This window comes from Mesocricetus auratus, unplaced genomic scaffold, assembly GCF_017639785.1.
Source record: "Mesocricetus auratus isolate SY011 unplaced genomic scaffold, BCM_Maur_2.0 Super-Scaffold_100033, whole genome shotgun sequence".
Classification (NCBI taxonomy): Eukaryota; Metazoa; Chordata; class Mammalia; order Rodentia; family Cricetidae; genus Mesocricetus; species Mesocricetus auratus.
The window spans coordinates 13069291-13313083 of NW_024429213.1; the positions used below are offsets into that span (position 1 = coordinate 13069291).

The following is a 243793-nucleotide window of genomic DNA, read 5'->3' on the forward strand; positions in this document are numbered from 1 at the left end:
TTCAGCACTTAGGAGGTAAAGGCAGGCAGATCTCTCTAAGTTTTAGGTCAGCCTGGTAGCAAATTTCTGGTCAGCCAGGGTTACATAGTAAGACCCTGCCTCGAAAATAAAATAAAATAGGGGCTGAAGAGATGGCTCAGAGGTTAAGAGCACTGACTGCTCTTCAGCAACCACATGGTGGCTCACAACCATCTACAATTCAACCTGGTGCCCTCTTCTGGCATGTAGGCAGAACACTGTATATGTAATAAATAAATAGATCTTTTAAAAAATAAAATAAAATAAAACCCACAGTGATTTCTAGTGTCACCCCAGAGGCTGAAGCAGGAGGATGACTTGAGCCCAGGAGTTTGAGGCCCTCTTAGGAAACTTAGCAAGATCCCATTTTTTTTAATATATTATTCCTTTATTTATTTTGTATACACTTTTGTGCTTGCATGCCATCAGAGGGCACCAGATCTCATTCCAGGTGGTTGAGAACCACCATGTGGTTGCTGGGAATTGAACTCAGGACCTCTGGATGTATAGTCAGTGCTCTTAACCACTGAGCCATCTCTCCAGCCCCCGCAAGATCCCATTTTTAAATATAAAGTTGGTCATGCACATGTATTAGGCAGGAGGATAGAGACAGTGAATGTATCCTGGGCTATGTAGTGAGTTCCAGGCCAACCTGGAATATATAAACAGATTCTGTGTTTAAACAAAAGAAAGACATTTCATGCACTTTCCTGGGAAAATTCAAATGATGTGTTAGTTATCGATTGATACCAAGCTTACTGACTGTATCAAGCATAATGCATGAATGTAGTTCTAGTCTTTGTGAAGCTCAACGGGCAAAGGGACTAGGTTCCAATATTCACAACTTACACTGCATAGTGAGAACTTGTCTCAAGACAAAACAACGGAACATCGCCCATGGTTTTGGAGGTCAGGATTCTGGGAGTGGCTTAGTGAGGTGGGTCTGATTCGTAGTGTTCATAGGGTTACTGCTAGTCAGGATGACAGCCTAGATAACAACTATCTGGAGGTGGGGATCTACTTCTTTTTTATAATTTATTTACCCTTATTCTAGATACATTGGTACCTAAAATGTATTTATTCTTATTTTAGGTACATTGGTATTTTGCCTACATGCATGTCTGTGTGACGGTGTCAGATTCTAGAGTAACAGATAGTTGTGAGCGACCATGTAGGTGCCAAGAATTGAACCCAGGTCCTCTGGAAGAGCAGACAGTACTCTTAACCACTGAGCCATCTCTCCAGCCCTATGGATTTAGGTCTAAGAAAGCTTGCTCCCATAGCTGTTGGTAGGGGACCTCGATTCCATGCCACTTTAGCCCCCTCTATAGGACTACTCTCTACAAACCAGCAAATATTTCACAGAATGCTCAATCTGCATGAGAGAACAGAAAACCGAAGTGCATTTTTAATGACTCAGCCTTGAAATGATATACTATCACTTCTGCTTCACTTATTTTATACGTTCCAGTTGATCCACTAAGTCCAGTCCATAGTGAAGGGCAAGGGAACAAGGCCCCAATTCTTTTGTTTGGCATTTTTCTTGGAGGGGTGTGTGTGACTGATCAGGTAGCTCAGGCTGACCTTAAATGAAAGATCCTACTGCCTCAACCTCCCCAAGTGCTATGATTACTGGTTCAAGTTATCACACCCAACTAAGGTGCCAAACCTTAATAGGAGCATCAACCTTAATACCACAGGTAATATCATGTTATTCCCCAAATCTTTACATAAAATACAATTCCAAGAAACACCTGATTTCTGTTTGCTTGTTTCAATACAGGGTCTCACCATGTAGCTAAAGTTAGCCTGAAACCTATTAAAACCTCAACATCACAATCCTGCTTCAGCTTCCTGGTAGATGATCTGGCTCAATGGTACAGTAAAACCAAACACAGCTCTCCCCTCTGCTGATATATAAGTCAAGGGACTTGCAAATACTAGGAAAGCACTCTATCAACTGAGCTAAACCCCATACAGGGGTTAAGGACCTTAAACTAAAAGCAAAACTATAGAGCTAACAGAATAAGTTGCAGAAGAGTGTCTCTGGGACTGGGGGGGTTTCTTTAAAAATACAAAAAGTTGGTTGTGATTCCAGCACTGGAGAGGCTCAAACAAGAGGTGCATGAGTTTCAGGCTATCCTGAGCACAGTGAGGTGTAGACCATAGGGTGAGAAATGATTAAATGAAAAATAAATGTATTTAACTAAAGATACTACTTAAATTTTTTAAAGATTGATTTATTTATTACTTATATAATGTTCTATCTGCATGTATGCCTGCAGGCCAGAAGAGGTACCATATCTCATTACAGATGGTTATGAGCAACCATGTGGTTGCTGGGAATTGAACTCAGGACTTCTGGAAGAGCAGCCATTGCTGTTAACCTCTGAGCCATCTCTCCAGCCCCACTACTTACAAATTTAATGACATTAAATCCCTGAAGAATCACTGAGAAATATGGGAATAAGCCTAACAGGAACCATAGATGAACAGCATCTGAAGATTAACAAATCTATTTGTGTTGGGGTTGGTGGTGGAGTGGGGGACAGGCCTTTACAAAGTTGAACAATTTCATTCTCTGAGTGAAAAAATGTGGAGTCCCCAAAGGCAAACAAGTTATTATTAGTCACAGAAGGCTGGGAAAGATCAAATTGTCAGGCAGTGGATTCAGACACTACTTGCTTTGGATTTCCACTATGTATTACAAAAGTCAGTCCTTTGGATCAAGAGCTATTATCCTTATTAGAGAGCAATATTCACTTTGTGGGTTGGATTTGCACCCTTTGTCCACCATAGGATACCTGTTTTGTTGAAAGCATATCAGGCTTAAAGAGACTGTCAGATAAGGATGTGAGTTGAGAAGGATGACACCAAGGGAAAGGGTCCCATAACAAGACCAGGTACTGCGCAGAGATGAATAAGGGGTAGGGGTTAAGCACTCAAAAATGTAGGGTCTAACATCAAGAACTCTGAAAGTGACGCCAGGTGTTGGTGACGCACGTCTTTAATCCCAGTACTCAGGAGGCAGAGGCAGGCGGATCTCTGTGAGTTCGAGGCCAGCCTGGTCTACAGAGCGAGTTCCAGGACAGCCTCCAAAGCTACACAGAGAAATCCTGTCTCGAAAAACAAAAGAACCCTGAAAGTGATGACTTTAGAGACATGGAGGGATAAAACATTGGGGCCTTAAGGGATATGAGGTTAAAGGATTATAAATAAATAAGATTGATTGCTGAGGGTGGTAGTTTGTTTGGCAGTGATCTACTGTCAATTAGGGACATACTATCGAAGGGGAGAAGTGACGTCAAATGCGGTGAAAATGACGTCAGGGAGGAAAAGGCTATATGAATCAAACCGTTTTTAGATGGAAAAGGGAGGGGGGCCAATCTCTATGCTAGTACAGAGATGCTTATATTCGGATGCACTGAACTCAGAGTTCCTGTCTATTCCCGGAAGCGGCAAGGCGAATTGCTTCCTCCGCCTTCCTCTGTCCTTACCCAACCTCCCCGCTGACCTTAACCAATGAGCACGCACGCCGGGGCGCGCTGGGGTACGTTCGCTGACGTATCCGTTACGCACGCTTTATCAGGCGTCTTCCCGCGCGGCAGCCTCTCTGTTCTCCCGGTTCCTCAGAGCTCGCGGCGTGTCGAGCCTTTTGACTCTGAAGCGGGTTTGTGCAGGTAAGCGGCGTTCGGCTTGCGCGGTGGTCGTCCCTCGCCTCACTTCCTTGCCCGCCACAGACGGGACACGAGAGTAGGAAGAGCAGCGGCCGCTGACACGTCGGCTTGAGCTCCGAGGAGGGCGAGTCCCAGGCTCGAAGGAAAAATCTCCCAACTGGGAGGCCGGCGTGCTACATCCGAACGGGCGGAATGCCGGAAGGGACGGGCTGGGGCCGTGGCGGGAATGACCACGGGACAGCCTACCCCGGCGGGTTCTTCCCACGTGACCGCCGCCATCTTGTTCTGCGGGGAAAGAGGAAATGAAGTGCTGCTGGTGTAGGCCTGCGCGACCGTACAAAATGACGGGTGTGGTGGCGTGGGATGTTGTGGGCATGCGCGGTAGCGGTCGTCAAATGGCGGACAGGCTCGCTCTGGCTTGCTGGTTCCCGCCTTTTCCGCTCCCGAGTCTCTTGCCATTTGATTTCTTTCCCTTAAGCAACTTTTTGTGTTGCCTGGAATTCCCAGTCTTCAGGTGTTTAGACTTGTCACCACGTCCGCAGTCACTATTTTCCCCAATTTCCACACACTTGCCCTCTAGGATTTGCCTTGTGCCATGTCTTCTGAAGAAGGGAAGCTCTTCGTGGGAGGCCTCAACTTCAACACCGATGAGCAGGCACTCGAAGACCACTTCAGCAGCTTTGGGCCTATCTCTGAGGGTGAGCCATGGACCAGCCCACGGGTTGACGGTTGGTAGACAAGAGCTAGTTTAGTCTGGGGCTTACAACCTGAAATTCTCCTTAACTTCCCGTGTTTCTAAGATACAGTTGGGCTGAGAAAATTCGGTTGGGATACACAATTCGGGGATGTGTGTCCATTTTCCTTTGCAGTTAAATGTTAGGGTGCTAACGTTGATATGTCTGTCTCTCCCAGTGGTTGTTGTCAAGGACCGGGAGACTCAAAGATCCCGGGGTTTTGGCTTCATCACCTTTACCAACCCAGAGCATGCCTCAGATGCCATGAGAGCCATGAATGGAGAGGTGAGGCCTCCTGCCTGCAGAGGAACCTTCTCCCTGTCCGCCACTTTCTTCGTTCTTTGTTCTCCCTCTATGTCTGCCAGGGGCAGCGTGGCCACGAAGCCCCACGGTGTCCACTCACAGGAGCATGACTGCCTTCTGTTCTAGGGGGTGGAGGGCAGCGGCAGACAGAGCCGGGCTGCCTGGGAGGCGACGACTGGTCCTGCATGAGGCCGAGAAGCCACCTGTGGATGGTTGACCTGCTCTGGGCTTAGGTAGTAGAGTCTGCAGACCTGTGGGCCTGGCCCGGAGAGGACCTCGTGAGTCTTCTGGGACGGACTCTGAAGCCTCAAACCGAGAGAGGTGTCTAGCCCTAATAGTCGGGCAGCTTAGAGGAGTGGGGAGGAGAACTCAGCCTGAATTCAGTCAAGATGTAAGTAGTAGCAGGGGAGCACGGTGGATTCAGGTCGTTTGTGGGAATCTGTAGCTCCTGGTGAAACCATTGTGGTCAGAGGAGCTTGCTCTGGAACATGGCACCCAGAATTTGGTGCCCAGCAGGAATTTCTGGGCTCTTGTCCATCTGTCTGCCTGTGCCTATTCTTCTTCAGTCACTACTCTGACTGACTGACAACGCTTCCTTGTGTCTGTCTCCTTCCCACACCTAGTCCCTGGATGGGCGCCAGATCCGTGTGGACCATGCAGGCAAGTCTGCCCGGGGATCCAGAGGGGGAGCCTTTGGGGCCCATGGGCGTGGCCGCAGCTACTCCAGAGGTAAGTGCACTGATTTGATCATGAGATGAGGTAGAAAGTTACTTGTTATGACTGTCTGAAGAACTGCTATTTTAAATATTTCTCTGTAGGTGGTGGAGACCAGGGCTATGGAAGTGGAAGATATGACAGTCGACCAGGAGGATATGGGTATGGATATGGACGGTCTAGAGACTATAGTGGCAGGTGAGTACTGAGAGACTGGGATACCTCTGGTACTTGGGTTCTTGATAATTCAGTAGCCTAATACTCAGTTTTGCATTGTGTGGCTCGGATATATCAAAGATATTTTGCTCAACATGTGACAGGCACTGGGTTTAATATTCATCACCACAAAAAGTAACTGAAGTTTCTATTGTGAATGCACTATTATGAAATGGTCATGTATAGTTTTTAATGTTACTGCCTGCCGTGTAGAATACATTCCTGTAAAACAATTCCGCTTTTTCCCAGAAGCCAGGGTGGTTATGACCGCTACTCAGGAGGAAATTACAGAGACAATTATGACAACTGAGAAGGGGCATGCACACATAATGTAGGTGAGACCTAAATATTGCCATTTAGTCAACTGTTTCCTCAAACCCTCCTGTCCTGGCCCTTTTGCTTTTCTTCTGGCCACATTTCCTTCCCTCTATCTCTTGGTATCTTACCCAGCCAGTCAATACCATTTCGCTGCTCTTGCTATTAGGTGCATGCCAAAGCTAGTTGTGGGGTGGGGTTGGGAGTTGTGGTGTCCGGGTGTCCTAAAGTAATCTTCTGTTCTATGGGGCATGGTAGATAGAAAGAGGTGGTGTGCAGCATCTTTGTCAGCTCTGGGAGGTGTTCATGTATATTACCAGTCTGTTTCTTCCTGACATCAAAATTCTGCCCCTTCTTACTATTCTCAGATACACAAGGAATAACACTTCTGATCCAGGATCGTCCTTCCAAATTGCTGTATTTATAAAGATTTTTGGAGCTGTGCCGGAACATCTGTTTTAGTACATCGAGTTCTATTTTTGAATTGAGCTCCCAAGGTAGTTTGTTAGCTTTTAGAAAGCTCCATGTGTTCTTTAAACATTTTTTCCCTTTAAAGACAAATTTTAAGACATTGGTTATGGTACCAATATTTTTTCTTTTTACCAATTTTTTTTTAGGACTGTTTTGGCCCAAAAAACTGTGGCCAGGCTAATGTTTTTTAAAAGAATGTGTATTTAAGGACATTTTAAAAGTTGAATACAATGTTTATCATGACCAGAAAGTGATTTCTGAATGTATAAGCAATCTGAATCAAGATCATGATTACCTAGAGATGGTTTTTATTCAAGATCACTGTCCTGATTATATAGAAGAGCTTCTTTAAAATGATTGTAAATGTCATTTTTTTAATACTGGAAGAAAAGATATTCTGTTGTGTCTGGTGTGTTTAGGATGTCCTTAATGGAGCTAATTAAAAGATGAAACCTGAAGACAAATCAATACTGATAATGCTTTTTCCTTATTCAACACAGTTTACAATTTAGAACTAGAGGCAAGTTAGGAGGATGGAAGCTTAGAAATGTAGTGGGATGGGTAGCAGCTGCCAGAAGGGTTGAGCCTTGAAGTTAAAATGAGTAAGGTTTAGATTGCTTTCTGGGTGTACCAAGGTGAGATGGAGTTTGGATACAGACTTATGGCTAGAATTGGGTTTTCTGAAGTAAAGCAGTTTCTTAGTCCTTTTCACAACTGCTTTTCTGAGCACAAGGTGGGTACCCTACGTACAGGGTGGTCCTAAGCCTAAGCACCTTAATCTCATGACAAGGGATACACAGAATAGTTAGTGTATTTTCCGTTTCTTAAATGATGGGGGTTGTTTTTTTTTAGATTTATTTATTATGTATACAGAGTTCTGTCTGCATGCATGCCTGCCGGTCAGACAACAGCATCAGATCTCATTACAGACGGTTGTGAGTCCCCATGTGGGTGCTGGGATTTGAACCCCGGTCCTCTGGAAGAGCAGCCAGTGCTCTTAACTGCTGAGCCATCTCTCCAGCCCCTGATGGGGATTGTGGGGGTAGAAATCTACCAAACAACTTTATGTCAGGCATAAGGGAAACCTGGCTAGACAGCAGGGATTCTAAAAGTCCAGAGTTCACATGTGGGCCCTACTACTCCCTGTTCACATCTGTGGAGGAAAGTCGAATGGCTAAGTATGTAAAGCCACTGAATACAGTCCCAGAGGTTGTCTTGAATGAGAAGTCAGTCATGTCTCTTTGTAATTCGGGGTGGTGTCTATCTTTAGCTGCCTCTAATCTTTAGTGGAGGTTCTACAATGGGACTGTCTTTGGTTCCCATGACTGTTAGTCCTCCATTAGTTCCAGATATCACCAGGTGTCAGACTACAATATTTACTCATCCTTTGGGCATGAAGGCTAACAGGGACAGGCCCCAAGGATCCTTCTTTCTCCCACCCAAATGGTCATGAATTTGCTTTGGCAGGTGGATGAAGACTCAGGAACTTCCCAGAATTCTGCCTCACCCACTGAGCCAGGCCCAGATTTTGGGGCATTGTGGCTAACCCCACCAGGTGGGTACTTGTCTGAGGAAGCATTCTATGCTGTGCCTTTGGGGTAGTAAGGTGGTGGGAGCTGGCAGAACCACTTACTGCCTTGAAGGTGGGGGTGGGAAGGAAATAGACTCAGTGTCACCTGAGGTAGCATTTCACAATCAACTCTAAAATGACTATAGCTGAATGGGTTTTTTCCTCTTATGTGTTTGTGCCTGCGTGCATGTGTATTTCTACAGCAGCCGCTCCCTTTGCAGATCACAGGAGCTGTATTGATTTAGCTGTGGAAAGTCTGTGTCTCAATGCTAATTGTTGTGAAACAATTCAGATTTGAGGTTCAAAGCTCCTCAAGCCCCCAGTGTAAGGGATTGGACCTAGAGCCAAAATTACAAATGCCACAGTCAAAAGCACCTTGGGGCTAGAATATAATACCATTCTGGGAACTGAACCCATGGTTTGATATTTGCTAGGCTAGCAGCATTCTACCAGCTGAACTGTATTTGTAAAAGTATTTGTAGGCCCAACTTCCTCAGTTTTAGCATTTAAAATACAAACTACTTATCTCAGCAAGTGGGTTTGTTTTTTCTTTGTTTTGGTTTTTTCCCCAAAATGGCTTCTCTGTAGCTTTGGAGCCTCTCCTGGCACTCTATAGGACAGACTGGCCTCGAACTCACAGAGATCTGCCTGGCCTGTCTCTGCCTCCCAAGTGTTGGGATTAAAGGTGTGCGTCACCACCACCACCTGACGATAGGTTGGGCTTTAAATGTCTAAAATGGACCAAGTCCCTAAATAATGTTACCCCTTGACCACATTTTGCATTGAAAGCATATAGAATGTGTACTATCCTATTTTACCAAAGGTATTCAATGAAAGTAAGTTCTGTGATTACTTACGGCACATGAAAACATGTCTTAACTAAAGTGACTTTCCCTGTTTATCAAAATGAAGCCTCCCTTCTCAGCTGCAATCCTCTATCTCTCCTAACTCAGCTGAGGCTATCCCGTATTTTCATGGTTCACCAAGATTCTAAAATACACTACTTCCAAGTGGTAAGACCTGACAGGGGGTTTATACCATTAACCAATTAGCAAGATTATGACATTTAAGATTTTTATTAGTGTGAGACGGGGTTTCTCTGTAACAGCCCCAGCTGTCCTGGCTAGCTCTATAGTCCAGGTTGGCTCTTAATGCTGGTTTTGAGGAACTGCTTTAGATCCTGTGGATGAGAAGGGTGGGACTTGTAATTTACTGTGTTAATCGTGACATTCCGAATAAATTGTTCTTGATATGCTGGTGTTTTTTATTTGGGGGATGGTTTTGTTGGAGATTGGATCCAAGACAAGACCTTGGTATGCATGAAGCCCATCATTTTACTGATCTTGTACTGTAAATGGAAAATCACTGAGTTTGTGTTTTGGTTTTGGTTCTTCAACACAGGGTTGGATTCAAAACAAAAAAAAAAAAGGATGTACCGCAAGCCTGAGAATTTTTCCTACAAGAAATAATAGTGTATTTGTTTTTGCTTTTTCTTGACAGAGTTTCTCTATACTACCTTTTTAAAAACTTTTTTAATATTTTTATTTATTGTGTATACAGTCTTATACCTGCATGCCAGCAGAAGGCACCAGATCTCATTCAAGGTGGTTGTGAGCCACCATGTGGTTCCCGGGAATTGGACTCGGGACCTCTGAAAGAACAGTCAGTGCTCTTAGCCACTGAGCCAACTCTCCAGACCTTTTATGTGTCCGGCAACTGTAGAACAGGCTGGCCTTGAATATGGAGATGGCCCTGCCTTTGTTTCTAGATTGACGGTGTGTACTGCTGTACTCATGGTCTATAGACCAGCAACCACACAGAAAATAACTTGTCCCCCCACCCCCAGAAGCTGTCAAGTCTCAGCTAATTTAGAGGGCAAAATAGTATGTTAGTTGCTGAGATCTGGAAGTTCTGCACAAAAGGTTCATGGCCATATTTACAGGCCTAAGCCTACATTTCCACTAGTGAAGTGGGCCTTAAGTTACCCCATAACATTAGTGTCACTTCTATTCCACTCATTTGGTTTTTCGAGACAGGGTTTCTCTGGCTTTGGAGGTTGTCCCGGAACTAGCTCTTGCAGACCAGGCTGGCCTGGAATTCAGAGATCCACCTGCCTCTGCCTGCTGAGTGCTGGGACTAAAGGCGTGTGCCACCACTGCCTGGTTTATTCCAGTCTCGACTTCATAAATTCTGTGCATTAGTGTGAAAGTATCAGACCCCCTGGAACTGGAGTTACATTTGTGAGCTGCCATGTGGGTGCTGAGAATTGAATGCAGGTCTTCTGATACAGAAGCAAAGCATCCAGTGCTCTTCACCACTGAACCATCTCTCCATCCTGCCTTCTTACCCAGCAATTTGTCATCAATACTATCTGCTTATGTGTTTGGAAGTTTCTGTAAGGTAATCTCAGCACTTGGGCTAAAGCAGGACGAATCCCTGTATTCTAAAACTGTCTGGGCCAACCTAGGTTAAAAGTATGAAGCTATGAAAAATATGAAAAGTATTAGGGTATTGTTCACTTACCCATCACACAGGAATGTGATAAAAAAAACTCCTGTTTCTGCTATTCTTATGTTTGTCCAAAGCCCTCTAGGGGATGGCAAAATGACTCCAGTCTGGAAAGTGTTGGCTGTGCAAGCTTAACATCTGAGTTTGGATCACATAAGCAAGGCATAGCAGGGCACCGCTCTAATCCTAGCCCTGGGTCAGTAGAGGGAATCTTGCTTTCCCAATACATTAACAATCTCCCAGATTCAGTGAGAGCACCTGTCTTAAAATGTAGGCTCCATGGGGCTGGAGAGATGGCTCAGAGGTTAAGAGCACTGACTGCTCTTCCAGAGGGCCTGAGTTCAATTTCCAGCAGCCATGTGGTATCCTCTTCTGGCTTGCAGACAGACATGGAGGCAGGATGTTTTGTTCATAATAAATAACCTTTAAGTACAGGAGCTCTGTGGTCAACCCTAAAATATGTGTGTATGGGTACTGTACAAACTGTATAGGGAGGAAGAAATGGTATATTTTAGTTTCAAAAAAAGTTTTAGAAGATTGTGATCAAAGAAGCTGGTAGACATCAACTTGTGGCCTCTGCACATAAACAATTAAGCACATGTTCACATACAAAAGCTCTGTAGCCCAGATCTCTGGGTTCTTTAGGCAAAGGGAACCTCTTGTACAATATCAGAAGTCCTCCCTTCTAGGCCAGTCTGGTGCCCTTTAATCCCAGCACTCTGGGCAAAGGCAGGGGGACTGCAGAGCAAGTTCCAGGACAGCTAAGGTTAGACAGAAGGTGGGGGACAGCAACAAGTACACGCTACATAATAACACCCTTCTGAAGGTTGGAACAGGAGGCCAGGTGATGAGTGGAGAAGGGCCGTAGGACATTGACTTGTCACACAATTGAGAGCTCATTGTAGAGTTAACATGAGGGTCTCAGTGGGTGTCTGCAATCAGAGAAGACAGGTGTGAAAATAGCTCTTAAAATTTGGGGCTAGCCGGGCGTTGGTGGCTCACACCTTTAATCCCAGCACTCGGGAAACAGAGGCCACCCTGGTCTACAGAGCTAGTTCCAGGACAGCCTCCAAAACAATACAGAGAAACCCTGTCTCAAAAAAGAAGAAAGGAAAAATTGGGGCTATACAGATGGTAAAGAACTATTAGCTGGCTACCAGAGGTTATTGCTGTAGTCCAGAATAAGCTGTCTAGTGGCTCTGGGCAGTAGCCCCATCAGGATTCAGTTTTTTCACCTTCAGAATGGAACACATCTCGGGGCTGGAGAGATGGCTCAGTGGTTAAGAGCACTGGCTGCTCTTCTACAGGTCCTGAGTTCAATTCCCAGCAACCACATGGTGGCTCACAACCATCTGTAATAGGTCTGGTGCCCTCTTCTGGTGTGCAGGTAGAACACTGTATACATAATAAATAATAAAATCTTTATAAAAAAAAGAGCTGCTTTAAAAAAAAAGAATGGAACACATCTCAGGGGTGGTGCATATATCTGTACATTCAGATACTAGAGAGACTGGGGCTGGAGGATCATTTGGAACCATCCTGGGCTATGTAGCAAAATTCTGTCTCAAGTGGGTAGGGGTCTGCAGAGTATACTGGTAGAGCACCTGGGTTCACTTCCTAGTGTTCTCCATTTCCAGGAGCTTTTCACACCCTCATCTGAACCCCATAGGCACCAGCCATGCATATGATCATACATACACACTTGCAAACAAAGGACCATGCAGAAGTCTACAAAGTCATTTTAAAGGGTTAGACATCATACTTATCTCTTTATGGCTGTGACAGATAAACGTAAGGAGAGTTCAGGCTGGTGGGGCAGTGGTGTTGAGCTCCTTGAATCCCAGCATATGGGAGGTTGGGGTGTGCAAAGCAGGCAGATCCCTGAGTTCAAGGCCAGCCAGGTCTATGAAGAATCCCTGTCTAAGGGTTTATTAGAATATGAGGGCAAATGCGAAGAGCCTATCATAGGAAAACAAAGACTTGACACTTGAAAAGCATGGGATGAGCTTAGCATGTGATGCAGGCAGGCCTGTAGTAGCAGCATTTGAGAGGCTGTGGCAAGTCTGAAGCCAGCCAGTGCTACATAGTTTTGTTTTTCAAAACAATGAGATGTAACAAGGGAGAAGTCAAGAACTATACCCACTCTGGCTATAATGGCTGTGACATCAATGCCAGGGCACCAGACATACAATTGAGGCTTGACTCACTGAGTCCAGGATGTCACCTTTAGCGGACATGTTCACCCCCTAACTTAGCAACACTGGCAAGTCTCTTATTTAACTTGTCACAATGAAGACCCAAGATTGTAAAAACTGGTTTCAGAGACAAGTAAGTTTCCCCATTAGGAAATGATGACCACCCCCCCACACACATACACACACAGTTTCTGTAGACGAGGCTAGCCTCAAACTCAGATTCATCTGCCTCTGGCTCCCAAGTTCTGGGATTAAAGGTGTGCACCACCTTCACCCAGCAGGAAATGGTGAAATTTAATTTACGATTTTATCCCTTAATCCTCACTTGAGCCATTTGGGGGAAAAAGGAGGGGGTGAATAAGAATTCTTTAGCTGGGTTGTAGTGGCACACACTTTTTTTTTTTTTTTTTTTTTTTTTGGTTTTTCGAGACAGGGTTTCTCTGTGGCTTTGGAGGCTGTCCTGGAACTCGCTTGGTAGTCCAGGCTGGTCTCGAACTCACAGAGATCCGCCTGCCTCTGCCTCCCGAGTGCTGGGATTAAAGGGGTGCGCCACCAACGCCCGGCGTGGCACACACTTTTAACCCCAGCATTTGGGGGGTCAAAAACAGGTCTACAGAGCAAGTTTCAGAACACCCAGGGCTACACTGAGAATCCCTGTCTCAAAAAACAAAAAGGGAATTCACTATCTCCAATTACACCAAGGCTTTCCTTCAAATAATGTTTCAGTTTGTCCCCTGAAGTTAGATTTCAGCACCCCCTTCCCCCAATGTAGTCCTGTGCTTTTCTCTGCATTTTTAAGCTTTGCAGGCAGGAAAGGAAGATGAATCTAGATCTTGCACCGTTGGAGTGGATGCTGTCATGAGCAGTATCTTCAAAGAATTGTGACTTACCTGTCTTCAGTCTACTTTTCTTTGGCTGTGACCTTACCTCATCTGACAGTAAAACTGTCCTGTTAAAGTCAATGGGGCTTTAGCTTTTCTAAGTCCATCATTGTAACTAGTCACTCATAACCTCCAGGAGCTGCTTTTCATGACTTGATACACAAGACCCTCCTCTCCCCCAAACACTCACTGGCTGCACCCCTGCAGTAGCCAGAAAAATTGCCTGACATCATCCTAGCAGCTGAATTTGGGTCTACTGGAAAAGCAGCAAACCTCTTAAATGCTGAGCCATCTCTCTAACCCCTAAAAATTGAAAATTGCAGAGTAAGTGTAGGAGGTGGCTGGAGTTCTAAGTAATATGACCTCTGCACCTGAAATACCTTGACAGATTAGTGTCCATTAAGTCTTATAAAAGCAATATAGGACATGAAACTGAAAGGGGACCATGAGAAAGGGAAAGAGTTACTAGAGAAATAAAGGGGGGTACTGGGGAAAGAAGGGTACAAGAGGAAGCAGGAGTTGGGGAGAAGCCAAAAGAGGGAGTCAAGAAAAATTGTATTTTGTTTTTGTTTTTTTTTGGTTTTTCAAGACAGGGTTTCTCTGTATTGTTTTGGAGGCTGTCCTGGAACTCACTCTGTAGACCAGGCTGGCCTCGAACTCACAGAGATCCACCTGCCTCTGCCTCCCGAGTGCTGGGATTAAAGGCGTGCGCCACCAACGCCCGGCGAAAAATTGTATTTTTAAAATTTTTGTGTGTGTGTGGGCAGTGGATCCTTTGGAATTGGAGTAACAGGCAATTCTGGGCCACATGATGGGGTGCTGGGATCTGAATTCAGGTCCTCTACAAGAGCAGCAGCACTAAGTCATCTTTCCAGCCCCCAAGAAAGATATATTTGAAAATACTATAATAAAGCTTAATATATTGTATGCTAATTTTTTTTTGTTTTTCGAGACAGGGTTTCTCTGTGGCTTTGGAGGCTGTCCTGGAATTAACACTTGTAGACCAGGCTGGCCTTGAATTCACAGAGATCCGCCTGCCTCTGCCTCTCGAATGCTGGGACTAAAGGTGTGCACCACCAACACCCATGTATGGCTTTTATAAAGTAAAATTTTTTTTAAAGATTTATTTATTACATATACAGTGTTCTGCCTACATGCCAGAAGAGGATGCCAGATTGAATTGCAGATGGTTGTGAGCCACCATGTGGTTGCTGGGAATTGAACTCAGGACCCCTGGAAGAGCAGTCAGTGCTCTTAACCTCTGAGCTACCTCTCCAGCCCTTATTTTTTTTTTTTATGGTTTTTCGAGACAGGGTTTCTCTGTATTGTTTTGGAGGCTGTCCTGAAACTCACTCTGTAGACCAGGCTGGCCTCGAACTCACAGAGACCTGCCTGCTTCTGCCTCCCGAGTGCTGGGATTAAAGGCATGCGCCACCAACGCCTGGCTAAAATTTTTCAAAGTAAAATTTTAAGGTAAAAATTTTAACCAGGTGGTGATGCCACACGCCTTTGATCCCAGCACTTGGGAGGCAATGAGTTCAAGGCCAGCCTGGTGTACAATCAGAGTTCCAGGACAGCCAGAGCTGTTACACAGAGAAACCCTGTCTCAAGCCCCCACCAATAGTAAAAAATTTAAATTAGCCTAACTAGAGCCGGGCGTTGGTGGTGCACGCCTTTAATCCCAGCACTCGGGAGGCAGAGGCAGGCGGATCTCTGTGAGTTCGAGGCCAGCCTGGTCTACAGAGCGAGTTCCAGGACAGCCTCCAAAGCCACAGAGAAACCCTGCCTCAAAAAAACAAAAGATAAATAAACAAATTAGCCTACCTAACCATGAAAAATTATCAAAATTTAGCATCTATTCCAGATGCTAGCCAAAGCTTTACACATATTGGACCATGTAACATACATAACCTGTGAGACAGGTTTTTTCAGATGGAGAGACTGAGTCACAAACAGGTTGTATGTATGACTTGGCCAAGTTATACTGTCTTTGAAAACTTATACTGCTTCTTGACATAGCAAATATTCACACAAAATCTAACACAAAACCTCTTCATTAATGACTAATTCACACTGACTCCTGTAATTACATTGTTCGTATCTAATCTGGACCTTCCTGAAAGACATTCTCACAAAGAGAAGTGCTCTTACTGCCAAAGCTGAGGACATGGGTTTGATTCCTGGAATTCACCCATACCACAGTGCATGTGTCCCCTCCCAAATAAGTATAGTGAAATTTTAAAACACATTGATCATAGCATTCTTTATGATAAAAAAGAATAATGAAAATACAGTGTGGATCACAAATGAGGGACTTCATATTTTCTCATCTATAAACTAGGTTCAGTAACAGGATTCACAACATTCCTATTAACATTTAATTGGGTGGACATGTTGATGAATGATGTAATCCTGGCTACTTGGAAGGAAGACAACTTCAGCCAGCCTGGGAAATTTAGCAAGACTGAGTCTCAAGAAAAATGTAAATAGATCTGGGGCATGGTGGTACATGTCTTTAATCCCAGCATGAGGAGGTTTAAAAAGAAAAAAAAAAACAGGATCAGAAATTCAAGGCCATCCTCAGCTATATATCCAGTTGAAGGCCAGCCTAAACTACTTTTTGTTTTGTTGGTTGATTGTTTTGTTTGCAACAGTTTTCTCTGTGTAACCTTGACTGTCCTGAAACTTTGTAGACCAGGCTGACCATGAACTCACGCCTGCCTCTGCCTCCCAAGTACTGGAATTAAAGGTTTGAGCCATCACTGACCAACTTAAAGTAATGTCAATCCTTTTTATTTAGTATTTGCTGATTTATTGGCTTTCTGAGGCTGTGTTTCAAACAAAAAATAATAAGGACTGGGCCGGGCGGTGGTGGCACACACTTTTAATCCCAGCACTTGGGAGGCAGAGGCAGGCTGATCTCTGAGCTCAAAGCCAGCCTAGTGAGTTCCATGATAGGCAGGGCTGTTACACAGAGAAACTCTGTCTGGAAAAACAGAAAAATAAAGGACTAGAAGTCAGTTGTGATGACCCAATTCTTGGAAAGTGGAGACCGAACGTCCTGGGTCATATCCCCTATTCCATAAAAATATTAGATTAATACATGTAAGCTATTTAAACAGTGTCTAGCACTTTGTCCAATGAATAACTACAGTCTTGTTTAAATCTGTATTTGTTTTGTTTTGTTTTGTTTTGTTTTTTTGAGACAGGGTTTCTCTGTAGCTTTGGAGCCTATCCTGGCACTCGCTCTGTAGACCAGGCTGGCCTCGAACTCACAGAGATCCGCCTGCCTCTGCTTCCCGAGTGCTGGGATTAAAGCTGTGTGCCACCAACGCCCGGCCTTAAATTTTTATTTCTTTGTGTGAAGACATATAGTTTATTCTTTAGCAGTTATATTACAGAAGACATTTTACAACAGTGACAGAAGATACTGTCAATAGGATTCACCTATTTTTATTCCTCACTTCAGGCAACCTAGAAAAATTACTTAGTTGATGGTTAGTTTTTTTGTCAGCTTGACACAAGTCATCTGGAAAGAGAGAACCCCAATTAAGAAAATGCTTCCATCAGATTGGCCTGTAGCGATGTCTGTAGGGCAATTTCTTCATGGTTGATGTAGGCACCTGTGGGCAAGTGGGCCTGAGCTGTGTGAAGAAACAGGCTACAGCAGGCCTTGGGGAGCAAGCCAGTAAGCAATGTTCCTCCATGATCTCTGCTTAGTTCCTGGCTTCATTTTCCACCCTGACTTCCCTTAGTGATGAATTGTGACCTGGAATTTGTAAGGTAAAATAAACCCTTTCCTCCCTCAAGTTGCTTCTGGTCAGTGTTTGATCAGAGCAATTGAATGCTGAACTAAGTCGACTGTATCTATTGTGAAAGTTTTGAAAATTGGGTCAGCTGCTGTTAAGGTACAGTAGGAAACTGTATTGCTCCTTGAGTTTCTTTGCTTGCTTGCATTGATAGGGGGTGCACGCCACAGCACATCTGTGGAGGTCAGAAGACAACCGTAGGGACTAGGTTCTCTTCTTCCATGGGATCTAGCTATTTAACAACAAAAGCTTGTGCAACAAACACTACCCAGTGAGCCATCTCCACCCTGCTTGCTTGCTTTTTGAGATAGGCTCTCACTGTGTAGCCCAGGCTATCCTGGAATTGACTATGTAGGCCAGGCTGGATTCAAACTCGTCCTCCTGCCATTCTCTTCCCCCACTTCCCCCCTTTATAGGATTGCTATTATGCTAGACTTACATATTGAATTTCAGCCTTGTAAAATCTGTATATCTTTATGACCTGGAGGTGAATGTTTGAGATACAGATTCCAGTTTAAAGTGAATAACAATTGGGATCGTTTCCTTGGGTCAAACCCCCAAAGCTTGTTTTTCCTAATTACATCTTTTTATTTAAAACACTCAAGTTTCCAAGGGGCAACCATCCAAGTCCAGTTACCCCCGGTAAACACACACATGGATTCTTCTCATCACATAGGTGTCCAGAGTCATCACTGCTCTAAGAACTAGAGAATATTCTAGGAGTCAGTCTCTGCATAGACTTTAATCAAGTTTTGCCTGGCTAAATTTGTGCTGCTGAGAAGCAGCCTAAACCACTTTCACAAGAAAGTCATTATTTCTGATTTTTAGCAAGTGGTTGACATACTCACCCAGATCCTCTGACCCCAGTACTTTATCCGTGTGATACAAAAGGTGTCAGGGGGGAAATGAATAGAACTCAAGGGGTGGAGCCTCTGTCCTTGTACGGGAAACTACAATCCTTCAATGCGCCTGCGAGGCTCCCACGCCCTGGGAAAGGTTCCTATCGATTTGCTCTGTGCTCCGCAGCTCTTTCTGGTTGCAGGCAGCCATCTTGCCTGGAGCTTGAGACAGGGAGCAGAGAAGGAACCGGTGACACCCGGCTCAGGGCCGCCCCGGGAGCCTCAAGAGCCAGGGGCAGCCCCGGAGGTGGTCCTGAGCCCTGGGCAATGCTCTAGGATCAGAAAAGGGAAGGAAGAGGCAGAAGGCTTGATGGGTGGGGAATGTCAAACAAGACTTGCTAGGTGGGGGAGGGGCGTTGCTAAGGCAACTGGGGAGGGCGGGGTCATGTCTGAATTGCTGCTGTGAGTCACCGGAGTGCTGCCCAGGAAAGGCAGGGCTGGGGTGATGACCATGCTAGCGACCCAGTGGGATTTCGCGACATCACCTGTGTGGAGGGACTTCGTGTCTATGGCAACTGTCACCTGGTGGAAAGGGCGGAACTAGATTTCCTCTGCCTGGGACGCCGGCGTTCCAAGCCCTTGCCCTGCAGACTCCCGCAGGCAGACGCGCCATAGAAGGAAGCCAGGGAATGGCCGCGGTGTGGCAGCAAGTCTTAGCAGTGGACGCGAGGTGAGGCGTGGGGTTGGAGCCCATGGGAGCGGAACTTACTGTGGTGCATGAGCAATGGCGATAAGTGAGGCTGGGCGGAGAACTTGGCTGGTACGGCTGCGTGAGCATGCGCAGCTAGCTTGGTGTGGGATATTCCCGCGGTGAAGTGGCCCGGCCAGAGAAGGTTCTAAAGAGCATGCTGGGAAAATGCGGTTAGATATAGACATGCGCAAAGAGACTGTCTTTGGGTGGGTAGTGGAAGTCAGGCTGGTGACTTCCTTATTGCCTATCCTCTTCCCCAACTTTTCTTGATACCACTACCCTATTATTACCCAATTGCTACCTCATACTAACCTCTATCATCCTCTGACCCTAACCTCCATTGCCAATCTGATATTTGTTTGTCTTCATGCTAGACTGATAATATAGTTGACCCAGACTCACCCCAGCAGAGCTGCAAATTGACTATATAGTATCCAGACTGACCTTTTCCTCCTACCCGTTATTAATGCAGAATTACCCCCACCACAGTACCAGGAGGACTCCCCCCTTTACCACTGGTAATCATACTTAGCATCCCAATCACTGCCAAATACCTCATTGCACTACCCTATGCCTCGAGCTGACTTATTCCCTCTGTCCTGTGCCTGCTGCCTGCCCTGCCTCCTAAACCCCACAGGTACAACGCCTACCGCACGCCAACGCTTCCGCAGTTTCGGACCCAGTATATTCGCCGGCGCAGCCAGCTGCTGCGGGAGAATGCCAAGGCTGGGCACCCCCCAGCACTGCGTCGGCAGTACCTGAGGCTACGGGGTCAGCTACTGGGTCAGCGCTACGGGCCACTCTCTGAGCCAGGCAGTGCTCGTGCCTATAGCAACAGCATTATCCGCAGCAGTCGTACGACACTTGACCGAATGGAGGTGAGCTCCTGGCTGCAGCACCTGCCACGTGTGTCCCCTACCTCCACAGTCACCACAGCCTTTTGTCAAACACGGGTAGTGTACAAAAGTACTGTGCCAGTGTCAGGAGAAGACTAAATAGTAAGATAGCAACTAAGTCAGTAAGCGTGATATACAGGCAGTGGGTTAGATAAACAGAGCAAGTCGGATTAATGAGTTGATAATTAGCGTGATGTAGTGGGAAATGCTACAATAGTAACATAAAATGGACTTAGAAAACAAAAAGGAATGAGAGTTTGGTGCAGGGATGTAGTTCAGTAATAGAGTACTTTCTTAGTATTCTTGAGGCTGATGGTTCTAGTCCCAACATAGCAAACAAGAATGAAAAGTCACTACTAGGAGTCAAGATCATGATGGGGAAACCCACAGAATCAGCTGACCTGAGCTAGTGAGAGATCACTGACTCTGGTCTGACAAAGTGGGACCCTGCATAAATCTGAACTAGTCTCCCTTAATATAGGTGACAATGGTGTGACTGGGACATTATGAGGCCACTGACAGTGGGTCCAATACCTAACACTAATGCACAAACTGACTTAGTGGAGCCCATTCTACATGGAGAGACACCTTGTCCAGCCTAGACACAGGGGTGTGGAAGGGAGAGGTGCCTTGTTCCTGCCTCAAGAAGATGATGGGACAGACTTAGTAGACTTCCTAGGGGAGGCCTTACCCTCTCTGTGGAGCAAACAGGAGAACAGGGTTGGGGGGAGTGGGAGGAGAGGAGGGAGTGGGAACTGGGTTTGGAATGTAAAAAAAATAAATTAATAAAAAAAGTCCATTTAAACATAACAAAAGAAAAGTCACTACTTTGAGCTAAAGGAGGAAGCTGTGTTTCATAGGGAAGACTGAGGAGGTGACAATGAAACCTGGCTGAAGGGAGAGACTGATCTGAGTGGTTTCTGGGGGGAGTGGTTATTCTTTGTAAGGAAGACATGATTGTACTAAGTGCCGGAATTAGAGGCATGCACCATCCCTGACCCTCTCTTTTTTTTCATTTTTTATTTTAATTTTAAATAGCTTGTTTTACATGTCAATCCCAGTTCCCTCTCCCTCCCCTCTTCCCGCACTCCCCTTCCCCCCTCCCTCCCACCCTATTGCCAAATCCTTCCACATAGGAGATATCTAGAGTCTGTCATTTTACTCTTGGTAGGGTCAAGGCACTCCCCTAAGAGTCCAGGCTGAGAGAGCATCTCTCTTTGTGCTATAGGCACATGAAGACAGTTTGTATACCAGGGATAGACACTGATCCACAGCTCAGGGCCCCATAGGTTGCCCAGGCCTTCTCGCTGACACTCACATTTGGGGGGTCCAGATCAGTCCCATGCTGGCCTCCCCACTGTTGGTCTGGGGTCCAAGGGCTCTCCCCTGTTCAGATCAGCTGTCTCTGCTGGTTTTGCCAGCCCATTCTTTGCCAATTTGCTCATCACTCCTCTCTGTCACTGGGTTCCTTGGGTTCAGTTCAGTGATTAGTTGTGTGTTTGCCTCTCCTGACCCTCTCTTGTTTGCAGGATTTTGAAGATGATCCTCGAGCCCTGGGGGCCCGAGGACACCGCCGTTCTGTCAGCCGAGGCTCCTACCAGCTGCAGGCCCAAATGAACCGTGCAGTCTATGAGGACAGGTACATACCAGAGGCAGGCAGGGGGCGGAGGTTCACCAGGAGGAGAGGGGCCCTGGGATATGGCCGTCTGAACACCCACACCTACCTCCTATCACCCCCTACTTCCTGTTGGGGCTCAGGCCTCCCGGCAGTGTGGTACCCACATCGGTGGCAGAGGCAAGTCGGGCCATGGCCGGCGACACATCGCTGAGTGAAAACTATGCCTTTGCAGGCATGTACCATGTTTTTGACCAGCACGTGGATGAGGCAGGTAAGCAAACGGGTGGTGGGACCCATCACCAAACATTTGCTCAAACAACTACCCAAGACATTGATTTTTTTTCCAGTGCAAGGTCTCTGGCACCATACTTCAGCGGGAGAAATTACCACTCATAAAAGCATTAGCAAATGCAAAGGCCCTCTGCAAAGTGGTCTGCAAAGTTTTTGTTAGTTTAGGTATTGTGAAGAGCCACAGAAAGTCAAGAGATCCCTTTTTAGCAGGCTGCCTGGGTTCATGAGTGACTCAGAAGAGTCCAAAGCCTTTGCTGATGATAATTTCCTTGCAGAGGGCAGAGTAGGCCACTCTGTGTGGAGGGCTTTACAAACTCCCGAGAGCTTGATTACTGTTCTCAGTAACGCAGTACAGGGTTTTTTGCATTGCAGACCTTTGTAGTCCTCAAAGTGCCTGCTAGATCTAGAGGGCATGTTGGCAGTGAGCCTTCTAAGGTTTGCAACTGCCTTTGTCAGCCAAGGAAAGCCCTTTGTTGAGGCTACCATTCCTTGTGCTCAGTGAATGTGTTGACTCCCACAAATGGCTCCTTGGCATTTGCAGTCCCAAGGGTGCGCTTCGCCAATGACGACCGGCACCGCCTGGCCTGCTGCTCACTGGACGGCAGCATCTCCCTGTGCCAGCTGGTGCCTGCCCCACCCACTGTGCTTCATGTGCTACGGGGCCACACGCGTGGCGTCTCCGACTTCGCCTGGTCCCTCTCCAATGACATCCTCGTGTCCACCTCCCTCGATGCCACCATGCGCATCTGGGCCTCCGAGGACGGCCGCTGCATCCGTGAGATCCCTGACCCTGATGGCGCTGAACTGCTGTGCTGCACCTTCCAGCCCGTCAACAACAACCTCACTGTGGTCAGGCTCCAGGACACCTGCTCACCAAGGGCGGGCATGCTGGGTCTGGAGGGCTGTCTTGGGGCACCAGAGTATAAGGTTTAATACCCCCAAGTCCTGTCACAGCAGTCCTGTGGTCAGACTCAAAGGGAAACAGATCAACAAAAAGCACAGTTCATGGTCTGGGATGGCCTTGCTGTCTCTGGTAGACGTCTGAGCTGAGCTGGGCTGGGGTCATGGGATTCCTCTGGCCCCATCAACCACAGTCTTAGTTTTCTGTCTACAGAGGCCGCTGCTAGAGCACATGATGAGGCTGAAAGCTCGTCTATCTATCCGTGGCAGCCCCACTGTGGTCAGACTCCAGGACAGACTGGTCAGAGGGCAGAGGAAGGACATGGAAATTCTGGCATGGCCTGGGGGTAGAGAGTTGAAATACAGAGGAACAACAGACCATGAGTGAGCTAATGCTTGGGGCTCTGTCTCATTTCAGTGGTAGTAGCTCATGGGCTTCAAGAGGGGGCAGTCCAGAGTGCAAGGCAAAGATGTAAGGGTATTATTATAAGCCCAGGTTCTCAGATTGGCCCAGGGATAGCATTTTGGCTCTGAGACTGCCTTAGTCTCGTAAGCAACTGGCCTATTGTGAGCCTTAAGGGGATAGCTAGGGAGTAGGAATTATGCCAGGGTCACTTTCCAGTGTACCTACACAGTCCTGCTGTGTTAAATCAGGGGAGGGCTCTATGGGTCGGAATGATGGTGTATGTATTCCACCCACAGGTGGGGAATGCCAAGCACAATGTGCATGTCATGAACATCTCCACAGGCAAGAAAGTGAAGGGTGGCTCCAGCAAGCTCACAGGCCGTGTCCTTGCCCTGTCCTTTGATGCCCCTGGCCGGCTTCTCTGGGCAGGTGATGACCGCGGCAGCATCTTCTCCTTTCTCTTTGACATGGCCACAGGTAGGCAGACCACAGACCTATGTTTAGGTAAGCTCTTTTTTTATTGTCCCAGGACTCAGTCCTTGTACTGACCTTTGCCTCCACCGATTCAGGGAAACTGACCAAAGCCAAGCGACTAGTAGTGCATGAGGGCAGCCCTGTAACCAGCATCTCCGCCCGGTCCTGGGTCAGCCGTGAAGCTCGGGACCCCTCGCTGCTCATCAATGCCTGCCTCAACAAACTGCTGCTCTACAGGTGGGTTCCTCCCCAGTGGGGGCCATCCGCGTGTGGAGGGCCATCCCTTCCATCAGAGTGGAACAAGACCTGTTCACATCACATTCATTAATTTCACCAAGGACGGAGGTCTGACCTCATAATATGATGGTAGGGTTGGGGATGTAGCTTAGTGGCAGAGTGCTTTCTAGCAAGTACAAAGCCATGGGTTCCATCTCCAGAAACACACACACACACACACATACTACATAGCATAGTGATACATGGCCTACAATGTACACAATGTACACTATGATGACCTTAATAGCAACATAAATAGGACTAGCAGTAATGAGCCCCTCCAAGAACATTGCTATGGCCAGGCCCTGTTCCAAGCATTTCATACATACTACCTTATTTAATCCTCACAACAGCCTGGGAATTGGATACTGTTTTTTCGTCTCCATTGTATAGTTAAGCAAACTAATACATAAATACATAAAGGGCTGAGAAGGTAGCTCAGTGGTAGAGCACTTGCCTAGCATGTATGAGGCTGTGCATTCCACTCCCAATAATATAATTAAAGAAAAATAGCAGTCATTGTTTCCCTTTCTTTGCTTTGAATTTTTTCACATTTATTTATTTCTCTGTGTATGTGCGTGCGTGCGTGCGTGCGTGCGTGCGTGCGTGTGTGTGTGTGTGTGTGTGTGTGTGTGTGTGTGTGTGTGTGTACATGCATGTGCATGCCAGTTTGAGTGCTCACATACAGAGGTAAGAGGAAAACTTGTGGAAGTCTATTCTGTCCTTCCTTATAGGTTCCACTGATCGAACTCAAGTTGTCAGACCTGGCAGCAAATGTCGTTATCCGCTTGAGTCATCTCTCCAGCTCCATTTCTTTTTCTTTATTTGGTGCTGGGAATTGAACCCAGAACCTTGTACAAGCTAAAAACACTCCTCCACTGAGATTCAACCACAGCTATATTGTTTTGTTCTTTTGATTTGGGGGGCAGAATTCATTCTTCCCACCCATCTCTGTCATGTTACAATTCTCTAGCCAGGGTACAAGACCTAATGACCACACTTACTTCAAAAAATTAGGCTTTTTAAAGCTGGCCATAAACTCATGCCCTGCCGAGCATGGTAGCTCATACCTTTAATCCCAACACTTAGGAGGCAGAGACAGGGGATCTCTGAGTTCGAGACCAGCCTGGTCTACAAAGAGAGTTCCAAGACAGCCAGGGCTGTTACACAGAGAAACAATGTCTCTGGGGAGGGAGGGGAGTTCATGCCCTAAATCATGGCACTTAGGGGGTAGAGGGAAGTTGAGCTCTATGAATTCAAGGCTAGCCTGATCTACATAGCAAGTTCCAGGCCAGCTAGAACCACACAATAAGAACATATCTAAAACAAACAAACAAAAAAAAAACCTAAGGGCCTGGGAGATGACTTAGCAGCACTTAAGAGGACTGTTGCTATTATAAATGACTGAGGTTCAATCCCCATCAGCCACATGGCAGCTCACAACTGTCTGTAATTCTAGTTCCAGGGCATCCAACACCCTCTTCTGGCTTCCTCTGATACTGTATGCACACTTGTGGTGCACAGACATACATGCAGGCAGAGTACCCTTACACATAAAATGAAAAGAAATACATTGAAAAAAATGGTCAGGGTGATAATATACACCTATGGTGCCAGCACTCCAGGGGCTGAAGCAGGAGGATCTCTTGAATGCCTGAGTTCAGACTCAGCTTGTACAACATAGTCTCCAAATGAAAAAAAAAATCTGAATTTCCTCAACATTGTAAATATCTCAGGTATAGGATTCAGAACATAAGCGGGTCATCTCCTGAGGCTAAGGTTTTGCCCTGACCCTTTCTTTTGCCTTCTCTTCAGAGTGGTGGACAACGAAGGGACGCTGCAACTGAAGAGAAGCTTCCCCATTGAGCAGAACTCACATCCCGTGCGCAGTATCTTCTGCCCCCTCATGTCCTTCCGCCAGGGGGCCTGTGTGGGTGAGTGCTCAGGAGCAGGGGACCCGGGTGACTGCGAAGACACAGAGACCAGTGCTGCTGCCAGCCTAACTCCATCATCATAACCCCCCCCCCCCGAGATGCCATGACTTCCTGAGCCTTGTGGTCTCGTGCCTGAATACTTTAAACATGGAGCCACAAACAGCTTGGGAACCTCATAGCTGTGACACAGACTCCACACTTGCCTAAAACCTTCCGTACTACCCACAGAACCAAAGGAGGCAGGCGAACTCCCATCTAGACTAGCCCAAGCTACACTGAGGCCCTCACACCTCACATAACGTCAGGGGCTTCCTACTAGGGTACCACAGTAACCACCTGCTACTCTCTCCCTCTCATCTGGACAGTGACAGGCAGTGAGGATATGTGCGTTCACTTCTTTGATGTGGAGCGGGCGGCCAAGGCTGCTGTCAACAAGCTGCAGGGCCACAGTGCGCCTGTGCTTGACGTCAGCTTCAACTGCGACGAGAGCCTGCTGGCCTCCAGTGACGCCAGTGGCATGGTCATCGTCTGGAGACGAGAGCAAAAGTAGGGCTCCGCCAGCCCTGCACTGCCCACTGGCCCCTTCTCTCACTCCAGTCTTGCGTTGTAAATAAAATTTCTGTGGTTGTGTTGAGGGGCAACTCCAAGGTCCCCCACAAGGAGGCACTAGGGAGCACTGAGGCCTCCCGTGGACCGGGGTCTACTTCCTCAGTTGTGCAGTAATGTATTCATCCCTTCAACAAGCACCGAGTATGTGCCGTGATGTGTCACGTACAGTAGACAGGAACGAGAGCACCAACTGTGTCATCAGGGACTGTTCTGAGAAAGAGGGTCACTGCTGTGGCCTCAAGCAACAGAAATTCCTGCCCTTGTGGCCTTGCATCATAGGGGAGGCAAGCAATGGTAGACGAAGTACAGCCATTCCTTGGAGTATAATTTTCCTTACCGTTTTTTCAACTTTTGGATCCTCTAGTACTGCAGAACCACACACATACACCCGGTCTTCTTTTTCTCCTTTCAGTATGGTGTTCAGTAAATTACATGCGCTAGTCAGCATTTTGTTCTAGACTTTGCATTAGGTAAGCTTGCCTACCTGTAGAATAATGTCACTGTTCTGAGCACATTCAAGGTAGGTGGGGCTAAGCTAGGGGGTTTGGTAGATTAGGGACATTAATGCATTTCCAATGTGATAGGTGAAGTTATGACAGGTTGGTTGGGGTATAAGCCTATTTAATGGACAAGTGTCTGTATATAATACGGGAGTTAAAGATGAGTGTTGTGAAGAAAACCAGAAAGGAGATGAGGTTGTAGGTACAGGGAGGGGGCGGTGGCTTCTTTCGACAGTGTCATCAGGAAAAGTGTCCCTGCCAGGATGACATTTTAAAGATCTGAATGACATGAGGGAAGTCATAGTGTGGGGTAGGAAAGCATCCTCAACAGACAGAAGAGTGAGTGCAGAGGCGCTGACGCGAGTGTGCCGCGGGACATCAGACGTCCTTAGTGCTTCTTGGGCCAGGGTGAGGAGCTTGGCTTTTCCTGAATGACGGAGGCCGGGGTGTGGAATCAGACGGCAATAGAGAAATTAGGGAGCAATGTTGAGTTCAACCCCAGGGATTTCATCAGATTAGACTGTAAAACATCCCAACCTCACAGCTTCTGTCTGGGTGGACCCCACACTTATCCATGCTTTGAGTTGTGGCCCCCAAACAGGCAGCAGAAGTGTTGAGTTCTTGGAGTTCTAGATTGGTATGCAGGCAGCCATGAACTTGAGCTGAACTACAGATGCTGCTGTGGGGAGGAAGAAATAGAAAATCTGTAAGTTTACCTACCCCCATAGCCTCCCATATCCATCCAGGACTCTAATCTAAGCCCTGGACCAGCTCAGAGACCAATGTTCATTATTGGGTGTCAGCAAGGAAATAAGTTCCAAAATCATTGTCAGTATTTAGAATCATGAAGGCATTTCACTTTGCAGAATCACCAGGGGCCCTTACAGCTAATTCCACAGATCCATATGCTGCTACATTTGCATCAGTTGGAACTTCAGCTAACATCTTGGGACCTCAGTCACCAACCTGGGAGCTCAGTGTTGCTGAGGTGTGGAACTAACAGCAGCTCTTTGATGGAAGAAGCTAATTCCCTGTTTGTTTAACCTTGTAACAATGTGATCACTTGTAGCCAAAAGCCTTTCTGGCTCCGTCAGACAGATCTTAAGCAAATAGTTATTAGATAAGGATCTGTGAGCTGGACTGGTCATGTTGTCAAAATCATGGATGTGTACCAACATTCCCAATCCAGCTTCAGGGTCAGTGATTTCCTATGAGGACAGTGACAAGTACAACTGAAAGATACAGTGAAGGGTACCAGACACCAAGTAAATGCTCCCGAGGATAGCAGATCAGAGCTGAGCTTGACTCTTTTCTGTAACGGATAGATACACGGTTTCTACTAAGGTCTTTAGGTAGCAAGATAATTTAGGGAAATACCACTTTTCTCTAGCTTCCTTCTTTTCTTCACACGCTTAATGTTTTCTTTAATGAGTCTGGTTCTAGGATGATTGATGATGAATATTGTTTGCATGATTTGGGGGGTTTCCTCCTTGTAAAATTTTGAGGTGGCAGAGTGGATAGTCTGCTTTAAATTCATCTTGGTGACACTTTTGACTTAGAACCTAAAGGAAACTAAACACTGAGCAGACAAGAAAGAATAAAAACTAATGTTATTGGTCACACTTGGACCTCTCTTAATTTGTTTGTCATCACTGTGCCTTTGGTTTGACATCAGAGTTCTGTTCATGAGTGTTGATTTACTTGCCTCTCAAAGCTAGTCCTGGTCTACGCCCTTTGTCTGGTTTTGACCCTGAGTTCTTGCTAACTGCTACACTATCAAGAGCAACTCAGGGTTGAGCCTGAAGCTGAGCATTTCTTATTTGTTCCTCCACCAACGTGTACCACTAGTCAAATCCAAAACCTGTGCTTCCACCAACAGTTATCTACTGATCTGACTTTGAACTTGATAACTTCTGTTATCTTTGCTCTGATGATCCTCGATCTTAACCTTATATCTGGAACTCTATTATTTTACCATCAGTTCTCCTAATGTTAGCACGAATCTCAATACTAACAGTAGATGTCCATGTGATCCAAACTTAAGCCCAGGCCTCTGTCAACTATTCTGCCATTACGGTCTTATTGGTTTGACCTCAGATCTGGGCTTTTGTTTCCTTTTGTTTCTAAGGATGGAGCCTAGATCTGTGTGCTAAGCAAAAGTTGTACCACTGAACTACACACCTGTCCCTGGGCATTTCTTACTGTTTCCTTCACTGATGCCTATCTACTGTGGCCTCAAACTCAAACACTGTTTTGAGACAGTCTCTTTGTGTAGCCCAGGCTAGACTCTAAAACTAATGGCTATCTTCCTGCTTCAGCCTCCCAAGTACTGGGTCAGAGGTGTGCACCACCAAGCCTAGCCAGATACTTTATATTATTTTTTGTTTCAATTTAAAATAATTTTAGGAGCTAGAGAGATGGCTCAGAGGTTAAGAGCACTGGCTGCTCTTCCAGAGGACCCAGGTTCAATTCCCAGCATCCACATGGCAGCTCATAACTGTCTTTAACTACTGTTCCAAGGGATCCAACATCCTCACACAGACTTGCATGCAGATAAAGCACCAATGTATGTAAAATACAAATAAATTTTAAAAAATAAAAAAAAATTTTAGGGCTGGAGAGATAGCTCAGAGGTCCTGAGTTCAATTCCCAGCAACCATATGGTGGCTCACAACCATCCATAATGAGATCTGGTGCCCTCTTCTGGAGTGCAGACATGCACAGAGGCAGGATGTTGTATTCATAATAAATACATAAATCTTTTAAAACAATTTAAAAATCAATAAATGGGGCTGGAGAGATGGCTCAGAGGTTAAGAGTACTTCCAGAGATCCTGAGTTCAATTCCTGGCAGCCACATGGTGGTTCACTACCATCTGTAATGAGATCTGCTGCCCTCCTCTGGTGTGCAGGCATAGTAAAAAAATAAATTTTTAAAAATAATAAAATAAGCCGGGCGGTGGTGGCGCACGCCTTTAATCCCAGCACTGGGGAAGCAGAGGCAGGTGGATCTCTGTGAGTTCGAGGCTAGGCTGGACCGACAGCCTCCGAAGCAATACAGAGAAACCCTGTCTCATAAAACCAAAATAAATAAATAAAAATAATAAAATAATTTTTACTTTATATGTATGGTTTTTTGCCTGTATGTATGTTTGTAAGACACTAATATCTGTGGTATCCACAAAAGCCAGAAGGCGTGTCACATCTCCTGGAACTGGAGTTACAGACACATTTGTAGGCCACCATGCTGATGCTGGAAACCAAACCTGGATCCTCTGAATGAACAACTAGTGCTCAAAGCCACTGAGTCATCTCTCCAACCGCCAGACACTTTAAATTCTTTTTTTAATATTTATTTATATATTTATTTATTTATTCATTATGTCTACCTGCATGTTAGAAGAAGACACCAGATCTCATTACAGATGGTTGTGAGCCACCATGTGATTGCTGGGAATTGAACTCAGGACCTCTGGAAGAGCAGTCAGTGCTCTTCACCTCTGAGCCATCTGTCCAACCACCAGACACTTTAAATTCTACTATTGCTGGTGTCCACATGGCCTAGTCTGAAACCTGCACCTCTGTTAATGCCTTCACCATCAAGACCTCTACCGTTACCTTTACTCCTACCTTCGGCTTCCTTACTCTTCAGTGTCAGACCTGGGATAGTGAGCAATGCTCTTCAGGTCCGAACCCTGAAAACTGCGCCTCTGTTAGTTTTTCCACACTCACTGCTTCCGGGACCTCAGTAGAGTTCCCCTGTTGATACTTCTCAGATCTTCCCTCAAACTCTGGCCTCTATTTTCTTTTTTTCTCCCCACTACCCCCTGGCCTTTATTTTCTATTTCTCTATAAGTACCCGATCTTAAACCTTAGGCAACTCCAGTTCCTCTTGGCACGCCTCACACTCTTGCGTCTGTTAGCTAGCTCTTCCATGACCTTTTCTACTTGGTTCTAATCCTGAACTCCTCCAAACTGTTTCACCACTAATGCCCTTTTAGTATTCAGTATTTAGTATTGAATTCTAGATGGCCGGGGGTGGGGGGGTTGGGTGGCGGTGGGGTGGTGCTGGTGGACTTCTGTTTGGCTCTTAAGAACTGGCACCTAGCCGGGCATTGGTGGCACACGCCTTTAATCCCAGCACTCGGGAGGCAGAGGCAGGCGTATCTCTGTGAGTACAAGGCCAGCCTGGTCTACAAAGCGAGTTCCAGGAAAATCTCCAAAGCCACAGAGAAACCCTGTCTCGAAACTCTCCCTCCAAAAAAAAAAAAAAAAAAAAAAAAAAGAAATTCTGGATGAATCTCCTTTGACTGAACCTTTAATCTAGGTCTCTTGTTAATATTCCATCACCACTGACCCTCTGCTCCAGCTGGGCCTTTGTCACTATCAAGACATCTCTGGTCTGACCTTGCATCAGACGCCATAAAACCTCCTTTGGAAGCTGGAGAGATGGCTCAGAAGTTAAAAGCCCTTGCAGCTCTTCCAGAGGACCTAAGTTTGGATCCCAGCACCTGCATCAGTTACACAACCACCTGTAACTCCAGCTCTAGTGGATCAGTCCTCCTAGTTTTGCAATCACGTACACATGGCGCACACATACATAGACATACACATATAAACAAAAGTAATTTGGTTTGGTTTGGGTTTTTTGAGACATGGTTTCTCTATGTAGCCCTGACTGTCCTAGAACTCACTTTGTAAACCAGGCTGGCCTCAAAGTCAGAGATCTGCCTGCCTCTGCTTCCCAAGTGCTTAGGCATGTACCACCAGCTAGCTCAAAATCTTTTAAAAGTAGAAGTCCTTTTAAATTTTTTGTTTATATTTTTAATATTTATTATATATATATATGGATATTTTGTCTACACATGGGTGCCTGGTGCATATGGAGGTCACAAGAGGGCATCAGATCCCCTGGAACCACAGTTACAGATGATTGTGAACTACCATGTGGGTTCTGGAACTCAAACATAAGTCCTTTGCAAGAGCAACAAATGCTCTTAACTGCTGGGCCCCTTACGTAGAGGTCTTGTTAATTTGAACTCAGACTTCCATTAAATAATCTAGTTTAATGTGGGTGGGGGTTGTCTCTGCAAACACTAGGACTGGCAGAGTAATGATACTTATGAGACAAGAAGGAAATCCAGGACTGGAGAGATGACTCAGAGATTAAGAGCCCTGGCTGCTCTTCCAGAGGACCTGGGTTCAGTTCCCAGCACTGATATGGCAGTTCCAGGAGATCTATTGTCCTCATACGTAGACATGCATGCAGGCAAAACACCAATGCCCATAAAATAAATATTAACAAAAAACCAATTCAGGGGCCGTGGAGATGGCTCAGCCATTAATAACACTGGCTGTTCTTCCAGAAGCCCAGGTTCAATTCCCAGGACCCCCATGACAGCTCACAACTGTCTATAACTCCAGTATCAGGAGATCAGACACGATTATACAGACATACATGCAGGTAAAAACACCAATGTGCACAACTTAATAAAAAAATCCATTTCATCACAACTCAGTATCTGGTGTTGGTTCAACTTCTAGAGACTGACACTGGGCAGTTTTTTGTAGGCATATTTAAGTACAGTATAATCTGGAAACAAGTTTGTTGTTGCCGGGCGGTGGTGACACATGCCTTTAATCCCAGCACTCGGGATCTCTGTGAGTTCGAGACTAGCCTGGTCTACAAGAGCAAATTTCAGGATAGCCTCCAAAGCCACAGAGAAACCCTGTCTCAAAAAAACAAAAAAAAAGACTATGGACACCCCCATGGAGGGCCTCACCCTCCCTGGGGGAAAGAGGGGATAACGGGGGGGGGGGGGATGGGGGGGATGGCACGGGAGGAGGGGAGGGAAAGGGAGAGGGACCTCGTACTGATTTGTGAAGCAACCTTGTTTCTTATCTAAATTTAAAATGGAAAATAAAAAAAATATTAATAAAAAAAAAAGAAAAAGAAGTTTGTTGTATAATAAAATCCCCTGCATACAAAGAGGCATAATTGCATGGAAACTCTTCTCAAAAGTACATGTCATTTCTTCCATGAAAATAGGTTCTAGAGATAGGATACATGTGCTATCTTAAGAGCCTGGGAGAGCCAGCCTGGTCTACAGAGAGAGTTCCAGGACAGGTTCCAAAGCCACAGAGAAACCCTGTCTTGAAAACCAAAAAAAAAAAAAAAAGACCCTGGGAGAGGATCTGGTGTGGTCTTGGTCATGCAGATAGCTTAGAGGTCCTATCTGGGCTATCATTCACCTCTGGTCCTGGTTAGGGGAGCTTGGGGGGAGCCTCTGGGCATACAAATAGCACAAACATCACCTAGACTATTAAGTATCTGTGGACATGATTGGGAGAGCATGAAGAAGCATGGTCCTGCTTGTGAGAGCTTTACATGGCCTGGCCCTACAGATAGGGAAAGAATAACCTAGGCTTTTAACACCTCCATTCCAAGCTTTTTGGGGAAATGGTTATATATCTTTTATTTTGAAAGACAACCCTATATGTTTAACAGTCCTGGTTTCCCTTTATGCACCCAACAGTTTAAAGGCCTCTTCTGGTTTTAGATCAAACCCAGATCTCTTTTTGTTGTTTGTTTTGGTTTTGGTTTTGAGGCAGGATGTTACTACATAGTCCTGATAAATTGGAACTCCCTCTCTGTACATTGCTGGCCTCTAACTCAAAAAGGTCTACTGGCCTCTGCCTTCTTTAGAACATGTCCCTTCCCACATTTGGTTTTAGAGATAGGGTACTGTGTATCTGAGGCTGCCTTGAACTCCTGAACTTCATGAGTGCCCATTCTAAGTGCTAGGGGGCACCATCACCTGGGCCTCTTTTGAACTGTTTAACCTTCAGGTTTCTCTGAACGTTTAATTGTTTGATTTTTAATTGTTTGATTTTGAACACAGACCATTTTGCTGGGTGTAGTGGCGTGTATCTTTAATCCCAGGATTTGGGAGGCAGAGACAGGTGGATGAATCTCTTTGAGTTCGAGGCCAGTCTTGTCTACACAATTAGTTCCAGGTCATCCAAAGGGGGGCAGGCTGGAGAGATGGCTCAGTGATTAATAGCACTGACTGCTCTTCCAGAGGATCCAGGTTCAATTCTTAGCACCTACATGGCAGCTCACAACTGTCTGTAACTCCAGTTCCAAGTAATCAGACCCCCTCTTCTGACCTGCAAGCACAGACACATGCAGACAAAACACCTATACACATAAATAAAATTAAAAACAAACAAGAAACTCAGACTTGACCTTGAAGTCTAGCCCATTACTGCATCAATATTCCCCACATGTCCTCAAACTAGGACTCTCTTTTAAAATCCTTTCACCTTCAATGTTACTTTGGTTCCTAATCAGAGGGGTTTTTTGTTTGCTTGCTTTCTTGCTTACTTCTCTCTCTTTTGATTCTCAGCCAGGATTTGTTTACGAAAAGAACTGATCTAGTAGCCGGGCAGTGGTGGCGCATGATTTTAATCCCAGCACTCGGGAGGCAGAGGCAGGAGGATCTCTGTGAGTTCGATGCCAGGCTGGACCGACAGCCTCCAAAACAATACAGAGAAACCCTGTCTCGTAAAACAAAAAACAAACAAACAAACAAACAAAAAAAAGAAACCTGATCTAGTAAACTAAGGCAGCAATTTATTTATTCATTATGTATACAGTGCTCTCCCTGCATGTATGCCTGCAGGCCAGAAGAGGGCACCAGATCTCATTACAGATGGTTGTGAGGCATCATGTGGTTGCTGGAATTAAAGTCAGGACCTCTTAACCTCTGAGCCATGTCTCTAGCCCTCTCCAGGTTGGACTTTTAAGTGGACTCTCTGATTGCTTCTTTACCAATGGTGCAGTTATCACTTTTTTTCCTTTTTTCAGGCTGGCCTTGAATTGATGGTGGTCCTTCTACCTCCACATTCTGAGTGCTGGGATTACAATTATGACCCACCATGTCTGGCATGTTATTCTCAATTCTCACACCATTGCCCCTGTAGTCTGAATTCAAACTCCAAGCTGTTTTCCTGCTCTAGAATCTGTTCCCCCTCTGATTAATCTCACTAACACCCAAATGTTTCTTCAATTATCTCCACCCCTTCTTCTATGGTCTGACCCCAAGCCATGGCCTCTGCTACCTATTTTTGCCCCTTGATGCCCCTTTAGTTTGAATGCAAAGCTGTACTAACTCACCCGGCATCAGCACCTGCATCTCATCTAGCTATTCAAACAGAACAATTGTTAACTAATTCAAAACCCTTCCTCAGCTGGGCTGGTGATACATGGATTTAATCCTAGCACTTGGGAATTTTTATTTATGAGTTCAAAGCTAGCTTGGTTATCTGACCTCAAATTGGAGCCTTTTGTTCCATTATCTGTGTCTTGTCTGTTAGGAGAATCTAGTATTGACTCTTTAATTTATGTCATTTTTTTTTTTGGTTTCTTTAAACAGGGTTTCTCTGTGTATCTTTGGCTGTCCTGGAACTTGCTCTGTAGACCAGGCTGGTCTCAAAATCACAGAGATCCACCTGCCTCTGCCTCCCGAGTGCTGGGATTAAAGGTGTGCACTGCCATGCCCGGCTTATTAACTCTGTTATTAACTGCCTTCTTGTCTGATCTTGAATCATGTTCTTTGTTCATTTTTCCACTATTTCTCCCTTAGTACTGTTGCCTTCTACCTAGGCCTCGCTATTAAGACCCTCCTTTCTTTTTTCTTTTCTTTTCTTTTTTTTTTTTTTTTTTTTTTTTTTTTGGTTTTTCGGAGACAGGGTTTCTCTGTATTGTTTTGGAGGCTGTCGGTCCAGCCTGGCCTCGAACTCACAGAGATCCACCTGCCTCTGCTGGGATTAAAGGCATGCGCTACCACTGCCTGGCAAGACCCCCCCTTTTTTTTTTTGGTTTTTCGAGACAGCTTTGGAGGCTGTCCTGGAACTCGCTTGGTAGTCCAGGCTGGTCTCGAACTTACAGAGATCCGCCTGCCTCTGCCTCCCAAGTGCTGGGATTAAAGGCATGCGCCACCAACTCCCGGCTCCCCTATGCTGGTCTTAAGTGAGGACTTGGCCACTGGGTTCACTCTCCTGTTTGTTTTGTTCTAGTGCTTTGATTTGGTTTGATTTTTTCTTTCTTTTACTTTTATTTATTTATTTTGGTTTTTCAGAGACGGAGTTTCTCTGTGTAGCTCTGGCTGTCCTGGAACTTGCTGTATAGTCACATCACAGTATAGTAAAGGAAAATCAAAGGAAAAGGAAAACTTAAAAATTACACCCTTGGAGAGGCTACCTTTAATGCCCTTTCCCTATTATGACATTGATGACTACCTTAAACGTCATCCTAGAGCATTCATCCAGTAGCTGATAGAAGCAGAAGCAGATACTTACAGCTAAGCACTGAGCAGAACTCCTAAATCCAGTTGCAGAGAGGGAGGAGTGATGAGCAAAGGGGTCAAGACCAGGCTGGGAAAACCTGCAGAAACAGCTGACCTGAACAAGGGGGAACTCATGGACCCCAGATTGATGGCTGAGAGGCCAGCACAGGACTGACCCAGGCCCCCTGAATGTGGGTGTCAGTTAGGAGGCCTGGGCAATCTATGGGGCCTCTGGTAGTGGATCAGTATTTATTCCTGGTATACTAATGAACTTTGGGAGCCCATTCCCTATGGAGGGATACTCTCTCAGCCTAGATACACTGGGGGAGGGCCTAGGTCCTGCCCCAAATGATGTGTCAGACTTTGGTGATCCCCCATGGGAGACCTCACCCTCCCTGAGGAGTAGATGAGGGGGTGGGATGGAGGGGTCAGTGGGGGGCATGGGAGGTTGGGAGGGGGAGGGAACTGGGATTGGTATGTAAAATAAGATTGTTTCTAATTTAAATAAAATTTATATTAAAAATTACACCCTCAAACAAGCTACTTCTATTACCTTTGAATTCTTTCAAAAAGGTATTTCCCAGACAAACCATGATCTTCAAAAATGCATTCAAAATAGGGGGCCAGGGGAGGAGAAGAGGGAGAAGGAACTGGGATTGACATGAAAAACAAGCTTGTCTCTAATTTAAATAAAAAAGGAAAAATATCAATCTAGCAAAAATGTCCTTCAAGGTAAATATTAAATAAAAAGTGTATGCAAGTAAGTATGGGGAACACCAGTTACTAAACAGAAACAATCTGCAAGGAAAACCAAAATCTATGCTTTTGTTCAAAGAAATGATCCTAGATAGAAATTTGAACTAAATAAAAATGAGCACTTAAAAGGGGGTAAATCTTTTTTTCATTTGGATTTTTGAGACAGGGTTTCTCTGTGTAGCCTGTTGTGCCCAAGTTGCAAAGTCCCCAGAGACCACCAGGAAGACAGACCCACTAAACTGCAAAAGCAAAGTTTAATGATTGTTCATCCAACCATAACAGGGTTGCCCCATCCAGCAAGCTGACTCAGCAGCCTCCAGAGGGAGTGAAGTTCCCTATCTACTGCTAGCTTTTTTTTAAAAAGATTTATTTATTACATATACACCAGATTGAATTGTAGATGTTTGTGAGCCACCATGTGGTTGCTGGGAATTGAACTCAAGACCTCTGGAAGAGCAGTCAGTGCTCTTAACTTCTGAGCCATCTCTCCAGCCCCTACTGCTAGGTTTTATAGACAAAAGTTACAGGATTATATCAGTAGGCATGGGTTGGTTTCTGATTGGTTGATATTTGGGGAACAATCAAGAAATTTTTCAGTCATGTTTTGGGCATGTAATACCTGTGTACCCATTATTCTCAACAGTCAGGGCTGAGCCGGGCATTGGTGGCGCACGCCTTTAATCCCAGCACTCGGGAGGCAGGGGCAGGTGGATCTCTGTGAGTTCGAGGCCAGCCTGGTCTACAAGAGCTAGTTCCAGGACAGCCTCCAAAGCCACAGAGAAACCCTGTCTCAAAAAAAAAACAGTCAGGGCTGAGAGGGAACATTCTATGGTTTCTATGGCATTGTCTTGTTACTTGCAGGTGACCTGTTGTACATAGATACCAGTAGTTTTCAGAACTATATCCTGGAGACTACAGGGGAGGTTTTGGTCCCCACTGGTGTTTCTTTTGTGACCAAACAGTTCCCAGGAACCAAGCATCAGGGCGGCTGGGGGAGGGTGTTAGAGTTTCTTTGTGTCCAGTTTTGGCCCTAGACTACAGGAGACCAGAGGATCTGGAGTTTCCTTGTGTCAGAGGCCTATGTGTCTTTTCTATAGTCATGGTTACTGAAGCAGGGAGCTGAGTGAGGGTCTGGTCCCTGTATTTCTAAATTATTAGAAGTGAAGCCCTTGAGTTTGGTTTACCCCTTTTATAGCCCTGGCTGTGCTGGAACTCACTCTGTAGACCAGGCTGACCATGAACTCACAGAAATACTCCTGCCTCTGCCTCCTGAATGCTGGGAGTAAAGGTGTGCACCACCAAAGCCTTGAAGGAGGTAAATCTTTATAACCAATTACCTTATAAAATATAGGGTTACAATGTATACTAAATTACAACAAGATTGTAGAGCTTATAAATTGATACATAGATACATTGAAAATTGTTGAACACCTTTTCCATTGTCCAGGAACTAGGTAAATATGGTATTATTTTGTTTATGATCTAACAAATAAAGCTAGCCACACTAGTTAGCCATAGAGGCCAGGAAATGACAGACAGATCTTTGTGAGTTCAAGGCCACCCTGAGCTACACAAAATTGGTTCACTCTAAAAGAGAAACAGAGCTCATACAAAGGTGATTCCAGCACTTGGGATCCCAAGCCTTTAATCCCAGCACTAGAGAGGACCATGAGGCAGGAGAAGACAGAACTTAGTGCAGTCTGAGGTTTGGTGGACACAGATGCAGTCTGAGGACAGGACCACCCTTTGGTCTGAGCATTGGTAAAGGTGAGAACTCTCTAATGACTGATCACTTTGCTTCTCTGATCTTCAATTTTAAACCCAATATCTGTTTCTGGGGTTTTATCATTTATACCAATTAGAATTTGTGCTACAGGTAAACATACCATGCAATAGTCAACTGTGATGAAGTAAAGATGTTTTATGCAGGATAATCATGATAATCATTAGTGGGAATTTTTTTTTTCGAGACAGGGTTTCTCTGTGGCTTTGGAGGCTGTCCTGGAACTAGCTCTTTAAGGTGAATGGTTTTAAGGTAGGGTCTCAAAAACCAAAACAAACACCTGTGGGGTGGGAGGGAAAAAACAAAACAAACAAACAAAAAAGAAAAGAAAAAGACTTTTTTGTTGTTGGTGGTGGTTTTTCGAGACAGGGTTTCTCTGTGGCTTTGGAGGCTGTCCTGGAACTCGCTTGGTAGTCCAGGCTGGTCTCAAACTCACAGAGATCCGCCTGCCTCTGCCTCCGGAGTACTGGGATTAAAGGCGTGCGCCACCAACGCCCGGCTCAAGAAAAAGCCTTTTAAAGGAGATTCCCTAAATAAAACTTGATGAGATATCCATACTGATACAAAGTGCAACTCCCAAACACAGGGACCGTGAAAACATAAGGCAGCCTGATATCTCCGGAACATAACCCAATTGCCAGATCCAAATTACTGTACCAGCTCATAAAAATGATCAGTGACTGGGGCTGGAGAGATAGTTCAGGGGTTAAGAGCACTTGTTGCTCTGGCAGAGGACCCAGGTTTGATTCCCAGCACCCACGTGGTGGCTCACAGCCACCTGTAACTCCAGTTCCAGGGAATTCGATGCCCACTTCTGGTGTCTTAGGGCACCTGCCCTTGTGTGTGCACAGTGGCTTCTGGTTTTTCATCTGTATGGTGAAGATAGATGGCAAACATGTCATCTTTAGGAAGATGAAGGAAGGCATGAACATTGTGAAAGCCTTGGGTCCAGAAAGATCACCTCTGCTGACTGTGGACGTGTCTAATGCTTATAGGTTGTATGCATTTCAGCCACCAATTTCTTCCCCAGCTCAGCAGAGCACCTTTGACCCATCTCACAATATCCCATAATCTTGGTGTTCTAACTGCAGTTCTTTGGGATCCATATTTTTGTTATTCACCTCCAAATCTAGTTGAAATGCAGAGTGAAGTTTATGACTATAAATACAAACTCAAAAAAACATAATCAGCAGCTTTTCTATTCATCAGTAACACTTTTAGAAAGGATCCAGAAAAATCTCCATTGGTAATAGTTTCAAAAACTAATAAAGCATTTAAGAATAAATCTAATTATGTAGTGAAAGATAGCACAATTAAAACTTCAAGCTGGGCGGTGGTGGCGCCTGCCTTTAATCCCAGCACTTGGGAGGCAGAGGCAGAGGCAGAGTTCGAGGCCAGCCTGATCTGCAGAGTGAGTTCCAGGACAGCCAGAGCTGTTACACAGAGAAACCCTGTCTTGGAAAAAAAAAGAAACTTCAAAACATTACAGAGAGGAGCTGAAGAATGATGGCTCATGCTTTTAAATCCCAGCACTCAGAAGGTAGAGGCAAGTGGACCTCTTTGAGTTCTAGGCCAGCCTGGTCTACAAAAGCTAGTTCCGGGACAGGCTCCAAAGCTACACAGAGAAACTCTGTCTCAAAAAACAAAACAAAACAAAATTACAGAGAGGAATGAAAGAGAACAATAGAAAGCTGGACAGTGGTGGTGCTTAACTTTAATCCCAGCACTCCTAAGGCAGATGCAGGTGGATCTCTGAGTTGGAGTTCAGCCTGGTGGACAGACCAAGTTTGAGGACAATCAGAGAAACCCTGTCTTGAAAAAAAAGTATATTGAGATTGCATCTTATTTCAGTTGGAATGGCTACCTATCAAACAAACAAACAATTAATGTTGGTAAGGGGCTTTTTTTTTCTTTTTTGGTTTTTCAAGAAAGAGTTTCTCTGTGTAACACCTCTGGCTGTACTGAAACTCGCTTTGTAGACCAAGCTGGCTTCAAACTCACAGAGATCCGCCTGCCTCTGCTTCCTGAGTGCTGGGATTGAAGGCGTTCAACACCAATGCCCAGCTCTTTTTTCTTTTTCTATTCTTCCTTTCTTTCTTTCTTCCTTCCTTCCTTCCTTTCTTTCTTTTTTGAGGCACGGTTTCTCTATGTAAGAGTTCTGGAACTTACTCTGTAAACCAGGCTGGCCTATGAACTCACAGAGATCCAATTGTCTCTGCCTTGTGAGTGCTAGCATTAAAAGTGTGTGCCACCACTGCCTGGCAATGGGTATACAATATTAACTCAATGCTAGTGGAAATGCAAAGTAGTGTAGCCACTATACAGGGCCCTCAAAACTAGAAGTAGATCTACCTTGTAGAGGTATAGGACTCCTGGGTATGGTGCAGAGCCAGAGGAACCTAAATCAGCATACCACTGAGTATGTTGATTGTGGCACTATTTGCAATAGTTGAGCTATAGAACCAACCTAAATGAATGAATAAAACACAATGTGGTACACACAAAATGTACTTGGGTTTTTCCCAACCATAAAGAAAAGTAAAGCCATGTCATTTGCAGGAGTCAAAGATCATCAAACTAAATAAAATAAGCCAGAAATCACATATTATCTCTCATATGTAGATTTAAACTTTATGTAAGTATACATGTGGCCTTTCTCCTCCAGACCCTTTCTTTCTCATGTGGCCTGTTCTAACAGGGTAACATGAACTCTGTGTGTGTGTGTGTGTGTGTGTGTGTGTGTGTGTAAGTGCATGTATGCATGCAGGTGAATATGCAAGCCAGAATTGACATCAAATGTTTTCTTTTTTCAATATTTATTTATTATGTACAGTGTTGTGCCTGCAGGTATGCCTGCATACCAGAAGAGGACACCAGATCTCATTACACATGGTTGTGAGCCACCTTGTGGTTGCTGGGACTTGAACTCAGGACCTCTGGAAGAGCAGTCAGTGGCCTTAACTGCTGAACTATCTCTCCAGCCTCCCAGATGTCTTCTTCTATTACTCTCATCTTAATATATGGGGTAGGATCTCTCATTTGAACTCAGAGGTCATTAATTCTAGTAGTTTGGCTAGTTAGCTTGCCCTGAGGAATCCCCATCTCTCCCTCACCCTTTCACCCCATGCCCATGCTTACTGGGATGGCCAGAAGTATACCATACCTGCCCATCATTTACATGGGAGCTGGGGGTTCAATTCAGGTTTTTCATACATATGGGACAAGGGTTTTTTTGTACTGAGCCATCACCCCAAGCCCTGAACTTCTTTACATGATAGCTGGTTTTCATGAATGTCAACTTGGCACAAGCTAGAGTCATTTTGGAAGAGGGAATCTCCGTTGAGAACATGTTCCCACTAGATTGGCCTGTGGTGCATTTTCTTGATTGGTAATTGATGTGGGAGGGCCCAGCTCTCTGTGGGTGGCACCACCTCTGGGCTGGTGGTCCCAAGAGCTATAAGAAACAGGCTGAGCAAACCATGAAGAGCAAGATGGGAAGCAGCATTCCTCCATGGCTTCAGCCCTATCGCCAGGTTCCTGCCTTGGTTTCCCTCAGTGATGGCCTTAAGATCTGTAAGGTGAAATAAAAAGTTTCGTTCCTAAATTGATTTTGGTCACGGTATTTTATCACAGTAATAGAAACCCTAATAGAGAGATGGAGGGAAGGAGAGGGAAAGAGACAAAGTAAGAGAGAACACACTTGTGGTGGAAGCCATAGTTGTCTTTTTTTAATCTGTTTTAAGACAAGATCAGCCGGGCGTTGGTGGCGCACGCCTTTAATCCCAGCACTCAGGAGGCAGAGGCAGGCAGAACTCTGTGAGTTCGAGGCCAGCCTGGTCTGCAGAGCGAGTTCCAGGACAGGCTCCAAAGCCACAGAGAAACCCTGTCTCGAAAAAAAAATACAGAGAAACCCCTGTCTCAAAACTCCCTCCCAAAAAAAAGGACAAGATCTCACTAGGTAGAATAGGGTAGCCTCAAATTCACAATCTTCATGCCTCTGTCTACCAAAGACTGGGATATTGGATGCGCACCAGGATGTCCAGTCCCTGCAGTCTTTCTTTTTCTTTTTGGTTTTTCTAGACAAGGTTTCTCTGTGGCTTTGGAGGCTCTCCTGGAACTCGCTCTGTAGACCAGGCTGATCTTGAACTCATAGAGATCCGACTGCCTCTGCCTCCCGAGTGCTGGAATTAAAGGCATGCGCCACCACCACCTGGCCCTGCAGTCTTTTTCTAGGGGGCACAGGATTTCTTTGTGTAGCCCTGGCTGTCCTGGAACTCAGTCTGTAGACCAGGCTGGCCCTGAGCTCACAGAGATCCACCTGCCTCTGCCTCCCAGGTGCTGCGATTAAAGGAGTGTGCCACCAGTGCCACCACCCCACCACTGCAGTCTTTGTATACACTACTCTCACAAGTGACCCCCATTCTGGAACAACACCGTCTCAGAGGATTTGAACTGGCTGTAACGTGCAGCGAGGCTGAAGAAAGAGGCAGGCAAAGCTAGGACAGCACATAACGCAATGTACTGGGGTCTTATGGGCAAAAGTGTCATCCCGGGAAATAGCAAGACCAAAACCAGTAGAGCTCCACTATCTGGGTCAGAAGGAGACACAAGTATATTGATCCAAACAACAGTAAAGTTGGACTGTACCTGGTTTATCCCAAGCTCATGTCAAAGACATCTAACACATCCTGGTGTTGAGGCTATGAAGGTCTAGTCATGAAGCCATGTGTAGCACTCTAACAGCTTTACCCACTTATATTACGCTGGAAAACTATGTGAGACAAGTTGCCAGGATTATTCCCGACTAGTTATGGTGGTTCTCCCTCTAGATGAATCTCTACACCATGTTACCAAGCCTGTCATGTTCTATTTGTTAGAAGTGAATCACTAAATCGATGCCAGACTTGGGGACAAAATTATACAAGACCACAAACACTTAGAGATGGATTCAGTAGTGTCTTAACCACTGTTTTATTGCCAGGAAGAGACACCATGACCAAGGCAACCATCATAAGAGAAAACATTTAAGCCGAGTGGTGGTGGTGATGGTGGTGCTCACCTTTAATCTCAGCAGTCACAAGTTAGGAGATGGTGGTACACACCTTTAATCCTAGGACTCAAGATTAAGAGTTTCTGAGTTCAAGATTTCTGAGTTCAAGATTTCTGAGTTCAAGGCCACCCAGGGATACACCAGATTGGATCTGTCTAAAAGGGTAACAGAGCTCATGCCTTTAATCCCAGCACTAGAGGGGTATAAAATATAGAAGTAGGGTCTTCAGTATTCAGTATGAGGCATTCATTCTCCAGCCACGCTGAGGAGAGGTTACAGTCTGAGGCTTGCTGAGACCTGGTGGAGACAGGATCAGCCCATTCAGTCTAGGGTAGAGGTAAGAAGCTAGTGGCCAGCTGCTTTGCTTTTCTGATATTCAGCTTGAAGTTTGAATTCAAATATCAGCCTCCAGGTCATTTATTTATTTTTTGTGTGTGTTACAGGTGGAACTCTGAGTTCAAGGCCAGACTGGTCTACAGAGAGAGTTCCAGGACAGGCTCCAAAGCTACAGAGAAACCCTGTCTCAAAAAAAAAGATGGAGAAAATGTTTAATGGGGGCTTGGTTACAGTTTCAGAGGTTTAGTCCATCATCATCCTGGCAGGGAGCATGGAGGCATGCAGGCAGACTTGGTACTGGAGAAGAAGCTGAGAGCTACATCTTGAATCACAGGACTGGTGTGGGCTGGTTCTGAACCCTGAAACCTACCCTTAGTGAAACAACTTCCTCCAACAGGACCATACCTCCTAATCCTTATAATCCTTCAAATAGTGCCACTCCCTGGGGACTGTTCTAGTTCAAAACACCATAATCAAGGGCCATTTTACTATTTTTTATCTGTGTGTGTGTGTGTGTCCACAGAGACCAGAACAGGGCATCGAATCTCTTTAAGTGGTGTTACAGGCAGGTGTGACCCACCTGATGTGACTGGGAACTGAACTTGGGTCTTCCCCAAAAGCAGTTCACACCTTGAACTGCAGAAAAGAAATATACTATAGGATCACGAGTCAATATGGGGTTGTGGAATTTCCTGATGACAGTTTAGAGCAAGGTGTAGAGAAGAGATACTTACCTATTTGTTTACTGTCCATTCAGTGGGAATGTGTGCATGAAGAATCTGCATTCTTCACACCACATCTTTCCTGTTCCTGTGTGGGAATCATTTCCATATTACTATCTGTTACTTTTCATTTTAACATAATGTTTTAATTCTTTGAGAAGTCCATGTATGCAATGCATTTTCATTACATTCACCCCCACTCTTCTTCCTAACTTCTCCCAGACCCACGCCTATCCCTCCACCCCATCCCAGATCCATATGTTATTATTATTACTATTATTATTTTAAGTGTGTATGTGTCTGTGGGTGTGGCACATATGTGCAGGTAGGTACAGAAACCAGAAAAGGCATTAGATCCCCCGGAATTGGAGTTAAAGGAAGTTGTAAGCAACCCAATGAACTGAACTCAGGTACTCTGGAGAAGCAGCAAGGGTTCTAAACTGAGCCATTTCTCCAACCCTCTCCTTCCTTTTTTAATAGTTCACTAAGTCCAATTTGTGTTGCCCATAAACTCATTGATGTGGGAGCTATCCACTGAAGCATGGTCACACCCATAAAGAAAACTGGTTCTCCTCTCCCCGGAAGCCATCAACTGTCAGTAACTGTTCCTCAGCTAGGAGTGGGAGGGGCATATTATTAATTTAATTAAAATATAATTGCATCATTCAACTCCTCACCTTTCCTTCCACCAGCCCCTCCAGGGTCGTACACATATTTTTTTTTTAATTAAGGCAAGATCCCTCTATCAAGACAAGGATGAAAGAAAAAACAAAGACAAGGCTGGCCTCAAACAGGGCAAGTTCCAGGACAGCCAAAGCTATAAGGAAAAACCTTGTCACAAAAAATAGAAATGAGGACTGGGCAGCGGTGGTGCATGCCTTTAATCCCAGCACTCAGGAGGCAGAGGCAGGTGGATCTCTGTGAGTTCAAGGCCAGTCTGATATACAGAGTTGAGTTCCAGGATAGCCAGTGCTGTTATACAAAGAAAGCCTGTCTTGTAAAACCAATCAACAAACCAACCAAATAAATAAATGAATAAATAAATAAATAAATAAATAAATAAATAAGAGGGGCTGGAGAGATGGCTCAGAGGTTAAGAACACTAGCTGGTTTTCCAGAGGTCCTGAGTTCAATTCCCAGCAACCACATGATGTTTCACAGTCATCTGTAATGAGATCTGGTGCCTTCTTCTGGTCTGCAGGGATACATGCAGGCAGAACACTGTATACATAATAAATAATAAAATTTTTAAAAATGAGCCAGGAGGTGGTGGCACACACCTTTAATCCCAGCACTTGTAAAGCAGAGACGGGCAGATCTCTATGAATTCAAGGCCAGCCTGGTCTACAAAGCAAGTTCCAGGACAGCCTCCAAAGCTACACAGATAAACCCTGTCTCTAAAAACCGTAAAACTAAATTAAATAAATAAAATGAAAACAAACAAAAAACGTGCTGTATATCTGAAGGTAGACTCAGATTTACGATCTTCTTGCCTCAACTTTCTGAGTGTTAGGACTCCAGGTTCATGTAGATGTTTGTTGGCTGGTTATTTCAAAGACAGAGCCTTTCTGCATTGCCCAGGCTGATCTCAGACTTCTCTGCTCATGAGATCCTCCGGCCATACCTCCCAAGTATCTGGAACTATAGCTGTGTGCCACCTTGCTCAGGACCCAAGTGCTGTATTCCTGGCTAACTTTATACATCTTTCCACAAGCATGTAACAGTCCAGTTGCTTCTTGCAATGTTTGCATTGGATACAGAAAAATATAGAGCTCCTTGCCTCTGTGGGTTCCTTGTACTATTTATTTATTTGTTTTTGTTTTAGTTTTGTATAGGGTTTCTCTGTGTAGCCCTGGCTATCCTGGAACTCACTCTGTAGACCAGGCTAGCTTCGAACTCACAGAGATTTTTCTGCCTCTGCCTCCAAAGTGCTGGGATTAAAGACGTGTGCTACCACCAAGTCCCTTTATTTATTTGTTTGTTTGTTTATTTTAAAGATTTATTTATTTACTTTGCATATAGTGTTCTGCGTGCACACCAGAAGAGGGCATCAGATCTCATTACAGATGGTTGTGAACCAACGTGTGGTTGCTGGGAATTGAACTCAGGACCTCTGGAAGGGCAGCCAGTGCTCTTAACCACTGAGCCTTCTCTTTAGCACCCCCCTTTCGTTTATTTTTTATTTTTTGGTTTTCCGAGACAGGGTTTCTCTGTATTGTTTTGGAGGCTGTCCTGGAACCCCCTTTCATTTATTTTGAGTTACGTAATTACAACGATGCATGATCAACTAGGTAGTCTATAGATAATGGCCACCAATGACTCAGAATTTGTTTTGTAGCTAAAGACCACAAAAGCCTGACTCAGAGTACACAGGGAAATTGGCTCAGGGCTTTATTTTCTGGTCTGGTTAAATTATCTTTCAGAATTTCCCCCCAGTGAACTGGATGCTAACACTATGTCCTCTCCTGAACTCTTTCCACAGTATCTCTGTATTCACAGCTCCCTCTCATTTCAGGGATCATGGGAGTTTCTGAAACCAGAAGTAAGCAGATGGTCTTCAGTCCTCAAGAGCAGTTTAATTGTTTTTACAGGTGAAGATCCTTATATACAGAGAGCTTTAATCATTTGCCAGAGGCCACACAAGTGAATAAGTGAGATTGTACGACTGTTTTTCTTGGTGTTTTTCTTTTTTGTTTTTTGTTTTGTTTTTTTCGAGACAGGGTTTCTCCGTATTGTTTTGGAGGCTGTCCTGGAACTCGCTTTGTAGACCAGGCTGGCCTCGAACTCACAGAGATCCGCCTGCCTCTGCCTCCTGAGTGCTGGGATTAAAGGCGTGCGCCACCACCGCCCGGCTTTCTTGGTGTTTTTCTTTAGTAGTTGGGGCTATTTTGTTGTTATTTGCTTTTTTTTTTTGAGGCTACTTCTTACCATGTAGCCTTGATTGGCTGCAAACCCAATCCTCCTTCACCAGCCTCCTGAGAGCTGGCAATATAGGCAGGAGGCACAAAGAAGACTCTCTCTTAATTTTTTGTATGTATGTTTGTATGTATGTACGTATGTATTTGCTCTGTGTGTGTGTGCGAGCACGCATCACAGCACACTTGTGGAGGTCAGAGGACAACTTGCCGGCATCTGTTCTCTCCTTTCACCAAGTGACTTCTGGGGATTGAACTCGGGCAAGATGAGAAGTCCTGAACATCCATCTGTCCATCTGTCCAATCTTTAATCTGCAAATTTGAGCCTTCCTTCCTTCCTTCCTTCCTTCCTTCCTTCCTTCCTTCCTTCCTTCCTTCCTTCCTTCCTTCCTTCCTCCTTTCCTCCCTCCCTGCCTTCCTTTTCTTTTCATTCTTTCCCTTTTTATAAAGAACTTCTCCATGTAGTCCAGAGTTGCCTCTTATTCCTGAGTGCAAGCAATCCTCCGGTGTGTCTCGTGAGTGGCTGAGATTACAGGCATCAGCCACCGCTCCCGGCTTGCTTTTCCCCCTGTGGTTTCTGCACCCCTTTTCGTTATTTCTGTCTCCTTTTCATGGCTCCAGAAATGGCTTGACAGCGCACTGCAGCTCGGCTTGATATGCCTTGCGGATTACTCTTGGTGGCAGTGTTACCTTAGAAACGGGAAAAGCTTTGCAATCCTTCACCCATTCCGCAAAATGACGTTCTTTCTTCCCACCCTCCAGGTCTGAAAAAAACGCCAGGGAAGCAGGCAGGCTGGGGGTTGGGAGACGGGCGCCTGCCAGTGAGAGGGCAGCTCCTGCGGAGAGCAGCTTTGTTCCTTTACATTTGAAATCAGTACAGATCCAAGCTGCACAGTCTCCTAGGGTGTCTTTTGTAGACTTGCACTGCCCTTTGTTAGAGCCCAGTAGGTGTCCCTGCGGTCAGGTGGGTAGATTAAGGAAGCTAGTCCCAGTGCAGAAGACCTCAAATACTGCGACCTCAAGGCCTGCAAGAAGGCATCGCTGACTGTCCAGCCACAAAGCCTAGGGCCTCCATGCCTTCCAACTTTCAAGTGTTCACTGCTATCTGATGACCCCAGACACTCGGTCTTCAAAGTGGGGTCCTCAGGCAGACTGCATCTGCTGACAGTTTCCCGGACTCCAGCTTCTACCTTCTGTAAGGACTCAGGCGTTATGCTGGCCAGCCCCTGTCACCTGGCAGAATGCACCCAGGCAGTCAGCCCACGGTTCCATGGTTGCATAGTCTGCACACAGGTGCAAAGGACCCCTTTAAAGGACAGACCCCGCCCACTTACGCTCTTTCTGCTCTTTCCAGCTCTCTTCCCGCTGTTCCCCTGGGGCAGGCAGGACTTTTCCTGTCTCCCTCTTCTCTTCTGTCCTCTCTGTATCTCTTTACCTTTTTTTCTCTTTCCTTCCCCCTCCCTCCCCTTTCTAATAAAACCTCTCACTTAAGCTCTGTCCGCCTGGCGTGTTTGTCCCTCCGCCTCGGTCACCCTTGCCTGCCTGGAATCCGCCATGGAACCCACCCCAGGTCCCCCCCTCAGGCTTTATCCTAACACCTAAATAGACAATATGTGGATGGACACTGCCCCCCACAACGGACTCGGATGGGTGCTAAAGTTTGAAGACCACTGTGCTAACACAGGCAAAGTCAAATAATCACAAGTCATGGTAGGGCCCGTAAGTTCACTATATAAACACTTTTCACACAGAGAAGAGTGTCTTATTTCCCACACCTGCCTGTGCTATGCGCTGCACATGTAGGCCAGTGGGACCAGAGGCACACTTTTGTCACTCACCATTGGAAAGAGAGTCCTTTTCCTACCATTAAATAGTTCTCTGTTGTTTCCTCTTCCTTTTTTTTTTTCTTTTGGTTTTTCAGGACAGGGTTTCTCTGTGTAGTTTTGTAGGCCAAGCTGGCCTCGAACTCACAGAGACCCGCCTGCCTCTTTGAGTGCTGGGATTTAGGGCGTGTGCCACCACCACCCGGCTTCCTTTCTTTTTCCTTCATATATAGTGTCTTATTACCATTGCCCGGTAATAAGTAAGGTTTTAACGATTTTTAACAAAGATATGTTTTAAATAAATTTTAAATATTTTTGTTTTATATGCATTGGTGTGTGGGTGCCAGATCTTGGAGTTACAGAGAGTTGTGAGCTACCATGTAGATTCTGGGAATTGAACCGGGGTCCAGTGCTCATAACCACTGAGTCATCTCTTCAGCTCCCAAACTACTTTTCTAATCTTTTAATTAAAGTTTCTGAAGGAAAAACGGTGTTTACTAACTTTAGTTTCAGAAGTTGTACCAGACAGTTCTCATTGTCAGAGTCCACAGAGAAGATAAGACATTTGTGGAGTGCACATATTCTATTCCGATTCATCCTGACTAAGCAGCATTTTTAGTTTTATTTTTTTGTTTTTTGTTTTTTTGTTTTTACGAAACAGGGTTTCTCTGTATTGTTTCGGAGGCTATCGGTCCAGCCCGGCCTCGAACTCACAGAGATCCGCCTGCCTCTGCCTCCCGAGTGCTGGGATTAAAGGCGTGCGCCACCACCGCCCGGCAGCATTTTTAGTTTTAGCAAGTGTTTCTTGTGCTCCCATTCCTCAAGGAGAAATGGATATTGACTGTTTAGATACAGGTATTTTGAACACCAAGCTGGGCCTTTGGAACTAGACATATCAAGACTGAAGTTTGTGGGCTGGAGAGATGGCTCAGTGGTTAAGAGCACTAAGTGCTCTTCCAAAGAATCCGGGTTCAATTCCCAGCATTCACATGGCAGCTCACAGATGCCTGTATTTCTAGTTCCAGAGAACTTGACACCCATGGCAAAACACCAATGCACATGAAATGAAGATAAATAAATTAAAGACAGAGATGGTGGCGCACACCTTTAGTCTCAGTCCTCAGGAGGTAGACGCAGGCGGATCTCTGTGAGTTTCGAGACCAGCTTGGTCTATAAGAGCTAATTCCAGGACAGCCTCCAAAGCCACAGAGAAACCCTGCCTTGAAAAACCAAACCAAAAAAAAAAAAGGAGGGGGGAGACAGGTTTGTAGAGCCTGAAGTCTTTTTCATTGGCGTCTTTGGCCTGAGTTTGCTTGCAGGATTGCTCGTCGGGGATGTCAAGAACCTTCTACTCTTACCATGATGTTTCACTCTTCTGCTGCATGTCTTTTTTGTTTGTTTGTTTGTTTTTCCGGATAGAGTTTCTCTGTGTAGCCTGACTATCTTGGAACCCTTGAACTCACTCTGTAGGCTAGGGTGGCTTCGAACTCACAGATATGCTTGCCTGTAGCACCAACTCCCTGCTTCTCCTGCACATTTTACAGTTTTACGAGTGATCAGGGTTCAGTGAGACATTTACAATGTTTGAAGAACAGAATTTATGCGGAACCTGTTCTCAGAAAAATCAAACAGCAAGCAACACTTTCTTTTTTTATTTAAGAGATTGACTTGTTTGGCCCGGGCTGGCTATGAATAGACAGGCAAGCCCTAACAGGTTTAGAGACCAAAGCCTTAAGGGATGTACTAAAACCGTCATCACCGAACCTCCGACAGTAAACAAGTACCCTCTGCTGACCTTTTACCCCGACCAACTTTAGACACTGAGGTGGTATTTGAACCCAGGACTCCACGCCCTTAAAGCCTGCTTTGGCAGGATGCCTAGTCACTGGCTACAACCACTGCGCATGCCTCGAAGCATATCCGGGAACCTGGCGCAAGGGTGGAGGTGGAGCTACGTTATTCCCAGGCCCCGCGCGCAGCCTCAGAAAGCCGCAGGCCCTCGACCAATCAGAGCCCAGCAGGGCAGCTCCTGAGCCAATGCCTGCGCGCGACCCTTGGGGGCGCGTTCCAAACGGAAGGATTAGAGGGGTCACGGGAGGGCGGTGAGCGTGGTGGGTGGGATAGAGGCGTCCCGCTGACTCGATACTGCCATCCGCCAGCGGCGAGTGACAGAAAGCAGGCCAGGACGGGGTCCTGGAGCGAGCGGACTGGGGGCCGTTTGCTGGCCAGGCGCCGCTTCGTCGTTTCCCTCGCCGCTCCACCCTCGGCAAGTGGAACGTTCCAAGATGGCCGCGGCCGGGCCCGGCGGCCGCTCCGCTCCCGAGCCCCCCCCGTCAGATACCCATGTGGTTCCGTCCAGCGGCTCTCGAGCGGGCGCCCCTCGGGTCTCACGCAGTGGCTCCGGCCGTGCGAGCGTCACAGGCTCGGGGGCGGGCACTTCCCGGAGCACAAACTCTTAGGGTGGTCGGCTTGAGATACTACGATTTGACAGGGCAAACTTGGTGGGGCGACCTGGGTTTTATTTTTGAGACAGGGTCGCGCTCTATATGTAGTCCAGGCTGGCTCCGAGCATACCGTGTCGGCCAGATTGACCTAAAACTCAATGAGATCCCCCTGCAGAATGCTAGGATTACAGGAGCCACCGACGAGGGTGGGGAGGAGCTTGAGAAAATACTAAACGTTGCTCAGATGTTTCATAAAAATAACAATAAATAATAACCCACTCAGGCTTGGTGACTGACAGACACTTGTGATCGCAACACTCAGGAGATGGTAGCCATCCTCAACTACATCGCTAGTCTGAAGCCAGTCTGGCCTACATAACACTGCCTCAAATGAAGATGATTTATAATTATATAATAATATAATTATTATTTTAAAAATAATTATAACCTGCCAGAATTTGCCCGCGTCTTCATCACATTATATTTGTCTCATTGAACTCAGCTATGGTAATTTTCTTTCCTTTGGAAGAGGGAACTGAAGTACTCAGAGCTCACTAGAAAGATACTAGTAACATAAACAAGCATCCAGACCAGAACCAGGTTGGGTGGGATGACCCCAAATTTTTGCTTCTAGCTCACTAGCTTTCTCCCTCCCTACCTCCCTCCCTCTCTGTCTCTCTCTGTCTCTCGTGCGTGCGTGCGTGCGTGCGTGCGCGTGTGTGTGTGTGTGTGATGCTCAAGATGAACTTTAAGACCCCTGAAATGGTAGGCAATCGCTCCACTGAAGCATTCCACCCTCAGCCCAACAACAAGTCAGTCTTATCTGTACAGATGTTTTCAGTCCCCAGTCACCCTGAAGGGACTCTAGCTAGACTGGGCCTGTCAAACATGACTCTGGCAGGCCTTGCCCTTCTCCCCATTCCCTCTGCCTTGCTAAGAACCATTAGATTACATTCCTAAAGCTAGACACCAAGGTCTATTCCCTTATTTGGCCATTTCTTTTTCCTGAGGCTGACTACCAAGGTCTAACTATTAAGTTCAGCGACCAAAAGGCCCCTTTGGCCCACCTAATTAACATGGCCAATTAGAAATAAATACCCAATCCTTGCACAGGTTTCCCCTTTCCCTTTGTAAACCACCATTTGCCTATGGGCCATGTCTGTCTCCCCTCTATCCAGAGGCAGTCCTTTGTCCTGGAACAAATAAATACCCCTGCCCCCTTTCCCTGTCCCCATTCTCTTGTCCCCTTCCCCTTCTCCCTCTTCCTCTATCTCCTGTCTTTGTCTCTTATCCCTGCCCTTTGTCCCTCTGAGGCAAATAATCTCCTTTGTTTGGAGAACTTCGTCTTGAGGAGGCCTGATACTTTTCCTTTCATGCCCCACCAGGACTCAGGGCTTCTAAAACACTCCCTTGCTCGTGTCCTAAGACTACACCTCAGTAGTAAATTTTGCCATCTCTTAAGAAACAATAGTTAGCGGTGGTGGCACATGCCTTTAATCCCAGCACTCAGGAGGCAGAGGCATGTAGATCTCTGTGAGTTCCAGGCCAGCCTGGTCTATAGAGTGAGTTCCAGAACAGCCAGGACTGGAAACCCTGTCTCAAACATCCCCCCCAAAAGAAAAGAAAAGAAACAATTGTTGGCCCCTCCCCATGTCTAGTTCTCCAATATGGACTCAGTCAAGTGGTGGGAACCAGAGTGTGACAGATACCCCACATCTGATTGCCACACCTACTCAGGCAATCAGGACCTTTTAAGCAACACCTTTCCAAAATACAATCATTCTTAGGTTTTTGATTTTTGTTTTTGACAAAAAGTCTCACTATGTAGCCTTGGCTGGTCTGAAACTCACTACATAGATCAGGGTGGCCTCAAGCTCTGGGCAATGCTCCTGCCTCAGCCTCCTGAATGCTAGGATTACCTGAATGTAGTAGCACCATACTTGATTCCTCCTTTGGTATTTGTTAGTGCTTTAGTTCCATGCCTCTGCTCCAGCAGATACCCAACTCCTCAAATGCTGGCCTCTGTTTTACAGAAAATGGCATAACATTTCCATACACCCTTCTCATATGCTGCAGTGGACTTCAAATCCTCCGTAGATTGCCTATGGTACTTGACACAAGGTAAGTAGTTGCTACACTGCTGTTGGGTTTTTTGTTTGGTTGGTTTTGGGTTTTTTTGTTTCTGTTTTTTCGAGACGGGATTTCTCAGTAGTTATGGAGCCAGCCCTGAAACTCTCTCTGTAGACCAAGCTAGCCTCGAACTCACAGAGATCTGCCTGCCTCTGCCTCTTAAGTGCTGGGATTAAAGGCGTGCGCCACCACCGCCCAGCTTTCTCCTTTGCAGCAGTGTCATTAAAGTATCTGTTCATTATCACCACGAAAAACCAAAGGTCTCAAAGAGAAAAAGAGATAGTTTGTTTAGGAGCCATTTTGAGTGACTAAGTCTTGGGAACACAGATTTTGGTTACCCCAAAGTCCATGTTCCAATGTGGAAGCAGTCTCATCAAATTATAGTTTTATAGAACTGACAGTCCTAAATCAACACAATTTTAAAATACATTGGTGGCTACGTCAGAGAGGCAGGTACAGCAAGACAGGAGAAGCTTTTCTATAGGCCCAAGATGCTAGCTGATAGCATTCCTAGCTTTTAGGCTGGTGGAAACTAGCAGGCTGCTATGTCAATAGATTCCAAAGGTTTTTATCTTTTAATCACAGGATGTGAGTTCTGACTCAAAGGTGGGCAAGGAATGGCTGCTCCAGGATCTATAACCAGCCCAAGGTAGAGAAGTATTGCAACCTCCTCACCTCATCGCTGCTCTATCTGCTCTATCTGCTTAGGTAGAGAAGTATTGCAACCTCCTCACCTCATCGCTGCTCTATCTGCTCAGTTTCTGGAGACACAGCTTCTGCCCTTCAATGCCCATTCTCACTATATTCAACACAGCACGGCTGGTTCTTTTGTTTTTGCTTTCACTTTATTTTTCACATCTTTTAAATCATTGGTGAAATTCACAGGTATGGAAGGCCAATTGTAAAGGAAACTAAGTACAACCTATTACTGTAAACAAGAAGCAAGCTGGGCATGGTGACACACATCTGTCAGCTTGTGAGGCTGAGGCAGAAGGATCATTGTGAGTTTGAGGCCAGTCTGAGCCATACAGTAGTAAGATTCTATTACAAAAAAGACAAAAAACAGCCTGTCGTTGGTGGCACACACCTTTAATCCCAGCACTCAGGAGGCAGAGGCAGGTGGATCTCTGTGAGTTCGAGGCCAGCCTAGTCTACAGAGTGAGTTCTAAGACAGCCTCCAAAGCAATACAGAGAAACCATGTCTCGAAAAACCAAAAAAAAAAAAAAAAAAAAAAAGACAAAACCCAGCAAAATCAAGCCAACCAGTGGTGGCACACACCTTTAATCCCAGCACTCAGGTGGCAGAGGCAGGCAGATCTCTGTGAGTTCGAGTTCCAAGACACCCAGAGCTACACAGAGAAACCCTGTTTTTCAAAAACCAAAAACCAAAACCAAACCAAACAGAAAACCCCAGCAAAATCAAAACAGGAAGCAGTTCTCCACCTGAAGGCCCAGGGGCTGGGAGGGAGAGGTGACACAGGAGCGCCAGGTGGTGTGTCCAGTTCTTGGGGGTTCCTGGTACTCACTGGATTACTAAGAAGTGATTTAGAAGCTTCCAGCTGCAATAGAATTGCATCAGACCAGGTGCGCAGTCCAGAACAACCAGAAAAGTTGGACTAAGGTCTCTGTTTTTTTTTTTTAATTAGTCTAAAGGCCCAGGAGAGGAACTCACTCTTGAGGGCAGTCTCCTCAAGTTCTGACAGCCAGTACAGAAAAATAGCCAACAGGGACCAGAGTTTAAAATAAAGCAGTCTTGAAGTACTGTTGCAAGTCATTGGAAGAACTCAATAATGTGGACAGTATGTTAAATGATGTTAAAATAATTAATAAGACCTTATATTCCAGAGAGCTCATTCTGTTGTAGCCTGAAAATAACATATGATTTAGGTTTTCGTTTGTAGGTTTTGTTGTTGTTTTTTAAAGGAAAAGTATAAATTTTAACTCTATATGCTACTTATAAATAAAAAAAAACAGAAACACAACCATGGTTTATTTTTCTGTTTTTCTTTTTGTTTTTTGTTTTTTGAGACAGGGCTTCACTGTATAGGTTTAAGTTGGCCTAGAATTTAGTATGTATACCAGCCTGGTCTAGAACTCATGGAGATTACTTGCCTCTGCCTCCCAATTACAGGCTTGTGCCAACACAGAGACAGAAACATAACTTTAAAATGTCAATTTCAAGAATACCAGCTGGCAGAAGCATAGAGGTTTAACATGATGTGATGTAAAGGGGGCAGCTCTTGAGGCTTGTTACCGAGGTAATAAGACGATGGAGAACTGAAAACACGGGAGGAGCAGGAGAATTGATGTTGATTTGCATGCGAGTGAGTTTTTTTAGCTGTGCCTACGTGTGTGCCTGGTGTCCACGGTGGCCCGAAGAGGGCACTGGTTCCCCTAGAGCTGGAGAGAGAGACACAGCTTGTGAGCTGCCTGCTCTCTGGTACTAGGCAATTGCTCAAACCCCCATAGAGAATTGTATCTTGGCCCATGAGTGGTTTTAAGATTTTAGGAACCACTTCTCACAGAACTAGCCTCAGCTCACCAATCCCTAGTTTTGTAACCTTAGGCAGTTTGTGCTCCAGTATCCCCCCCCATCAGGAAAATTTGCATAACAATTGTGCCTTCCCCAAAGGGTTGTCTGTGAATATTCATTGAGTTAACTTGCATTGGCATTTACTCTTCAAAGGTTCCAGAAAAAAAAAAAAACCAAACCAGGGACAAGTTTCTTTGAGACCTAACACACTTCAGCAAATTAAACATTATTAAATCACACATTTCTTCCTTCAACACATTTTCTTTTTGAGACAGGATTTCATGTAGCTCAGGCCAGCCTTTAATTCACTATGTAGTTGTGGCTAACTTTGAACCCCTGGTCCTCCTACCTCTCTTTTCCAACTTTTTGGATTGCATGGGTGTGCAACCATACCCAGCAGATATACTTCTTGAGTGTCTAGTTTGTGCCAGTTTCTAGAAATAAGCTTAATAGAGAAGTTCAATGTGTACTATATAGATTGTTTTGTTGATATCCATGGGAGACCTGTGCAGAAACAGAAACAGAGTGGATTGGGGGTGGGAAACAGAGTGGTGCTGGGGGGAGTGAGTAGGAGAGGAGGAAGGGAAAACTGTGGCTGGGACATAAAAGAAAGAAGCCAGGAGGTGATGGCACACAGCTTTGATCCCAACCCTCAGGAGGCTGAGGCCAGCCTGGTCTACACAGTAAGTGAGTTACAGGGCAGCCTCCAAATCTACACAGAGAAACCCTGTCCTCCACAAAACAAACCAAAACCCACAGAGGAAGAAAGGAAGAAAGAAAGAAAGGAGAGAAGAAAGGAAGAAAGAGACAAATAGGGCTGGAGAGATGGCTCAGAGGTTAAGAGCACTGACTGCTCTTCCAGAGGTCCTGAGTTCAATTCCCAGAAACCACATGGTGGCTCACAACCATCTACAATTCAATCTGGTGCATATGTAATAAATAAATAAATCTTTAAAAAAAAAGAAAGAGACAAATAAAGAAGACAAGAGAGCTCTGGTCAGTAGAGTGCTTGCTTGGTACAGGAGCCCTGGGTTTGATCATCAGCACTGCATAAAACATGATGGCGCATGCTTGTAATCTCAGCACTTGGGAAGTAGGGGCTTCAGGATCAGAAGTTCATGGCCAGCCTCAGTTACCTGGAAAGTCAGAAGTTAGTCTGTAAAACATTGCTTGTAGAAAGAGTTCAATTAAAATGTACACACACACACACACACACACACACACACACACACACACACACTACTGGGACTGGGCATCAGAGTAATACACTGGGCCACTCACAGCTTGCAATGGCTTTTTTTTTTTTTTAGAAAAGATCTCACTGAGCCGGGCGTTGGTGGCGCACGCCTTTAATCCCAGCACTTGGGAGGCAGAGGCAGGTGGATCTCTGTGAGTTCGAGGCCAGCCTGGTCTACAAGAGTGAGTTCCAGGACAGCCTCCAAAGCCACAGAGAAACCCTGTCTCGAAAAACCAAAAAAAAAAAAAAAAAAAGAAAAGATCTCACTGTGTAACTCTGCCTATTCTGGAATTCACTATGTAGACCAAGTTGTCCTCAAACTCAGAGTGATCTTCCTGCCTCTGTACTCCCCTCCCCAAGTTCTGGGGTTAAAAGTAATGTGCCACCACACCCAACATACTGCAATGGCCTTTTAAGCCTAAATATGAACTTGCCCTCATCATTATGTTGGCAAACCCAGTATGGTGACATCTGTAATCCCAGCATATGGGAGGTGAAGACAAGAGGGTCAGAAGTTTAATGTCATCCTCAGTTACATAGCAAGTTCAAGGTCATCCTAGACTAAGTGAGACTCTATCACTCCCACTCCCTCCTCCACCCCCACCCCCAAAGGAAAGAAAGTGCAAACAGGTTGTAAGGTTCTTGGGGCCTGGAGGTGTTAATAGCTCTGTGTATTGTGGGTACCATAAACTATTTAGAGAAGAGCGGAGAGGTTGGAGAAAGTTGGAGGAGCCATCTCAAATGGCAGCCTGAAGGCATAGAGAGCCGAGAGATTCCCAGGAAGGCCCGAGAACCTCCACTTTAGAGTTTTTACCCATGTCTGAGACCTGCTCAGCATTCCAGACTGCTGTCCCACACCTGAGACCAAGTCCCAATTGTCTGCTTCATCCAAGAAGCAATGGAATTAGAGGACATGAAGGTATAGCTCAATGGTACAGCATATGCATGGACTAGGTCCTATCCCTTCCTTCTCTCCCTCCCTCCCTCCCTCCCTCCCCCCCCTTTCTCTTTGAGGCAGGGTTTCTCTGTATAACAGCCCTAGCTGTCCTGGAACTCAGTCTGTAGACCAGACTGACCTCGAACTCACAGAGATCCTATCCCTCTGCCTCCTGAGTGCTGGGATTAAAGCAAGTGCCATTACCGCCCAGCAAGATCCTGTATCCAATTCTCATCACCAAAAGTGGAGAAAATCAAACCTTCAAAGGTTACATACTTTCAAAAAGTCCCAACATAAGAAAAATCAATAAAGGGCTGCAGAGATGGCCCAGCAGAGGACACAGGTTCCATTCCCAGCATCCCCATGGCAACTAACAACTGACACCTTCATACCAATGCACACAAAATAAAGTTAAATCAATTCTAAAAGTCGGGCGGTGGTGGCGCACACCTTTAATCCCAGCACTCGGGAGGCAGAGGCAGGCGGATCTCTGTGAGTTCCAGTCCAGGCTGGTCTACAGAGCGAGTTCCAGAACAGCCTCCAAAACAATACAGAGAAACCGTGTCTCGAAAAACCAAAAAAAAAAAAAGAAAGAAAGAAAGAAAGAAGGAAAGAAAGAAAAAAAGAAATCAAGATGCTGTTTTAGCATTTATTTATTCAGTGAAGTCCTTCCTTCCAGAATGAGGTTGATAAGAAGAAAGTAATGAGGGAGCTACAGGAGGCAAGGGTAAAGGATGGGGAAGTGAATCATGGGCTTACATGCTGTTGGCAATGTCCAAGACTGGAGTTGGGACCGCTGTGCCATTACAAGGTAAAGCTGTAATGCAATGACCCTTCAGTACCTGGAGTCCTGGACTCAACCCCAGGCCAGCCTGGTGCTTTGGGGAAGAAGGAGGTGACACAGCCTTGTGACTACTCTCTGTGCAGCCAACCCTGTACAAGTGCTGCAAATGACTTTAGGTTAGAGCAAGATCTGAGCCTGTCAGAAGAAATGGTGGGGGGAGGCGGGGGAGAAAAGGAAGAAAGGAGCCTTGAGCTCATTACAAACATTGGTTTTAGCCAGGCAAATGGAGGATGGCCCCAGCCAGTCCTACAGAGGAGGACAGGCCCTCTGGGGGCCCCTGGAGGACTTGTTTCCCTTGTGGTTTATTGCACTTCCTGTTCCCTTGCTCACTGCGGAAGTTCCTCTTCTTACCCTGCACCCAGAGCTTAGCCGAAGAGGACTAGGGCAGAAGGCACCATGAGTGGTGTCCCTGTAGGAGGCAGGCCTGCAGGTCGAGGGGGACCAGCAGTTCAGCAGAACATTCCTTCCAACCTTCTCCAGGACCATGAGAACCAGCGACTCTTTGAGCTACTTGGCCGAAAATGCTGGGTGAGTCGGGGATCTCCTGGTCCTCCCAGTCTCCCTCCTCTTCCTCCCTACCTCTTCTTCCCCCTTCGCCTCCTCCTCTTACCCATACTTCCCTGCTCCTTCTTCTTCCCATCATTCCTCTTTTCCCTTTCCCCCATCTCCTCTCCCAACATCCACTTACCACAGTTTGTGGATCCCACGACTATCTTGATATCTACCTCCCTCCTGGCTATAGCTCTTTCCCCCAAGCTCATGACAGCCTCAGGCAGGCAGGGGCCAGGCCTGGTTGCCCATGGACAGACTCCAGTGACCCCCTGCTCTCCCATCCTAGACACTGGCCACTGCAGTTGTTCAGCTGTACCTGGCACTGCCCCCTGGAGCTGAGCACTGGACCATGGAACACTGCGGGGCTGTGTGCTTCGTGAAGGATAACCCCCAGAAGTCCTACTTCATTCGCCTCTATGGCCTTCAGGTGACCCAAAGCCCCACTGGACAGAAAAGCTAGTCTCCAACCTGCAAAACCAGTTTTTGTCCATAGCCTCAAGCCCTAGTTCCCATCAGAACTCCAGAGCCAAAGACCAATAAAAATCCCAAGTTATGTTTTCTCATTGGAGTCCTAGATGACTGAATTCAGAAGGCCCATGCCAGGGTCCCGATCTGCTCCACAAACTCCCCTGAAATGCCCCATTTCTACCTGGGCCGCAGCCTCAGTTTTTTTTCCGAATCCAACATGATGAATATTCATAGGCCTAGAATCTTAAATTCACAGCGTTGAACCCTCAAATCCTACAAATCGGCCTCAAATCCCAGACCTAGATCTCTCACATCAGTGTCGGCTCCTAAGACTCTACCCCAATTCCCCATACCAGACACCTAGACCCCAAACTCTGCTATTAAGCTGAAGATCTCTAACTAAGACTCTAGGACAGCAAATATGGACACCATACTTCCCGATCAGAAAACAAAAGTCTGCCACCCAGGGTGCCTGCTTGCCAGCATGTCCCCCACCCTACCCCTCTCCAGGCTGGCCGACTGCTCTGGGAACAGGAGCTGTACTCACAGCTGGTTTACTTGACTCCCACCCCCTTCTTCCACACCTTTGCTGGAGACGTAAGTGAGCGGCCTAGCCTTGGGCTGCAGTTGGGGTGTGGGGAGGCGATGAGAAAATCTTGGGGGTAGGGAGTGCTAGAAATTTTCTGACCCCAAGGCATATATAGGACTGCCAAGTAGGGCTGAACTTTTCGGATGAGAGCGAAGCCCAGGCCTTCCGTGCCTTGGTGCAGGAGAAGATACAAAAAAGGAATCAGAGGCAAAGTGGAGGTAAGGAGGAGGCCTTGGTGGGGGTTGGGGAGATAAGTCAGACAGAAGCCAGTACATGGTTGTGAGGCTAGAAAAGCCCCTCTCGTGATTCTGACTCTCAGTCTACCTATTTAACCACAGAACGACGCCAGCTACCACCACCACCAGCACCAACCAATGAAGGTGAGTCCTCTAGTTCAAGTAGAGGTTATAAGGAACTAACCCAGAAACCTGTGGCAACACTGTAACAGATCTTAACTTCTTCCATTTTCCCAGAGAGAAGAGGAGGGCTCCCGCCTCTACCCCCACATCCAGGTGGAGATCATGGTGGTGAGTAGTGCTTTTCGTGTCTCTGGAGAGACGGTGGCGAGTTAGATGAGTGAGCAGTTAGATGAATGCTTAAACTTGGAATGACGTGATGGGTGGATGAGTGGATAGACGAGCATGTTGATGGATTGGCAGCAGATAGATAGATGAGTAAATTGGAAGATGAACTGATGATAGATTATAGATAAATAGGGGAGTGGGTATTTGGGTAAATGGGTGAATACTTGTATTCAAGTAATGAATGGATGGTTCAGTGAACTAATGAATGGGTATGTAAATGGATAAATAGTGAAAAAAGAAACAAATGAGAGCTGGTGAGATGGCTCAGCACTTGTCACCGAACCTGGAAACCTGAGTCCTATCCCCAGAATCCACATAAAGATAGGAGAAAACCAACTCTTCAAAGTTGTCTTCTAACCTACACACACACACACACACACACACACACACACACACACACACAATTAAATCACAAAAATGACATTAAATGACATAATATTTGACCCAGAGAAGATTAAATGAATAAATAACTTAACAAACCATTTAGCCTACCAGCCAGAGAATGAATGAGTCACTACTTGAATGATAAGCATATATGAATCAGTGACTGAATATTTTTGGGGATCCATTCACCTCTCCATAGCTTTGTCTTTGCTTTGTTTTGTTTTTTGGGGGGGGTTGTTTGTTTTTTGTTTTTGTTTTTCCAAGAAAGGGTTTCTCTGTGTGGCTTCAGAGCCTGTCCTGGAACTAGCTCTTGTTGACCAGACTGGTCTCGAACTCACAGAGACTCGCCTGCCTCTGCCTCCCGAGTGCTGGGATTAAAGGCGTGCGCCACCACCATCTGGTATCTATGGTCCTTGTCTAGACTCCTGTCATCCATTTCCTCCATGCCCATCAAACACATACACGACTTCTTCAATAGTCTATTTCTTGCCCCTGTGCTTTAGCTAGTAGGTAAGTTGATCAGTCATTCATTCACACTGTTTTCTCCATAGGCCCATCAGGTAGTCCAATATCTCTAGGACTTGTGACAGTCGACATTCAGAACCCTGACATCACAAGTTCACGATACCGTGGGCTCCCTGCACCTGGCCCTGGCCCAGCTGATAAGAAACGCTCAGGGAAGAAGAAGATCAGTAAAGCTGATATCGGTGCACCAAGTGGATTCAAGTGAGAACTTTTCCCTCTGTGAGCCCCAGGATCCCAGGGGGCGGGAAAGCATGTGAATAGGTGGACAGCTGAGCACATGGAAGGATGGGCAAATGGGTGGATGGGTAGGTGAGTGGATGGGTGAATTAACTAATTAATGAGTTGAAGACTGAATGGGTAGGCGAATGGTGGGAGGAATAGATGAGTCAGTGGTAAGTGGGCAAGTGGATGAGATACAGGCAGGGCATTGATATGTAGGCTGATTGGTTCACAGACAAAGTGGACAGGCATAGATAGACAGTCAAGTGGATGAATGGATAGTTTATAAGTGAAGACAAGTGTGAAATCTAATGTAAAAATGCAAATGGATTGCCACGGGTGGTAGGGCACTACTGTGATCCCTGCACTTTTGACATAGTGACATTAAGGCCAAGGCTTCAAAGTCAGTTTCAACTACTTAGAATGTTAGAAGCCAGCCTGGGTTACATGAGATGCTGTCTCCAAAAGCAAATCAGGAGCCATGCAGCGATGACGCACACCTTTAATCCAGCACTCAGGAGGCAGAGGCAGGTGGATCTCTGTGAGTTAGAGGCCAGTCTGGTCTACAGAGGGAGTTCTAGGACAGTCAGAGCTGTTTCACAGAGAGAGCCTGTCTCAAAAAACAAACAAACAAAACAAAATAATTCATATAAGAAAGTCGGTGCCGGGCGTTGGTGGCGTATGCCTTTAATCCCAGCACTTGGGAGGCAGAGGCAGGCGGAAATCTGTGAGTTCGAGGCCAGCCTGGTCTACAAGAGCTAGTTCCAGGACAGCCTGCAAAGCCACAGAGAAACCCTGTCTCGAAAAACCAAAAAAAACCCAGTACTCGGGAGGCAGAGGCAGGTGGATCTCTGTGAGTTCGAGACCAGCCTGGACTAGCAAGCGAGTTCCAGGACAGCCTCCAAAGCCACAGAGAAACCCTGTCTCGCAAAAAAACAAAAAAAAAAAGAAAAAAAGAAAAAAGAAAGAAAGTGGGGTATGGGAAAGAGGAGAGGAAGGGAAGGGCAGAAGAGGGGAAGGAAGAAAAGGTAAATACATGATAGATGGTAGACAATGTGGGGAAAGAGAAATTGGTGGGCGCATTTGTAAACACATGTGGGTGAGCAGACGGGTGGAGGGACGGGTGTGAACCAAGGTGGACACAGGATCAGACGGTGAGAAGAGGAACAAGTGGCCTCACAAGCCGCACCTTTGTAATTTCCCAAACTCCTGCTCACACTTGCTCACTTGTTCCGGCCCCTCAGAGCCCTTCTGGGAAGGTGAGGGCAAGAGGGCTTTGCCAGGTGAGGGAAGCCCCTGGGGCTTCACTGATACCTCTTCCCTTCCCTAGACATGTCAGCCACGTGGGCTGGGATCCCCAGAACGGATTTGACGTGAGTAGCTCAAAGACCCCGGACTCCACTTCCTTATACTCTCTTGGAGACCAAGGCTCAGACCCCACTCTCAGACCCAGACCTTGTCACAGCCTTCCCAGATCCCTCCTGGTGATGCATGTGGTGATAATCTGTGCCCCTTCCTGATTTGCTTTATTCTTGCAAACCTGCTCTGCCCCTTCGGCCCCGGTGCAGGTGAACAACCTTGACCCGGATCTGCGGAGCCTCTTCTCCAGGGCTGGAATCAGCGAGGCCCAGCTCACTGATGCAGAGACTTCTAAGCTTATCTATGACTTCATTGAGGACCAGGGCGGGATAGAGGCTGTCCGACAAGAGATGAGGCGCCAGGGTAAGCCCCCTTTCCTCTGTCCTGGGGGTGGTTACCCTCACGTCACCCAGTTTTTTATGGAAAAGAGTCAAGAATCTTATCAGTTGGGGTACCTAGTTTACGAATAAGAAAAAAGTGAAGTCTGGCGTAGTGGTGGCGCATGTTTTTAATAAGGACACTGGAGTGGCCGAGGCAGGTGGATCTCCAAGTTTGAGGCCAACCTGGTCTACAAGCAAGTTCCAGGACAGCAAGAGCTATACTGAGAAACTCTGCCCGGAAAAGCCAAAAAAAGAAAAAAAATGAAGCCCAGAAAACCAGTGAAAATGATGAGACTTATGTGTTATTCTCCCCCCCCCCCGTATAGAGCCACTCCCGCCACCGCCCCCGCCTTGCCGAGGAGGAGGAGGAGGAGGAGGAGGAGGAGAAGGAGGAGGGAGCCAACTCCTGAGACCTCCTATTGCGGGGAGCAATAAGGGCCGCAGTGGTCCACTGCCCCCTGTACCTGGGGGGGGTGCCCCGCCCCCACCAACACCCCGGGGGCCCCCACCCCCAGGCCGAGGGGGCCCTCCACCACCACCTCCTCCAGCCACTGGAAGATCTGGACCACCACCTCCTCCAGTCCCTGGAGCTGGGGGACCACCAGCGCCACCCCCTCCACCACCACCACCACCACCTCCTCCACCCTGCACTGAGAGTGGGCCAGCCCCTCCCCCACTCCCTCCTACTTCGGCGTCTGCCAGGGGGCCAGCGCCTGGTGGAGGCCGGGGTGCACTTTTGGATCAAATCCGGCAGGGAATTCAGCTGAACAAGGTAAAGATGGGCAGGATAGATAATTGGGGGCCATGGTTGAGATTGGTGAGCGTGCCAGACTTGGGGGATCCAGCGATAAGTGGGAGATTGGTGTGGAAGACAGGGCAGGAGAGATGTTCGTCTCACAGTCCTGAGCCTTCTGTGCTCCAATGTCTTGGTGCAGACCCCTGGCGCTATGGAAAACTCAGTACAGCAGCCACCGCCTCAGAGGTCAGAGGGCCTAGTAGGTGCCCTGATGCAGGTGATGCAGAAGAGAAGTAGAGTCATCCATTCCTCAGGTGAGCCCACTCTGCCAGGCTTGGGACCTGACTCCCAGGGCTAACAGAACTGGCCCCGAACCAGCTCCAGGTGACACTAACGGTGACACTAGAGGTCTGTGTGATGGCATATGTCAGTACACCCAGTGATGGGGAAGTTGAGGAAGAAGGATCTTGAATTGAAGGGCAGCCGAGTCAGGAAAAAACGACAGTTGACAGTAGAGGCTGTCCTGCCTGGCACACTTAAGGCCTTAGGTTCCCTTCCCAGAAGTGAAGACAAAATCCCACGTTCAACCATCTGTGGATAGCAGTATTAACATGAATTTCCCATTTGAAAGCCATCCTCAACATGTTAACATCAAGTCATCAGGCAAGAGTAATACAATGATGTGTATTTTTGATAATAATATTAACATATGCCAGGGTATGCTCACAATATGAACATTAACTACATATGTTCAGTGGTATTAACATTTGTTGTGTGACAAGACTTCTCGTGGGAAGACACAACACACAATATTTATCTACTTACCCCAGATAGGGGACCCATGACAGACCAAAGTACAGATACCACCAAAGTCCAATATGGTGAACCAATGAGTTTTTATTGAGGTTACTTACTGGAATATGGGTGAAGGGTTACTGACTGGAGCAGAAATGACTCAAAGACAGCAACATGATCAAAGCCCACCCTAGCATGGGTGACAGCTCACAAACCTGGGAGCCTGGAGTGCACTCTACAGCCTGCAGGCTGCTCATCAGATTGGAGAGTGTCCTTTCTAAGTGACTCAGTTGGTCTAAGCCTCTTCCAGGCAGCTGATCTGGTCTCAGAGTCTCCTTTGAGGTTGGCTTGTGTGAGAATGACTCACAGTAGTAGTCTTTACTGCTTATGCTGAGAGGAAGGGGCCTGGTGAGTCTGGTCAGTTTCAGGGACTCCTTGAAGCTGTTTTGAATTGTTTATCTTCTGGCTTAAGGAGCTTCCATGCCAGATGGAACGTTTCAATCTCTAGCTCAGAGGACACTGTTAGACGACACTAGCTCACTGTGGGAAGATACTCCATCTTTGGTTAAGATCACCGACTGCTCTTCCAGACAACACTGGGTCAACTCCCAGCACGACACATCACAACTATCTATAACTCTAGTTCTTAGGGATCCAATGGCCTCCTCTGGCCTCCACAGGCGCCAGGCATGTATTTGATGTGCAAACGTACATGCAGGCAAACTCTCATACATAAAATAATAAACTTAAAAAAAGCAAGAACTCCATCTTTGCCGGGCTGGTGTGGTGGCAAATGCTTTTAAATTTCAGCGCCTGGGAAGCAGAGGCAGGCAAATCTCTATGAGTTTGAGGCCAGCCTGGTATACAGAGAGTTCAAGGCTAGCTAAGGCTACATAGACCCTGTTACAGAAAATAAGAAAGCAAGAGGCTAGAGGGATGGTTCAGTTGGTAAAAGCAGCAACTGCCGAGCCCAGTGACTTGACTTTGACTCACATCCAGCATTCATGTATTGAGAGTAGAGAAGAATTATTTCCCACAAGTGATTCTCTGACTGCCACACAAAGACATAATTTAAAAAAGAGAAACCTCCTTCTTTGGCAATAATACTAACATTAAGTTCAACAGCTCACAGAGTCACATCAATTCATTGCATGGTAATATCATAACCTAGTCTTTTTGTGCAAAAATGTGAAACTCTTCATGAATTTTCGTGTCATCATTGTAAAGGAGCCACACTGATCTTCTCTGCACCATTCCATATGCTCTGTATGTGCTATTGGGCACTAAGCTACCCTTTTTCCAATTATGTTAAGAACTGAATGTTCATTAACCCGGTATTTGAGGGCAATACTAATCTTGGCCTATTTCCAATAGGTTGAGAACAGATTAACAATAATGTTATTAACTGCAACTTCACAATACTATTATTATTAACCTGAGTATGTCTACGAGATTAATGGAATCCATTATGTGACTATTTTAACAAATCTCATCATTTAGCCAGGCGTTGGTGGTGCACACCTTTAATCCCAGCACTCGGGAGGCAGAGGCAGGCGGATCTCTGTGAGTTCGAGGTCAGCCTGGTCTACAGAGAGAGTTCCAGGATAGCCTCCAAAACAATACAGAGAAACCCTGTCTCGAAAAACCAAAAAAAAAATCTCATCATTTGATAATTTTTTCATTAGGTTCATTCTGAATCAACAATATTAGTATTAATTCACTAAGAAACAATAATAAATTGCCCCACTGTTGCTAATGTTTAACCCTGCCACATTAAGTAACATAGGGTTATCATGAATACCCAGACTGACAACATGTGATGGTTGTTGCTTGTGGCACAAACTACATACTTGATGTTGAGCTTCCGGGTTTTTGAGCTTCCTGCCTCCACCTCCTCAGGGCTGGGATAATAGGTGAGCACACAACCACTCCAAGTTTGCTGGGAATCAACCCAATGTTTCTTAAATGCGAGATAAGTGCTCTACCCACTGAGCCATAGCCATGTGCATTTTTGCATTTATTTATTTTGTATATGTGTGTCGTATGTTGGTGCACATGGAGCCATCTGAGGACCACATGTGTGTGGGGTTCAGTTCTCTTCTTCCACTTTAGGAGTTCCGGGCATCAAACTCAGGTTGTTAGGCCCAGAGCAGATGTCTTTACCCACTGAGCCATCATGACACCCCTTATTTTTATTTATTTGTTTTTTCAAGACATGATTTTTCTGTGTAGCCCTGGCAGTCCTGGCAATCACTCTGTAGACCAGGCTGGCCTCGAACTCACAGAGATCCGCCTGCCTCTGCCTCCTGAGTGCTGGGATTAAAGGTGAGCGCTACCACTGCTCCACTATTTTGATTTTTTTAAGTGAGATATTTTATTAGAAAGGGAAGTGGGGGCTGAAGAGGTGGCTCAGTGGCTAAGAGCACTGACTGCTCTTCCAGAGGACCTAGGTTCAATTCCCAGCACCCACATGGCAGCTCATAGCTGTCTGTAACTCCAGTTCCAGGGGAGCTGACACCCTCGCACAGAGATACATCCAGGCAAAATACCAATGCACATGAGATAAATAAATAATAAAAAAAAGAAAAAAGGGAAGGGGAAGAGAAAAGAGGTAAAGAGACACAAAGACAGAGAGAGAAGACAGAAGACAAGAGGGAGACGGAAAATTTCTGTTTGCCCCAGGGGAACCGCAGGAAAGAGAGTGGGAAAAAGAGGAGCAGGAAAGAGAGCCTATTTTGATTTTTTTTTTTTTTGGTTTTTATGAGACAGGGTTTCTCTGTATTGTTTTTTAGGCTGTTGGTCCAGCCCAGCCTTGAACTCACAGAGATCCGCCTGCCTATGCCTCCCGAGTGCTTATTTTGATTTTTTTTAAGACTGGGTCTGACTATATAGCTCAGGCTAGCCCAGAACTCACTATGCCTAAGCTAGCGTGGCCTAAAATTCATGATCTTCCTGCCTCACCCTCCCATGTGCTGAAGTTATATGCGTGGGTCACAATGTCCAACTCCATTAACTTTTTGTTTGTTTTTTGAGACAAGTTTTCTCTGTGTAGCCCTGGCTGTTCTAGAACTCACTCACTCTGTAGACCAGGCTGGCCTCGAACTGAACTCACAGTGATCTGCCTGCCTCTGCCTCCTGAGTGCTGGAGTTAAAGGCCTGTGCCACTACTGCCCAGCTCATTAACATTTAAAAAAAATATATATATATATTTGGGTTTTTTTTTTCGAGACAGGGTTTCTCTGTATTGTTTTGGAGTCTGTCCTGGAACTTGCTCTGTAGACCAGGCTTGGTCTCGAACTCACAGAGATCCACCTGCCTCTGCCTCCCGAGTGCTGGAGTTAAAGGCCTGTGCCACTACTGCCCAGCCCATTAACATTTTTAAAATATATTTTTTTAATTTTTAAATAAAATTGGTGTTTTGCCTGCATGAATGTCAGATCTCCTGGAACTAGAGTTACTGACAGTTGTGAGCTGCCATGTGGGAACTGGGAATTGTACCTGGGTCATTTGGAAGAGCAGCCAGTGCTCTTAACCTCTGAGTCATCTCTCCAGCCCGCTTTTGTTGTTTTTAAGGCAGGTTCTCACTTAGTTGTTGTGTTTTTTTTTTCTTTTTTGGTTTTTCGAGGCAGGGTGTCTCTGTGGCTTTGGAGGCTGTTCTGGAACTAGCTCTTGTAGACAAGGGTTAAAGGTGTGCACCACCAACGCCTGGCTTCTCACTTAGTTATATGGCCCGGATGTCCTAGAACTCTTTGTGTAGATCAGGCTGGGCTCAAACTCACAAAAATCTACTTGCCTCTACCTCCAGAGTGCTGGGATTAAAGGTCTGTGCCACCATACCCCGCCTAACATTTTTTTCAATACTGCATGAGCTTGAACTCCAGCTAGAATACCCCTTACCCAAATCCCTATTTTGCCCAAGGTGTGCCTTCAGCAGAAAACTTCAGTGCCCCAGGGCTGAGTCTTTACCTCCTGGGCCATAGGAACTGTCTCAGGGCCTTTGAACATACTTTCTTATCCTGAGTCATACCCTGAATCTTTTTTCCTCCAGATGAAGGGGAGGATCAGACCGGGGAGGATGAAGAGGATGATGAATGGGATGACTAAACCCACGTTCCTTCTTGTAGGCCAGTCTCACCCTTCGATCTCACTCGATCATTCTGTGCTCACTCTGCCATCCAGATACCCCTCCCCTATTAGCTTCCAAATTCATTTGTTGTTGAACCTCATACCCACTGTAAGCTCAGCATTCTGTTTTAAACCAAAGGTTCCAGTTCTCCTCACTCAGGGTTTTAAAAGAATAAAATACGTCTTTTGTGTCTCCGAGTTGTGCATTTGTTTGCTTTCAAGTGTGTGATTTGGGCTTCTTTCCCTGTGAAGTTCCTTTTGTATAGGCAGAGAGAGAGACAGAGACAGAGAGAAAGACAGAGGTATGTGTGTAGGCCAGAGATGTTGGCTACCGTCTTCAATTGTTCTTTGTTTTATTAGATTGTTGTTGTCATTGTTGAAGATAAGATTCTCTCTGTGGATCCCTCATTGTCCTGGAACTTTCTATATAGACCAGGCTGGACTGAACTCACAAGAGAGAGATCTATCTGCCTCTGTCTCCCAAGTGACACCATGACTGGCTAGATTTATTTTTAAATTACGTTAATATGTGCTCCTGTGCATGTTCGTGCAGGTGCCCATGGAGGCTCTAGGTGTTGGCTTTCCCCGGAAGCTCTAGTTACAGGTGGTTGTAAGCTACCCAATGACGTGTGTGCTGGCAACCAGACTAGAGGTCTCTTCGAAAGCAGTATGCACTTCTATGCCTCCAACTTCATTATCCACCTTTATGTTTGAGATAGGCTCTCCCACTGAGCCCGAAGCTCACTAATTCAGCTAGACTGCTTCATTAGCAAGCCTCAGGGACCCTCCTGCCCCTGCCTTCCCCAGTTCTGTAGACCAGGCTGGCTCAAACTCACAGAGATCCACCTGCCTCTGCCTCCTGAATGCTGGGATTAAAGGTGAGCGCCACCAACGTCTGGCACTTTTAAACGAATTTTTAAGTTAAAATATAATCAAATTATTTCCTCTTCCTTTTCTTCTGTCCAATACCTTCCATATGCTTACAATCCATGGCCTTTTCTTTTTTCTGCTTTTGGTTTTTTGAGACAGGGTTTCTCTGTATTGTTTTGGAGGTTGTCCTGGAACTTGCTCTGTAGACCAGGCTGGCCGGAACTCACAGAGATCCGCCTGCCTCTGACTCCCAAGTGCTGGGATTCAAAGCGTGCGCCTTGACCATCTTTTTCTTTCTTATTGTTACCATGTCTCCTAGAAATGACAAGGAAGCTACATTCAAGATAGCTCAACAATATTATTTTAGTTGTTTTAGCAATACCAATACACATGCTGTGGTGGGAATAATCTCACAGGGTCCCACTTGAGAATTATGAACCTGACTTTTTACATGGGTACTGGGATCAAAGTTTATATGGCAGGCACCTTACTGTCAGAGCCAGCTCCCCAGTCACTAGCCTGTATTTATTTCCTGTGCCTTTTGTCTTGAAACAAGCATTAACTGTCAGACATTACTATAGGGGCCAGGAGATGAGAGACAAGAAACAAAGATATTTACAAGTCGTGCTCAGTGCTGTGGAGTGCTGAGTCATTGATAAAGGACAACATTCCCAAGGAGCAAGCTGGGAAGTCCAGTTTGGAAGGAGTGGCAGGTGTGCAGGATCTGCGAGAAGACAGGGTAGATAGGGAAAATGTAGGGGAAAGAGCATTCCCTTCCCGGCATGGGAGTGGTCCATGCTAAAGTCCCAAAGTGAGAAGCTTGTTACGAGGGAGGATGAGCGTGGATAACCAGTACGAAAGTCCTCTGTTTGCACACGTAATCCTCCCCATCCCCTCTTTCTCCTGCTGCTTTTTTTTTTTTTTTTTTGGTTTTTCGAGACAGGGTTTCTCTGTGGCTTTGGAGGCTGTCCTGGAACTCGCTCTGTAGACCAGGCTGGTCTCGAACTCACAGAGATCCACCTGCCTCTGCCTCCCGAGTGCTGGGATTAAAGGCGTGCGCCACCAATGCCCGGCTTCTTTGTTGTTTCATGCAGCTGTCTTGAGCTTCTTGGGCTTGCTATCCAGCCTGCCTCTGTCTCTCAAATACTGGGGTTATAGGTCTCTCTCTCTCTCTCTCTCTCTCTGTCTCTCTCTGTCTCTCTCTCTCTGGATTCTGAGTCTGTGTGGCAGGGATACCCTCTCAATGGTAAATTTTACCTCTGCCCAGTTGCCAGAACACAGAGTTCCATCTTCTCTAGACTGTAGGCAAGATGCCTCACCCAGCCTGCTCCTCCCTAGCCTACGCACGGGCAATAGCAGTATTACAGGTTATCTACTGAGATCTCACTGTCTCCTGCTTTGTGACTTTTTTCCAGAAAGAAAGAAAAAAATGTAATCCAGAACTGTCCCTTGTGTTTAAAACTATTTCCAAGGGAACAATTAGAAACGTTTACATATTAAAGCCTACAACTGAAGCTCCTGCCCCTCCTCGTTTCTGAAATCTGGTAGATTCAAGACCTTTGTTACCTACCTGAGGAGGCAGGAAGATAATGAAGATAATGTTAAGGAAAAACAAGACTAAAAAGGTCAGGACACTTGGTCACTGTCATTTGGTTTTTTGGTTTGTTTATTTTTCTTTATTCGAGACAGGGTTTCTCTGTGTAAGAGCCCTAGCTGTCCTGGAACTCACTCAAAGTCTCAGAGATCCACCTGCTGGGATTAAAGGTGTGCGCCCAGTCATTTGTTCTTGTGTGATGTTGGGAATTAAACACAAGAGCCCATTATGCTAGCCAAGTGCTCTACCCTATAGTCCTGGCTCTTCATAGTCAATTCTGCCACTGCAAGCAAAAGAATTGTATTGGGATCAGGAATCCAGAGATGTCAGGTTTCTTTTTTTTGTTTTGTTTTTTGTTTTTTCGAGACAGGGTTTCTCTGTGGCTTTGGAGGCTGTCCTGGAACTCCCTTGGTAGTCCAGGCTGGTCTCGAACTCACAGAGATCCGCCTGCCTCTGCCTCCCGAGTGCTGGGATTAAAGGCGTGCGCCACCAACGCCCGGCTGAGATGTCAGGTTTCTTCAGTCTGCAAGATCAGTAAAAGAATGGAGTGCAAAGTGGGGTAAGAGAGGATTGGGAGATGGAGGAGAAAACACATAGTGGGATTGGGTATGCATTTACCCTTAGGAAATGCGCTGGGGAAGGGAAAGTCTGCCCCGAGCTAGAGTAGGAGCCGATCTGAGGGTTCCCTGAATTCTTTAATGTTTCTTCGCCACCACCCTGGCCAGGTCTTGGGATAGGCAGATTGGCAGTGGGTTTAGAAAGAGTGTGTGAGAACCACCTATTCTTCCTGTCCATGCAAATCTTAGAAATCTAGTGCTTGGGGATCCCTTTGTCTATGAAGAGACCTTCCAAGGCTCGCTTTCTCCATGTCAGTGAACCTAACTTGAGCAGGCCCAGACCTGGGCTAAAAGGTTTGATCTAGGAACTAGTAGCTCAGTGGTCCAGGCTTATGGAGTGTATATGAAACCCTACGTTTGATCTCAGCACAGAGAAAGGGAAGGATAAAGAGAGAAATGGAAGAAAAGAGAAATTGACCAAGCAGGTTGTTTGAAGTCTGGCCATCAGTTTCCTTGGGGTTTTTGTTTTGTTTCATTTTTTGTGTTTTCGAGACAGTTTCTCTGTGTAGCCCTGGCTGTCCTGGACTCACTCTGTAGACCAGGCTGGCCTCGAACTCAGAGATATGCATTCCTCTGCCAGAATGTGGGATTAAAGGCATGTTCCACCACCATGCTAAATCCTCAGTTTTTATAGTTTTTTAGCATGCTCCACCACTATTCTAAATCTTCAGTTTTTATATTTTGGGTTGTGAGCCTAGCCTTTAATGGCTGAGCCATCTCTCCAGCCCAAATCCTTAGTTATTAAAATGAGGATAAAACATGCTCTTTTTTTGGTTTTTACGAGACAGGGTTTCTCTGTATTGTTTTGGAGGCTATCGGTCCGACCCGGCCTCGAACTCACAGAGATCCGCCTGCCTCTGCCTCCCCAGTGCTGGGATTAAAGGCGTGCGCCACCACCACCTGGCAAAACATGCTTTTTGACTGGGACTATGACAAGAATGAATTACATGAAGTATTCAAAGTACCTGGTGCTTGTAAACATTAATGATAACCGTTTAGTATCATAGTTGTGCTTATTATTACTACTGGACTTTGTTGATTTGCCATTAATTAATGTGCTATCGTTTTATGTATTACCAAGAAAAAGAGAGAAAACTGTTGCCATTTCAAATATGATTCACCTGGAATTGAATATGTAAGTTGATTTCAGAGGTGCTTTTAAAAAAACAAATGCTTCTTGAGCTCCTTCTGGTGATGTCATTTCTTATATTGCATTGTTTCTATATGTATGTTCTCATGTGGAAACTCAGTACACTGTGCTCCACATCAACCCTTCTGTAGATACATTATATTCTTCTTTTTGGTTTTTCGAGACAGGATTTCTCTGTGTAACAGCCCTGGCTGTCCTGGAACTCTCTCTGTAGACCAGGCTGTCCTGGAACTCACAGAGATCTGCCTGCCTCTGTCTCTCTTTTTTTTTTTTTGGTTTTTCGAGACAGGGTTTCTCTGTGGCTTTGGAGGCTGTCCTGGAACTCACTTGGTAGTCCAGGCTGGTCTCGAACTCACAGAGATCCGCCTGCCTCTGCCTCCCGAGTGCTGGGATTAAAGGCGTGCGCCACCAACGCCCGGCCTGCCTCTGTCTCTTGAGTGCTGGAACTAAAGACATGCACCAACTCCACACGGATATATGTCATATTCTTTTTTTTTTTTGGTTTTTCGAGACAGGGTTTCTCTGTGGCTTTGGAGGCTGTCCTGGAACTAGCTCTTGTAGACCAGGCTGGCCTCAAACTCACAGAGATCTGCCTGCCTCTGCCTCCCGAGTGCTGGGATTAAAGGTGTGCACCACCAACGCCCGGCCTTTTTACTTTTTTTTTATATGTCATATTCTAATATGAGATTCACATTAAAGTAGGTCTGACCTGTGTGCCTTTACATGGATAAAACTTTGCCTTGGTGTCATCATTAGGCAAGACAATGTACATAGTAGCTACTTCTTTAGGAAGAATGAACAAATAGTTGGCAGGTGTTAACAGCAGATGACCTTTCTTTTTTAAATAATTTACTTATTTTTATTTTATGTGCATTGGTGTTTTGCCTACATGTAGGTGTGTGTGAGAGTGCTCCATCCCCTGGAACTGGAGTTATACACAGTTGTGAGCTGCCACGTGGGTGCTGAGAACTGAACTGGGACCTCTGGAAGAGCAGTCAGTGCTCTTAAAGACTGTACCATCTCTCTAGCCCCTAGATGACCCTTTTTTAGTTCTCCTAAAAGAGTAGTATATTGTAAACATCCATTTTCCAGATGAGCAGGAGATGACCATGCCAAGGTCCTTTATTAAATGAAGAAGCTTCCCAGAGTAACAACACAGTGGATGTGTGAAGGACTTCAGTCAAAATTGGAGACAGGATTTGAACCCATATGATCAGGCTTTAGAATCTAGGCTTCACCACGCCTACCTTATTATTATTTGCTTATTTATTTATGTATTTAGGTATTTATTTATTGGCTTTTGGAGACAGAATTTCTCTGTGTAGCCCTGGCTGTTCTGGAATTCACTCTGAAAACCAGACTGGCCTCCATCTCAGAGATCCACTTTCCTCTACCTCCCAAGTGCTGGAATTAAAGGCATGTGTCCTCATGACCCGCTCTACGCCTACCTTTTTATTGTTTGTGTTGTGTCAAGGGTTGCTGGCCACCATGCATAGAACCCTATGCCTGCTGTCCACATCTAGGTAGTCAGGGGTCACATCATAATCCATTTGTCTGAGTTAGACTGGTCTCGTGGACTCCTGGAAGTATGAAAGTCCTGCTTGCCAGAGAGACAGAAGAAGACCAATTTACTATTCTAGGAATAAATGGAGAGGATTATATGGTAGGAATTAATGCTGTTGACTTCCCACTCTGAGCAAGCAGGGGCTGATGGAACTTCAGACTAGCCAACTCACAGCTGGATTGAATGGCAGACAGAATACCTATGCTGGATATTTTATGTCAACTTGATAGAAATTAAAACACATCTGAGATGAAGGATTTGAGAAAAATGCCTCCATAAGATTGGGTTGTAGGTAAAACTATAGTTTTTTTTTTGTTTGATTGTTTTGTTTTGTTTCCGAGACAGGGTTTCTCTGTGGCTTTGGAGGCTGTCCTGGAACTAGCTCTTGTAGACCAGGCTGGTCTCGGACTCACAGACATCCACCTGCCTCTGCCTCTTGAGTGCTGGGACTAAAGCCGTGCACTATCAGCACCTAACAAGGTATTTTCTTAGTGATCTATGTGAGCCCATTGTGGTGGTGTCGGTTCTGGGCTGGTAGTCCTGAGTGCTATAAAAAAGCAGGTTGATCTGGGCTGTGGTGGTGCACACCTTTAGTCACAGCACTCAAGAGGTAGAAGCAGGTGGATCTTTTTGAGTTTGAGACCAGTCTGATCTACAGAGTGAGTTCCACGACAGCCAGGGCTGTTACACAGAGAAACTCTGTCTTGAAAAAACTAAAAATAAAGAAACAAAGAAGCATTTAAACTGAAAAATAAATAAATAAAAAAGAAAGAAAGAAAGAAACAAAGAAAGAAAGGAGTGCCGGGTGTTGGTGGCGCACGCCTTTAATCCCAGCACTCGGGAGGCAGAGGCAGGTGGATCTCTGTGAGTTCGAGGCCAGCCTGGTCTACAAAGTGAGTTCCAGGACAGCCTCCAAAGCCACAGAGAAACCCTGTCTCGAAAAACCAAAAAAAAAAAAAGAAAGAAAGAAAGAAAGAAAGGAGTATCTCTGCATGTTCCATACCACTGAACTCCTAGAAATTTCACCAAGATAGAAGGCCCTTGAATTTTGGTTGGATTTATTTCTCATCCTCTGATGTGCATATGTGTTACCAACAAGCCCAAAGTGTTTTCTGCCTCCTGTTCACTTGGTCCAATCAGCATAGTGTCACCAATGTGCTACTCTGTGGAAGAGACCGGGGATTAAGATCCCTTTGAACTAAGTTAGACACAGAGTTGGGGAGTTAATATATCCTTGAGGTAAAGCTTTATAGTTTTATACTGCTGGCCTTGCCAACTGAGAGCCAATTGCTTCTGGTGGTCCTTATGGACGGGTACAGAGAAAAGGGCATTTGCTACATCAATAGCTGCATACCATGCACCAGATGTGTTAATCAGCTCACGTACTGACACCACATCTGGACAGCAGCTGCAATTGGAGTCACCACTTGATTGAGTTTTTGATAGTCAACTGTCATTCTCAACCATCCATCTGTCATCTGCACTGGCCAGATAGGAGAGTTAAAGGGACATGTGTTGGCAACCACCACCTCTGCATCTTTTAAGTCCTTGGTGGTGGCACTAATTTCTGCGGTTCCTCCAGGGATGCCATACAGGTTTTGATTCACTGTTTTCCCTGTCAGAAGCAATTCTAATGGGTTCCCTTTATCCTTTCCAACCATAATAGGCCTCACTCTACAGGTCAGGGAACCAGTGTCAGAACTCTGCCAACTTCTAATAGCATGGATTCCAATTATACATTCTGGAACTGGGAAAATAACCACAGGATGAGTCCTGGGACCCACTGGACCTACTGTGAGTCAGACTTCAGCCAAATCTCCATTAATCCCCTGACATCCATAAGACCCTATGTTAACTGGAGGGCCACAGTACTTCTTGGGGTCTCCTAGAATCTGTGTCACTTCTGAACTAGTATCTAATAGACCCTAGAAAGTCTGTGTCCTGCCAGGTGGTGGTGGGTCATGACTTTAATCCCAGCACTCCAGAGGCAGAGGCAGGCAGATCTCTGTGAGTCCAAGGCCAGCCTGGTCTACAGTATGAGTTTCAGGACAGTCAGTGCTACACAGAGAAACCCTGTCTCACACACACACACACACACACACACACACACACACACACACACACAAAACAGTGTCCTTTCCTCCAGTGTAAAGTTACCTTTGTAAAAAGGCCATAGGTTCCTCTGGGGAAAGACTAGAGAAAGGCTCACAGTAAAACTCATAGATATTTTAGCAAGGGCCTTCCTCAAGGGAATCTGGCCATCTCTTCATTCAAGGGGTACTGGATGTACAAACTGGATCAAGTCTGTGAATTGGTTCATGGGCTGAGATTCCCTTTGCTCATGATCTAAGGTAGCCTTTCATTTGTTTGAAAAAATTTTCCCATTACACAGATCAAACAAAAATGCAATAGGCATTTCTTTTTTTGTTTGTTTTTCCGAGACAGGATTTCTCCATGGCTTTGGAGGCTGTCCTGGAATTAGCTCTTGTAGACCAGGCTGGTCTCGAACTCACAGAGATCAGCCTGCTTCTGCCTCCCGAATGCTGGAATTAAAGGCGTGTGCCACCATTGCCCGGCCTGCAGTAGGCATTTCTATCTATTTCATGCCTGGAAACACCACAATTGATTAGCCAGTACCAAATGTCCATATGTGTCATGTCACCATAGAATTCATTTTGCCTGAACGGGTTAGGCCATTGTGGATATTGCTTTGTCTGTGCTGCCCATTATAATAACTACGATCACCTTGTCTTTGATGATTCAGCCTGTCACTTAACCCCTTCTACTTTGGGTCCCAATATAACGTATTCCATTTATTTTTATTATTGTCATTATTATTATTATGGTTTTTGAGACAGGATTTCTCTGTGTGACAGCCTTGGCTGTCCTAGAACTCTCTATGTAGACCAGACCAGCCTTGAATTTACAGAGATCTGCCTGCCTCTGCCTCTTGAGTCCTGGGACTAAAGGTATGTACTTCCATCACCCAGCTAACACATGACATTTATGCAGCTGAGCAGCTGATTACCACAGGGAACAGGGTGACAATGAAGCTCTTCAGATTATCGGGTGCCATTTTGCATCTCACAGCATTAGTGAAGGGACTGTCTTCGGGGGCTTTCCATTGTGGAGAATTAGGTTTCACACAGCACACTCACTCTATCATTGCGGCTTCCCCGAGCCTTAAAATCCCTTCATCAACACTAAGCCAAGGGGTACTAGGCACCTTCCTTCAACTCTGTTTTCAGTAGGCCAGCTTTTGACAAATGCTTCTTGACAAATCATTCAAACGAATCTTGATACTTTTGTTTTCTGAGACAATGTTTCCTTGTGTAGCACTGGTTGTCCTGGAACTTGCTCTGTAGACCACACTGGCCTCAAACTTGGATATCTGCCTGCCTTTGCCTCTAAGTACTGGGATTAAAGGTGTGCCATCACCAACTGGCAACACCTTTCTTTTTTTCTTAACTAGCAAGCTTTCATAATAGACCTAGAATCTCCACTCAGTAGCCCCTTGTCAATAAACTCAGCCTAATCCAGTGTTATGTTCCTTCCACCGTTATCCTACACCAACCCACTCCCACACATAATCCCCAGACTTCTGCTTGGATGAATTAGAAACTCATTAAGCTCTTTAGTAGTTTTACCTCCTCATGGAGTACACGTTCTATCGCCTCTCAAGGAGCCTCCTTTGCCTTAAGTTCGGTTATAGGTCCAGAGGCAACTATTGATGGGCCCTGAACAACATCAGTTTATTGTCTTGTCTGGCATCTCCTTCAGAGAAAGTAACTGCTGGTTTAGCAGACAATGAAGGATTAATTTCTTCAATCACATTCAGAAAAGAGAATATTTCAGGGGGTGAGGGTATGTCTTCTGAGGGTGGAGAGACTACTTCCTCAAGTGAGATAAACCCTTGAGAATCTGAGGTCCAAAGCTCTCAGCTTCAGTGGGGTCCTCCCACACATCTCCACCACAATGGAATTATAGGATTCCATTAATGCCCTTACTTTAACCAATGACTCCTTCTGAGGCAGGGGCTTGAATTTTCACTGTAATTCAGCTAGTCTTCTGTTTGTATTTGTTTTTTTGAGACAAGGTTTCTCTGTGTAACAACACTGGCTGTAGATCAGGCTGGCCTCAAACTCAGAGATCCTCCTGCCTCTGCCTCCTGCCTCTGCACCACTGCCCAGCTAATTCATCTTGTCTTATGAGGGCTTCAGTTTGAGAGAAGATGCTCTTCCAGGGCACACTTAGAAACCTTTAGACTGTTGTATGTGCATTAGGAGCTGGTCAGTTTTATTACTGTGTTCATTGCTGTCATCCTTCATATTCTGATATGCTAGAAGTGCATTTCTTCCCATTGTCAATTTGTCCAGAGATCGTAGGAGCAACCAACCAACATCATTATTTTCTTTGTTTGTTTGTTTTTTGAGGCAGCGTTTCTCTGTGTAGCTTTGGAGCCTGTATTGGCACTCGCTTTGTAGACCAACTAGCCTCAAACTCATAGATCCACCTGTTTCTGCCTCCTGACAGCTGGGATTAAAGGCATGAGCCACCACCACCTGATCAGCATCATTATTTTCCTCAAAATTTCCCCGCCAATTGTCAAAAGTTTTATATACAGAGTCACCAAATTCATTGTCTCTCACAACTGGAGAATCAGGATAATCAAGTACATTTTGTTCCCTTAAGTTTGTAAAATAGTTCACACCATGGACTTGGTATTCTCCAAGCTTCTGGGAGAGGCTTCAGTAACTGTAGGTGTCAGCAAATTGGAAAGCCTATTCCAGATACTTAAAAAAAATATGGTGGCGGTGGTGGTGCATGCTCTTAATCCCAGCTCTCAGGAGGCAGAGGCAGGCAGATCTCTGTGAGTTCGAGACCAGCCTGATCTACAAGAGCTAGTTCCAGGACAGCCTCCAAAGCTACAAAAAATCCTGTCTTGAAACCCCCCAATATATATATAGTTATACTTCCTTTCCTCTAGAACTATTTATGGTACCAAAATTCGTATTAATCAGGATTCTGTAGAAGAAAAGAAGCTATAGAATGAATATATATATATATATATGCACTATATATGGGATTTATTAGAATGGTTTGCAGCCTGTGGTCTTGCTAGTTCAACAATGGTTGTCCACCAATGGAAAGTCCAAGAATCCAGTAGCTGTTCAGTCCACGAGGCTGCATGTTTCAGCTGGTCTCCATCATCTGCTGGAATCCTGAATAAGTAGGCTTTAATGCCAGTGAAGGAATGGATTTGCCAGTGAGTGTGAGGGCTAGCAGGCAGAGAGAGCACGCTTCCTTCTTTCTTGTCTTTTGTATTGGTTGTCAGCAGAAGGTGTGGCCTAGATTACAGGTGGATCTTCACATCTGAAAAAATCTGGATGAAAAGTGGACCTTCCCACTTCAAATAATTTAATTAAGAAGAATCTCCACCTTTAATCCCAGTACTTGGGAAGTAGAGGCACTTGGTCTCCATGAGCTCGAGACCAGTCCGGTTTAGAGTGAGTTCCAGTACAGATATGGCTACACAGAGAAACCCTGTCTCCACCCCACCCCAAATTCCTATTTTTGGAGGTCACAAAGGCAAATAATGTATTAGTCTCCCACTAGCTTTGCTGTAGATAAGTCCTCTGTATAGAGCTGCTTAATCACTTGTTCCCTGGCCAAAGTTACTTTGTGCTGCCTGCCCTATTCAGTATCTTAAACAGCAAGGTTAAGCAACTTCCTGACATAAAGAAACGAGTCAGCAAGCTTGCTAATCAGTAACTTTTCTCTACGTTTACGGACTCTGGAACATCCAGTGTCCTTCAGACAACAGCTTACGTTTCAGAAAAGCTCTGTGGAATTTATGACCATCCCAGCCCTCCTCAAACTAGAAAGATAATTTCCTCAAATCCCTCGGTTGCCTTCTATCTGCAGAACCTAAACAAGATGGTCTTTGTTGGTGATAGTCTCCTATCTTGTTTTGTTTGCTGACTTTCCAAATAAAGACTTTCCTTTGGTCCCAATCTGTCCTTAAGTCACTGGCCTTTTTCAGTGATGAGTAAATGAATTTGGGAGCTCTAACAACAGAACTAACCTTGGCAATTTCAGGCTGACTGATGGAGTGTGTAGCTTCCTGCTAGGCAGCTATTTCTGGTGGCTGGTTGTCTACCTTGGCTGAATCACATGATACTGAGGGTTCTGACCGTTCACCCACAGGTAGTATGGTTAGTGGGATACTGAGACTCACTACCTGGTTGTCTGACATCATGATGAGAGGAAGAATGAGTAAGTCACAGGTTAGCGGATCAATAGCTGTCAGTGAAGCTCCCCGACTCCTTGGATGCATATAGTTGCAGACTGTCCATCCTGATGGAATCCAAGTTTCTCTAAAGGACCCAACACATCAGAAGATATTGACTGATCGACTCATAGCGGGACTGAGAAATGGTAGATTCATTCATTATAGGAAACCAGCTTGACATTACCACAGCCATTTTCGTCATTTAGTCAGGTGGTTAGGCTTATGACCTCAGCACTTTCCAAACTTATAGGATGAACAAAGTCATTAAGATAAGTCAGGTGAGCATACCATGCTAAATACTGATGGTCAAAATGTTTTGAATGAATATTTAATGAAATAGGTTTAGAAAAATAACTGATGGGTGACATTCAAATTTGTGTACCATGTAAAACCCTTCCTCCTGCTGATAGAGTTTCTCCTGTTTTGCTGACACCAGAGAAACAATTAAGACTGCAAATCTGTAATAAATTGCACTTTGTCAAATCCCAGATTTTTCTGACTCTTCTGGTATATGTGCATGTTCCTGTGGACTGTATACATATGCATACAAATATGTAGGCTAGTGGTCAATGTTGGGCACCTTCCTTGTTTGCTATCCACTTCATTTTTATTTTATTTTATTTATTTTTTGTTTTTTTTCCGAGACATGCTTTCTCTGTATAACAGCCCTAAATGTCCTGGAACTAACTCTGTAGACCAGGCTGGCCTCAAACTCATAGAGATCCACCTGTCTCTGCCTCCTGAGTGCTGGGATTAAAGGCATGTGCCACCACCGCCTGGCTCTTATTTTTAATTTTTTTGGGGGGGTTTTATGAGACAGGGTTTCTCTGTATTGTTTTTGGAGGCTATCGGTCCAGCCCGGCCTCGAACTCACAGAGATCCGCCTGACTCTGCCTCCCGAGTGCTGGGATTAAAGGCATGTGCCACCACCGCCTGGCTCTTTTTTTTTTTTTTTTTTTTTTTTTTTTGGTTTTTTTCGAGACAGGGTTTTTCTGTGGCTTTGGAGGCTGTCCTGGAACTCACTTGGTAGTCCAGGCTGGTCTCGAACTCACAGAGATCCACCTGCCTCTGCCTCCCGAGCGCTGGGATTAAAGGCATGTGCCACCACCGCCTGGCTCTTATTTTTAATTTTTTTTGGGGGGTTTTTATGAGACAGGGTTTCTCTGTATTGTTTTTGGAGGCTATCGGTCCAGCCCGGCCTCGAACTCACAGAGATCTGCCTGACTCTGCCTCCCGAGTGCTGGGATTAAAGGCATGTGCCACCACCGCCTGGCTCTTTTTTTTTTTTTTTTTGGTTTTTTCGAGACAGGGTTTTTCTGTGGCTTTGGAGGCTGTCCTGGAACTCACTTGGTAGTCCAGGCTGGTCTCGAACTCACAGAGATCCACCTGCCTCTGCCTCCTGAGTGCTGGGATTAAAGGCATGTGCCACCACCGCCTGGCTCTTATTTTTAATTCTTTTTTTGGGTTTTTATGATACAGGGTTTCTTTGTATTGTTTTTGGAGGCTATCGGTCCAGCCCGGCCTCGAACTCACAGAGATCTGCCTGACTCTGCCTCCCGAGTGCTGGGATTAAAGGCATGTGCCACCACCGCCTGGCTCTTATTTTTAATTTTTTTGGGGGGGTTTATGAGACAGGGTTTCTCTGTATTGTTTTTGGAGGCTATCGGTCCAGCCCGGCCTCGAACTTACAGAGATCCGCCTGACTCTGCCTCCCGAGTGCTGGGATTAAAGGCATGTGCCACCACCGCCTGGCTCTTTTTTTTTTTTTTTTTGGTTTTTTCGAGACAGGGTTTTTCTGTGGCTTTGGAGGCTGTCCTGGAACTCACTTGGTAGTCCAGGCTGGTCTCGAACTCACAGAGATCCACCTGCCTCTGCCTCCCGAGCGCTGGGATTAAAGGCATGTGCCACCACCGCCTGGCTCTTATTTTTAATTTTTTTTTGGGTTTTTATGAGACAGGGTTTCTCTGTATTGTTTTGGAGGCTATCGGTCCAGCCTGGCCTCGAACTCACAGAGATCAGCCTGCCTCTGCCTCCCGAGTGCTGGGATTAAAGGCGTGCGTCACCACCGCCCGGATTTATTTTTAATTTTTTATTAGGTTTATTTGGGGTATGTGTGTATACGCACAACAGCAAACGGAGGCCTGTCTCCTGTCTCTGTCCCTCAGCACTACAGTTACGGACTGTTGCTGCCTCTGCCTTTAACATGGGTGCTGAAGCTCTGAATTCAAGCCCATCTGCTTACACGGCAGACGCTTTCCTGAGCCGTCCATCTCCCCAGCTCCACGCCCAGTTGTTTCTTTGATCTCTCAGCACCTTCTGCCTTTAGCAGCCAGTTCTCACACATGAAGTTTTTCCTTTAAACCAGGGGATCCACTGACAGGTGACCCCAAGGTTTCATCACACCCCTTCCTATTGTGAGGGTCTAGCTAGGTGCCGTGGCCACTGACCAACCACTGTGTAAATGGGGAGTAATCACGTGGCTGAGAGAGCTTTTGGGAGCTGACAATGATTTGTCCTGACCTAATCCCAGGCTACCTGAGGACATAGGTGGACATTGTAGTTTCCTTCGGGGGGTAATCTCAGCTGGTGCCATGTCGACTGCACATGGAGCAAAAGGCTGACTGGCTGACAATGTGACGGGGCCTGTTTGGGGAAATGGTAGGCTGTCTAACAGCACATAAGCTGTACTTCGGTGGACTCAGAGGGCTGGGGGGGGCGGGCACAGATGGAGGCTACTATTGACTAATGCACAGCGCGAACGAGGCGGCAAGTGATCTGAATGGCCGTCTGACTGCGGCGACCGACTTCTTATTTTTTTGAATCAGGTGACGGACTGAGCACCTATCTATAGCGCTAGGTCCATCCTGGAAGCGAATGCCTGCTTGAGGTTAACATATAATGACGGACATAATTGGAGTCTGACAAAACAGTCCCTTTATGAATGGCTGACGATGTGATTGGCTAGCAATGTGACGGACGGGGCAGGGCCTGGAGCAACTTCAACCACTTCTATTGCCCAGACGCACTCTGGGAAAGAGCAGCGAGCACCAGGCTTCGAGACAGCTCCTGGTGACGGGAGGGCTCCGGTCACGGCTCACCGATTGGTCTGCGCGGGCTGTAGGCGGCGACCGACGACCAATAGGCTGCGCGTCCCCGACCACGCCCGCGCGCGCTCTCTTCTCGCGAGGCCTGCTAGGCCCGAATGTCGTTAGCTGTGCAGAAAGATGGCGGAAAATTTAAAAGGTGAAGCTGTGATGGCTGAGGCGCAGGCTACCGGGCCGATCGGATAGAATGGAGGGAAGGTGTCGAGGGCTCCGGGCTAGGCGTCCGGAGCCATGGAGCCTGGAGCCAGAGGGCCGGCGCGGAAAAGATGGGGCTGAAGAGCGCGGGCCGGCGCGCGGGCTGGGCGGGGCTGAGGGGAGGGGGCGCGTGCTTCGGCCGCGGGGGGCGCGGGGCTGCGCAGGCTGCGCGCAGGGGTTCTCGGTGGCGCGCTGACGGCCGGCGCGCTCCTGCGCGCGCGCGAGAGAGTCCTGAGGAGAAGGTTGCGACCACACGCGGGAAAAGCGGCTCCCGGTGACCATTACCCTTTCGCTTTCCACGGGAGACGCCGGAAGGGGAGGCAGAAGGGGAACGGACCCTCTTCTCAAAATGGGGGAACCGGCGACTCTAGGTGGGGAAGGATATCGGCGTGAGGGGGCAAGGTTCAGGGGAGAAGATCCTCCTCAGAAGAGGGAGTGGGGGCCTCGGTGATAGGAGGGCTGGACTCCTCCATGTGCAGGAAAAGAGGGGTGACTGCGGGTTGGGCGGGCTCCTCGGCAGCGAGTAGAGCCGTGAGAATAGATTCCACAAGTGTGAGCCGCAGCTCCGAGTACAGCTGTGCGTAGTGCGCAGCCAGATGCTGGGAATTTTATCGGGGGCCACTTCCGAGGGTTTTCACAAAAGCAGGTTAAAGGCTTTGGGAACGCAAAGGCCTCGGAGGAGAAGGCTTAGTTTCGCTGGGCCTTGGCTAAAGGATGGGTGCACACGCAGTGATTTTAAAGTGTCTGTTTTTATGTGAACGACCTATTGTCTTTATTCCATTAGGATTGTTTTAGGGTTGAGTTGTATAATGGGGCAGGAAATATTCAGCATTTTCAAAAGACGGCATTGGATAGCGACAGCATGCAGTTAGCATCAGGTGTTTTGTGACATGTGATTTTTTTTTTAAAACGGCTTTGAAAGCACATAATGGATTCTTTGAAGGAAAACTGTATATTTTAAGTCCATTTGTCTTGAACAGTTTTGGAGACCGTCGTGTCACTGACTTACCATATGTACTGTTTACATGTTCCTGAATTGAGCGCAGAGCCCTTTGGATTGAGTTGTACTTTTCACGGAGATACGGGATGAGACAGCAAGTGATAATGCGCTCTAGAAAAATAGACCTTGGGTGTATGAAATAGTCCTAAGTCAAGGAAGCGCTCAGTACTATTCCATCTTTTTTGTTTTTCCGAGATAGGGTCTCACTGTGTTGATCAGGCTGGCCTCGAACCCCTGCCTATCAACTGCTGGTTCTAAAGGCATTAACTACTACACCCGACTGAATTTAACACCTTCCCACAATCTTTATAATTTCAAAAATCCAAAAAGCCCTGAAAATAGAAGTGTTTTTCTTAAACTTGTCACTAATCACGGCAAAAAGAAATCTTGTTTGTTCAAGACAGGTTTTCTCTCTTTTGGGGGAGGGGTTAAGGGATTCGAGACAGGGTTTCTCAGTGGCTTTTGAAGCCTGTCCTGGAACTAGCTCTTGTAGTAGACCAGGCTGGCCTCCAAGTCACAGAGATCCACCTGCCTCTGCCTCCCAAGGGCTGGGACTAAAGGCGTGCGCCACCGCCACCACCCGGCCGATGCTTTATAATTTATTACTATTGTATGTGCATGTGTTGCATGTGTACTTTTTTTGTTTTTTCGAGACAGGGTTTCTCTGTGTAGCTTTGGAGCCTGACCTGGAACTCGCTCTGTAGACCAGGCTGGTCTCGAACCTACAGAGATCTGCCTGCCTCTGCCTCTGGAGTACTGGAACTAAAGGCATGACCCACCACAGGTTTTTTTTTTTTTGTGTGGGTTTGGCTGTCCTAGAACTTGCTCTGTAGACCAGGCTGACTTCGAACTCAAGAGATCTGCTTTTCTCTGCCTTCTGAGTGCTGGCAGCACCACCAGCTGGTACAAAAGGAGATCTTCAAAGTGGGATTATTCAGTGAGGATATTTTTGGTTGTGAGCCTAGCCTTTAACGGCTGAGCCATTTCTCCAGCCCTCAGTGAGGATATTTAATGTAGAAAATTCAGGCTTTTCTGTAGATGTGTTTGCTATTATTGTGTTTGATTATGGATGGTTTGATGCCCCAGACCTTGCTGTGAATGTGTCTAAAATTAATTTTTTTTTTGGTTTTCTGAGACAGAGTTTCTCTGTATTGTTTTGGAGGCTGTCCTGGAACTCGCTCTGTAGACCAGGCTGGCCTCAAACTCAGAGATCCACCTGCCTCTGCCTCCCGAATGGTGGGATTAAAGATGTACACGCCACTACTGCAGTGCCTAAGATTACATTTTTTTAAATCCTCAAATTTTTGAATTCCAAAATGGATGTGGCCCAGGAGTTTTAGCTAAGTGATTGAAGACCAGGCTTCACAGTTAACACCTCTGTTTGGTGCCCTGGGGATTTCATCCTACCCCCCCTCACACCTTTAGACACTGCACCCTACAGAGCTAGGAAGCTGTTGTCTTTTCTTTTGCAAAGTGGGAAGAGGGGTGATTAGGTTTTGAATTTAAGGCAAGTTTGCAGGCAGTTTTAGGTCTTCTGGGAGTCTCTAGATCACTTTACAACCGTCCAAGCCACAAGCTCCAGGGTTAGGGGGCAGGATTTGGAGTAGAAGATTGAATGTGTCCTCTCTCATAGGAGAACTGGACTCTTCCATGTTAGGGAAAGAAGGGTGGGGTGACTGCATGGTAGGCAGGCTCTCCAGGAGTTGCCCTGGGCATTGAGCATAAGGCTTCAAGGAACTGGCATGTTCCTGTTCAGAGGGTCTTAGCATTGGTTAAGGCCTGTGGATTAAATTTTTTGTGACTCCTAGGCCTTCTCATTCCAGGCTGCAGAGTATGTTGCAAATCATCCTGGAATCAGCTTCAGGATCTGTGCCGACTGGCCAAGCTTTCTTGTCCTGCCCTTGGTGTTTCTAAGAAGAATCTTTATGACTTTGAAGTCGAGTACCTGTGTGATTATAAGAAGATCCGTGTAAGTCTGGTGGGGATATGTGAGACTGCCCTGGCAGGGGACCCTCTTCTCCACCCAACCCCCACATCTCTTTACAAAGAGGATTTTCACCTGGCTAAAATGGGATGAATTGACTGTCTTATTTCCATTTTTTTTTGGTTTTACAAGACAGGGTTTCTCTGTATTGTTTTGGAGGCTGCTTATTTCCATTTTACAGGCAAGGAAATCAAGTGACTTTCTCAGAACAATAGGTAGAATGACTCCTCAAATGAATGTCTTTTCCACTTGTACTTGCCGGAATACAGAGATTGAGATTCTGAACCTTGGAGTGAAAGTAAAGACGGCAATACTTACTTACTTATGCACACTAGGAACTTTTGAAACTCTGTTAATGCAGGACGAAGTGGTAACTGTTTTTTTTTTTTTTTTTGGTTTTTCGAGACAGGGTTTCTCTGTGGCTTTGGAGTCTGTCCTGGAACTTGCTCTGTAGACCAGGCTGGCCTCGAACTCACAGAGATCCGCCTGCCTCTGCCTCCCAAGTGCTGGGATTAAAGGCGTGCGCCACCAACGCCCGGCCGAAGTGGTAACTGTTAACTGCCAGAAAGCAACATGCTTAGCTGAAATGTAGCCTTCAGTTTATGTGTTTGTAAATTGGGGAGAACTGGAGTTGCCAGGATTAGTTCTAGGGTGTGTCAGTTGCTCAGGAAAATACTTGCTGCACAGTGAGTGCTAGAAAAAAAATATTAACTGTTTCTTCTTTCCTCGTTTTCTTTAGTTTTAGACAGGGTTTTGCTATGTTGTAAAGACTGGCCCCAGACTCAGCCTCAGTTTCCTGATGTATATAATCCTCTCCCCACTTGTATTTTCTTCTTTACAGATGAGGTAACAGACATGGCATAGTTTATTTGCCTAAGGCAACATAGCCAGGAAGCTACAGATGGCCATGTTAAACTCTGTCCTACGGCTGATTCCCAGCAATTAAAGGTCCCCCTCCCCTGGCACTGCAGAAAACTGAAAGAACAAGGGTAGAAGCAGGGGGATCAGTAAAGGCACCTACCAGAGGGCTGAATGGCTGCAGTGGCAATGTTTGATGCAGTGAAGGGCTCAGATTCTGAATGCCGTTAGTGAGGAGTGTGAGTAAGAGGAACCAAGAATAACTACAGATCATTGGAATATAGAGGAGGAAGTGGTCTTGGGGGTTGAAAAGTCGAATTTCAATAGATAAGAGGGTGAGTGTAAGTTGAATTTAGTAATTCTTACTCCAGAGGCACTGCATGAAACCATTCTAGAGTGTGGTGGGGTGAATGATCTCCATTGCTACAAGGGTCTCACATTTATGGTACCCTCCTGTCCCTGTCCTCTTAACAGGAGCAAGAGTACTACCTGGTTAAGTGGCGTGGATATCCCGACTCAGAGAACACCTGGGAACCACGGCAGAATCTCAAATGCGTGCGTATTCTCAAGCAGTTCCACAAGGACTTAGAAAGAGAGCTTCTCCGGCGACACCGCCGGTCAAAGCCACCCAGGCATCTGGACCCAAACTTAGCTAACTACCTGGTGCAGAAGGCCAAGCAGAGGCGGGCACTGCAGCGCTGGGAGCAAGAGCTCAATGCCAAGCGCAGTCACCTAGGACGCATCACTGTGGAGAATGAGGTAGACCTGGATGGCCCTCCACGGTCCTTTGTCTACATCAATGAGTACCGTGTTGGTGAGGGCATCACCCTCAACCAGGTGGCTGTTGGCTGTGAGTGCCAGGACTGTCTGTTGGCACCCACTGGAGGCTGTTGCCCTGGAGCATCCCTGCACAAGTTTGCCTACAATGACCAAGGCCAAGTGCGACTGAAAGCTGGTCAGCCCATCTATGAGTGTAACTCCCGATGTTGCTGTGGCTATGACTGCCCTAACCGTGTAGTCCAGAAAGGCATCCGCTACGACCTCTGCATCTTCCGTACTAATGATGGGCGAGGCTGGGGTGTCCGCACGCTGGAAAAGATCCGCAAAAATAGCTTTGTTATGGAGTATGTGGGAGAGGTGAGGAGATGGGTCTGGGTATATGTGCAGCTTTTCCCACTATGTGTTTGTAGTGTTTGTGCCTAAACCATGTTCCTAAACTCTGTTTTCCTTGTGAGGAAAGCCTAAGCTGTTGGTCTGAGTGTTATAGGGACATCTTAGCAGGGATCAGCGCTTTTACCTGACACATCAGCAGGACCGTGCTGCTAGTTAAAAGAACACTGAAGTACTTCTCGCTCACCACAATTGACTTTATAAGGGCATACAGTAAAGAAAGTGGGACCCGAGCTTCAGGCAACAAACCTTTCCAAAGCTATGTATGTGGTCTGGGCATAGGGTTGCATCACCTGAAAAGGCAAGTTCTTTCATTTTGTGGTAAGGGTCATTGTATCACAAACAGTAAATCTAAATTAGCATGTAGGCTCATCTTGGATGAAGGTTTGGCAGGATGACACTTAAAGTAGCAGTGAAAATAATTTTATGGGTAGGGGTCACCACAGCATGAGGAATGCTATTAAAAGTTAGCTGCCGTACAATGGTTGAGAACCACTGAACTAGACTTTTAGGTTACCCTGGGGAAAAGCTGGATGGCACATGATGCAGGCTAGCTTTTTTTTTTTTTTTTTGGTTTATTGTTTTGGAGGCTATCGGTCCAGCCCGCAGGCTAGCTTTTTTAAAATCAATAATCCCCAGATCTTTGTGGCTTAATGCATTAGGAGTTGGTCTACATTGTTTTGAGGCAGAGTCTCCCTCTATAGCACAGGTTGTCTTTGAGGTCACAATCATCCTACTTCTCCCTCCCAGTGCTAGGATTACGAACATGTGTCACCATGCCTTGTCTACGAGGTTTGCCTGGCTTGTGAACACTCTAGTATGGGTGTTTTGGTGGCTATCTTGTTCAAATACTGACTCCCACCCCCTAGAATTTTATTCCCCTTTTGTGCCTGTCTTGTATCTTAGGGCCTTCAGGTCACTGTCAGATCGTCAACATTTTGTAGTAGGGACTGGAGAGGGAGGTACTAATGATTCAGGCCTGGAAGTAATCATCTATTGGCTGGAAATGACTCATTAGTCTTACCTCTGTGTCAGGGAGGTTTGGGGGGGGTGTGCTTTAATTTTGTGCTTTAAAAGGGTCTGGGTGAGCAACTAGCATAAAGTAACACATCTTAAAGTAAGACATGGCAGACATTTAGTGTTGGTCAGCTTCTTTCTTTTGAGACAGGGTTTCTCTGTATAGCTTTAGCTGTCCTGGAACTCACTCTATAGACCAGGCTGTCCTTAAACTCACAGAGATCCACCTGCCTCTGCCTCCCGAGTGCTGGGATTAAAGGCGTGTGCCACCATTGCGCAGCAAATTCTGTGTGTAGACAAATCTCACTGCTTGATAGATTTAGCTTCCCTGGATCTTGACTGTCTAAATGTGTATTTATCAGGTACTGTTTGGAAAGTAACAGTAGCTGGCCAGAGGGCACATCTGAGGGTGTCCACTTGTAGCAGCAATGCTGATGACGAGGAGAGGCTTTTGCTCTTTTTTCTCTTTTGATTTTTTGAGACAGGGTTTCTCTGTGTATCTCTGGCTGGCCTCAACCTAGCCTGCCTCTGCCTCCCGAGTGCTGGGATTAAAGGTGTACACCACCACTACTCTGTGAGCTTCCACTCTTAAGACCTGGAGGAAGCTTGAGCTCTCCATACTCCAGAAGTGTCTTCACCCCAGAGTGATTTGGATAGTTTGGAATATAGGCATCTTTCTAGAAGATCCCAAACAGGAATCCAGTCAGTATAATTGTATTGCTCAAGGTAGAGGAAAAGCCCTCTATATACACAGGATCTTCTAGGAAGCAGCACCTACACCGCATAGAAGGCTCAGTCTCTTGGGTGTAGTGCCCTTGCTCCTTCCAGGAGTCCTCTCACCTCTTCCTTACCTTGCCCTCTTTCATCCATTCTCTCCATATTGTTTCTTGACTTCTGTCTTGCCGTGGTCTACCTGCTTAGATCCAGGCCTTCTAGTATCCTCAGACCTGAGGATCCCTCTAGTACTCTCAAACACTTCAAGGCAGTAAGTACAGTAGAGCCGGTAGGAGTACAGTAGAGCTTGGAGGCTGCCTGCCAGCCTGACCCAGATTGATCCCAGCCCTACTGCTCAGCAGCAGTCACTTCATGTCTCTCTTGGTTTCCTAATCTGGAAAAAGAGGAAAGGATTTAGGTAGTTCCTCTGTGTGAAGCACTTGGAAGAAGCACTTCAACAGTACTTGTTAGTGCTTTAGTCCAAAACTCAGACAATCCAAATTGCTCAAAAACTGAAGGGTGTTATTTTGTTCTTAATAACTTGATGTATTGTCTTTGTTCTGGAGGTGAATATTGATATATTTAATCACAGAAATACTAGTTTACTTAATTATGGGACAGTCTAGATGCTCCTGAGGTGTTATTGTAACCAACCCCCCCATAGCATGCAGGGCCTCCCTTATGCTAGGTAGTATTTTGCCACTGAGCCACATCCTAACCTGTAAGGTGCTATGTAATTAATTCAAAGTATCATTCTCAATCTTGGATGCCCATCTTTCAGGCCACTGACGGTTTGTAACAATAGTTCCTCCTTCTTTGGACCTTTCCTTGTTCCAGGTTTTCATGTTTCCATAGATTATTTCTACCCTCATCAGGCAGAGAATACATGCATTCTCTGTATTTTACCATCTCTGGAATGGAGGTGAATTTTAATTGGCTGAATGGTAGTAATGGACACATAAAGAAAGGGTGAACCTTAGATTTCAATAAGGTAATAAATAGTACTCAACCTGTCATTGCAAAACTACACAAAACATTTTTTCACACATGTGCACTTAATGGTTTTTTTTTTTTTTTTGGTTTGGTTTTTCGAGACAGGGTTTCTCTGTGTAGCTTTGTAGACCAGGCTGAACTTGTGTTTTTACAATAGCCCCTAAGTTGAGACTTTGCTGCTGATGTTCCCATTGTATAGGTGAGAAAATAGATGCCCAGAGGTGTCATGCAAGAACTTAGGTCAGGTTACAAAGCTAGTAGAGTGAAGTAGGTAGGAAGTGCCTATTTAAACCTGGTGCTTTGGCAGTCCTACTTGCTTTTTTTCCCTGAAAAAAAAAAACACAGGCAGAGAGAGATAACGTTTGGGGGGAGGGGCTGAGTAGCCACTGACTCAAGTTTCCTATTTCTCATTCACATCAGGAGCTTTTTAAGCTGCCAACTCCTAGGCTGTCTTTTCCCTGACAGTCTGGAGAGCTACTAGAGAAGAGGGGTGAGTTTTCAGGGTGGGACATCACCGAGAGAAAGGGAGGGGAAGAAGAGAGGACCGTTTAGGCCTGGAGGGTATGACTCATCTTGGTGAGACTGGGGCAGCAAGTAGGAGCAGAACAGACAGAAGATGGAGTGGGGGAGGATGTGGGCATTCCTTCTGGTTTGAAAGACTCCAATTAGAAAGGTGGCTCAGAGAAGAGCAAGTATGCTGGTGAGTTAGAATGACTGCCCTTACTTCCCAGCCTTTAATGAGATGGCTGGTGTCTGAGGGTCTGGAAAGCCAGAGGTTTCAAGTGGTCACATGCTGATACCATAAGGTTGTCAGGGAGCTAGAAGGCCTACCTCAGCATACTTTGCTTTAAGTGAATATCTGTTGCTATAGCCTTCAGAAGAGAAGCCTCACTGCTTATGGGTTGTGATGCCCTGTTACGATCTGGAGCCTACTTTAGAGGATCTCTTTTTTTTTCCTGAGACAGGGTTTCTCTGTGTAAAATCCTTGGCTGTCCTGGAACTCATTCTGTAGACCAGGCTGGCCTTGAGCTCAGAGATCTGCCTGTCTCTGCCTCCTGAGTGCTGGGATTAGAGACGTGCGCCATCACTGACCAGTTGAATCTCATTTTTTAAAATTTAAGTGTCTGTCTGTGTGTGTGTGTGGGTGTGCACGCGTGCTCATGCACAGATGTTCATGTAGTCCAGAAGGAGAGGGTAGTGGTTCCTTTGAGCTTGAGTTATGGGCATTTGGGTTGTGTTTTTGTTTATTGAGAGAGAGTTTCTCTGTAGCCCTGGCTACTCAGTCTGTAGATCAGGCTGACCTCAGCCTTAGAGATCTACTTAACTCTGCCTCCCAAGTACTGGGATTAAAGACCTGTGCTAACACTGCACCCCACCCCGATGCACTAAGCAAGTTTAGCTAGCTCCAGTCTAAGGCCATATCCCTTACATATCCCCATATACACACACATACACCACCACCTGAGTTTCCTGAACAATATCTGATTCCATCTTTGTTGCATATGTGGCCCCTGAGGGTCAGGGCTAGGCCTGGATTCTTAGTTTCCCCAACCAGACTGACCACCCTGAAAAATAACCTGGTGGGCTGAGGGTGTATATTACAGTGGTAGAATGTAGCTTAGTGTATGCAAGGTTCTGAATTTTATACCATCAAAAAAAAGACCACTGAATGAATGAAGAAGAAAATTGCAGATGGGGAAGTCAGGTCCTTCAGGAATAGCTAGAGTAGGGGGTTATATGAAGTGTGGTTTTGAGCTAAATCTAGGTTTTATAGAGGCAACTGTTGATCAGGACTTGGCACAGGACATAGATGATGTCAGAAGAGGCAGGCAGCAAACAAGACACTAATGTGGCCTTCCTTGCTGTAGTCATGCCTAGAAGGGGGTAGATTTGAAACACAAAAGGAGCATGGCCACTAAGCTGCATAAGGGGCCAGGAAGGTCTGTCCAGTGTCATCAAGGAGGTGGACAGTGTCTTTTAGGAAGAGAGGGAAGGAAGAAGATAGGGAGTGTGGGACTACCTAGAAGACTGTCTCTTGGATCTAAGAACAGAAGGAAAAAATAGCACTTAGCAGGTATCTGTTATGGGTGTGCTCTGTTTGGGCACTTAGAGTAGGCAGATGGAGGAAAGCCAGAAGTAAGGGTACCCTGGGTTGAGATGATGGCATTCTTTGGTACAGTAAGACACCCAGAAAAAGCAGCACTTGGGGATTGCTAGACTCTATATATAGTTGGGAGTACCAGGGGAGGAGTGGATGTGGGTCCCAAGGAGAGGACTGTCAGTCAAGTGAGGGCAAGGTAAAAAAAAATTTCACCAACAGCACTTGAGAGGCAAGAGCAGATCAGAATTGGGATGGTAAAGCACTTTCATGTTTACTAGGATGGGGGCTACTGGGGAGGAAATGTTGGAGGAGGTGCCTACTGTTTCCAGCCTCAGGTGTTGGCACCAGAGTTCAGTGTTAGGGCTTTCTCTTATATTCTCTTTATCTCTGTCATTTTATCATGAGGTTTTGTCCTCAGCTTCTTTCTGGTCTTCTCTCAGGCTCTGAAGATTTTCTCTGAAGGCCTTGGATTTTGTCTGAGGGCCTTGATCTTCTTTCTGTGACCCGAATCTTTCATACTAAGAGTTTGTGTTTTTTGTCTCTGACTCTCTTTTGTCTGAGTCCCTTTTCCATCCATTCAAGCCCTTGTCCCCACTGTCCAGGGCCCCTTAATTTCCCATGTCCTCCATGTCCTTGCCATCTGCATGGGCTACACTGGTTCTCACTCCCTTGTTGTTACCTTGTCCTATGTCTCTTCTGTCCTGCCCCAGGGTTAGTCAGTTTCTCCTTGTCTCCTTGAACCCTGGCTCTCACTTTCTTGCCTGTATTCTGGGTCTTTCCATCTGTGTGTCTGTGTCTCTGTCCCATCTTGTTCTGCCCCAAGTATACAGATGAGGTTCTGGGACATCTCACTGGGAACAGAAAGTGGAGGTCCTCTCTTCCTTTCCCTCTAACTGACCTAGCAGCCCCCCCACCGCAGGATACCTCCTACCTTTCAGAGGTTGGAGAAGGGGTGGGAGGTGGGTAGACCTCTGAGGATTGGCAGACCTCCCTGCTCACTGTTCCCTTCCCAGGGACCAGGTCAGGGGCAAGTTGGGGCTGGCTTTCCTGAATCTTCATGACCATCTTACCCCCCTTTCCCAGATTATTACCTCAGAGGAGGCAGAGCGGCGGGGCCAGATCTACGACCGCCAGGGTGCCACCTACCTCTTTGACCTGGACTACGTGGAAGACGTATATACCGTGGATGCCGCCTATTATGGCAACATCTCTCATTTTGTTAACCATAGTGTGGGTGCCTCCAGCAGGCGGGCAGGGGGTTGGGAGGGGCAGGTCAGGGCCCCTCCTCACCTTCCCATTGTTCTTTCTTGCCCAGTGTGATCCCAACCTGCAGGTGTACAACGTATTCATAGACAACCTTGATGAGCGACTACCCCGCATCGCTTTCTTTGCCACAAGAACCATCTGGGCAGGCGAGGAGCTCACCTTTGATTACAACATGCAAGGTGGGGGTGGCAAGGGCCCCAGGGGCAGGGGTACATTGTGACAGGGGATATGAGGGCCCCACCCCAAGGCACATGGGTCATTCAGTGGACGAAGGGAAATTCTTTTGTTGGACTGTCCCCTCCACACACACACCCACGGCAGGGTTTCTCTGTGTAGCTTTGAAGCCTGTCTTGGAACTTGCTCTACAGACCAGACTGTCCTCAAACTCACAGAGATCCACCTGCCTCTGCCTCCCAAGTGCTGGGATTAAAGGCAGCCTGGCTCTTTTGCTGGAGTTTTAAGATGTTCTTCCTAACTCCCAGCCTCCTACCTGACCCTGCCCAAGGCTTGTGGGTTCCCATATTTCTACCCCCTGAACTCTAACTTGGATAGACTTATTCCACCTTCTTGCAAGACTTGTAGGAGAGTTAAGGCAAACCTTAGTTCCATCTTGAATGAACTGCCCCTGTCCCTCATGACTCTAAATACTCTTTCACCTTCCTTGTTCTGAACCTCTGAATACCCTTGTGCTCTCCAGCCAGTCCTCTTCTTGATAAGCCAGTCATCTCTGAGACACTTGGCAGAGAATGAGCAAAGAGAGTTCAGGTGCCTTTTGGGTGCCCAGGTTGCCCTCCACTCCTGAACCCTGCCTGACATAACTCTCCTGTTCCTTGTCAGCCACCTGCCTCCCCAAACACCCCTCAACCCCAGGCCTAAACAACTCCTCTAGTGTGTGCTCCAGTACTAATCCCAAAATACTGTCCCAAAGATCTTTCTTAACTCCCAATCTCAGACCTGCTCCTAACCCCAAATTCCCTGGGTCTTCTGGTATAAGGGGTAGTAGCTAGACGCTTCATGCAGGCCTTCTAACAAATTCCCCTCCCTCCCTCCCCAACTGTGACTTCACAGTGGACCCCGTGGACATGGAAAGTACCAGAATGGACTCCAACTTTGGCCTGGCTGGGCTCCCTGGCTCCCCCAAGAAACGGGTCCGTATTGAATGCAAATGTGGGACAACAGCTTGCCGAAAATACCTCTTCTAGCCCTGAGAAGTTTGAGACCACACTAACTGAAGGGGCCTGAAGCCACCTTCTTCTCTACTGCTGCCCTCTTGTCAAGAATGACCATCAGAGCCTTGTCTGCCTCCACTTGTCCTCATCTGCCCCAACCTGTTCCCCACCTGCTCCAGGTCAGGGCTGTGGTGACGACTGACTCTGGGTGCCCGTTCTCTGTTCCTTTCCCCTATCCCAGGCCCATCAGGCATTGCACTTACAACTCCCAGCCCCATTTTCAGAAGTATATGTTTCATACCAGGGTTCCCTGGAGTTGGGATTCACTCATGGAGGTCCAAAGGGTGAGCAACTCAGCCCCAGAACAGAAAGGGTTTTTTTTTTTTTTTTTGGACAGCACTCTGTAGCTCTATATAGTTCATAGTTCAGGCTGGTGTTGGACTCCTAATCCCCCTGTCTCAGCTTTCCTCATGCTGAGCATTTAGGTGTATACCCAGATAAGATTTTTTAATTGCATCTGCGTCTGCTTGGAGCCTATGTGACCTGTTGCAGGCCTCTTCACTGCTCTAACAGTATGAGGAGGCAATCCCCGACCAGACAAACATCAGAGCTCAGAGATACCAGCCTAACATCAAGCTGGATTCGCAACCACAGAGCCTTTGTACTCATAAAAGAAAAGGGGGTCTCTAGGGCCAGTGGATAAGGCTGCATCTTCTCATCATGCTTTTGATGCTGGGTAGTATTGACCTTAAGACCCATAGGGGCTCAGAGTTGTAGGTCTGAAAAGTAGTTGCCTAAGTGCTACCAGACTAGGGGTGGGGTGAATACCTTTCTGAAAGCTGCACGGGAGTGTTAAGATGAAGTTTTACCATCAGGGAGTAGAGTTCTAGATGTGCTGAAAACCCTGCCTTGGCATACAATACCACTGGAACTACTAGAAGCTGAAACCAAGATATAGTAGATAGCACTTAAGACAATGTGCATTGGCTAGAAGCTGATGAGGTGCCTGGCACAGGGTAGAGCACCTGGTTCATATGGATTGTCTCAGGGAAGCCTTGAAAACCACAGAGGTGGAGCCCAGGAAAAGGCCCGTATGGCAGAATGTAATGTCTAGGCCAAAAATGGTTGGGGAGGTAATAATAATATGATGAAATGAGAGCCACACCCCCTTTACTTGCCAGCTTCAAGTATTCACCTGGGTCCACATCTCAAAAGTTAACTGCCTAGAAATGTACAAAAGGCAAAGATTCTGATGGCCACCTTGCCTGCCCCCTGCTCTCCCCATTTCCTTCAGGAAGCTTTCCCCATCTTCCTGTGCCCAGAGTGCCCCTGTGTGAGACTGCACCCCGCTACCAGATCTGTGTGTGTGTCTGTCTGTGTATCCTGCCCACACTCCCCAGGCTGACCTTCAGGCATGGACTGAATCTGGTTCTCTTGTATACCCTTTAGCCCTCCCCAGCCTGGAGTGCGCATCAATAAATTGCCTTGTTGAGTCAATAAGCTGAGATATGAGGGATTGAGGTCTTGATAACTAGGAAATATCAAGCTAGGAGCAATGGCTGCCCTATAACGCAGTCTAGAAGGTTAAAGCGTCTAACTGTGAACTTCCTGTTTGGGGTCCCTACAAAGTGGTCTAAAGTAAACTTGCTGCATACTTCCACTTTTAAAATGCATGTAAGAGCAAGCAGTGCAGCCCTGACTAAATCAATTCATCACTATTAGTTGCTACAAACAGAAATAACTAGCTGAGGAAGTAAATGCAATGGAGATAAATGTGCTAAAATTCAAGCTGTGCCCTTACTGTTCTAAAGTTTTCAACTTAAAGCCTACCTGATACATTTGAAAAGAAAATATGTCCCAGAGAACCATTTTCTGCAAATATTTATTGAGCATCTATATATGCTAAACACCTGCCTCACATGCTTCTTTTTATCATTCTTCAAGCTGAATGTTATCAGTGCTTTTTGGTTTTGATCAAATCGTCTGTTACATAGGTGACAATCTCAAATAGCCTCATATCTACTGTATGATACTCACGTCCAGATATATAGGCACCATAGCTCTTACACCTGGACAGTGTATAAGCTTTGTTGCTGTCTGATTCCCTAACAACTCCAAGACCCTAACTGCCTGGATTTAGTCCTCAAACAGAATTTCTGTCTTCTGTGAGAAAGTGTATATACATATCAAGGACTTGACAACCTAGATTTCAGAAGCCTTCACAGTCACATAAGCCAGCATAGCAGCTAAGGTATCTGTCTTGATAGGGGGCACAAACTCCCAAAACTTAAACCCATGGGCAGTGGACCCTGACATGGCATGCATACAATGTGAAAATATGAGTTGACAAACTATAATCCCAGGACACAGATCCTTAAACACTCCAGAGACTTGGGAAAGAGTTTCAAACTGCTCAGGAACCTCAATCCCTAGAAACTGATCTCCATAGATTCCATATTCTGGGACCAAGACTCCCCCAATAGAAGGAAGTGTTTTACTTGGAAACAACCCAACAGTAAGGGTTACAGGGAGTTGTAAGCTTACACTCTGGGACATGAAGTAAAGCATGTACGAGGTTTAACACGGTAAATGGAGAACAGTACAAAGAAATCAAGTGCCAGAAACAGATCCTAAAACTGCCCAGAAAAAAAAAATCAAGACATAATCCATATAATCACAAAAGGTTTGTTCACTGGGATATTGGTGCAAAATTTCAAGGGGGGTGGGGTTGGGGGCGGTAGCACATGTTAGTCCCAACACTAGGGTGGCAGAGGCAGGTAAATTTCTAAGTTTGAAGCCTGCCTGGTCTACAAAGCAAGTTCTAGGACAGCCAGGGCTGTTGGCACGGAGAAACCCTGCCTTGGAAAACCAAGCCAACCAAACCAAAGCTTCTAAGGAATGCCCTAGATTACAAAGCACAAATACAAAGAATCCTCATATGAAAATGTAGTATCTCACTTAAAGAGGTTTTTAAGTAGCTGAGAGATAAACCAGTCAAACCCACCCCAGAGACTACCACAGAATTAGTACATTTTACTTGTTAAATATAAAACTGCAAACAGCCTAGAAAACACACCGTTTGCTGCCTACTTACCCATAGAAGCTCAAAAATCCCTAATAGGTCAAGTATATCACACTATGGGACTGAGGCCACCCAAAAGACATAGATGGTACACCTGGCAACATATCCTGAATGGTCAGTGGCTCTGGAACCAACAAACTTGGGCCACATATCCAGGACACTGGTGATCAAACAGCTTAAGAGACCTCAATTTAAGTGTAGCCATCCCAATAGCTCAGTGAAACTCATCCATGTATTGCAGATTATTACCCTCAAAATGACCTGGGATTCAGAAATCCCAAGACTTAGGACACAGACTTCAAAATATAATTCAGAGACCATACTGGATATAGATCATCAAATAATTCAGATAACTTCAAATGGTAACATACACCATTTGAGGCTTCACAGCTAGACATAACACTAACAAACTACTTAGGGATCGGATCTCACCCCCTGTGACACATGGTGGTGCATGCCTTTAATCCTAGCACTCGGAAGGCAGAGACAGGCGGATCACTGTGAGTTCGAGACCAGCCTGGTCTACCGAGTGAGTTCCAGGATAGGCTCCAAAACAATACAGAGAAACCCTGTCTCGAAAAAAAACAACAAAAAAAGTGAGAGAATAGAGTCTTTTAACTCTGAAATGCAGTCACAGACTTTCAAGTCTCTGATACACTTGTTGGTTTATGTTCCAGAGTGTTAGTGATTACCTGGTATATGAAGTATCTGATGTTTCTACATTTTTTTTATTTGTTAGAGACATCTGGGGCCAGGAATACGAGAAACAATTCCTAGACCCAATATTCTGTATTGGGAGGTCGGAGAGTTCATTTATCACTTCATATTCCAACCTAGAGGTGAGAGATTGCCATCATCAGACACATGCATATCATGGAGCTCCCAACCAGGGATATGTACCAGGAGTCAGACAGACATACCTTAACCTAGAATGGTGTGTATGCAGAAACAAACCATCACTTTTTTTGTTGTAAAACAACACAAATTTATATTTCTTCAGAAGACGGACAAGTTTTAGTAAGTATGATTGAAATTAAAGTGTAGGCAGTGAGATTACTTGAGCTCAGGAATTTGAGGCCAGACTTGGCAACATAGCAAGACCCAGTCTCATCCATCAAAAATAAGTTTGAAAACCAAATACATCAAATGGTCTTGTGTGGATATAGGTATGAAAAACTGTAATTTCGCTTTTTCAAGTCAACTTGAACATTCCACCCCAGGAGGAGGCCCATGTTCTGTGCCTTACTGCTCCTTCCTCCTCCACCTTTGAAGACAGCCACATTTCATCATCCACTAACTTCTCTCCTTTAGCACCCTCCTCTTGTCTCCATCTCTCCGTACCCATTTATTTCTGTCTCTAGCTCTCTGACATGTTACCTTCTCTTGTTCTGCTTTCATCACTATGTGACTTCTCTGATCCTTGCTTTCATGCTTCCCTCATATAGTGACACTTCGGATTATGTTGGACCACCCAGATATTCTAGGATTTTCCCCTCAGGATACTTAACCATATCTACAAAGCCCCCTTACCATGTCAGTTAGCAGAGCTGCATGTTCCAGGGATTGTGCGTGCTACTCATTATGTCTCTGTTCTTCTGCAGGGGCTATGTGAGTTTAGTTCCAAGTGATTGACAACTCTAAGGATGTTTTGGTATATGTCCGAGTGTGTTTCTGTGTGCTCTTTTTGTATGTGTGTGAGTAGGAAGTGTCTGACTGGGAAGTTCATTGTTTCCTGAGATGTCTGTGAGCTGTTTGTGTATGTATGTCTCTGGGAGTCATACAGAAAGACAAAAATGATGTATACCCACTCATAAGTGCATATTAGATGTAAAGCAAAGGATAGCCAGGCTACAATGCACTGCTCCAGAGAAGCTAGGTAACAAGGAGGACTCTAAGACAGATGCATGGATCACCCTGGATCCAATCTCTGGAACCTGCAGCTATGCTAACTGACACGGTTAGGATAGCATGAAGAAAGACATCAGGAATGCCAGAGCCCAGGAAATTTACCCCCAAGCACATCAACATCAATCCTCCAAGTGTCTGTCTGTCTGTCTGTCTGTCTGTCTGTCTGTCTGTCTGTCTGTCTCTCTCTCTCTCTCTCTCTCTCTCTCTCTCTCTACACACACACACACACACACACACACACACACACACACACACACACACACACGATTAGACATAAATCCATAAGCAAGTCAGGTCCTTAAAACAGGCACATAAGCTGGACGTTGGTGGCTCACACCTTTGATCCCAGCACTCAGGAGGCAGAGGCAGGAAGATCTCTGTGAGTTCAAGACCAGACTGGTCTACAAGAGCTAGTTCCAGGACAGCCTCCAAAGCCACAGAGAAAGCCTGTCTCAAACAAACAAAAAAACAAAACAAAACAAAAAAAAGGGTATATAACACAACTGAACAGACCTAATCCCCTAGACAAATTCACACAAAGATCAGACATTCACTATAATTCTGACTAGGAACTCGGAGAAAAGAGAGTTTCAAAACAAGAGAGACCAGTGCCCTCAAATCTTACAACATGGAAAGACAAACAGGTTGAAATCTTATAGGCAGGATATACACCCAGAAACCTAGCAAATAAAAACAAAAACAAAAAACAAAAGTCCTTGCAACCTGAGATGGATACCTACAAACCAGAGATTTCAAATCCTGCAGTAAATATCCATAATCAAGCCACAGACCTCACATGCAAGAAAAAGATCCAGAAATAGATGTAGCTGGGAGATCTAACGTGCAGCCATGAGAAGATGAGAGTAGCTGGAGAAATGGCTCAGTGGGTTAAGAGCACATGCTGCTCCTTGTTTTCCTTTTTCTTTTTTTTCTCCTTTTGGTTTTTCAAAACAGGGTTTCTCTATGAAACAGTCTTGGCTGTCCTGGAACTCGCTCTGGAGAAGCTGGCCTTGAACTCACTGAGATCCACCTGCCTCTGCCAGGTGCTGAGATTAAAGGTGTGTGCCACCACCACCCAGTCGCATATGCTGCTCGTAACAGAGGACTTTAGTTCAGTTCCCAGCCTGACATGCCCTGACATGGCAGCTCACAGTCACCTGTAACTCCACTTCCAGATTCTACGTCTTCTTTTGGTCTCTTCCAGCACCTGTGGACATGCAGGCAAGACTCACAGAAGTATTTGAATTTAGTTTTGTTATTTGATGTGTATCAGTGTTTGCCTGTATGTTAATGTCTGTGTACCACATACATGCACTTCCCACAGAGGTCAGAAGAAGGGGTCAGATCTCCTGGAACTGAAGTTACAGATGGTTGTGAGCTGCCATGTGGGTGCTGGCAACCGGGGTCCTCTAGAAGAGTAGCCAGTACCCCATAAAACAAATCTTTAAGAACAAAACAAAGATCTTGCATTCTAAGATGTACTCCCAGTCTCAGAATGATCTGAAACTCTTCAAATCAAAGTAAACAAATCAGGAAGACCTAATGACTCCACAGCCTGAACACATCCACCTGCATATGTGTGATACAGACATATGAGTTAACAGATCACATGTACTTAGAGATACACTCCAAACCCTAAAGAACTCACAGACCAAACTGGTGCTAGGCTAGGGCACTTGCGTGTGTGTGTGTGTGTGTGTGTGTGTGTGTGTGTGTGTGTGTGTGTGTGTGTGAGATGCAAAATAAGCAGATCAAAAAAGTTCACATCCAGGGATTCATTCAACAAATAACAGTCATATGAACACCTCCAAGGGGCCAGAGAGTGGTGGTACACGTCGTTAATCCCAGCACAAGTTTGAATGGGTCCGACAGCTAACATCCTGGTACACGTGCAACCAGGTATGTCAAGGTATGCGTCATTAGAAATAGTGGCCCCAAGCTGGGCATTGGAAGTGCACACCTTTGATCCCAGGACTCAGGAGGCAGAGGCAGGAGGATCCTGTGAGTTTGAGGCCAGCCTGGTCTACAGAGTGAGTTCCAGGCTGGCTCCAAAACAATACAGAGAAACCCTGTCTGGAAAAAACAAATAAAAAGAAACAGTATCCCTTAGCCAGGAGGTGGTGGTGCACACCTTTAATCCCCACACTTGGGAGGCAGAGGCAAGAGGATCTCTGTGAGTTCGAGGCCAGCCTGGTCTACAGAGCGAGTTCCAGGACAGGCTCCAAAACTACACAGAGAAATCTTGTCTAGACAAAAACTGAAAGAAGGAAGGAAGGAAGGAAGGAAGGAAGAAAGGAAGGAAGGAAGGAAAGGGAGGGAGGGAGGAACAAAGGAAAAGAAACAGAGAGAGAGAAAGAAAGGCAGGAATAGTGCCCCCTAAATGAGACTAAACAAATTGGACATAGTCTCCAAATTTCAAATAACACATCTGCTGTAATATTACCCCCAAACACATATAACTCAACTCAGCTTAGAAGCATTACATAATAGGATTAGAGATCACAAATTGTCAGACAGCCACCAAACATTCAGAAACCTTTCACTCTGGTTCATCATGTACACACCCAAAGAGCAGAGCTTCACCACTGGAAACACAAACACATCACTGAGTTCACACCCTCAGATGTCCACTAGTAATCATGTAGAGACACTGCAACCTAGGACAGCGTATTCATTTCCTATTGCTGCAATAAGAAGACCTAATCCTAAGAGTCACAAAACAACATGAATTACCGTACCTTCTGACAGTCCAAAGCCAGCATGAATGAACAAAAGTCCAAGTATCATCAGGGCTCTGTTTCTGCCAGAGGCCCAAGGGCAGTTTTTTTTCCTGGCCTTCTTGGTATAGAGGATTATATTCCTTGGCTTTGGCCCCTCTGTCTATCTTCAAAGACAGCAACATATCATTTTCATCTTTAGATTTTTCTCCCATCTTTCCCCTCCTTTGCATTTGATGTCACCCTGGTGCTCTGCCTCTCTCTTTCAAGGACCCTAGGATAATGCTGAAGTTTACAACGTGGCACAGGGATAAGGAGCTTCCTATTCTGGAACATGAACACAGAAACAGATCGAGGACTTAAGCAAAATAAAACATCCCCACAAAACCACAAGGATGTCAGAATTCTTACATTCTGGAATACACACCTCAAGGGTTAGAAAACTAATGTGCTAGGACATGTATGCAAAATACCAGACAAGGGAACGTCTGTCATATGCCATATAGCACCCATAAAATGGCTCAGGGCACAAAGTCTGGGACCTACACCACCAATAGATCAGGCACACTATCCTCTGGCTCATCACCTATGCACAGATGACAGATCATCACACACATCCAGAGAGGTACACTGATAACAGATAGGCATGGCATAACCTGGGACACTGACAGTTTTACTGATGCTGGAAAAAAACCCACCATAGTCTTTTTGCAAAATAACAATAACAACAAATATTTATTAATTGATATTTCTATAGGCAAGAAGCCCAAGGTGGAGTGTTCCAATGTCAAAGTCAAGGCCTTAGTAAGACTTTCCTCTGGTGTTAATCCAGTTCCCATAAAGTGTCCACACCCCCACCACTGCCTTATCCTCCATCGTCAGAGGCAGCAGCATTTCACCTTCAAATCTCTATTTCCTCTCCAATCCCTTTTCTCTGCCTCTGTCTCTTTATCTACCTACTTCTATCTGCCCAAATGATCCCTGCTTATCTTTTCTCACTTAGGTTACTGACCATCTCCTGATACATTCATGCCTTCCTCTTATAACATTTGTATTCATATTGGACCACCCAGGTAACCTAGGATTATATCCCCCTCCCAGGATGCTTAGCTTAATCATACCTGCAAGCCCCCCTTTCCATGTTATTATAACTGCTGGTTCCAGGGATTAGCAAGTGGGCATCTTTGGAGTACTGGCAGACCACCAAAGACATACACAAACATCCCTCAGACTAGACATTGTGATGCATCAGGGTCACCTTGGACATCCAGGATCACCTTCCCATCTCAAGATTATTGATTTGCCAAGCCAGGCAGTGGTGGCACACACCTTTACTCCCAGCACTCAGGAGGCAGAGGCAGTTGCATCTCTGAGTCTGAGGCCAGACTGGTCTACAGAGCCAGTTCCAGGACAGCCAGTGCTACACGGAGAAATCCTGCCTCAAAAAAGAAAACAAAGGCTGGGCGTTGGTGGCGCACACCTTTAATCCCAGCACTCACGAGGCAGAGGCAGGTGGATCTCTGTGAGTTCGAGGCCAGCCTGGTCTACAAAGTGAGTTCCAGGACAGCCTCCAAAGCCACAGAGAAACCCTGTCTCGAAAAACCAAAAAAAAAAAAAAAAAAACAAAACAAAACAAAAGAAAACAAAAGTTTGTCATATCTCCATGGGATCTTTTGATATAAAAGGTCACATTTCTACACATTCCAGAACATTAGGAGATGGATACCTTTCAGGGACCATTGTTCTACCAACTATAGATATATGTACACGGCAGTTAAGAAAATCGTATCTTAGCTGAATATGGTGAATCATGCCAATAAATCTCAAAACTCAGTAAGCCATGAGAAAGTTCTAGGACAGCCTGGCCTAACACGTGAGATCCTGTTCCAAACAACAACAAGCAAAACACCAAACAATAAGGGGTATACCTTTAATCCTAACATCTGGGAAGCAGAGACAGGCAGATCTCTTGAGTTCAAGGTCAGTATGGTCTATAAAGTAAGATTTTGTCTCAAAAACCCAAACAACAAAATAAGAGGAAAAAAACGAAAAAAACAGAAAAAAAACTTTATACCCTAAGAAACACACCTGCCAAGCAGTGGTGACACTCGCCTTTAATCCCAGTACTTGGGAGGCAGAAACAGGTGGAGTTCTGTGGCTTCAAGGCCAGCCTGGTCTACAGATCGAGTTCCAGGACAGCCAAGAAAGAAGGAAGGAAGGAGGGAGGGAGGGAGGGAGGGAGGAAGGGAGGGAGGGAAGGAAGGAAGGAAGGAAGGAAGGAAGGAAGGAAGGAAGGAAGGAAGGAAGGAAGGAAGGAAGACACCCATAAGTGTAAGGACTCAGGCATTATGCTGGTCTGCCCCTGTTACCTGGCAGAATGCTCTCAGGCAGCACTCTGGTCAGCCCAGGGTTCCATGGTTGCATAGTCTGCACACAGGTGCAAAGGACCCCTTTAAAGGACAGACCCCGCCCACTTAGGCTCTCTCTCTTTCTTCCTCCCTCCCTCCCTCCCTCCCTCCCTCCTCCCCCCTTCCTTTCCTGTCCACCAATAAACTCCACGTGGGACCGTTGACTCACAGTTCGTGTCTCGTTACTGGGTAAACTTAGACATATTAACAACAATAAGTAATACAAAGTTCCCACAGACCTCTCACCCTCGGACACTTATCTCAAAGACAAGTGTCCTGTGGCATTACCACACAAATAGGGCAGATGCCTCAGAAACTGGGGCATATAATGAAACAAAGGATACCTTACCCCTTGATAAATGCATGCAACGCCTTCTTCTATTTTATATTTCTCTAACAAAATATTGCAAGCAGAGTACTACTTTATATAGAAAACAGGTTTTCTCAGCTTATGATCTGATGGCTGGAGGGTTGCTACCACTAAGGCATTGGCATTCTGGTGAGAGGTTCCTGGATGTCAAAACACAGCAGAAAATAGAGAGGGGAGTGCTTGTGTGCATATAGTGCCAGGACATGGAGCAATCTTGTTTTCTAATAGCCTGCTTCCAGGCTGAGGGTATAGTGACTCCATAGAATGTTCTAGGCCCTAGGTTCTGTCCACAGAACTGCAAAAAGAAAAAAGGCAAGGAAGAAAGAAAACCTTAAAATAGCTGATCCAGTCACAGAAGAGACAGGACCCACTCTTATAAGACAGCATTCACGAGGGTGGAGTCCTGTATTAATCAGTCAGAGTTCTCCAAAGGACCAGAATGAATACCCATTTAAATGAAATTGATTAGGTCGTTCAGGAGGCAGAGGCAGAGGCAGGCAGATTCCAGGCCAGCCTGGTCTAAACAGCCAGTTGAAGGATAGGGCTACATAGACCTTGCCCACAAACAACAAAAAGGGTTATCAATTAGAATGGCTTATGATATGATCAGATAATGGTTGTTTCACACTGAGGGGACAGAGCATCCAGCAGTTTCTCAGTCCACGAGGCTGCATGTCTCAGAAGTCCCAGTCTGGCACTTGGGGGATTCCTGGAGAGCTGTTGGCTTCAGTTCATACTGGAAACTTGAAAAGGTTGGTTCTATTATCAGTAAAGTCAACAGCCTCAGCAGAGTCGGAGACAGAATAGATAAACCAACAAGCGTAAAGGTCAAGGAGCAAAACAAAAAGCAAAAAGCTTGCCTCCTTTCCAAGTCATTTGACTGCCATCGGCAGGTGCTGCCCACAGGGGTGTGTGTGTGTGGGGGGGGGTCTTCCCACATCAGTTAAGGCACTCAAGACAATCCCTTTTCAGATACATATTCATTCTGTTGGTTCCATTCCCTAGAGAAACCCCAACTACATGAGATTTCAGTACCAAAAGTACTTCTGGAGAAACATTTGTAAGGACGAATTTCTCTAATGGTGGTATCCAGAGGAACTGTGCTCTGAGAGTCCACGGTGCGAATATCCTGATGGACCTCAAGGGCAAGGACTTTGGGGACATTAAAGCTTTTGGCCATCTGTAGACCGGCAAAGAAAATAATGATGGGGCATCCCTGGATAAAATGCAGAGGAAAGAAATGAGCTCAAAAACGAGTACAATCAGCATGTCCTGGAAGAAAATTTCTCCAGCATCCACAGAGCCCAAGCTGACCCCAAATGATTGGTTGATGTGCACACAACTTAAGCCTCAGTCTCAAGGGAGTCTGCTGTTAAAGCCAGAGGACAGAGAGGACAGAGTGGGAACCTGTACTTATGATGGGGATGGATGAGAGGGCCCTAAAGAGGCTGAGGGTGAACTCGTTCATTCAGCCTGAGGAGGTGTCTTCCACCTTTAGGATGCATCCTCGCCCAGTCTCCCACCCCCTGCCTTCTCCACACTTGCCTGAGAGAATGAATCCTGAGTTGTGGCTGGAGCCAGCAGTGACATTCCCTGAAGGAGATCCAGACAAGACAGTGCAGAGGTCCCGCAGCGCTTGTCCTCCAGTGCCTTCTAGACCTGTAACCACCTCAGGGATAAGCAAGGCCCCTGGATGTGAGAGAGAAAGTGAGGTTCACAATGAGGGACACTACACCACTTAGTAACTTAATACAGCCACCAATTCATTCTAGCTAAAGTCTGGGGAGTATGTGTGAGAATGGATTTTAACGGTGTGAGTAACGGATGGAACGGAAACCTGGATCGGTATGGAGCAAAACTTATCAATATGGGCCTACTGAGCAGAGATTCAGGGGTTTTTGTTTGCCCGTTTGTTTTTGAGACAGGGTTTCTCTGTATTGTTTTGGAGGCTGTCCTGAACTCAACTTGTAGACCAGTCTGGCCTCGAACTCACAGAGATCTGCGTGCCTCTTCCCACACCTACCTCCACCCCCAGGCACTGGGACTAAAGGCATGCACTATCACCACTAAATGAGATTCTAAATTTAATACTGATGCTCAAACAGTTTTATTTTTTTTTTTTTTAGTTTTTTGAGACAGGGTTTCTCTGTGGCTTTGGAGGCTGTCCTGGAACTCGCTTGGTAGTCCAGGCTGGTCTCGAACTTACAGAGATCCGCCTGCCTCTGCTTCCCCAGTGCTGGGATTAAAGGCATGCGCCACCAACGCCCGGCTGCTCAAACAGTTTTAAAAGGTACCAAGAGTTAAGCCTGGCAGCTATGGTACACGCCTTTAATCCCAACACTTGGGGGAAACAGAGGCAGGTGGATCTGGATAAGTTCAGGACCAGCCTGGTCTACAGAGTGAGTTTCAGGATGTCCAGAGCTACACAGAGAAACCCTGTCTTGAAAAAAAACAAAACAAAAAAGAAAAGAAGAAAAAGACAAGGTACCAAGAGTTGATTTGATTGATTGGTCTACTAAGAAGCTGGAGATGTGTGGTATAACTTGGCTTAGTATTGATAAAGGGATTCTATGGCTCAGATACATTGGAGTGCAGGAGTGGATTTGCTATTTAAAACCTAATCCTCAGGGCTGGAGAGATGGCTCAGAGGTTAAGAGCACTGACTGCTCTTCCAGGGGTCCTGAGTTCAATTCCCAGCAACCACATGGTGGTTCACAACCATCTACAATTCAATCTGGTGCCCCCTTCTGGCATGTAGGCAGAACACTGTATATGTGATAAATCAATAAAATAAATCTTAAAAAAAAACCTAATCCGGGCTGGAGAGATGGCTCAGCGGTTAGGAGCATTCACTGACTGTTCTTCCAGAGGTCCTGAGTTCAATTCCCAGCAACCACATGGTGGCTCACAACCACCTTAAATGGGATCTGGTGTCCTCCGCTGGCATGCAGGCAGAAGACTATATACAATAAATAAATAAAATATTTAAAAAAAGAAATAATAAATCAGTAGTTTGGACTCTTCAGAGAAGCCTTTAAAAAAAAACAAACTAATCCTCCACAAGGGAGAGCACTGAAGACACTCTTCTCTAATATCTTGTCTAATACCAGCGGGAGGGGGGGTAGCACACACCTTTAATATCAGTGCTTGGGAGGCAGAGGCAGGCAGATCTCTGTGTGTTCCAGGCTAGCCTGGTCTACAAGGTGAGTTCCAGGACAGCCAGAACTGTTACACAGAGAAACTCTTGAAACACAAACAAAGACATAAATCGGGCAGGGCAAGGTACCAGCATATTTTTTTAAATATTTATTATACATACAGTATTCTGCCTGCATGTATGTCTGTGGGCCCGAAGAGGGCACCAGATCTCATTACAGATAGTTGTGAGCCACCATGTGGTTGCTGGGAATTGAATTCAGGACCTTTGGAAGGGCAGTCAGTGCTCTTAACCTCTGAGCCATCTCTCCAGCCCGGTACCAGCATATTTGAAGGGCTTTATCTTTACTTTTTCCTTTTGCCAGACTAAGATGTGTCTAATTAGACTCCTGGAGTAGCAGGGGCTAAGGGACAGCACTGAATCACCAAAGGCAAGGTGAGAAGTTACCATAATGGACAGTACAAGCAATGTCTATAATCGTTTGACTGGTGTAGAACTTTGGCGCTGGCTAATTACATGGTGTGTCCAAGAATGAAATAGGAAGGAAGCCAGTAAACGTTTCATTCTCCATAAGCAGGAAGACTCTAGAAAAAAAAAGAGAGGCTACCTTGATCATCAAAACAGGGAATCATGGCTGGCCAACTAGTTACCAGATTTAAGCCAGTATATAGCCCAGAACCCCATGAATGAAGTGAAGGCCTGGTCCCCTTGAGAAAGGATCATGTTAGAATACTTATGAAGAGTTTCGCTGTTTGCCTTCCTCCCATCCTTCCCCAGAGAGACCTGCAGTCTTTTACAAGGATAATGCACACTGGAGAAAGAAAGTCAGAGCTTGTAGAGCCTACTGGCTACTGGCTCTCAATTGACCTTGAGTCCACGAGAGTCCCTAAAGTATTGTGGCCCTCCAGTGAGGCATGGGGGTTCACGTGTCTAATCCTTGCGATTAAAGTACACTTGGGAGGCAGAGGCAGGATCTCCTTGAGTTCCAGATTAGCCAAGGCTACGTAGTGAACTCGGCCTGATAAAAACCAAAATAAAGAAACAGGGGCTTGTGAAGGTCAGGTGATTATGGAATTTTGGCTGAAGTCTGATTTATAGTAGGTTCAGTGGGTTCCCAAATTATCCTGTGGCTATTTCTCCAGTCCCAGAAAGTATAATAGGGATAGATATACTTAGAAGTTGGCTGAATCCCCCACATTGGTTCTCTGACCTGTGGAGCTAGAACTTTCATGATTAGAAAAGCCAAAAAGAGAAGCCTCTACCAAGGAATACAGTGAACCCAAAACAACTGAAATTAGTGCTATCATCAAGGACTCAAAAATTACGAAGGGGTAGTAGGTCCCAGCACATCTTTCTTTAGCTTTATTTAACCTGTGACAGATCATGGAGAATGACAGCTGACTATCAAAAACTTAAGTGGTGACTCCAATTGCAGCTGCTGTCCAGATGTGGTGTCCTTACGTGAGCTGATTAACACATCTGGTGCATGGTATGCAGCTATTGATGTAGCAAATGCCCTTTTCTCTGTACCCGTCCATAAGGACCACCAGAAGCAATTGGCTTTCTGTTGACAAGGCCAGCAGTATAAAACTATACAGCTTTACCTCAAGGATATATTAACTCCCCAACTCTGTGTCTAACTTAGTTCAAAGGGATCTTAATCCCCGGTCTCTTCCACAGAGTAGCACATTGGTGACACTATGCTGATTGGACCAAGTGAACAGGAGGCAGAAAACACTTTGGGCTTGTTGGTAACACATATGTACATCAGAGGATGAGAAATAAATCCAACCAAAATTCAAGGGCCTTCTATCTCGGCAAAACTTCTAGGAGTCCAGAGGCGTAGGGCACACAGAGATATTCCTTCTATAGTATACCTGGCCTATCCTGTAACCAAGAAGGAAGCACGATGCCGAGTCGGTCTGTTTGGAGTTTGGAGGCACATCCTCACTTGGTGTGTTATTTCCTATCATAAACCAAGTGACTCAAAAATCTGCTAGTTTTTAGAGGGGCTGCTCTACCACTTGGGCCATACAATCCAGCAGGCCTGATGGCACTTGAGGTGTCAGTGGCAGATAGGGATGCTGTTTGGAGTCTCTGGAAGGATCCAATAGGAGAAGCACAGTGGAAGCCCTTGGGGTTCCGAACAAGTCCCAACTGTCATCAGCAGACAACTAGTATCCCTTTGAGAAACAGATCTTGTCCCGCTTCGTAGGCCTTAGTGGAAATTAAACATTTGATAATGAGATGCCAGTTTATATCATGTGACCTGAGCTGCCCATGAACTTAACCCACAAAGCCATGAAGTTGGATGGTACATAGAAGCAATCATCATCAGACAGACACATATGTGATCAGGCCCAAGCTGGTCCTGAGGGCAAAAGGAAGTTAAAGGGAGATGTGCCCAATGAGTATGGTTTCTATGCACCCATGGCCTCATGGAGTGTGCCCTATGATGGATTGACTAAGCAAGAAAAGACCAAGACCTGGCTTAAGAATGTTCTTGCCAGCTGGGCGGTGATGGCGCATGCCTTTAATCCCAGCACTTGGGAGGCAGAGGCAGGAGATCTCTGTGAGTTCAAGACCAGCCTGGTCTATAGAGTGAGTTCCAGGACAGGCTCCAAAACAATACAGAGAAACTCTGTCTCAAAAAAAAAGAATGTCCTTGCCAGTGGCTGGAGAGATGGCTCAGAGGTTAAGAACACTGGCTGCTCTTCTGACCTGAAGGAATATATGCAGGCAGAACACTGTATACATAATAAATCTTTAAAAAAAAAAGAATAGTCCTTGCTAGCCAGGCAGGCGCACACCTTTAATCCCAGCACTCGGGAGGCAGAGGCAGGTGGATCTCTGTGAGTTTGAGGCCAGCCTGGTCTACCGAGAGAATTACCGGAACAGCCAGGGCTACACAGAGAAGACATGTCTTGAAAAAAAAAAAGAAAAGAATGATACTGAGGATGGTGGGGATGAAGAGATGGATTGCTCAAAGGCTGGAAGCTGCTCTTTCAGAGAACCTGGGCTTAGTTCCTAGTACTCTACATGGTGGTTCGCAACTGCCATGGAATCCAATTCTGACCTCAAGGAGTACCAGGCACGCATGTGGTACACACACACACACACACACACTCACTCACTCATACATTTGAGCACTCACACATACACATAAAATAAAAACAAAAACTTAAAAAAAAAGAGTGATCCTGTATAGTACACAAGTACTGCCCAGAAGCGTACAGCTACCATTTCAGCCCTTTCTGAAACAACCCTAAAGGACACTGAAGAAGGGAACCTTCACAATGGGCAGAGTTTCAGTTAGTGCACGTGGTCCTATGTGTTTCTTGGAAGGAGAAATGGCCAGATGTGTGGTTATATACTGGTTCACAGGCGGCAGCCAATGGACTGGCTGGATGATCAGGGACTTAGGAGAAACATGATTGGAAAACTGGTGAGAAAGACATCTGGAAAAGAAGTATGTGGATGGATGAAGGATGTGAACACACCTGTGTCCCGAGTAAATGCTTATCGAAAGTTGACTCAGCAGACGAGTTGTTCAATAATCAAGTAGCGAGGATGACGCATTCTGTGGACAGTCAGCCTCTTTCCCCAGCCATTCCTGTTAATGCCCACTGGGCGGGTGAACAGAGTAGCCACGGTGGCAATGAGGGTCATGCATGGGCTCAAAAGCATGGACTTCCACTCACCAAGGCTGACCTGACTACAGTGCCAGGTCTGCCACCAGTAGAGACCAATACTTACTTAGTTCAACATCCAAGTCAGAACATGGGTAATGGCAGGGGGCCTTAAATTGGTACAGCAGAAATGTATAGACAGGATTAGGGACTCAGCATCATATAACATATGCCTCCATAAATCTCAGAGACCTAAAATGGTGGGCATATATAAAACAGCTCAAGATCCTCTCCTGGGTCCCACAGCAAGAAAGTGATGAGAAAACTTCCATCTGAATGTACATCTAAAGAGAACAGACACACCTTCATCTTGAGGTGTGGCCTTACAGATGCCCTGCTCAGCCTTGATGCTGGGGAGCTGCAGGGGGTTGGTCATAACTGAATGTGCCAGGCTTTGTTGACTCCCCATGGGGGCCTTACCCTTTCTGAGGAGTGGATGGGGTTGGGTTGGGGGCAGGTGTGGGGGAAGGGGGAACTGCGGCTGGTACATAAAATGAATAATAAAATTATATATATAAGCCGGGCGGTGGTGGCGCACGCCTTTAATCCCAGCACTCACGAGGCAGAGGCAGGCGGATCTCTGTGAGTTCGAGGCCGGCCTGGTCTACAAAGTGAGTTCCAGGACAGCCTCCAAAGCTACAGAGAAACCCTGTCTTGAAAAACCAAAAAAAACCCCAAAAAAAACCAAAAAACAAAAAAACACTTCAATGACTGGAGAGGTTGGATGTTCGAAATCCACAGCCTAATTACAATTTATCCTGGGCTAGCTTTAGCTCCCTAAATAGCCATATTTTTGCCCACCTCCGTGTCTAACCTAGCATCCTATGACTAACAGATACAAACATTTTGGTATGTATTACATTGTTAAAATCTGTTTTGAATTGTATGTGTATGGGTGATCCGCCTGCATGTATGTCTTGTAAATGCAGAGGCCAGAAGAGCGAGAGGGCATAGGATCCTCTGAAACTGGACTTATAGGTACTGGTGAGCCATCATGTGTGTGCTGGGAGTTGAACCCTGGTCTTCCATAAAAGCAAGAAGTGCTATTAACCACTGAGCCATCTTTCTGATCCTGAAAGGTTGATTAAACACAGGGGTGTGGTGATGCAAGCCTTTAATCCCAGCAGTAGGGCAGTAGAGGGAGGAGGGTCTCTGTGAATCTGAGATCAGTTTTGCCTACATAGTGAGCTCCCGGCTAGCCCGAGCTACAGTGAGGCTTTGTCTCAAAAAAAAAACAAACAAACAACAACAACAAAACACAACTGCATGGCGCACTGTCTTACTTAGGGTTTCTATTGTTCCGGAGAGACACTATGACCATGGCAACTTTTGTTTTGTTTTTTTTTTTTTTTTTGAGACAGTGTTTCTCTGTGTATCGCTTGCTATCCTGGAACTCGCTCTGTAGACCAGGCTGCCCTAGAACTCACAGAGATCCGCCTGCCTCTGCCTCCGGAGTGCTGGGATTAAAGGTGTGCGCCACCAATGCCTGGCCCGGCAACTCTTATGAAGGAAAAGATTTAATTGAGGTGCGGCTTACAGGTCAGAGTTTCAGTCCATTATCATGGCGGGGGACATGGCAGTGTGTAGGCAGGCATGGTGCTGGCTATGTCTTCATCAGAAGGAGACAGGAAGTGGACTCAGTGTCACACTGAGAGAAACTTGAGCAAAAACTTGACCTCAAAGCCCCCACAGTGACACACTTCCTCAAACAAGGCCACACAACCTAATAGTGCCACTCGCTTTGGGAGCCATTTTCTTTCAATCCACCACAGAAATGAAATTTAATTTTAAGAAAAGAGAGGCTCATAGGAGGCTGAGGCTGAGGCCATGATGGTCAATCAAATAAGTTCCAGATTAGCCTCAAAAAACTGACAAGGGTGAGGGAGGCCAGAGAAATGGTTCAATGGTTAACAGCAATGGCTGCTCTTCCAGAGGACCTGGGTTCGATTCCCAGAAACCACATGTTGGCTCACACTGTCTGTAACTCCAGGCCCAGGGGATTCAATGCCTTCTTGTGGCCTTCTGAGGCAGCAGATATTCAGCAGCCAAAACATCTACACTCATAAAATGAACAAATAATTTCGGCAAGTGGAGTGGACCTGGCAAAAATGTTTGCCATGCAAGCCGGACCTGAGTTTGATCTCAGTGAAAGGAAAAAACCGACTCAACTCTCAAAAGTTGTCCTCTGCCTGGCAGTGGTGGTACTCGCCTTTAATCCCATTATAAGCATTTCGACAGATCAGATAGGAGGGACAGGGATGGATTATGGCACTCGGGAGTCACAGAATACTGAGTATCACAGCTCGGATAGAAAGGTATTCTGGCAATGAGGAGCCAAGGACTACCACAGGTCACAGTAAGCATAGCAGCTTACAGTCCTGCTTCAGGGAGAGGCTTCCCCAGTGGATCAGCTCTGCTCCTGCAGGAGTCGGTTTCCCGGAGAAGTTGTTACACTCCCTTTGCTTAGCCAGGGGAAGGTTTCCCTGGGCAAAAAGTGTTACAGCCCTGCTCCACTCTGCTCTGGGTCATCTCTGCTGCAGCGAAAGAAGATCTCATCCAAACCTCATTCAAGAGATTTGTTGGGAGGGAAGAATCCAGGAGAGTGGCTGCCTTCTGCCAGGGTGGCAGAGGACAGCTGTGCAGCCGGAACAGTCAGAAGCTGAACACACACAGGGTTTCTATAGGGCTTCTTAGGGGCCGAGTTTTTCAGGGTAGGGACTGGTCAGATTTCAATCCCTGGGCTTAGGATGGCTAGATCTCCTGCTCAGGAATTGGTTAGTTTCTGCACAGCTTTAGGGTCACATTTGGTTCTGGTTGCAGGGCCAAAGTGTGTTTCTTTCTCTGGTCCTTTTTAGCCTTTTGGCTCTAGTTTTCGGGCCAGGGTGCATTTCTTTCACTGACTCTGATTCCAGGGACAAAGTGTGTTTCTTTGGCACTGGTTTCAGGGTCAGGGTGCCTTTTTTGGTTCTGGTTGCAGGGCCAAAGTGTGTTTCTTTGGCTCTGCTCAGGGTGTGTTTCTTTGACTGGCTCCTTTTCCCTACACCCATCACTCGGGAGGCAGAGGCAGGCGGATCTCTGTGAGTTCGAAACCAGCCTGGTCTACAGAGTGAGTTCCAGGACACCCAAGGCTATAAAAAGAAACCCTGTCCTGACCCCCCTCGTAAAAACAAAACAAACAAAAAACCAGGACCTACCATGTCCAGTCTGAGAGTTTTCTTAACATTGTTGAGAACGGTGTGTCTGAAATTCAATTCAAAATGAAACGGCACAGGTCTAAGAGACTGAAAATGATTACCGGATGCACTTTGTACCAAACCTTAGTACAAGCCAGTAATGCCAGCTTCTTAACAGGGCTGCAATTTGGACTTTGTTAGACATGATTCGAACCTACTTTCACCAACAGCAACGGAAGTTCTGGATCGGAAACACGGACTGCCAACCCTAGAGTCTCTGCGCAGGTGCAGAACCAGCAGCCAATAGGAACATGAGCCGGAGGACGTAGCCACTTAGAGTGCCAGAAAATCTTGGTACCTAGGAAGAGTTCGAAGTACGTAATCTCAGGGTGGTGATGGGAACTCACAGATCTGTTTGTTCCCACCCTACCAAAATCCTGCCAATTCAAGGCCAAGCAGAGGTTCCCTGGCGAGCTTCTATGAGCTCATGGTGACAGTAGCTGCCAGCCAGAGGCACCAGGGGCGGTAGGGTCAGCCCTAGGCCCAGGAGTCTGTAGGACGCCATCTTAAAACAAACAAACAAACAAACAAACAAATAAATAGATGGGGCTGGAGAGGTGGCTCAGCGGTTAAGAGCACTGGCTGCTCATCCAGAGGTCTCAGGTTCAATTCTCAGTAACCACATGGCAGCTCACAACTGTCTAACTCCAAGTCCAACACTCTCACACTGACATACATGCAGGCAAAACACCAATGCACATGAAATAAAAATATTAAAAAACATGGAGAGGTAGGGGGGGTGTTGCATGCTTGCAATACAGCACTTGGGAGGCTGAGGTACAAGGATTTTGAGTTCAAGTCTAGCCTAGAATACAAAGAAAGACCCAGTATAAAAGAAAAAAAAACAGTTGGCATGGTGGCATTTGGAAGACAGATGCATGTCAGCCTGGTCTACATAGTGAATTCCAGGCTAGCCAGAAATACATAGCAAGACCCTGTCTGTCTCTGGAAAAAAAGAAAAGAGAAAAGTACTTACTACTGGCTAATTATTAAACATATTCTCAAAACAGGCAGGGTGACACATGGCTGTAATCACAGCACTTTAGAGGCGGAGGCAGATGAATCAAGAATTCAAGGTCAGTGGGTATGCTGGCATATGCCTTTAATCCTAGCACTTGGGAGGCAGAAGCAGGCTCTGTAGACACCAGGAACACACGTAGTCCACACATACACATGCAGGCAATCACCTAGACACATTAAAAATAAAAGACTGCCAGGCATTGGTGGCTCACACCTTTAGTCCCAGCACTCTCGAGGCAGAGGCAAGAGGATCTCTGTGATTTCGAGGTCAGCCTGGTCTACAAGGGCTAGCTACAGGACAGCCTCCAAAGCCACAGAGAAACCCTGCCTCAAAAAACCAAATAAATAAATAAATAAATAAATAAAAATAAAATAAAAGACCCTAAGAAAAATTCTTTGCTGGGCATGGTGGTGCGTGCCTTTAATCCCAGCACTCAGGAGGCAGAAGCAGATGGAGCTCTGTGAGTTCAAGGCCAGCATGGTCTATAGAGTGAGTTCCAGGACAGCCAGGGCTATAGAAAGAAACTCTGTCTCACAAAAAAGGGAAGTTTTCCCACTGGCTAGCAAGCTTGAGACCCTAAATTCAGTCTCTGGTGCCATAAGATAGTAAATAGTCTATTAGATTTCAGTGGCTTCTGCTTGGCTTCTAGCTATCTGCAAATGGACAATGACAATGGTCTCTATGTAGCATGGCTGCCCCTCTGGACAGGTCATGGGCTCTCCATGATGCCTGAGTGAGTCCACTGCTGGGTGGCCTTCCTTCTCGAGAGCACGGGACTCTGCAGTTACCCTGACTGTCTCTGGTTCTTTCTCCATCTTTATCAGCTGATCTCTCTGCAAGCATGGAAAACTCAAGAGAGGAGTGTGGGCACATGCTTTTCTAATTCCACCCAGGGGTTCAGAAATCACCCCATCCTCCTCATGCTGTGTATGGCAAGTGTCTCTCCCATAAACCCCAGCTACTTCATACTGCCTTGACACTCAGAGCTTTATTTGCCGCCTGACCTTACCTAACTGTTCCGCCTGCATATGACTAGTGAACAGTATCTCAACTTAGCATTCTGAATGGTAAGGCGGGTAAAATGGCACAGTAAGTCAAAATGCTCACTGTGCAAGCCTGATAACCTGAGTTCTATTTCCAGAATGCACTTAAATGTGGAAGGGGAGAAACCACTCCACAGAGTTGACCTCTGACCATCCCATATGCATCATGGCACATGTGTCCATACCTACCTATCATGCACATATGCATAATTACAAATACATCTAAAGAAGGCTAGCAGGCAGCTAGGATGGCAGACGAGGAGGAAGCCCCCCACCTTTGAGGAGGAAAATGAAGAAATTGGAGGAGGAGCAGAAGGTGGACAGAGGAAAAACGAAGAGGCTTTTCTCCAAAGAATTGCAATGTATAATGTATGGGTTTGGGGAAGACCAGAATCCTTACACTGAATCAGTGGACACTCTTGAAGACCTTGTCATAGAGTTCATTACTGAAATGACTCACAAGGCATCATAGAGTTCATTACTGAAATGACTCACAAGGCAATGTCCATTGCAAGACAGGGTCGAGTGCAAGTTGAAGATATTGTCTTCCTGATTCAAAAGGACCCAAGGAAGTTTGCTAGAGTTAAAGACTTACTATGAATGAAAAATTGAAACGGGCTAGAAAAGCCTTCGACGAAGCCAACTATGGGTCTTGACATGGTTTGTAATATCTGAAATTTTGATATTTTGTTTGGAAATCATACATTATAATTTGTCTACAGTAATATCATGATAGCTAGGTATGCAATGAAAGAGGTCTTCAGTTTTAGCTTTATAACTTAAACCTTTCATTGCTTGCGTTTTATCTGACTGTATTTAATTCTTTGCTGGGCTTTAATGACTACTAACTTAAAATATTACCAACTGTGTAGTTCCATCTGAAAAAGGTAAAATAGTATTTAGGTAGACTTGTGTAGTCCAAGCTATATACCATGGCTGCATAGTATGAAATCTAAATATCGTTTTGACTTTGTGAAAGTTGAGGCTTGTGCTTTATGTATTTCAAGTTTTTGTGACAGTGGAAGGAGAAGTTATAAAAGAGAAATAACTGGTTTGTGTTTCTTTTAAGGAACTAAGTTCTTGTAAGAATCTTTATCTGTCTTAATAGATCATTTATTTTAATATTTTCTAAAGAATACTTTCTTTTAAAAGAAACTACTACTTGTTAAGTGTTAGTGGACCTCATCTTCCTTGGTAACAATAAAGTCTCTAAAAATAAATGTTTTCAGTAGTAGGGATGGCAAAGCTTATAAACCTGATGTCAGGACAGGTATTCTGGGTGGTGTTATATGACATAAATGTAAGTACTCTCATTGTGAAAATGTGTAGTTGACTAAACCTTTGTGTGGCTGTGCAAACCATTTTCATAGTTAAGGATATGCAGGCTTTGTGTGTATTTAGTTTATCACATTAAATTATTGTTCTATTTAGCTTATAATAAGGATTAAAATTGCACTTAAAGAGATTACTGAATATTATTCTGTGAAACTTACTTCTGTGCTTCTTAATATCTCTAAATCAGTAGTTGGAGAAATATCACCCATTTAATCTGCTGATACAAGGGATAAAGGATGAAAAATTTAACACACTAAAAAAATACATCTAGCTGGGCGGTGATGGTGCACGCCTTTAGTCCCAGCACTGGGAGGCAGAGGCAGGTGGATCTCTGTGAGTTCAAGACCAGCCAGAGCGAGTTCCAGGACAGCCTCCAAAGCCACAGAGAAACCCTGTCTCGAAAAACCAAAAAAAAAAAAAAAAACCATGTAAAGCTATGAATGATAGTATTAATGGCTTAGATTCCCACATCACAACCGGGCCATATGGTGGCCAGACATGGTAGTGTGTTTCTTTAATCCCAGCACTTGGGAGGCAGAGACAGGTCAATCTTTGTGAGTTTCAGACCAACCTAATCTACACAGTGAGTTCCAGGCCAACCAGAGCTACACAACGAGACCTCTCCATGTAAAAAACAAATAACCCACCCCAAACAATGGAGCCATGTTCATATTAATATAAATTTTCAAATCAAGCATGTGTTAACTCAAGCTTTCACATATGAGAAAGAACATGTGCTACTTACCTTTCATTACCTGGCACAATGGCCTCCAGTTCCATGCATTTTGCTGCAAATGATGTGACTTCCTCTTTTGGGCAGAATAGTATCCCATTTCATTCTTCTTCATAGCTGAACAGCACATTGATAGTGTCATGATAAACATGTGCAAATCATACATTAATGAAAAGTGAATTTTTGGCAATGCAAGGAATTGAACATACACTAGGCATGCTCCCTGTCCTCATCCATGATCCCTGTAGAGTATCTAAAGTGCACAATGTACCCTTTAAAGAGGTATTTTGTTTCATTTTTAAAATAGAGTCTCTGTGATCCACACTATCTAATTTAGAATTCTCTCTATATATCACATGCTGGCTTCCAATTCGTGGCCCTCCTACCTCAGTCTCCTTCTGGCTTCTACAGGTACCAGATATTCATGTAGTATACAGATATACATGTAGGCAAAACATTCATACACATTAATTTTTTTCAAAGTTCAACATCTGCAACTATCATCTGGATGGGTCCTAAAAGGAATCATAATTATCCTTTTTGTTTTATTATGCATGTGTCTGGGGCGATCACTCTAGCACTGGGATTCAGAGTAGTCCCTACAGTGTTCTCTCTTTTTTATTTTAAAATGCATTTTTATTTTATGTGTATAAGCGTTTGCCTCCCTGTATGTGTGTACACCGCGTAGTATGCTACACACATGCCCAGAGGTCAGAAGAGGGCACTGGATCCCCTGGAATGGACATATAGACAACTGGGAGCTGCCATGTGGGTGCTGGGAAGTGAACTTAGGTCCTTTGAAGAGCAGCCAATTCCCTTAAGAACTGAGCCATCGCCGGGCATTGGTGGCGCACGCCTTTAATCCCAGCACTCGGGAGGCAGAGGCAGGTGGATCTCTGTAAATTTGAGACCAGCCTGGACTACCAAGCGAGTTCCAGAACAGCCTCCAAAGCCACAGAGAAACCCTGTCTCGAAAAAAAACAAACAAACAAACAAAAAGAACTGAGTCATCGCTCCAGCCACCAGAGTGTCCGTCTAAGAGGAAGGCGGGGTGATGCAGACAGAACACTAGAAGACACACCGGGAGGAGAAGGCAGTGTGTGATCGTGGAGGCAGAGGCGGCAATAGCTAAGCCACAGACCAGGAGAGGCTGGCCGCCATCAGAAGCTGGAAGGAGCGGGGGACGAAGCGCCCTGTAAATCCCAGGATCAGCAGTCCATCCATCTTCCTCTTGCGCCTGCCACTTCCCACCCTCCCCCAATCACTAACTGGGAGAGAAAGAGCTTTCTGATGTTTTCCCTGTACCATCTGGCACCACTCTGCGCACACAATAGATTGTCAACACATACTGTTTAAACAGGAAGAAGTCAGGCATGGTGGTGCACACCTGATGCCCCAGCTAGTTGGGAGCTGAGTCAGCAGCATCACTTGTTTCCAGGAAGAGTTCAAGATCCCCTTGAGCAGCTGTATGGGAGTTGCCTATGCACTGGGTTTGCTTGCAGAATGGACAAGATGGTGGCGGGTGATATGGGGCTCGGCCTGCAGGTGGCAGCAAAAGCTTAGACAGGGAGACAGGAAGGCCACTTTTTCCTCCAGTGCAAGCACGGTAGGATTTCCAGGCAGTTGAACTCAGGGCAGGAACCTGGATGGGCAGCCCTTGCTCCCTGGGAAAGGGAGACTCAGCTTGCTTTCTCTGCCAGGCCCCCTCATCCCTCAAGCTCCCAAGAGCGCACTTTACTTTTCTGTCCTTGAGTCACTTGGCCCCAGCAGCATATGAGCTATATTCATGACCTTGCCTGGTTCCTTCATTGACCAACTGGAGAAGCAGAGACACCAAGAGGCCTAGGAATCTGTTCAAGATCATCCAGCGTGACATCAGTAATGAAACTGGAGCAGGAAAATGGCACAGGGTTCCAGAAATGGACCCCTATGCTCGCTCTTGTCCCATGTCTCCCTTGAACATAATCACAATGACCCTTCTTTCTTACTTTTTTTTTTTTTTTGCTCTTTTGAGACAGGGTTTCTAATGTATAGCCCTAGCTGTCCTAGAACTCCCTCTGCACACCAGGCTGGCCTTGAATTTACAGAGATCCTCGTGCCTCTGCCTCCCAAGTGCTGGGATTAAAAGTAGGCACCACCACTCCCTGGACACGGTGACTTTTTCAAAGACAAATAAGATGACTTTGATTCTATGAGGAAAGACAAATTCTTGCCCTTGATGAGCAAGAGGAAGCAGGAGCCAAGTGGCCTCCCGGCCTTCCCCTGTTAAGATTCAGTAGGCCTTCTTTGCCACAGAATCTACGGCCTCAGCCTCAGCCAATGCACTGGGTGTCATTTGAGATTGCTGGTCTCAACACTTTCTAGTATGCAAGAGGAAGGAGAAAACAGTCCACAGGGAGCAAGGCCTAGGTCCTGAGGCACACAGTAACTGCAGTACAGTAGCAGGGCTAAGATTAGGCTCGCCCTGCCTCTCAGTGCTCAGTGCTAAGGGAGAACTTCTACCACTCCCTACAGTCACTACCAAGTTCTCCGAAGAGACGGCTGACAATTGTTCTAAAGCAGACATGAGAACTTTGCTTCCTTTGGAAAGTTATTGATCTTTGGAGGGGAACACTTGATATACTTTTGGCCCATCTGATAGAAAAAGTAACCCATGAACCTTGTAATCTCTCCTAAGAACGCCTTTGTCCTGAGAGCTTTCCTTCTCCTACTGTTGTTTAAGGATGTGAGGTCTACAAGTGCAGGTTCTGTCTTGGACCATAAAGCACCAACCACGAAAACAAAAATCTGTGGCTTTTTTATTGGAGTACATGCTAGGCGAATGCCCCACCCAAATGGGTGTAGCCTCTTCTTAAGAGCTTTTTTTTTTTTTGACAGGGTTTCTCTGTGGCTTTCCTAAGAGCTTCTAAAGCTCTTTAAAAACTAAAAAAAAAAAAACACCATAGTTTCAAATTTATGTGTATTGGTATTTTGCTTGCATGTATGTTTGTGTGCCACATGTGTACTTAATGCCTGGTACCAGGTGCCAGAGGCCCGAAAAGGTGATCAGGTCCTCCTGGGACTGGAATTACAGACACCACATGGATACTGGGAATCAAACCATAGAAATCAAATGGAAGAGCAGCTGGTGCTCTTAACTGCTGAGCCATGTCTCCAGCCCCGATGCGCATTCTTTTGTTTGTTTTTTGAGACAGGGTTTCTCTGTGTAGCTTTGAAGCTTGTCTTGGAACTTGCTCGGTAGAGGTTGTCCTCGAACTCACAGAGATCTGCTTGCCTCTGCCTCCACCTGCTCCTGAGTGCTGGGATTGAAGGCGTGCGCCACCACTCGGCCTCGTGCAATCTTAAAGATGGTCAGGATGGAGGAAGGAAGGAAATGATGGCTCTCGGTATAAGTTCCCGACCTCATCTTTTCTGGTAATGGTAAGAGAAAGAGCCTTCTCACCTGCGGGCACTCTGCTGTGACTCTGTGTTATTTGTGTAGGGAAGACCACCGAGCCAACAGAGGCCCTTTTCACAGAATCTCTTTTTTTTCCGGTTTTGAGACAGGTTTCTCTGTAGGTTTGGAGACTGTCCTGGAACTTTCTTTGAAGACCAGGCTGACCCCAGACTCACAGAGATCCGCCTGCCTCTGCCTCCCAAGTGCTGGGATTAAAGATGCGTACCACCACTGCCCGGCTCACACAATCTCTTAACTGGCCCTTGGGATGGCCCAGTTTATAGACAGGAAACTCACCTACAAAGACTGTATGTTTTCAATGTCATCCAGCCTCTCTCTCCTTCTCCTCTTCCTCTTCTCCCCCGACTCTGTGTCTGTGCCTGAGACAAGATCTTTTGTAGCCTTGACTGGCCTTAAAACCTATTTCGATGAACACGTGAGCTTCCGCCCCTCTACCTACCAAATACTGAGATTACAGACCTGTAGCATAATACACAGCTCAAATGTCTTTCCTCGAGGTGTCCCCAGATCCTGCTTTGACTTAAGGGCATGTACTCTCTGACTGGCAAAATGGTTCAGCTGGGAAACAGCTGTACAGTCCTGATGATGGGGTGTATATCCCCAGAACCTCTGTAAAGGTAGAGAGAACTGACTCCATAAAGCTGTCCTCTGACCTCCGCACAGTCACTGTGTCATATGTGCCCCATTATCATACACACTATAATAACAAATACACACACACACATATATATACACATGTATACACACACACACACATAGTGGTTTTTCAAGACAAGGTCTGTCTGTGTAGCTCTGGATGTCCTAGAACTCGCTCTGTACACCAGGCTGGCCTCAAACTCAGATTCACCTGCCTCTGCCTCTCAAGTGCTGAGACTAAAGGTGTGTGCCACCTCCACCTGGCAATAAATACATTTTTAAAAAAATGGTGGTGGAGCCAGGTGTTGAGGCGCACACCTTTAGTCCCAGCACTGAGAGGTAGAGGCAGGCAGATCTCTGTGAATTAAGGCCAGCCTGGTCTACAGAGCGAGTTCCAGGACAGACTCCGAAGTTACAAAGAGAAACTCTGTCTTGAAAAAACAAAACTAAAACTAAAAAAATAAAAAAAGAAATGGTGCCAGGCATGATGGCACACACCTTTAATCCCAGCACTTGGAAGGATCTCTGAGTTCAAGGCCAACCTGGTCTATACAGTGAGTTCACAGGACAGCCAGAGTAATGTAGAGAAACAGTGTCTTGGAAAAAAATAAAAGAAACAGCAAGCACCCTTTGTGGGATAGAAATATACTCTGTAATAGAAAGACAATCCACAGAATGGAAGAAAGTATCTGCAAATCATATCTGGTGAGGCATTTATATCCAGAATATATAGACAATTCTAGAAACTCAACGCCAGAAAAAAAAGCAACCAAAGTAGAAATGTGCAAAGGATGCTGGGGAGATGCCCACTCAGAGTAGTGCTTGTCTTGCAAGCATGAGGACCCGAGTTCTATCCCCAGAGTCCATGTTAAAAAGGCCACTGTGGCACAAAGCACTCTTGTGACCCCAGTAATGGGGAAGAGCAGACAGGACCAGCACCCGCTGGTATGAAAAGTACTTCTGGAGCTAACCACTGAGCATGTCCTCTAGCCTCTACCCGTGTGTGCGCACACATTAAAATGTAAAAACTTCAAAAGAGAAATGGACAAAGAACACACGTAGACACGCCCCCCCTTTTTTTTTTTTACTTTTCTACTCTGCCCTGGGACAGGTCCATAGGTCATTATTCTTTTTTTTTCATTAAATTTATGATGGCATTGTTCTTGATTCCCATGGTAACTTAAAGAGACACTTACAGTGTCCAGGGTCCTTGATGTCCTGCAGATGAAGGATGTCAGCACATTCCTTGCTGCAGGAACCCACGTGGTAGCAGCAACCTTGACTTTCAGACGGAGCAGTACATCTATAAAAGGAAAAGAGAGCTATTTACTGATAATCCCTGGGAGAAGGTGTTGCTTGCAGCTCGGGCTATTGCTGCCATTGGGAACACTGCTGATGTCAGTGTCATCTTCTCCAGGAACTCTGGCCAGCGAGCCATGCTGAAGTTTGCTGCTGCCACTGGAGTTACTCCAATTGCTGGCTGCTTCATGCCTTGGACCTTCGCTAACCAGATCCAAGCAGCCTTCAAGGGAGCCTTCTAGTGGTGACTGATCCCAGGACTGACCCCAGCCCCTCAGAGGCATCCTATGTCAACTGCCCACCATTGCTCTGTGTAACACAGACTCTCCTCTGTGACACCTGGACATGGCCATTCCATGCAACAACAAGGGAGCTCACTAGGTAGCTGTGATGTGGACAATGGCCTGGGAAGTACTGGGCATGCGTGAGCACCCATGGGAGGTTATGCTTGAACTACAGAGACCCAGAGGGCATTGAGAAGGACAAGCAGGCTGCTGCGGAGAAGACTGTGACCAAGGAGGAATTTAGGGCTGAATGGACTGTACCAGTACCTGAGTTTACTGCTGCTCAACCAGAGGGGGCAGAGTGGCCTGAGGGTGTGCTGGTACCCTTTGTTCCCACCCAGCAGTCCCCCACTAAATACTAGAGTGCTTAGCCAGTCACTGAGGACTGGTCAACAGCTCCTTAATGCAGACTACCAAGTGACTCTGCAGACCACTGAGCAAGGGGTGGGGAGGTGGAAGGAAAAGAAAGTTCCTAAGGTGCGCTGACTACTCATCCAGAGTACCCGGGTTCAGTTCCCAGCACCCACACGCTGGCTCACAGTCATTCATAACTCCAGTTCCAGGGGGATCTGACACCTCCTTCTGACCTGCATGGGCACCAGGCATGCATGTTGTATACATACAGACATGTGTCATACACATAAACAAATCTAAAAAATAGTTTTTCAGAAGCTCAGGATGCAGAGGCAGGTGGATCTCTGTGACTTTGAAACCAGCATAGTTGACTTAGCAAGTTCCAAGCCAGCAGGACTACACAGTGAGATCTTGTCTCAAAAAATGTTTACACTTGCTTATTTTCGTGTTTGAGACAGGGTCTCATACAAGCTAGGTTGACTCAAAAATCACTAAATAGCCAAGGATGACCTTGAGCTCCTGAGCCCCATCAGTATTTAAGTAGTGCTGACCTTATTTAAGTTGTGGGATGTCGAGAGGGAAGGTCGGCACGGCTCCAGCACTTCACCCAGCACCCTCTCGACTGTTTGCAGCATAGCTGTGTCAGCTTAGGTGAATACTTGCCTAACCCTCAACTTGCTGATTAGCATGGTTTAATGAAATGCATATGAGTGCCAAGTTAACAAGGGGTGTGTCTTACTCTGTTCTAGTGCTGTGAAGAAACACTATGACCTTGACAACTGTTTTGTTTTGTTTTGTTTTGTTTTGTTTTCCAAGACAGGTTTCTCTGTGTGACAGTTGGTCTTGAATTCAGAGAGATCTGCCTGCCTCTGCCTCCCGAGTGCTGGGATTAAAGGGGTGCATGACCATGCCAGGCTATGGGGGCCCATCTTTATTCAAACCATCACAGGTGAGCTTTGCTGGATAATTTTATGTGTTGGGTTGGCTGGGATGTCAGGTGCCCCAGTTAAACATTATTTCTGGGTGTGTCCCATGAAGTCTACTGAGTGCCTGGACTGAGCAATACAGGTGGCCCTCCATCTTGTGAATGGGCTTCATGCAACCCACTGAGGGTCAGAACAGAGCAAAAGGCAGAGGAAGGGGGATTTGCTCTTTCTGCTGGAGGGCTGGAGCTGGGGTGTGTTCTCTTACGCTCAACTGAACTTCCGTAATTGTCCCCCTGGCTCTCATAGCTTCCAGGTGGCTTACTATGGGACCTCTCAGTTTCTAGAACATGACTTAGTTCCTTTAACTAAGTCATATATCGGTTCTGTTTATTGGAAGAATCCGTACTAATACACGCAATCATTTTACTTATACGCCTGACAGTAACCTAAGTGCACAAAGCAGTGGTCACAAGGCTGATGGGAGTGATGAAACCTTGTAAAGGCAAACGGTTTGTGTCTCAGTGACTAAGAGTGCCTGCTGCTCTTCAAGAGAACCCAAGTTCAGATCCCAGCACCTGTGCCAGGCACAACTGCCTGCAACTCTACCTCCAAAGGATTTGATGCCTTCTTCTGGTCTCCACGGGCACCTCCACATGTGGCATATAATGCAGACACGTTTTAGAATTAGTTTTCAGAAAAGCCTAACAATTAAGAGAAGCATGAGTGGGAAAATCTTATAAATATCCACTTATAACACAGGTATGGGGACATACCCTGTAATTCCAGCACTCAGAAAGCAGAGACAGGAAGAATCAGTCTCAGGCTAAGACCATCTTGGGCAGCTACATAAAGAGACTATCTATAAAAGAACAACAAAAAGGATAAAAAAGAACAACAAAAAGGCCATTCATAACCAATAACTATTGCTGAGTGATATGAGTGATGGGTAGGTTCTTACTGAACCCAGGGTGGCCACTAAGTACAATGCAAACATTGGCCCTGTGAGTACTTGCAGAGTGAGGTGCCCTTTACAAGACAAGCAAAGGAGAGCCAGATGTGGTAACCCAGACTGCATGCCTGCATATGCTCACGAACACACATGGAAGTATCTAAGATGAAACACCTGGAATTGACTCCAACCATGGTCATTTCCTGGATGGGCAGGGAAGGGCCTGCATGGTCCATATACTAATAGGTAGCATTCACTCGCATCTTTATTTTCCAGTGCTGGTAATCAAGCGCACAGCCTAGTACTGTCAAGGCCAGTGCCCTATCACTGAGTCACTAAGCCACATCCTCAACCCTGTTATTTTTATTCTTATTTTGGGGTTTCTCCAGACAGGGTCTCTCTGTGGCTTTGGAGGCTGTCCTGGAACTAGCTTTGTAGACCAGGTTGACCTGGAATTTACCACCACCACCTGGCATTCAACCCTTTTTTTTTGAGACAGGATTTCACTATGGAATTCACTCTGTAGCCCAGGGGGATCTGCAACTCACAATTCTCCTCCCTTGGCCTCTTGAAGGCTGGAATTACAGACCTGTACCACCAACCTAGCACCACAAACCTCTTTTTTTGTTGTTGTTGTGCTGGGAATTGACCCCAGATCCAGGCAAACATGCTATCACTAAGCTATATCTCTAGCCCTGTTCTCACCTTTAATTTTGAGAGAGGATCTTGATAACTTTCCCAGGTTGGCCTGAAATTTAAAAAATGTAAGTTTTTATTTGATGTGAATGTGTGTTTTGTGAGCACACATGGCTGTGTGCTACTTGTATGCCTGCTGCCTGAGAAGACCAGAGGAAGGCGGAGCTACAGTCACAGACCTCAAACATGGGCATCTGGAAAAGCAGCCAGTGCTTTTAAACACTGAGCCATCTCTCTGGCGCCCTGAAACTTTTGGTACTCCTCCTTCAGTCTTCTAAGTAGCTAGGATTATAAGCCTCTGCCACCAGGCCTGTCTGGAAATAATTTTAACAAGGAAAGCAACACTTTTAATAACACCAGGGCATGCAGTATTTATGTCTGGGGTAACAAGGGTGTGTCTAGAAGTGTAAATGTCAAACTCACCTATCTCTGGTCCAGATGTAACCCATAAGAGAGGAGAGAGCTTGGCTCAGAGTGAGGCAAGCGGTAGAGGGAAGGGACGGGGACCAAGGGGGGGGGGAGGAACTAAGAGGGTCCTAATATAGCAAGACCCTGCTTCCAAAAACTCTGGGCTCTGGCTAGAGAGATCGGTCAGCAGTTAAGAGTACCGGCTGCTCTTCCGGAGAACCCAGGTTCAATTCCCAGTACTCATGTAGCAGCTCACACATGTCAGAATCCCCTCCCATTGCAGGGGATTCAATGCCATCTTCTGGCCTCTGCAACGTGAAGCATGAAGGTGGTGCAGAAATACAAGCAGGCAAAACCCATATCCATTAAAAAGAAATCTTCACTTAGAAACAGACTCATGCCACATGAGAATGGTTACACTGTCTAACTCAGACACTGAAATGCTTCACACCCTGGTCCCATACTCCAAGGAAGATCAAAGCTTTCTCACAGAGTGATACTAGTCTCTTAACACCTGGGATGGGTGGCTCATCTGTGCTATTATGAATGAATGCTTAGCGGGATTTGACACACCTGGAAATTGACAGAGCAGGACCATTAGAAACCAGCCTGAAAAACGTATCAAGACCCTCATCTCAAAAGAGGAAGCCCTTCTTTATTTTCTTTAAGAGAGGGTTTCTCTGTGTACCTTTGGAGCATCTCCTGGCTCTCACTCTGTAGACCAGGCTGGCCCCGAACTCACAGAGATCCGCCTGCCTCTGCCTCCCGAGTGCTGGGTTTAAAGGCGTGAGCCACCAATGCCTGGCCAGAGGTGCTTTTCCTTTCAAGGTCTTCGGGGTTTGGTTTGGCTCTCACAGTGCTTGGGATAGAACCCAGGGACTGTGTCCCAGTGCTGAGCCATGCCCTGGGTTTTAAGTTAGTGACTTCGTGCTTTGTACCTCTTGCCTCTGTCCCCACCCAGTGTCCTCGGCCAGCACCTCCCATTCCTGCCCCTTGATCTCCGGGCACAGAGCCAGTCTCAGCCACAACCTACCTGCCATGTCGCATTCTCTGCCCTCCAGTCAATCGGTCAGGATGTGGGGTCAAACGCCTGAGAGTCAGGTGAGTGCGGGGGCCCTGGAGGCTTTGGGCATGTGTGTTGGCCAGGCTGGAGCTACCCAACCTGGGTCAGCTGACTTGCTTCCCTTCTCAGGAACACATTTGCAGCTTTACCATCCCTCCTCTCTCGAAGCTAACCACAGGCCAGTGTTGTGTGGGGAGGTTGGGAGGGCCCAGGCTAAGGGGTGACTGCTCTCTCAGGCTGGTTCAGTTGGGAGTCAGTTCAGCCTCAGACTTGTGGAGATAGTCAAGGATGGCTCCTAGTGAATGCCACTGGGACTCTCATGATAGAGCAGTGTGAGGAAGGCCTGGGAAACCTTGACCTCCAAGCCTGTCAGAAGATTCTGAAGCCCTGAGAGCCTGAAGTGAACCTTAAAGAGGACTCTGGAACATATCCAAGCAGGGAAGGCATGGTGTCCAGGGCACTGACTACTAAGCGGAAGGGGTGAGCTTATTGTCCAGGTTGTCAGCACTGAGTGGGAAACTGAAAGCCAGTGACCAAGGCTCCCATACATCAAGAGGCTGGGAAGCCGAGAGGTGGTGGCTCATGCCTGTAATCCCAGCACTCGGCAGGCAAAGGCAGGAAGATTGCTGTGAGTTTGAGGCCAGCCTGGTCTACAGAGTGAGTTCCAGGACAGCCAGGGCTACACAGAGAAACCCTGTTTTAAAAAAAAACCATAAAAAAACAAAGCTGGGAAACACAGCTTTTCTTAAACATGAAAAACTGAAGGAGGGAAAAAGCTAAGAGCAGAGATAGAGGAAATAGAAAGCAAACATACAATAAAGACCAGCAATGTTCAAGGCTGGTTCTTCAAACAAATCCAGAAAATACTAGTAATTTCTTTACACCATAGAAATTAGAAGAAAAACACAAATTAGGGCTATCAAGAACAAAATGGGACGCTCATACAGATTCTACAGACATTAAGAGGCTAAACAGGACTTCTTTGGATTAAAAAAAATCATGCCTATGTTAGTATAAGTGCCCACAGAGGTCAGAAGAGGGCACCAAATCCCTTGGAGTTGGGGTTAAGGCGTATGCGAGCAATTTGAGAGTGCAGTAAGATCTCAATTCTAGTTACCTCCCCAACCCTGAATAGGATTGGAAAAAGAAAACAAAACAGCTTTCCTTTCAGTGGGGCCTAAATGGCACTTATTTACTTCTTTGGTTAGATGGTTGCTTTTTGGTTTTTGGTGGTGGTTTTTTTTTTTTTTCCCCCGAGACAGGGTTTCTCTGTCTATGTAGCTCTGGCTGTTCTGGAATTCACTTTGTAGACTAGGCTGGCCTCGAACTCAGAGATCCACCTGTCTCTGTCTCCCAAGTGCTGTGATTGAAGGCGTGCGCCACTACTGTCTGGCTGGTTTTGGTTTTGAGACAGTTTCCTGACTAGGTATCAGAATTGGTTCTGCATGGTTTTTGGTTTTTTTTTTTAATGTGCATCACTGTTTTTCCATGGAGTTACACATAGTTGTGAGCTGCCATGTGGATGCTGGGAATCGAACCCCGATCCTGTGGAAGAGCAGCCAGTGCTCTGTAGACCAGGCTGGTCTCAAACTCACTGAGAAATCGCCCCACCCCCACCTCCACCCCACACACCCAGCTTCAGAAACTTATTTCACCTCAGACACTCCTTTTTTTCTGAAGTATGTATGGGTTTTCGCCTGTATGAATGTCTGTGCATCACTTGCTGTGGCCAAAAGAAGACATCAGATCCCCTGGAACCACAGATACAGAGAGAGAGCTGTGAGCCACCAACTGGGTGCTTGGAATTGAACCCAAGCCATTTGTAAGAGCAGCCAGTGTTCTTAACTGCTGAGCCATCTCTCCAGTCCTACCCACCCCAAGTTCCTCCTTGCCATGCCCCCACAATTATAGCTGCCCATCAGGGAAGGTGGAGGCTTAGGGAAATTGGCCACTGGAGGCTTTGATTTGGAATTGGGCCTGCCCAGACCTTATAATATCTTCAAAAAGAAAGAAATCCCAACTTGGGAAAACAAGGGCATGCTGGTGTGAATTTCAACTTCCCTAGTCTTCACCTTTGCCTTACTAGTAGGAGACAAAGGAAGAAAACGGGGAAGAGGTGACATGGCAGTCACGTGGCCTCTTGTACGAGTCGGTGCAGGAGTAGTGGACTTCACAGAGATTTTCGTGCAGGAGTTTCCCCTTGAAATGGGTGTGAGGAGACCACAGTGGTTGCAGAGGTGATGGCAGAGGAGTAGAAGAAAACGTGGAAGTATCTGGGGGCATTTTAGCTTTATCCGAGTTTGGGTGGCTTATTTATTTATTTATTTCTCACATTTTAGTTATGCGGGAACAGCGACCAGAACCCTTCCCAGTGTCTTATCCTTAGACTTGACCATATTGTGATGACTGTAAGGAACATTGAAGACACCACCAGGTTCTATTCCAAGATCCTGGGCATGGAGGTCACTACTTTCAAGGTAATCACGTCCTCATATTCAAAACTTCAAGTGCATTAAAGTGTGTGTGTGTGTGTGTGTGTGTGTGTGTGTGTGTGTGTACCCGTGCATATGCAGGTGGAGGCTGGTGGTCTGATTTAGCTAGACTGAACAGCTATCAAGCCCCAGGAAGACTCCCGTTTCAGCCTGAGATTATGACAAAGGTGCTGGGGATCTCAACTCAGGTCCTCACGCTTGTATAGCAAGCATTTGGTAACTGAGCCATCTCCTCAGCTGCATTCAGTAAAATATGATAACATTTTATGGCAGGGAATGTAGCTCAGTGTATAGAATGCCTTATACACACAATCCCCAGTACCATGGAAACCAAGCATGGTTCTGCACATGGTCAGGATATCCTAACTGCAGAGATGGATGCAGGAGAATGAAAATCCTAAGATCATCCTTGGCTACTTAGCAAGTTGGAGACCAGCCTTGGACACATGAAACATGTCTTTTTGTTTTCTTTTTTTGAGACACAGTTTCTCTGGGTAGCCCTCACTGTCCTGGTGAGATACTGTCTTAAAATAATTGATACTATTTTAAATGTAACTCACAGGCTGATGGTGCAGCTAAGTGCCTGAGCATTTGCCCAGTGCACATTAAACCCAGATACCAATCCGAAAAGCTGCCGAAAATAAAACATAATATAACTCCAAACCCCCAAACACAGGGAAAAATGAGAAATATGAGAGAAAACATAAATGGATCAATGGAAGACATTCTGAGCTACAAACTGGGAGACATTTGGAGAGAGTAAAGAAAATGGAAGGAGGAAACTTCGAAAGAAATAAAGCAAGAGGCATTGTTAGTTCAAGGTCCCTGGTCTCAAAAGAAGTGCAAGAGAACTTTGCAGCCTTTATGTACAAAGAGTTAACTGTGTACCCAGCATAGGAACACTCACATATGCCCTGTGGGAATTACAGAACATCACATTGAAAAAGTCCATCTTAAGACTTTGCCAAGAGATTAAAAAGTGGTTTATCTACAAAAGAAAAAGAAACATGCAAATGTCAGAATTCTTGAGCCACGCCAGAGGCCAGAAAACAATAGGACTCTACTTTTAAGACTCTGGGAAAGCACTGCCGCCCCGCCTCCAGTTCTGCCTCAGCATCTCTCCATGTGGTCCCTACTCCCAGAACAAAAGCTCTTCCCAGACTTAATCAGAGAAGCCTCTCCCTACAAAGGAAGGCGATGAATACACACACTCGGGCTGCCTAAGATGCAGAGAATAGCAACGGTTCTGGGCCCAGCCCTACACACGATATTGCCGCCACTCCCTCTAAGGCTCGGGAACATTGTGGCAAAGGCGATGGAAACTATGTAAGAGCCAGAAGACACAGGGAAAAGTGCTAAGGAATGCCATTCCCTAGACCATGCAACTATTGCAATTATGAACTCACAACTGTGGTTACCTGGGCCCTTACAAGACTGGCCCGATCAACAGGAAGTCGAGGAAGGGGGAGGGAGAGTCATGGGGCCCTACCTACCACCTCTGAACTATTGGCTTCTCATAGAGTCTGGGGGGAAGGGACCATTGTCTTTAATTGTGTACCCACTGCTGAGCCCACCAGGCTCCAAATGGATAGCTCTAAACCCATGATTACAGAGACACCCCTGGTTAATCTCAGTGGGTCACTAAGCAAAGTAGTCATGAAAGAGAGATTTGTAAAGAGGAGGAGGGGCTGAAGGGGTGGCAGGGGGTGGGGGTGAGAGTGGTTGGTATGCATTGTGAAATGGAAATTGTCTAAACACAAATATAATTAATTGAAGAATGATTCTGGGGAAAAACCCCAACCTAAAATTCTGTGTCCATCTGAACTGTAAATCAAAAGTAAGTGTAGCATAAAGCATCCTTGGGTACAAAGAGCTGAAAAAACTGTGTGTGCGCTCTGAGGGCTAGAGGGTTAGCTCAGCAACAGACAACTTACCCAGATACAAGAGGGTCTAGGTTTCATTCCCAGCACCGCAATAAACAAAGAAAATGAGTCATTAAGGGCTGGCAAGATGGCTCTGTGGATAAAAACATCTGTTGCCCAGTTTGAGACCCTGAGTTAGATTCCTGGAGGTCCCACGTCCACATGGTGAAAGGAGAAAAACCAATTCCCAAAAGCTGACTTTTGACTTCCACACATGTGCCAACACACACACACACAGACACACACACAGACACACACACACACACACACAGTCTATCTATCTATCTCTATCCATCCATCTATCATTTTTAAAATAAACAAAATAAAGTAGGGAGCAATAGAGTAAGATACCCAATATTTTCCTCTGCCCCCCATAAAAGAGAAATTAAACTGGTTGGGTTGAGAAGGAGTGGTTCCCAAGAAGAAAATCCCGTATACCTAGAGAAAAGTCAAGTAAATCTGGAATAAGGAAGAGATGGAAGGAAAAAGAGGTTTCTACAGATTTAACACTATCTTGAGAATTGGAACAACTTTGAAAGGGTCAGGCATCACGCTGGCCTGCCCTGTTACCTGGCAGGATGCACTCAGGCAGCACTCTGGCCAGCCCAGAGTTCCGTGAGAACCATGCAGGTGCAAAGGACCCCTTTAAAGGACTGACCCTGCCCCCTTATGCTCTCTCTTACTCTTACTCTCATCTTCCTCTCCATCTCATCTTCTCTCTCTGTCTCTGTCTGTCTCTCTCATCTCTCTCTCTGCTCTGCACGGGTTGGTTACCTCTCACCCCCTTTTCCCTCCCCGTCCACCAATAAACTCCACGTGGGATCGTAGAGTCACGGTTTGTGTCTCCTTACTGGGTAAACCTAGACATTTTAACAACAAACTTCAAAAGTAGAAAATGCAGAGAAAGAAAAAAGCCTTGTGAAGATACCCTGTAGCAGATGAAGAGACATGTCTGCTATGTCTTTGTTAAAGACAAATAAGGTCTGGTATAGTCATTCCTGATAATGGATATGACCTGTTCTGTTTTTTTTCTCTTCAAGAAAGGGTTTTACCGTGTAGCATTGGCTGTCCTGGAACTAGCTCTGTAGACCAGGCCTGGAACTCACAGAGATCTGCCTGCCTCTGCCTCCCCAGTTCTGGAATTAAAGGTGTGCGACACCAAACCACAGTTGGCTGTGTTGTTTTGTTTTAAATAAAATATTTCTTATGCTACTTCTTGATGGGACAGGAGAGAAAGGGCCAGAGAGAGATTGAGGAGAGAGGGGGAGAGAGAGAGAGATTGAGGAGAGAGGGGAGAGAGAGAGAGAGGAGAGAGAGAGAGAGAGAGAGAGAGAAACAAGCTATAGAAAACATGTAAAATCTTATGTATATTACTAAGTGAAAGAGGCCAATCTAAAAAGCTGCATATTGCATGATTCAATATAATGTTCTAGAAAGGACAAAATTATAAAGGCAGTACAATGAGAGGTGACTGCCAGACACTGAAGGGTGAGAGGAGTGAAGAGAACACTGAGAAACTTTAGGACCTTGACATTATCCTATGACATTGTCCAAGGCCATATAGTGTAGGACACCTCCTCAGGAGAGAACTGCCATGGGAACAATGGACTGGTTGATGATATATCAAATGTAGCTACAGGTTAGCAACACATGTATCCCACTGCTGGCATGCTGATAATGGGGACCTTGCAGAAATGTGGGCATGTGGGACATCTTTCCACCTTCTCAGTTAGGCTGTGAATGTTAAACTTCTCTAAAAATTAGTATGGAAACTGAAAAGGGTCATGAAGTGGCAGACAGTACAAATTTAAAATCTAAAGGGGATACTATGCAGAACATAACATTAATTATGCAAGAGCAGGTCGGATGCTCTTCAGGTCCTAAAAAGATCACACCAAGTAAAAAACTGAAAACAAAGAAAAAACTACAGCATAATGCTACTTACAATATGCCAGAAAAACAACAACAGACCTTTTACAACCAAGAAGATATACACAAAACACATTATGGCTTGGGGTATATACTATTACAATCTGTTTTATTCCATAAAGAGCAAATAAAGGCAGCCTATTTGAATAAAGACCAGGCCAATGATTCAATGAGAAAAAACTTATCAATAAAAATAAAAGGTACTTAGGTGGGCATAAGATTCTAGAGAATAGAAAAAAGAGAGCAAATGCATAAATAAAAAACGAGATTGGCTTTGCATGGATCAGTGATAAATATAATGCCTCCATTCCCTGTACTTAGACATACTGAAGTGAACTTTTAGAAGATCGAAGGGCAAGAAAAAGTCTAAGCTTAAGAATGAAAGGTAGCTGTATTACCAACAGAAGGATGAAAAACAAGGAGCTGGGGAGACAGCTCAGCAGCTAAGAGCACTTGCTGAATAAGCACGGAGGGAGACTGAGTTCAAATCCCCAGCACACACATAAAAGCCCAGCATGGTTGTGTACATGCTTATAATCCCAGTGCTGTGCAGCATATGTGGAGAGTCAGGACCAATGGTGGGCTTGCTGACTGCCAGTCTAGCTCCAAATTCAGTGAGGGGCTCTGTCTTAAGGGAACAAGGTACACTGTGATGGCACAGACCAACTACCCTCCTCTGGCCCCTGTGTACACACACACACACACACACACACACACACACACACACACACACACACATTAACATCTTATTTATTTTATTTGATGAAGGGGGGTGTTGAGACCTCACTATATAGCTCTGGCTGTCCTAGAACTCACTCTATAGACCAGGCTGTCCTTGAACTCACAGAGATCCATCTGCCTCTGCCTCTGCCTACCAAGTGCTAGGATTAAAGGTGCACACTACCATACCTAATTTTAAAAGATTTTTTGTTTTGTACATATGAGTGTTTTGCACATTCTATGTGTACTGCCCACAGAGGTCAGAAAAAGACATCAAATCCTCTAGAACTGGAGTTACAGATGATTGTGAGCCAACATGTGGGTGCTGGGAATTGAACCCTAGTTCTCTGCAAGAGCAGCAAGTCTCTTAACCACTGGACCATCTCTCCAGTCCCCAACATCAAACTTCTTCTCAGCAAACACCAGACTCAGGGAAGATAATAAGCAGTGTATTTCCCTCCCTCCCTCCCTCCCTCCCTCCCTCCCTCCCTCCCTCCCTCCCTCCCTCCCTTTCTCTCTCTCTCTGTCTTTCTGGTGTTTCAAAACAGAGTTTCTCTGTGTAACATCCGTGGCTGTCCTGGAACTCGCTCTGTAGACCAGGCTGGCCTCAAACTCAAGAGATCTGCCTGTCTCTGCCTCCCAAGTGCTGGGATTAAAGGCAGTCTTGGGAATGGAATCTGGGGTGTCATGCATGGTAGGAAACACCCTCAGTCCTGAAGCAGATATTTAAAAGGCTCTGAGCAAACAGATTTTACAGAATTGTACATTGAGTCAAACTGTCCTTAGGCTGTAAAAGTGCAATGTAGTCTCAATTATAGGGATGAGGAATGAGATCATGAAATTATAAAAAGAAATGATGCTAAGAGGTATAAAGAAGGGAAGAGACAAAGAAGGTGACAAGGGTTATCTATAAAAAAAGAGCATTATTCTCTAGCACCCTAAAAGATACATGTGCAATCAGTTGTTTAAAATTTATAAAGAAGCCAACAGGGGAACTAAAATGAAGATAGAATAGTACTGAGGGTAGTAATACTATAGAGGTCAACTCTCCTCTGTCTTGGCAGAGAGAGGACAAAATAACTGAAGGTGGTAAATCAAGAAATAGAGATAGCGGCTAGATCGATGGCTCAGTAGTTGAGAGCACTGGCTGCTCTTGCAGAGCGTCTGGGTTTCTAGCACTGACATGGCAGCTCACAAGCATATGTAGCTCCAGTGCCAGGGAGTCCAGCATCTTCTTCTCATCTCCATGGATACGAAGCATGCATGAGGTACACAAGCATGTAGACGAACCACCCTCACACATAAAATAATGATAAATACACCTTTACAAAAAGATTATGCATCAGTTTGGAGGGGCATAGGAGACCACTGCCATGGGATTAAATGAGACAGTTGTCTTTTTCTCTCAATTGAACAAGCAGTCAGATGAATGCCATTAGGAGGAAATGAATAGGCACAAAGTGCCGGCTCAGTGGGGCAGGGAGATTCCTAGAAACCCCACCAGCAACCACTCCCTGCTGAGCACATCTCAGAAGGTCTCTCTAACACAATGGCCTCTTTGCCTGGAATGCGGGGAACAGAAGAAGTGGGCTTTGTTTGTTTGGTTCCTTTTGATTTTGTTTTGTTTTTGAGTGAGGGTCTTTCTGTGGAGTGCAAGACAAAGTCAAACTTTCTATCCTTCTGACTCAATGTCCTAAATGCTGGGATTATAAATATGCCACCACTCCTGGCTAGAGTTTTTATTAGCAATCTTGGGGACATACCATTGGCTGCACAGAAATTTTTTTTTGGTTTTTCTAGCAGGGTTTCTCTGGGCTGCACAGAAATTTAAGATGGTCTCATAAGGAAAAAAAAGGGTGAGGGAAGATATGCAATGGATTGAGGCATGATCACTTGAGCCCAAGAGATTCAAGCTAATCTAGGCAACATAATGAGATTCCAAAGAAAGGAAACAGACACAGAGACAAAGACAGAGAAACAGGAAGGAAAGAAAAGAGACTAGAGACGAGGGAGGGAGAGAGAGAGGGAGGGAGAGAGGGAGGGAGGAAGGAAGGGATCTATACCAGGGACAAATTGTTATTTCTGCCATGGGTAAGTTTTAAACATTTGGTGATATGGATGTTCAAACAGGAAACACACACGGTTGTCCCTCCCCACTAAAGGCAGATGTCTGAGACAAGCACGGTGTGACGCACACTTGCAAGGCGACACTCAGGAGCATAAGGCAAAAAAAAAGTGAGTTTGAGAGTTTGAGGCCAGCCTATGCTACATAGTGAGATGCTGTCTCGGAAAAAGAAAGAAAGAAGCAGTTAAGAGAGCTTGCTGTTCTTCCAGAGGACTCAGATTCCAATCCCAGCGCTCACATTGGGAACACACACATGTCTGTCACTCCAGTTCCAGGAGGTACTTGACACTTTCTTCTGGCCTTTGTGAACACTGCACACACGAGTGCTCGTATATACCCTCAGACATATGCACACATTAAAGAAATAAATAAATCTTAAAAACAACGAAGAAGAAGCTGGCCCCAGTGATGTATTTCTGGGATCTAAGCACCACGGAGTTGGAGGCAAGAGGATCAAGAGTTCAAGGCCAGCCTGGATCACAAGAGACGTCGTCTCTGAAAACTATGGTGGTGATGGTGGTGTGTGGTGAGGTGTCGCAGTGGGTAAAGGCACCCACACCATGGAAGGAGAAATTGGATCCTGACAGCTGTGCTGTGGCACACACCATCCACCTCCACACAAGTTAAGTGTAAAAACAGATTTGAGACAGGGTCTTACTATGTAGTCCTAGATGACCTGGGACTAGCTATGTAGACCAGGCCGGTTTTAAATTCATACAGACATGCTTGGCCTCTGCCTCCAAAGTGCTGGAATCAAAGGTATGTGCCACAGTACCTGGCCAAAAAATGTAAAGAACGTTGGATTGGGGACATTGAGATTAAAAGCACTTGCTGCCCAATCATGAAGACTGGATGGAGTTCAGATCCTAGGACCCAAATAACAAGGCAGGCATCTCACAAACACATTCACTGCGTTGAGTCCAGCCCTCAGGAATCTGGCGCCTTCTTTTGGTCTCTGCATATGCACACAGGCATGCACAGATGGACACAAATTAATTTGCTAAAGATGCAGTCTGCTAGATGGCTCCAGAGGTTTTGTGTAGCAGCCCTTTCTCCTTTTTCCGCAGTAAGTTCAAACTCATCTTGGCAGCTTAGTTCTACGTTGTTTCCTCTCTCCTAAACAGGGAGACCGGAAGGCATTGTGTTTTGGAGACCAAAAATTTAACTTACATGAGGTGGGAAAGGAATTTGAGCCCAAAGCAGCTCAGCCCATTCCTGGCTCCCTGGACATTTGTCTAATCACAGAAGTGCCTTTGGAGGAGGTGATCCAGCGCCTCAAGGTGAGTGCAGTGCCATTCTCTTTAACAAAGCCCAGCCCGTGGAGAAATGGCGGTTAAGAGCACTGACTGCTCTTCCAGGGTTCAATTCCCAGCACCCACATGGCAGCTCACAACTGTCTGTAGCTCCAAGATCTGACATCCTCACACAGACATACATGCTGGCAAAGCACCAATGCAAATAAAAATAATAAATTACAAAAAAATCATACTCACTGGTTAAAAAAAGAGGCCACCCTTAATACATGGAGAGGTGGTGCTTATCGTTACTGCAGCTTGATATGCCGTTTTGTTGATACCCATGGGAGACCTGCCCTTTCCTGGGTGGAGAGGAAAAGGAGGAGACTGGGGGTGTGGGAGGGGGAATCAGGGAGAGGGACTTGGGTGCAGAGAGGCCATACCTAGGATGCAAAATAAACGAATGAAAAGGAAAGAAATCTAAGGCAGATACTATCAAGACAGAAGTGTGACCCACGGAGCTAGGCTGTCCTCAAACCTCAGACGCAGCAGATGCCACCACATCCATAGTCTGCCTGCACAGTTATCTACTTGCTCCTTTGAGTGATGTCACCTTCATGGAACCGAATTGATTTTAGAAAATATTCCAACTCAACAGCCATGCACTGAGAATAAGCATTCATAGTTGAGCAGCCTTATATTTTACACATAAATCAGTATTGAATACATCTTATACACTCATCCTCAACCCAAAACAAAACAAAACCCAATACACAATTACAAGCAGGAAAACAACTGGATCTCCTTGATTTTGGTGTTTGAATTCTTATTTGCAATTTTTTAATATAGTAAAATTTATAAAATATAAAGAAGAATATTTGGGGGGGATTTTATTTATTTATTATGTATACAGTGTTCTGCCTGCATGTGTACCTGTACTACAGAAGAAGGCACCAGATCTCATTACAGATGGTTGTGAGCCATCATGTGGTTGCTGGGAATTGAATTCAGGACCCCTAGAAGAGCAGTCAGTGCTCTTAACCTCTGAGCCATCTATCTCTCCAGCCCAAGAAGAATATTTGTAAATAATGTTTTGACATACTCAGTCTTTTGCCATGCTAATGTCTAAGTAGGAAAAGATACATTAAAATATGATCAGAGCTGCTACTTAACCCCAGCACTCGCGAGGCAGAGGCAGGAGGATCTCTGTGAGTTCAAGGCCAGCCTGGTCTACAGAGTGAGTTCCAGGATAGCCAGGGCTATACAGAGAGACCCTGTCTTCATTAAAGGCATGTGCCACCACTGCCCAGCTATATCTTTTTATACAAAGAGCAAATGAGATTTCCACCAAGTATATGAAATGCCATTTTGTGCCAGGTGTGATTGCACAATTGGGAGGTAGAGGCAGGTGGATCTCTGAGTTCGAGGTCAGTCTGATCTACAGAGCGAGTTCCAGGACAGCTAGGGCTGTTACACAGAGGAAACCCTGTCTCAAAAAACAAACAAAAAAACCAAATGTTTTATCTTGACATAAAGAGAAAGCAACGGAAACCAACTGGACTGGGAATGTAGCTCTGTGGCAGATTGCTTGCTGGTCCCCCAGAAAGCTGTGGGTTCAATTCCCAGCACTGTTGGGAAAAAAAACAATAAATATATACTTTTATGCAGGTACTGTCCTTAAATCTTGCTCACTGATACTACTGTCACCCCCAATTTACAAATCGAGGTTCAAGGTAACTACATACTCTGCTCAAGGCCATACATCTTGAGTAGAGTGAGGGAAAATGGCAGTAGATGAGTCAGAAACCTAGGCAGTCTGGACACCGTTAGGAATTAAACTTTGGCTATGGCTGTAGCATGTGTAAGTTCAAACCCAAGAGCACTGGGGTGGGGAAGAAACAGGAGGGAATCCTTAAGGAATTCAATTTTGGTCTAACACATCTGTGCCACATAATTTTTGTCTTTTCTGCTCACTTCATCCAGGCTTTTGATGTCCCCATTGAGGAGGGCCCAGTCTCCCGAACAGGAGCAAAGGGGCCTATTATGTCCATCTACTTCCGAGATCCTGATAGAAATCTCATTGAGGTGTCCAACTATGTCACCTCATGATTGACACCGGCCTTCCTCCATTCTGTTCCTCAAGATGTCATCTTATCCCTCATTTCCTGCAAATCCCAGAGACCTCCAAGAACTGAGAACTTTGGCACACCACTGACCCTGCAAAGGGGCCCCAAGATGGGCTTATGTCCAAACTTGTGTGTCTAGACAGCCTCCATCTAAAGCTACTCCAATACATGATAAATCTCTCCACATGAGCACATCAGTCTTGTCTTGGTTCTGTGTCTGGGGGCTTGTCTCAGGCATGAGTTCTCTGAGATTTTTGGAGGTCTGGGATAGAGTTTGGTGTCTCTGGTATTCCTTTTGGGGGTTCAAGGTCCTTGACACTTCTCTCCTTGTCAGTGGCCCGTCATCCCTCTTCCATTTTCAACCCACGCCATTTCTCTAGCTGCTTCCTGATGCTTCCCCATGAGCCTCACTGAACCTCATGATCTCTCCAGTTCCTATCAGACTACCCAGAACCACACCAAACAGTGCTACCTCCTTCTGGAGATCTCCGTCTGGTATCATTCCAGACTGTCGAGCACATTCTTTCTTTAGATCTTAGTTGAAGTTCAGCTCCCAAAATAGAGTAAGGTTAACTAGCCCTCCCTTCCTTCTCTCCCTTCTCCCTTCCTCTCTCCCTCTAGCTTTCTCCCCACTTCCCTTTTGTTTTCTTCCCTTTCTTCTAGACAGGGCTGTATAAGTGAGACTGGCTTCAAACTCAGGGCAATCCTCCTGCCTTTGCCTCCTTATGGGTGTGAGCCACCACTGCACGTGGCTTCTGCCCCTTCCATCATTACTATACCATCCACTCGCTTGTCGACTGAAAAAGCATTATCTTAAGAACATATTGTGTGCTAGGCCCTGTTCCAGGCATTGGTGAGACAGTGTTGAACCACAGATAAGCTTATCTAGCCATGCGTGGTGGTACTTTTGTAATCCTAGCACTTAGAAGGTAGAAGCAGGAGCATCATATGTTCTAAACCAGGCTGGTCTACATAGCAAGTTCCAAGCCAGCTAGGGCTCCATAGTGAGACCTTGCCTCAAAACAAAACAAAATCCTCTATTATGTCTATGTGGCTGCTACTCTAGTAAATGATAGAAAACGAGTAAGATTAGAACAGGGGCAAGTATTATAGCTGCTCCCACTGAGCTTGTCATAACCATCACCATTATAAAACAGAGCAGTTATGGTAAACTACAGGAGATCTTGCTCAATGAAATAAACCAGGTCTGCAATAAATTCCCTCTTGGAGACAGAGAGAGAGAGGGAGAGGGAAGGTCACAAGAAGGTCACAGACCCTTTCCTAAAATTCTAATTTCTACTCTTTCCCTCCTGCCCCAGCTACAAGTACTCTTAGAAATGCTAATGCAGGGTTGGAGAGATGTTTCGGTAGTTAAGAGCACTGACTGCTCTTCCAGAGGACCAGGTTCAATTATTAGCACCCACATGGCAGCTCACAACTGTCTGTAACTCCAGTTCCAGGGGATCCAGCATCCTCACACAGACATATATGCAGGCAAAACATCAATGCACATAAATTAAAAAGAAATGCTAATGAAGTGAGAGGTAAAAATGGACTGATGTAGTGGGACTTTAGTGGTGGTGTTGCCTGTAAGTCACCCACACTCTATTTATTCACCAAGCTGGACTTGGCAATCTTTCTTTGGTCTGTCAGCTCCTCCCCTATTTGGGGGTAAATAGACATTTCTTTTACATCTCTCCAGAAATGGCACAAAATGTCACCAAGTGGAATAGGGACATGACTGGTCCAGAGATGAGTGGAGCAACCACAGAGTCTTGGGTGACCATCTTCCTCCATGAGGATGACATAGTGTGCCTCCCTGATCAATATGGCCTACCGCATAAGGATGCTGATGACCCGGGTAGAGTTGACAAATAAAGAATATACTACAACTCGGAGGTAACACAGACAGGTCATGAGTGTGAGGAAGCTGTGGTGGAGTTGCAGAACTCCTGCTATGGGCGACAAGACACGCAACTGAGGCTGAGCTGTCTTCCTGGAGGAACCTCGCCTGAGGAAGGAGGAGCTACGTGGAGAAAGGGATATGTGCAGGCCATCTTGCACATCAGTCTCTAGTTTGGGAGAAAGGGGGAAATAAGAATAATGAAACAGCAGGGTTATCTTGTACTTTCTTACACTGGCATGGTGTGGGGGAAGACCACAAAGTGGAGTGCATTGAGAACCCCCTCTGCACACACCTTTAATCCCAGCACTCGGGAGGCAGAGGCAGGCGGATCTCTGTGGGTTCGAGAACAGCCTGGTCTACAAGAGCTAGTTCTAGGACAGCCTCCAAAACAATACAGAGAAACCCTGTCTCAAAAAAAAAAAAAAAAAAAAGAGAACCCCCTCCTGGGCTGGAAAGATGGAGGTAAAAGCACTCCACACAAGTCTGCCAGGCTAAGTGCAGATCCTCTGGACACATGTAAAAGTAGGGCACTGTAGCACAACTGTTTGGCATCCCTGTGTGTCTCTACCAGGAGATAGGAGGTGGAGACTGGAAAATCTCCAGATACTCAAGCTGGCCAATAAGCGGTGAAGAGATCTCATCTCCAATAAGGTAGGAAGGTGAGGAGCAATGCCCGCTCAAAGGTTCTTCTTCTGACTTCCACACATGCACTGTGGCATGTATATCCTCCCACAACATGTCATCACACACATTCACACACACCGCACATATATATACACACACATGCACACACACTGGGTTAAAAAAAAAAACAAACTTGCCATTCGAGTTTAACCACCTGAATTGATTTATAGAATCCAGAGTGGAACCAGAGAACTGACTCCCAAAAGCCAAAAGTTGTCGCGGGCACGCGCGCGCGCGCGCGCACACGCACACACGCACGCACACGCACACACTTTTTAAAAAATCTTGAAACTCATGAAAGGAACTGAATTGTATGGAGGAAAAAGTGAGGTCTGAGTAACAGAAGACACCCTTTGGATCTGACCATCAATAAAGAGGAAGGGAAGTCTCTGATTCAGCATGTACTTGGAGGCCTTAATGGCTGCTACAAGAAACCACGGTATTCAAGAAAAACTCTGCCTCTGAACTACTTGAATTAGGAAAGATTTTTGTTTGTTTTTAAGACAGGGTCTCACCATGTTTCTGTAGTTGGCCTGAAACTTGTTATTTAAACCAGATTGGCCTTGAATTCACAGACATCTGCCTCTGCCTCCAAAGTGCTGGCTGCATTAAAGTGCCTGGCATGGAAAAAACTTTTTCCAAGACAAGGTTTTTCTGTGCAACAGCCCTAGCTGTCCAGGAACTCGCTCTGCCGGCCAGGCTGGCCTTGAACTCACAAATATCCGCCTGCCTCTTCTTCTGAGACAGAGAGGAAGTAGCACTCTCAAACTTCTATCAAAAAAGTATCAATCTAGTACCCAATCCAGGTGTCTTAGTTAGAGTTTCCACTGCTATGAAGACACACCATGACCGCAGCAACTCTTACAAAGAAAACATTTAATTGAGGTGGCTTATAGTTCAGAGGTTTAGTCCATTGTCATCATGGTGGGACATGGTGGCATGCAGGCAGACATGGTGCTGGGGAACGAACTGAGAGTTTTACATCTTGACCCAAAGACAACAAGAAGTGATCTGAGACATTGGGTGTGGCTTGAGCATATATGAAACCTCAAAGTCCACCTCCACAGTAATACACTTCCTCCAACAAGGCCACACCTCCTAAGAGTGCCACCCACTTTGGGGGCCATTTTCTTTCAAACCACCACACCAGGTAAAGACATAACAGAAAAAGAAAACTATAGGACAACATTCCTGATGAAGCATTGATGTAAAAATCCTCAATAAAATACTTGCAAACCAAATACAAATATTCATCAAAAGATTATCCACACTGATCAAGTTGGCTTTATACCAGAGATTCAAAAATGGTTAAAATGCACAAGCTAATGAATGCAATAAACCACATAATGGACATAAAGACAAAAATCATATGATCATTTCATTAGAGGCAGTAAAAGCCTTTGACAAAATCCAACATGCCTTCATGATAAAAGCCCTAGAAAAATAGGACTATAGGGAACATACCTCAACATATTAAAAGTTATATATGAAAGCCAAGTGGTGGTGGCACATGCCTTTAATCCTAGCACTCAGGAGGTAGAGGCAGGAAGATCTCTGTGAGTTCAGCACTTGGGAGGCAGAGGCAGGTGGATCTCTGAGTTCAAGACTAGCCTAGTCTACAAAGTGAGTTCCAGCACAGCTAGGACTGTTACACAGAGAAACCCTGTCTTGAAAAACCAAAAAAAAAGAGTTATATGTAAGAAAATCATGACCAACATCATCCTTAATGGGGAAAATCTTGACATAACCCCACCAAAATCAAGAACTATCCCCACTGCTTTTCAATATTGTGCTCAAAATTTATTGCCTGGATAAATAAGGCAAGAGAAGAAAATTTAAGTGACACAAATAGGGAAAGAAGTCAGACTATTTCTATTTGAAGATGACACAGTATTATGTAAGAGATCCCAAAAACTCTACCAGAAAACATCTAGAAACAATAATTTCAGCAATTGGCAGAGTATAAAAATCACCTTGCACAAATCAATAGCTTTTCTATACACCAACAACAAGCACATAGAGAAAAAGATCATGGACACACTTCCATTCATAATATTCTCAAAGAAAATAAAACAGAATACATCTAACCAAGGACGTGAAGACCCTCTACAATGAAAACATACCTTTTAAAATAGAGACAAAGAAAGACACTAGAAAATGAAAAGGCATACCTGTTGTGGTATATTGTACACTGTGTGAAGATGTATTGCTGTGATTGGTTTAATAAAGAGCTAAATGGCCAATTGGTAGGCAGAAGAGATAGGCAAGACTTTTGGCAGAGAGGGGAAACGCTAGATGAATCTAGGCAACAGAGGAGACGCCATCAAGGTGCAGAGCGAGTCACAAGGGATGGGAGGTTAAAATTCATGTGATAAAAGGTAGACTAATAAAAATATGGGTTAATTTAAATAAGATCTAATGGGACAAGCCTAAGCTAAGGCCAAGCTTTCACAATTAATAAGGCTCCATGTCATTATTTGTGAGTTGGAAGCCCATGAAAAAGCTGGCTCCACATCCCTTGCTCATGGATTGGTAGAATTAATATTGCAAAAATGACCATTCTACCAAAAGTCACTTATAAATTTATTGCAATTCCAGCCAAAATCCTCATACCTCACTCTTAACAGAAATAGGGAAAAAAAAACCTAAAATTCACATGGAACCACAAAAGACTTCAAATAGCCAAAACAATCCTGAGCAAAAGAAGAGTATGGAAAGGATCGGGGTTGGGGATTTAGCTCAGTGGTGGAGCGCTTGCCTAGCAAGCGCAAGGCCCTGGGTTCGGTCCTCAGCTCTGGAAAAAAAAAAAGACAAAATAACAAAAAGACCAAAAAAAAAACCAAGGTAACTGGAAAGGATCACTATTTCCAACCTCAAGATATATTACAGAGCCACAGTAGTAAGAGCAATATGGTACTGGCACACAAACAGATGTGCAGACTAATAAAACAAAGTAGATGCAAACATGTTATGTATAATTGTAGCCATCTAATATTTGATCAAGATGTAAAAAAACATTCACTGGAATAAAGGTAGCATCTTCATCTATTGATGCTGGAACAGAAAACAGGCTGTTTATCACTCTACACAAAACTAACTCCAAGGAGATCAAACACCTACACATGAAATCTGAAACACTAAACCACTAGAAGAAAACACTACTCTACATGGTATAAGTGTAGGAAAGCCTTCTGAATAGGACTCCATGTACTCAAGAACTATGGACAATAATTAACAAGTGGGGCCAGGCATTGGTGGCACACACCTTTGATCCCAGCACTTGGGAGGCAGAGGCAGGCGGATCTCTGAGTTCAAGGCCATCCTAGTCTACAGAGTGAGTTCCAGGACAGCCAGGGGTTTCTGCTTAGTTTATTTGCTATTTACTGAAAGAGCAGCAGGCACTCTTAGTCACTGAGACACAAACCGTTTGCCTTTACAAGGTTTCATCACTCCCATCAGCCTTGTGACCACTGCTTTGTGCACTTAGGTTACTGTCAGGCGTATAAGTAAAATGATTGCGTGTATTAGTACGGATTCTTCCAATAAACAGAACCGATATATGACTTAGTTAAAGGAACTAAGTCATGTTCTAGAAACTGAGAGGTCCCATAGTAAGCCACCTGGAAGCTATGAGAGCCAGGGGGACAATTACGGAAGTTCAGTTGAGCGTAAGAGAACACACCCCAGCTCCAGCCCTCCAGCAGAAAGAGCAAATCCCCCTTCCTCTGCCTTTTGCTCTGTTCTGACCCTCAGTGGGTTGCATGAAGCCCATTCACAAGATGGAGGGCCACCTGTATTGCTCAGTCCAGGCACTCAGTAGACTTCATGGGACACACCCAGAAATAATGTTTAACTGGGGCACCTGACATCCCAGCCAACCCAACACATAAAATTATCCAGCAAAGCTCACCTGTGATGGTTTGAATAAAGACGGGCCCCCATAGCCTGGCATGGTCATGCACCCCTTTAATCCCAGCACTCGAGAGGCAGAGGCAGGCGGATCTCTCTGAATTCAAGACCAGCCTGATCTACAGAGTGAGTTCCAGGATAGTCTCCAAAGCAATACAGAGAAACCCTGTCTGGAAAAACAAAAATAAAAACTAAACTAAAGGGAGGGAGGTGGAAGAGAAGGGGGGAGGAGAACATGAGGGATCAGGAAGGTTGAGTGGAGAGAGACATAGAGGAGAGCAAAAAAGAGACACATCAATAGAGGGGGCCACTATAGGTTTAAAGAGAAATCTGCCACTAGGGAACTGTACAGAGATCCACAAGGATGACCCCAACTAGGACCCTAAGCAATAGTGGAGAGGCTACCTTTAATGCCCTTCCCCTATAATGAGATTGATGACTCCCTTAAATGCTATCCTAGAGCCTTCATCCAGTAGCTGATGGAAGCAGAAGCAGAGATCCACAGTCAAGCACTGAGCTGAACTCCTGGAATCCAGTTTCAGAGAGGGAGGAGTGATGAGCAAAGGGGTCAAGACCATGCTGAGAAAACCCACAGGAAACAGCTGACCTGAGCAAGTGGAAACTCATAGACCCCATTCTGATAGCTGGGGAACCAACATAAGACTGAACCAGGTTCCCTGAATGTGGGTGTCAGCTAGGAGACCTAGGCAGTTTATGGGGCCTCTGGCAGTGGAACCAGGATGAATCCCTAGTGCGTGAACTGACTTCAGCAGCCCATTTCCATGGAGGGTTATTCCCTTAGCCTAGATACACAGGGGAGGGCAGGGCCTAGGCCCTCCTACAAATGACTTGACAGATTTTGATGATCCCTCATGGAAGGCCTTACCATCCCTGGGGGGGACATGGGAGGATGGGAAGGAGAGGGAACTGGGACTGATATGTAAAATAAGATTGTTTCTAATTTAAATAAAATTTATAAAAAAAGGAGGCCCCCATAGGCTCAAATATTTGCTTAGTCATCAGAGAGTGGCACTATTTGAGAGGAATTAGGAGCGTTGCCTTATAAGGGGAAGTGTATCACTGAGGATGGGCTTTGAGGTTTCAAAAGGCCATACCAGACTCAGTCAGTGACCCCTCTGTGGCCCCCACCTGTGGATCAGGATGTAGCCCTCAACTATTTCTCCAGTACTATGCTGCCATGCCTGCGCTATGCTCTTCCCCATGATGATATGAACTAAACCTCTGAAACTGTAAGCAAGCACCAGTTAAATGCTTTCTCTGATGATAGTTGTTCAGGTAGCCAGGCAGTGGTGCACATCTTTAATCCCAGCACTTGGGAGGCAGAGGCAAGCGGATCTCTGTGAGTTTGAGGCCCAGAACTCAGAAGGCAGAGGCAGGCGTGTCTCTGTGAGTTTGAGGCCAGCCTGGTCTACAGAGTGAGTTTCAGGACAGCTAAGGCTGTTACACAGAGAAACCCTGTCTCGAAAACACTAAAAAAAAAAAGCTAAAAATAAGGGGCTGGAAAGATACCTCTGGTTAAGAGCACTGGCTGCTCTTCCTGAGGATCCAGGTTCAATTCCCTCACTCACATGACAGCTCACAACTGTTTGTAACTCCAGTTCTAGGGCTTTGACACCCTCACAAAGACATACATGTAGGCAAAACACCAATGCCAATTATATTTTAAAAGATGTATTTATTTATTATGCAAAAGTGTTCTGTCTGCATGTATCCCTGCAGGCCAGAATAGGACATCAGTTCTCATTACAGATGGTTGTGACCCATCATGAGGTTCCTGGGAATTGAACTCAGGACCTCTGGAAGACCAGATAGTGTTCTTAACGACAAAACCATCTCTCTAGCCCCAAATTATGTATTTTTAAAAAGCTAAAAGTAGCCAAGCGGTAGTGGCGCACGCCTTTAATCCCAGCACTTGGGAGGCAGAGGCAGGTGGATCTCTGTGAGTTCGAGACTAAGCCTGGTCTACCAAGCGAGTTCCAGGACAGCCTCCAAAACAATACAGAGAAATCCTGTCTCGAAAAACCAAAAAAAAGCTAAAAGTAAATATATAGTATGAATAAACAAATAGATTCATAAACAAATACCATTCCTTAGCATATGCCCAAATGAATCAACACCCTGCCCCACAGACACTTGCTCAGCCATGTTCATTGCCATCCTATCTACAATAGCTAGGAAATGGAACAACCTAAATAGTTTTTTTGTTTTGTTTTGTTTTGTTTTGAGACAGGGTTTCTCCATGTAGCCCTGGCTGTGCTGGAACTCTATAGACCAGGCTGGCCTCAAACTTACAGAGATTCCCTGCCTCTGCCTCCTAAGTGCTGGGATCAAAGGTGTGCACCACTACTGACTGGAACAACATAAGTATCTTTCAACTGACTAATGGATAATCAAAACATGGTACATATAAAGTATGGGATACTATTCAGCTGTAAATAAAACGAAATAAGGATCTTTGAGGATGAATGTATGGAATCAGAAAAGATCATAATGCGCGAGGCAACCCAGACTGAGAAAGACAAGCATTGCATGTTTTCTCTCATTTGTGCTTCCTAGTTCCACGTCTTCAGATGTGAGCATATAACCCGGATCAATTCCAGAAGCCAGGAAGTACAGGGAGAGTATGGGGGGTCAGGGGTAGGAACAGAAAGGGGGGATACCAGAGTCCAAGTGATATGAATGGAGAAGTGGAAAAATGGGGGCTTTAATTAGAGATGAGGGAGGAACATAAATACAGAAAAATGATGGAGAGTAAAGTACCACTAAGGATGTCTACTTAATAATACATATCAATACATGCAAGTCTCTGTGTGCATATCCCTACATAGTTTAACTGAAAAATGTCCTTCTGTTCTGACAATGCTCACCCCAAGACCCATAGACTACTTAACAATCAAAAGTCCCCTTTTGCGATGTTGGTCAGGGTTGTGCAAGAGACTCCCAAAACTACAGGCTACTGCTGTTGCCCTCAGTTGCCTCCCAGAGGTGGAAGCTAAGGTCCCTATGGATTAAGACACCATGCATCTTAGATAGAGGGTCTGATCTGTCTCTGACCTGAAAGCCTTCTCCCAGAAGGCACCATGCAAGCCTCCAAAGGAGGGAAGAACCAACAGTCCTACCCAGCTATGATGCCTGTGAACCACAACAATGACCAGTGCAATAAGGTTCAATAGTGACATGCATACCTTCATGGTAGCCAACAGCTCTCTAATTGGACTTACAGCTCTCTCAACAAGAGAAAAATCATGCCTGACACTGGTAACCTAGCTAAATGCCCAGGGCTTGAACTCTTAGATCATAGAGGATAAACTACAACTGCTACGTTTTTAAGCCATCTTAATTCCTAGCCACATTCTAAATATTTATCCTTATGCCCACAGACCTCACCAAAGAAATATCTCCTGGTAACAGAAAAAAAGATAGTTAGAGAAAACCAAAGCCAATCAAAATGCAGAGGACAAGTGACTGTGTGGAGCTCTGCACCTAAGCCTCGGTGATCATTGCAGAAGAGGGGACAGAAAGAGTGTAAGAGCCAGAGGAGCAGGAAGTTTGCTGTGTCTCCTAGAAATGGTGCAGAAGCTACACTCATGAAGGCTCATTAACTTGGCTGCTTAAATAAGAACAGAACAGACAACACCAAGAGACAACCTTCCAGGGAAGGGGGAAGCCCCCAATTGGTTATCATATATATAGATATATAGATATAGATACATATATTAGAATTCATATATCCTTATAAAGTCCTAAATATATAAAGTCTCTCTCTATACTAATATATTATATATATTATATACTAAATATGTAAAAACAGCCTACAGCCATATATTTAGGAATACACACACCACCACCACCATCCCTCAACAACAACATTTTTAAGAGTTCATGAATGCCGGGCATTGGTGGCGCACGCCTTTAATCCCAGCACTCGGGAGGCAGAGGCAGGCAGATCTCTGTGAGTTCGAGGCCAGCCTGGTCTACAAAGTGAGTTCCAGGACAGTCTCCAAAGCTACAGAGAAACCCTGTCTCGAAAAACCAAAAAAAAAAAAAGAGTTCATGAATTTGAGAGAGGGCAAGGTAGGGGGTCATAAGGGATGGGTTGGAGGGAAGAAAGGGAAGGGGGAATGGTGTAATTATATCACAATTTCAAAAAATAACAAAGAATAGTTCCTCAATGTACGCACTTGATTATATTTTTTCCTTTTTTCTTTTTTTCAAGACAGGGTTTCTCTGTGTAGCTCTGGCTGTCCTGGAACTCCCAATATAGATCAGGCTGGCCTCAAACTCACAGAGCTCCACCTGTGTTTGCCTCTCAAGTACTGGGATTAAAGGCGTGCACCACCAGGCCTGGTGACATTTGATTATAGAGAAATAAAATCTTGATTTGTGTACATAAGAAAAAAAGATTGGTCTATAGGTATTTTCTTGATTAGTAATTGATGTGGGAGGGTTTAGTCTGTTGTAGGTAGTGCCACCCCTGGGCAGGTGGTCCTGGGGCTTCTAAGAAAGCAAACTGACAGAAGCAGCAAGCCAGACAGCATCCTCCACGGCCTCTGCATCAGTTCCTGCCCCCAGGTTCCTGCTTTGAGTTCCTGTCCTGACTTCTGCTCATGATACACTACAACTGTAAGTTGAAATAAACCTTTTCTTCCCCAAGTTGCTTTTGGTTTTGGTGTTCATCAAAAAAATAGGAACCTAACTAAAAACAGGACCTCTTGAGTGCCTCCTCCCTCTGTGATATGCTGTTAATTGGCCAATCTATTGCAAATCTCCAATCATAACTGTTGACAGTTGTAAAGAGCAGTGGCCATGTCATGCCCTGAGGACAGCGTTTTACAATTCTACCTCTTCCTCTGGCTCTCATATTCTTTTTTGGGGTGGGTTCAAGACAGGGTTTCTCTCTGTAGCTTTGGAGGCTGTCCTGGAACTAGCTCTTGTAGACCCAGACTGGTCTCGAACTCACAGAGATCCACCTGCCTCTGCCTCCAGAGTGCTCGGATTAAAGGCGTGCATCACCAACGCCCAGCAGCTCTCATATTCTTTCCACTTCCTCTTCCTGCCCGTGTTTCCTGAGCCTTGGAAGATGTGCTATGGATGTGCCATTTAGGGCTGAGCATTCAAAGGCCACTTATTTTATATACGCAGATAAGTTATGAGGAACTCTGGGAAGTAGGGGCCCCTGCCAAAAACTCCCCTCACGAAAGCTGATAGCTGCAATAATCTACAGGCATAAAAATGCAATGACAGACATATCATGCCCATTTAGCAAATCAGAAGTAGCTCTTGTACTAGGGCCTGTGACCTCCCCAGCTGTAGCCTTGTGATGGGGTTTACAGGACCAGATCGGAATTCCCTCACTTGAATTCATTCAGAAAGCAATTGGTTGAACCTGTATTAGTCCCTGCCACTATTGCCCCACCAGAAACATCTTTTCTGGCATGTCAGTAATGTAGTAAGTACACAGGACCCACAGCTAAGGAGAGGACAGTTATCCCCTAAACAGCCTGAATAGCACCTCCCAGCACTGGGAAAGCTAGCTAGCAAAGAGAATGCTTCTAGCTCAGTCCCAGCTTCATTTTCCACATCCAAGCACTCAGTGTCTTAGCAATAGGATCTTATCATATAGTTCTGATAGGCAAACAACAGCAGTGTCAATAATACAACAGCCGGTATTATTTGGATGACCTTGAGTGCTGGGGCACAGAGGTCCTTGTGTTCACAGAGGTGCACTAAGTGACCGGAGGAGATAGAAATCAAACACCCGCATTCCAGCCAGAAAGCTGACAGTGACAGTGGATTTTGTTAAGGACCTAGTGACCTTTTTGCTATCCATGGAGGCAGACATCACCTCACCAGATTTTGCTATTGAGACAGACCTCAGCCAAATCCCCCAGGATGATTGTCCCAGACTCTTCCCTCCCTAACCCATCCTTAGGAAGATGTCACAAGTATTTTGTGGCCTGCTGACCTCTATGCTCTCGGGCAGAGATCACACTAGATTCTACACCTTTAAGCTATAGAAGCCACCCTCCTGGTCACATGTATTTTGTAAAGGAATTTGTATGTAGTCACAGTAAGCTTTTCTGTGGACTGATTGTTACCTGGAAACCTTTTCCCAAATTGTACTGTGTTTTAAACACGCTGACAATGAACCGCCTGGCATTAGATTCCCTGGAGTCTGACCCAGGTTGACGAAGGCAATCTGTACCCGGTTCTCATTCTCATCTCTCCATATGACTCACTTCCCTGTCTGACACCTGCAGGGACCCCCTTACTTGGGGGTCTTCCTAGCCAACAACGCCTAAAGAAATAGTCAACTCCTGTCCCTGTGAGGCTCATACAATAACCTAGTGCTTCTGGGTAAATCTTTTTCCATCCATGAAGATTATCTTCATTCAAACTTTCGGCAGTTGCCTCCCCATTTACAGGCATAGACTGTTGGGAATGATATTTTTTTTTCTTCTTCAGCTGGTCGTATGGCATTTATGCCTTATCAACCTAAACGTTTCTAAGAATGTCACAGCTGAGCCTGGTCCTTGCACCCCGTTCCCATACTTGCCTCCTTAAGGTGTGCGTGCATGTTTCCCAGTTGCTCTTCTAAAACGTTTGGAGGTTAGCATTCTATCAACTCTGAAATGAAACCTTTTCCCAAAGGGTAGGAAAGGCTCATTAGAGGCCTTCACTTGCCGTTCTAAGAAAGCACTGCTGGGCACCCCACAAGCCCCATGGCTGGCCGGAAGACAACCTCTTGAGGCAAAGAATGAAACGGGTCAGTACCACCTTTACAGGCACTGGGTCAAAAGAAGACTTCCAGAGTCCCAAGTCATGGTTTATCCTTCTTACACGATTAAACACAGTAAAACTTTGGGAAAAGGTTTCCAAGTGACAATTATCACAAGCTTTAGACATAGCTACATGAAAACTCTTTAGCAAGGTTGCAAAGCATCTGTGACCTTTACAGTAAGAACAAGTTCTATTGGCTGATAGAGTTCACTGGAAGCCTCCACCCGCCATTCTAAGTAAGCGCCAATGAATTTAGGAGTCAGCAGCTAAGGGGATACTAAACAGAAACATTAGCAAGGCCTAATAGAACATGAGAAGATCCCACCATTTGTATCACTTGTTCCTCAAAAGATCACTGCTGGGTACAGCAGTGTGGCTGGGAGGCATTGTCTTAGTCTTCCGCGTCCCACAGTCACTCTCCAGGGCCCGTCCCACCTCCTCATCCTGGGGTGCTGCCACAAAGCTGCCTTGCATCTTCTCACCTCCAATAGGTTGGTGGGCTCAGGGCTACTTTCCTTGTTCTGGTCGTACTGTGGCCAAGGGGCAGTGCGGGCGGCGTGCTCTCAGCATTGGCTGTACCTAGCTGCTGAGAGGGCCCTGGGCTGGGTGAACAATTCCCACCTCCAATATACATTCTTACAGGAAAGAAAATGAACACAGCTTACTTTGAGGGGATTACTGCTCATCGTTGGTGTTAGAATCCAGGCAAACCTGCCTCTTGGGAACCTGGCACGGTGCGTCACCTCTCTGCGCATGGCAAGCAGAACTCCCGGCTCTATGCAGGTGCAGGAAGTTCCTTTAAGTGACTGGCTCCACCTACTCCCTCCTTTTCTGCCTTTTCTCTCTCCTTTCTCCCTTTCTCTCTTCCGCCATCACTCCCTTCCCTTCCCCCAGTAAAACGTCCTTCCCATGGAAGTTCTGCATGGTGAATTCATTCCTCACCTGCCATGAGATCCTCAGTCCTACCGTGGCGTATCCTAACACTTGACACTTGGGACAAGCTCCATCTCTTTTAACCTGCATAGCTCCATCATTTATACCTCTAGACTTTTGCCCAGGCTTTGAAACCTTCCAAGATTCACAAGCACTGAGTTTGGCTTTCTGTCAAAATTCTCCCTTAGAAACTCCAACTTGACACAAATATTGCTCATTTACTTTTGAGTGATCAACATCCCTCATTTTTTCCCACCCCCTCTTGAATGATTTGTCACTTTAGAAACCCAATTTAATGACAGTCTAACACATTCAGGTCTACCAGAGACTGTCTTACCTCATAAAGAGCAAAGCCGCTGAAGCCCCACACAAGTCTCAAGGTCTCTGTTAGACCAACTTCGTTCTTAACTCTCCTATAAACACATTCTTGCCTGGCCCAGGAAACTGGCCATCAAACACTGCCTTTCTCATGCTGAGTTTGCTCAGCAATATCTGTCCTTTTCCTTCCTCTACTGTCCTGTCCCCTAATTCCTTGATGTTCATTTGGATCTCAGACAGCAACAGCCAAGTGTCCCTACGAGCTTGAGTGAGCCAGTCCGTCAGAAATAGGACTTCTTCAATATGATACGGGCCATCTCCAAAAATCCCACAGTGAGCAACAGACATGATAAAAGACAATGCTTCCCCTAAAACTCAGAAACACCCAAGGAGGTGGCCTCTTATTGCTCCCAGTCAACACTGAGCTGGAGGGTTGAGCCAGGGTCGTTAGACAAGGAAAAGAAGTAAAAGGCATCCCAATTGGAAAGGAAGAAATAAATCTATCTCTGATTTTGTATGTAGAAAATCCTTTTATTTCCTTTTTTATTAATTTATTTAAAACATTTCAAATATATTTTGATAGCCAGATGTGGTGGCACACACCTTTAATCCCAGCATTCAGGGGGTAGAGGTAGGCAGATCTCTGTGAGTTCGAGGCCAGCCTGGCTACAGAGTGAGTTCCAGGACAGCCAAGGTTGTTGGTTATAGAGAAACTGTCTGGAAAAAAAGAAAGGAAAGAAGGAAGGAAGGAAGGAAGTACTTAAAAAGGAATTAAAAAAAATTACAAGCCAGGTGGTGGTGGCACACGCCTTTAGTCCCAGCACTCAGGAGGCAGAGGCAGGAGGATTTCTGTGAGTTCGAGGCCAGCCTGGTCTACAGAGCAAGTTCCAGGACAGCCAAAGCTACACAGAAACTCCATCTCAACCTGCCCCCCCCAAAACCCATATATATTTTGAACATGTTCTTTCCATCCCTCAAGTCCTCCTATATCTTCTCTATCCTTCCACCCACCTGACTTCAGGTTTTGTTTCCTTGGGGGTTTTGTTGTTGTTTGGTTTGTTTTTTGAAAGAGAGAGAAAGAGAAAATTCTAACCATCAGAGTCTCATTAGTATGTGAGTTCAGCAAGGCTGCAAGATGCAAGATTATATGTGATGCAAGATCATGCAAAAGGCCGGGCGTTGGTGGCGCACGCCTTTAATCCCAGCACTCGGGAGGCAGAGGCAGGTGGGGATCTCTGTGAGTTCGAGGCCAGCCTGGTCTACAGAGCGAGTTCCAGGACAGCCTCCAAAGCCACAGAGAAACCCTGTCTCGAAAAACCAAAAAAAAAAAAAAAGATCATGCAAAAGTTAATTATATATGATAAATAACCTATGAAATGAAATTAACATGTTAGAGATTTAGTGCTGGAGAGATGGCTCAGCAGTTAAGAGCTCTTGCTGCTCTTGCAAAGGACCCAGTTTGGGTTCCCAGCATGGTAACTCACAACCGTGGGCAATGCCAGGCCCTCTTCTGATCTCTGCACACATGTGGTACATTTAACACACACTCAGGAGAAACACACATAAATTTAAAAACTAAAATCTTTCTTTAAAATATTACAGAGTAAATACACATTATCTTTTATGATTGGGTACTATATTGGTTGATTTAAATGTATGGTCTGTGGGGCTGGGGATATAGTTCAATAAAGGAGCACCTGCCTAACATGCCTGAGACCCTGTGCTTGATACAGGGCCTGGCACCTGAGACCTGGCACCACAAAACAAAAATTTCAAGAACAATACATCAATGTATGCATATGAATAGTGACGAAAACAACTAAAGATAGGCAAGACTTCTAACCTGCAAACAAGGCAAAAACTTCAAATGAGTTAGGCTTGGAAGGAGGGCGCTGAGGAGGGAGCGGCTGTTGGATCAGAGGCTGGACTATTTGAAATCCTGTCTCAAAAAGAAATTTACACTGGGTAAAGGCATTAAACTGCACAAGCCCGACAAGCTGAGTTTGTTCTCCAGAGCATGCGTAATGACAGCATCCTTTCTGTGAAATGGAAGGAAGAGACAGGAGCGCCATCACAGGTCAGGTGCCCTGAATTCTAGCTCATACTTCAACAAGAGAGAAAGCAACTGCCAACTCCTCAATGTCCTCTTCTAGCATCCACTTGCACTTTAATTTCGTGCATTTTCCAAGATGGGGTCTCACGGTGTGGCCCTGCCTGGTCTGCAACTAACCACGGAGCCAAGTCTTGTCTGTAACTTACAGATATCTGCCTGTGGAGTTCTGGGATTAAAGGCGTGCGCCACCATGCCTGCACAGCCCACGTGAATGTCCTTTACAATTACTGTGAGCCACCCTTTTCACAAGGCCAGCATACTCAGTAAAGATGGGGAGGGAGGAGCAAGATAGCCTAGCAGTTCAGATCAGTGGCCATTTGTGCAGAGGACTCTGGTTCGGCCCCCAGCTCACAACCAGGGCATCTGGCACCCTCTTCTGACCTCCGTGGGCACCAGGCATGCATGTGGTGCACTTACAAACACACACAGCACACATACAAGTAAAAATACTAAATCTTAAAAGCAAATGCAAACTAACAGACAAAACCAGAACTGAGTCTCCTGTGCAAAAGCGGTTTGGTGACTCAGTGCTGTTCCTCATTGCCATCTCCCTGTCCCCACGTCCCTTCTTGTACACTTCCACTTTTCTCAGAATGCTCCTTCCTCTCTGACTTTGTTTCATTTCTAGGTGTTTAGTAATACGTAGCAACTCTGGAAGGGCACTCAGGGTAAGACTCAAGGTGGATTTTGAACTCAGGAGAGTTGAGACATCATCCACCGCCAGCTGCCAGGGTCTTTCTTCTGCTGAGGACTGGGCTGTATCTGGGGTTCCTTCCCCGCCCCCACTCACTACTCTATTGCTGTCCCCGGTCTTCCCTCCCCCATCCCCTCTCCTCCTCCCCCTCTCTTGTCTATCCCCCCCCCTTCTCTCTCATCTCTAACCATCATTTAGTCATAGTTCAAATCAGGAAACAGGACTTTGACCCTCTTTGCAATCTGGGCACCAAACAGCGCATGAAGTGAGCTCTCCATAGCCACATCACTGGCCATCCTGGGTGAAAATCATGGCAAACAAATGATTCATACATCATGTCACACACCATGTGGAAGGGGTTTGTAGAAGTCTCCACGCTGACTGGTTTATTATACACCCTCTGGTTTTTCCTCTGGGGAAGATCTCCTGACCAACTGAGGTAATCCAGCAGAGAAAGAATGAGCTCTGCATCCCGTCCTTGTCCTTCTAAAGCCCACATTGCTGAGATAGTGTCCAGAGAAAGTGGGGCTTCTTACAAGTTAGGGACCTTGAACTGGTTCCGTTAAGGAAGGCACGTCCCTTCATTTAGTAAACTACCCACACCCTGTGGAGACAGACATCACATTCATGTAAACACTCATTCCTGGACTTTATATCATTCTTTGGTGATGCATTGTGCGCTACCAAATTTATGGAGACTCTGAAAACATTCCAAAGAATTATGGTGAAGCCCAAGAAATCACTCAGGAACGGGAAGAGTGCAATCTCGCCAAGTTTCGAGGAATACTGAAGAAGATCTTAAAAACATACCAATAGAGGCCCTAACTCGGCAGATGAGAAAGTCCTCATTACTAGGGATTCCACTGCCTAATGGGCCCCGGCCATCAGGAGAAAATTACAAATTAGGGCAGGGCATTAAATTCCTACAGCCAGCCTGCTTAATGAACTCTTTAGGGTAGTTAATAATAAAGGCAAGACAGAGGAAGCTACCCAAGATAAAAGGTTGGCTAAAACATTCCAGGTTTTATCTTCCTTAATCTATTTACCCCTCTAAGTTATCCCACCAAAAAGCCTTCACTGAGGCTTAGGAATTGCCGACAGTCTGTGAAGCCCAAATCACTGCACCTTTTGTCCCCCTGAGGTTTATTAGCAACGGGAATGCCCTGACCTTTCCAGTCAGGTGCAACCGCATGGTAACCTGAACCAAAGGCCCCTCATGGCCTCATGGAGAGATGATTCTGCAATGGAATAATGGGGCTGGAGCATCACACAGTCCCAGCAATTGAAGTTGACATCACATATAAAGAGCCTTGGTCATCTTAGCCACGACATTTTAAAAGGTAATTCTTACAAACAGGGGATTAATATAAGGCTTTCTTTTCTCCCCCTCGAATTGTCTTTTTCCACTTTTGTTTAAAAAAAAAAAGCAAACAAAAACTCCATTTACTCAAAGTTGTTATCTCAGCTATTCCAAGTTAACTCTATTTCAGGGTAAAAGCAGGTCATTTTAAAGCCAACTTGCTAGTAGGTGCAGCTGCTTTACCAGAATTGACATAAAATTTACAGTCTTAATCTGTAAATTTACCTTTGGCTAATTCATGCTATATGCTAGTTTTTAAAAGCCGTTTTTATGTGTGTATGTATACCGTATGTGTATTGCATTTACATGTGAGCATGCAGAGTCATGAGTTCATGAGCACGAATGTAGATGCTAGAGAAAAACATTGAATGTGCCTTACTGCCTTGAGACAGTCTCTCACTGACAAGTTTTGGCTTTGCTGGTTAATCCAGCAAGCTCCCAGGATCTACTTGTCTCCATCTGCCAAGGCTGAGATTACAGCCATGAGCAGCCTTCTATGTGGGTGTGAGTATTTGAATTCAGGGCCTCACACTTACACAGCAAGTATTCTTATCCACTAATCCATCTTCTGCCCTTTTATAGGATGCTTATAGCGTAGATTCCTCCTAGGTTTCTCTGTGTAGCTTTCGAGCCTGTCTTGGAACTCGCTCTGTAGACCAGGCTGGCCTCGAACTCACATTCCTCCCAGTTTTTATTTCCCTTTTAAACATGGTTTCATGTAGTGTGGTTCTTAAGCCCAATGGATAGCCCAGATGAGCTTAAACTGCTGATCCTCCTGCCTCAACTCCCCACTTAACCTCCTGATCCTCCTGCCTCAACTCCCCACTTAAACTCCTGATCCTCCTGCCTCAACTCCCAAAGCTCTGGGATTTCAGGAGTGCAACACCGCACTCAGTTGCCCTTTAGTTTGCAAGACTTAAATAAGACAATTGTCCTTTAGAGACAGGGTCTGTTCTATAGCTCTTACTGGCTTGGAACCCATGACAATACTGCCTTGGTCTGTCAGCTACTGGGAATACAGACATGAGTCACCAAGCCTGGTTTAAATGAAATTTTGACAAGTTATTTAATTTCAGTTTTTTGTAAGGTAAAAATAAACACTATCTCTAAATTGTTAAGATATTTCCCATTTTGTATCTGCTAGGTGTTTTATAATTTGGGGGGGGCGTTCAAGACAGGATTTCTCTGTGGCTAGTCCTGGAACTAGCTCTTGTAGACCAGGCTGGCCTCGAACTCACAGAGATCCGCCTGCCTCTGCCTCCCGAGGGCTGGGACTAAAGGCATGTGTCACCAATGCCACTCGGCTGATGTTTTATAATTTATTATTACTATTGCATGTGCATGTGTTACACATGTGTACTTTTTTTTTGCCTTTTTGAGACAGGGTTTCTCTCTGTCGCTTTGGAGGCTGTCCTGGAACTCGCTCTGTAGATCAGGCTGTTCTCTAACTCAGAGATCCTCCTGCCTCTGCCTCCCGAGTGCTGGGATTAAAGGCATGTGCCACCTACACCCAGCTTACACGTGTGTACTTTTATATGGGTCTTGGGAATAGAACTCATGCTATCAGACATGTAGAGCAAGAGTCTTTACCTGCTGAACCATCCTCACTGGCCAATTTCTTAGATGGCATTAAGTTACAATATTCAATGCTTTCTTCTTTATGATATTTATTTTATGTGCAATGGTGTTTTGCCTGCATGTGTGTCTATGTAAGGGTGCCAGATTCACTGGGACTGGAGTTACAGACAGTTGTGATCTTCCACGTGGTTACTGGGCATCGAACTCAGGTCCTCTGGAAGAGCAGCCATTGCTCTTAACCACTGAGATATCCCTCCAGCCCCACAATATTCAATACTTTCTACATTTCAAAATTATAACTTTTTCTTAGATTTTGATTCAGTGTTTCTCTCTAACTCAAAATCTTCCTAGTCTCCAGATTATTGGAATTAGACAGTACCACAACATCCAACTCTCAAATACAGAGATTAAAGTTTGTTTTAGCTTAAATAGCAAATATGCTTGTGTAGTATCTTGCCTTTCAAATGTGATATAAAGTAACTAGAGGTAGCCGGGCGTTGGTGGCACATGCCTTTAATCCCAGCACTCGGGAGGCAGAGGCAGGTGGATCTCTGTGAGTTCGAGGCCAGCCTGGTCTACAAAGTGAGTTCCAGGACAGCCTCCAAAGCTACAGAGAAACCCTGTCTCGAAAATACCAAAAAAAAAAAAAAGGAACTAGAAGGTAAGATAAATGGGGGTTGAGAGCACATCTCAGTTGTACAGCACTTGGCTAGCATGTCTAAGGTCCAAAAACCATGTCCGGCACCATACACACAAAGAAAAACGTTTACAAAACCTGAATGACAAATAAAACATCTGACTCACTTGTTAGGAAATTAAAATGCTAACTTGCTGGGCATTGGTGGCGCACAACTTTTATCCCAGCAGTCAAGAGGAAGAATCAGGTGGATCTCTGTGAGTTCAAGGCCAGTCTGGTCTACAAAGTGAGTTTCAGGACAGACTCCAAAAGCTGCGGAGAAACCTTGTCTTGAAAAACCAATCCCCCCCAAAATCATTTTTCTCTGGTTGTGTTAGCATACACCTTTAATCCCAGCACTCGGAAGGCAGAGGCAGGAGGATCTGTGAGGCCAGCCTCATCTACAAAGAAAGTTCCAGAACAGCCAGGGCTACAGAGAAAGCCTGTCTTGAAAACAAAAACAGAATAATTTTTTTTCATGGCTCATAGTTACTTTTTCTTTTTTTTGGTTTTACGAGACAGGGTTTCTCTGTATTGTTCGTAGTTACTTTTGAAGGGCTGACACAAGCAACTCCATCTCGCTGGCTTCAGACAGGCTCTTATCATGAAGCCTATGTTGGCCTCAAACTTGGGATCCTTTCATTTCATCTTCCCTGCTGCTGGGATTACAGACAAGTGCTACCATGCCTACCATGACTATTCAGTTCCGACAACCTCCCCAGCCCCATCTCTGAACAAATATTTTCTGAAGACACTGTTAATTGACCATCTGGTGGTTTTGGTCTCCATAGTCCCATGATGTCAGGGCAAGTTTCATCCTGGTTGGTCTGATTTGATCTACTTTAGGAGGGTAAGTGACAGATGTTAAGGAGCTAATGCTAATAAACCCTTCAGGCCTGATTTAAGCAACTGAGGTGTAGAAGGAATAGCTCTTACATCAGACATCTGTGAAGTCCATTCTACTTGTCCTGTGGGTAACGTCCTGGCATCTCAAAAAGTTGTTCAGGTCCATTTGTCAGAAGTTGTACTTCTGTAGAAGGTTAACAGACAGTTCAGCTATAAAACGCGTCAGATAATCCACAACAGTTAACTATAATAATTTCCAAAAACATAACTAGGGGCAAGACAGAAAGCTCAGTGGTTAAGAGCACTGGCTGCTCTTCCCGAGGACCCAGGTTAAGTTCCCAGCACCCACATGCAGATCACACCTGTCTGTAACTCCAGTTCCAAGGGATCCAATGCTCTCATCTGATTCCGGGGGGCACCTTGCATGAATGTGGTACACAGACATACATGCAGGCAAAACACATAAAAATAAATAATTCTGTTTTTAAAAAAGCACACAACCAAAATTAGTAAAGCTACTTTGAAAATTAAGCAATCAAATCATGTATAAATTTACAAATACCCAACATCTGTCAAGGTTTAGAAGATGACATAGTTTAAGAGGCATCTACATGTAAAACCAGCAACATTTAGCACCATGCTACAGAACAACTATACGGAAGTTATTTCTTTTTGCTGTTTTTTTTAAGACAAGTTTGCCTGTATAGCCCCAACTGTCCTGGAACTCACTCTGTAGACCAGGCTGGCCTTGAACTCAGAGATCCACCTGCCTCTGCCTCCTGAGTGCTGGGATTAAAGGTGTGCGCCACCATTACCCTGAGGTATGGTTTTTGTTTGTTTTGTTATTCAAGACAGGGTTTCTCTACTTAGTCCCAGCAGCCCTGGAGCTCGCTCTATAGACCAGACTGGCCTTGAACTCAGAATGAAAGACCGTTTCTTTAGTATGTTAAGAAGAATGCAAGATTTTGGTAGGCTGAAAGAAGTTCCAGAAGAGGCAGAACAAATGTCAGCTATTTGAGGAAGTTTCACTGGAGAAAGAACTCATATAAACATCGAAGTCTCCCACTTATTTTCTCCATAAAACCCATGTGACCACCTCCCACTTCCAAAATGGGGGCCGCTTCCATTGCCGTTTCTACTCCATTTTCCCAGGCTAGGACTCAGTAAAACCATCTCCTCTACCAATTACTTCCAGTTTGGGTAGCAGCTGCAGAGGTGGCATGCGCAGGCATACTCTGGTGCCTCCCACCTCCTTTTTCCAAACTAATCGGGACTGGAGCTTTCTTCTGAGTCTTGTCATATCCACACATCAAGGACACTAAAGAACCACGGAAAGGGAACACTAGTAAAAAATTTTAGATTCTAAAATACACTGTTTACAACGCTGAATTATCTCTTAGCAATTATTGCAAAGCAAAAGTTAGTCCTCTCAACATTGTCAATACATGCCCATTTTAAACAAACTAAGGCAGGGGTTATCTGTGAATATAGGTCCCGGAAATTCATCTTTTCTTCTTTTTTTTTTTTTTGGTTTTTCGAGGCAGGGTTTCTCTGTGGCTTTGGAGGCTGTCCTGGAACTAGTTCTTGTAGACCAGGCTGGTCTCGAACTCACAGAGATCGACCTGCCTCTGCCTTCTGAGTGCTGGGACTAAAGGCGTGTGCCACCAACGCCCGGCTGAAATTCATCTTTTCCCTGTACACGTTAAGCTTGTTTTGCAAATGCTGTTCAAATATTTTGAATACTTAATAAAAAAATATGTTTAGGAGCCAGGGAGATGGCTCAGCGGTAAAGAACACGGACTGTTCTGCCAGAGGACCCATGGTTCCATTACCAGCACCCGCAGTAACTCCAGTTCTAGGGGATCTGACACCTTCCTACAGACATACAAGGCAGGCAAAGCAACAATGCACAAGAAATAATTTTTTTTCAAAATATGTTTAGCTATCTTTAGGTTGTCTTTCCTAAATTTTGTAATCAGATTTTTTTCTCAACCCAAGTTTCCATAATTAATAGTTAAAAGCACCAGCCCTAAATCATTTTGCAATGGAAGCTTAAAACTAATATTTCAGTCGGGTGTTGGTGGCGTACGCCTTTAGTCCCAGCACTCGGGAGGCAGAGGCAGGCGGACCTCTGTGAGTTGGAGAGCAGCCTGGTCTACAGGAGCTAGTTCTAGGACAGCCTCCAAAGCCACAGAGAAACTCTGTGTTGAACCCCCCTCCCAAAAAAAAACCCACTAATATTTCAGACAGATGTGACGGCAAATGCCTTCCATGCCAGTACTTGGGAGGCAAATCTCTATAAATTCAAGGCCAACCTGGTCTAAACAGCAAGTTCCAGGCCAGCTACAGCTACATAGTGAGTTTCTATCTCAAAAACAAAACAAAAATTAACATTTTAATTATTTTTTTTGGGTTTTTCGAGACAAGGTTTCTCTGTGGCTTTGGAGGCTATCCTGGAACTAGCTCTTGTAGACCAGGCTGGCCTCGAACTCAGAGATCCACCTGCTTCTGCCTCCCGAGTGCTGGGATTAAAGGCATGTGCCACCACTGCCCACCTCATTTTAATTAATTTTAAACACGCTTGCCCGAAGCAAAGTCTAGAAATGAGTTTCTTTTGCTTTAACTTGTCTGAAACCTTGAATTTTTACTTAAAACACAGATACAAAAACAACTGCTCTTATGTAGTACAAAATGGCCCTAAATACATTGTCACACACAAACAAACATTTTAGAGGCATGCCAATCACAATTATCAGTGCATGATGAGTTTAAAGCAGAAACAGCAAAACTGAAATGGCCAGGGTTTCCTCTTCAGAAGCTCCAGGGGCAGGGACTGTTGCCCCTTCCTCCCACAGCTTCGATTCTCTCTAGGCTACCAAACCAGTAAAGACAATTATTTTCAGGGTTACCTAAATATTCCAAATGGTTCCACCGAACTGCCGTGGCTCAGGAGAGCCACAACCTTTCCTGTCCCAAGGCAGATGCCCCAGATAGTTCAAGAGAACTTTATGGGCCTATCTCTTTAAGACATTTGTCACTCTAAAAAGTCAAGCCACCTTCCCCCCTGGAGTTGACAGACCTCTTTCACACAGGTCACAGCAGGGAAAAAGCAGGTGCCTCCCTGAGGCTTCCTATGGCAGGAATGGTGGAGTGTACCATTTCTCTGTGTAGCCCTGTCTGTCTTGGAACTCGCTCTGTAGACCAGGCTGGCCTCGGACTCAGAGATCTGCCTGCCTCTGCCTCCCAAGTGCTGGGAATAAAGGCGTGCGTCACTGCCACCTAATGTCTTTTTCTTAAATATAATTTTATTTTGTGTGCATTGGTGTTTTGCCTGCATGAGTGTCTGTGTGAAGGTGTCAGATTTTCTGGAACTGAAGTCACCACCAGTTGTGAGCTAGGTGCTGGGATTGAATCCGGTGCCTTTTGGAAGAGCAGCCATTACTCTTAATGGCTGAGTCATCTCTCCAGTCCTGGTTTAATGCCTCTAGAGCTCTCTGCTTTACTGTCATTCTCTATTTTACAATAGTAATGCAATACTCTTCAACAGAACAACAGCTAAAGACAAAGTCAATCACCAAATGGTGACACCTAACACAGTTAAAAGAAAACGGAGCGTTGGGCGTTGGTGGAGCACGCCTTTAGTCCCAGCACTCGGGAGGCAGAGGCAGGCGGATCTCTGTGAGTTCGAGACCAGCCTGGTCTACAAGAGCTAGTTCCAGGACAGGTTCCAAAACAATACAGAGAAATCTTGTCTTGAAAAACCAAAAAAAAAAAAAAAAAAGGAAATGGAGCTTAACACAGGGGCAACCGACCTCAGGTCTCTATAGCGCAAAGTATCCCTGACCCAAAGAAATCCCAAAGTCAAAAGGAAAATCTACCTTGTCCACTTCAAGAATAGTGGAGTTGACCTTCTCAGTGTTCAGCAATCAAGGCTTAAGGACCAAAGCCAACAAAAACATAGAAGGGCTCAAATACAATCAATGTTTTGTCCCTTACCCTCCATTGTCAGCTAGAGTCCAAAGGATGTGGGTACCCCTTCTAAAAAGACTAGCCAACCCAGGGAAGTCACTATTTTAGAGACAATGGGCTAAAACTAAAGAGCAGAATCTTGCACTCGCTTAGTAGTCAAACCCTGACCACTTGTAGCTCGGCCTGGTGACTTGTGATTTTTGGGAGGGGGGGATTTGTTTTGAGAAGAGATGAAAACCCCCATAGTTGAGAATGCTTGTTGCTCTTGCAAAGGGCCCAGCACCCATATGATGGTTCACAACCATCTGTAACTCCAGTTCTAAGGGATCCAGTGATGACTTCTGACTTCTGAGGGTAACAGGCATGCAACACATGCTTACATGTAGGCAAAGCACTCATAATACAATAAATATTAAAATGCTGGGAACCAAATTCAGGTCCTCTGCAACAGCAGTGTGAGGGCCTTTAACTACCGAGCCATCTCTCCAGCCCAACTGGACGTATCTTTTTTTGTTGTTGTTTTTTCGAGGCAGGGTTTCTCTGTGGCTTTGGAGGCTGTCCTGGAACTAGCTCTTGTAGACCAGGCTGGTCTTGAACTCAGAGATCCGCCTCCCAAGCGCTGGGATTAAAGGCGAGTGCCACCACCACCCAGCTCTTTTTTTTATGGTTTTTTTGAAACAGGGTTTCTCGGTGTAGCTTTGGAGCCTGTCCTGGCACTCACTCTATAGACCAGGCTGGCCTCAAAGTCACAGAGATCCACCTGCCTCTGCCTCCCAAGTGCTGGGATTAAAGGCGTGTGCCACCAATGCCCGGTGACTGGACATATCTTAAACAAGGCCTAACTCTAATAGACCTGGCGTCTCATCCCAACTGACCAAGATCAAGAAGGGCAAATGGTGTCAGAAAATCTACCTATAAGACAGTGAGTGGTCACCTCTTACCTCAAATGTGATCCTTAACACATGACTAATGGACATAAAGCCAGGAAATTTAACCACTATAAAAGTACCCCATTTCTTCTTGGGGTCTAGTTCTTTCTGAACATTTCCCTGCTGTTTCTATGGTATATATTCCCTTTCATCTTTCCTACAGACAGGATCTCACATAGCCTAGGCTGATTTTTTTTTGTTGCTGTTGTTTTTCAAGACAGGATTTCTCTGTTTAACATCTCTGGTTATCGTGGAATTCACTCTGTAGACCATGCTGGCCTGGAACTCACAGAGATCTGACTGTCTCTACCTCCTGAGTGCTGCTGGAATTAAAAGCTTGCACCACTACCACTTGACTGCCCTGACTGATCTTAAACTTACTGTGTAGTCGAGGCATGCTGGGAGTACAGTTTTATGCCAACAAGCACAGTTTAAACAGTGTTAGAATCAAATCCAGGGCTTCAGGCATGCTAGGCAAGCACCCTACCAATTGAGCTACATCCCCAACCTCTTTTGTTTTGCTTTGTTTTGAGACAGGGCTTCACTGTGCAACCCAGGCTGGCCTGGAACTCACGAAGATCCATCAGCCTCCACCCCTACTGCAATTAAGGTGTGTGCTACCTGGGAGCAGCTCAGTGCTTCACTGGCCTCTGGGAAGCTTTTGTGGCTCTGAGCAGCACCATCATGGGTCACAAGTATGATGAGGTCTGCTCAGAGACCGGGACTTGAGTGGACCCATGTCGGACCTTCTAAGATGCTCCTCCCGCCCTCTTCTTTATACCCCTTGGGTTCAAGATGGCTCTTGTGCCTCGTGTGGGACCTCCTCATCATGTTCGACTTTGAAGCCTTCTACCGGGCACACTACGGAGAATACTCTGGGAGCGAGACCCTCCGCAAAACTCAAGAGGACCCAACCAAGAAGGTGCTCAGCTGGTACGAGACCCGAGATACCACTTTCTTTGCTCTTCTTTTCCTCATCTTCGCCTTCTTGTTGGTTTTCGTCTTTGACTTTCTATTTAATTGGAAAATAGTGGGGGGGGCGGGGAGAAGCAGTCCAAGTAACCTGCCTTTCTTGACCTTTAAACTATTGATCTTGGATTGAATTGACTACCTCTAGTGCTATTCTCTTGGCTCTCCCAGCTTGGTGGGTGATCAACTACATCCCTCTACTCAGTCCAGAAAAAGGAGCCCTTCTGTGGCCAAGAAAGAGACCTCGGGGTGATTTCTGAAAATCAGAAATTTAAGTACTTTCAAGGTCTCCTGGAAATTTACTTGTTTCTAGAAGTTGCCTTCCAGATCTCAAGTTCCAGAACACTTGTTCTGGTTTTATCTGGAATCCTTGAGCAAGAGTTGTCCCCCTCCACACGCTTGTACCATGGGGTGCTTCCTCTGTGACCTTTGAAAGGTGCACGGGGACTGGCTGTTCACTGCCAAAAGAATAATTCGTGGGGCTTGCATGAAACCTGTCTTTCCTCAAGTCACCGGTGAGAATCAACGATCCAGCGGATGCCGGGCTGTAGTTCACTGGTAGAATACCAACACGCAAAAGGCATCTGGTTCAGTGCCCAGCTTTGCTGTCTTCGTGTGCCCCCCTTCTCTGCCAATAAAGAAGTTTGTGAAAGATTGTCATTTTCTCGGGTTTGTTCCACACCACCTTTGTCATGTGGGATGGAGAAAGCAATGTTCCTTGATTATGAGGAATATGAGGAATGGTCCTATGTCCGTATTTATCTAGGGTGTGACCTTGGGGAACGGTGCTATATGCGCATAACAGCAGAAGAGTAAATAATTTGCCCTGGGGGTGTGGTGTGTGTGTGTGTGTGTGTGTGTGTGTGTGTGTGTGTGTGTGTGTGTGTGTGTGTGTACTTCTACATCCAGCCTGATGTAAAAAGGGTTTTCTTTAAATACGTTTTTTGGAGACAGGATAGGATATCTCTGTGGCTTTGGAGGCTATCCTGGAACTAGCTCTTGTAGACCAGGCTGGTCTTGAACTCACAGAGATCCGCCTACCTATGCCTCGCAAGTGCTGGGACTAAAGGCGTGTGCCACCACCGCCTGGCTTAAACACAGTTTGTTTTGTTTTTTTGTTTTTTTTTGGTTTTTCGAGACAGGATTTCTCTGTATTGTTTTGGAGGCTGTCCTGAAACTCGACGAACTCGATGACCAGGCTGGCCTCGAACTCACAGAGATCCGCCTGCCTCTGCCACCCGAGTGCTGGGATTAACGGCGCTTGCCACCAATGCCCGGCTGCTTAAACACAGTTTTAAAACTTATTTATTTTATGTACATGGTACTCTATCTGTATGTATCCCTGCAGGCCAGAAGAGAGTACCCGATCTCATTATAGATGGCCGTGAGGCATCATGTGGATGCTGGGAATTGAACTCAGGTCCTCTGAAAGAGCAGCCAGTGCTCTTAACCGCTAAGCCATCTCTTCAGTCTCTGTAAAGGGTTTTTAAAAAGCATTTTTAGATATATTTTATGTGTGGGGGTGTTTCACCTGGGCACTGTGTGTGTCTAGTGCCCCTGGAGACCAGAAGAGGGTGTAGAAGAGGGTTCAGTATCCCCTGGATCTGGGGTTACTGATGGTTGTGAGCTACCAAGTGGATGCTGGGACCAAATGCAGCTCCTCAGCAAGAGCTGCAGGTGCCCTTAACTGCTGAGCCATGGCTCCAGCCCCCAATGTAACTACTAATAAAGAGGGCCAGTGAGTTAGCTCAGCAAGTAAAGGCACTTCCCACCAAGCCTGAGTTCAATCCCAAGGACCAACACGGTAGAACCAACTCCTGAAAGCTGCCCTCTAGCCTCCTCAGCAACGCCCTGGCACCAAGAATCTACACAACACACACAAAATAAAAGTTCTAAAACTTTATACTTGCTGGGCGGTGGTGGTGGCGCACACCTTCAATCCCAGCTCTCAGGAAGCAGAGGCAGGCAGATCTCTGAGTTCAAGGCCAGCCTTGTTTACAGAGTGAATTCCAGGACAGGCAGAGCTATACAGAGAAATCTTGTCTCAAAAACACCAAAAAAAGATGTAAAAAATTATACTTTTTATACATGCTGGGGGCTGGAGTCAATACTCAAAACTGCCTAAAAAGCAGACGTGGTGGTACACAGCTGCAACCCCCAAACTCTGAGAGTGGACCCCAAGAGGGTCAGGAATTAAAAGTCATTGTCAGCTAAACAGCAAATGTGAGGTCAGCCTGCACCGCTATCAGGTCTGAGAATGGCATATATATGCTTTTCCCAGAACAAACTGGGCTCTTTGAACTTGTTATTAATTTAGAAAGTGTGTTCCCTGCCATCCCTTTTCGTGCGCTTTTGTAAGCAGTTATCTCGGGCACCCTTATCACAAGGCCAGAATGTACAATCAGGAATGCAGCAGCTCCTGGGAAAACAGCCCACTCCTCCAGAACCACAGCGCTTATGTAGAGGCAACGTCTCTCAAGACTGGACATAGCGTCCAACAACTATAATCCTTGCACTCAGGAGGCAGAGGCAGGAGGATCATTGCAAGTTCTAGGTCAGCCTGACACCTGAGGTAAGTTCCATGCTAGCCAGAGCTACATAGCAATACCCTGTATCAAAAAGAAAGAAAGAGGAAGAAAAAAAAAACAAAGGAAAAAAATTAAGATGGGTAACCATAGCTAATGACAAACCAGGAGACCCCAACCTTCTCCAGATTGAGAGAAAAAAGGGTATTTGGTATGGTGGCACAGGCTGAATCTCCAAAAAGAGGGAGGGTGTGGCAGGAAGATTTTGAATTCAGAGCCGGCTTGTACTGCATAGAGATCTGTCTAAAAAAAAAAGGTGGAGGGGGAAATGTGTCAAGCATGTTTCTGATCCCAAAATTTAGGAGTATGAGGCAGGACTGAGTTCTTAAGTAGCATGGGCATAGTGAGTTCCAGCTACACCTGGACTACAATGAGACCTCGTTGGGGTGTGTGTGTAAAACATGGACCTTTTGTTTACAGAACTGGCCTGGTGTCTCACTCAGGACTGCTCTCCATTCTTCTTTCCCTGACCCATGTCCCTTTCTTGTCCAATTCATATTTGCTTGAAAGTGTCCCTTTCTCTGGCTCGATTTCATTCCCATTGTCATTAAGTTGGAAGGGACACCTCCATGCCTAGTAACAGCTATTTTTATACAATTCTTTTTGTACTTTTCTAGTATAGAAAATGTTTTGGAACCTTGCGTGGTGGCGCACGCCTTTAATCCCAGCACTTGGGAGGCAGGTGGATCTCTGTGAGTTTGAGGCATAGCTAGACTTTCACAGATAAACTGTCTTGAGAAACTAAAAACAGAAAAGGAAGGAAAGAGAAAGAAAGGTTTTGGAAAATGGATCGCTGTACTAACTTGCTATGAAAGGTGATTTGTGTCAGGCATGGCGATGTGGACCTCTAATTCTAACATGGGGAGGTGCAGGCAGAATCATCAAGAGGCCAAGGCCAGCCTTGGCTAAACAGAGTTTGAGGCTTGTGTGTGCTACATGAGACCTTGTCTCAAAATAGAAAGGTAATAAAAAAAAAAGTCTGTTTATTTTTGGTCTTATTTCTTGGAATTTTTGTTGTTTTCTTTTTCTTTTTTTCTTTTTGGTTTTTCGAGACAGGGTTTCTCTGTATTGCTTTGGAGCCTGTTCTGAAACTCGCCTGTTCTGAAACTAGCTCTGTAGACCAGGCTGGACTCGAACTCAGAGATCCACCTGCCTTTGCCTCCCAAGTGCTGAGATTAAAGGCGTGTGCCACCACCGCCCAGCTGTTTCTTGGATTTTTAAAAAAGATTTATTTATTTATTTTATGTGCACTGGTGTTTTGCCTATATATACTGTGCGTGAAGGTGTCTGATCCCTTCAAACTGGAGTTACAGACAGTTGTGAGCTGCCATGTGGGTACTCGGGAATTGAACCTCAGTCCTCTGGAAGAGCAGCTAGTGCTCTTAACCACTGAGCCATCTCTCCAGCCTGTTTCTTGGATCTTAATGGTGGGTTGTAGGCTCTCATGAAAGCATTTCAAAGTAAGGATGAAGAACTCTGCTTCTCAAAGCTATTTAAGGTAAGATGATTTGAAATCCTTTCAAATGGTGTCTATTTCTCAATTGTTTGCTGGCCTGATGAAAGTCAAGACCTGCGGTCTTGGTCATTGTTACTTGGATAGTGACACTGCAAGTCTTAACATTTTGAGTGGGGCAGGATTGAGATTGTCGAGTGTCAAGCAGTATTGATATTATGCTCTGTACTTCTTCACTTGGTAATTTAGCAAAAATTCGAGGTAGACAATAGAGCAGGCCCATGATATAAAACTACACATTGAAAATCAAGATCTGGGACTGAAGAAATGGCTCAGTGGTTAAGGCACTTGCTACTTTAGTGGAGAACCAAAGTTCAGTTGCCAACACTCACATCAGGGGACTCACAACTGTCTGTCACTCCAGTACCTCTTCTAGATGGTACACATATATACACTCAGACAGACAAAGATGCGTGCGCATGTACACACACACATACACACAATTTAAAAACCTAAAATCAAGGAAATACCCAGAATTATCAGGGTCAGAGTCTTAATTAGGGTCAGAGCTTAGGCCCAGGCAGCCTGAACAATCCAGGTTCAGCCAACCATCCTTAATGTGCCAACTAGACAGTCACAGAGAGGTGATTTATTCAATATGGCCACACTGGGAAAAGAGCAAAGAGGTCTAGTGACCTTATCTCCATCCCTTATCCCCAGGTTCTCCTATCCCCAGAAGGCTGTTTTCCAGGCTCCTCACTAGAGATTTGGGTTTAAATAGAGCATGCAGAACTAAGCAGTCTGGTCAAAGGTGTACTGTCCATCCCTGACACATGCCCATCTTGGCTGTAGTCTCTCAGACAACGTCACTTGAAAAGCTGTCAGAATTGTGGGAATCTCTTTCTAGGAGACAAGCTCCCCTTTGGCTGGCACTAGCGTCACAGCCTTTTCCTTCTCCTATGGTGACAGTCCTGGGAAAATTCTAGTTTCTTTGATTCCATTTTCTCAATAGCCTGATAGTAGAAAGAACTGTCCCTGCTTAGGGCATCTCAGCTCCTGCCAGGGTAGGTACAGTCAAATGATGGAGGTTGCATACCTGTGGCCCCAGCACTTCGGAGGCTGTGCAAGAAAATGTGTTTGAGGCCAACCTGGACTGCATTGAGATCTTATCTCAAAATAATAGTAATAATCATAATGGCTTCTCTTGGTGTCTTTTGTTTTTTTTTTTTTTTTTCGAGACAGTGTTTCTCTGTGGCTTTGGAGGCTGTCCTGGAACTAGCTCTTGTAGACCAGGCTGGTCTCGAACTCACAGAGATCCGCCTGCCTCTGCCTCCCGAGTGCTGGGATTAAAGGCGTGCGCCACCAACACCCGGCCTGTCTTTTGTTTTTTACAGGAATAATTGTTTCAAAAAATACGCAAACACAAAGGGAAAAATTTGGTTGCTGAACAGAATTAATACTGACATTTTTTTTTTTTTTTGGTTTTTCGAGACAGGGTTTCTCTGTATTGTTTTGGAGACTGTCCTGAAACTCACTCTGTAGACCAGGCTGGTCTCGAACTCACAGAGATCCGCCTGTCTCTGACATTTTTTTATTTTTAGTTTTCGAGGCATTGTTTCTCTGTGTAGCTTTGACACTTGTCCTGGAACTCACTCTGTAGACCAGGCTGGCCTTGAACTCACAAAGAACTGCCTGCCTCTGCCTCCCGAGTACTGGGATTAAAGGCGTGCGCCACCACCGCCCGGCTAATGCTGATATGTTAACATATCACTTCCATATTTTGTTTTTAAGTGTTGAGTCTTGAACTTCAGAAATTCTAAGCAACAGCTCCATCACTGAGCTAAGTCCTCTATACTTACTACTATGAGCTAGTTTCATTTTTTTTTTTTGAGACAAGGTTTCTCTGTGGCTTTGGAGACTGTCCTGGAACTAGCTCTTTGGAGACCAGACTGATCTCAAACTCAAAAGAACCGCCTGCCTCTGCCTCCCAAGTGCTGGGACTAAAGGCGTGTGCCACCACCACCCGGCTGATTTTGTTTTCATTTTCTTAAAAAATCCTACATATTTACTTGTATAATTTATATTATAAATGAGCTCAAAATGGAATAATCTGAGATTTGAGAAATGGCTCAGCAGTTAAGAGCACTGGCTGCTTTTCCAGAGGACCTGGGTTCAGTTCCTAGCACCCATATGGTACTTTACAACCATCTGTAATTCCAGTTCTGACCTTTGTAGATACTGGACATATATGCAAAATACCTGTACACATAAAATGAAAATAAATCTAAAATAACCCTTTTTTCAAAAAAGGAAGAGTCAGGCAAGGTGGCACACACCCCTAATCCTGGCAGTGGGGGAAGCAGGGGCAGGCTGATTCCTGTGAATTAAGGCCAGCCTAGTCCACATGGAAAGTTCTAGGCCAGCCAGAGCCATATACTGAAACCTTGTCTCGAAAACAAAAGAAAACAAAAATTAGAAAAAGGGAGAATTCTAGGAGTTATAAGAGCCACTAGTGGCTGTATAAGGTTGGTTACCTTTGATCTGACATTAAAGAGATATGTTCTGTTAGAAAGGATTGGAACAAACAGTATAGACCACTAGGAAGAATACAAATACAAATGGACCAATCACTGTGTTAGTTACTTTATTCGTTGCTATGACCATTCTAATTAAAATTGAGTTATTTTTAAGAGTATGAAATGTTTTGCCTGTATATGTACCATGTGGGTGCTGGGAATTGAACCCAGGTCACCAACTTAGTTTTTGAAACAAGATCTCTTATATACTAGATTGGTCTCAAATTTACTATGTAGCTGAAGATGACCCTGAACTACTGATACTCCTGCTTTTATCCCCAGTATTGAGATTACAGTTGCCACCATGTCCTTCTCTGTTATTTTCTTTATCATTAAATAATAACAAATATTACATTTAATTGGTTGTTGTTGCAAACCAGTCACCCCACTGGGCTGTAAGACATTAGACATATTCAACCTCCCCTTCCCAGCCTTTAATGACCATTGTTCTAGTTTTCCTTCTATGTAATCAACTTTTTTCCCCTTCCAAGAAGCCATGGGTGTTTGGTTGAAGGAGTGGCTATGGTAATCCCCTCGATTCAATCATTATGCATTATGTGCATATATCAAATGATCATGCTGTTCCATAAATATGTATAATGGTTATGTCTCGATTAAAAATAATTCTTGAGATAATAACCAACAGTTTTACTCCCAAGTCAAACACATGACTCCTTGGTCGGGTTTTGGTTGCTTCTTTCTGTGGGAAGGCAAGTGTAGTGAGTTCTATTCTATGCCACCCTGGTGGACTCCAGTCTCAAAGAGGTCCAGATAGCCTTAATGCTACGGCTTGAATCAAACAGAGGCGCTAGAACCTCAAAAGATGCCAGGAGAGACAGGGAACGGTCAGGGAAGGATTCCAGGAAGAGAGGACACGGCCATGCGTCTCAAATGGAAGCCTGACAGAGAAGCCGCTTCAACCCGAACACCCCACCCCCGCCTGCACTGGGCTCCCCCAAGCCTAGCCTGGCCCCCGCTGATTCCCTTATCTATGCCTTCCCAGCTGCCTCCCTGCTGGCTGAACTGTGGCCACAGACTTCTGGGCCTGCACCCCCTCCACAGGGATGGGGGAGGGAATGGGGTGAGGCCTGGCCTCAGAGGCACCCTACTCCCCACCCTTCATTTCCTTTACTGAGTCCTTTGTTACCTCCAGGAATGAAGAAATGGGATGTGAGTCTAGCACAACACCATTTTATTGGACATGTCCTTTGCCTTCCCCTCCCAATGAGGCTTCCCCACACCTCGCCCCCAGACTCACAACCTCTGCTGCTAACAATACTAAATAATGATGAGAGTTATTGTTTACGTCGCATACCATTTTTACGGTGTGCCAAGCAGGCACCGTGCAGATCAGTTACATTTGGTGTGGGGCAAGGAAAGTCTACAACTATAACCATTTTCCAAGTATTGCAACTAAAGCGCAGAGGATGACTTGCCCAGAAATTAGGCAGCCAATCAGTGTGAGAATTGAGACGAGTACCAGAGGCCTTGGATAGTCTCATTTCTGTGTCCCTTCTCCAGTTGGTCAGGCGAGAGTGGTGATATACCACAAAGACCTGATGAGAATATAACAGAATTGTACATCAAAGTACTTAGCATACATAGTACATGTATTATGCCAACAAATAATGCTGCTCCTGGCACTCTATTTATTGGTATGTTCGTGGTGGTAAAAGTTCTAGCTGAATCGGGTGCTGGGGATGTAGCACAGTTGGCAAAGCGCATGCCCAGTGTATGCAAGGCCCTGAGTGCCATTCCTAGCATGGTAGGGGGTGAGAATTGGAGATTGTTCTTAGAATTGGAATGAATAATAGTTTGAAGGCTGTGTATATAGCTTAGTGGTAAAGCTCTTGCCTAACATGAGAGATGCATTAGGTTCCATTCCTAGCTCTACAAAAATAATAATAGCCTTAGATTAGCATTACAATAGTGTTGGCCAACTACTGCTATTAGTATTGAAATCAGTGTTAAAGCTCATATCAACTTGAGTTAATATTAATATTACCGTTGGTGTCAGCACATTGTTAGCATTACAACTAGAATTCACAGCAGCTGTTGTTGGGAAGGGAGAAGGACTAGCACTTGAATACAATAAGCACCCAGTAAACAAATCAAAATCCTCTACTTGGAGATTTCAGATTCACATCAGTACTCAGTGGGAAAAAAAGTAGAATATTTGACATATTGAGAACTCAGATTATAGTCAGTTGGATCACTCAACATTCAGATTCATTGACTGTCCCCAATATGGAAGCAGCTATCACTGTTACCCCATTACAGACAGGGGAATGGTAACTCATGAATAGCTCCATCTAGGTCTCCTAACTAGTAGCTGGGTGGGTTGAAGAGAATGGTGGGCTAGCTCCAGGTCCAGAATCTGTGTTCTTTCTTGGTAAACAGGGGTCCACAGAGGAAAGGGGCACACAGCAGCTTAACACAAGCCTCCCATTTTGAAAGCCTATGGGGACAATGGCTTTCAGAGAAACACAGGAGAAGATCAACTCCTCTGGAAGAGGCTGGTAGGCAGGCTGTTTGCCCCTACTGACTCATGGCTTCATCTTTGCCTTTCCCTCAATTGCTCTCAGTCTCCCCAACTGGAGAATGGATGGTTAGTAGGAGCCTTGTCCTGTGGATTTCTAGGGTTATGATAGTTCTGTGAGGAGGTGTGTGTGTGTGTGTGTGAGAGAGAGAGAGAGAGAGAGAGAGAGAGAGAGTGTGTGTGTGTGTGTGATGATGATGATTATATGCAGACATGGTGCTCAAATCTACTGATGAAGGTTTATGCGGGTGTAAGGCACCGGTGGAGCAAGAGAAGATAGGGTTGGATGGGTTGTAAGCACCCAGTGACCAGGGTTGGAGGGCTGTCCCCTCAATGCAGGTTGACAGCAGAGCCACACAGATCACATCGGCCACATCCTCACACCAATGCCACCAGCATGCAGCATATGCTAGAACATTCCCCCTGGGGGTCACCCTCTCTGGTTTTGAGTACCTCTCACCCTGTCTACAACATCATTCCCTTCCTTCTTCCTTTCTTCCTCTGTCATTTCCAGGTTTTCCCTTCACCTCCTGCCCAGCTCTGCCCCACCTTGTCTTTGACTCTCCTTACATGTTTAGCATCTCAGGTTCCTTCACCATCTCTCTCCTGGGTGCCCTCCCCTGCCTCTTTCCACTTCTGTCTCTTTCCTTTATTTATTGCTGTCCTCTCTGGCTCCTCATTGCCATCTTTCCGTATATCTCTATTCCTGTCTCTGCCTCTCTGTCTTTCACTTACTGTCCCCCCCCCCCCCCGTTTGCCATCTTATCCCAATCCTCAGGGGACTCACAAGGGAGTCCACTCTAGGTGTCACCTCAGTTTCCCACCTCTAACGTATGGCGGGCAAGAAGTTGAGGCACTGTCCCTGTGTGCGTCCCCCACCCTGCCCCCAACCCCAAGACAGCCTGTTACTGCGGCACCAACAGCCACAGTCGCCTCCATCTGATAAGACTTATCTGCTGCCCCAGAGCAGGCCAGAGCTGGCGTAAGCCCCAGGCACAAGGCCCAAACACTAAAGAAGTATACCCTCACTCTGCCGGGCCTGGCCTCGTCCCCCAGACTGGTTCATAAAAGTGGCCCACAGGTTCTGGTCGAAATACTCCCAAACCTCTATAAACCTCATTCTTCTCACCTGCAAAATGGGTACAGCTACATCACTCCTCTCCCGTCATCCAAGAGGGCTCACACACATACAGGTCCAGCCCACACATAGCCTGGCACAGAGTAGGGGCTTTCCTAGTGGTGCATGAAACTTATATTTAATACTTCCATGTATCTTGACTAGAGCTCATATGACTTGACTAGACACTGGACTCCATGGAAGCCAAAGGCAAGCTACGGGATAGACAATCTACGGGCTAGACAGGAAGGCTGGAGGCACTACTAGTGCCTAACAGGTCCCTCACAAGTAGGCGGCACACCCCCCTCCCCTGCACTGCCCCACCCACTGGGGCACCAGCCACTCCCTGGGGAGGAAAGAGGAGGGAGAAGGTGGGTGGGAGGGAAGGCGGGCTGGCAGGAGGGAGGGAGGAAGGGAGCCTCAAAGGCCAAGGCCAGTGAGGACACCCCTTGGGATCACACTGAGCTCACCACATCACTAAGGTGGCTGAACCCTCTGCATCAACCAACGCAGGTCAGTCTCAATTCCCAAAGAGCCTCCAGCAAGCTAACCCCCAGCCTGCTGCCCAAGCCTGCTCCAGGCTTTCTGCCCCTAAAGTGTGGGTCATCCCGGAATTCCTCCACAGCTCCCCAGACTTCTGTTTCCAACCTCCATCTCTCCCCCCCCCCCAAACCTTCCTCCATCTGCCCCAACTTCTTTCCATTCCTTCTAAGATATGTATGTCCTCTGACCCCTAATTCTCTCCTCATCCTTCAAGGCCAACCTTCTGTATAGACCACAACCTCCAAAAACTATGCCTTCATTCCCTGAGCTCTCATCTCTGTCCCAAATCTGATTTCCACTAATTGAAACTTGTCTCTGCCTTTCCGTTCTCCTGAAAAAGAAAAAAACTTTGACTTCCCCAAGACTCATATTTCTGCTCTCAGTGAATACTTCAGGCTAACCACACCAGGCTGATCTGCCGAACCCTAGCTTTGACCCATCTTTGCCTTTCAGACCCTGGCTTGCTCCCTGGTCTTCTCTGACCTCCCCAAACTGTCCCCTTCACCTACCCGTGGCCAAAATGTGTTATTTTAGACACTAAGTTTGTTCCCCCAAATCTATTCTGTCACAGTGACCCTTGTGTCCATCTTCCTTAAGCCGTAAGGTTTAACTGCTCCCTGACTCCCACTCTTTCCACACCTTTTCTCCCCCAACCCGGTCTTGGCTTCTCCCACTCTTGCCGGGTTCTTAGAATTCATCTCTAGACATCAGCCACGGTCCTGTCTGCCCAGGACCATCTCTCTCCTAAACCCAATTGTTGCCCAAGAAAAAAAAAACTCATATTTTACCATGACCCCCCCAGAACCTATCTCTAACCTTTAAACTACATCTCTAACTTTGCAGACTTCACCTGATTCCCTAACCCCAGCCATTTTCCTAAGCCATTTTTTGAATGCAAAATGTGTCTGTGAACTCTAAGCTCAGCTCTACTTCCCAAACCCAGTATTTCCTTCACCTAAACTCCATGGCCATACCCAAACTTCTAACTCCAACCCCCTCATTGGACTCTCAAACTCTCCCTCTAACCCCTTAAGTACTACATCTGCTCCCCGATCCTGCCTCAGCTCCTTTGGCCCATAGGACCCTGGCTGAGGCCTGGGCATAGGCTGTTACCTGGGGTGAGGGGCTGGGCCCAGGGAGAGCTGGAGGTGCAGCTGCTGTGCCTCCTGGTTAGGGGAGCACTTTCTCTAGTGAGGCAGCTGATAAGGAGCTCTCATATCCCCCAGCCTTGAGATAAACTTTATCTCTGTCGGGAGAGTGATAACTGGGGTGGAGGGTGGGCCCTCGCTACAGGAGGAGTGGGCAGCTCTGAACCCACCAAGGTGAGAGGGACAGGGGCGGTCGGTGAGGCTGGAGGGAGAAGCTGATGGTGGGTTGAGGAGGTGAAGAAGAGTGACGGAGGCAGAGAACAGGAGATGGAGTGAGAGAGAGGAGCGCCACAAAAGGAGAACTGAGGACCATGAGACAGAGAGCCAGAAAAAGCAAAGGCACATGCACATGAAGATGAAAGAGAAACAGAGACTCAGAAAAAAGTGAGACACAGAGTAGGAGAGCCATCAGAGGAGGGGAAGGAGGGCAGCCATGGACAGAGAACAAGAGAAGCCGAACCGGAAAGGAGAAAAGGAAAAACAGAGGGAGGGAGAATGAGTCATGGCGACACAGACACAAAGAATTAGAGAAGGAGGAACAGGAGGGAAGGTTAACTGGTCACGAGGGAGAGCAGACTCTGTACAAAAAGGTGACAATTCTGAGGTCAAGAAGGTGATGGTGGACACAGTCATACTCTGCGTTATCCCCAGCATGGTCCCCAACCCTGGGCCCAGCTCTTCCAATCTACCCAATGGGTAGGGAGGGAAGGTGGTCTTATACTCTGTCTGTCCCCCACTTTTCCCTCCAGACAGGGCATCAAGCAGTCAGGGGCAGGGGCTCTTTGACCCTTTCCCGAGCTGTGTGTACTAAGGCACACAGAGCTATAGGAATAGAGAGAGAGGGGTCAAGGCGCAGTGAAAGAAATAGGAAGAGGAGGCCTGGGAGGCAAAAAGAGTTGGAAAGATTGAGAGGCATTCGACAATAGAGTATAGGGAAAGCAAGAGTAACAGCCACAGAAAGCAGGCTGACAAAGATGTAAAGAAATCTATACATGACGGACAACAGAAGGCACAGAAAGAGAGGGCAAGATACACCCTAGGAGGCTGAGGAGAGGGTTCAGTGGATACATTATTTGCTGAATAAGTGTGAGGGACCTGAGTTCAAACCCCCAGAATCCATACTGACACAGTAGCATGCGAATCAGTAGTCCCAGCATACTTATGGAGAAATAGGAGGTGGGGGAGAATGACTGGAAACTCAAGGCCTGTCCTAATGCATATGCATAGTAGAAAACTATGAGCGACCCTGTTTTCAAGAAGTGAAAGGTGAGGACCAACACCCATGGATGTCCTCTGCATGCACACACCCCATAAACAAAGATAAAATCTTTTTTTCCAAAGGTACATCCTAGAAGAATAGAAAGATGTAGGGGAAACACAGTTAGCCCTGAAAGGAAATGGAGAGACCCAGGGACAGAGAGCTGAAGAGACAGACGTGCAACGTAAGACAAAGGGAGAGGGATCATCGCTCAGCTCCTAGCATACCACCTCCAATATAACAGATGGGGAAACTGAGGTGTGAGAGTGGTGTCACTTGAAGGTCCCTGAACACAGACCCTGCTCCCTGGAGGGAGGGTACCAGGGTGGGAACACCTCCTACCTGTCACTCTCCTCAGAGGAAGCCAGTAGCTTTGGGGTGATTTCAAAAGTTGGGCGGGGATGGCAAAGATAAGCAGAGGTACTGACCCCCCATAGAACAGGGAGGAACTAATGGGGCCCTCTGTCTACAGACACAACTGAGGTGGGGGAGGGAGGATAAAACCGGAAACCACGGGGTTTCTGAGAAAGTCAGATGTCAAGATACAACAGATAGGGATGAAGTTGGGGAGCACAGAAGGGTGAACCCCAAAGTCCCAAGGGAGCTGTCAAGGGGTCCAAGGGAGCTTGGTTATGCACTCTACCTCCACAGGAGAAGACAGGGGAAGAGGGAGAGTGAAGAAAAAGAGGAAGCAGAGGAGGACGACTTGAAGAATGGGAGAAAAGAGAAGGCCCATGGGAGGAGGGGACAGAGGAAGGTTGGAAGTTAGAGAGAACAGGAGGAGGAAGGAAAGAGATCCAGAAAGAGGGAGAAACATGGCACACAGGAGGGGAGGCACAGGACAGAAGGAAAGGAGGGAAGAGAACGGCAACAGGAACGGGAAGACATGGGCATGAGGGAGACGGGAGGAGGGGTAAGACAACAAGGGGAGCATGAGAGAATAAGGAGCAGGAAGATGAGGGTGGAGGGGAGGAAGACAGGTGAGGCCATAAGAGAATGGGGAAGCGCTCAGAGGACGACAAGTAGGGAGCGAGGACGGAAGGAGAGACAGGAGAAACGACAGAGTGAGAAGGAGGACAGAGAAGAGGAAGGAACGAATCTGAGCGATGGAAAGGAGAAATTAGAGTCCCAGGTGACAACTTGGCGAGGAGAAAGGGAAGAGAAGGATTTCCACGTCTGACAACCCTTCCTGTCCTCACAGGTTAAACCCCAGTATCCCCATGGATTTTCCTGGCCTCGGGGCCCTAGGGGCCTCAGAAGCCCTACCGCAGTTTGTGGACTCTTCCCTGGTGTCCTCGCCACCAGATCCAGGGCCGTTCTTTTCTGGGCCTGAGGGTTTGGATGCAGTTTCGTCCACTTCCCCAAGCACAGGCACAGCTGCAGCCACGGCACTGGCCTACTACAGGGACACTGAGGCCTACAGACACTCCCCAGGTAACTGCCGAGAAGCTGCCTTGGCACTGGTAGGGGCTGTTAGGGTTGCCATAGAGATCATTAGCTAGATCGCAATTCTACTAGGAGGTCATCTTGGGAATAGTTAGAAGCTCTGTGTAGGGATGTACTGACCCCTTCCCCCGGGGACACCACTACTCCTGTCTACTATACTGGAGTGACACACTAAGGGTGACACACTAGAAATGTGTACTAGCTCACTTACGTGTCAGCTGACCTGCAGTCTCCCAATCCCAACAATAGTCATTTGAATCCCAGACAGAAAGGGTTGGGAGGGGATTGTCATTTCTATAGTGACCAGAGGGAGTTAAAACCCAGGAGTCACTCAGCATCAATGAACTGTTGTCAGAAGACTGGAAACCTAACTGCCATGTCGGGACTGATGGGCACCATAGCACTGTAAAAGCAGCATTGCTTTAGGCTCATTGCTCTCCTCCCCCCCTCCCCTCCCTGTACCCCTCCAACAGTCTTTCAGGTATACCCGCTTCTCAACTGTATGGAGGGAATCCCAGGGGGCTCACCTTATGCTAGCTGGGCCTACGGCAAGACGGGGCTCTACCCTGCTTCAACTGTGTGCTCCAGCCACGAGGATGCCCCTCCCCAGACCCTGGAAGACCCGGATGGGAAGAGCAGCACCACCTTCTTGGAAACCTTGAAGACAGAGCGGCTGAGTCCAGACCTCCTGACCCTGGGGACTGCACTGCCTGCATCGCTGCCTGTCACCAGCAGTGCTTACGGGGGACCTGACTTTGCTGGGCCTTTCTTTTCTCCCACTGGGAGCCCTCTCAACTCAGCAGCCTATTCTTCCCCCAAGTTTCACGGAAGCCTCCCTCTGGCCCCTTGTGGTGAGGCTCTCAAAAAGGGATGGGGAGGTTGAGTTAGGCCAGGTAGCTCAAGGCCAAGTTAAGCTAAGTTAATGCTTAACTTTTCTCTCTGTTCACCTACCAGAGGCCAGAGAGTGCGTGAACTGTGGAGCAACGGCTACTCCACTATGGCGAAGGGACAGAACAGGTCACTACCTGTGCAATGCCTGTGGCCTGTATCACAAGATGAATGGCCAGAACCGGCCTCTCATTCGACCCAAGAAGCGATTGGTAAGACCAGGGGCTAAGCCTGACCTGTGCGGGAGATGAGTTCCAGCCCAGGACAAGAGTCCATTCTCTCCCATCCTACAGGAACCCCTGCCTAACGCATACTAACACATACTATACTTGCCCTCATCCTCACCCTCTCCCCATGGGGAACATCCATCCCTTTCCTATACAGAGACCCTACTCTGAACTAGAACCCCCAACCTTTACGTACCCTTTGAGGCTTCAAACAGAAACCCTGTTCTCACATTTGTATGAAAAGCTTCACCCTTATCCTTGACAGTGGTCTTTTTACTTACAGTTCACATTGTAATTTCCTTGGATCCCTTCTTCCAGAAGTCATGACCTCATTGAACTGGGCAACAGGATTTTGGTTTTTGTGTTGGGGATGGAGTCCAAGGCCTCATGCATGATAGGCAGGCCCTCCTCTGTAGAGCTATACCCCCAGCTCCCAGAATGTTTGTAGCATCTCAAGAAATTCTGTTTTGTTTTTTCTTGAAAGGGGGCCTTGCTATGTAGCCCTGGCTGACCTGAAACTATGTATACCAAACAGGTTTTTAGTTTGCTATGATCTGCCTGTCTTTCTCCCAAGTGCCAAGATTGTAAGTGTGAATTACCACATCTTGCTTCCTCCAAGAGATTCAGATCTGTGGCCAAAGCTGAAAACCAGAGATGCAAGGAGTCTCACACAGATTATAAAATAAAGTTCTTGCTGGGCAGTGGTGGAGGCAGAGGCAGGCAGAACTCTTGTGAGTTCAAGGTCAGCCTCGTGTACAGAGCTAGTTTCAGAATAGCCAATGCTACACAAAGAAACTCTGACTCAAAAAACAAAATAATAAAGAATAATAATGATGAATTAAATAACTTCTTATCCCAGATAGGAACCCTCTCACCCCTTCAGCTCCTCTCTAGGGTCCTGTCCCCCACTTCCACCTCCCCAGAGCACTGATGTCACATTCTTTTGTCCCTCAGATTGTCAGCAAAAGGGCAGGCACTCAGTGCACTAACTGCCAAACGACCACCACGACACTCTGGCGGAGAAATGCCAGTGGCGATCCGGTTTGCAATGCCTGTGGCCTCTACTACAAGCTACACCAGGTGACACTCTCCTTCATGGTGCTTGCCTTCATGGTGGTGTCCTCGCCCCACACTCTCGGGCCTGATGTACCTTAAGCTCTCTCTCCCACCCAGCCTTCTTCCTGTGTCTTTCCATCTCTCATGCCCCTCTTCTTATCATTTTTCTCTACCTATCCGGTTGTCACTCTTATCCGCTCTTTCCATCTCATGCCTCCTTTCCATCCTTCCTCTCCCCCCCCCTTCTCTTCTCGCCACATCCACTACCTTTCACTCCCATGCTCTAAGTCTTCGGTACCTCTTGCTGGTCTAGGAGAATAACCAGAGCCCAGGGCCTCACAACAGCAGGTCTCTCTATACCGGGCAGCCCAGGGTATATCACCCTTGTCACTGAGTTAATTCCCTACTCTTCAAAAAAATGGGGTTCAGAGGCTGTCCCAGATACATAGACGCAAAGGGCTGGAGCTGGCAAACCTGTCATCTCCCTTTCTCCAGGTGAACCGGCCACTGACCATGCGCAAGGATGGAATTCAGACTAGGAACCGCAAGGCCTCCGGGAAAGGGAAAAAGAAGCGGGGGTCAAGTCTGGGAGGAGCAGGAGCAGGAGCGGCTGAAGGACCAGCTGGTGGCTTCATGGTGGTAGCTGGTGGCAGTAGTAGTGGGAATTGTGGGGAAGTGGCCTCAGGCTTGACACTGGGCACCGCAGGTACTGCCCATCTCTACCAGGGCCTGGGACCTGTGGTGCTGTCAGGACCTGTCAGCCACCTGATGCCTTTCTCTGGACCTCTGCTGGGCTCGACGGCAGCCTCCTTCCCCACAGCTCCTGTGCCCCCTACCACCAGCACCACCGTGGTGGCTCCCCTCAGTTCTTGAAGGTGCACGAAACGGCCTTGGCCTTTCGGCAGAGAAGGTGTCCCCCTCTTTTTTTTTGAGGCAGGATCTTCTGTACCCAGGCTGACCACCAACTATGTCGTTAAGGGTGACCCTAAATTCCTGATTATCCTGCCTCCACCCTCCCAAGTACTGGGATTATAGGCATGTGATGCCATGCCTGACATTTTTGTTTTTTTGTTTTGTTTTGTTTTGGTTTTTTTTTTGGTTTTTCGAGACAGGGTTTCTCTGTATTGTCTTGGAAGCTGTCCTGGAACTCGCTTTGTAGACCAGGCTGGCCTCGAACTCACAGAGATCCACCCGTCTCCGCCTCCCGAGTGCTGGGATTAAAGGCGTGCGCCACCAACGCCCGGCTCGACATTTTTGTTTTGTTTTGCTTTTGAGACAGGGTCTCACTCTGTAGTAGCCCAGGCGGTTTTGAATTCCTTGCGTAGTCCAGAATAGCCTCAAACGTGAGATCCTCCTGCCTCAGTTCCTGTAATCCCAGCACTCTTGGAGCCATCTGCACAGCTCAAGCCTATGGGCCCCAGACATCTCTTTGCCTGTACCTTCAAAGATTTTGTAAAATAAAACCACCAAAGACCTGAAACTGCAGCCCTGAGTCTGCATTCGGCTAAATAAATGTCAGTGTATGGAGTGGTGTCTGGGTTCTCTGATGACAGAATCTAACTGAAATGTACGACTACATGAGCCTAAATGAGGTGGCAGGTATGATATTTCACAACTGAAAATCATGACACATAAATGGAACCGTATATATGAAGTTTTGAGACAGCATCCAGGTGGTTCCAAGGGTCATTGTAAGATGGTTTATGACTGGGTAATTGTGGGTGAGGTGGTATTGAGATGACAAGGATGTCACCAAGCTACAGCATGTAGAAATGTGTGTACAGTGATGGCGATGAGACAGGTAAGGCTGTACCGTGTGGCTGTATATGACTCCAGGCGATCTTGACAGTGTGACATCACATAAACTGGGCACAGAATCTGATGACTAAGCACCTTTGAAACCCCGAATAAGAACTATGTATGAGGTACAACAGTTACTTTTCTTGTTGCTATTACAAAATACCTGATAGTAGTAACTTACATGGAGAGGATTTATTTGGGCTCATGTTAGAAAAGGCACGGCAGTTACCACGGGGGTGGGAACTATGGCAAGATTCTTCACATGACAGTCAGAAAAGTAGAGACTAGACGCAGAGAAGTGTTATAACCCATAAAGGCCACCCCAACCAGTCAGGCCACACAACCTCCCAGAATAGTACCACCAGCTAAGGACCAAATGTTTAAACATGTGAGCTTGTATGGGACATTTCACTTTCAAACTATACCAAGGTGTATGTCTCAGAATGACTTTGTTGCTCTGTCAATTGCAGTTTTCTCTGCCAGTCTCTAGACATGTATGTATGGATGTGCATGTGTGTACTATGTAGAATGAGTCATGTCACCGTGTGCCTAAGGGCTGACAATGTGAGCAGCTCTGTGTACATTTGTGGAGCTATCAAAATACATGCTTTCCCACCGTGAGTTAGGGACTCTCCTCCATGGGTCAGAAGACAGTCTTCAGGAAAGAAAAGTGGGAAAGAGAAGATTTAGACTGGAAGCTCAAATGTGTTCCCTGGGCCTCCCTGGGAGGCACCCAGTCCTTAGCTCAGCCTGCCACCCTGTAGGAAATGGAAAGAATGAAGAGACTGAGACAAAGCAGCTTTTGAAATAAGATGTCGTAGCTCAAGCCTGTAAGGCCAGCACTGGGAAGGAAGAGGTAGGTGGATTGCCACTAGTCAGAGGCCTACCTGGGATATGGTTTGAGACCTCCTCTTAAAATAAAGCTCTTTGTAAAGGCTCAGAGCTGTAATCCCAGGGTTTGGAAGGCTGGGGAAAGGCAAAACAAAACAAAACAAAGCCTCTGGAGGCTGGAGCGAGAACTCAGCAGTTAGTTCAGTGCTCCGCTCTTCTGGAGGACCCTGTTGGATCCCCAGCGCTCACGTGATTTCTCACAATCTTCTGTAACTCCAGTTCCAAGGGACCACACACCCTCTTGTGGCCTCCCAGGGCACCACCAGGCATGCAAGTGGTGTACACACATACATGCAAGCAAAACATCCACACAAATAAAATTTAAAAATGGCCTGCGAATTTTATACCTTATAGGTGGGGAGTGCCACACTTCCCGGTACCTCTTCACCCTCCTATTAAACTGGGTGAACTGCTCCCCAAAGTGAAATATGTCTTTCAATTTAATAAGCATAAGGTGGGAGGATGGTTACAGAGATGGCTCAGCAGTTAAAAGCACCTGCTGCACTTGCAGGGGATGGAGGCTTGGTTCTCAGCACCCGCAAGATAGCCCACAAGCAGCTGTTACTACAGTTCTAGGTCATCTGGTACACTCCTCTGGTTTCTATGGGGACCAGGCATACAGTATACATACACATGCGAAGCCAAAACACTCACACATATATGGTAAAAATACAGAAGTCTTTAAAAACTTTTTTTTGCTTTTTCAAGACAGGGTTTCTGTGTATAACAACCCTAGCTGTCCAGAAATTCACTCTGTAGACCAGGCTGGCCTCAACTCAGAGATCCACATGCCTCTCTCTCCTGAGTGCTGGGATTAAAAGTGTGCACCACCACCACCCAGCCTAAAAATATTTTTTAGGAAATCAATCAACATTCAGAAGATAATATACTTTTAAGTAGGGAACATCCTAAACAAGTAGGTAAAGTGACTCATCCAAGGTTACACAGCTTAGGACAGAGCTAGATAGAACAGGTAGTCTGGTCAAAGGTTGTCTGCTCTCTTTCCTTCTAAGGTAGAGGCAGGAGGATACTAAATTCAAAGTCATCCTTGGCTGACTAGGAAGTTCATGGCCAGCCTGGGATACATGAATCCCTTATCAAGATCCAAACAAAATAGGTATAGAAGACAACCCAGAGGAGTTCCGGTGAAGATTCAGTGATGATGGTGTACCAGAAACCAGAGGCCTTGAACTCATCGCAATGCACATTTGCTACTAAGGTTGATGGACAAAAAGGTATACTATGTGACACACCGAGGTCCCCAGTGCCACCAGGACGAATAAAAAGGTGTTGGAGAGCCGGGCGGTGGTGGCGCACGCCTTTAATCCCAGTACTAGGGAGGCAGAGGCAGGCAGATCTCTGTGAGTTCGAGGCCGGGCTGGACCGATAGCCTCCAAAACAATACAGAGAAACCCTGTCTCGCAAAAAAAAAAAAAAAAAGGTGTTAGAGGGGTTGGAAAGAAGCAAAGAAGGTTTTTTGGTTGTTTTGCTTCGTTCTTGATTTTGTTTGCTTGCTTACTGTGTTTTGTTTCCTTTGGTTGAGGGTACTGTTGGGGTGAGTGGAGGATATGGGGGAATCTGGAGGTCAGCAGAATTGGGATACATGATGTGAAACTCTCAAAGTATACATAAAGAAGTTAAAACAAACAAAAAAATCATTTACTGATAAAAACAAAGATATTTAATATAAAACTTAGTTTAATACTTCAATATACATATAATTTTATCATTTATCAAAAATGAAAGCAAATTTTATCATTTGTTTAGTTATTGTTTTGGTTTTTCAAGACAGGGTTTCTCTGTGGCTTTGGAGGCTGTCCTGGAACTCGCTCTGTAAACCAGGCTGGCCTCGAACTCACAGAGATCCGCCTGCCTCTGCCTCCCAAGTGCTGGGATTAAAGGAACGCACCACCACTGCCCTGCTAACAAAATATTTATTTTACATAAAGAAATAAATCTTGGAACAGGAAATATGGCATATTCAGTAAATCATCTTCCCTGCAAATGTGAGGACCTGAGTTCAAATCCTCAGAATCCATGTAAAAAGTCAGGTATTGTAGCCGACATATGTAACACAACATTGGTAGGATGGAAAGGAAAAACAGGTGCTCACTGGTCAGCTAGCCTGGCCTATTTTGTGAAGTTTCAGGTAGAAGATGCCAGTTTCAAACAAAAGATGGAAGGTGACTGAGGAATGACACTAGAGGTTGTCCTTTCACCCCATATGCATACAAAAGAAATCCTGGCTGAATACTTGAAATGTACAAACTCTATCTTGATTTTATTATCAATGATGAGAATGTCACTTCAAACAAATATGTAGCACAAAATGGGGAGAATTATATTTAAGCCTGGGCTAGCAAGATGGCTCAACAGGTGGGGGTGCTTAGTACCAACAAAGTCTGATGACTGAGTTTAAATTTTTCATCTTTTTATTTTTATTTTATGTGCATTCGTGTTTTGCCATGGGTTTTGGGTTCCCTAGAACTGGAGTTATAGACAGCTGTGAGTTGCCATGGGAGTGCTGGGAATTGAACCCGGGTCCTCTGGAAGAGCAGTCAGTGCTCTTAACCACTGAGCCACCTCTCCAGGTCACCAATGATTAGTTCCATTTGGGAAACCCACATAATGGAAGGATAAAACTGACTCCTGCAAGTTGAAGTTGTCCTGACCTACACACACAATAAATAAATGTAATTTTTTTTTGTTTTCTGAGACAGTGTTTCTCTGTGTAACTGCCCTAGCTGTCCTGGAACTCATAGACCAGACAGGCCTCCAACTCACAGATATCCACCTGCCTCTGCCTCCTGAGTACTGGGATTTTCAGAGTCTGTCATACAATCCCAGGCAGGGCCTAGGTCCTCCCCCATGTGTCCAGGATGAGAGAGCATCCCTCCATGTGGAATGGACTAAAGTCAAACATTTTAGTACAATACTGGGGACTGAACTCAACCTAATTCATGAGAGGCAGGCACTCCACCACTGAGCTACAGTCCCAACCTTTTTTGTCTTTTTAAGTTTATTCTACACATGTGTATACTAACTCTGATTACTCATCTCCCCAAATCCTCTCTTATCTGCCTCCCATCTTTTTCACTTTTGAGATAAAGTCTCACTAAATTACTCAGACTAGCCTTGTATTTGTCATATTTCTATCTCAAGTTTCCCAAGTGCCTGGGATTACAGGCCTGTGCCATGAGGTCTGGTGCATATTAATTTGATATTTGCATATGAAAGAATGATAGTAAGGAGCCGGGCATTGGTGGTGGTGCACACCTTTAATCCCAGCACTTGGGAGGCAGAGGCAGGCCAGATCTCTGTGAGTTTGAGGCCAGCCTGGTCTACAGAGAATTCCAGGACAGCCTCCAAAGCAATACAGAAAAACCCTGTCTCGAAAAAAAAATAAAGAACGATAGTAAGGAACAAGGACTGCATTGAAGTCTTATTGTAACAGGGTCCCAGATTTTAGAAGTCCCCCAGACCAGCCGGGTGTTGGTGGTGCACACCTTTAATCCCAGCACTTGGGAGGCAGAAGCAGGCGGATCTCGGTGAGTTTGAGACCAGCCTGGTCTACCAAGTGAGTTCCAGGACAGCCTCCAAAACGATACAGAGAAACCCTATCTTGAAAAACCAAAAAAAAAAAGTCCCCCAGACCTTAACACAACGTACTCCATCTTGAAAATACCATTCAGGCCATAAAACTCAGCATGTGACAGCACCACTTGTCAAAATGAAAACAAAGACCCAATCCATTAAAGTCCATAGGTCTGGGACAGTCTCTAAATGTACTAACCTTGCTTTTTGGCTACTGTAGTTTGCTTCTGGCTAACTTTTTTTGGCTAACATGGTTTTTGTGCTTAAAAGCTCACCCTGAGAAAGGCTCAGGCAACACTGGGATCCTGAGCACACACTGAAGTCGCCAGCCGGCTTATAAGGACTTTCTATCGACTGAAACCTATGTCTAATGAGTCTTCTCTGGTGGATACCCCACAATACTATGATGTTGCCGAAGCAAGTACTGCCATAAATACATTGGATGAGCTTTTGAATTAAATTTTGGCCATTAAACATTCAGAAATACTTTACTGTTGCCAAATTCTTCAGGTCCTCCACATTCAGTTATGTAAGCCCACATTCAGTCTCATCATCTATGGCCTGGAATTCAATATGTAGACTACTCTGGCCTCAGAGAAACCCACCTGTCTGTTTCCTGAATACTGGAATGAAAAGGATAGGCCATCACACCCACAGCTCCATATTCATTCTTAACTCACAGTTTAACAAGGTCTACTTTAGTTGGATAGAGGCAGAGGCAGGCAGATTTCTGTGAGTTCAAGGCCAGCCTGGTTTACAAAGCAAGTTGCAAGACAGACTGTTACACAGAGAAACCCTGTCTCAAAAAAAATCTGGGGCTGTAGAGATGGCTCAGTGGTTAAGAACACTGCTGCTCTTCCAGAGGACCTGCGTTCAGTTTACAGAACCCACATGGAGGCTCACAAGTGTCTGTAACTCTACTTGCAAGGAATCCAACTCCTTCACATAGGCATACATGCAGGCAAAACACCAGTGCACATGAAATAAAGATAGATTATTTTTTAAAAGTCTACTTTAGTTCATAATGCCTGAAGTAAACCTATTCATATGCATTTCACCAATAAAAAGCGAGGTCTAGACCTGATAAGTCTCTTTCCCAATCACCCTGAGTTTAAGGAATGGGTTCTGAATGGAGTGACTGCCCCCAGCCGTGCAAACAAGTTTTCCCTTGGAACCTCACACATGAGAGCTATGGAGGCACAGAAACCAAACACACTGTGGGTACCTAACTTCCCCACAGAGCCAAGTCCCTGTCGATGAATGCCACTGAGTGAAACCAGGTATGGCAACTCACACCTGTAATCCCAGAACTCAGAAAGTTGAAACAGTAGTATTGTCATGAGTTCAAGGCCAACTGGGGCTACATAGTGAATACAAATCCAGCCTTGAAGTATGTAGAGATCCTATCTCAAAAAACAAAGCATCATAGTAGTTTATATTCCTTTCAGAGATTGTCCAGAATGGCTGTGGCCTTATATAAAAGCCATATATATGCCTGGCCCCAAAACAGCTCAGCCCTCAGCTCTCACACCTTGCAAATACCCCTTAACTGAATAGCAACTCTACTGGGAACTGCTCTTACAAAGGTGCCTGGCCTTATCTTGGTACAGGTTCAGCCACTCATAGGAACAGCATGCAGGAAGCACAGCCCAGTTCTGCAATTCTACACACCTAGACCTCTTGTTCATTCGTGTGTGTGTGTGTGTGTGTGTGTGTGTGTGTGTGTGTGTGTGTGTGTGTGTGTGTGAGAGAGAGAGAGAGAGAGAGAGAGAGAGAGAGAGAGAGAGAGAGAGAGAGAGAGAGAGCAAGCGCGCCCAAGGGCTCCGTCCCTCCCTCCCTCCCTCCTCCCATCTCCCTCTTCCTTTCTTCTCCCTCTCTCCCTCCCTGGTCTCACTTGCTGTGTAGAAATTTCCATCTAGTTGTTTTGTTTTTCTCGACTTTTCTGACACAGGGTCTCACTCTGTATGTAACACAGGCTGGTTTTCTGCTCAGTATGCATCCAAATTGAACTTGAACTCAGGGCAAACCTCCTGCTTCAGCCTTGAAGGTGCTGGGACTTCAGGCAGTATCCACTACACCTGGAAGGAAATTCCCTTTCTAATAATCACAGGGAATCCGCTCTGATCCTGCACAGGAACATCAGCCCCTACCTTAGTCCAGTTAGGAATCTCAGACTGCACACAGCAAGGAGCCCATGTAACACTCACCCATGAAGGCGATGCCTGTCCTGACCCTCTATGTGAACCTCAATCTCTCTGTGGGTCCTGTGAGGACCTTAGGCTGGAACATCCCTGGCATACTAATGGGCTACCTCCCTGTCCTCCATGAAACATCTTAAATACAACCCACATATAATAAACTCATTTCTGAATTCTACAGACCTGACTTTTCTCTATAGAAATTTCTATCATCCTTAACTCCTACAGGTACTCTGATCATGTGTAGAAGCTCTTTCTTTCACTGTCAGCAACAAGTCCTGACCACTACCGGGTGAATCTCACATCTTAATCCTGTGGTATCACAGCAGGAATACAGGATCCAACATGCAACACAGACTTGTGTTTGGAACTTGTTCAGAAAGTCCTTCCTTAGCTAGGCATGATGATGCTTGACTGTAATCCCTGCACTTGGGTGGCAGAGGCAGGCCTACCTATCTCTATGGATACAAGGCCAGCCTGGTCAAGACCAGTTAGGACTACATAGTGAGACCCTATCTCAAAGCAAAAAGGCAGCGGGGCTAGAAAGATGGCTCATCAGTCTAGAACACTGGCTGCTCTTCCAGAAGACGTTGGTTTGATTCCCAGCACCCACAAGTACCTTTGCCTCCATTTCCAGAGGATTTTAGGGCCTCTTTGTTGTAATTTTAAAAACACCACAAAGGCAAGTCACGTCATTCAAAAGGACTCATGGAGGTTTATTAGAAGAGGAGAGAGAAGAGGTAGAAAAAGGGCAGAGGAGGGGCAGAGACCAGTTCCTGGGGACAGGAGTGATGGAGGAGAGGGGAAAAAGGGGAAAGGAGAGAGGGGGAAGGGGAGAAAGAAAGATGGGAGGTGGGCAGGGTCCGTTTATAAGGGAATGTAGTCAATGTGTACAGGTGGTGCTCTTAGTGGCTGCAGCTGAGGGCATATCCTGTCAGAACCCCAAGGACAGGCCAGTACAGATGCCTGAATACTAACACTCTTCTGGCCAACTTTGGCACCAGATATGCAACTAGAGTACAGACATACAGATAGGCAAAACACCATACACATAAAATGAATTGATTGCAAAAAGCCAGTCTGTCTATACAGCAAGGTTCTATCAGAAGTAGTAGCAAGGATACCTGTGTTGACTCTACTTTGAACCCTGCCAATCTTATTCATGAACATATGGACCTATGGCTTCACCTGGCAGAAGAGCTCATTTATAGTGTTGCTGCTATGTGATGATACCTCACAAGGACTCCCTATCCTGACCTTTACAAGAAGCCTGACTAGACAACTTTCTACATATCTGATCAGACTATGTAGAAAATATTTTTCTGAACCAACCTTCCTCCTTCCCTCCCTCCTATGAAACTGGCTAAACTGTAGGGGAACCTGTCTTTTTCTTGTTAAATAATCCATATTCCAATCTGGGAATGATGGTACACACTTGAAATCCAAACCATTTAGGAGGTATAGTTTTGTTGGAGGAGCTGTGGACTTTAAGCTTTAAAAAAAATCACACTCCAGGACCAGTCAGTCTCTCTCTCTCTCTCTCTCTCTCTCTCTCTCTCTCTCTCTCTCTCTCTCTCTCTCTCTCTCTCTCTCTCTCTCTCTCTCTCTCTCTCTCTCTCTCCCTCTCTCCCTCCCTCCCTCCCTGCATGTATGTCTGTATAAGGGCTTTGGATTCCCTGGAACTGGAGTTACAGACAGTTGTGATCTGCCATGTGGTTACTGGGCATTGAACTCAGGACCTCTAGAAGAACAGACAGTGCTCTTAACCTCTGAGCTATCTCTCCAGTCCCCTTCTTTTTTCTCAAAGGAACTCTTTACTCGTTTACAGAAATCTATGATCTGATCTTTCCTAGAAACTGCCACCTTGACTCTCTGTAGAAATACTCTCCTACTGGGAATGCAGCTGACTGAAAGAGCTCTTGCCAGGAATGAAAAAACCCACAGAACTGGCTAGCAGTGTTAATTACTACTAACCAATTGTATAAATACATAAGTAAGAAGGTATGGGGATGTATCTAGGTTGACAGAGTGTTTGCCTTAGCTACGAGTTCAATCCCTAGCAACACACACACACACACACACACACACACACGCACACACGCACACACGCACACACGCACACACGCACACACGCACACACGCACACACGCACACACGCACACACGCACACACACACACACACGCACACACGGAGAGGCATAGTGGCAAATGCCTGTGATTCCAGCACTTGAACCAGAAGCAAGAAGATCAGAAACAGAAAAATTTGATGGGGTTTTCTGGTGCTACTCTTGTCATGACATTATCCTGAAAGTCCAGCCTTAACCTGTATGGAAGTCCCACCTTTTTTGAGACAGAGTTTCTCTGTGTAGTCCTAGCTGTTCTGGAACTCACTCTGTAGACCAGGCTGGTCTTGAACTCACAGATCTGTCTGCCTATGCCTCCCAAGTGCTGGAATTGAAGGTGTGCACTAGCAGTGCCCTGCAGGCCCACAGTCTTGAACCAATGGAAGAAACTTGAACCTAGGTCTTGGAAGTAACCACAGTCCAAACTCTGCACAGGACTATGATTCCCAGCAGGCACCTCAACCCTGAGCTGGTACAGAAACCCGTTGCCCTTAAATTCAATAGGAAGCTAAGGAGTGAATCAATATGAAACTGGCTAAACTGTAGGGGAACCTGTCTTTTTCTTGTTAAATAATCCATATCCCAATGTGGGAATGATGGTACACACTTGAAATCCAAACCATTTAGTTGATGGTTTTTGTAGTTATTGTTTGTATTGCTAGGGATGTAACTTGGGGTTTCATCTGTGCTCTGCAAAATGCTCTACCAAGTAATTACAAAGTGTCTTTGCTCTTCTTTCCACCCTTCCTTTCTTCTAGTATATTCTAGGCAAACTTTATGATAAGCTACATCCCTAGTACATGTCCTAGGTACTCAGGAGACTGAGGCAAAAGGATCCCTTGAGACCAAGAGTTTAAGGCTAGTCTGGACAACAGGTAAGATTTCACTCCTAAAAAAAAAAACAACAACAAAACCCCTCAATTGTTAAAGTGTTGCCTTGCAAACAGCAGGACCTCAATTTGATTCCCAGAACCAGGCAAAACAAGTCATTGTGGGGGTGCATACTTATAATCCCAGCACTGATGGAGACTGGAGACAGGCAAACCCCTAGGGCTTCTTGAGAAACCCACTTAGCCTATCTGGGAAGTTTTAAGCCAGTGAGAAACTCTGTATCAAGATATTAAAAGTGCACTGTGCCTGAAAACAAGACCTGAGGTTGTGTCCTGGGTTTTACACACACACACATTCACCTCTACACACAGAAACACAAAAATACAAACAAATACACAGACATGCCAGGGAAAAAAGTTACATGACTCCCAATCTGAATTGCCATAAACATGTCTGGAACCTGTATTAGAACCTTTAATGTCATAACACATACAGTATTTCATGATCCCTATTATGTTCAGGAACTTAGTGCCAATGCTGTACAGAAACACCTGGATGTTTTTCTAATTACTGTTTGACACACCTACGTGATATTTTTACACTAGCCTGTCCCTGTGGGATGCAAGGAATGCACATGTTGTGAACTAGTTTATGTTGGGCACAAAGGTTTTTAAATGCAGACGATTTAAAGCAAGAGCACTGTGTGTCTTGAGGCACTGGGGATGGCCCATGAAGGCTAATGTTGCAGGTCAGCGAGCAACAGTATGTTTTTAGCAGCTTCCCTTATGCTAGAAGAGGCATAAATAAAATGGGAAAAGATATTAACAGGAACATACGCAAATTTTACCTCCAAAGAAGATGTGAGGAACATCTATCTGTCAAAGTGCGGTGAACTGTAACCCTCTGGGTTAATGTTGTCATCATATGTGACCCCTGGCCTGTTATGCTGCAATCCTCTGGCCTGACTAACTGCAGAAAGCTACTCTTCTGACTTTAAAAGGAACAATCTTAAATCTATAGAGAAAGTCAGTGCTTCGCATCCTTCCATCTCCTTGACAACGTCTCCAATGCCTTACCCCTGATGCTGTCATTCTCCTGACTCCATGTGAGAAACACTAACTTGAACCCATAGAGAAATTCTTACCTTTGCAGTAAAAGAGCTTCTGTGTCAGGGTTGAGGGTGTAGTTCAGTAGCAATGCACTTGTCCAGCATGAATAAGCCTCTGGATCTCATGCCCAGCACTGCACCAAAGAAAACAAATGTGAGTCTCTATGATCTTAAGCCAATAGAATTATTGTGCAATATTTATTCTTAATCCGAGCAAAACTGTCATCTACCACTTGGAGGTCTGGGTAACAAAAGCTTCCCATGTGAGCCTCTGCTCTGTTTCCCCATCTACCAACTAAACAGTGAGAATTCCAAGTATATAGAGGAAAATAGGTCATAAAATGAAACTTCTCCGGGTCCATGAATCACCAGCAATAAGCATTCTTATAGCGATATGTTATTTATGATTTATTAAAGATTGCCTGAGGATTCGGAAAGCAAAGTCGGCCACAAGCCGTAGAAGCCAGGCACACACCTTTAATCCCAGGACTCAGGATTAAGAGGTAGATGGATCTCTGGTAGTTCAAGGGCACAGTGACTACACGAAATTTATTCAGTCCGAAAGAGAAACAACTCACACAAAGATGACCTCAGCATTTAGGATCACACGCCTTTAATCCCAGCACTCAGGAGGCAGAGGCAGGTGGATCTCTGTGAGTTCGAGGCCAGACTGGTCTACAGAGTGAGTTCCAGGATAGCCTCCAAAGCAATACAGAGAAACCCTGTCTCAAAAAAAAAAAAGAATTTTAGATTTTAGCTCAGACCTTTAATCCCAACATTAGGGAAGTATGTAAGACAGTAGCAAGGTCTCAGTAGAGACACTGTAACCACGCTGAGGAGAGATTTCAGTCTAAGGTAGAGGTAAGAAGCTAGTGGCCAGCTGCTTTACTTCTATGATATTCAGCTTGAAGTTTTAACCCCAATATTAGTCTCTGGGTCATTCATTTATTCGTATTACACATTCTGATTTATTATATTTATTTTATATGAGAAACAACTAAACACTTGTTAAGCCCTAGCACAATGTAATATTTAGCTCAATTAATAACAATCCACCGATCTGAAACTGTGCATGAATACCCCCTCCCCTTTTAAAGCATAGGATAGCCTTGATCTTACTATGTAGCCAAGGATGACTTTGAACTTCTGAACTTTCTGCCTCCCCCTCCTAAGTGCTGGACTTATAGATGTATAAAGGTAGGGCTTCATCACGCATGCTAGGCGAGCACTCTACCAACTGAGCCCTCAATGTATACCAATCCTACTGAGCCCTCAATGTATACCAATCCTAATGTCTCTGTGAACACAAGCATGGCGCCTATACAGAAAGTACCTAGATGACCTGGAAATTGACCACCTGAGTTCATTCTAGAAACCTGGGAATGCTGAAGAAATCTCATCCTGGGGCTAGACACATGGCTCAGGCAATAAAGTACTTGTAGGAAAGCATGAAAATTTGTGTTGGATCGCCTCAACCTATGTTTGGAATTCCTTTTTTAAGCCAGGGACTACGGAGAAGGCCCAGCAGTTACAGGTATCAGCCACAGATCCTTGATCATTTTGAGTCCCTGAGACTCATATGGTAGAATCTCTCCTGCCAACTCCCACAAATTGCCCTCTGACCTACACATACACGGTATGGCACACCTGTGCATACACAAATGTACACACATCCAGAAACAAAATGAATGAAATGCAATTTTAAAGAGCAAAGTGCAGTATATCCCTGTAACGTCAGCACCAGGGAGGCAAAACAGTATTTCTGGAGCCTGCTGGCCAGTCAATACAGCTAAGTCAGAAAGCTCAAATGAGACTATTTCACTGGGTGGTGGTGGTACATTCAGTGGTGGCCCATGACTTTAATCCCAGCACTCAAGAGAGAGAGGAGGGCTGACGTCTGAGTTTGAGCCAGCCTGGTCTGCAGAGAGAGTTCCAGGATATCCAGGACTACACAGAAAGATCCTGTCTTACCCCACTCCAATAAAAGCAACTCTTTCAAAAAATAAGATGGAGGGGGATGGAGAGGCAGCTTCATGGTTAAGAGTACTTGTTGCACAATCCTAAGGGCCTGGGTTTGGATACAAGCACTCATATGACAAGCTGGGTCTGATTTCATGAATGCCTATAACCTGATGCCGAAATGGTCGTTGGGGGGAGAATGATCACTGAGGCTTGCTGGCTGCTAGCCTAGCTAAAAAAAATGAGTTCCAGATTCAGAGAGAACTCCCCCGTCTAAAAGGAATAAGGTAGCCAGAAAGTAACATATAACACCTGACAACCTCCTCTGGCCTCCACACATGTGCAAACGTGCATGCACTTACACACACATGTGCATACATCACACAAACCACACTCAGACACACAAATAAGGAAACAGTTTGAAAAAAGTGAGGTGGAGAGTGAAGATACTCAAAGTTGACCTCAGGCCTCCATGTACACACACACACACACACACACACACACACACACACACACAGAAATCTCATGCTGAGCTTTCATAGGAACCCACAGTCAAGAACTCTCTAGAAACCATGATCTTGTTCTGCATAAAAGCCTGTTTGATTCAGTAGAACAGCAATACTACAAGAGTCCCTGTCCTTGTACTTCCCAGTAACATTTGTTTGGCTCAATAAAGAAGCAGAATTAGCCAGGCAGTGATGGTGCACGCCTTTAAAACCAGCACTGGAGAGGCAGAGAGAGGCAGGCAGATCTCAGTGAGTTTGCCAGCCTGGTCTACAGAGCAAGTTCCAGGACAGCCTCCAAAAACTATACAGAGAAACCCTGTCTCAAAAAAACCAACAAAAAATTTAGTCTCTTTAAAATAGCCAATCTCTCTTAAAATTCAAAGCCTTTTAAAATTCAAAGTCTATCAATTGTGAGCTCCTGTAAAATCAAAAGTAAGTTAAATACTTTAATTCAAGGGGGGAAGAACCAGGGCATGGTCACAATTAAATCAACGTAAAATCAAACTCCAAAAGTGTAAATAACACAATGTCCAATGTCTGGAATTCACTCACGATCCTGTGTGTTCCTCCAAGGAGCTCGGGTCATTCCTCTGGCTCCGCCCTCTGCAGGGCACACAGTCTTCTAGGCTCTGGCTGGCTCCACTCCACTCCGCTGCTGTTCTTGGTGGTCATCCCATGGCACCGGCATCTCCAAAATGCTGGGGTCCCTTGCTGCTACTGGGCTGCACTTTCACCAGTAGCCTCTCCTAGCCTCTCCTCATGGTGCTAGGCCTCAGCTTCTTGACACGATCCCTTCAGTCCTGGGCCTTCAACTGCCGCTGAGGCTGCACCTTCACCAATGGCCTCTCCCGGCCTCTCACAGTGCCAAGCCTCAGCTGCTCTCCATGACACCATCATGCCTTCAAAACCAGTACCACCTGAGTGATGCTTACGCTATCAAGTTCAGCTGTAAGCACAAGGTACAACCTTGACCACAGCTTCTGTGTGCTGGCTCTGAAGAAACACTTCCCACACCTCTAGTTCCTCACCTCCAGCTGGCCAGCCTTGAGTAGCCCAGCAAAGCCACGGTTTCACCTTAGTAGTTCTGGTATCTTGTTAATCACAGCTGATTCTTCAGCTCAAGCTGACCAGAACCACAGGATCTCAATTCAAAATAACAAATGGCCCAGATAGAGTCTTTAAACTTCCCTCTGAACAGTCAGGGCTACACAGAGAAACCATGTCTCAAAAAATAAATAAATAAAAAATAAAAACCTTCCCTCCGAAACTCCACACACCAGGCCTCCGTCTTTTGCATTTCCCTCAACACAACATTCTTATTTTCCAAGCTCCTACAGGACAGCTCAGCAAGCACTGAACACTAATGGCTTTCCTTGCCCCAAGTTGCAAAGTCCTTCTACAATCCTCCCCAAACAACATGGTCATGTCTGTCACAATATACAGACAGACAGTATTGGGGTTGAAGGCATATGCTACCATGCCCAGCTTGATGAAGGCATTTTCCTGATTGAGCTTCCCTCCTCTCAGATGACTTCAGCTCGTGTCAAGTTGACATAAATCTATCCAGCATATTTGCCTTCATTCTGTAAAAGAAATCAGCCAGATGAAGGAAACCAAGAACTCTGCAGCAGAGATCATTAAAAGCCATACTGTGGGCTGATTTTTATAGTTTTAAGTCAGCAGTTCTCAATCTTCCTTTTAATACAGTTCCTAATGTTGTGGCGCCCCAAACATAAAATCATTTTTGTTGTCAATCCATAACTGTAATTTTGCTACAGCTATGGATTGTAATGTAAATATTTTTAGAGACAGAGGTTTGGCAAAGAGGTCGTGACCCACATGTGGAGAACCAGGTTTTTAAATGGTTATTGAGGTAGAGAGCTGGCTGAGTGTTTGGATCCTAGCACCAACATCAAATGGCTCAAACACTGGTAACGTCAGCTCTTGGAGGATCCAATGCCCCTTTCTGGCCTTCTTAGGCACTGGCAAACAGACAGGCAAAATAAATAAAATATGCTGGGCATGGTGGCACATACCATTAAACCCAGCACTCAGGAGGTAGAGGCAGGTGGATCTCTGTGAGTTCGAGGCTGGTCTAGTCTACAGAACAAATTCCAGGACAGCCAGGGTTGTTATACAGAGAAACCCTGTCTTAAAAAAAAATTACATGTGTCCGCAATGCCTTTATTTGCAACCTAGCCCTTTATAAAATATACTGACTCCTGTTGTACAGGAAATGAGACTTCACTGTTTAATATATTGCTCTGTAGGTATCACACCCCAGAATTTCTTTATTATGTATCATTATATATTTTTAGTGTGTGTAGATTTAGACCCATAACCCTTAAGGCAATGCAGGTGACTGAAAGTGGCATTTGCAAGAGGGTCGGAGGGTCTGGCTACTGGATTTTGGGACTGTCAATCTATTTTCTAGTCAGTGATGCAGAACTCCAGAAGGTTTCCTTCCAGCTTCAGCATACAGCCCAGCAGGAAAAGGGAAGGGGAGAGAAGGGGAGATCAGGAGGACAAATTGTCCTCCAGTGGGACTGATACATAGACACAGGGTGGGAGTCCTAAAGAGTCACAGGGACAATTTTCCCTCTTCAGTCCACCATCTGCTATTACTTTGATTACTCAGTGGAGGGGGCAGGTAGGTTGAGCTGCCATCCAGGAAAACACCCCTCCCAAGTCCATTCTGGTCTTGGTGCAAGCATCACAGTTTTCCAGATAAGGAAACTGAGGGAAGAGCTGTGACTTGTCCAAGATCATATGTCTAAGTCCCTCTGCAAAGCATCTTAACAATGCGAACTATATCACAGAAATGTGGCTTTCTGGCAACGTGTGCCACTTAGCGAATCCTTCCGCGCCCCTACCCATTTTCGCAGAATGTTAATAACTAACATTTGGAGATGCTTGAGTACCATCGTAGTGACTAACTCAGAAAATTCTTAACACGTATCCCACTCTCATTCTGGCTGCCAGTAGCCATAGTCCTTATTAGTCTATAGTCCATTATTTGCCGTTATCTCGGACCAGTCACCTGCCTGTCCTAGCTACGTCATCGCCAAGCGCAGCGCAGGAATCCTCGAGACGCCCTAGCTTCTTTGATTTGCTCTCGAATCACTGCACAGTACAACCGATGCCGGTCGGTAGGGCTCCTAAGATGACTGGCCTGGAATTGAGAATGGCAGCCATAGCAATCAGAACAACGAACGAGGGCAGTGAATGGCAGTCGGGAGGGGGGAAGGTGGGGGGTAGCGCAAGGCACAGATCCGGGTCTCGAACCGTTGAGTCACGCTTTACGCAGGCGCAGTATTACCCGCTCGTCAGTTGGGTGAGCTCGCGAGAGGTGTGGTGTGCGCCAAAGGAGTTGGGGATCCGTGCTGTGGGCTGGACGTGGGCGGGCAAATTAAAACGGTCAGCCCAATGAAAAAGAAGGAATCAGGTGCCCGGGGCCACACAGGTCGCCGGGAATTTGGCGGTGCGAGCCAAAGGCGGAGTTTGAGAAAGGGGCAGCGCTCAGTGAGTAGTGGGGGGGAAGGATTGGCTAACGTCGATGGCCGGGTGGGAAGGGGGCGGAGGCTTAGAATTGGCGGAGGGAGCTTGGTTAAACGTTCGGCATCAGAGAAGGGGGTGGGGTCTGATGGATTCTTATCGAAAGGGGCAGTCCCCTGAGCAGCGGGGGCACAGTGAAAGGATCCGGGCGAGATCAGAGGGTGTGGAAGGTGCGGGTTCGGCCCTATAGGAGGTGGGGTTAAGTGAGTCTTTAAGGGTGGTGCCGAGGCTGCCGCAGCTTGGCCTGGCGGACTCGAAGGGTCGGTGACTAACCTGAAAGATAGGCTGAAGAGGGCAGGTTGCAGAAGCCAAGCGTTCCGGGCGAGGATTAGAGGTATGAAAGGGTGTGGGAAGTAGACGGGTGGGAAGCGGTGATTGGAAAGGGCAAGTCTTAGGAGAGCCGGATTGAGCCTGGGGTTACCTTGTTGAGTGCAAATGCAAGATGAAGAAGGAGAATCGTTTAAAAAGCATCGAGGTCCAGGGGAACGGACGGACGAGACCAGGTTTCCTCTGGCAGAAGATGGCCTTGAGGGGCGGGGTTTAGAGTGCACAGGAATGGAACAGCGTGAAGGATGCGATCTAGAATAGGGGCGGGGCCAAGAAAGGGGCAAGGATGTGGGGGTCCTCTGGACACTCCAGGGTCTTCACTGCCAACCACACCCCTGTTAGAGCCGTGCCAGGAGCGAAGGCTCTTCAGCCATGACCTCCACCGGCCAAGATTCTTCTACCAAACAGCGAAGGAGTAGGCACAATCCCCAGTCGTCCCCTCAAGACTCCAGCGCCACCTTGGTGAGGCCCCAGACTGGCCCTGATGAGGGGGGAGGGAAAGCCAGCCAGCCATGTCCAGACTCTGATCCTTCTCTCTGATTGGCAGAAGCGAGGTGTTAAGAAGGGTACTGCACTGCACTCCAGCCCCAATCTAGCAGAGGTAAAGAAGAAAGGCAAAATGAAGAAGCTCAGCCAAGCAGTTGAAGACGACCTGGTCGTGGGGCTTAAAGGGCTGGTGAGAGATGCCTGGCTGCAGTTTGGCCTTCTTTACCAAACAAAGCAATGGTTTCCCCACCCTAGACACTATGCAGTGTTTTCTGTGATTGGGGCTCTGAATGAATCTGTGTTTCTTTTCCCCTGCAGGATCTGAACCCGGAGCCAAGAGTATCGTTTGGTACTGGATTGGTGTTTGATGAACAACTAAATGACTTCCACTGCCTTTGGGATGACAGGTGAGGCTGGGACCTCCAGATTGTTCCCAAAGTAGAACATTACACATCTGTCCCCTCTCCCCCAAGCAGGAGTGAGTCTTTTCTTATTCTAGCCTGTAGTCTGGAAGCAGATGATTTAGGGAACTGGAGGGTCATTCTTGAAAGGGTTCTCTTTTAAACCAACACATATATCAAGTGTCTACCGTGTGCCAAGAGTTGGTGATATATTTGAACAAAATAGAGACGTCCCTGCTCAGCTGATTGGTGACTATGAGGGGAGATCATTAAACAGCCAACAGCAGTATGAAGGTTTTAATGGGGGCCAAGTGACTAGGAATTCATGTGTTTTTGCTTTTGTTTTGAGACAAAATCTGACTCCATAGCCTAGGCTGTCCTGGAACTCACTATTTAGCCTAAGCCAGCCTCAACCCTTTGATGATCTTCCTGCCTTAGCCTCCTGAGTGCTGAGATTATAGGCATGAGCGCCTACACTTGGCTAGAGGTGTTTATTAGACGGCCCTGGAGTAGCTAGCATGCAGAGTCCCAGAGCCTTTGTTGAGGAAGAGACATTTATGCTGAAACATACTTCTCATCTGCTCTACCTTTTAAAAGAACCTGCTCGTTCCTTTTGTCTCACAGTGAAGCCTTTCTTAAAACCCTTCAAGGGCAGAGCTCTTAAGGTAAAGTCTGAATTCTTTATCCTGGCCTCCACAGTTCCACGTGACTTGGCTCCACATCACCCTTAGTGACCTATTCAGCCAGTCCTTTCCTCCTTTGCTTCAGTTCACTTCACACGCTGGTCTCCTGGCTGTTCTTCCAGCATGCCAGGCACCCTCTAGCTATGGGCCTTTACCCTTGACTGACCCCTCTTTCAACTTTCCCAACCATTGAGACTCTCACAAAAGCCTCTCACTGGCCACTACCTTTCTCCCATCTGACCTTAGATATTTTACTAGCCTCTGCCATTGTCTGTTAATCATTACACTGATGTTTACAAATATAGTAGCTATCTCAAGCATGCTGACCTAAGACGGATGTCAAAGGGTTCCGTTTACGGTCTGTCTGCATATGTTGGAGCTAGGGATGCAGCAGTAAACCAGACTGCCTTCAAAAGTCATCAGGAAGACTGTCAGAGCTAAGCTTGAGTGGAAGGGGTGCTTCCTTTTTTTTAATACAACAGCCAGGGAAGGCATTGCTGAGATGTGAATAAAAACCAGGGGACATTAAGGGAGTAAGCCATGGAGTCGCTGTGGAAAAGAGTGCTCTAGGCAAAAGACATTGAAGTCCACGGTCCTGCCTGAAAGGCATGTGTTCAGTTGAAGGCCAAGGAGACCACTGCAGGTGAAACAAAGTGAAAGGAGGCATGTGATAAGAAGTAGGGGCAGGCTGGCCAGCGAGTGGCGCACCCCTTTAATCCCAGCACTGGGAGGCAGAGGCAGGTGGGTCTCTGTGAGTTCAAGACCAGCCTGGTCTACAGAGCGAGTTCCAGGACAGCCTCCAAAGCTACACAGAGAAACCCTGTCTCAAAAAAAAGAAAGAAAGAAAAATTAGGGTCAGAAAAAAGATGACAGATTTTTTAGGGCCTTCTAGGTGTCATAAGTATTTTGGTTTCAACGGTGAATAGAGTAGGAGCTACAAAAGGGCTTGAGCAGTAGAATTTTCACCACTGGCTACTGTATACAGAAGGGGCTGTTGGGCGGGTGAGTGAGGGAGGGAGTCTGGACAAGGTGATGAGACAGACAGCTGAGACTGGAGTTTCTGGTGGCATAAATGGTAGTGGGGACGAAAGAATAAGGCTTCGGGAATAACAAGAGGAAAGGCCGCTATCACAGGTAAGGAGTGAGCAGCCATGGGGGTGGGCGATGTTACTAGAGCAGGTTTGCTCCCCGGGGTCTTGCTTGTCTGTATGTGTGACTGCATCTCCACCTCCCCAGCTTCCCTGAATGCCCAGAGCGGCTCCTTGCCATCAAAGAGCAGCTGATCCTGGAGAACCTCTTGGACCGTTGTGTGTCCTTTCAGGTGAACCTCAAGCCACCAGTGTTCGGGTGGTGGGCAGGGAACTGGCAGGACCTAGGCATGGCCTGAGCTCCAGCCCTTTATTCCTCGTGTCTCTCCAGGCCCGGTTTGCTGAGAAGGAAGAGCTGATGTTGGTCCACAGGTGAAAACTGGGGAGCTTGGTAGGGCGGGGAGGAGGATGCCCTGGCCCCACCAGGACAGACTGAATGCTTTAGGAAAGAATACCGTAGACTCTGTGGCCAGCCTTGGGCAAGTCCTTGAGCCTCTCTGAATCTGTCATTGCTCTGAAAGCTAAGTCGCAGCCAGGTCTGATGATAGACACCTATAATCCCGTCACTTGGGACGTGAAGACAAGAGAATTGGGAATTCAAGACAGTCGTCAGCTACATGGCAGATTCAGCCTGGGTTACATGAGACCCTGTCTGAAAAAGCCTCCCACTCCCCTAAAGAAAAGAAATCTAAGTTCATCAGAAGGGTCAATATGCGTGTCAGGTACCTGACAGCATCTTGCAGATCCTAAACCTGTGATGGGCTAGTGTTATAGTCTAGTTTGTTAACGGACAGCGAGTGCCTGGCGGAGTGGTCAGGAGGCTCCTCGGGGGCTGTAGGAACCTAAAGGAAGAGGCATGCCTGGTACAGTGTGGTTCACAGAAACCTAGCTTGGCAGAGAGTATCTGAGCTGAGCTCCAAGAGGCAAAAAGGCAGTGGGGGGGTGAGGGGGTGAGTCCAGTGAAAAGAAGAGCCAAGGAAAGGGAGGAACAGAACTGTTAATAGTATAACCAGAGGCCTAGAAGTAGGATTTGGGAGGGCTGTTGCAGGGAACAAAATGTATAACTGGAGATGGGGGGGCAGGCTAGAGAAAAAGTAGGGACTGTGGCCTACATCCCAGCTGATCCCCTAGGTTGACTGTGGAGACCTCATTTGGTCAAAGGCCTGCTTTGTAGGTGTGGCAGGGGAGGGACCAGGACTCTGAATCCTATCCCCATCTTGTGTCCGCAGCCTGGAATACATTGACCTGATGGAAACAACGCAGTACATGAATGAAGGAGAACTTCGCATACTAGCAGGCACCTATGACTCAGTTTATCTGCATCCGGTATGCATGAGAAAAAGAACTGGGGTCAGGGTGCAGCAGCTACTCTGGGATCTCCCATATCCATGCCAACCTCACTGTAGGAAAAAGGAGCTAAATAGATAGGACGGCCCTTTCTCATTCTTTCTCTTTGCCTCTCCACTGTCTCCAGAACTCATATTCATGTGCCTGCCTGGCCACAGGCTCTGTTCTCAGGCTGGTAGATGCGGTCCTGGGGGCTGAGATTCGGAATGGCATGGCCGTCATCAGGTAGGACTCTCAAGCATTTGGTTTCTTACATTTTTATTTTATTTTATTTGGTTTGGTTTTTTTGAGACAGGGTTTCTCTGTGTAGCCCTAGCTGTTCTGGAATTCACTCTGTAGACCAGGCTGACCTCAACCTTAGAGATCTGCCTGCCTCTATCCTCCTGAGTGCTAGGATTAAAGGTGTTTGCCACCACTGCCCAGCAGCTTCTTACATTAAAAGAAAATCTTTCTACCTATTGGTATATGGAGGTGCATGTCTATAATACCAGTACTTTGGAGGTAGATGTTGAAGGGTTAGGAACTCAAAGCTAGCTAGAGCTATACAGTGAATTTGTGGCCAGCCTGAGCTACATAAGATACATTCTCAAAAAAAATCCTTCCTTCAAATGTAAAATGTGTTAACTTGGATACTGTGTCTTCATGTGGTTGGAAGAGTCAAATGGCACAAAGTGAGGTTCAATAAAAATCCTCTCCTCTCTCCTTTCCTTGTGGATGGGCTCCTGAAAGGTAGTCATTGTAACTAGTAACTCCCATGTCCTCTCACAGATAGTCTTATTAGTAATAACTATCATAGCCCATTGACTTGCAGGAATATATTTCTTTTCTATCTGGAACATCTTAAAATCCACATGCAGCCAATGAACCATGACATCTCAAATTTTAGTCAAAGCCGTTGCTATTTTGTTGTTGCCGTGGAAAATCATAGAACGTGTCGTCACAGCTGACTTCCTAGAACTGATCAAATGCAGAAGACAACCTTTGTCCTTCTCAGTCCCCTTTTAATCACGTGATGCACTCCCTTCCAGACTGCACCCTTTTCTTGTTTTTTTGAGACAGGGTTTGTCTGTGTAGTCATGACTGACCTAGAACTCGCTCTGTAGACCAGACTGGCCTCAAATTCAGAGATCCACCTGCCCCTGCCTCCTGAGTGCTGGGATTAAAGGGGTGAGCCGCCGCCACCACCCAGCTTCTGTGCATTTTTTGAAACTTAGACATTTTTGAAAGCTTTCTCTTAATAGTATATGGGTTATAGCTGAGTGAAATGCCATTGTGAAATATAATTTTTAAGTTTGTCATTCCCATGCTGGTGGGCATTTTGATTCTGTCATTTGCTGCTTCAAACAAACACCATAGCAAACAACAGTGGCAATTATGAATATATCACTTTTTACTGCATAGGTTTCAGCTAAGCCCATGTAGCAAAATGACTGGGTATAAGAAAGTATGTGTGGACAACTTCATTTTCTATTTTGTTGTTGTTTGTTTTTCAAGACAGGATTTCTCTGTGGCTTTTGGAGGCTGTCCTGAAACTAGCTCTTGTAGACCAGGCTGGTCTCGAACTCACAGAGATCCCCCTGCTTCTGCCTCCTGAGTGCTGGGACTAAAGATGTGTGCCACCGCTGCCCGGCCCTCTTTTTTTTTTTAACAGGAGCTTGCTATATATCCCAGGCTGGCCTTGAACTATAGATCGTCCTGCTTCAAAGTCTTTGAGTGCTTGTATTACAGGCATGTACCATAGTGCCAAGTGGGTACATGGGTTCCTTCCTTCCTTCTTTCTTCCTTCCTTCCTTCCTTCCTCCCTTCCTCCCTTTCTTTCTTTTTTTTTTTTTTGGTTTTTTTTTGAGACACAATTTCACTGTATTACATAGTTGTTATTTCTTTCTGCCCAGACAGGGTTTCTCTGTGTAGCCCTGGTTGTCCTAGAACTAGCTCTCTGTAGATCAGGCCAGCCTCAAACTCCCAGAAATCTGCCTGCCTCTTCCTCCAGAGTCCTGGGATTAAAGGTGTGTGTCACCACCTGGCACTTGTACATTTTAAAGGTTATGTTTAAATCTCCTTTGATGACAGAACATTGGATTGGGATTTGAAGCTTCAAAAGCTACAGTTCTTCGGTTGCTGGCAGATTTGTAGAATCTATGCCAGAAGAATTGGGAGTATGGGAGGGAGACTCCCAAATCTGTAACCTTCCCTTTCCTGATTAGGCCTCCAGGACACCACGCCCAGCACAGTCTTATGGATGGGTATTGCATGTTCAACCATGTGGCTGTGGCTGCCCGTTATGCTCAAAAGAAGCACCGCATTCAGAGGTCAGCAGCAAATGACAGATGGAATGGGGGTAGCGTGGAATGGGGGTACTGAGGTCCTGGCTGCGCCTCTATATTTCACTTGATTCCCTTGCACAGAACTCCCCTCTCTCCTGCTCACAGGGTCCTTATCGTGGATTGGGATGTGCACCATGGCCAAGGAACACAGTTCATCTTCGACCAGGACCCCAGGTATATCCCAAGACCCACTCTAAATACCAGGCTCCTAACTTCTATCAGGAATAGCCATAGGAGTTAGGAAGGAGTGAAAGGCATTCACATTCATTGAGTTAGCTTGGAACGAGGAAATGTACTGCTTCCCGGTTGTCTGCTGTCTCCTAATTACTCTGAAGTAAGAACTGTGGAGTTCCCATTTTACAGACGGTGAAACTGACCCTTACAGGTTACATGTCATGCAGAGAAATGCAAGAGGTGGGATTTGACTTGGAAGTATTTGGAGATCTTGTCCAGCAATTTACCCCCAAGCTGGAGAAGACCTCAAATTAAAACTTTATTTTTGTGGTGCCCGCCAGAAGCTGCTGGGAAGGTCCTGGAGTGTGCCAGTCATCAGACATCTCTTTGCCCCCCCCACCCCCGTGAAGGACTACTTTGCGTGTGAATAGTTCTACCCAGGACTGAGCCAGGTCTCCAGAGTCACCCCTTCCTGAAGGCGCCTCACCTCTCCCTTTTCTTAGCTCACCTGTTGGGGCCTCCCCTCACTGTGTGTACCTCAGCTTTCTCCTGCTCGGTGGGAGCAGAGCCTCCTGGCCCCTGCAGGGAGCCAAGGTGCTTCCACCATGTGCACAACTCAGAACTGGCTGCTTAGAGTAGCCCGATATGGTGCTCATGTTTTCTTATCCTGAAACCTTAAAACTTGAAGTAGATAGTAAGATGGCTTCTTTCCCCTCCTGGGTTAATCAGTCAGAGGTGATGGCTGAGATACCAAAACGACGGCTCTCCCAGTACTCAGGGTAATGCTGCAAAATCACTTGACTTTGTTTTTAAATAGCCTGTCTCCACTTTTGCTAGAGGATGCTAATGTCAGTGTGGGCTCAGATGAACAAGGTCAAGGGGCCAGAATTTTTTTAAATTTTCCCTATGGATAGTGGAATATGAAAAGTTGATGTTTATGATGTAAGGCTTACTGGCACCTTCCCCTTGTTTGGTACAAGGGCTGGAGTCCTGTTGGTCTTGTAGCATTTTCCAGGATGATGATGTCAGCAGGGATGATGTCATCATCACATTCAGGGCTATTTCCCTGGGCAGGGGCCCGTGTAGCTAATCCTCAAGAAGACTGGAATAGAATGTTTTGAGCTCAGAAAGGAGGTGTGGCCCCTCTTCTGTGTGTGAGGGACATGAAGGAGGAGGGAGCTTAGCTAAAACTATTTGCCACGCCCTCTCTCCAAATGATGGACTTCCCTTCCCCACCAGCTCAGGTCCCCAGATAAGTATGGTCCTCTAACACTTTATGAGAAGCGAGGGCCAGAAGCACATTATTTTCCCTTATCTAAGAGATGATGGAGAAGCCACAATCTTCTGGAGATTTTTAAAACCCTTTTAACCTATGCTGTATTATCTTTTTAAGGGGCATTCTTTTTTAGGGCATCACTGGAGATGAGAAAAGCTGCATTTCAGAAATGCTTCGCAGTGGTTTAACACCTTTTACTCTAATTACTGGTGCTATTTTGTAGAAAAAAGACAACCTTGACACATTTGGGGGGATTTTATACACTTTTTATGGCTCTCAGACTTCTATTTTCATGTTTAACAATTTGACTAAAGTTTTCTTTGGTAACTGGAGCGGTGTCACAAGTGTGGGGAAACTGCCTTGTTTCAAAAGTTTGTCACCACTGTTTTAGGCAGAAAGATAATAGATGCCTAGAGTTTACCTTTCTGTTTGATTAAAATCGTTTTTCTCTATAAAAACTTTATTTTTAATTATGACAGTACTTCAAACTATTCTTTAAAGTTAAATAGGGGCTAGCAAGATGTCTCAGCAGGTAAAGGTACTTGCCTGACAACCTGACTTTGATCCCCAGCACCCATATGGTAGAAGGAGAGAGAACCAAGTCCTGCAAGTTGTCCTCTGACTTCCATATATGTACCATAGCATGCACATACCCACACGCATAAACAAAATAAAACTAAATTGACAGTTTAGGTTTTAGCCTCATAGATTTTTATGTATATGTAAATATTCACCATTATTAATAATATACTATCAATGGGATAATTTCCATATGCTCATTGGCAACTCTTTTTTTTTTGGTTTTACGAGACAGGGTTTCTCTGTGTTGTTTTGGAGGCTGTCAGTCCAGCCTGGCCTCGAACTCACAGAAATCCTCCTGCCTCTGCCTCCCGAGTGCTGGGATTAAAGGCATGTGCTACCAACGCCCGGCTCTCATTGGCAACTTTATTGGGAACACATTTACCATGTTGATTCTATAAAAACGTCTTATTCCTTGTAAAGACTGTAGAGTGTTTCATTACGTTGTTGTACTTCTGGTCATTTAATCCTGGGACATTTAAGATGCTTCCTAGTTTTTGCTATTCTAGATAATTCTGCTATGAATAATATTATAAATATTTAACTTGCATCTTTATGTATATCGGTATAATGAATTTCTAATAGTGGATTTCTTAGTCAGACTGATCAACATGCTTTAAGGTCTGGTGTATGCTGCCAAACTTTACTCCAGTTTATCCTTTCTGTAGAAAATGATAAGTCCTTGCCACTAGGAGTATTAGATTGTAAATAGTAGTTGTTTTCTCTGGCCTTCCATCTAACTGATTCCATAGAATCTGCTTGTGCGCTTGTGGCCCTTGGTCCCATCTAGATGCTTTGTTCTTTAAACATTGCTTTACTATTTTCTAGCATTTGGTGCTGATGACAGTTGTCTTTTTCACTTCTTTCCAAGTTATCTGTTTTGCTGTCTGAAGTGTTTAGACTCTTCTCTTTTTTCCATGTGTTATCCCATATGAGCTGCATGTCCTGTTTACTTCTCTTTAGCAGTGGGCTGACATTTTACATCTGCAGCCCTACACCTGCTCTCTTTGCACACGTTCTTATATTAGATCTTTGATAATTACTTATTTTCTCTCTTCTATCAGGCTCCTATGAGCTGTTAAGCCTCCTGGCTTGATCCTTTATGGGATTTTGTTTCCATTTTTGAGACCTGGTCTCTAGCTCAGACTGATCTCTAACTCTGTTTTAAGTGGGTACAGGAGGTATCTCCCTTTGGCACCCCAGGGCCAGGGCAAGTATGTAGCTGTCTGGGATGATTCATATAGTTTTCCAATCCTAAAGGATAGTCTGGATTCTTTTTTTTTTTACTGTGTACTCTTGATCCTCCTGCCTCCACCTCCTGAGTGCTGGGATTATACAATGTGCCATCAAGTCTGGTTTATATGACACTGGAGATCTAACTTAGGGCTTCATGAATGCTAGGCAAGCATTCTACCAACTGATCTACATCCCCAGCCCTGTGTCGCTTTTTAAAAATAAATCTTTTTTAAAAATGGCTGTTTTGTCTGCACTTGTGTGTGCACTATGTGCATGTCTAGTGCCCTCAGAAGCCAAAACAGGGCATTGGATTCCTTGGAACTTGCTTTACAGACAGTTGTAAGCTGCCATGTGTGCTGAGAATCAAATGCAGGTCCTCTTGGAAGAGCAAAAAATGCCCTCAGCTGCTGACATCTCTCCTCCTGCTAGGCTCATTTCCTGTTTTTCTATCTCTTTTGACTTTTGCTCAGTGTCCTGACAGATGGCCGTAATTCTGTTTGTAAGTCCTCTCGCTGAATTATGTACTCTGATTTTTTTTTCTTTTGAGACAGGGTCTTACTGTGTAACTCAAACTGGCTTCAATCTTATTCTCTGTAGTTCAGGCTGGCCTCCAACTTGAGATCCTCCTTCCTCAGCGTACCAAGTGCTAAGACATGATGGTACCCTCTCTAGCTAGACATTCTTTCTTTCTTGTTTTTATACCCTCTCATTCCTAAGCTTGTTTTTATAGAATAAGAATTAGAGCTGGGCAGTGGTGGCATACACAGGAGACAGAGGCAAGTAGAGTTTGTGAGTTTGAGGCCAGCCTGGTCTACAGAGTGAGTTCCAGGACAGCCAGGACTACACAAAGAAAAATAAACAACAAAAAGAATCAGAAGTACCTTAAGTTTTCTTCCATTCCATGTTGTTATGTCTCTTCATTCTGAGGCTAACTGAATTATCTTCTTGGTTTTTCTCTTTGCATCGGTGCTTTTCCTCAAATGTCTTCTTTTGGCTATTTATACCTTAAATTGAAGGGCTGTTCTTGAGGCCATCATGAGATTACTGTGCCTCGCTATTTGTAGATCAGTGTTCCTAAAAAGCATTTCCCTAGAATGGAAACAGGATGTCTGCTGATACAGATCTCAAGTTTAGGGACTGTGGGAAAAGAGCCAGGGGCATTAGGTTGGATTTTGCAAATACCAGGGAAAAAAAGAATACCTCTTTTTTGGGGAGTAGAGGGTGTACATCCTTTATTTAATTAATTTTATATTTATGTGTATGTGTGTATGCTGAAGTGCATATATGTATGCCATGGGTGTGCATGACTCTGCAGATGTAAGAAGCAGGAGTCAGAGCCCCTGGAACTGGAGTTACAGACAGTTGTGAGCTGCCATGTGGATGCTGGGAATTGAACCCAAGTCCTCTGGAAGAGCAGTCAGTGTTCTTAACCACTGAGCCATCTCTCCAGCTATTCACTTATTTTCCTAATCTAATCTCTGGCTCTGTCATCGCTACTATTTTAATACTTAACTAATTTTTCTGGTTTTTTTTGGTTTTTCGAGACAGGGTTTCTCTGTGGCTTTGGAGGCTGTCCTGGAACTCGCTCTGTAGACCAGGCTGGCCTCGAACTCACAGAGATCCACCTGCCTCTGCCTCCCGAGTGATGGGATTAAAGGCATGCGCCACCAACACCCGGCAATTTTTCTGTTTTTATCTTTTTAAATTTCTTCCACTTGTGTTCTTTATTCTGCTTATTTGTGGCTTCCTGGCTTAAATGCTTCAACATTAATAAATCCATTGGCCATTTTTTCATCCCTATCTATAGCCACTACTCTACTCCTGTTTTATTTCTGCATGAATTCTAGAATGCATCTTTTAAAATTAGGGATTATTTTTTTAGAAAAGGTATTACTCATTGGAGGTGTGGCTCAGTGGTAGAACTGTTTCTACACTTTTGGGTTTGGGTTCCATCCTCAGCATTAAAAAAAAGCATTAACCTCAGTATCATGTCCGAGAAAATGAGAAAGACTTTAATAAGCTTTTTTGGGGCAGGGGGTCATTATGTACCCTAAATTATCCTTAAAATCTCAATCCTCCTGCCTCAGCCTCCTGAGTGCTAGAATTATATATAGCTGGCACCTTTACTATCCTTTGCATGTGATATCAGAAAGGTAAAGAGTAAACCTATTCTATTAGTCCATTGTCGTACTTGAAGTTTGTTGAACTTATTGTAAAACATCCTTTTGGAGTCTGGGAAGATAGATGGTTCAGTCAGTAAATTGCTAATGAGGACCTGAGTTTGAACCCCAGAACCTGCATTTTTCAAAAGCCCAGAATGGTGGTACACACTTACAATCCCAAGTACTGGAGTGGCAGAGACAGGCAGATCATGGGGCTCACTGACCAGCAAACCTCACCTACTTGATGAGCTCCAAGTCAATAAAAGACCCTATCACAAAAAACAAGGTTCTGGCGTAGTAACACCCAAGGTTGTCCTTTGACTTTTATATATCACACGTACATATGAACACACGTACACACATCTACTGGGCTGTGTAAAGCCCTCAATTCTATACATAGCACCACACACACAAAATCAACCAATAAAAAATAAAATCATCTTCTGTTTACTCTATAAACCTAGTTTCCTTGAGTACTAGTTTTTTGTTTATTTGTTTGTTTTTTGAGACAAGGTTTTTCTATATAGTCTTGGCTGTCCTGAAACTCACTCTGTAGACCAGGCTGGCCTTGAACTCACAGACATCTGCCTTTCTCTGCCTCCCAAGTGCTGGGATTACAGCGTGTGCCACCACACTTGATAAGTGTTAGTTTTTCTGTTCTGACTGAAAGCGCTTGTGGAGTTGGGTTTCTTCAAGTCTTTGCTTATTTATTCCCTGAGAAAAATTCTTATTCTCCAATGTAGTTTTCCTGTACTCATTACTTTGCTTAAAGTTTGAAGCCAATATTTAACTGTCAGCATTAGAAATTTAAAATAACACACTTAAACAAACAAAACAATAATCCAGACTGGGCATGGTGATTCTCTGTGTGTTCAAGGCCAGGCTGGTCTACATAGCAAGTTCCAGAACAGCCAGGGCTACATAATAGAGACCCTGTATCAAAACCCAAACAAAAAAAAATCATCCTCTGCCCACTCAAAGACCAGAGCTGTTTTGTTGTTGTTCTCTCATATATTATATCCCTACTTCAGTTTCCCCTCCCACCACTCCTCTCCATCCTGCTCCCACACACACAACTCCCCCCTTCCCCAGATCTTTTACACTTGTATTTCCCTTTAGAAAAGAGCAGGCCTCCCAGGGATATCAGCCAAACAAGTTACAATAAGACCAGGCACAAACCCAGACTGGACAAGGCAACTCAGTAGGAGGAAAAGGGTTCCAGGAGCAGGCAAAAGAGTTAGAGACAACCCCACGCCCAGTGTTAGAAGTCCCACAAGAACACCAAGCTAAACAACCATAAGATATATGCAGAGGGTCTAGCATAGAACTATGCAATGCAGGCTCAGTGATTGTCATTTCAGGGCTAAAGCTTTTTATGGGGATTTCATTGTCCAATTCCTAGATACTTTTCCTCACTTTTAAGTATCATTTTTGTGTCTTTTAAATCCCACAGCTTTGTATATTATCAACATATATGAAGATGTCTCTCTTGAGCCTGTCTAGATTCTTTGGTCACCACTGTTTTTCATTTCCCATAAAAAAGGGGAGGATGCTGCCTCATACTCCTGGAACAAGACAGGGTGTAGTTGATCAGACAGGTGGTAACTGTATAGACAGATGGACATATAAATGATAGATAACTCATTTTGTTTTCCCCAAGCAGAATTAACCCCCCCAAAACTCTCTGTGTGCTTTCTGTTGGACTCTGTAGTCTCAACCTAATTATTATACCCTTTAGGTAGAATCTGTTCATCTTGTCTTTTCACCCAGAACATGTACATATGTCCTCAGTCCAAAGGTACAGATTTTATCTTTTTAGTCAGAGCTTGCATATTGTGGCTTTTCAGTATCAGTTTGTGTGTTGGTCCCTCTCAGCCCTGTGGGCACTTTCTCGCCTATGAAATACAAGAGGTAGATAATAGAGGTGGATTTGTGACCTATAAAGGAAAAAGGGATGTCCTCATTGACTTTATGGCAGCCTTAAATAGCATCTTTTACTTTAGCTCTACACACAAAACCAAGCCCCATCTGCCCTCATTCCTGGCCCTCTGCATCTCTCCACTTCTTTCAGTTGGAATTACTAAGTTCCCCAGAATGGACTGGAGGCTCATTACAGCCCTAGCCAGCTTCTGCCAATAAGTTCCCCCAAGACCCCCATGGACCTCCAGTATTCAGTGTTGTTATTACCTCGGGAAGTGATGAGAAGACATGACCTAGAGTTTCTCATAGGGTCATCATTTCCAAGGTTCTTGGGTTGACTCTGTAGCTCTTGAAACCTTAGACTTGAGTCTAAAATTAGATGGACACTGAAGAGGCAACAATATTTACTGACAAGTTCTGGTGGGATATTAGCCAATCTGTAGGAAAAATGGGTGAAGGGGGCATTAATGAATGGGGAAATGAATAAGTTGGTAAATGAATGGAAGGGAAGAATTAAGAGTGTAAATTGAAGCCAGGCGTTGGTGGCGCACGCCTTTAATCCCACAACTTGGGAGGCAGAGGCAGGCAGATCTTTGTGAGTTCGAGGCCAGCCTGGTCTACGAGAGCTAGTGGCAGAACAGCTTCCAAAGCCACAGAGAAACCCTGTCTCGAAAAACAAAACGAAAGTACAGATTGAGAATTGGAAAAACTTGGTGAGAGAATGAATTGAGTAGTTAGGTAAAAACACTTTGTTGAATAAACCCCTGCAGCTGTAGGTTGGAGGCTTAAGTTCGACTCTTCAATTTCCTTATTTTTTTTCCTATGCTGGGGATTGTGTTAACACATGCTCTGCAACCCCGCAACATTTCTTTTCTCTGCCTCTAGTGTCCTCTATTTCTCCATCCACCGCTATGAGCACGGTCGGTTCTGGCCCCACCTTAAGGCTTCTAACTGGTCCACTACAGGTTCTGGCCAAGGCCAGGGATGCACCATCAATGTACCTTGGAACCAGGTCAGTGTCTTCCCACCTAGAGTGAGCCTGGCCCCGCCCTCCCACAGACTCAAGAAAGGTGATTGACTGTCTGTCATGTTCCCGTGTCTGCAGGTGGGGATGCGGGATGCTGACTATATTGCCGCTTTTCTGCACATCCTGCTGCCAGTTGCCTTTGAGGTCTTTCTTGGAGATCCAGGAAATTTGGGGGGTGAGGGGCAGCACTGAGGGCCGACCTGTGAAGGCGGGTGTTCTCACATGGTCTGTTCCCTTCCTCAGTTTCAGCCTCAGCTGGTCCTGGTGGCTGCTGGGTTTGATGCCCTCCGAGGAGACCCCAAGGTAAGGCTGGTTCTCTGGGGAATGCAGAGGGGAGGCAGGCAAAGGGGAGTACTGAGCTTTGTGTTCCTGCAGGGAGAGATGGCTGCCACTCCAGCAGGGTTTGCCCACCTAACCCATTTCCTCATGGGTCTGGCAGGAGGCAAGTTGATTATGTCTCTGGAGGTGAGTAACTCACTTTTATCTAACTCTGTAGATCCTAAAGGACTTAGAATTTTTATATTTGTTTATTCATTGTTTGTATGTACATGTACATACACTATGCACATGTACCGTGATGTGTGTGGTCAGAAGACAACTCTGGGAGTTGGTTCTCTCCTTTCACCATGTAGATTCTTTTGGGGAATTGAACTCAGGTTATCAGGCTTGGTGGCAGGCCCTCTTATCCTCCGATCCAACTCACTGGCCCACTTGGAGACTCAAGAACAGATCTTTTGGGCCTTGGGGATGAAGTTAAAAGGTAGAATATAAGGGCTTCCATTCTCAGAACCTCTAAAAGCAAAACAAGAACTCTCATGTATATAATAAGTTCCTTGAGGGGGGGGGGCTGGAGAGATGGCTCAGCGGGTGAGCACTAGTTGCTCTTCCAGAGGACCTGGGTTCAAATCCCAGCACCCACATGGCGGTTCACAATCCTCTATAATGAGATCTGATGCCCTTGTCTGGCCTGCAGGCATGCATGCAGACAGAACACTGTACACATCATAAATAAATAAATCTTAAAAAAATAAGATTTCCTTTAAAAAAAAGTTCCTGGGGGCCAAAGAGATGCCTAGTGACTGAGAGCATTTGTTGCTCTTGCAGAGGACCTGAGTTCAATTCCCAGTATTGTGGCCAGCAACTATCCATCACTCCAGTTCCAGGGGATCTAACAGGCACATGTATGATGCACATACACACATGCAGGCAAAACATTCACGATCATAAAGTTAATTGAGTCTCCAAAAATTTTTAATGTGCTTTTTTTGTAAAGTTATTCCTTGCTCGACCTTACCACTTCATAATCCTTGGTGCCTCTACTAATCACTTTACATCATTGTCCAGTGAATTAAAGGAAGTCATCCTCTAAATTTCTTGTTGCTTGACATATAGTGTGTACCCAAATATCGTTACTGTTATCAGTATCCTTCCCTGGTAACGTCTGGCCCTCCGCTTGCCTCCCCCAACAACTGCTTCCCCAGGGTGGCTATAACCTCCACGCCCTAGCTAAGGGCGTCAGTGCGTCACTCCACACCCTTCTTGGAGACCCTTGTCCCATGCTGGAGTCCCCTGGTGTACCTTGTGCAAGGTAGGTCTGGGGAAACTGGGAAAGGAGAGCCTTTATTGCCTGCCCGGGGCCCATTTCATCACATTTCTGCTTCCCTCACCCACCCCCAGCGCCCAGACTTCGATCTCCTGCACGCTAGAAGCCCTTGAACCCTTCTGGGAGATTCTCGCGAGATCAGGTAGGAGATGAGGGATGGGCACGACCAGCATTAGACATGGAATAAGCTATTGGCAATATTCCCTTCCAGATCCCCTCTTGCTTTCCTGGGATGCCTTGGTGGGGACGGCTGTGTGGGTTTTAGGCCTTATGTTTGGACCACATTTGTCTGGAAATATGATGGGATCCAGATTCAGCAAGTAGGGTGATATGAGCCCCTCTTTATAGTCCAGCCCCAGGAGGAAGATGAAGTAGAGGAAGACAAGGTAGAAGAGGAAGACGAGGAAGACCGCTGGGAGGCTGCTGGACTGCCAATGGATACATGGCCGGTGCTGCAGGATCGCACCGGACTGGTCTATGACGAAAAGATGATGAGTCACTGCAACCTATGGGACAAGTATGCAGTCAGAGGGCTGGGATAAGCGCTGGGTGGCTCATCTCGGTCACTAAACTCCTGGCTCTGGTTTTCCCCATTACTAGTCACCACCCTGAGACACCTCAGCGCATCTTACGGATCATGTGCCACCTGGAGGAGCTTGGCCTCGCAGCCCGCTGCCTCATCCTACCTGTGCGGCCTGCCATGGATGCTGAGCTTCTTACCTGCCACAGGTCAGACCCTGTGCCAGGGCTAGGCCAGGTGCAGGCTATAGGGACGCTCTAGGGGTAGAGCCTGGGGCTCTCCTCCAAGGTGGGTGGAGCTGCTGCCCACCTAGAGAGGTCCAAGCTCTTTCCTGGGGTTATGCTTGTGGCTAGTTGTTCCTCTGTGTCTCCAGTGCCGAGTATGTGGAGCGTGTCCGGGCCACAGAAAAGATGAAAACCCGGGAGCTGCACCGTGAAGGTGCCAACTTTGACTCCATCTACATCTGCCCCAGCACCTTTGCCTGTGCGCAGCTTGCCACGGGGGCTGCCTGCTGCCTGGTGGAAGCTGTGCTTTCGGGAGAGGTGCGTCTTCTGTGGGTGCCAGTGCAGTTTGACAGGAGAGATGAGGTCCTGAGGAAATAGAAAGAGAGGGCCACCTGCTCTTACGTAGGTGGCCAGAGGCAGTGGGAGAGTCTGCGCTGGGAGGAGCACCCCAGAGTGGCTGCCCACGTGACTGGTAGAGGAGACGGGCCACAGGGAAGGAAAGAACACCAGGTGAGGGCCAGAGAGCCAGCCTTCCTCCCTGCTCCTCTCCGCAGGTGTTGAATGGCGTTGCCATAGTGCGTCCTCCAGGACACCACGCAGAACCAGATGCTGCCTGTGGTTTCTGCTTTTTCAACTCTGTAGCTGTGGCTGCTCGCCATGCCCAAGCCATTGCTGGGCGTGCCCTGCGGTAAGGGCTCCCCCAGAGACCCCCTCAAACCTGACCTTTGAAGGGACCTGAACACTACTCCTGCCCCCATTCATGCAGATCCATGGTCCGGCCCCAGGAGCTTTCATAGAAACAAGCAAAGGTTCACTGGGCAGCACTTGGCTGCAAAAGAGACAGGACGGTTATATAAGTATCACCAGGTCATTTCATCTAGACGCTTGGTAAACTAGGATCCAGGGTATTATACATTCCTGATCCCTAACAGGTCATTCCAACAGAACTCAAGCCCAGGCTCCCGGTACTTACTCCAAAAGACTTAGGGTTTGGCATGTGACATTAGCCAACCAGGCCCAGAGCCTTATTCCCTAGTCAGTCCTCAGAAGAGACTAGAACCTAGCCTCAAGTACTTGTTTAGGCCCAGAGTAAAGCCCTAGGAAACCAAGGTTGGGCCTTCAGTCTTAAAATGATGGCCAGTGCTTTCACAAGATACCCATGGCCCTGCTACCCAGCAACAAATGCTCCCGAAGACCCCAGGAGTCTAGCTAGCCAGAGCCCTCCTTCTCCTAGAGCTAAATGTCCCAGGCTGCTAAAAGGAGCTCTTTCCCTCCCCAGGATCCTGATCGTGGATTGGGACGTTCATCATGGTAATGGGACTCAGCACATGTTTGAAGATGACCCCAGGTGAGGGATGGGACTTTGGGCAAGAATGTGGGGTGGAAGCCGGGCGGTGGTGGCGCACGCCTTTAATCCCAGCACTCGGGAGGCAGAGGCAGGCGGATCTCTGTGAGTTCGAGGCCGGGCTGGACCGATAGCCTCCTAAATAATACAGAGAAACCCTGTCTCGTAAAAACCAAAAAAAAAAAAAAAAAAAAAAAAGAATGTGGGGTGGGAGGGTGTGCTGAACTATCCTTGCAGGGATGTTTGTAGCCCCTAACATATTGTAGCTCCTTTCTCATCCTGTCCTCTCCCTGGCAGTGTGTTATATGTGTCCCTGCACCGGTATGACCATGGCACTTTCTTCCCCATGGGGGATGAGGGTGCCAGTAGCCAAGTAGGCCGAGCTGCCGGTATAGGCTTCACTGTCAATGTACCCTGGAATGGCCCCCGTGTGGGAGATGCTGACTACCTGACTGCCTGGCATCGTCTGGTACTTCCCATTGCCTATGAGGTAAGGGTCTGGTCAGTATGTGACATCTGTGTAGGTGGCAGCACAGATCTGCCTCCTCAGCATGTGCTTGACTACAAGGTCATTTGATGACTATTGGGACAGAGATGGCAGTGATGGCCTTGTGTATCTATGTGTCTGACCATTCACAGATGGCTGCATGTGAATGGCCTCTCTGTATGACATTTTATATGTGAGCAGCTGTCTTGGCTATGTGTGCCTCCTGGGTATGTCTGCCATTGGTTAGTGCATGGTTGTAAGGGTATCCGTAAGAGATACTGTCTCTGTGAAACTGTGTGTACAAGGGAGGCAGGAGATTGGATACATGTGTGTAATGTCACACAATGGCTGTCGTTATCTTTCTGTATGTGATGGGTGTGATACTGTATGCCATTGAATACTGCTGTTTTCTGATAGCTTGAGAGACACCTTCTCAATGTGAGAGGCTATGGTGAGATCATCATCCATGTCCATGTCCATAGACTGGGTCAGGTGTCTATGTGGGGTGCGTGCGTGCGTGCATGTGTGTGTGACTGCATGAGGGCGCGACTCTGCAAGTCTGGACTTGTATGCTCCTGGATTTGCATGCATGTGACTATAAACAGGTGGGAGAAAGTATGTTTTATGTCCAACTGTGTGCAAGTGATTGCCCCTGTGGGCATGAACAGAGTGCATAACCATTATAGCTGTGGTGACTGTATGCACATTGTGCCTGTGCAGGGGTGGCTGTGTATTACTGTCCCCACAAGAATGTGTGTAACTTGTGTGATTTGCAGTCCTGCCAGTATGAGATTCTAAGATAGGGAGTGGGAGTATATGACACTCGTATTAGTATATTATGTGTCGAAAAGCCTGTATGATGTGCATGTGTGTCCCATGTTTGACCCTTGTTGTGTGTGTGAGAAAGATGACATGTCTCTGTCTCTCCATTTCTCTTGTCACTATCTCTTGCCATCTGAGTCTCCATGTATCCCTGTGTCTGTGACCCATATCTATCTCATGACTCTATCTGGTACCCCCTTCTGTCAATTTATAATGTCTCCAATATCCTTTTTTAAAAACTTTTATTTATGTTACGTGTTTGAGTGTTTTACCTGCATATATATCGATGTACCACATACATGCCTGGTGCCCATGGAAGCCAGAAAAGGTCATCAGAGCCCCAGGGACTGAAGTTACACTTGTGGTCTGCCATGTGGGTGCTGGGAATTGAACCCTAGTTCTCTGGAAGAACAACCAGCTCTCCTAACCCTGAGCCATCTCTCCAGCCCCTGTCTCCCTAAAGCTTGACTTTCTGGCAGGTGTACCCTTGTCTCTGACAGGCTGTCCATGTCTGTTTCTCCTGGTTTCCCTGTCTGCTCCATATTTTCAGATCTCTGTTCTTATATCCTCTGGGTTCTGACTTGCATTTCCATGTCTTCGTTTGTCCTGGTGTCCATCACTTACTGGCTCCCTAAGCCTTCATGCCCGGGTGTCTCTTCTCCTTACTGCAGTTTAACCCGGAACTGGTGCTGGTTTCCGGGTGTCTCTTCTCCTTACTGCAGTTTAACCCGGAACTGGTGCTGGTTTCCGGGTGTCTCTTCTCCTTACTGCAGTTTAACCCGGAACTGGTGCTGGTTTCCGCTGGCTTTGATGCTGCACAAGGGGACCCACTGGGGGGCTGCCAAGTGACACCTGAGGGTTATGCCCACCTTACTCACCTGCTGATGGGCCTTGCCAACGGCCGCATTATCCTTATCCTAGAGGTAACTCTCTTGATCCTTCTTCCCAGGGCGGGAGGGCAGTTTGGAAGAGTTGGCTATGTCAGTCTTATAAACTTACTTGTCAGAACAGCACTGTGGGGTAGAGTCTGTTTAGCTGATGTCCCTCTCAAGGTCAGAGGGACAAGCTGGTTATAGTGGCACATACCATCTCAGCACTTGGGAGGAGGCAGGAGGATCAGGGTCATCCTCAGGTACATATCCAGTTTGAGGCCAGCCTGGGCTACATGAAACCCTGTTTCAAAAGCCAGAAAGCAAATCAGGGAATTGAGTGGAACAGTTACTAATGTGAGGCTACACATTTAATAATGGCAGAATTGAGAGTTGAACATTTGGCTCTACTCGTCACCACATCTGAATTGCTCCTAACACATTAGAGAGACAGAGTAAATTCACTGACCTTTTCTAAGTGACTGGTACCCCAGCCCTTGTTCCTGGGTTTCCTGATCTACAGATGGGGCCGGCTCATTGTGGAGGCATTCCTGGTATACAGGGCACACTGTAAAGAAGCTGTCTTCATACTGTTACATCTTTCAGACATTAACCCTCTCAGCAAACTTGGGTGCTGTTTTCACAGATGAGGACAGTAAGTCACAGGGGATTGAACTCGCTTACACAAGGGCCCACCTCAGGTTTGCCCAGGACTGATGATGGAAGGTTAAGGTTAGCGTTAGGAGCATGAACTAGTGCGAAGAGCTGGTAGTTCGGAAGAATTAGCCTAACATGAACCGAGGGCCTAGGCTCAATTCCTTGGCAATACTGGCAACAACATGGACTATTTTGTCAGCCCAGGTTCAAATACCAGCACTGCTTCTTCAATTGCTGTGGCCTCAAACAAGTCTTCTAGCTACACTGGACCTTGGTTCCCTTATGTGTAAAAGGAGTAGAAACAGGTTTCTATCAAGGAAGAAAAAGTTCAAGTTAGGAGGTCAGACAGAGAGAATATTAGTTGTTCCTGTACCAGGTCACAAGAGGGATCTGCCATGTGCATTTGTGTGGGTCAGATCTGTGCTTTCTATGATGTAAGGCTAAGGGTTCCTGGACAATGTGAAGACAGGTATGGTATAAGGGCATTTTTCTGTATAGATTGAGCATCTGTCATTGTGAGGATTGTGTTAGCCTGTATAAAATATTTAAAATAGGGTGTAGCTCACAGCAAATAATAAATGTAAGCTGTTATTTATTAATACTATTACCAGTATTATTATTGTTACCTTTCACCTCATGGTGCAATTTACATTCCCCCAAAACCACCTCGCACAGTGAGTACTGCCCATTGTATAAATGTGTGTTACACTCATTTGTTCCTGGTACCACCCTGCAGTCTAGACTTTTAGTGCTCTGGAACAAGGAGGAGAACCAGGATATCTAACCCTCCAAATTCCCTGATGAACCCTCATTTTACCCTTCCCTCTCCTTTACAAAGGGTGGCTACAACTTGGCATCTATCTCTGAATCTATGGCTGCCTGTACCCATTCCCTCCTTGGAGACCCACCACCCCCGCTCACCCTGCTGCGACCTCCACAGCCAGGAGCCCTGGCCTCAATCACTCAGACCATCCAAGTCCATCGCAGATACTGGCGCAGTTTGCGGATGATGAGTGAGTGGCTGGGCGGTGGTGGCGCACCCCTTTAATCCCCATCACTTGGGAGGCAAAGGCAGGCAGATCTCTGTGAGTTCAAGGCCAACCTCTGGTCTACAACCAAGGCTATACAGAGAAACCCTGTCTTGAAAAACCTAAAAAAAGAAAAAAAAAGAGAAAATGAAAACAATAAGGGTATTCAAAGAAGGGAGGGTGGATTAGAGGCAGGAAAGGGAGTGGTGTCCACACTCAAGTATCTTTTCCATCATTCCAGAGATGGACGACAAGGAAGAATGCTCCAGTTCTCAGCCCAAAATGAAGAACCCTGTGTCACCTAAGGGAGAGACCACACCAAAAGCAGCAGTGTCTGCAAAAAAATCTCCTCTGGGCAATGCTAAGTCAGAGACAGCTAAGGCGGTGCTTGCTCAGGACCAGCCCTCAGAACAAGCTGTTGGGGCAGCTACACTGGCCGAGACCTCCTCAAATGAGCCCACGGGACGAAGCACTGTGAACCAGCATGCCTCAGCATCAGCCACAAACAATGTACCTAACCAGACCACCTCAGAGGAGGCCGTGGGAGAAACTGAGCCAATCCACACTCCTCTAGCCTCATGCACAGACAAGCAAATCACAGAAGCTTCCCCTATACAGGGAGCCACAGCCCAGCAGGCCCCTGACCAGCTGACTGGGAGATTCGGCAGTTTGAAACTAAGAAGTGGAGCTCAGGTAAAGCCGGCCACACCTGGGAAGAGGATAGAAGTGGGGGTGGGGGGTCCTGGCATTCTCACATACATCTTTTCCTTCTGTTTCTAGGAGGCCCCTGAATCTGAGGCCGGCCTGCTAGCGGAAGCAGCTGGAGGTCAGGACACGAACAGCTTGATGCTGACACAAGGATTTGGGAATTTTAATGCCCAGGTGAGCTCAGGGAGAGCCTGGGGTTGTGGTTGCTGCTTCTTGTCCATTCATGCCTCCAGATGTATGTGGAGAAGTGGAATCCTTTCCTTACTCAGTTTTACCTACCCACTCTAGGATGTATTTTATGCTGTGACCCCGCTATCCTGGTGTCCCCATTTGGTGGCAGTATGCCCCATTCCTGAAGCAGGCCTGGATATGTCCCAGCCATGTGAGACCTGTGGAACATGCCAGGAGAACTGGGTGTGTCTGACTTGCTATCAGGTATGGAGCAAAAGAAAGGAATTGGGTAGAGGTTGGCTCAGCAGCCAACTTCAGCCAAGTAAGTCTGACACTCACTTTTCAACGTCAGGTGTACTGCAGTCGTTATGTCAATGGCCATATGGTCCACCACCATGAGGCCTCAGAGCATCCACTAGTCCTGAGCTGCGTTGACCTGTCTACCTGGTGTTATCTGTGTCATGCGTATGTCCACCACCAGGTGAGCCTGAGCAGCTTGTTTAAGCCATGCCCACTGAGCACCGTCCCCTCCACCCCATATCCCTTCTGTCATTTGGTAAGAGGAGAACACAGACTCTTTTGCATGGCTGCCCCATGAGGATTTGCAGGAGCATGAGTAGTCTATGAGATGCAGCAGTTGAAGCCTATCATGGTGACAGCGTCTTTGTAGCTAAAACAGAGCTACCTCCACTCTCACCTACCTTGTCCTTGCTTCTTCCTCAGGATCTCCAAGACGTGAAGAATGCTGCCCACCAGAACAAGTTCGGGGAAGACATACCCCACTCACACTAAGTCTCAGAACACACTGCTGTCTGTTCACCTTCTGAGGTCCCAAACAGAACAGCTTAGTTCACTGCAACCTGTACCTTGGATGAGGGTGGCCTCACTTAAACCTATCCTGAATATCCTTTGCAAGGTGCTTCTTTAAGTGCAAATCCTTTTAAACGGACTATAATGTTCAGTTGTAGATCTGCCCCTGCTCACTGCCTGCTCGAGGAACACCACTGTTCTACCCCAGAAGGAAAGAGGGACAACTTAGTAGCCCTAAGAAGGACCTGAAATCACAAGGATGACACTGAAGGGCACAAATGGCAGTTATAGCAGGCTGTGTATTTAATAAAGTTTAAGTTGTTACAAAACCTGAAGAAAGCTTTTTTTTTAATTGGAAAAGCCCCTCATTTCTAGCCAGCACAACGGACGGAAGGGAGGGAAGAAGAAAGCTGGGGGGAGGTCTTCTTCAAGTCAACTGGCCATCCATTGCCCCCACAAATAACTAAAATTGAAGCAGGCAGCTAGATTGGCTCCTCTGGCAATTAAATAATAGAATTCATGAGAAAATGAGTGCCCACCATAGAAATAGGAGTCTCAGCAGGCATGGTGGCACACACCTTTTATCCCCAAACTTGGGAGGCAGAAGCAGGTGGAACTCTGAGTTCAAGACCAGCCTGGTCTACATGGCAAAGTTCTAGGAAAGTCAGAACTACTAAAAACAAAGACAAATAGAGGGTGTCAGCCTGTTGCAGCTGCTTTCCAGGGTAAGAAGACATGAGAACTGTCAGGAAGTAGCCTCACTAAGCCTGTTTGCCCATCTGTCTCATTGACTTGCTTGGTGAGGGTAAGGCTCAATTTTAACGTGGATATAGTTGTTATGGCTGGCATCCAGAGGGAAGGAGTGCAGTGCCATTTTCCCAGAGTTGGATAACTGGAGGACTTTCCTGGAGTTTCCACATCTGAAAATTCCTTTCCTGATGTTTAAGAATTTTGTTCATTGTCACCTGATCCCAGAGACTTACCTAGTCAAAAAGGAAAAGAGCAGCTCTTCCCCCACACACACCCTTTTAGATAGGACCTCATAACTCAGGCTGACTTCAAACTCTGACCCCATACATCCTTTTTTATGAGCACTGGTGTTATGCCATGGTTGTCAGGTCCCCCGGAACTGGAATTACAGACAGTTGTGAGCTACATGTGGGTACTGGGGATTGAACCCAGGTCTTCTGGAAGAGCAGTCAGTGTTCTTAACCACCGAGCCATCTTTCCAGACCCTGTACATCCTTCTTAAATTTTATTTGTATGAGTGTTTTGTCTGCATGTGTGTCTCTGCACCATGTGCATGTCTGGTGCCACAGAGGTCAGACGAGTGTGACAGATCCCCTGGAACTGGAGTTACAGGTGGTTTTGAGTTGTTATGTGTGTGCTGGGAATCAAACCTCTGGAAGAACAGTCAGTGCTTTTATCCACTGAGCCATCTCTCCAGCCTTCTGTTTCCACCTCCCTAATGCTGGGGTGACAGCAGGGTGTTACTTCAGACATTTTAGGCAGTGCCTGCATGCCTACCAAGCACTACCAACTGAGCTATGTCACAATCCAGTTCAGTCCCTTTGGGGAGTATTACAAATGCCTCAACTTACTTGCTCAGAATTCTAGCCTATGATTGTCATAGCTGCAAGAGAGTCTGAGGGATTTATAACTTGCACTTCTGCCTCAGATGAGGTTCTTTCTGTTCTCATGAAATAGCCCTTTCCCTGCAATTGTTTCCCTTCAGGACAGACACAGCCTACCATCCAGAGCTACCTAGAAACTCAGCTGAAGTTGTACAAGTTCTCTGGGTCAAAAAGACTCACAAAATGGTTTCCAAAATGTGGCTCTCCAGGTCAAATCCTGACACAGCACTACATATACACAAATGGCCCAAGCTGAACCAACCCTAAAGCAAGCAATCCAGGCGAGGGAGAGGCGGGCCGAAGGGGGGGTGCTGTGTAGAGAGGGGCAGGTGGAGGTCCCGCCCACATTTGCTCTCCACATTGTGCGATGGCGGAGGGAGAAGGCGGGGGTCAGGGGTCGGGCAGGTGGGAGGGGGCAAGGCCACATCCCCGCCTTCCGCCGCTGCTGGGGGTAGGGAGCATCCTAACCCCCAGACTGTCCAGTCAGAGCCGCCTGCAGCCCCTCAGCGGACCGCCACTCCGGGGACACAGGTAAGCCGGACTCTGGCATTCCTGGGCCAGACATCTTTTGGCGCGGGGCTCCAGGGGCCCCATCCCCGTCCTTGCCTCGTCCGGGGAGAGAGCCTCGCACTCGCTTCACCTTCGTGGAGTGCCCGCGGTGAGCGTGAAGCAGGGCTGTTTCTCGTGGTGGGAGGAGGAGAAAGGAGCCACCACCACCGGACTAACTTGAGTCCGAAGTGGAGGAGCTCGGGGATAGATTAGGGTCGCCTGTCCCCAACCCCAGGCTTTACACCTGACCTGATTCTGACATGGAAAAGTGCAGGGACCAGCGAGTTGTCCAAGCTAACCCTGAGAAAGGGCCACAAGCTCTCATTTGGAGCAACTCTCCCTTCCCTCTCTCTTTGACCGCGAATGCCCAGCCTGCTTCTCTTCGCCTTCCTGGGGCTCCTGTCTTCCTGGGTCGGAGATGCGAGTCCAGAAGACTGGTTCAGGCAGCTCAAGGGTACCTAGAGCTCTTTGCGGATGCTCCAGCAACACTCTACGCAGTTAGGGGCTCTGGGTAACTTGAACAGAAAGCTGATGTCTCTACCGTCCCTGTCGAGAGGACTGGGGTCAGTCCCCTCATTCTTTTCTCTGTTCCTTGTGAAAATAAGACGTGGATAGCCCCAGCCTTTCCGAGGTATCACAAAGATGAGATTGAGTGGCCATATTGGGGACTCACTCGGCCTCCCGGGAGCTTCAAACCACACTGGCAATCGCCAACACCTTAGGGAGGCGCCCTTCTCGTATTTATCCCCACCTCTGATCACAGCACCCCTAGATTTGCAGCTGCTCTAGTCCCACATTTAAGAGTCAGTCTTTCCTGGTCTCCTGTCTTTTTAATCTTAAAAGGAAGCTATTCAGTTCCACCTTCAGAATAAACCAGAATCTGACCTCTCCTTCCCACCTGTTCCACGGTCACCACTACCCCAGCCCGTGGGTTCTCCTCGGGCCTCCCCACTGAAACCATCCTGGTTCTTTCTCACACCGAGTCTCTACAGACTTTCCTCCCTGGGTCCCCAAACGCTGGGATACTCCAAAGCTCTGTTCTCTGAACAGTTTTCTTCTTAACCTTCATCCCTTTGTGGGTAAGCCCTTCCTCCCAACCCCCATTCCTCCTCACTTCCACAAACTCTACAGAATCTGCTAGGGACCCCGGGAACCCACCACCTGTCCCCGAACTGCCACTCCTCCTGGTTTCTAGTGAAAAGTGTGGCAAACACCATTATGGTGCACTCTTGGAGGGCCCTTCCCCAACCGGATATGGAGGTGCATTCAGTGAGTTAATGACTTGCTATTAATAGCTAACACAAATTGAGCACCTGCTGTGTGCCTAACCTCTTCTACTATGCAAGATAATTTCCTTACTTATCATATGTATTGTCTCTCTTTTCAGTAGACATTCTCCAAGGCCCCAGGACTTGAGTCTGTTTCGTTCTGTGCCATGTCAATGCTTGGCATACGGGAAGATTTTTTGCAATTAATTAGCTAATATTAAGTAATAAATTACCTAACAATAATTAGCAACTTATCTGATGTCAAACAACGTGTGCAATATGAGAAGATGTAGAAAGCAGTGTTAATAGCAGTTAAGGTTGTTTTGGGCTGGGGGTGCTGCCGGTTTGAAGTTTTTGTTGTTGGGGGTGGTGGCTTTGCTTTTTTTCCTGATGGAGCCCTGGCTGGTCTGGAACTCATGGAAATTCACCCACCTCTGCTCCCTAAGTGCTGGAATAATCCTGTCAGTCACTGTGGGTTCCAGTGAAATAATTCAGCTTGCTAGGCTTTTCCAGCAAGCATGAGTACCCACTGAGCTGTCTTGCTGGTCCTCTGCCTGATTTTATGTCGTACTGAGGATCAAATCCAGAACTTCATGCATGCTAGGTGAACATTCTGCCAACTGATCCACATCCCCAGTTTTGTTTTGCTTTCTGTGCATATCTATGTCCCTGCCCTGAAATATAGGTGGTTACTAGGCTACATAATTTGGCTTGCCTTTTTTTCTTCTTTCCTTTTATTTGAGATAGGGTCTGATTCGAAATGTGTTATGGAACTGAGGTTGATCTTGAACTTATAATCATTATGCCTCCACTTCCTGAATACTGGAATATTATAGATGTGAGCTACCAGGCTGTTTTTATGAGGTGCCAAGGATTGAACTCAGGGCTCCATGCATGCTAAGGAAGCACTAAACCAACTGAGCTATAGATCGCCAGCCCTGATTCATTATCTTTCTGCAGTGGGAAAGCTCCAAGCTGGGGTTCAAACCAAACCAAATCACCCTCTCCTTGTGCAATGGAGAGAGACTGCTAAGGGACATAGAGATTCTTTTCCAGATGATAAAAATGTTCAATTTTTAAAAAAAAAAAACATTCTCAAACTCAAACTATAGTGAGGCTTACACAAGGGTTGCACATTTTAACTGGTTGGACTTCATGGGATGCATGTTAGTATCAGTAGTAGGAGGACTTGAAAAATTCCAGGACAGGCGAGATGGCTCAGAGATAAAGATGTTTGCTATCAAAGCTGACTATCTCACTCCTGCAGAAAGAGAACATACCCCCGTAGATTGTCCTTTGACCTCCATACAAATGCTATGGTATGTCTACATGCATAATCCCATCCCTGCAAGGGTTAAGTCACCTCCATCAATCCCAATCTAACACCTCCCATGCACAAAATATATGCAATGTTAAAGTTAGATATGTATGAAACAGAGATGTCCCTGCTTGGTGTTGAAGGAGTAGCTGGACGCTAAAGGCTGTGGGTTTGATCCCCAGGCTTGTTGAAGGAAAAACTGCCTTCTATCTCTGAAAGAAAGAAGGAATCTGGGCATGGTGGGACACACCTATAATACTAGCACTGTGGGGGCAGAAGCAGGAGGATTGCTGAAACTTGGAGGTCAGGCGGACCTGGGGGACAAGTTCCAAGCTAGCCTGCACTGGATGTTGAGACCCTGCCTCACCCCGCCCCCAAACAAGGAGAAAACAGCATAGTGTGCTTAAGTATGTTGATTCAGTGACAGCTGGGGGTCTGCTTTCTTCCAACCAGTCTCACCTGACCTTCTCTCCTTGCTCTCAGCATCTGCTGTTTATCACTTCCTAGAGCTGACTGTTGGGGAATGGCGTTGCCAACAAAGTCTAGCATCTTGGACCTGAGCCTCAACACGCAGTGCACCAGATCCCCAGAGGAAAGCCACGAGGCTTGGGCACAGTGCAAAGATGCTGGCAGGCAGCTTCCTGAGTACAAGGCAGTGGTGGTGGGTGCGAGCGGTGTTGGTAAAAGCGCTCTCACTATCCAAATGACCCACCACTGCTTCGTGAAAGACCACGACCCCACCATCCAGGATTCCTACTGGAAGGAAGTGGCCCTGGACGACGGCGGCTACATTCTGAACGTGCTGGACACAGCGGGGCAGGATATACACAGGGCCCTGCGTGACCAGTGCTTGGCAGCTGGTGATGGCGTGCTGGGTGTCTTTGCTCTTGATGACCCGTCATCTCTGGACCAGCTGCAGCAGATATGGTCCACCTGGAGCCCGCATCAGAAGCAGCCCCTGGTACTCGTGGGCAACAAGTGTGACCTAGTGACGACTGCTGGAGATGCTCACTCTGCTGCAGCAATCCTAGCTCACAAGTGGGGAGCCCCCTTCGTGAAGACGTCAGCCAAGACGCGGCAAGGCGTGGAGGAGGCCTTTGCTCTGCTCGTTCATGAGATTCAGAGGGCCCAGGAGGCTGTGGGTGAGCCAAGCAGGGAGAAGACCCGACAGCACAAAGCCGTGTGTAGCTGTGGATGCTCTGTAGCCTGAAGATCTTAGTCAAGTAAATTGACCCTTCCCTCGTGTCATGTCAAGATGACAATTCTCTTGGCATAAGAGTCCCCTCCCCCACCAAATAACAGTTACCATGGACACCTTTTTATTCTCATTTGGTGAGGAGTTAGGTGGTAACAATGGGGTGTCCAGCATTGGCTGTGCTCTATGGAGCTCTATGCAAAATCAAATAAATGCTATTCATACTAAGTCTTTTGGGGTTTTTGATTGTTTCGAGACAGAGTCTTACTATGTACTATGCAGCCCTGACTGGAACTCAGAGAGCTGACTGCCTCTGCCTCCTCAGTCCTGGAATAAAAGGTATGTGCCACCATGCCAAGTTTTGTTTGTTTTGTTCTGAGACAGGTTCTCATGTAAGCCAGGTTGACATTGAACTCCATCCTGTCTCCACCTCTCACGTGCTGGGATTACAGGTGTGTGTGTATACGACACCCAGCCTTCATTCTAAGTGTTATATGAGTGGGAGAATGTTGCTTGAATTCTTCCATTCAGTGAATTTAGAGAGAGATAACTTGAGAAACTGCCCAACCTTGTTTTGGATACTAGGAATATAGGGAAAACACCTAAAAAAAAACCCTCCATCATTGTACAACAGAAGACTAGCCGGTGATAGAAGCCATCTATTAAAGGAGGCAATGGATGACAGTGACAGGAAGGTTTAAAAGGGCCTTATGAAGTGACATTTATACAATCTTGCACATATGGGGACAAAACAAATAACCAGTGCAAAGGCCGTGGTTGGGCTGAATATTCAGAACCCTGTGTGATCAGGATTTGGCAGTTGTTGATGGCGTGCTGGGTGTCTACATCAGCTGCCACAGATGTCAACAAGCAGCCCTTGGTCCTGGTGGGCAAGTGTAGCTATAATTCCTTGACCTTTAATGCCATGGGCCCCTGGCAGACGCTGAAAACAACCTCAGAGCCTCCCAGGGACCCCCACCTCAGTGAAGCCGGTGAGCACCGCAATGCAACTGCTATTGTCTGTGCAGGTGCTTTTTTGCCAGCAAGGAAAGCACAGACCAGGCAGGGGCATATTCCATATCTGTCGAAGACCCAAATAGACAGCCTTAATCACTCTGACCTAGCCTACCGGCCCCTAGAACACGCCACTCAAAGAGTTGCTATAGTTTGCATTTATTGAGGGTTCCGGGGATAGGGGGTCTTAGGGTTGCCAGGTAGGCGACTGTGGACGTGCTGGCAGGAAGTCAGGGTTGCTGGGGCGCTCGTGGGTTCCAGGGCGTGCGGGATGCAGCAGCGCTCAGGGAGGCAGGAGGCGGCGTGCAGGCGCCTGGGGCGAAGAGTTCTCCAGGCGTTTCACGCGTAGCAGCGCCCCGAGTACACTATCGGGAGGCGTCTCAGGACCCAAATCCTGGTCTGCAGACCGGCGGAGGCGGCGCGGGGCCGCAGCAGCCTCTGGTTCCGAACTTCCGGTGAGGATCCGCCCCAGCAGGTACCTGCACCGTGAAGCGAAATGCAGTGAGGATGCCGCTACGAGTCACCACTGTAGTCCCCGGACGACACAACTTTGTGACACCATGTTGCTTGCAACCTCCACTGAAGCCTGAGGAAATCAGAGGTCCCCATCTTCCATCCCAAAAATGCCTTCCCCTACGACCTATGGGCGTCTGTCCCCTGTACCCAGGATCCAGGACTTCACTTCATCAGGCTCCAGCGCAGCGCTTTAGTGATCTGGTTCCCCATCCGTGAAGCAGGTCCCGCAGCCCCTGCCCTCCCTCCCCCTGGTCCCAGCAGGCACCTCAGCAGCTCCGGGTCCACGTCAGGAGTCTCGTCGCCGGCGTCGTCGGCATCCGGGCCGGTGGGGCCATCGTCATACACTGGGGGCCGGGGGCGCAGCGCAGTGGCAGGCGCAGGGACAAGCTGGGCGGCGAGGGCGGCAGGATCTAGGCGAGCGCGGAGCAGAGCACGTGCGAGCTGTGCAGCAGGAGCGTCCGGGTCGTCGTCCGGGGCCAAGGGCGGGTCCGAGGCACGCGGGGAGCCCCAGACGCGCAGCAGCTGCGCCAGGACACGCGCCTGCTGGTCCTCTGCCTCCTGTGCCTCGGCACGCGCGCGTTCCTGTCTCTCGGCCTCCAGCAGGTGCGCCAGCGCCCGCGCCAGCTCCTGCACCGCACCCGCCGCCTCTGCTCGAGGCACGGCCCGACGCAAGCGGCGGGGAGTGCCTGTCTCAGCCAAGGGCGCCGATGCCGCACTCAGACTGCGGGGCTCCTGCGAAAAGATGAAGTGTGTGGGGGGAGATATCATCATCGTCTCTCTAGCCAGAGACGCCCATATGGGGGTGGGGCTCCACGGATTTTAAATGACAACCACATTCACTGGGCCCCTCCAAAATTCCTATCGTCTCTAAGGACCCCGCAGATGCTCAAATATTTCTAAGGGCACTCAACCACTAAACACCTCTAGGATCCACACAACCTCAGTGTGATGCCTTATTCACTCAGAACTTGCCCTGAGTCTTCAGGATGCCAGGTGGTTTTCGTTTCTTTTCTTCTTTTTTTGGGGGATGGCCACCAAGTTTGGAGTAAAAACTACAATATTTTGCCCTTGGAAATCAATTGTCTCAAAAGAACAATTTTTTATGATCCACTCCTAGGGTGTTGCACCCAAAGCCTACTGAACATAAATTCTAGAACCAATACAATAGTGTTTTATAATAGCATAAAGGTAGGGGGAATAAATGAAAGAAAAAAGGTTCTGGGGGTTAGCAAGCAGAAAGGCCTCGCTTCAAAACCACATGCACCTTCACACAAAGGCAAATTCTAGAATCCCACTGTAGATAGTCTAAGACTTTCAAGCACCAAGGACTTCTTGGAAGCAGATGCCTAGTTTGATTTCATTTCTATTATGTTCCAAAAGCATAAACTAAACAATGGATTGTTTAAAGATTAGCTACAAACAAATGGAACCAATGGGCAGAAAATAGAGGTTAAGGCTAGCAATGGATTCCTAGTATTGGTCATACTTTATTTCTTAAGCTGGATAGTGGCTATGCTAAGGTGATTATTAGCATTCTTCTTTATAACTCACATATATGTTAGATTGTTCCATGTTAGATACTTAATAATTTTAAAAATCTTTCTCTGTGATTCAGACAGCTTTGAAGAGGTAGAGGAGCAAGCTGCTCCATCCATGTCCCCTTGGCCAGCATCCACCACACCACCCTCAGCCCCTGGGGAAATCACTCACCAGCAATCCTGCTACACACACACACACACACACAGCCCTTGAAATGTTACACATGCAACCCAACACTGTCATATCTGCTGCAAGGACCTGCAAAGAAATGGTCTTATGCTCTCTGAGCCACTCAGGTGCAAGGAGAGGCATCATTTTAAAAACACAATGCAGAGCAGAAACATCATGGCTCCTTCCCCTGCAATGACACAGCTCCACAAAGAAGCAAGAAGGAAACCATCTCGTGGATGCACACGGGAAAACCCAAGCACTGTCTACCCAAAATATGTAGCCTGAGGTACAAGGACCACTCCTTCCAAAATGAAAAAAGATGTCCGAACACAGAAGCACATACTTGCACAGGAAGATACGCCCATATACTACGTCATCACACATAAGGGTTCACAAATATACACATGGTATCGCTGAGAAAGCCGTCAGGCCCACAAAAAGGGTCAAACAGAAGAATCTCCAGTAGTGCTGGACGCTCGGGGGCACTGAAACCAAAGACTGCAAGAACACTGTACCTATGCACCTCTGTCACCGCATCACTGGCGCACATACTGATACACGAACATCTTTTCTGAATATGCCCTACCTAATGCCATGGACAGCGCCATAGGCCACTGCCGGTAGAGGTCAGACCAGGCCCCACATGCTGAGGGACCGGCAGGGTGCACACTCAGCACCCTCACACCCAGAACCTGCGCTTGGCCTATGTGTGGACTGTCAGTTGCATCCCAGGACATCCTCACCAATGTAAATGCACATACCCGCAAGAATGCCGCACCAACACTTTCCCCCACCTTTCTCCCCACCCCACCCCCACCCCCTGCTGACCGGAGTCGCACCTTTACTGGCCTCGCTGACAGAGCAGGGGGCAGCCACAGAAGGCCCAAGAGCAGCAGCACCAAAAGACCGACGCCCCCGGCCCTCGGCCCGCTGAGCAGCGGCGACCCCGCCATGCTGCCCCAACGAGCCGGGCTCCGGACGGGCGGACTGGCTGTCAAGTGCGCAGCGTTGGGACTAGTGGGCACAGCCGTAGAGCTCTGCGGCTGCGCACATCCAGGAGCCTGGCCCCCTCCTGCTCACCCCCCTCCTGCTCACCCCCCCTCCTGTCACTCTACGCAGGCGCAGAATTGGGGCTCTGGCCTTCTCTTCATCCTGCGCATCGCCATGGAGATGTCCAAGGGGCAAAGCGGAGAACTGAAGTCTGCACTGGCGGTTGCCATGGCAGTCGAAGGGCAGTTGCTAGGGCAATAGACCTTGCTGTCAAATTACCAGACAGACAAGGAAAATTGACTCAGTGTACTGAAATAAGGGTCTGGTCTCTGTCCTTGGGAAAACAACAGACTATACTCTATTTGATGGATAAACAATTACTGGCTGCATGCTGTGGAACATGATGTTCACAGAGAAATGGGTTCAATCCAGGTGTCCTGGCCACTCAGTTCATATTGCTATGTATTAGCCTCATGCCCAAATGAAGCTACTACCAGCAACTGCAAGCTCAAAGTGACACCAAGTTCTATAGGACTGAGATTAGGTGGGAGCTCACTAAGTGTTCCTTTCATTCTCTTGCCTCTCTGCCAGTACCTTCAGCTCTCCATGGCTGTTTATTTTGTCCTCATGCGGCCTCCACTCTCTCCATCTTCCTTTCCCATCTGTCTCTTCTAACAGTGTCTCCTCTAATCTCTCACAAATTCTGTTTTACTTTCCTGCCTGTATTTACTTGTTTTTCCATAAATACATAGATTTGTGTCCATACATTGTTCCAGAAAGAATT

General features: G+C 46.1%; 9 protein-coding genes, 2 long non-coding RNA genes and 1 other non-coding gene across 27 annotated transcripts; 8 read left to right on the forward strand and 4 right to left on the reverse strand.

The window, feature by feature from the left end:
- Nucleotides 1-3542: 3542 nt before the first annotated feature.
- Rbm3 (RNA binding motif protein 3) lies at nucleotides 3543-6912 on the forward strand. Of its 4 annotated transcripts, none has more exons than XM_005085131.4 (7): nucleotides 3543-3698; nucleotides 4276-4393; nucleotides 4608-4714; nucleotides 5356-5461; nucleotides 5551-5644; nucleotides 5912-5997; nucleotides 6346-6912. In XM_005085131.4, the coding sequence occupies exons 2-6, from the start codon at nucleotides 4291-4293 to the stop codon at nucleotides 5970-5972; spliced, it is 471 nt and encodes a 156-aa protein (XP_005085188.1). In that variant the 5' UTR covers nucleotides 3543-3698; nucleotides 4276-4290; the 3' UTR covers nucleotides 5973-5997; nucleotides 6346-6912. The 4 variants fall into 4 exon arrangements, with proteins under 4 accessions (XP_005085188.1, XP_021091623.1, XP_012979967.1 ...); XM_021235964.2 differs by having other exon boundaries at nucleotides 5912-5993; XM_013124513.3 differs by having other exon boundaries at nucleotides 5915-5997.
- An 11513-nt stretch (nucleotides 6913-18425) lies between these two features.
- Wdr13 (WD repeat domain 13) lies at nucleotides 18426-28525 on the forward strand. 4 transcript variants are annotated; one of them, XM_040733645.1, is made up of 10 exons: nucleotides 18426-18980; nucleotides 19376-19519; nucleotides 19639-19879; nucleotides 21427-21536; nucleotides 21656-21786; nucleotides 22348-22685; nucleotides 23409-23589; nucleotides 23682-23823; nucleotides 25678-25796; nucleotides 26162-28525. In XM_040733645.1, exons 3-10 carry the CDS (start codon nucleotides 19874-19876, stop codon nucleotides 26344-26346), a joined length of 1212 nt encoding a protein of 403 aa, XP_040589579.1. In that variant the 5' UTR covers nucleotides 18426-18980; nucleotides 19376-19519; nucleotides 19639-19873; the 3' UTR covers nucleotides 26347-28525. The 4 variants fall into 4 exon arrangements, with proteins under 4 accessions (XP_040589579.1, XP_040589580.1, XP_040589578.1 ...); XM_040733646.1 differs by having other exon boundaries at nucleotides 19474-19519; XM_040733644.1 differs by lacking the exon at nucleotides 19376-19519.
- A 31486-nt stretch (nucleotides 28526-60011) lies between these two features.
- On the forward strand, nucleotides 60012-70678 carry Was (WASP actin nucleation promoting factor). The gene is made up of 12 exons (XM_005085126.4): nucleotides 60012-60292; nucleotides 60603-60743; nucleotides 61295-61381; nucleotides 61489-61591; nucleotides 61712-61753; nucleotides 61847-61900; nucleotides 62893-63067; nucleotides 64416-64458; nucleotides 64654-64807; nucleotides 65151-65596; nucleotides 65760-65874; nucleotides 70404-70678. Exons 1-12 carry the CDS (start codon nucleotides 60161-60163, stop codon nucleotides 70457-70459), a joined length of 1548 nt encoding a protein of 515 aa, XP_005085183.1. The 5' UTR covers nucleotides 60012-60160; the 3' UTR covers nucleotides 70460-70678.
- On the reverse strand, nucleotides 67538-67639 carry LOC121135274. The gene has a single exon (XR_005872467.1). It is a non-coding gene; the product is annotated as a U6 spliceosomal RNA (small nuclear RNA).
- Nucleotides 70679-85667: 14989 nt separating the features above from the next.
- On the forward strand, nucleotides 85668-99635 carry Suv39h1 (suppressor of variegation 3-9 homolog 1). Of its 2 annotated transcripts, none has more exons than XM_005085125.4 (6): nucleotides 85668-85810; nucleotides 88690-88835; nucleotides 90183-90845; nucleotides 96787-96933; nucleotides 97019-97148; nucleotides 98038-99635. In XM_005085125.4, the coding sequence occupies exons 1-6, from the start codon at nucleotides 85792-85794 to the stop codon at nucleotides 98169-98171; spliced, it is 1239 nt and encodes a 412-aa protein (XP_005085182.1). In that variant the 5' UTR covers nucleotides 85668-85791; the 3' UTR covers nucleotides 98172-99635. The 2 variants fall into 2 exon arrangements, with proteins under 2 accessions (XP_005085182.1, XP_012979927.1); XM_013124473.3 differs by lacking the exon at nucleotides 85668-85810 and adding an exon at nucleotides 86074-86237.
- LOC121135264 lies at nucleotides 91062-103329 on the reverse strand. Its single transcript, XR_005872458.1, has 2 exons — nucleotides 101913-103329; nucleotides 91062-93003 (listed from the first exon to the last, which is right to left on the reverse strand). It is a non-coding gene; the product is annotated as an uncharacterized LOC121135264 (long non-coding RNA).
- A 15298-nt stretch (nucleotides 103330-118627) lies between these two features.
- LOC121135265 lies at nucleotides 118628-209191 on the reverse strand. Its single transcript, XR_005872459.1, has 6 exons — nucleotides 208963-209191; nucleotides 205539-208158; nucleotides 202558-202655; nucleotides 128124-128230; nucleotides 122847-122951; nucleotides 118628-119000 (listed from the first exon to the last, which is right to left on the reverse strand). It is a non-coding gene; the product is annotated as an uncharacterized LOC121135265 (long non-coding RNA).
- On the forward strand, nucleotides 132795-145644 carry Glod5 (glyoxalase domain containing 5). The gene is made up of 4 exons (XM_005085152.4): nucleotides 132795-132944; nucleotides 135246-135383; nucleotides 143219-143374; nucleotides 145313-145644. The coding sequence occupies exons 1-4, from the start codon at nucleotides 132882-132884 to the stop codon at nucleotides 145436-145438; spliced, it is 483 nt and encodes a 160-aa protein (XP_005085209.2). The 5' UTR covers nucleotides 132795-132881; the 3' UTR covers nucleotides 145439-145644.
- Nucleotides 175475-191056, forward strand: Gata1 (GATA binding protein 1). Of its 2 annotated transcripts, none has more exons than XM_040733792.1 (6): nucleotides 175475-175712; nucleotides 187561-187793; nucleotides 188279-188656; nucleotides 188760-188905; nucleotides 189875-190000; nucleotides 190472-191056. In XM_040733792.1, the coding sequence occupies exons 2-6, from the start codon at nucleotides 187580-187582 to the stop codon at nucleotides 190847-190849; spliced, it is 1242 nt and encodes a 413-aa protein (XP_040589726.1). In that variant the 5' UTR covers nucleotides 175475-175712; nucleotides 187561-187579; the 3' UTR covers nucleotides 190850-191056. The 2 variants fall into 2 exon arrangements, with proteins under 2 accessions (XP_040589726.1, XP_012979937.1); XM_013124483.3 differs by lacking the exon at nucleotides 175475-175712 and adding an exon at nucleotides 183852-183923.
- On the forward strand, nucleotides 208117-233144 carry Hdac6 (histone deacetylase 6). 8 transcript variants are annotated; one of them, XM_040733789.1, is made up of 29 exons: nucleotides 208117-208135; nucleotides 209211-209330; nucleotides 209416-209544; nucleotides 209673-209761; nucleotides 211675-211759; nucleotides 211858-211898; nucleotides 212756-212852; nucleotides 213001-213098; nucleotides 215078-215182; nucleotides 215303-215371; nucleotides 223430-223556; nucleotides 223650-223715; nucleotides 223815-223874; nucleotides 223947-224036; nucleotides 225053-225159; nucleotides 225249-225316; nucleotides 225523-225691; nucleotides 225775-225903; nucleotides 226068-226236; nucleotides 226473-226606; nucleotides 227198-227266; nucleotides 227561-227753; nucleotides 229346-229495; nucleotides 230937-231111; nucleotides 231368-231819; nucleotides 231907-232008; nucleotides 232123-232269; nucleotides 232358-232486; nucleotides 232729-233144. In XM_040733789.1, exons 2-29 carry the CDS (start codon nucleotides 209241-209243, stop codon nucleotides 232795-232797), a joined length of 3408 nt encoding a protein of 1135 aa, XP_040589723.1. In that variant the 5' UTR covers nucleotides 208117-208135; nucleotides 209211-209240; the 3' UTR covers nucleotides 232798-233144. The 8 variants fall into 8 exon arrangements, with proteins under 8 accessions (XP_040589723.1, XP_012979955.1, XP_021091612.1 ...); XM_013124501.3 differs by lacking the exon at nucleotides 208117-208135 and adding an exon at nucleotides 208289-208508 and having other exon boundaries at nucleotides 209419-209544; XM_013124500.3 differs by lacking the exon at nucleotides 208117-208135 and adding an exon at nucleotides 208291-208508.
- A 4672-nt stretch (nucleotides 233145-237816) lies between these two features.
- Eras (ES cell expressed Ras) lies at nucleotides 237817-238985 on the forward strand. The gene has a single exon (XM_013124486.3). It carries the CDS (start codon nucleotides 238108-238110, stop codon nucleotides 238792-238794), a length of 687 nt encoding a protein of 228 aa, XP_012979940.1. The 5' UTR covers nucleotides 237817-238107; the 3' UTR covers nucleotides 238795-238985.
- A 951-nt stretch (nucleotides 238986-239936) lies between these two features.
- Pcsk1n (proprotein convertase subtilisin/kexin type 1 inhibitor) lies at nucleotides 239937-243061 on the reverse strand. The gene is made up of 3 exons (XM_005085121.4): nucleotides 242859-243061; nucleotides 240575-241041; nucleotides 239937-240272 (listed from the first exon to the last, which is right to left on the reverse strand). Exons 1-3 carry the CDS (start codon nucleotides 242970-242972, stop codon nucleotides 240077-240079), a joined length of 777 nt encoding a protein of 258 aa, XP_005085178.1. The 5' UTR covers nucleotides 242973-243061; the 3' UTR covers nucleotides 239937-240076.
- Between the last annotated feature and the right edge of the window lie 732 nt (nucleotides 243062-243793).

Bases quoted from the DNA above. Each gene is read 5' to 3' on its own strand.
- Wdr13 (XM_040733644.1), top strand. From the start codon at position 18,940: ATGGCCGCGGTGTGGCAGCAAGTCTTAGCAGTGGACGCGAG. The intron at 21,537-21,655 runs GTACATACCAGA...GTTGGGGCTCAG, and splicing joins CGTGCAGTCTATGAGGACAG to GCCTCCCGGCAGTGTGGTAC. The intron at 23,590-23,681 runs GTAGGCAGACCA...CCACCGATTCAG, and splicing joins TCTCTTTGACATGGCCACAG to GGAAACTGACCAAAGCCAAG.
- Pcsk1n (XM_005085121.4), bottom strand. From the start codon at position 242,972: ATGGCGGGGTCGCCGCTGCTCAGCGGGCCGAGGGCCGGGGGCGTCGGT. The intron at 241,042-242,858 runs GTGCGACTCCGG...ATCTTTTCGCAG, and splicing joins TGTCAGCGAGGCCAGTAAAG to GAGCCCCGCAGTCTGAGTGC. The intron at 240,273-240,574 runs GTGCCTGCTGGG...TTCACGGTGCAG, and splicing joins GTGGACCCGGAGCTGCTGAG to GTACCTGCTGGGGCGGATCC.
- Hdac6 (XM_013124500.3), top strand. From the start codon at position 208,413: ATGAAAAAGAAGGAATCAGGTGCCCGGGGCCACACAGGTCGCCGGGAA. The intron at 227,267-227,560 runs GTGAGGGATGGG...TCTCCCTGGCAG, and splicing joins ATGTTTGAAGATGACCCCAG to TGTGTTATATGTGTCCCTGC. The intron at 231,112-231,367 runs GTGAGTGGCTGG...CCATCATTCCAG, and splicing joins GCGCAGTTTGCGGATGATGA to AGATGGACGACAAGGAAGAA.
- Gata1 (XM_040733792.1), top strand. From the start codon at position 187,580: ATGGATTTTCCTGGCCTCGGGGCCCTAGGGGCCTCAGAAGCCCTACCG. The intron at 188,657-188,759 runs GTGAGGCTCTCA...TTCACCTACCAG, and splicing joins CCTCCCTCTGGCCCCTTGTG to AGGCCAGAGAGTGCGTGAAC. The intron at 188,906-189,874 runs GTAAGACCAGGG...TTTGTCCCTCAG, and splicing joins TTCGACCCAAGAAGCGATTG to ATTGTCAGCAAAAGGGCAGG.
- Eras (XM_013124486.3), top strand. From the start codon at position 238,108: ATGGCGTTGCCAACAAAGTCTAGCATCTTGGACCTGAGCCTCAACACG.
- Suv39h1 (XM_013124473.3), top strand. From the start codon at position 86,216: ATGGGGGAACCGGCGACTCTAG. The intron at 88,836-90,182 runs GTAAGTCTGGTG...TCCTCTTAACAG, and splicing joins GTGATTATAAGAAGATCCGT to GAGCAAGAGTACTACCTGGT. The intron at 90,846-96,786 runs GTGAGGAGATGG...CCCCTTTCCCAG, and splicing joins TTATGGAGTATGTGGGAGAG to ATTATTACCTCAGAGGAGGC.
- Was (XM_005085126.4), top strand. From the start codon at position 60,161: ATGAGTGGTGTCCCTGTAGGAGGCAGGCCTGCAGGTCGAGGGGGACCA. The intron at 60,744-61,294 runs GTGACCCAAAGC...ACCCCTCTCCAG, and splicing joins TTCGCCTCTATGGCCTTCAG to GCTGGCCGACTGCTCTGGGA. The intron at 63,068-64,415 runs GTGAGAACTTTT...TCCCTTCCCTAG, and splicing joins GGTGCACCAAGTGGATTCAA to ACATGTCAGCCACGTGGGCT.
- Glod5 (XM_005085152.4), top strand. From the start codon at position 132,882: ATGTCGCATTCTCTGCCCTCCAGTCAATCGGTCAGGATGTGGGGTCAA. The intron at 132,945-135,245 runs GTGAGTGCGGGG...CTCACATTTTAG, and splicing joins GTCAAACGCCTGAGAGTCAG to TTATGCGGGAACAGCGACCA. The intron at 135,384-143,218 runs GTAATCACGTCC...TCTCCTAAACAG, and splicing joins TGGAGGTCACTACTTTCAAG to GGAGACCGGAAGGCATTGTG.
- Rbm3 (XM_005085131.4), top strand. From the start codon at position 4,291: ATGTCTTCTGAAGAAGGGAAGCTCTTCGTGGGAGGCCTCAACTTCAAC. The intron at 5,462-5,550 runs GTAAGTGCACTG...ATTTCTCTGTAG, and splicing joins TGGCCGCAGCTACTCCAGAG to GTGGTGGAGACCAGGGCTAT. The intron at 5,645-5,911 runs GTGAGTACTGAG...GCTTTTTCCCAG, and splicing joins TCTAGAGACTATAGTGGCAG to AAGCCAGGGTGGTTATGACC.